The sequence below is a fragment of the Hyla sarda genome, chromosome 1 (assembly GCF_029499605.1).
Source record: "Hyla sarda isolate aHylSar1 chromosome 1, aHylSar1.hap1, whole genome shotgun sequence".
Classification (NCBI taxonomy): Eukaryota; Metazoa; Chordata; class Amphibia; order Anura; family Hylidae; genus Hyla; species Hyla sarda.
The window spans coordinates 465359567-465596976 of NC_079189.1; the positions used below are offsets into that span (position 1 = coordinate 465359567).

General features: G+C 43.5%; 3 protein-coding genes and 1 long non-coding RNA gene across 8 annotated transcripts in view; 2 read left to right on the forward strand and 2 right to left on the reverse strand.

The window, feature by feature from the left end:
* PPTC7 (protein phosphatase targeting COQ7) overlaps window positions 1–18016 on the reverse strand; it is a 49586-nt gene extending 31570 nt beyond the window's left edge. The window contains exon 1 of one of the 2 annotated variants that reach the window (XM_056536036.1): window positions 16860–18016. In XM_056536036.1, coding sequence (XP_056392011.1) covers window positions 16860–16956 — 97 coding nt within the window. In that variant the 5' untranslated portion in view covers window positions 16957–18016. The other variant, XM_056536030.1, reaches the window with a different exon arrangement.
* Window positions 18017–27349: 9333 nt separating this feature from the next.
* LOC130285006 (uncharacterized) lies at window positions 27350–28224 on the forward strand. The gene is made up of 3 exons (XR_008847214.1): window positions 27350–27475; window positions 27558–27619; window positions 28143–28224. It is a non-coding gene; the product is annotated as an uncharacterized LOC130285006 (long non-coding RNA).
* A 24168-nt stretch (window positions 28225–52392) lies between these two features.
* Window positions 52393–132849, forward strand: TCTN1 (tectonic family member 1). Of its 3 annotated transcripts, none has more exons than XM_056536073.1 (15): window positions 52393–52426; window positions 68909–69029; window positions 73420–73547; window positions 75662–75813; window positions 94139–94226; window positions 96661–96767; window positions 98563–98583; window positions 101251–101376; window positions 105052–105171; window positions 117706–117787; window positions 120799–120940; window positions 122090–122261; window positions 130061–130183; window positions 130617–130768; window positions 132715–132849. In XM_056536073.1, exons 1-14 carry the CDS (start codon window positions 52408–52410, stop codon window positions 130758–130760), a joined length of 1545 nt encoding a protein of 514 aa, XP_056392048.1. In that variant the 5' UTR covers window positions 52393–52407; the 3' UTR covers window positions 130761–130768; window positions 132715–132849. The 3 variants fall into 3 exon arrangements, with proteins under 3 accessions (XP_056392048.1, XP_056392039.1, XP_056392029.1); XM_056536054.1 differs by lacking the exon at window positions 52393–52426 and adding an exon at window positions 52621–53156; XM_056536064.1 differs by lacking the exons at window positions 52393–52426; window positions 94139–94226; window positions 96661–96767; window positions 98563–98583 and adding an exon at window positions 52619–53156.
* Window positions 132758–184168, reverse strand: HVCN1 (hydrogen voltage gated channel 1). 2 transcript variants are annotated; one of them, XM_056536099.1, is made up of 6 exons: window positions 183613–183760; window positions 168022–168267; window positions 167683–167787; window positions 160826–161057; window positions 145044–145156; window positions 132758–133112 (listed from the first exon to the last, which is right to left on the reverse strand). In XM_056536099.1, the coding sequence occupies exons 2-6, from the start codon at window positions 168196–168198 to the stop codon at window positions 133032–133034; spliced, it is 708 nt and encodes a 235-aa protein (XP_056392074.1). In that variant the 5' UTR covers window positions 168199–168267; window positions 183613–183760; the 3' UTR covers window positions 132758–133031. The 2 variants fall into 2 exon arrangements, with proteins under 2 accessions (XP_056392074.1, XP_056392064.1); XM_056536089.1 differs by lacking the exon at window positions 183613–183760 and adding an exon at window positions 183980–184168 and having other exon boundaries at window positions 132760–133112.
* Between the last annotated feature and the right edge of the window lie 53242 nt (window positions 184169–237410).

The following is a 237410-nucleotide window of genomic DNA, read 5'->3' on the forward strand; positions in this document are numbered from 1 at the left end:
GAAACCAAAATGCTTGTGGTTATAAAGGGCTACTAGATGCTTGTGTGGAGCAGGTAGAGCAATGGTTCTCAACCTTGACAGCCACTTCCCAAAATATTGTACCCCCATATTAGAGACATTTTGTTATGCTTATAGTATAATTCATATGCTCTACTTTCCTCTCCCCATCTCCTCAGTCCCCAGATTTACAGGTGACATCTTCTCTAACCGGAGTTGTTTACATTTCTTTTCTTCACTTTCTGGCCTAGACCGCCAGATTAAGATTTCTCCCATACAAGACTTCTCCACAGAACCAGCCAAACATTTAAGGCTCCTTTCTGCAGTACAATACCCACCTATTTACAAACTCCCCATGTTTATTGTCACACACAGTAATAGGACCCGCTTTGCATCCCCATAAAGTTGTTAGGTCCCCTTTGTGCCCCCAAATATAGCTGTAGGCCCCCAAACTTCCCCCATACATAGATGTAGGCCACCATACTGTCCTGCTTTGGTGCTCCACTGATGCTCTGGTCTTGGGACCTATTGCTATGGCTCATAGCAGTAGGTCCCCGATCTGCAGGGGCTATGGAGCAACAAAGCTGATGGTAGTTACTGCCCACAGCAGCCCAGTGCCCGCACTTCCCCTTTGCTGTCCTGCTCTGCTCCTTGGTGCAGTGACGTCAGCCAACCATTTTTTTCAAAATGGTCCAGACCAGTAACCAGTGGCCGTGGCTGCCATTACTGATTTTTAAGTACCCCCTGGAGAACTGCTAAGTACCCCTGGGGGTACTTGTATCCCAGGTTGAGAACCAATGAGGTAGAGGCATACAGGGGTGTATAATAACTGGATTGCCACTTCCCTGATCGGAATAAAGTATTTACAAATTGTGTACAGCATCAGGAAATGCACAATTTACATGGTGTCTTCTACAATGCTGTAAGTAGTAAAGATGAATAGATCGGCTATCATAACGGTACTCTGCACACTACAACAGTTCTTTCAGGTACCTCTTAAAAATCTATGCAGTATCAGACCTTACAGAATATGAAAAAAACAGACAAAGGAACTTCAAGTGAGATTATATGAATTCAACCTATGTAAATCTATACATATTACCAAGTAGGTGAGGAAACAATAATGTACCAGTTTTACAATAAGCATTTTACAGGAACACAACTGGGAAGATTTATTTAAACCTGCTTAGAGGAGGTCGCCCATGGCAACCAGACTGCTTCTTTAATTTTTCACAGGTCTCTAAAAATGAAAGAAGCAAGCCAAATGGTTGCTATGAGCAACTGCAACACTTTTCCTACACAGGTTTTGACAAATCTCCCAACGTCCTTCAAAAAGGTGCTATGACAGACTGAGAATGGGATTGCCTTGACCCAGCTGTGAACTCTGTAATCTGGGAAAAACATGTTGCCAGTCTATCTCCTGGACAGATTAGTCCGAATCTAATAAAAATCACAACCTTTTAACCACCTGCTCATCCACAAAAGGAACAGATGTATATACAGGTCATCTCTACATTGACATTGGGAAAAGTTTAAAGTTTGTGAACTATTATACTCCTTACTTGTATTTGTTTTTCCTTTGGAAAATGTATTTCCTCCTGCTGGACACTGTGTTCGGCGGATGTGGAACAAACTATCTGTAATTTTCTTGTTGATCCTTCCCAGGACTCCACTTCTGCCATGATGAAGTGGGAGGCCGCTAAATGTGTTTTGCATGGTGCTCACCTCAAAAAGGAAAAGGCCCACACTTTGTCCCGCGTGTTACAGCGGGTTGCTGAGTTGGAACTGGCAAAAAAGCGCGCACGCTCCACCTCGACCCATCTGTCTTGTCCCGGGGAGAGAGGCTCGCGACAATACCCTTAAGACTCAATACAATTCATTTTGCTAGGTCCCGTAACATACCCCTCATGATTCTCTCGTTAGATGCCGAAAAGGCCTTTGACCGCATCTCTTGGTCTTCTTTAGAGCACACACTTTCAGTTATAGGCCTTGGCCCTGTCCTCACTTCTAAAATCCTTTTGCTCTACAAAGCTCCCTCAGCACATTTAGAATTAATGGTACCCTGTCTGACCCTTTTACGATTCACAATGGAACCCATCAGGGTTGTCCCCTGTCCCCCCTGCTCTATGTCTTGGTAATAGAACATCTCTGGCATTACTATCGGTGCTCATGTCTACAAGTGTTCTGCATTTGCAGATGACCTCTTGGTTTATGTCACCAACCCTCATGTGACCCTCCCCGTGTTGATGGCGGAGTTGGCGGGGTTCTGCGCTTGGTCGAATAAAAAAAATGAATGCCGCTAAGTCCAAGGCATTGAACGTCTCCCTCCCTCAATCTTCGGTGGACCTCATTAAGCTTAACTTCCTGTTTGCTTGGCCTTCTATGGGCCTTTCGTATTTAGGCTTGAAAATCCCTACTGCTCTATCACGCCTTTTTCATTGTAACTTCTCCCCCTTGCTATCTATGTTCGATGCGCTCCTACAATCAAGGCACAAGAAACATTTCTCCTGGTTTGGTAGGATAAATATACTAAAGATGACTGTTGCCTAAACTACTCTAATTCAAACATTACCGATCCATATCCCTGTACCGTTTTGGCGGGCTCTGCAGGGGCATTTCGGCTCTTTTGTCTGGGCGTCGGGTCGACCTCGGATTCGGCGGGAAACACTTATTCACCCGAAGGAGGCTGGGGGCCTACTCTATTGTCGCTTCCATTATATGGCAGCTATGCATGCTCTTCTGCTAGATATTATACATAACTTAGCTTCTAAACTTTGGATGTGTATTGCGCACGATGTCTCCTCCCTCTCTCTGGCTGGCCTTCCCCCCCACCTTGTCCCTTCTATCGTTCACTACCTGTCAGACATTTTCGGCTCTTCATTGCTTTCCCTCTAGGAGGTCTTTAGTGGATCCCACTGGTCCCATGTTGCCCATCACAGACCACCCCGATTTTCCTCCGGGTGCTGCTTCCTGTTGCTTTTGGGGGGGGGGGGGGTTAAATCTGACCCCCTTCGTTTTTACCATGCATTGCTTTCTCACTACAAGTGTACGGAATACCACCAAGCTTCTACTCATATCCACACTATAAATGACTTCTGCGGGCCCTTTCTGCTACATTTTGTATCTATGGGTAATAAAATGATATTTCACAGATATCATAACCTCTACCTACTTCTTGTATACTCCAGCTTCAGGATGAGAGGAATGAGAAAGCATCAAGGAGCACTTTATAAAAAATGGTTGTATCATTTGAATACCCCAGTTATAATCAGTTGTAGAAGATGCTGACAACTACTGCTTCTCCATGCCATGATGTCTACTGACCACGAGCTGAACAGTCTCCAGCTGATGACCAGTTCCCATTATGTACCACTAAAAATAGACAGCCTTGAAAACCTGTAACAACACTGGGATGAAAATGCAGATTAGTACATCAAAACACTGAAAGAATAGATTGCAACACTAGTCAACACCTTGTCCTGAGGCTAGCATACAAAACAAGGAACACATTGCCTCAAATGCATGTCTGACTGCCTGAACTATCAGCATCAAAGAACCTAGAATGTTGGTTTGAGTCATCTGACTGATGGTCTGGGCAGATTTTGGACTGTTATACAGGCACAGAGATGTATTACTGTAAGTGTCACAATTTAAAATACTTTCATAGAGGAGTTACCGCACTCTGGAGTCTGTACAGTTTACCACTTTGCTACTATTTTCTGCAATATATCTGCTTTGGAAAAACATGTTCACTGTTTCTGCGGACGCCAAAACCAGATGTTTCTGCCGTGGAAATTCCACCATGTGTGCACGATGCTGAATAATTCTATTAAAATCAATAGGACTCTGCTGCAGTGGAATTTCAGAGGAATTCAGTTTGGAAATTCTGTCGTGTGAACATAGGCTAAGGCTATGTTCACACGACTGAATGCCCTCACGGGGAATCTCAATGCAGACATTTTGGACACTGTGGGACAACAGCATAATCTGCTAGTGCTGGGACCGCACGGGGAATGCGCCTTCTCATAGATGGTGGTGCATTCCTTGCAGTCGCCGCACAAAGAATAAACATGTTCATTCTTTGTGCGGACACAGAAAATGGAATTTCCATACCAGAAACATAGGGCACGGAAATTCCGCCGTGAGCACAGAGCAGCAGAATCCCATTGAATTAGACACGACTGCTACAGTGGAATCTCTGTGCTGGATTCTGGGGCACCTAAGCAGACCTTGATGGTAGCACAGGTCCCTAGTAGAGCCCTGTATTGGGGTCCCGTGGGATCCATGCGGGAGCAGGCGGGTATGAGGCAGATGCGAGCGGTCAGGCGCTATTGCCTGGGGGTCCCACAAATCCTGCACTGCAGACCCAGCCTCTCTGAAAGCCTGCAGATTTAGTGACACCACTTTAAAGTGGGCTGCAGCCATTTTAAATCAGTGAGCCGTCCCGCACAGGGCTCTAGTCCCTAGTACATTTACAGTACAAAAGTGTTTGCATCAATAAAGTATTATTATTGTTATTGTTTTTTTTTATTGTTTTTTTTATTTTTTATAATTAATAAAAGCCCCAGACTTAAGGAAACCTGAAATAACCTTGAGGTGCCCATTTAAATGAAAAAGCAAAACACAGGAGGTGATTTGCCAAAAGGTAGGTTACATATTACTCAAGCTTACAGACTGCCAGAAGGTAGGCATCTAAAAAGACATCAAATATCACATGGTATTTCACCATAATTCAGTCTTGGCTATTCAGGAGGTACTTTGCAAAATTATGGATTTCTGCATGTATATATACATTGTATTATAACTTAATGAAAAATTTTGCTCAAAAAGGTACTAAGAAAGGTCAACTCAAAATGGTTCTATATTAGAGTTGTGGGCATGGTGCCCCACAGGTCACCATCAAGCTAGAAACCCCTAGGAGGCAAGATTCAATGAAGATATTTAGGGAGTCCCTCATGCCACAAAGCTTATCTCCTTTGTGCATAGCCTCAGATAGGGCAGTATATGTACGTTCACTTTAAAATGCCTTTTTAACCTCTAGGTGAAGCACTGAATATATTTAAATCTCGATTCTGACTGTATGAAGATAAATGCTGCCTGTGATGACCCTCCAGCCTCAGTAACAAACAGAAATAGATGTGACATTATTCTCAGGTCTGTAAATTGGCTTCTTATAGTAAACTGGTGAAAATACTGTTTTAGGACATGTTATTGGAAAAACTAAGTGCAAATATAATCTTATACTGGTGACTTTAGGTGTGGGTTCACACTTCCATCATAGGAGCAAAGTGAATTTAAAAAGGAAGAATCAGATCCCCCTGCCGAATAGTGACCATTGATTTTAAAGAAGCACTTCAGGGTTTTTGCCAATATTACGAACTCTCCCCACACTAGTCCTATAGTCCCATTTGTTTTATTGCAGCACAGTTGCATCTGTGTGTTTTAAAAGGAAAACTGTCACCAAGTTCACCCACACTAAACCCAATACACCGGGTTATAGTGTGGGTGAACAGGAGACCACACATGGGTCACTTGCTTTCTTGTCGCCGAGTTGTCTGCTAAAGTTCCGCTGTTTGCCCTTTACTTGCGCTCTGAAGGCGGGTTTCCCCGCCAGCAGCCATGGTTTGGGTCCCAGAGGAAGGGGCCCTCCCCCTCATTTGCATATTCATTTTCTCCCGGAGCGCAGCGCGACGGGAGAGCGCTCTGTGCAGTCTAACTGCGCATGCGCCGGTGCCTCACTACACACGGAAGTCGGAAATAGGTACTTCTGGGTGTAGCGAGGGACTATCGCATGCGCAGTTAGACTGCACAGAGCGCTCTCCCGACACGCTGCGCTCCAGGGGAAAATGAATATGCGAACAAGGGGGGGCGGGCTAAGGCCTCTTCCTCCAAGACCCAAAGCATGGCTGCCGTCGAGGGACCCGCCTTCAGAGCGCAAGTGAAGAGCAAATAGCAGAACTTTAGTGGACGACAACTCAGCGACAAGAAAGCATAAAAAAAAGAAAGTGACCCATGTATGGTCTCCTGTTCACCCACACTATAACCCAGTTTATTGTGGGTGAACTTGGTGACAGTTTTCCTTTAATATTCTTATTTGGTCATGTGATCACATGACTGACTCTCCAAATATCTTTTTGTGCCCAACGGTTACAACATGATGTCAGAACTGATCCCCTGTGCACTGCAGGATGACATCACTAACCAGATTCTTCCTACCTCTCAGACCCCTTTCACCTCCATCTGCTATCTCTATGGGATCAGGATATATAGTAGTTTTTACCCCTGAGGTTGTGGTCAAACATTGTGTTTCTTGCTACTTTTTTTTTTTTTCAGTTTTTGCCGTGATTTTCCCCCAAATAATGGGAAAATTGGAGCTTTACTGTGCAAATTATGGCAAAACCTAATTTTTACCACAATTTTTGGGAAAATTGCTGCAAAAACAGCTAACATACAATAAAAATGTAATGTGTGATCACAGCCTAAAATCTTCAGGAAACACCTCAATTGTGTTTGTTGGTCAAGTCACTTTCACCTCATGGCAAAATTTTTCTTAAAAAAATAAAAATAAAAAAAAACACAACACACATCAGAACTGGCAGTATGAACCCTGGGTAGCCTCCAGCACTAGCAGCCTGAGGAGATTACTAGACGCAATCATTAAACCCCCAGCAAGCCAGAGGATTTATGGGAATGTGTATACATTACAGAACCCACATGTTGGTGCATTGGAGGACCAAAATTGAGACTCTCATGCCCGCCAAGTTAGCAAAGAGAAGCAAGAAAGAGGCATACACCTAAACATACACACTATTCTCTAATAGCCTACGCCGTACTATACAAGCAAAAAAGAATTCCCAGAATGCTTCTGGGATCAGTTCCATTTCTTTCCATAGTGTCCAGCATTTTACCAGACAAAATAGCACGTTGCAATCTGATGAGAATGACGTCTCAATTAGTAAAAATAGAACAACTAGATGAAATACCATCCCAATGTAGTGAGGCTTCTATAACGTCAGGCATTTTAAAATAAGCTGTTATGTCTGTGTACATGAGAAAAAAAATAAACTAAAACTATGTTTGGCCATTATAGGACATGTAACGTGCACAAAGAGATGCTGCAGCAGCTTGCAGTAAATTGCACTGGCAATTAATTCTTTTAACAAAGATCCAGTCAGATAAGTATTAAAGCAGCCCAAAAACTTTTTAAAAAGGGGTACTCCGCTGCTCAGCACTTGGAACAAACTGTTCCAAACACTGGAGTCGGGAGCTCGTGATGTCATAGCCCCGCCCCCTCAATGTAAGTCTTTGGGAGGGGGCGTGACAGCCGTCACGCCCCCTCCCATAAACTTGCATTGAGCAGAAGTCCATTAATGTCAATGGTAATAAAAATTCCGCTTGAAAATAGTTTCCGTGCAGAAATTCCACACCAAAAAATTAATAAAAATAAAAAATTAATAAAAAGGGAAATTCCAATTGGTGGTTTTAGTCCAGCAAAAAAACAAAACAACCAAAAAAAGAGTTCTCATATTCCGTGCGGAATGCACGTAAATTCCGCCTGATTTTCGCGCAAGTTTCACGCAAAATTTGCATGAAAAAATATGTTACCGTAATTTTGCAGCAAAATTTTTATGCAAGGAATCCCCTCCTATTCCTCAGTGTGAACGCACCTTAACAGAGCAGAAAGCTATTTCTATTAGTTGCTCTGCAGTGAACAAACGAACAGGCTTGACAAACCCTGGGCGACCGGTTGCCACATCAACTAGGAATTTCATGGCTGTGCCCAGATTGTCAGCTCTGCCCAGCCTTAAAAAAAAAGGGAAAAAAAAATAAAACAAAAAACCTCCCACTCCATTCCTGTGCTGATGTTTTTATACCAAATTTTAAAAAAAGTGTCTAGTAAGGTTTGATAAGTTTGCCACAGCCTCAGTTTTTAATTTAATGCCAACTTAAAATTGGCATAAAAAAATCTCTAGACTTAATTTTGGCACATCTTGGTGCAGCATGTCACATTTAAAGGGGTACTCCGGTGGAAAACTTTTTTTTATCAACTGGTGCCAAAAAGTTACAGATTTATAAATTACTTCTATTAAAAAAATCTTAATCCTTACTGCTAACTACTACATAGGAAATTATTTTTGGAACAAAGTGCTCTCTGCTGACATCATGACTAGAGATGAGCGAACTTACAGTAAATTAGATTCGTCACGAACTTCTCGGCTCGGCAGTTGATGACTTATCCTGCGTAAATTAGTTCAGCCTTCAGGTGCTCCGATGGGCTGGAAAAGGTGGATACATTCCTAGGAAAGAGTCTCCTAGGACTGTATCCACCTTTTCCAGCCCACCGGAGCACCTGAAAGCTGAACTAATTTATGCAGGAAAAGACATCAACTGCCGAGCCGAGAAGTATTCGTGACAAATCGAATTTACTGTAAGTTCACTCATCTCTAATCATGACCACAGTGCTCTCTGCCCATTTTAGGAATTGTCCAGAGTAGCATATGTTTTCTATGGGGATTTACTCTGGACAGTTCCTAAAATGGACAGAGATGTCAGCAGAGAGCTCTGTGTTTCAAAAAGAAAAGAATACTTTTTAGTATTCAGCAGCTAATAAGTACTGGAAGTTTTAAGATTTTTTAATAGAAGTAATTTACAAATCCGTTTAACTTTCTAGCACCAGTTTATTAAAAAACAAAAACAAAAAAAAAAAAAAAAACACGTTTTCCCACCAGAGAACCCCTTAAAGGGGTACTCTGGTGAAAACCTTTTTGCTTTTAAATCAACTGGTGGCAGAAAGTTAAACATATTTGTAAATTACTTCTATTAAAAAATCTTAATCCTTCCTGTACTTATTAGCTGCTGAATACTAAAGAGGAAATTCTTTTCTTTTTGGAATGCTCTCTGATGACATCACGAGCACAGTTCTCTCTGCTGACGTTATTATAATAATAATAAAGCTTTATTTATTGTTGTCCTTAGTGGGATTTGAACCGAAGTCCCCAGCACTGCAAGGCAGCAGTGCTAACCACTAAGCCACCATGCTGCCCTTAGCATACATCTGCTATGCACGGTTACTAAAATGGACAGAGATGTCAGCAGAGAGCACTGTGCTCGTGATGTCATCAGTGTTCCAAAAAGAAAGGACTTTCCTCTGTAGCATTCAGCAGCTAATAAGTACTGGAAGGATTAAGATTTTTTAATAGAAGTAATTTACAAATATGTTTAACTTTCTGCCACCAGTTGATTTAAAAGAAAAAAGGTTTTCACCGGAGTACCCCTTTAAGCTACCCTCCCCCTTCAATCTCACCTAAAAAGCCATTTCCCTGTTAAGCCACATCCCATTGCCAAGCGAGCCTCAGAGAGTTGAAAAAACATAATAAAAGTGAGAATGCGCTAAGACATGCCAAGTGTTAGCACAGTTTGGAGGAGATTTATCAGAACCTGTGGAGAGGTAAAGTAGCCCATGGCAACCAATCAGATTGTTTCTTTGATTTTTCAGAGGCCTTGTTTAAGGAGTAGTCCAGTGGTGAACCCAGTGGTGAACAACTTATCCCCTATCCTAAGGATAGGGGATAAGTTTGAGATCGCGGGGGGTCCGACCGCTGGGGCCCCCTGCGATCTTCTGTACGAAGCCCTGACAGCCCGCGGGAAGGGGTGTGTCGACCTCCGCACGAAGCGGCGGCCGACACGCCCCCTCAATACAACTCTATGGCAGAGCCTAAGCGCTGCCTTCGGCAATCTCCGGCTCTGCCATAGAGATGTATTGAGGGGGCGTGTCAGCCGCCGCTTCATGCGGAGGTTGACACCCACTATCTGGCCGGAGAGTCTGGCCCCCGTACAGAGAGATCGCATGGGGCCCCAGGGGTCGGACCCCCCGTGATCTCAAACTTATCCCCTATCCTTAGGATAGGGGATACGTTTTTCACCACTGAACTACCCCTTTAAGAACGCAAGAAGCGATCTGATTGGTTACTATGGGCAACTTTGCCTCTACAGGTTTTGATCTATCTTCTCCTTTGTGCCTAAATTTAGCAAATTACAAGTAGATAAATATGCTCCAATATTCTGTGTGAGACTCGTGAGAAGAAGCTTAGGTGCAACAACTCTACATTTACTGCTGTGCATTGTGTGGTTTGATCTCGTACAAGAATTGTTCTACCTTTATTTCTAATGTTGACGTCCTTCCCATGACCTTTAGCACTCCCATATTTTGTATGGGTAGCAGCCAATTGTCAGTCACATTTTCAAACCTATACAAATGTACGGAGATGGAAAGTCTCAAAAGCCTGCACCCGATACAATTGTGACACTACGGAACATACTGACCGTGGATAAAGTACAAGAAAAGGAATAAAATACAGCCACGAGAACTGGTGTATTGTGCTGCCCTCATGTTACACTGAAAACCTCTCTGCACAATCCGCCTATAAGAGCATGCTGATCCCGTATATGGCAAAAGTGAAAAAGGAGAATTATACTGCCGCATGAGTCACTGAGCATTAAAGCCTTCACCACAAGGCCCAGGACATTTCCACCGTGATGTGACTCATTTTCTATCTATTGCTCCACACCCCATTCTTGTACTGAAACTAGTTTTATGCAAAACCGAATGCCTGAAGAAAAAAATAAAACAAGAAAAACAAATGTACGGTGAGCTTTGATTCACTACGGCATAAATAAGATCAATAGGTTGTGTATTTCCTCAGGATATGTGACAGAAAGGGACTCCAAAAATTAGATTTCAATAGATCTGGCTGAAGGTCACACTCAGGACTCTTATTATTAACTAGTATCTAAGACAGTGCTTCCCAACCAGGGTGCCTCTAGCTGTTGCAAAACTACAACTCCCAGCATGCCTTCGGCTGTCCGGGCATGCTGGGAGTTGTAGTTTTGCAACAGCTGGAGGCACCCTGGTTGGCAAAGACTGATCTAAGAGCAAAGAACTCACCTGAGAGGATGCAAGAGATATGTGGCAACTAGGGGTGTGAATCGCCAATAATTTGGCGATTCGATTCGCGATACCAGTGTGGCGATTCAATATATCCCGATATATCGCGATACCGTCTAGGTGACGATACATCGCGATATATCCCGATTCTGTTTAAAAAACAATGTCTTTTACGCTTTTATTAAAACTTTATTTTTATTTTATTTATTTTTTGTACACTTTATTAGTCTTTTAGGAATCATTAGATTCCTCAGACAGATGAATAGAGTTCTATTGAACTCCATTTATCTGCGATCCATTGATAGAGCCTGGTCCAGCCAGGCTCTATCAATGACAGAGCCACGGAGAGCATACACATCTCCCTTTAGACGCCGCTGTCAGCTTTGACAGCGGCGATCTAAAGGGTTAATAGCCAGCCGCGGCGATCGCCGCATGCTGGCTATTAGCGGCGGCCCCCGGCTACTGAGAACAGCCGGGGGCTGCAGAGTATGGAGCGGGCACGAGTCCGGAGCCCGCTCCATACATACTGCAGAGCACCGCATGCTGGATATTAGCGGCGGTGATGCATCAGCGGCCCCCGGATACTGAAATCAGCCGGGGGCCGCAGAGTATGGAGCGGGCACGAGTCGGAGCCCGCTCCATACATCCAGAGCGCCGCCGCCGCCGTGTCAGATCCGGCTGACAAAATGTGGAACTTGCATCTCCTGATGCCCGGGACATGCTTTCTGTGCATCAGGAGATACAAATTCCACATCACTAAAGCGATTTTTCACTTGCCGATACTGAATCGATTCAAAATATTTTTGAATCGATTCAGTATCGGCAAGTGAAAATCGCGATAATCGCGGGAATCGATTTTTTTCTTACATCCCTAGTGGCAACAGGTATTTCTTTCTAAATCTCCCCAGACTGTGTAGAAATAACACTATTTCACTTGCAACTTACCTAGGATGCTGTAAACGCTAAAATGGCTATGACATTGGAGCATAACCCTCACAAGCTACTAGGGATCGACCAATATCGATAATCTATGGCCTTTCAGGCCAATAACGTATACCAATATTCCGGTATAAGTTATGGCCTATTTGCTTCTACTCTGGACAGTTCCCGAGACGTGTCAGAGAGCGCTTAAACAGAAAAGAACAACTCAACTTCAGCAGATCATAAGTACTGAAAGAATTAAGATTTTTTTTAATAGAAGTCATTTACAAATCTGTTTAACTTTCTGAAGCCAGTAGATGCACACAAAAAAAAAAAAAAAAAAAAGTGCAACATCTAAATGTGTATTGCAGGGACAACAGCAGCTGTTCCCCAGCCAGTGCACACCCACTGTACAGGTAGTAACAAAATACAACAGCTCCATAGAAGAAATGGGCATAAAAGTGCAGCAGAGTACCACACATTTCCTTGCTGTCTGGTTTTCCAGGCATAATATAAAGATGGCTAAAATACGGTCTTTAGGTTCCAAACAGTTTATACTCTAAGACAGTGGTCTTCAACCTGCGGCCCTCCAGATGTTGCAAAACTACAACTCCCAGCATGCCCGGACAGCCAACGGCTGTCCGGGCATGCTGGGAGTTGTAGTTTTGCAACATCTGGAGGGCCGCAGGTTGAAGACCACTGCTCTAAGAGGTCGCCATTTCACCTAATGTACTTGCACTTGCAAATGTGACATTTTTATACTGTTGTCCGCACCAGAGTGATGCCTTAATAGCAATATACTACTGAGTATACATAAACCGACACTTCCTGGTTCTATGTAGTCACATGGGGGGGGAATTTATCAAAACCTGTGGAGAGGAAGATCAGTGCAGTTGCCCATAGCAACCAATCAGATTGCTTCTTTACTTTTGAAAGAGGCCTGTGAAAAATGAAAGCAGCGATCTGATTGGTTGCTATGGGCAACTGCACCACTCTTCCTCTAGACAGGTTTTGATAAATCTCCCCCACGGTTTCCATGATCCCTTTCAGCCAGAAAGTGCTAAGATCATGTGACCTCACTTCATGAATACTTAAAATCTCAGACTATACCACATGACTTTTTTTGCTACTACTGATTGGCTTGAGAGATCACGTGACATGGAGGATTTTTTATCAAAACCTGTGCAAGGGAAAAGTGGTGCAGTTTAGGCTAGGTTTTCATTACCATCGAGCTCTGCTAAAGGGATCGCCCTCAGCAATTCTATCAAAACAATGGGAGTTTAGCGGAGGAAAACATTTATATAAAAATAGTACATGCGCTATTCTCTCTCTCCAGTGAACTACCAGATTCCTGATGGACCCTATTCAAGTCAATGCAATCCTGCAGCCAGTATCTCTGGTAGATTTTCTTTAATCCGGACTCACCCTGATACAATGTGGCAAGAGGGCATTCCCATGAAAAGATATAGCACATCAAGGTGATTGTGCAGTGTACCCCCAGTACTATATACAGCTAGCACCCTGCTCTGACAGACCAGATAGTGTTAACTCCAATTACAGCATCTTAGTGGTTAGACAGAGGTGGCTTACCCACAATGCAATCACTGGCTACCTTAGAGTACAGACCCAAGAGAAATGCCATTAGAAATACAACTTGGCACACAAAAAAGTAAAATCAGCCATTAGATAGCTATATAAAAAATAAATGCGTCCTGAAGGCCAAATGAGTTAGAATCTTTGCTGCCTAAGCATTTATGCCATCTTGTTGTGTGCCATAGGTAAGATACAGATGGCAGCTTATATCCTGCAGATGGGTCTATGCATGGAAGCAAAAAAGCTAGAAAATCAAAGACAGTGCAAGCAAGTTCTACCAGACGGACTAAAAGGAAAATAAACACCAAGTATATAATCTTGCTAAAAGCCCAGATCCTGTTCAGATCAGTTTACTCCAGAAGGTAAGGGTTGGGTTTCTTGCCGGGAAGGTCAGGACATTGAGTAAAGGCACTTGTCCTGTGTCCTCTGCATGGCTAGGCTGTCTGTCATTAGGCCTCAGAGTGAAACAAGAACAAGCTTTATTACTACAAGGTAACCATTGCTATGTACACTTCAAGGACATCTACTGACAAATTGCACAACAAGCAAGTCCACCCCAACTAAATGTGCACGAATCAATATAGGAATAAATCAAGAGTGCATTACACCAGTGCTCCCCAACGTGGCTCTCCAGCTGTTGCAAAACTACAGTGCCCTTTATGGGAGTTGTGGTTACAGGTCAGGGATTACTACATTACAAAGTGCTCCAGTGCAGGCCCACACATAGCAGGGGCCCCTCCTTGCTGGTAAATAGAGGGTGTCCTGAGTGAGGGCACCCACCCTATGAAATAAATATGCCCCATAAGGTCACAACTGCCAGGTCAACCAAAGCATAAGCTCCAAAGGTCAAGTCACAAAACCCTTCATACTTCCCACATGTAAACTTAAAAGGAAAACTGTCTCATGTTCCCTCCCGCACTAACCACAGGTACTGACGGATAGTGCGGGGGACACTGATTCATATGATCCCTACCTTGCCCAGATCCATCCAGCCGTTCGCCCGCAATCTCAGTTATTCTATATATATGCAAATGTGGCTGTAAATGGCACAGGTGGGGTTTCAGGAGCCTAGTGGCACTGTGACATCAGCACTGCCCACTTATGAATATTCATCCCCCCCTCCCTCTGGCTCTCCCTGCCGCTCCTAACTAGTCTTCACTGCGCATGTCAGGAAGCAGCACATGCACATTGAAGACCAGTTAGGAGCGCCGGAGGGAGCGGGGATGAATATTTATTAGCGGACGGCGCTGACGTCACAGTGCCACTAGGCTCCTGTAAACCCTGCCTGTGCCAGTTACAGCCACATTTGCATATATAGAAAAACTAGGATTGCGGGCGAACAGCTGGACGGATCCGGGAAAGGTAGGGATCATATGAATCAGCCTCCCCCGCACTATCCGTCAGTACCTGTGGTTAGTGCAGGAGTGAACATGTGACAGATTTCCTTTAAGGTTCTGAACAACTATAGGAAAAGAATAAAAGAACATCTCCCAGCATGCTAGTAAGCTGTTTAAGCAGTGAAGTTTTCTTCCTAAAACAGTGCCACAACTGCCTAACTGCAAAACTACAACTCCCAGCATGCCCGGACAGCCAACGGCTGTCCGGGCATGCTGGGAGTTGTAGTTTTGCTACAGCTGGAGGCACTCTGGTTGGGAAACACTGCACTAGCATGTGACCGCTGATGCCGTGATTAGCTGCAGGGGTGAGGAGTAAAGAGTATTTTTTTTTCTTCCACCATTATACAAAACCATTTGCCATCACTTGAGATCAGTTTGTGACAACTGCTGTATGTGAACCCAGCCCAGGCAGGATAACCCCTAAAGTAGTATTTCCCAAGCCCGGTCCTCACCTGCAGCAGCACTCCGCAAACACTAAGGCACATGAGCACTATAGATATGGATCATCATTACTGCCGCTATAAATGGATAGTTGCGGCTCTTAGCGCACCTTTTCACCAAAACGTTCGTTTAGTCTCAATGACATTCATAGTTGATGTAGCGTTTTATATGATCCATATGTATAGTGCTCCTGGCAGCAGGCATCTGCAGATTTGTTTCCATGGTATTCATGAAGATGATGACTATTTCTGCTTTTTCCCCCCCAAACTGTAGACCTCCAGCTGTTGCAAAATTACTAACCCCAGCATACCTAGACAGCAGTTTGCTTTCCGGGCATGCTGGAAGTTGTAGTTTTGCAACAGCTGGAGACCACTGCCCTGGAGCCTGTATAATGTATACATATCCATGCAGTAGTATTCCAACTAGAGAACTAAGGTCAATACGGTTAACTACAATCTATTGTTCTCTGTTATCTCCCTCAGCCTAATAAAAAGCACAGGTAACGTGCCCTACCCTCACCACTTGCGGTTGTTACAGCGCTGTCCCTTTAAGGCTGAAGTTCCCCTGGTCGCGTTACGGCAGCGGCACCGCAGGTCACGTGTCTCCTATAGACAAGCAGGACCTATATAAACATAGCAGCACTATAGACAGCTGGCATGTGCGCCCTTGTACACACCCGCACTCACCCAGCACATCCGCCGTCCGGTGGCGGGCGATGAAGCACGCGTCGTCCCCGTAGCACATGCCCTTCTTGAGGATGCCCTTCCTGGCATCTTTGCCAAATCCGCAGCTAGCAGTCACTAGGCTGTAGTCCCGGGAGTCCGTTTGCGATAGACCGCCTAGTACGGCTCTGGCCACCAACCTGCCGTAGGACAGAACCGAGAACATGGCCTCGGACGGTCCCCCGTGCCTCTTGCTCTCCTCCTTGTCCTCCTCCGTGACGCCCGCTCCTTCTTTCTCTTCCTCGCCGCTTTCCTCAAGGGCACACCGGGTTGTCACTTCTCACCTCCTCGGTGCTTTCCCCGCCGGTCGCAGGACCCCCCGCTCCCGAGCTCTGGTCGTGCCTCGTAGGACGCACTCAGTGCCGGTTCTCAAGAGTCCCGTCGACCTTTGCCGCCATCTTGGACCGCACTGACACTCAGGAGGCCGGAGGAGGGAGGCAACTGCAGTCAGGCACGTGACTGTCTGACGTCACTGCACGTCACCAGGATTCCCCGCAGTAGGTACGGCGTGCTGCAGCCGATGCCAGAGCGAGGTCGGGTCAGCTGATCCTCTAGAGCCGCTCCATGTGTGGCGAGTTTCCACGGGCTGTATAGAACTGGATCTGCGCGGTTGTCACGTGAGAGGCTGGAAAACGTACTGCTCGTGAGCGGAGAGAGGTGGAAAATACCTTTAAGGGACAGAAAGTCACCAGGTTTAAATGTACAAACCAGTTCTGCTCCATGTGACAAGCCGCCAGCCAGGGCTGCAGAATATTACACTTTTAATTACTTTTCTTTGCTTCTTTACTTTTCTCTAAAACAGTGTTTCCTAACCAGGGGGCCTCCAGCTGTTGAAAAACCTACATCTTCCAGCAAGCCCGGACAGCCAAAGGGTGAAGAATTGGGAACAAAGGGGGAGATTTATCCAAACTGTGCAGAGGAAAGTTGACCAGTTGCCCATAGCAACCAATCAGATGGCTTCTTTCATTTTGCACATGCCCTTTTTAAAATGAAAGAAGCGATCTGATTGGTTGCTATGGGCAACTTTTCCTCTGCACAGGTTTCCATAAATCTCCCCCAAAGTGCTTGAGCAGATCAGACGTCTGTAGGAGGATGAAGCCCTGAAGGATGGCTAGCTGGCAGGGCATGGGAGTCCCCAAAAGGCACTTGCCAGGAGACAAAATAGCCTGGATTGCCAGCACAGAGGAAGGGCATGAGGCCATTGGACTGGTGCTTTCTGTTATCGACTGGCTGGTAGTGTGTTGTGTGGCAACCATTTGGGCCGGTACTATGTGAAGGAGAGGTCCAATGTGACACTGTCTGCTCTCATAAGGGCGCTGCCAATTCCGCAGGACCATCTGTCATTGGATAGGGCTCGTTCACATTGCTGTCGGACTCGGCTATTTGGAGTTCTGTCGGTAATCCGGCCAGAAGGATGTGAGTTCAGTGGAGAAAAAAATAGGGAAAGCTCTATTTTTTTTCCTCTGCTAAAGTCTTGTAAAATTAACTGGTCATCGACGAACCCCATGCAAGTAAATGGGCACCGTCGGGACCTGGCAGAAGCCGTTTGCATCCGACATGTTTTAGGGTCCTATCGGCTCAAAAAAAAAAAAAACGTGCCTGCCCTTAACGGGTCAGATGCAAGCCGTGTGAACCTAGCCTAACACTGTTCTTGTTTTTTTTTTTTTTCTCACACACACCCCTTCTTAACATTATAAATGATTTCCAGGTTACTAAGAATATACAGAGCCATTGTACTACTACACCCCCTTCTATTCTTTATGCCCCTGTGTAAGTGGTTGGTTCCAAGTGGATTGCATGCCCTATTAGGATACATGCTTGTTAAAGGGGGTGGTTCTTATTTATACATTATCATTTGTACTTACACCATGGCATAATACACTTTATTTTGTGGCCTTATATAACCTGAATGTATGCTCTTGTTATCAGACATATTGTTACAACTAATAAAAATGTTGTAAACCAGGAGTGTCCATTTGGGAAAAAAGGTCAGCTTTACACTGGTTGGTGCCTTGTGCGTTACCTTCTGATGGCATCCCTCAATGTATGATACTGTAATAAACTGGAATAAATCAAATGAAGGAATAAGTAAGGCACTCCCTTGTGAAGTATATCAAGAAGTGTGTATCACACCAAAGTGATAAACTAACCTTATGGAGTTGTGCTAACAATCGTCACAATTCTATGGAAGGTATGAAGGATAAACCGTAAATAAGCTGCCGCACTCTGAAAGCACCATAACCACGATAAAAAAAATGTTATGCCTGAAAAATCTTTTTAAAGAGGTTGTCTCATTAATATATATTTGTAAAACAAAAATAAAGAAAGAGAAACATAGCTGCACATCCAAAATTTGTATTTTGATCTACTTGCTTCTCAGCATAAATTCAAACACTAACAGGTTGTTTGTATACATTTTGATCAAAAAGTACAAGCCCACGTGCCACGTCAAGGCCACCTATTTAGAGTGGGTCCCTAACCCAATATTGGCGTAGCGTCGGTTGGCTTCCAGCACTCTACCCATTATGCCCAGGCATTTTTAATTAGCAGGGGACTGCATGGGGGTTTCCTCCTAACATTCTCCTAGCCCTCTGGTAGGGTGCACTTGGTAAGTGTTCACACTGGTGTGGTTCTCTGTGGCAGTCATTGTTTCTGTGATGCTTTGTCTGTGGGGTGGTGTGGCCCAAAGCCAGGGGCTTGGTTGGGCAGCAGTGGGGCTGCCTGTCCACTGGGTCATTCCCCTGTGGGCTTGGTGTCTCGGAGGCAGTGGTCGCCACCCGGCACTACGGCAGTGTTAGGTTAGGGACCCACTCTGACTAGGTGGCCTTGACGTGGCAAGTAGGTTTGTACTTTTTGATCAAAATATATACTAACAACCTGTTAGTTTTTTAAATTATGCTGAGAAGCAAGTAGATCAAAATACAAATGGTGGATGTGCGGCTATGTTTCTCTATTTGTGTTGTTCATTTAGATATATGTATATATATATAATATATATATATTTTTTTATTTTTTTTTTTATTATTATTATTTTTTTTAATACTCCCCAGAATGTTGGTGTAGTAAACTGCGGGCGCATGTGCAGTCTACTACAGACCTCGCAGTAAACTTTAAGCAGCGTAGCATAGTCAGCATACTTAGTGTAGTTTTAGACAGCGGAGTGAGGGAGACAAGTGGAGACTCGCAGTAACCTCTACTACACCCCCTGCCACTGTTTAAAACTATGTTAAAACTATTCTCCATCTATGCTAAGTACGCCGACTACGCTATGCTGCTTAAAGTTTACTGCAAGTCTACACTTATCTCCATCTACAGTAAATACGCTGACTAAGCTACCTCTATGCTACACTGCTCCCTGAGCTGGGCTGAGAGGGTTTGCGTGTGAGGGTTGAGTTTGTTGGACTTTCACCGCCTGACCCTATTGCTCTAGGAGGAATAATCTGGGGCCAGAGTTGTCTGCCTGCAGCTTATCCCTCCATATAGAGGAAACATTAATGTTCATCTGACATGAATATTCGTGTGTATGGTGAGGTTGGAAAAGATAACTGTTGAATTAATTTTGTTTTTCTCCCAGGCCACAGAATGGTGGCAGCAGCCACATCAAACACATTTAGCAACACTTCTTTCTTAGGTTCAGGCCCTTGGGTGCATGATGGCAAATACGATCCTGCATACCAATGTAAGAGTGCATTGACCGCACACTTTAGTGATCCGTCTGCCGGTTTTGTGTCTGGTATGAAAACCGTGGCATACCACGGTTTTGAGTCGGGCCACAAAACTGGATATAGTGCAAAAATGAGCTGACCGGAGTCAGCTGGTGGTACATTTAAATGAACGAGATTTGGCGGGGATACGGCTCCAGCCAGTTTTGGAATTTCCCCTGACTAATTCGGCAGCCTGATCGCTAAAACGTGGTGTGAATGCACCCTAAAACAGATCATATGAAGTTACAAGTAGACTATGCTTGGTTCTTATGCCAATTCTGCTGTATAAGTCGGAAAACCTTTTTTTATGATATTCTGATAATATAATTTTGGCATGCAGACAAAATGTAATGTATATACTCCCCCATAGGGGGGGGGGGGTGCACCTGCAAAATTGCATGTGCAGTGCATTTTTATTTTGCACATTGACTTAGTGCTGGCTTCATCATTTTTTTGTGTGTGTTTACAGGGGGCAGCCTAGCAGGTAAACTGGTTGGTGCGCTTAACAGGTACTCCACTGCCTTAGCGTTTGAAACGGAACATTTTGTTCCGTTTCAACTGTTGAGAGTGTGGGTGTTGGGGTGTTGTGGGTGTTGGGGCCCCAGCCCCTCGTCACAAGGGGCCATGGCTGTGACGTCACGAGCCCCGTCGCCCGCACTCAGTGTTCGGAACAAAATGTTATGAACACCGAGGCAGTGGTGTACCCCTTTAGTTTATCACTTGTGCACCAAAAAATTTTTCACACAAATATTCTGCATTGACCAGCCGGTGAGATAAATCAGGATATGATGATTATTTTGGAATATAAACATTTTAATAATTAGAAATTGTTTGTGAGAAAAGACACATGTAAAGAATATCTAGGTAATAAATCATGTAATTCCATCTCACGATCGTGCTAGTTCAAGAAAGAAGAAATGGAAAGACTGCCGGTCAAGTGTTCCAAAGTCACACAAGTATCTATTTAGCCATGACCTACAGTTCAGGCTAAAATAGGAAACACTTCTAATGCTCTTGCACTTGCCAGGCACTGTGACCTAGATCTGGGTGAAAGGTGATACATGTTATGTCTAGTGAAGCTGCACTGAAGTGTTCAGTCAGCCACAATTTCCTAAGAGAAAGAAACCACCTTACCAGCTGCCACAGACTAGGTATCGATAAATGGCAATAGATCACAAAATGACAAGATTTTCCATTATTCTGTTTACACACAGTGTATGTTATACCTATGTGTTTCAAGCGAACATGCTCTCAATCATTTTAGTAACACATGATACCTCATTATAGAGCCCTTCATGGGGATTGGGATCCTGCAGGACCCAATGGAAAAATAGTTGTTGCAGGTCTGAGCGAGCGGTCAAAGAACATACAGCAAGTCCAACAAAATTCCAGGCAGTCCCGCAAACCTCTGAGATGCCACAGGCGGCTAATAAATGGCACAAGGGGATGATGAAATGACACAATGGAGTAGTAAAATGGCACGGGGTGTACTATCTCTAAAAGCTGTGACGAAATGTTTGTGGTAGCAGACAGAATTGGACACATGTTGCGGGAGTGAGCAGGAGTGGAACACACACCATGTGGGAGTGGGTGGTAATGGTCAAAAATACAACGCGAGTGGAGAGGTTAAAAAAACCAGTCCTGCACAGGGCTCTACCCCATTACTTGTTAAAGAACAATCATTGATCAATAAAGTCTCTTGGTTTACAATTAAGATATGACAAGGTAAGTTCCAAGTTTTTGGAGAAGCAACACATTTTAGGTGAACTGAATAATCATACAGGTGATTGTGCATTATATGCTGTTGGACTATTATATGCATAGAAGACTGGTTGACACTCCTGAATATCGTACTTGACTTAGACATAGTGATATTTGCCGAATACTTTAACCGCTGGCACATGGCTGATTTATATGTTTCTGAAAGTAAAGTAGGAACATGTATGTATACATACTGTATGTATTCAGACCCAAGACATTTTATTGGTCAAGGTTGTGTGTTGAAAATGTATTGGTAAGATATAATGTGTGGGAACAGATACACATTTTAACACAAACTTTGCATAAAAGAACCGCGTTTATTTTAAAATCAAGCTTTAGACATTGTTGTTCTAGCTACCTCTTAATAAATTGGGGGCATCTTATTCCTGTGTTCTGTTCTTCCAAGACCCGAGTATGAAATACATGTCATGATAAATTCTGCCTGGTGTGTGAATTCATATATCAAAAGTTTTGATCGTCCCAACCAATCAGTAGAACAAGATGGGAGAAGTGCGCGCATAGTGAGTTCTCTTCTAAGGCTGGGTTCACACCACGTTTAAAGCAAAACAGGACCATATACGGGCCTCCCGTATCTCAGCCATATCCGGCCCGTATGTAATGAATTTCAATGGGCCGACCAGAGTCAAACGCTGACTCCAGTCAGCTCATTTTTGCCCCATATACGGTTCTCTAACTGGACCTAAAACCGTGGTAGACCACGGTATTAGGTCCGGCGGGAAAACCATATGCGGGGCAAAAATGAGCCGACAGTAGTCAGCGTTTGACTCCGGTCGGCTCATTGAAATGCATTACATACGGGCCGGATACAGCTGGGATACGGGAGTGCATGGTTTTCGCTCCCCCCCTAGCCGTATACGGTCCCGTATTGCTTAAAATGTAGTGTGAACCCAGCCTCAGTCAAACAATGTAAGTCTATAGGACCATCTCGGTCACATAATGTAAATCTATGGGATCATCTTGGTTACACAATTAAGTCTATAGGACCATCCCTGTCACATAGACACAGTGTGGGGAGAGGAATGCATGGCTGCACATCCTCCCCGCTTCTTCTAACGAGCAGGCATGGTCTGAGTGTTCCCAGGACATTTATTGGGGCTCTCTCCACACTGCATGGAGCTGGGTACACTAGAGGTATACATTAGGGTTATGTCTACACCTGCCATAGAGCTCTAAGTGGCCTCTGTCATAATTCACTGGGGCATATTTGTTCATTTTTTACATCCTTATTTTAGCAATACAAAAGAAAAAAAATAAGATTTTTTTGTGCATTTGTACTTGATCGGTATATTCATACAAAAGAAAGCCTGGGTCGCTACGGGTAGGATAAAAGCTGCAGATTTGTTTTCTGCTGTGGATTCTGCTGCAGTAGATGGAAATTACAACATAAAGAAATCGATGTGTATAAAACCTGCAATTTGTGGATTTGCTATCGGATCCACAACGTGATTGGCCATGTGGCACACTACAGTTTTTCCTCTCTTATGTATATACATGAACCATACATCCACCATTTTTGGGGGTTTCAATATGGTGAAGTGGCCGCACTCTGTTGATTCTGACCCCCCTTCCCCCTATTAATTTCAGGGTTAATTATAGTCAGAGAGCATTTTGTGCAACAATTTTGGACATTGCATGCACTTCAGAGTATATCTTTCAGGATATGTATATAGGTGTATAATGGCCCTGGAGAGAGACCATCAGATACTGACCTCCACCTTCCAACATGTAGATTGTGGATTAAGGCTCAAACATTAGAGACTTTCTCTGTATCAATATCCACAGCTGATTTTCTGATGCAGATTTGAACCTCATAGGGGGTCACAATATAGTGATGCAAAGTAATTCTTTAAGATTTTCTTATTTTTCTAACCACTTCTTGACCCTTAATGTATTGTTATGTAATTGGGTGTGCACTCGTGGCCTGGGTTTAGGTGTCAACTGCTACCTACAATTAACACTGATCGTGACCAGCACCAGCCATCTGTCTGATGCCGACCATTTATATAGATGTAAACCATAAATAGTGATGGTGCCCTCTTTTAAGTCCTATGCATTGTCAATAGTGGTGCAGTGGTCTTCCTCTAGGCTGCCTCTGTTGCCACCATGACTACTAATCTGTTTGCACAGCCCGCCATAGCTCCTTAAAGTTGCAGGTAAATAATGCATTGCAAATAAAACCCCAATCACTCATGATTGATGTTGCAATCAACTTTAATAGCAGCTTCTAAAGGGTTAATGCCGGATGTCAGCCCAATTGGTGATGTCCGGCATTAGCCATAGGTCCGGGTTGTTAATAGCAATCGGGACCCACCGGATATGAAGCTTGCTCAGCTGGTGAGTGCGCTTTATACAGCATGAGCGTGCGCAAGACGTACATGTAAGTCCTGCTTCCTTAAAGGGGTACTCCACTGCTCAGCGTTTGGAACAAACTGTTCCGAACGCTGGAGCCGCCCCCGGAAACTCGTGACGTCATAGCCACGCCCGCTCATGACATCATGGTCCACCCCCTCAATGCAAGTCTATGGGAGACTTGCATTGAGGGGGCGGGCGTAACATCATGAGGGGGTGTAGCTATGACTTCACGAGCTCCCGGCTCCAGTTTGTTCCAAACGCTGAGCAGCGGAGTACCTCTTTAATAGTTTAAAGGCTATGGACACCTGTGCAGTGTTTTTTTTCTTGTTCATGTCCTGAATGCAAAATAAAGAAACTTTCTAAATAGTCTTCAGTAGATATTTCCTACCATGTAGCTGCTGTTCAGAGAATGATAAGTCCAATTTTTGCTCTCCAATTATTAGCCGAACAAGATTGCTTGTTGGCCACACATGTTCCCATGTAATAGGAGATGTGCAGCCAACGAGTGATAGTAGCAAAGGGGCGCACAAACGGCATAGCGATTGTTCCCATGGTCCTCCGCACACGATTCTTGTGCCCTGTAATTGGCTCCTTTACAGCATTAAACAGGCCATTTAATAGGGCCCTTAAAGAAAACAGTAGGTAGGGGGAGTAAGTTATGCACCAGTTAAATTATAGACTGGAGGAAATAATCCTCGAAGGACAAGGAAACAGGTTGTAGATAGAGAAGTTAGAAGTTGGCTGTAGAAGAGAAACTGGAGAATGTGTTTTTGCACCATAATAAGTACAACGCAAGAAAATAATGCTTTCCAATGGCATCTATAGCCTTACATTTTTTACACAGTTTTTGTGGTCCTAGAAACTGACATCTGAGCTCCATCCATCTGTTACAGGGCTCCATGTCCCCTGCTTTCCTTCAAAGAACCATAAGCTAGTGAAATTCTAGCTGCCTGTGGCAAACACTAGAGGTCCTGTTCCATTGCTTTATATATTTCTTGCTCCTATTTTGTTTCATAAGGGGAGGTAAGTGACCCTAAATAGTCATTTGCATATTTCAGTTAGTGACAATGAGGGGCATTTACAAAGGGGTTTAGTCATTTTTTTCTGACTATTTTTGGCGCAAAATTGTCGCAATTGCGCCTACCCTATTTTTCATGGGACTTTCTCTAGCAAGAGCTAGAAAGTCAAATTTTTTTTTCCCGCTTGATTTACGCAAGTTTTCAGTTTTTACTTGCAGTGGTCAGGTATTTATTAACTGAGACAGTCGCAGCTGCGCAATAAACTGTCGCAACGGCCGTAAAAATTGACTATATTTACTCCAGCTCCAACATGGAGCAGGAAAAGCTCCTGCCGCCCGGGCTCCGACATACTTTCTCCCCGCTACCCTCACTTCGCTACAGGGACACTGCAGTGATTTACATCCCCCCCCCCCCACCCTCTCACCTGCCAGCGCCACACAACTCCCATCTGTCTGCTAGCTGTTGCAAGACTACAAGTCCCAGCATGTCCTTACAGTGAGGACACGCTGGGAGTTGTAGTCTTGTAGCAGCGGGAGCTGAGCGGCGCGGGCGGGAGACAAGGGGGGGATATCAGTGTCCCCAGCGGAGAGGCCGTATGAGGAGCCCGGGCGGCTGCACTGTAATGTCAGCCCGTGCTCCTGCCCTGAGAGCCAAAGGCTTTGGCTGTCAGGGCATGCTGGGTGTTGTAGTTTTGCAACAGCTGGAGGACCACAGTTTGCAGACCACTGGTTTGTGGTCTGTAAACTGTAGTCCTCCAGCTGTTGCAAAACTAAACAGCTGAAGGGGACAGGCGAAGACGTTCACTTACCCTTCCGAGGCTCCAGCAACGATCGGTGATGGAGATCGTCGCATGGCAGAGTCTTTTGGCAATGTCGTGCGGCGCTGGATCCTACAGACGCCGGTAAGTTGCCCAAGCCCTAAAATAGTGTTTCCCAACCAAACCCTGTTTTAGGGCTTGGGCAACTTACCGGCTTCCGTAGGATGCACAGATTAAGAGAGGAAGCCAATTGTTACTGGCCCTCCCCAGCCTAAATAACGCCAGCCTGTTACCGCCTAGGCCCAGGAGCGCAATTTTTGACGCTCCGGGCCTGTTGGTACCGGCTCTTCACAGCACCCCTGTGGCGTTGGGTATCGGGGTAATAATTGGGGGTTAGCGCTAGCTGTTTTTGTGGCTAACGCTAAGCCCGGCTTAGTAATGGACTCCGTCTGTAAGACAGCTTCCACTACTAAGCCTGTCCAGTAAAGTAAAAAAAAAAAAAAAAACACAACAGGTTTAAAAAAATATAATTATTACAAAAAAACACTCCCACACAAGCCCTCGGTAACCATTTTATTAACATCAAGCAAAGAAAAACGCTGGTCGTCGAAGTAGTCCACCAAATCCGAAGGAGTCCACAGGATACACGGATCTGTAGAAGAAGTAACATTTAGGGAGAAAAAACAGTGTTAAAAAAATGTAATAAACACACACACACTAAACGCCGTTTACCACTATTCTGAGCCATGACTACAATTTAGTTATTGAATTAATTGAATAAAAAAAAAAATCAAAAACAAAAGATCCAGAAGGAAACCTAGCAGCCAAACCTATTCAGACAGCAGGAAAAAGACTGTAGTTTGGTGAAAAGAACTCCAAAGCTGCAAATTAATTTATTTAATAAAATGTCAGACATCCGGGGGCCCTTTTGTTTGACTGAGTGCCCGGAGCACGAGCTCCATAAGCACCATTGTTAATCTGGCCCTGCCCATAGCAGCCAATCAGATTGCTTCTTTCATTTTTCAAAGGCCTTGTTAAAAATAAAAGCAGTCTGGTTGCTATGGGCAGCTGGCCAACCTTTCCTCCCCACAGGTTTTGATATATCTCCCCCTTTATCTGTATAAAGCTGTTACATATACTGTTTAATGGGAATAAATAGTGGTCATAGCTGTCAGCATACTTTATTTTTCTTCCCTTAAAGGGGTACTCCACCCCTAGACATCTTATCCTCTATCCAAAGGATAGGGGATAAGATGTCAGATCGCCGGGGTCCCGCTGCTGGGGACCCCCTGGATCTACCATGCAGCACCCACCTGTAGCGGCTTCCGGAACCGCTGGAGGTCCTCAGGCTGAGTCCATCTCGACCACCGGGACGGAAGATCGTGACGTCACGACTCCGCCCCCATGTGTTGTCACACCTCCGCCCCCATGTGTCGTCACACCTCCGCCCCCATGTGGCGTCACACCCCGCCCCTCAATGCAAGTCTATCGGAGGGGGCGTGACAGTTGAACTGTTGCCAGAAAGTTAAACCGATTTGTAAATTTACTTCTAATAGCACCTCAAGGATGATTATATAGAGAAAATATAGATCTATAAAACATTTTAAACTGCCATACATGCTGAAATATTGGAGCAAAATTTGGTAGGTGTGCAGTATTATGTGGTACTAACAGCAAGTGACCCAATATATCAATCATCTGAGGCAATTATATTTTTACAGGTAAAAGCAGATCAAAATAGCAAGAATCTGGGAAAGCTGCAGCAGTGCTCCCGCAATGTGAACATGATGGCAGCAAATGTGGTGGCCTCCACAAGATCAGGTCAAGAACAGATAGAAGAAAAAGGTATTTATTCCTATTATGTTATTTCAAATAGGAATGATTGAAATGTATTGCTATGGTAGAACTAATGATGTTACCTTCCTAGATACCATGGACTTTTCTGGAATGTCTCTCATTAAACTAAAGAAGGAAGAAATGGAAAGCCAGGTAATACACTATGCTTAGTCTGTATGGACATTATCTGGATCTGAAAAGCAGTTAATTCCTATAGGATATGTATTTTCACATGAATACAAGGAAGAGTGCGTGAACATTGGATATAAAGTTTTTCTTAATAGTTGAAGTTAACAAATTCCTTAAAATTGATGGCATGTTTGAGTGGCCACCAGTCGTAGATCACTTGGGGGGGGGGCGCTTAGTCTCCATTGAAGAGGACAAAGCAGCAGTAAGCTTCAGTACTATTTTTTCTACTACATGACTATTTTTTCTACAACATGAAGTAAATTTCCCACTTTTGCCTATGTGTGCCAAATTTATTAACGCCGTGCAACAATTTTGTAAATTTGTCGCACATAGTCAAAAATGAAGTAGAAAAAAACAGGGTTCCTGTTTCCTCTAGGTGAATAAATATTCATAATTGTTCATCTGGCAGAAATGGAATAGAATAAAAATGTGTTAGAGATTGCTTCCCTTCACCTTAATATAATTTTACCTTTGCATTCACTTCTAGGCAGTGGAAGAGAGAGGTGGTGTCTGGTAACTATAAAAGAAAGTATACAAAGCGATTGTCTGAGCTAGTGATTGTGTGTCTATATACAAGAGTGTGACATATAAAGGTGAGTGTAAGTATAAAAGTGAGAGGGACTTAAAATTCAGGGACTTAAAATTCAGGGAGTTTAACTGAAATATTAGTTTTTTTACTGTTAATTTTTGCAATCCCCAAATCTAGTATGGCCTCCATGTTGGAAAAGTCAGTCCAGTGTGCATCTTGCACAATGTATGCAATCCGTGAACAGCAGTTTGAGGGTGCATATTGTTGTGTGAGATGTGTGCGAGTTGTTCCTTTGCAAGCCAAGATCCTGGATCTAGAGGAGCAACTGGCAACACTGAGACGCACAACTTGGAGAGGAGTCTTCTGCTTACTGAGCAAGTACTCTCTGGGGTAGAGGTGGGGAAGGATAGTCAGGCAGCTAGCTGGGTTACAGTTAGAAAACGGGGTAGAAGGAAAAGTGTCAGGGAGGCTAGTCCTGATCTGGCACACCCCAACACGTTTGCCTGGTTGGCAGATGAGGGGGATTCCATTTCAGAGCTAGCAGTACTGCAGCAAGATACTGCCTTTGACCGTCAGGGGGGTGTCTGCTCCAGTAAGGAGGGAAGGAGGAGTGCAGGGCAGGCCAGACATGTACTGGTAGTGGGGAACTCCATTATTAGGGGGACAGAGAGGGCGATCTGTCACAAAGACTGGGCTCGCCGAACAGTGTGTGTGTTGTGTGATCGGGTTGACAGGTTGCTGGGTGGGGCTGGAGAGAACCCAGCAGTCATGGTACATATTGGCACCAATGACAAAGTAAGAGGTAGGTGGAGTGTCCTTAAAAATGATTTCAGGGACTTAGGCCGCAAGCTTAAGACAAAGACCTCCAAGGTAATATTTTCTGAAATATTATCTGTACCATGAGCCACACCAGAGAGGCAGCGGGAGATTACGGAGGTAAACAAGTGGCTCAGAAGCTGGTGTAGGAAGGAGGGGTTTGGGTTCATGGAGAACTGGGCTGACTTCGCTGTCGAATACCGGCTCTACCGTAGGGATGGGCTACACCTCAAAGGGAAGGATGCAGCTGTGCTTGGGGAGAAGATGGCTAGAAGAGTGTTTAAACTCGGGGACTGGGGGGTGGGGAGGGAACCTACAACGTAGAGGGGGAAGATAGTGTAGATAGAGAGGGGGGGACTTATTAATGTACTTGGGGGTGGAGCGGAGGGAGGGGTTAGAATAGTTAATAGGGATAGGCTATATAGGAAGGAAAAATATACATCTTTTGAATTGCATGTTGACTAATGTCAGAAGTCTGACAATAAAACTGACGAACTGGAGAAGTTGATGTCTGAGGAAAATTATGACATAGTGGGTATAACAGAGACCTGGTTGGACGATAGCTGTGACTAGGCGGTCAACATACAGGGTTATACAGTGACCCCCCAACCTACGATGGCCCCGACATACGATCATTTCAACATACGATGGCCTCTCAGAGGCCATCGCATGTTGAAAGCAGCATCAACATACGATGCTTTTTTATGTCGGGGCCATCGCATAAACGGCTATCCGGCAGCGCAGACTGCTTCAGCTGCTGCCGGATAGCCGTTTAAGGTGCCCCGTGTGGTCCGGTGGGTGTTACTCACCTGTACCGGCCACCGGACCGTCCTCTGCGGGATCCCCTGCATCGCCGGCGCTCTCCATCGTCGTCATCGCGCACGCCGTCCCGTCAGCGTGCGCAGCGACGTGATGACGGCGATGAAGAGAAGCAGCAGAGACGGTCCGGGGATGCGGCGACAGCGATGGAGGGCGACATCTAGGGCAGCGGTGTCCGGCGGGCAGCGGTGTGCGGTGGGGACAGGTGAGTATAACCTCCACTTTACATTGCACGGATCCCTCAACATACGATGGTTTCAACTAACGATCGTTCATTTGGAACGGATTACCACTGTTTGTTGAGGGACCACTATAGTCTATTCAGGAAGGATTGTCCAAAACGGAAAGGGGGAGGAGTTTGTCTTTATATGAAATCGAGGCTGAAGGCCACACTACGGGAGGATATATGGGAGGGAAACGATAATGTTGAGTCATTATGGGTAGAAAGATATGGAGATAAAAATAAAAAAATTCTGATAGGGTTTGCTATAAGCCACCAAACATAATGGAAGAGGCAGAAGATCAATTACTTAGGCAAAAAAACAAGGCAGCAAATCATAATGAGGTGATAATAATTGGGGATTTTAACTATCCTGATATAAACTGGATGACTGAGACCTGTGAATCTAATAAAGGAAACAGGTTTCTGACTATAGCTAAAGACAATTATCTGTCCCAAATGGGGCAGGGTCCAACCAGAGGGGGCGCCCTACTGGACTTAATATTCACCAACAGACCTGACAGAGTAACTAATGTGCAAGTAGAAGGACATCTAGGAAATAGTGATCATAATAGAATACATCTCTCGAGGGGCCACAAAAACAATGAACTTTAGGAAGGCAAAGTTTGATCAACTCAGAGAAGCCCTTAACAATATAAGATGTATATACCTTTATGGTAATAAAAGGGTCAGAAATAGAAGAAAACCAATATGGATGAATGAAAATGTTAAGGGGGCAATAAACGACAAAAATAAAACATTTAAACTACTAAAACAGGACGGCAGTGAAGAAGCATTTGACAGCTATAGAGAAAAATGTAAAATATGTAAAAAACAGATAAAAGCCACAAAATTAGAGACAGAAAGTCTCATTGCCAAAGAGAGTAAAAATAACCCCAAAATGTTCTTTAAAGGAGTAGTCCAGTGGTGACTCAGTGGTGAGCAACTTATCCCCTATCCTAAGGATAGGGGATAAGTTGCAGATCGCGGGGGGTCCGATCGCTGGGGCCCCCTGCGATCTCCTGTATGGAGCCCCGACAGCCCGCGGGAAGGGGGCGTGTCGACCTCCGCACGAGGCGGTGGCCAACACGCCCCCTCAATACAACTCTATGGCAGAGCCGAAGCGCTGCCTTCGGCAATCTCCGGCTCTGCCATTGAGATGTATTGAGGGGGCGTGTCGGCCGCCGCTTCGTGCGGGGGTCGACACCCGCTATCTCGGCGGAGAGCCGGGGCCCCGTACAGAGACATCGCAGGGGGCCCCAGCGGTCGGACCCCCCGCGATCTCAAACTTATCCCCTATCCTTAGGATAGGGGATACGTTTTTCACCACTGGACTACCCCTTTAAAGGGGTTCTGCGGTGCTTAAACATCTTATCCCCTATCCAAAGGATAGGGGATAAGATGCCTGATTGCGGGAGTCCCGCCGCTGGGGACCCCCGGGATCATGCACGCGGCACCCCATTTGTAATCAGTCCCCGGAGCGTGTTCGCTCCGGGTCTGATTACGGGCGACTACAGGGTGGGCAGCGTGTGATGTCACGCTCCGCCCTGCAATGCAAGCCTATGGGAGGGGGCATGATAGCTATCGGCACCGGAGAACCCCTTTAACTATATAAATAGCAAAAAGGTTAAAAATGAAAGTGTCGGCCATTTAAAAAACAATAAAGAAGAATTTAAAAACGGGGATCAGGAAAAAGCAAATAAATTAAACAAATTCTTCACCGAGGAAAATGAAATACCAGGTGAAATACAGCGAGATAAGGTAAACTCCCCAGTACAGGTCACCTGTCTAACCCAGGAAGAAATACAGTGCCGCCTACAAAAAATCCAAATAGACAAATCGCCAGATCCAGGTGGCATTCACCCCCGTGTTCTAAATGAATTAAGTAATGTAATAGACAGACCCCTATTGTGGTGCCAATATTTAAAAAGGGGTCAAAAGGTGACCCCCGGAATAATGGGCCTGTTAGTTTAACCTCTGTTGTATGTAAATTGTTTGTGGGGTTTCGAAGGGATGCTATTTTGGAGTATGTTGATAAAAATAAATGTATGACCCCATATCAGCATGGCTTTTTGAGGGATCGGTCTTGTCAAACTAACCTGATCAGCTTTTATGAGGAGGATGGATATCGTATATCTGGAGTTTTCCAAAGCATTTGATACGGTGCCACATAAAAGTTTGGTGCATAAAATGAGAATGCTTGGACTGGGGGAAAATGTGTGCAAGTGGGTAAGCAACTGGCTCAGTGATAGGAAACAGAGGGTGGTTATTAATGGTACTTTTTCTGATTGGGTGACTGTTACTAGTGGGGTACCACAGGGGTCAGTCTTGGGTCCAGTTATATTTAATATATTTATTAATGACCTTGTAGAGGGGTTGAATATTAAAGTAGCAATCATTGCAGATGATACTAAACTCTGTAAAGCGGTAAACACTATAGAGGAGAGTGCACTGTTACAAATGGATCTGCATAGGTTGGCTGTTTGGGCTGCGAAGTGGCAGATGAGGTTCAATACTGATAAATGTAAGGTAATGCACATGGGAAAAAAAATCCGGGCTGGGATTATGTATTAAATGGGGTGCATCAATAGGGGCATAGATGCCCACGACAAGGAAATAATTCTACCACTGTACATATCACTAGTCAGACCACACATGGAATACTGTGTACAGTACTGGGCACCGGTGTACAAGAAAGATATAGTGGAGCTGGAGAGGGTTCATGTCACGATTCGGCAGGCTGGAGGTGGATCCTCTGTGCCAGAGAGGGATTGGCGTGGACCGTGCTAGTGGACCGGTTCTAAGCTGCTACTGGTTTTCACCAGAGCCCGCCGCAAAGCGGGATGGTCTTGCAGCGGCGGTAGCAACCAGGTCGTATCCACTAGCAACGGCTCAACCTCTCTGACTGCTGAAGATAGGCGCGGTACAAGGGAGTAGACAAGAGCAAGGTCGGACGTAGCAGAAGGTCGGGGCAGTCAGCAAGAATCGTAGTCAATATGGCAATAGCAGGAGGTCAAGTACACAGTATGGACAAACACAGTAAACGCTTTCTCTAGGCACTAAGGCAACAAGATCCGGCAGGGGAGTGCAGGGGCAGTGATCAGATATAGTCTGGGAGCAGGTGGAAGCCAATTAAGCTAATTGGGCCAGGCACCAATCATTGGTGCACTGGCCCTTTAAATCTTAGAGAGCTGGCGCGCGCGCGCCCTAGAGAGCGGAGCCGTGCGCGCCAGCACATGACAGCAGGGGACCGGGACGGGTAAGTGACCTGGGATGCGATTCGCGAGCGGGCGCGTCCCGCTGTGCGAATCGCATCCCCGACGGCCATGACAGTGCAGCGCTCCCGGTCAGCGGGACTGACCGGGGCGCTGCGGAGAGAGAGGCGCCGTGAGCGCTCCGGGGAGGAGCGGGGACCCGGAGCGCTAGGCGTAACAGTACCCCCCCCCTTAGGTCTCCCCTTTTCTTTGTCCGGTAACTGCCTCCCCTGGGATGAGGACACCGGGAAAGAATAGAGGGTTTCCTCAACGGCAGGCAGTACAGCAGGAATGGGAATGGGGAGGGAGGGCAGAGGGCGAAGCCTGGCACGGGGCAGTGTGACACCAGGACGGGGGCCATGAGGAGGCACTGAGGCTTGCCTGACGGGACTGGGAGGGGGGGAGAGGCACTTCCCATGGCAAGCAGAGTCCCAGTTCTTGATCTCTCCTGTGGACCAATCAAGGGTTGGGGAATGGCGTTGAAGCCATGGTAGTCCAAGGAGAATTTCGGAAGTGCAATTGGAGAGGACCAAAAACTCAATTTTTTCGTGATGAGGTCCGATGCACATTAGGAGGGGCTCCGTGCGGTAACGCACGGTGCAATCCAACCTGACTCCGTTGACCGCGGACATGTAGAGTGGCTTGACGAGACGGGTCACCGGGATGCGGAATTTATTCACCAAGGAATCCAGAATAAAATTCCCAGAGGCACCAGAGTCCAAGCAGGCCACGGCTGAGAGGGAGGAGTTGGCTGAAGGAGAAATCCGCACGGGCACCGTGAGACGTGGAGAAGCCGACTTTGAATCAAGAGACGCCACACCCACGAGAGCTGGGTGCGAGCGTGCGTTTCCCAGACGTGGAGGACGGATAGGGCAATCCACCAAGAAATGTTCGGTACTGGCACAGTACAGACAAAGATTTTCTTCCCTACGGCGATTCCTCTCTTCCTGGGTCAGGCGAGACCGATCCACTTGCATGGCCTCCTCGGCGGGAGGCCTAGGCGTAGATTGCAACGGAGACTGTGGGAGAGGTGCCCAGAGATCTAAGTCTTTTTCCTGGCGGAGCTCTTGATGTCTCTCAGAAAAACGCATGTCAATGCGAGTGGCTAGATGAATGAGTTCATGCAGGTTAGCAGGAATTTCTCGTGCGGCCAGAACATCTTTAATGTTGCTGGATAGGCCTTTTTTAAAGGTCGCGCAGAGGGCCTCATTATTCCAGGATAGTTCAGAAGCAAGAGTACGGAATTGTATGGCGTACTCGCCAACGGAAGAATTACCCTGGACCAGGTTCAACAGGGCAGTCTCAGCAGAAGAGGCTCGGGCAGGTTCCTAAAAGACACTTCGAATTTCCGAGAAGAAGGAGTGTACAGAGGCAGTGACGGGGTCATTGCGGTCCCAGAGCGGTGTGGCCCATGACAGAGCTTTCCCAGACAGAAGGCTGACTACGAAAGCCACCTTAGACCTTTCAGTAGGAAACTGGTCCGACATCATCTCCAAGTGCAGGGAACATTGTGAAAGAAAGCCACGGCAAAACTTAGAGTCCCCATCAAATTTGTCCGGCAGGGACAAGCGGAGGCTAGGAGTGGCCACTCGCTGCGGAAGAGGTGCAGGAGCTGGCGGAGGAGATGGTTGCTGCTGTAGCAGAGGCAGAAGTTGCGACTGAAGTTGCTGCACCATGGTGGACACTTCCGACAGCTGGTGAGTTAGATGGGCGATCTGTCGGGATTGCTGGGCGACCACCGTGGTGAGGTCAGAGATAGCTGGCAGGGGAACCTCAGCGGGATCCATGGCCGGATCTACTGTCACGATTCGGCAGGCTGGAGGTGGATCCTCTGTGCCAGAGAGGGATTGGCGTGGACCGTGCTAGTGGACCGGTTGTAAGCTGCTACTGGTTTTCACCAGAGCCCGCCGCAAAGCGGGATGGTCTTGCAGCGGCGGTAGCAACCAGGTCGTATCCACTAGCAACGGCTCAACCTCTCTGACTGCTGAAGATAGGCACGGTACAAGGGAGTAGACAAGAGCAAGGTCGGACGTAGCAGAAGGTCGGGGCAGGCAGCAAGAATCGTAGTCAATATGGCAATAGCAGGAGGTCAAGTACACAGTATGGACAAACACAGTAAACGCTTTCTCTAGGCACTAAGGCAACAAGATCCGGCAGGGGAGTGCAGGGGCAGTGATCAGATATAGTCTGGGAGCAGGTGGAAGCCAATTAAGCTAATTGGGCCAGGCACCAATCATTGGTGCACTGGCCCTTTAAATCTTAGAGAGCTGGCGCGCGCGCGCCCTAGAGAGCGGAGCCGCGCGCGCCAGCACATGACAGCAGGGGACCGGGACGGGTAAGTGACCTGGGATGCGATTCGCGAGCGGGCGCGTCCCGCTGTGCGAATCGCATCCCCGACGGCCATGACAGTGCAGCGCTCCCGGTCAGCGGGACTGACCGGGGCGCTGCGGAGAGAGAGGCGCCGTGAGCGCTCCGGGGAGGAGCGGGGACCCGGAGCGCTAGGCGTAACAGTTCAAAGACGGCAGCCAGGGTAATATGGGGAATAGGAGGACTACAGTACCCACAAAGATTATCAGAATTAGGGGTATTTAGTTTAGAAAAAAGAAGGCTTAGGGGAGACCTAATAACTATGTATAAATATATCAGGGGACCTTACTTTATTGTAAAAGCAATGGAATTCTCTGCCTTAGGAGGTGGTTGGTCATGGTTAACTCGGTAAAAGAATTTAAAAGGGGTCTGGATGCATTTTTGGAGAATAATAACATTACAGGCTATGGATTCTAGATCTATAGGGACAGAAAGTTGATCCAGGGATTTATTCTCGTTGCCATATTTGGAGTCGAGAAGGAATTTTTACCTCGAGTATGAGGGTTTTTTGCCTTCCTTTGGATCAACTCAGTAGGGACTCATTAGGGTTATAGGTTGAACTTGATGGACTCTGGTCTTTTTTTCAACCTTAAGAACTATGTTACTATGTTATATATAACGCTTGGTCAGTGGGGTAACAATACATTTGGGGGCCCCCTGTGAGGCCTACTGAGGAGGCCCCTAAGCTCTTCCTCCACAAGGTATTCCACACCCATGCCAATGTACCCCACCTATACCAAATTGCTCCACCCATACTGATATGCATCACCCATAGGCATTTTCTATGGACTTATGAAGAGCATTTGTAAGTAATACTTACATTAGTTTTTTTAAATGTCACTGTAGTGTACAATATATAGCTTAGATAAAATAAGACAATTATCTATGTTTTACAACCAAAGTAAATAAATAAGGGAGGAATGCCACACACTGCACCATCTGGATAAAATAATATAGCCACACACTGCACCCTCTGAATATAATACAGCCACACACTGCACCATCCGAATATAATACTGCAAGATACTGCACCTTCTGAATATAATACTGCAGGAAAAACACACACTCTGAATATAATAGGGCCACACACTGCACCCTCTGAATATAATACTGCAAGAGACTGCACCCTCTGGATATAATACTGCAAGATACTGCACCCTCTGAATATAATACGGCAAGATACTGCACCCTCTGAATATAATACGGCCACACACTGCACCCTCTGAATATAATATAACCACACACTGCACCCTCTGAATATAATACTACTATACACTGTGCACTTTAAATATAATATTACCACCCACTGCTAACTCTGCATATAAAACTAATACACACTTGCACTTTGTCTTCATGTAGTGGGGGTTCGGTAAGCTCCTCTAAGCTACTGCAGATTTTTACTTTCACTTTAGACGCCATGATCGGCAATGATCACAGCTTCTAAAGGGTTAAATGACGGGCAGCGGCAGGATCGCCACTGCCTGTCGTAAGCAGTGAGTGTCTGGCTACTGATGGTAGCCGACACTTACTCCTCTGAAGCGAGCACAGCTCCTGCGCACGCTTTAAAGCCACTTAAGGCGTCGGGGTGTACAAATATGCTCTGCTTTCTTAAATACCTGGGAACAAGGGCGTTCCTGTACTCCTGCATCCCTTCCATATTAAAAGTTGAAATCACCCCCCTTTTCCCAAATTCCATATAAAAAATATGTAAACATAATAAAAATAATCAAATTTAGTATAGCCATGTACGTAATTGTCTGATCTATTAACACCTTAAGAACGCAGGGCGTACAGGTACTCCCTGATGTCCTGGTACTTAAGGACTCAGGGTGTACCTGTACGCCCTGAGTATTTCCAGTCTCCGCCGCTTTCCGGGCAGGAATTGGACCGTGATGCCTGCTGAAATCGTTCAGCAGGCATCCTGGCATATTGCCGAGGGGGGTCCTGTGACCCCTCACACCCCATATCGCCGGTCAATTCAGACTGATATGCAGCGATTCCGGGTCAATCGAGTCACATGTGACCCGATGACCCGGAAAAGGAGGGTGATCAGTGGTGTAATATACACCACCAATCACCTTCCGTACTGTACTGGGACGTGGCAGTGTTGCCACCCCCGAGGACAGCTGTGATTGGCCGGTCAGAACGACAGCACCAATCACGGCAGTATGGGGAGGAGGGTGAGAAGCATGCTGCTCCGTCCTGCCCCCCATTTGCTTTTCATCTGGTGTGCAGGACAGAGCACCTTGCCGCTTCTCCCCCCTCAGTGAAAAATAAGTGCCCCTTGGCACCGTTTTTGTGCCCCCTGGCACATTAGAAGTTAGGGTCAGTTTTAGGGTAGGCAGGGACAGTTTAGGATAAAAAAAAAACATCTGCAGGTGTCCGCGGGTCTGCAGCACCTTTAGCTGCATGAGCTGGGCACTACAAGGTCGCTGCGGTCTGCCCCCAGTCTTTTTTTGGGGCGCAGACCTTTTTTTTTTGGCTAACTGTGTGGCCAGACCCTCTTCCATATAAACGAGCGGCCGGCCACCGTTAGCCAATCGCCCACCCACCGCTGATCAGTTCCGTAATACTGATCAGCATTTTTTTGTGATGCAGGCATTTTTTCAGGGTTATAGCGGCTTTTTAATTTTTTGCACCTTTAAGTGGTCTGTGCCATCAGCAGCAGGCCAGTGCTGAGTAGATTGTCCGTGCCTCTGTGTGCGGCCTGCCCTCACCGCTGTCAGTGATTTATCACTGATCAGCGTTTTTTTTAAGGTTCAGGCGGGTGCTTTTTTTTCGGTTTTGCGTTTTTTTATTTAATTTTTAAGGTTTTTTGTGTGGGGGTCTGTGTTAGTTTTGAAACCTATTGACCAAGGCATAAACCCTTGGTCACTAATACCCTTATTCAATTCCCACCTCTGAAACTTAACTGTTATTTAACTCTTGTAAAATGAAGAGTCACTTTGAAAACACAATCCCCTAGTGTGTTTGTCAGTATCCATTCAGTAATAACTCTGCAGGTCCACTGGTTAGCACAACACTCTGTTAACATACTGCTGGGATTGTTTATTAAAAGCTCAAAATTTTCTCTTATCTCACGCTTATTAAAAGCTCTACATGTTTCGTTACATTTCGTTACATCAGTAAGGTCTTCAGGAGGGAAACGGGTATCAATCTGTTCTGCCAGCTAGCTCACTATTTATGCACTCCATACATTCATTAGCGCCGCCATTTGTCCAATCAACACAGTGGTCTCAGTGGCTAAGTGTCATTTACCTATTGGTGTTCCAACCTGTTCCAAAACACCCACATATATCAACAAATCACAGGGTCTTACCTGCCTCATCAGTCAGCATTGTGTGATGTGCTTTTTGCTCGCCGCTCACCTGGTTCTGTAACTAGCACATGCGCACACATCCCGGGCCGGGATTCCAAGTTTGCGCATGCGCATTGAATTCAAATTGGCCCTGAGTCTCCAGCATGGAATAGATTAGTTCTCCTATGCCGGCCTATGCACACGCATGCTTAATAGCTCGATATGGAAACTTGTTCTTCACAGCTCAATTGTGGGATGACTAATAGAGGTCTGAATATATATCCATCCCAATTAATCAGATTCATATCTTTACTGTTTGTTTATTTGTACTGCTCAAGCTTTCCATTAGTTGCTTTTAGCCTTTGATAATGGAATAGCCTGTATTGGCTGCCCATGCAGAATAGATTGAACCTATTCGTGACATTATTATGGGATTAACCACCTTTTGGCCTCACCAGGTATCTTTTTACTTTTGTAATGACACACCATATATATATAAAAAATAATAAATCATTTTGAACAGTGCATCAGGATTTTAGAAAGATAAAGCTAGAAATCCCAATCTTGCATAAAGACTCAAAAAATGATAAGTCACTTATCCAATCAATAACATCTGTTGCAATTCTTACAAAAATGCTGAGAATGAGAAACCTTCATTCAGTCCATTAGGTGACAAACTTCTTAACCTGTATATCCACTTAGCCTCTTCTCTAAGGAGGAGCCTTTTCTCAGGCCCAGGGTCAATTGACATAGCCCCCGGAATCTTAACTCCTGTATTCTGCCTCCATGTACCGAATGTATGTGCCTAGACACGAGCTTATCTGCCCCCGTTCCTATATTACTCAAATGTTGACAGATCCTTTGCCTGAACTCCTGGGTAGTCTCACCCACATAGAGTTTTGGGCATCCACAACAGGCGATATAGACAATATTTTTCGATTTACAATTAATAAATTGTCTAATTTCAAATTCACGGTTGTCAACCGGATTTGTAAATTTCTTTATTCCCGGTAAGTATGGGCAGAAGCTGCATTGTCCACAGCTATAGGAGCTAGTAGTTCTACTACTCAACCAAGGTCTATTTTCTTGTGGAAGATGTCTCCGTACAAGTAGATCCCTCAAGTTGGATCCTTGCCGAAAAGTCATTTTCGGTTTTCTACCTACAGCTTAAACTAAGTCTGAGTCTCCTGATAACAAATACCAATGGCGACATAGTATCCTCATGACCTCATCCGTCTTTCCATTGTAATGGATGTATATTTATATATATATATATATATATATATATATATATATATATGTGTGTGTGTGTGTGTGTGTCTATGCAGAATAAAAAGACTATTTGACAAAGCCCATCCCCTGCCCATGCTCCTTGCTTTTTCTCCTCCCATTGAGTAAAGGAATTTCCTGTTCTAGCCAATGCCTGAAGTCTTCTTAAATATGTAAAACAGAAAGACCATAACTTATATGGTATGCCAAAGCTATACTCACCTCCCTAGTGAGGGTGGGAACTTGTGCATATTGCAATGTCTATATTAGCTGGATGATTGCCAGATAAACTTGGAGAAGTATTTTATCACTGACAATGTGTGTCTGTGGGATTTACTTATTGTGCATGCACTTAATCTGATAAAGTAAATAAATGTGGCCGGGAGTTAGATATTTACTAGGTCACTGATAAAATCCATATCACCATCATAGGTGCCAATAAACCGAATAATTTGTTGTGAGGATTGTTGTCTTGGTTGTTGTTGACCAAGGAGTTCACTTCTCTCACTCCTCATAGCTCTGTGATAGGCCGATTTGAGATGCCTCCTCAGGTATCCCTGCTGTCTAAACCAGTGGAATAGCTCTTTACTCTCCTTTAAAAAGGAAGTTTCTTCTGAGCAGTGCCATTTGGCCCTCAAATATTGGCCATCCGGTATGCTCCTCCTCAATGATCCCGGGGGCCAACTATCCCAATGTAAAAGGGAATTAACTGATATTGGTTTTCTGTATATTGCAGTCTGTAACTTGTTGTCATCATCCATGTAAATGTGAAGGTCCAGGAAATTGATAGCTTGGACACCAATTTTGTACATAAAAGCCATGCCTATCTCGTTCTGGTTAAGTGCTTTTACAAACTCAGAAAACAACTCCCTCTCACCATCCCACAAAACGAGGACATTATCTATGTAATGTCCCAAAATAAAATGTACTCCATGTTTAAACTCAAAGTGTCACCAAAAACAATAGTGCCCTTCCACCACACCAAAAATATATTTGCATAATTAGGTGCACACAACGCCCCTATGGCAGTGCCTTGTGTCTGGTGATAGTGTTTGCCATAAAAAAAAAATAGTTATGTGTAAGTAAAAAAAATCCAATAATGCATATACAAAATGTGTATTGTGCTCTGTGAAATAGGTGCTTTTGGTGCTCAAAAAATGCCTTACAGCTTTGAGGCCTAGTTCATGACGGATGTTGCTGTACAAACTTCCAACATCTAAGCTGGCCAAAATCATATTCCCAGTGACAGTGATGTCCTGTATTTTGAGTGTATCTTTCGTGTCGCGTAAATTTGAAGGCAGTAAGGTGACAAAAGGTGCATAAACATAATCCAAATACACACTCGCCCCCTGTGGCAAGCAATCATTGCCAGACACAATCGGGCGTCCCCTAATATTATTTGTGGATTTATGTGTTTTGGGCAAAGAATAAAACGTGGCTAAGGTGAGGTGAGGGTTAAACATATATTAAAATTCTTGTTCTGAGATCAATGATTTCTCTCTGGCCTCACCTAATAATCTCTTAAAGGACTCCAGATACATTTTTGTGGGATCAGACGGAAGAACTTTCTATTTCTCAGTATCCGATTGAGAAGATCCATGATCATATTAACGTACTATGTTCTATCTAGTACTATAAAATTTCTGCCTTTATCTGAGGGCTTGATGACTATTAAGTCATCCGCCCTCAGACTCTCTAGGCCTCTTTGTTCCTCAAGTAATAAGTTGTCACTTCCATATGGTTCTGAATACAGATATTCTCAATATCACGAGTCACCAATTCAACAAACGTCTCAACATTAGGAAACTGTGAAAATTGAGGGGTAATTTGAGACCTGGGTTTCAAGTCAGTGAACGGAGCCACAAATTGTAAGTGATAACCCTCACTCTCCAAGAATAACTCATGAAGGTCATTATGCGCTTCCTCTTCCCTTTGTAACAAGGATCGCGGATCCGAATCTCGCTGGGCATGCCATTTGTGAAGTGCAACTTTTCTGGCAAACAAATTAATGTCTTTAGCTCCTTGGGGACGGAGCCCATTATAACCCTAGGGGCGGGAGCATTTTTTGCAATTCTGACCACTTTAAGCATTAATAACTCTAGGATGCTTTTACTTTTCATTTTGAATCCGAGATTGTTTTTTCATGACATATTCTTCTTCATGTTAGTGGTAAATTTTTGTCGATACTTGCATCATTTCTTGGTGAAAAATTCCAAAATTTTATGAAATAATTGAAAATTTAGCATTTTTGGAACTTTGAAGCTCTCTGCTTGTAAGGAAAACAGACATTCCAAATAAATGATATATTGATTCACAAATACAATATGTCTACTTAATGTTTGCATCATAAAGTTGACATGTTTTTACTTTTGGAAGACATCAGAGGGCTTCAAAGTTCAGCAGCAATTTTTCAATTTTTCACAAAATTTTCAAAATCAGAATTTTTCAGGGACCAGTTCAGTTTTGAAGTGGATTTGAAGGGCCTTCATATTACAAATACCCCATAAATTACCCCATTATAAAAACTGCACCCCTCAAAGTATTCAAAATGACATTCAGAAAGTTTGCTAACCCTTTAGGTGTTTCACAGGAATAGCAGAAAAGTAAAGGAGTAAATTCAAAATCTTGATTTTTTACACCATCATGTTCTTGTAGACCCAGTTTTTGAATTTTTACAAGGGGTAATAGGAGAAAAAGCCCCCCAAAATTTGTAACCCAATTTCTCTCGAGAAAGGAAATACCACACATGTGTATGTCAAGTGTTCGGAGGGCGCAGTAGAGGGCTCAGAAGGGAAGGAGCGACAATGGGATTTTGGAGAGTGATTTTTTCTGAAATGGTTTTTGTCACATTTAGGAAGCCCCTATGTGCCAGAACAGCAAAAAACAAACAAACACATGGCATAGTATTTTGGAAACTACACCCCTCAAGGCACGTAAAAAAGGGTCCAGTGAGCCTTAACACCCCACAGGTGTTTGACGACTTTTCGTTAAAGTCGGATATGTAAATGAAAAACAAATTTTTTCACTAAAGTGCAGTTTTTCCCCCCAAAATTACCATTTTTACAAAGGGTAATGCGAGAAAATGCCCCCTAAATTTGTAACCCCATCTCTTCTGAGTATGGAAATACCCCATGTTAGGGCTTAAAATGCTCTGTGGGCGAACTACAATGCTCAGAAGAGAAGGAGTCACATTTGGCTTTAGGAAAGCTAATTTTGCTGAAATGGTTTTTGGGGGGCATGTGGCATTTAGGAAGCCCCTATGGTGCCAGAACAGCACAAAATACCCACATGGCATATTATTTTGGAAACTACACCCCTCAAGGCACATAACAAGGGGTACAGTGAGCCTTAAACACCCCACAGGTGATTGACGAACTTTCGTTAAAGTGGGACGTGAAAATGAAAAATTTGATTTTTAACACTGAAATGCTGGTGTTACCCAAAACTTTTCATTTTCACAAGGAGCAATAGGAGAAAATGCCCCACACAATTTGTAACCCCATTTCTCTCGAATAAGGAAATACCTCATATGTGTATGTAAAGTGCTCTGTGGGTGCACTAGAGGGCTCAGAAGGGAAGGAGCAACATTGGGCTTTTGGAGAGCGAATTTTGCTGAAATTGTTTTTGGGGACATGTCGCATTTAGGAAGCCCCCCATGATGCCCGAACAGTAAAAAAAAAAACACATGGCATACTATTTTCGAAACTACACCCCTCACAGAACTTAATGAGCATTTATACCCCACTGGCATTTTACAGATCTTTGGAACAGTGGGCTGTTTTTACGGACGACTGTTCAAAAAATCTGTCAGACACCTGTGGGGCGTAAATGCTCACCGTACCCCTTGTTACATTCCGTGAGGGGTGTAGTTTCCAAAATGGGGTCACATGTGGAGGGGGTCCACTGTTCTGGCACCATGGGGGCTTTGTAAACACACATAGCCTTCAATTCCAGCCTAATTCTTTCTCAAAAAGCCCCATGGCGCTCCTTCTCTTCTGAGCATTGTAGTTCGCGTGCAGAGCACTTTACTTCCACATATGGGGTATTTATACACTCAGAAGAAATGGGGTTACAAATTTTGAGGGGCTTTTTTCCTATTAACCCTTGCAAAAAGGAAAAATTTGGAGTAACGCCAGCATTTCAGGGAAAAAAAACTAAATTTTTAATTTTCATGTCCAACTTTAACGAAAATTTGTCAAAGACCTGAAGGGTGTTGTCACGAACCGGCAGGACTGGTAGTGAATCCTCTAGACCAGAGAGGCGATGGCACGGGCCGTACCAGGGGAACGGAGTCTAAGGGACTACTGGTCTTCACCAGGGCCCGCCGCAAAGCGGGATGGACTTGCAGCGGCAGGTAGCCCCCAGGTCGTTCCCCCAATAGCGGCTCGACCTCTCTGGCAGCTGATATGGTGAAGTACACAGGGAGCAGGCAAAGGCATAGTCAGACGTAGCAAAGGTCAGGGCTGGCGGCAAGGGTTCACAGGCGAGTAGACGGTAGCAACGGATTCGGCAACAGGCAAGAATATACAGGCTACAAGGAATGCTTTCTCAGAGGCACAAGGCGCAAAATCCGGCAAGGGCAGGAAGGGGTAGGCAACTTTTATTGGGAAGGAGCAGCGGTCATTAGCCAGCGCACCAATCAATCGTGCGCTGGCCCTTTAAATTTACTGAAGGTGGCACGCGCGCCCTAGAGAGCGGGGCCGCGCGCGCCGGGAAGCAGAGAGTGTCAGCGTAGGGAACGAGGCGCCGGGTAAGATAGACTGAGACGCGACGCGTGTGCTGGGACCAGCCGCCACGGCAGCCGCGTCCCTGACACAAGTGATCCCTTGCTTCCGGTCAGTGTGTCTGAGCGGGAGGCACCAGGATCCTGAGGAAGCGGGCGCTCCGGTCCGGAGGCGGGGACTGGATGACAGGTGTTAAGGCTCACTATACCCCTTGTTACGCTCCGTGAGGGGTGTAGTTTCCAAAATGGGGTCACATGTGGGTGATTTTTTTTTGCGTTCATGTCAGAACCCCTGTAACGATCAGCCACCCCTGTGCAAATCACCAACTTAGGCCCCAAATGTACATGGCGCTCTCTCACTTCTGAGCCATGTAGTTCGTCCGCAGAGCATTTTACGTACACAGAACTCCGTACTCAGAAGAAATTATGTTACAAATTTTGGGGGTCATTTTCTCCTTTTACCTCTTGTGAAAATGAAAAGTATGGGGCAACACCAGCATGTTAGTGTAAATTTTTTTTCTTTTTTTTACACTAACATGGTGGTGTAGCCCCCAACTTTACCTTTTCATAAGGGTTAAAAGGAGAAAAATCGCCCCAAAATTTGTAATGCAATTTCTCCCGAGTACAGAGATACCCCATATGTGGCCCTAAACTGTTGCCTTGAAATACGACAGGGCTCTGAAGTGAGAGAGCACCATGCGCATTTGAGGCCTAAATAAGGAATTTGCAATAGGGGTGGACCCGGTTACCTACAGTAAAACCCTACAGCAATGTTTCCCAAACAGGGTGCCTCCAGCTGTTGCAAGACTCCCAGCCTGCCAGGACAGTCTATGGCTGTCCGGCAATACTGGGAGTTGTGGTTCTGCAACAGCTGGAGGCTCCCTTTAGGAAACACTGCCGTATGAGGCGTTTTTCATTTTTATTGGGGGGGGGGGGGGGACGAGACGTGTAAGGGGGTGGATATGTAGTGTTTTACTTTTTATTATTTGTTAGTGTAGTGTAGTGTAGTGTTTTTAGGGTACATTCACACAGGCGGGGGTTCACAGTAAGTTCTCCACTGGGAGTTTGAGCTGCGGTGGAAAATTTGCCGCAACTCAAACTTGTAGAAGGAAACCCACTGTAAACCCGCCCGTGTGAATGTACCCTGTACATTCACATGGTGGGGGCACCCCAAACCTTCAGCTGTTACAAAACTACAACTCCCAGAATGCACTGACAGACCGTAGTTTTACAACAGCTCTAGGCACACCGGTGGGGAATCACTGAGTTAGAAAACAGACTCTAGCTCAGTGATTCCAACCAATGTGCCTCCAGCTGTTGCAAAACTACAACTCCCAGCATGTATGGTCTGTCAGTGCATTCTGAGAGTTGTAGTTTTGCAACAGCTGGAGGCACGCGGGTTAGAATCACTGAGTTAGGAAACAGACTCTAGCTCAGTGTTTCCCAACCAGTGTGCCTACAGCTGTTGCAAAACTACAATTCCCAGCATGGCCAGACAGTCAGGGATGCTGGGCGTGTAGTTCTGCAATATCTGGCCCTTCAGATGTTGCAGAACTACAACTCCCAGCATGCCTGGACAGTTTGGGCATGCTAGGAGTTGTAGTTATGCAACAACTGGGGAAGAACAGTTTGGAGACTGCTAAGTAGTGGTCTCCAAACTGTATCCCTCCAGATGTTGCAGAACTACAACTCCAAGCATGCCCAGACTGTCCAAGCATGCTGGGAGTTGTAGTTCTGCAACATATGAAGGGCCAGATATTGCAGAACTACATGCCCAGCATCCCTGGCTGTCTGGCCATGCTGGGAATTGTAGTTTTGCAACATCTGGAGGGCTACAGTTTAGAGACCACCGTATAGTGGTCTCCAAACTGTGCCACTTCAGATGTTGCAAAACTACAACTCCCAGCATGCCCAGACAGCCTTTGGCTGTGTGGGCATGCTGGGAGTTGTAGTTTTGCAGCTTTTAGAAGGCCACAGTGAAGATCACTTACCACGATCTTCACTGCAGCCTTCTCCACCGCGCTTTCCGGTGTGCACCTCCTGCCATTGGTGGTCAGCCTGACCGACCAATGGCAGAGGATAGGAGGGGGTGGCAACACTGCCACCTCACTCCTATCCTTTAGGATGGTTGGAGCTGTCTCTGACAGCTCCAATCATTCTTATTTTCTGGGCGATTGGGTCACCAGTGACCCGAATGGCCTGGATCGCGGGCAAATCGCTGGTCTGAATTGACCAGTGATTTGCCGCGATCGCCGACATGGGGGGGTCTCAGGACCCCCCTAGGCATTGCCACGGGATGCCTGCTGATAGATATCAGCAGTCATCCCGGTCCGATCACCGTCCGTCGAGCGACAGTGAACGGAAATGCCGAGGTGTATGGATATGTTAAGTGACGGGACGCGAGGGCGTATGCATACACCCTCCGTCCCCAAGGAGTTAATCCAGTTGAATTTATTAAACTTTGGTACTGGTGCAAAGGATAAACCACGACATAACAACTTCTCCTCAGTTCTGCTTAATTCCCACACAGAGAAATTGTAAACTCGCAACTCTTTATTGGGCCCAGTCTCTATGTTTAATCCATCATCCGTAATTTTGTTAGCGGGTGTGGACCTAAAAAAGGCATTCCTCCTTGTTCGGGGAGCCTGTGTCAAAGCCATAGGCATTGTTGTCTGACTCAATGCTGTACCCTCTAATCTGTTGCTCCCTTGTCGGGAGGGAATCTGACCATTGGTGGTTATGCCCAGATTCAATGGTGGTCCCAATGGACCAACTGATGATAAACCACCACCACCACCAACTGCTCCTGAGATATTCAGGCCTAGCTGTGTGTTTCTGCTTGGTTGGATAGGTCCTGGACATGTTGGATACCGCTGTGTTGGTACACTATAGGGTCTGGGTTAAAAGGCTGTCTTATTACTCTGTTGTCTCCCCCTATAGTATTTTGCTTTCCTTATGGTTGCTGGGACCCACTCATATCTGAGAAACCACTCTCTGTGCCTGATGCATCTGATTCGGAATATGACCCGAAACAGTTGGGGGTCTTCTCTGACCTCGATTTTGGCTTTTGTAGGTATATACCTGATCAGAGGCAAAGTCAGTATAATCCCTCATAAAATTCTTATGCTTTTTTTCTCTTATTTTACTTACTGTTCCAATACTTACTTACTGAAATGTACAAATCCAGTTGACAACCGTGAATTTTAAATTAGACAATTTATTAATTGTAAACCGAAAAATATTGTCTATATTGCCTGTTATGGATGCCCAAAACTCTATGTGGGTAAGACTACCCAGGAGTTCAGGCAAAGGATCGGTCAACATTTGAGTACTATAAGAATGGGGGGGGGGGGGGGGGGGGGGCAGATACGCTCGTGTCTAGGCACATACATGGACATGGAGGCAGAATACAGGAGTTAAGATTCTGGGGGCTATGTCAATCGACCCTGGGCCTGAGGAAGGGGAATATTGACAAGACCCTCCTTAGAGAAGAGGCTAAGTGGATATACAGGTTAAGAAGTTTGTCACCTAATGGACTGAATGAAGGTTTCTCATTCTCAGCATTTTTGTAAGAATTGCAATAGATGTTATTGATTGGATAAGTGACTTATCGTTTTTGAGCCTTTCCGCAAGATTGGGATTTCTAGCTTTAACTTTCTAACATCCTGATGTGCAGTTCATAATGATATTATTTTTATTATATACAGTCATGGCCGTAAATGTTGGCACCCCTGAAATTTTTCAAGAAAATGAAGTATTTCTCACAGAAAAGGATTGCAGTAACACATTTTGCCATGCACATGTTTATTCTCTTTGGGGGAGATTTATTAAAACCTGTGCAAAGGAAAAGTTGCCCAGTTGCCTATAGCAACCAATCAGATTGCTTATTTCATTTTGCAGAGGCCGTGTTAAAAATGAAAGAAGCCATCTGATTGGTTGCTATGAACAACTGGGCAACTTTTCCTCTGCACAGGTTTTGATAAATCTCTCCCTTTTGTGAGTATTGGAACTAAACCAAAAATGGGAGGAAAAAAAGCTAATTGGACATAATGTCACACCAAACTCCAAAAATGGGCAGGACAAAATTATTGGCACCCTTAACTTAATATTTGGTTGCACACCCTTTGGAAAAAATTACTGAAATCAGTCGCTTCCTATAAAAATCAATAAGCTTCTTACCCCTCTCAGCCGGAATATTGGACCACTCTTCCTTTGTAAACTGCTCCAGGTCTCTCTTATTGGAAAGGTGCCTTTTCCCAACAGCAATTTTAAGATCTCTCCACAGGTGTTCAATAGGATTTAGATCTGGACTCATTGCTGGTCACTTCAGAACTCTCCAGCGCTTTGTTGCCATCCATTTCTGGGGGCTTTTTTATGTACGTTTGGGGTCATTGTCCTGGTGGAAGACCCAAGATCTTGGATGCAAACCCAGCTTTCTGACACTGGGCTGTACAGTGTGACCAAAATCCGTTGGTAATCCTCAGATTTCATGATGCCTTGCACACATTCAAAGCATCCAGTGCCAGAGGCAGCAAAACAATCCCAAAATATAATTGAACCTCCACCATATTTCACTGTAGGTACTGTGTTCTTTTCTTTGTATGCCTCATTCCATTTTTGGTAAACAGTGGAATGATGTGCTTTACCAAAAAGCTCTGTCTTGGTCTCATCTGTCCACAAGACGTTTTCCCAGAAAAATTTTGGTACAATGTAGTCTTGCTTTTTTATGTCTGTGTCAGCAGTGGGGTCCTCCTGGGTCTCCTGCCATAGTGTTTCATTTCATTTAAATGTCGACAGATTGTTCACGCTGACACTGATGCTCCCTGATCCTGCAGGATAGCTTGAATATCTTTGGAACTTGTTTGCGGCTGTTTATCCACCATCCGGACTATCCTGTGTTCACACCTTTCTTCAATTTTTCTCTTCCCTCCACGCCCAGGGAGATTAGCTACAGTGCCATGGGTTGCAAACTTCTTGATAATGTTGTGCACTGTGGACAAATGCAAATCTAGATTTCTGGAGATGGACTTGTAACTTTGAGATTGTTGATATTTTCCCACAATTTTGGTTCTCAGACAGTTCTCTTCTCTTTCTGTTATCCATGCTTAGTGTGGCACACACAGACACACAATGCAAAGACTAAGTGAACTTCTCTCCTTTTTATCTGCTTTCAGGTGTGATTATTATATTGCCCACACCTATTACTTTCCCCAGGTGAGTTTGAAGGAGCGTCACATGCTTGAAACAATGTTATTTTTCCACAATTTTGAAAGGGTGACAATAATTTTGTCCAGCCCATTTTTGGAGTTTGGTGTGACATTATGTCCAATTAGCTTTTTTCCTCCCTTTTTTGGTTTATTTCCAAAATACACAAAGGGAAAAACATGTGTATAGCAAAACATATGTTACTGCAATCCTTTTCTGTGAGAAATACTAAATTTTCTTGGAAAATGTCAGGGGTGCCAACATTTACGGCCATGACTGTATATGGTGAAATCTAATGCTTGGTTCCCTTCAGCTAGCATCTTGCCCATAGAGGGCGGTCACTTGCCCCATGAATTTTATGACTTGTGCTATAAGATTTTGATCCTGGTCAATACATCATCAAAAAGAAAACCCCAACTACCTCTAGTATGTAGCCAATAATGCGTATTCAGTGTATTCAGAAGGTCTTCAGACTCTTTCACTTTTTTTTTCACCACATTTTGTTACGTTGTGGCCTTGTGCTAAAATCAACAAAAGTCATGTTTCCCCCCATAATTCTGCACTCAATGGGGGAATTTATCATTGGTTTTTCCATTTTTGTGCTTATAATTTGTCACAAAATGTATCTCAGTTGCTGTTTAGAGACTTTTTATTGCGACTTTTGCTAAAGAAGCTTTTTCTAAAGTTGTGTAGCTCTGCCATAGTCTGGTTAACTTTTTGCAGTGGTTAGGAATTTATCATAGAGATTTGTTGCACAATTCTTCTTGAATCAACATTAGCCCAAAACTGGCTGGGAATAGCATTTTTTTTTAAAGTCCCACATTTTGGCGCACAAGTTAAAAAGTCACAGAGGAGGCACCATACAAAGTGGAGTACTGAAGTAAAAACGTGTACTAGCACCATATTTATCACATGCCCTGCACCATTTAAAGGAAATCTGTCACCAGTGTCACCTGCACTAACCTGTCGGTACCCACAGATAGTGCAGGTGACACTGATGACAACGGTACTTACCTTGTCCCGTTCCGTGGCGGGGATCTTCGGTAATTTCCTCCGTTAGCTCCAGTCCCAGCAGCTGGCTTGGGGCATGGGCGGAGCTTACTGACATCACCGCTGCTGCTCCCTGCTGGGTCCCGCTGTGGGAGAACAGCACCGGTGACATCAGTAAGCTCCGCCCGTGCCCCAAGCTGGGAGCTAACGGAGGAGATTACCGAAGATCCCCGCCACGGAATCGGACAAGGTGAGTATAGTTGTCATCAGGGTCACCTGCACCGGTACCGACAGGTTAGTTCAGGTGACACTGGTGACAGATTTCCTTTAATACATTTGGCGCATATACACATTTTCCACCACACAAATTAAAGGGGAAGTCTTTAACCTACGCTACTCTTGATAAATGTCCTTCAAAACACCAAAATGAGAATGTGAAAACTGATTTTTCAAATTTTGAAACATTTATGAAAAAAGTAAAAACTAAAATTTTGCAGGGATATATAAGTATTCGGACACTATACTTTGTGGTTCAGTGATTACAGCCTCCACTCTTCTTCGGTATGATGCCTCACTGCCCTGGATTTGGGGATTTTCTGCCTTTTGAGCAGGTTGGATGGAGACGGTCGGTGGAAGTCATTTTTGGCTCTTTCAGCAATTAGACAGGAGGAGGGCCACCCTGTTACCCATTTTGCACCGACTCAATACAATTGCAGGGTCCTGATGGGTTTCTATGGCAACCAGGAATCCAAACAAGGCCCCTAGGTCTGCCTCCGGTATAAGGCTACATTCACACTACGATTATGCAATATGGGTGTCAGAAATTATTTGACTCCTTTAGGCTCATTCAAATGAAAGGGAGTCGGCGGGGCTTCGGCGGCGGACGGTTTTTACATTTCCCCGCCGGGCCCATGCTGCATCCCATTCATTTGAATGAGCCGGAAGGAGTCAGTGACTTTGGTCAGCTCATTTCTTAACTGTATGGGGGAGATTTATCAAAACCTGTGCAATGGAAACGTTGCCCATAGCAACCAATCAGATCTCTTCTTTAATTTTGCAGAGGTCTTGTTTAAAATGAATGAAGCGAGCTGATTGGTTGCTATGGGCAACTTTTCCTCTGGACAGGTTTTGATAATTCTCCCCCTATGAGTTTTTTTTTTTTTGCCAGACTGAAAACCGTAGTCTGCCATATCTGGAGCGGGCACTGTGAGATTGGGCATTTGGAGCAGGCACTATAAGATGGGATATTAGGAGCAGGTCCTATGACAGGGGGCATGTTAGGTAGGCATAACAGGTGGGGGCATTTGGAGCAGGCTGTATAAGATTATGGGGTAGGGCAGTGTTTCCCAACCAGGGGGCCTCCAGCTGTAGCAAAACTACAACTCCCAGCATGCCCGGACAGCCTTCGGCTGTCCGAGCATGCTGGGAGTTGTAGTTTTGCTACAGCTGGAGGCCCCCTGGTTGGGAAACACTGGGGTAGGGGACCTATAATGGGCACTATTGGGTTGAGGGCCAAGCGTAGGCTGCCACAAGATGGCGCACGTTACAGCTAAAGACCTGTCTTTCCAGGGCTACGCTCTACCCTCCTCGGGATAATAGGAAATGCTTGTTCGTCATTTCCTGGAGCCGGGACAGACTCTGGTTGTTTATAGCAACGCGGCTCCGGCGGCCATGCCTGTCTGTCAGCGCTGTATTTTGGCTCTGTTAGCGGCTGCGGTGTGTGGAGCGGCGGCCTCTGGCACTGCAGGACCCGATACCAGGGACTATTTCTCTGTGGACAATGTGACGGAGTATGGCGACCTGCTGGGAAATGACACCGGGGAGGGAGCCTCTACCTCTGCCCCTGGGGAGTATACAGGATCGCCCCCCAGTGGAGCGTATCTTCCCGCGGACACGCATTCGGACTCTCCGGGAGAAGATGTCACCACGTCTAGGCCCCCGGTGACTGTAGAACTGCCCGTCTCCACCGAGCTCCCCCAGCCCCGCTCCATCCCTGCCCTGATAACCCCCGGTAAGCAGACTCGTGCTCTCTGTATAGTAACGCTGCCCTACCCTCAGTGTGCCCGCACATCTGCCCCATGGTATCGGGCACTGAAGTAACACTCCTGTGTAGTGTGTGTGTGTGTGTGTGTGTATATATATATATATATTATATATATATATATATATATATATATATATATATATATATATTCCTTACCAGGCTTCTCAAGCTGTAGGTACGGGGTCTGGGGAGGCAGTTCTGTCACATATAAATACAGTGACCCCCCCGACCTACAATGGCCCCGACATACGATCATTTCAACATACGATGGCCTCTCAGAGGCCATCGCATGTTGAAGGCAGCATCAACGTACGATGCTTATGTATGTCGGGGCCATCGCATAAACGGCTATCCGGCAGCGCAGACTGCTTCAGCTGCCACCGGATAGCTGTTTACGGTGCTCAAGTGGTCCGGTGGGTGTCACTCACCTGTACTGGCGCTCCGGACCGTCCTCTTCGGGATCCCCTGCATCGCCGGCGCTCTCCATCGTCGTCATCACGTCGCTGCGCACGCTGTCCCGTCATCCAATAGGAGCGGCGTGCGTAGCAACATGATGGCGGCGATGAAGAAACGCAGCAGAGACGGTCTGTGGATGCGGTGACAGCGATGGAGAGCGACATCCAGGGCAGCGGTGAGCGGCAAGGGACACGTGAGTACTGTTTAACCTCCTATACCAGTGGTCTTCAACCTGCGGACCTCCAGGTGTTACAGAACTACAACTCCCAGCATGCCCGGACAGCTGTTGGCTGTCCGGGCATGCTGGGAGTTGTAGTTTTGCAACATCTGGAGGTCCGAAGGTTGGAGACCACTGTCCTATACTTTACATTGCACGTATCCCTCAACATACGATGGTTTCAACTAACGATCGTTCATTTGGAATGAATTACCATGGTATGTTGAGGGACCACTGTATGTTCTGTTCACACCTTTTTTATGGTTGCACTAGTCTTTGGATTAACCACTTATGGCCCTCAGTTTGCATTTGTCAGTAGATAACTCCAATGGACCTGTCAACTGATCTGTCATGGCCATTGGGGGAGATTTATCAAATCTTGTGCAGAGCAAAAGTCGACCTGTTGTTCATGGTAACCAATCAGATGGCTTCTTTCATTCTTAACAATGCCTCTGTAAAATTCAAGCAGCGATCTGATTGGTTACTATTGACAACTGGTCAACTTTTCCTCTCCACAGGTTTTGATAAATCTCCCCCATTGTGTTTAAACAAATACATGCACAGACCTCTAAGGTAATCTGTCAGCTGCAATTCACATTCAGAACTACTGACACTGTTGGAAACATGACTTGGCTCCCAGCCGACTGTCAATCACACGGAAGTGTTCCACACCTCAGCACTTCAGGGGGGTTGTGGACGCCTCAGACTCTTTACACCAGAGAATAAGATTATTTTTCTATGTTATGGAAGTATAAAAATACATAAGACTCCATGTATTCCCTACACCCTGTTCCAAATTATTATGTAAATTCTATTTAAGTGTCACAAAGATTAAATATTTTTTTCAGTTTAACCGGTTGCCGTCTAAGGTTTAGTTTCCACTTGTTTTTTTTTCTGGCAGTTTTTGAGCCAAAGCCAGAAGTATATTCAAAAGGAATAGGACATTTAAAGGGGTTGTGCGCTGCCCTGCAGTTCGGAGTTCTGCTCATAGCGTCCGGAAGTTCATTACTCCGAACGCTGTGTGCGGGTTTCCGTGTTCGCGGCCGGTAGGGGTGACGTCACGCCCGGCCCCTTCGTGACATCTCGCCCGCCCCCTCGTGACGTCACGCCTGCCCCCTCTACCAAAGTCTATGGGAAGGATGTGTGACAGCGGGCGAGACGTCACGAGGGGGCGGGCGAGACGTCATGAAGGGGCCGGGCGTGGCGTCACGCCCGCCGTCCGCAAACACGGAAGCCCGCACACAGCGTTCGGAGTAATGAACTTCCGGATGCTGTGAGCGGAGCTCCGAACTGCAGGGCAGCGCACAACCCCTTTAACCCCTTCAGGACGGAGCCCATTTTGGCCTTAAGGACCGGAGCGTTTTTTGCACATCTGACCACTGTCACTTTAAACATTAATAACTCTGGAATGCTTTTAGTTATCATTCTGATTCCTAGATTGTTTTTTCGTGACATATTCTACTTTAACATAGTGGTAAATTTTTGTCGATACTTGCATCCTTTCTTGGTGAAAAATCCCAAAATTTGATGAAAAAATTTAAAATTTTGCATTTTTCTAACTTTGAAGCTCTCTGCTTGTAAGGAAAATGGATATTACGAATACATTTTTTTTTGGTTCACATATACAATATGTCTACTTTATGTTTGCATCATAAAATTGACGTGTTTTTACTTTTGGAAGACCCCAGAGGGCTTCAACGGTCAGCAGCAATTTTCCGATTTTTCACAAAATTTTCAAACTCAGTATTTTTCAGGGACCAGTTCAGGTTTGAAGTGGATTTGAAAGGTCTTCATATTAGAAATACCCCATAAATGACCCCATTATAAAAACTACACCCCCCAAAGTAGTCAAAATGACATTCAGTCAGCGTTTTAACCCTTTAGGTGTTTCACACGAATAGCAGCAAAGTGAAGGAGAAAATTCACAATCTTCATTTTTTACACTTACATGTTCTTGTAGACCCAATTTTAGAATTTTTACAAGGGGTAAAAGGACAAAATTTTTACTTGTATTTGTAGCCCAATTTCTCTTGAGTAAGGACATACCTCATATGTCTATGTAAAGTGTTCGGTGGGCGCAGTAGAGGGCTCAGAAGGGAAGGAGCGACAAGGGGATTTTGGAGAGTACGTTTTTCTGAAATGGTTTTTGGGGGGCATGTTACCTTTAGGAAGCCCTTATGGTGCCAGAACAGCAAAAAAAAACCACATGGCATACCATTTTGGAAACTAGACCCCTCGGGGAATGTAACATGAGATAAAGTGAACCTTAATACCCCACAGGTGTTTCACGACTTTTGCAAATGTAAAAAAAAAAAAAAAAAAAAAAATTTTTACCTAAAATGCTTGTTTTCCCAAAAAATTTTTATTTTTAAAAAGGGTATTAGCAGAAAATACCCCTAAAAATTTGAAGCCCAATTTCTCCCGATTCAGAAAACACCCCATATGGGGGTGAAAAGTGCTCTGCTGGCGCACTACAGGTCTCAGAAGAGAAGGAGTCACATTTGGCTTTTTGAAAGCAAATTTTGCTCTGGGGGCATGCCGCATTTAGGAAGCCCCTATGGTGCCAGGACAGCAAAAAAAACCCCACATGGCATACCATTTTGGAAACTAGACCCCTCGGGGAACGTAACAAGGGGTTAAGTGAACCTTTATACCCCACACGTGTTTCACGACTTTTGCATATGATAAAAAAAATTTTTTTTTTACCTAAAATGCTTGTTTTCCCAAAAATTTTACATTTTTAAAAAGGGTAAAAGCAGAAAATACCCCCCAAAATTTGTAACACAATTTCTCCCGAGTATGGCGATACCCCATATGTGACCCTAAACTGTTGCCTTGAAATACGACAGGGCTCCAAAGTGAGAGAGTGCCATGCGCATTTGAGGCCTAAATTAGGGACTTGCATAGGGGTGGACATAGGGGTATTCTACGCCAGTGATTCCCAAACAGGGTGCCTCCAGCTGTTGCAAAACTCCCAGCATGCCTGGACAGTCAACGGCTGTCCGACAATACTGGGAGTTGTTTTGCAACAGCTGGAGGCTCCGTTCTGGAAACAGTGGCGTACCAAACGTTTTTCATTTTTATTGGGGAGGGGAGGGGGGCTGTGTAGGGGTATGTGTATACGTAGTGTTTTTTACTTTTTATTTTATTTTTTGTGTTAGTGTAGTGTAGTGTTTTTAGGGTACAGTCGCACGGGCGGGGGTTCACAGTAGTTTCTCGCTGGCAATTTGAGCTGCAGCAGAAAGTTTGCGGCAGCTCAAATTTGCAGCCAGATACTTACTGTAATCCTCCGCCCATGTGAGTGTACCCTGTACATTCACATTGGGGGGGAGAAACATCCAGCTGTTGCAAAACTACAACTCCCAGCATGCCCGTTGGCTGTCGGTGACTGCTGAGAGTTGCAGTTTTGCAACAACTGTAGGCACACTGGTTATATATCACTGAGTTTGTGACCTAACTCAGTGTTTCACAACCAGTGTGCCTCCAGCTGTTGCAAAACTACAACTCCCAGCATGTACGGTGCATGGTGTACGGTGACTGCTGAGAGTTGTAGTTTGCAACAGCTGGAGGCACACCGGTCGTGAAACACTGAGTTAGGTAAAAAAAAACTGAGTTTCACAACCAGTGTGCCTTCAGCTGTTGCAAAACTACAACTCTCAGCAGTCACCGACAGCCAACGGGCATGCTGGGAGTTGTAGTTATGCAACCAGCAGATGCACCACTACAACTCCCAGCATGCACTTTAGCTGTTTGTGCAAGCTGGGAGTTGTAGTTATACAACAGCTGAAGGTACACTTTTCCATAGAAAGAATGTTCCTCCAGCTGTTGCAAAACCATAAGTCCCAGCATGCCCATAAGGGAATGCTGGGAGTTGTGGTGGTCTGCCTCCTGCTGTTGCATAACTACAGCTCCCAGCATGCCCTTTTTGCATGCTGGGAGCTGTTGCTAAGCAACAGCAGGAGGCTGTCACTCACCTCCAACGATCCAGACGCTGCAGGTCAGTCCCGCCGCCGCCGCTGCTCCTGGGGCCCCGATCCCAGCAGGGACGCCGGGGATCGGGGTCCCCAGCACCCGGGGTGCACGTCCCGCACCCGTTCACGTCCTCCGGAAGAGGAGCGGGTGCGGGAGTGACACCCGCAGCAGGCGCCCTGATTGGTCGGCCGGTAATCCGGCCGACGAATCAGGGCGATCGTGAGGTGGCACCAGTGCCACCTCACCCCTGCAGGCTCTGGCTGTTCGGGGCCGTCAGAGACGGCCCCGAACAGCCAGTAATTCCGGGTCATCGGGTCACTGGAGACCCGATTGACCCGGAATCGCCGCAGATCGCTGGACTGAATTGTCCAGCGATCTGCGGCGATCGCCGACATGGGGGGGCATAATGACCCCCCCTGGGCAATATGCCGGGATCCCTGCTGAACGATTTCAGCAGGCATCCGGCTCCGGTCCCCAACCGGCTAGCGGTGGGGGCCGGAATTCCCACGGGCGTATGGATACGCCCTCGGTCCTTAAGGACTCGGGATGCAGGGCGTATCCATACGCCCTATGTCCTGAAGAGGTTAAAGGAAGGACTTACACTCCTCCTCCCTTATGGATCCACTTCTGATTTTGGCTCAAAAACGGCCAAAAAAACCAAAACGAGTGGAAACGTAGCTTAAGGACGAGCCGGCTCTTCCTGAGACGGCAAGCAGGGTATGGCGCGGGCTCCCAACTCGAGCCAGCGCCATACTGTCCGGCCCCCAGCTGATTCCTGTAGCTGAGGGCTGGCGTTAAAGGGGTACTCCGGTGGAAAACTTTTTTTATTTATCAAATGGTGGCAGAAAGTTAAACAGATTTGTAAATTACCGTATTTATCGCCGTATAATACTCATTTTAAAGTCTATCTGCATGTTATATGCCGATAAGCTGCTGTAGTTCAATGATTTAAAGCGGGCACTTTAAATCAATGAAATGCAGCGGCTTTTGCAGGTCCAGAGACCTGCCGTCACTGCCCGCTTCTCTGCCCCTGCCTATCCTGGGGTCCAGAGACCGCCGCCACTGCCCCATTGCCTCCCCCATCCCTGGTTTTATAATTACCTGTTCCCGTGGTCCGTGCTGCTTCTGGCTCCGGCGGTCTCCTGCGTTGTTGCTATGCGCTGCACAATGAAGAGTTACGTCTTTAACGCAACGTCACAGTCAGTGGCCCGGCGCACAGTGACAGCTAAGGACTCCTCCGGAGCCAGAAGCAGCGTGGACCCCGGGAACAGGTAATTATAAAACCGGGGATGGGGGAGGTAATTGGGCAGCGGCGGCAGTAATGGGGCAGCAGTCTCTGGATAGCCAGGGGGAGAGAAGCGGCGGCAGCATGACTCTAGGCCCCCCAGGAAAAGCAGGAGGAGAGAAGCGGGCAGCGACGGCGGTCTCTGACCCCGCAAAAGCCGCGCTTCTCAGAAACAGTCTATCAGGGTATGCACATGCACACACACACACACACACCCTCATTTTACCAAGGATATTTGTGTAAAAACCTTTTTTACCAAAATATCCTTGGAAAAATGAGGGTGCGTGTTATAGGCTGGTGCGTGGTATACCCCTGTAAATACGGTACTTCTATTAAAAAATCTTAATCCTTCCAGTACTTATTAGCTGCTGAATACTACAGAGAAAATGATTTTCTTTTTGGAACACAGAGCTCTCTGCTGAATCACGAGCACAGTGCTCTCTGCTGACATCTCTGTCCATTTTAAGAACAGTCCAGAGTAGGAGAAAATCTCCATAGCAAACAATGTCAGCAGAGAGCACTGTGCTTGTGATTCAGCAGAAAGCTCTGTGTTCCAAAAAGAAAATAATTTCCTCTGTAGTATTCAGCAGCTAATAAGTACTGGAGGGATTAAGATTTTTTTTTAATAGAAGTAATTTACAAATCTGTTTCTGGCACCAGTTGACATTTAAAGGGACATTTAAACCATCCCTGGTGGTCCAGCGGGGTGGATCGCCCCCCTGAAGCGTGATCGCGGGGGCTAATCCACTGCTGAGGTAGCCGGAGGGCTTACCTCTCCTTCTGTCCAGGTCCCGGCTGAACCAGGCTTTATCAATAGAGCGCAGAGCACACAGATCAATGTGGTTCTATGTGTATGAAGCTGGAATTCCACTTAGTTTTTTTTGGGGGGAAAAACGCCAAGAAAAAGATTTTTTCATCCAAAAAACGCTGCTGCCAGATGTTAGCTGTAAATCAATGAGAAATCGCTAAATTCTTTTTCCACTTTGCATTTTTCAATTTGGTGTTTTTTAACTCCTTAAGGACTCAGGGCATACCTGTACGTCCTGAGTCTGCTCCAGTTTTATAATGCAGGGCCATGCGGGTCGGGACCCGTGGCTAATAGCGCGCAGCACTGATTGTGGTGCAGCGCGCTATTAACCCTTTGGACGCGGCGTTCAAAGTTGAACGCTGTGTCTAAGGTGAAAGTAAAATGTTGCTGGCTGGCTCAGGGGGTTGTTCGGGATCGCTGCGGCGAAATCTTGGCATCCCGAACAGCTATAAGACACGAGGGGGGTCTCCTACCTTGTGTCCTGGTGTCCGATAGCCAAATGACTGCTCAGTGCCTGAGATCCAGGCATGAGCAGTCAAGCAGCAGAATCATTGATCAATGGTTTCCTATGAAAAACCATTGAACAATATCAGGGTATGCAGTTTTACAGCCACTAGAGGGGGCTATAACACTGCAAAAAAAAATAAAAAAAAAGTGAATAAAGATAATTTAACCCCTTCCCTAATAAAAGTTTTGAATCACCCCCCTTTTCCCATTGGAAAAAATAACTGTGTAAATAAAAATAAACATGTGGTATCGCCGCGTGCGGAAATGTCCAGATTATAAAAATATATCATTAATTAAACCACACGGGCAATGGCGTATGTGCAAAAAAATTCCAAAGTCCAAAATGGCGTATTTTATGAAAAAAAGAATAAAAAAAAGCGATCAAAAAGTCCGAACAATACAAAAAACTTCAGATCACGGCACACCGCCCCATACGCAGTAAAATAAAAAAGTTATAGTGGCCAGAAGATGACAATTTTAAACGTATAAATTTTCCTGCATGTAGTTATGATTTTTTCCAGAAGTATGACAAAATCAAACCTATATAAGTAGGGTATCATTTTAACCGTATGGACCTACAGAATAAAGAGAAGGTGTCATTTTTACTGAAAATTGTACTGCGTAGAAACGGAAGCCCCCAAAATTACAAAATTGTGTTTTTTCTTCAATTTTGTCACACAATGTTTTTTTTTTTTTTTTTACTTTTTTTCCGTTTTGCTGTAGATTTTTGGGTAAAATGACTGATGTCATTACAAAGAAAAATTGGTGGCGCAAAAAATAAGCCATCATATAGATTTTTAGGTGCAAAATTGAAAGGGTTATGATTTTTTAAAGGTAAGGAGGAAAAAAACGAAAATGCAAAAATGGAAAAATGCTGAGTCCTTAAGGGTTTAAATCCTTTTGCCGTTTTTTCACTCTTTTTCAGCTCCTTGGTGGTTTTGCAAAATCGCAGCATGTTGAGCCTATGGCAATATTTTTCCCCTGAGATTGTGGCGTTTTTCTCCCATAGCAGTCTATGGGAGTAAAAAAAACACCATGTGGGTTTTAACTTTGGCGTTTTTGCAGGCGGTTTTTATTATTTTTTTGACTTAACGATCCAAAAAAGTGATGGTGATACCCTTTTTAATAACATTTTGTTAAAAATTATAAAAAATTATAAAAAAGATACAGTAGTGATAGAAAAAATAGTATTTAACGAAATTTATCTTTTTTTATAACAAAATTATAAATTTTTAAACAGGGATCAATTTATGTGTGCGGGCATGGCACTAAAAATGTAGCCGACAATAATAAAAATGTGTGTGTAAAATAAAAGGTGTGTGTAAATTTTATAATATGAATCTATGGTCACCTATTCATATTTCCAGCAGAGAGCTGTGATTGGCCAGATGGTTCCAGCCAATCACAACTCTCTGTGGGAAATATGAATAGGTGTATATATACATCAGTGCAGGGGACCATAGAAGAGCAGCCGGCAACATCTATACATTATACAGAAGGATCACAGCAGGTTAAGGAGTAACATCCTCTGTTATCTTTACTTAACTGCAGGTACTACAGCTACCACCATGGAGCACACTCTTGCTGGGAGCTGTAGCACCTGCATTAATAGACAATCACAACAGGTGTCAGAAATTACACTCGCTGCGATCTGTCTATTAATGCAGGTACTACAGCTCCCAGCTTGGAGAAGAGTGTGCTCCATGTTGGGAGTAGTAGTACCTGCAGTTAAGGAAAAATCACAGCGGGTATCACTACTGACACCCAATGCGATCATCCTATCTATTGCAGAGATGCGGAGCGGCTTTCTCCTGCACGCCACATCTCTGCACTATACTCCGGCAAGTGATGTGAATAGAACATCACTGATTTATTTTTCCCTCAGAGCTGTGATTGGCCGCAACCATCCGGCCAATCCCCACTCTGGGCGGAAAATATGAATGAGTAATGTTCTATTCCCATCGCTGGCTGGCCGGAGTATAGTGCAGGTACTCCGTACCTCTGCTATATTATGGACGATCGCATCAGGTGTCAGATTGACATACAGGTACTACTACTCCCATCATGGAACAGTCTGTTCCATGCTGGGAGTAGTAGTACTAACTAAAAAAATGTACAAAATAGAGAAGAAAAAAAAAAGTTAAACACACACACTTTATTAACATTTATTGAAATTTCGTTTATAAAACATTTTGTTAAATACATTTTTTTCCATGCCTACTGCATTTTTTTTTTTTTTTTTGGTACCCAACAAATAAAAAAAAAGTGCCAAAGGGGCCTGAAATGCAATTTCCACTCAAATGCAAAGACGCCAGGAATGCAGGAAATAGCACTGACGTTTTTTCTGACTTTTTTTTCAGTGAAAAAAATGCTAGAAAAAAAAAACAAGTGGAATCCTAGCCTGAGGAATCTGATTCTCAAAAAATAAATAAATAAATGGAATAAAAAGAAAAAAATGGAAAAAACACCCCTTAACCCCTCCCATATTAAAAGTTTAAATCTCCCCCCTTTTCCCAAATTCCATATAAAAAATATGTATCCATAATAAAAATAAACATATGTGGTATCGGCGTGTGCGTAAATGTCTGAACTATAAAAATATAATGTTAATTAAACTGCATGGTCAATGGCGTACACATAAAAAAAATTGCATATTTTTGGTAACTTTGTATACCCTAAAATTTTTTATAAAAAGCGATCAAAAGTCTTGCGAAAACAAAAATGGTACCGATAAAAACTTCACGACGCAAACATTGAGCCCTCATGCATACTTGTATTTGGAAAAATAAAAAAAGTTATAGGATCGGAAGATGCCAGTTTTACACATACTAATTTTGGTACATGTAGTTATAATTATTTTTTTTTTTAAATAGTAAAATAAAAAACAGGTTGGTTACAGCTCACCATTAGTAATCTGTTCTTGCATGGAGATCTTTATCAGGATCACACAGTCGCTCTGTGGAATACAAACGTGGAAAGAGAATCTCCAAATCGGAGAAGTCCAGCACTCAAGGATAACATGAACATTAAAACGTATCCATTTTTATTGAAACTTCTTAAAATGTCCGATGGACTCACACAAAATAGTTAAAACCAACGCGTTTCGCTGTAGTCTTTATCAAGGCTTATTTATAGATATGGCCTTAGACACGATATATATATATAGAAGTTATCAGGTCAGTTTGGTCCGCCCCTCTCTCCCACTACACCACCTGTGTAATTAGCTGCTCCTGGATTCCACTGTGAAATGAACCCATAATGTGACTTACACATTACAAAATACCGGATATAAGGTTCAAAATAATTAAATCTGGAGCATATATAGATATAAATATAAAAAATAATTTACTTATCCATGAATCATGCATTTTTCTATATTTATATCTATATACTGCAGATTTAATTATTTTGTACCATATTTCTGGTATTTTGTAATGTGTAAGTTACATCATGGGTTAATTATACAGTGGAATCCAGGAGCAGCTTAGTACACAGGTGGGGTAGTTGGAGAGAGGGGCGGACCACACTAGGGATCGACCGATTATTGGTTTGGCCGATATGATCGGCCAATAATCACGATTTTGGACATTATCGGTATTGGCAATTAGCTAGCCGATAATTACCTAGCCGATAATGCCCCACCCTCCGCCCAGAGACGACCGTCGCCGCCGCTGCCCCATTGCCTCCCCCCATCCTCTGCCCACATACCACCGCCGCTGCCCCATTGCCTCCCCCCATCCTCTGGCCACATGCCGCTGCCCCATCGCCTCCCCCCCCCATCCTCTGCCCACATACCGCCGCCCCCCCATCCTCTGCCCACATACCGCCGCCGCACCATCGCCTCCCCCCATCCCCGATGTTATAATTACCTGTTCCCGGGGTCTGCGATCCTCCTGGCTCCTGCACTGTTGCTGTGCACTGCGCAATGACGAGTGACGTCCCCAACGCGACGTCACCGTCAGTGCGCACAGTGACAGCGCAGGTCTCTGGCACCGCAAAAGCAGATGCAATTCATTGAGTTAAAGCGCCGCTTTAAATCATTGATCCTCAATGGCTTCTGCCCTCCGGGGGGGGGGGGGGGGGGGGGGGTTGAAATTGCCGATCGGCCTGAAAGGTGATAGATTATCGGTATCGGCCCTAAAAAAAACGATATCGGTCGATCCCTAGACCACACTGACCGGATAACTTCCATATATATCGTGTCTAAGGACATATCTATAAGCCTTGATAAAGACTACAGCGAAACACGTTGGTTGTAACTATTTTGTGTGACTCTTTTAAGAAGTTTCAATAAAACTGGATACGTTTTAATATTCATGTTATCCTTGAAGTGCTGGACTTCTCTGATTTGGAGTTTCTCTTTCCACAAAATAAAATAAAACCTTTTTATAAATTGGGTATCGCTGTAACCGTATGGACCTACAGAATAAAGATATGGTGTCATTTTTACCAAAAAGTGCACTGCATAGAATCAGAAGCACCCAAAAGTTACAAAATGGCATTTTTTTTTCAATTTTCCACCTCAAATATATTTTTTTCTGGTTTCGCTGTAAATTTAGTGGTGAAATGATTGATGTCATTATAATGTACAATTGGTGGTGCAAAAAAAGCCCTCATAGGGGTCTGTATGTGCAAAATTGAAAGTGTTATGATTTTTAGAAGGTGATGAGGAAAAAACGAAAGTGTCCTTAAGGGGTTAACTCATGGATTGCATTGTGTCTCAGAGCTCTTTTGATCACTGAAAACAATCTTGGGCACCTGTAATAATTAGATTGCCAGGTGAGTTCAATTTAAGGAAAAACTACAAAAGGTGGGTGTTCCACATTTATTAAGCAGAGCACCATTTTCAAGCAATATGGAAAAGGATCTCTCTGTTGCCGAAAAGAGTGAAACAGTTCAATGCCTTGGACGAGGTATGAAAACATTAGATATTTGACGAAAACTTAAGCGTGATCATCGCACTATTAAGAGATTTGTGGCTGATTCAGAGCACAGATGGGTTTGTGCAGATAAAGGCACATTGAGGAAGATTTCTGCCAGATCCGTGCATCGGATCAAGAGAGCAGCTGCTAAAATACCATTACATAGCAGCAAACAGATATTTAAAGCTGCTGGTACCTCTGGAGTCCCATGGACATCAAGGTGTAGTGTCCTCCAGAGTCTTGCAACTGTGCATAAGCCTTCTATTCGGCTACCACTAACCAATGCTCACAAGCAGAAACGGATACATTGGGCAGAAAAATACATGAAGATAGTGGTGGGCGTTATACCGGTTCATACTGAATACCGAATTTTTTTTCCTGCACGATATGAATTTTTCCTATACCGCAGTACCGATTGGGCCCCTCCCCCCCCCTCGAATTAATGATTTATCAGCCACAGCACGCTGTCTCCACATCGGGCAACTAATCATATGTGAACATATGTTCTGCTTCTCTTCCCCCCCCCCCCAAATAATTATCAGCCGCTGTGCTGTACTGTACTATCCTGTGCCCGAACTTCAGAAATAAACAAAATAAACTTTCTCACCTTCCTATGGTCCCTCAACTGCTCTTGCTGCTTCTTGGGGATGGGAACGTCACAGAGCCGGCCGGCTTCTTACATGACAGTGGCTCAGCCTATCACCGGCCGAGGCGGGACATCGCTGCGGCCGGTGATAGGCTGATGGCTCTGTGACGTTCCCATCCCCAGGAACCAGCATGAGGCTGGCATTGCTGGACCGGTAACGGGGGAACGTAGGAAGGTGAGTTAAAGTTTTTGTTTATTTTTGCAGCCCGGGCACAGGATAGTACAGTACAGTGCACTGGCTATTAATTATCCGCCATAATTTACAAAATACTGTGATACACATTTTTGGTCATATCGCCCAGCTCTACATGAAGACTAATTATCAAACAGTCCTGTTCACTGATGAGTGCCGTGCAACCCTGGATGGTCCAGATGGTTGGTGAGCGGCGACCCTGTTTCAACAAGGCTGCGACGTCAGCAAGGGGGTGGTGGAGTCATATTTTGGTCTGGAATCATGGGAAGAGAGCTGGTCTGCTCCTTTATTGTCCCCAAAGTTGTAAAGATGACCTCTGCAAAGTATGTGGAGTTTCTGACTGACCAATTCCTTTCCTGGGACAGAAGGAAGAACTATGCTTTCCATAATAAAATCATCTTCATGTCTGACAATGCATCATCTCATGCTGTAAAGAATACCTCTGCATCAGTGGCTGCTATGGGGATAAAAGGAGAGAAAGTCATTGTGTGGCCTCCATCCTCTCCTGACCTCAATCCTATTGAGAACCTTTGGAGCATCCTCAAGAAATCTAGAGGGTGGGAGGCAGTTTACATCCAAACAGCAGCTCTAAGAGGCTATTCTGACATCTTGCAAACAAATTCAAGCAGAAACTTTCCAAAAACTCAAAAGTTTAATGGATGCAAGACTTGTGAAGCTGCTATCAAATAAGGGGTCCTATGTTAAAATGGCCGGAGGAAGCACGGTGGTCCGTGCGAAACGGAGTCTGTTGCCAGTTTGTCCCCCCACTGCACGTCCTATCCCCCAAGTTTGTGAGTATCTGTCTATGCCTTGCTTACGCAAATAAAGAAGAAGAAAAATGTGGTGAGTCTGCCGGTCTGATTCGTTGTTTTTATTCTATCATAATATATATATTATCCTCTTTTTTTTTTTTTTTTTTTTCATGCGGAACATCCGCGCCAATTCTGCTCCAATTCCGTGTGGAAATGATTCTGACTGAAAAAAAATTAACATTGATCTCTATGGGAGTAAGACGCTGATTCCGCCCGAAATAAAGAACATGTACTTTCTTCAAGCGGAACAGACTTCCTTGTCAGAATTCTGCTTGAGGAAATTCCTCAGTGTGAACTGAGGGGCAGAAATTCTGTACAACTCTATGGGGTTTTCACTGCTGAATGATTTGGAGAGGAAAAAGCGAGCAGAATTACTCGTGGAAATTCCTCTCCAATTCCTCAGTGTGAACATACCCTAACTTTTATTTCTCTAGATAAAGCCTGTTAAGTATTTTAGATATGTTTTATACCTCTTATTATCACAGAAAAAGAAATGGGCTTAGCTGTAATCATTGAATCTGGTGCCAAGTGTGTCAATTGTATACCAGATTGAGAAAACAAGAGAAAGTAAACACACAAAAATTCTTTATTAGAAATACATAGGCTAGACACACATTTAAAAAACACTTAAAATGGTTCCACATGAACCAGAACCACAAACTGGGGCCCTTAAAGCCCTCCCAGGGTGCCTGCCCTCTTAATATAAAAAAAAAACCTGACTGAAATCACAATATATACACAGAATTAAAGGAGTAGTCTATTGAAAAGTATCTGCAGTCCGTTGTGCCTGGGCAGGAAAAAATAAAGAAAACAAACTTTAAAGGGGTATTCCGCCCCTAGACATCTTATCCCCTATCCAAAGGATAGGGGATAAGATGTTAGATCGCCGCGGTCCCGCTGCTGGGGACCCCTGGGATCCCCGCTGCGGCACCGCGCTATCATTACAGCACAGAGCGAGTTTGCTCTGTGCGTAATGACGGGCGATACGGGGGACGGAGCAGCGTGACTTCATGGCGCCGCCCCTCGTGACATCACGGCATGTCCCCTTAATGCAAGTCTATGGGAGGGGGCATGACGACCGCCACGCCCCCTCCCATAGACTTGTATTGAAAGGGGCGGGCCGAGACATCACGAGGGGCAGAGCCGTGACGTAACGATGCTCCGGCCACTGTACCGCCCATCATTACGTGCAGAGCGAACTCGCTCTGTGCTGTAATGATAGCGCGGTGCCGCAGCAGGGATCCCAGGGGTCCCCAGCAGCGGGACCGCGGCGATCTAACATCTTATCCCCTATCCTTTGGATAGGGGATAAGATGTCTAGGGGCGGGATACCCCTTTAACTCTCCTTCCTCCGTTCCCCCGTAGCGCCACTACAGCTGTTCAGTCCTCCAGTCCGGTCGTCTTTCTTCTTCCGTATGCAAGGATTGTCACACTGCGCTTTGCCTATCACCGGCCGAGGTGGGACATCACTGCGGCCGGTGATTGGCTGAGCGCAGTGTGACGATCCGTGCGGAAGAAGAAAGACGACTGGACCGGAGGACTAAACAGCTGTAGTGGCGCTACGGGGGAACGTGAGTTAAAGTTTTTCTTTTTTCTTTGCAGCCCTGGCACAACGGACTCAAGATACTTTTTAATAGAATACTCCTTTAATACATATGCAAAAGTGCATCATTTCAAATGAATCAGTTCAACATTGCAATATCCTATATATAATGTAACTTAAACTATGGAAGGAGGACTCCCCACTATAATGGAAGGAGGACCAGATCAGAAAGCATAGTTATATACAAATACCAGCCAGGTGCCCCGCTAAACCCCACGTTACATTGCCTGTGGGTACATCCTCAGGGGTGCTTATACCTCTTTTTGACACTTCTATACTTTCACTTTGTTCTCCTCAGTTGGCAGCCTGTGTGTCTGTGACCTGCTAGTGAACGCTTGCGATGTTAACTGCTGCTGTGACCCTGACTGCAGCGCTGCAGATTTCAGCGTCTTCTCTGGATGCTCCATTCCTGTTGTAACGTAAGTAAAATTTGCTGTGGGTTTCATCTGTATTTTTTTTTCTTCCTATTTACTAGGTTTTAGGGGTGATGCATGCACAATACTCCTGATTGTTATTTATTAACTTGCGGGTGAAATGTATCACTATATAACAGCGTTTAAAATTTTTGGGTGTGGCAAAAATGTTATATCAGGCTAGCAAACTGATAGCGATTTGTTGTGTGCGTCCAAGTTCACTACTAAACATTACTGCGTATATAGCTCAAATGAATCACATCATGAGATTAGAATGAGGTGTATATTTATGATATATGGCTGAATCCAAATTTGAATGGATTTAAATAGATACACCTGGATTTGACTTTGGGAAAACTCCAGAGAAACCCATTTGTAGGCCTTAAATGGCTCGCTGCCTCTCTAGAATAAGAAGATAATGTAGACAGGACTGTTAAAGGGGTACTCCACTGCTCAGCGTTTGGAACAAACTGTTCCGAACGCTGGAGCCGGCGCCGGGAGCTCGTGATGTCATAGCCCTGACCCCTCCTGATGTCATGCCCCGCCCCCTCATTGTGAGGATGCGTGACAGCTGAGTACCCCATTAAAGGGAAACTGACAGTTCACATGCAGCATACAGGGTTTGTGTGTGGGTGAACTAAAAAAATTAGAGATAACATACATGATGGGTGCCAGAGCTACAAGAAGTTTAAGGGTCTTTTGCTAATATGTTAATGCCGTTAGCAATGGAGGAGGGAGTCGGCATACAGAACTTCCCTACTTCCGCCCTTACTGCCCACAGTGTGCTCACATGGGGGAAGGGTCTTCCATAAATATTTATTGGATGGGCAGGCATAGGGATCCAGAGGCAGGGATCCAGAGGCAGGGAAGTTCTGTATGATAACTCCCGCCGCCAATGCACAAAGGATGGCATTAACAGATTTGCAATGGACTCTTAAAGGGGTTGTGCTCTGCCCTGCCTTTCGGAGCTCCGCTCACAGCGTCCGGAAGTTCATTACTCCGAACGCTGTGTGCGGGCTTGCGTGTTCGCGGCCGCCGGGCGTGACGTCACGCCCAGCCCCTCGTGACGTCACGCCCAGCCCCTCGTGACGTCTAGCCCGCCCCCTCGTGACGTCTCGCCCGCCCCCTCAACGAAAGTCTATGGGAAGGGGGCTGAACCCCTTTAATACTTCTTGTTTTTCATGAAGCACGGCACCGATTAGAAAGTGTATTGGGTTTAGTGTGGTTGATCCGGCAATCAGTTTCCCTTTAAGTTATGTAAGGCTGTTAGCTAGAACGAATTGTCAGTATATATATTACGTTATTACATTCCCATTGTGACCATAGATACATTACTGCATTATCACTGCTTTTTTTGGTCAATCAAGTTTAATTAAAAAAAAACACACATTAACCCCTTCCAAATTAAAACGTTACCCCCTTTTACCCATTTTCCATATAAAAATAACATGTAAACTTAATAAAAAAAAACTTATATGGTAATTGCGTGTGTGTAATTGTCTGAACTATTAAAATATAACATTATATATCCTGTACGGTTGATTGCGTGAAAAAAATAAAATACCAAACCGCAGAACAGCCCAGTATACGGAAAAATAAAAATGTTATAGGGGTCAGAAAAGGCAATAAAAAAAAATAAAAAAGTTATAAACATTTTAGATTTTTATTTTTTTAAATTAGTAAAACAGGATGGAAACTAAACACATTTGGTATTGCTATTATGGGGCCGGCCTAAAGTATCAAATTAACATGTAGGTTTGACCACAAGGTGAATGGCATAAATAAGAAAAACCCCAAAGGCCCAGCAATGGCGCATGCATCCTCCTCCATCAGCTGCTGCTAGCGCATGTATACAGCAGGAAATTGTACCCTGCCAAACTGCAAAAATTGTTCAGGAACGGTTTGAGGAACATGAGAGTTCAAGGTGCTGACTTCACCTCCAAATTCCTATATGTCCTGTAAATTCACAATTTACAGGACATAAAGGATCTGGTGCTAACAGTTAATGTTCTTAGATTGGGTTATCTGTCCCATACCTGTAATAGAAAGGTGACTGTGCATGTTATGGTACCATTCGATATGCTTTGTTTTTAAAACAAGGGGACCTGCTCCATGACTACACCTACGTGATAGGTTTTTTTTCAAGGTGAAATATTCATATATTTAAAATTGCTCCGAGTGGGTTAAAAAAAAAAATACAAATGTACTCACCTGCTTCTGATCCCCTGCCAATGTCATTCCAATTATGCCAGTCCCCACTGCTAAGAGCTTCTTCTTGCTTATTGACACATAGGAAACACTCGAGCAGGAAGCATTTATCAGTGGGAACTTGTACTGTTGGAATATCCCAGCAGGTGAACACATTTTGTTTTAATCCCACACTGAGCACATCCCACAACATACACAACAAATAATTTTCTATACAGTTCACATTTCCATTAAGCTCTGCTAAAGGAAGCACAGTTGATCAACCCGTTGAAAGGATGACTTTACAGGCACCATTTAAGTCAATAGAGTCTGTAGGAACCTGGCGGTGTATAATGTGCAAAGGGTCCATTTGGCTCCATTGTTTGTTTGGCATTTAACGGGTCAGAGCATGACGGTGGTGTGCACGTAGCCTTACATATTGTTATGGTTTTTAAAATAAAGCTTATTTAAAGCCACAAGGTGGCAGTCAAAGCATTTATTTTTCTTGTATTCGTCTGCTGAATATATCAATCCATCTACAGTAAAATGATTTTAATCCATTGTCCATGGAACATGACAGATGCTGGATAATTAAATATTCTGGAACATTAAATGAATTTCATTAATGTATAAGGATAGAAAGCCAAAAATCATATACAAAATCCATTATTATGATCTCTGATCCTTTTCATACAAAAAATTGACAACTTTTAATTTTAATATAAAATCATTGCAATTTGATCTTGTAATGATGTTAACTATATTAAAACATTTGCATTATTATTTATCAAAATAAGGTAAAACAAATATTATGTTAAAATACTTTGTGAATATTTCAATGGATATCAATTATCCTTGTGATTCTTAAATAAAGCATTGTTGAGTTTGGGCTATGGATTACAGAAAACAAATGACCAAAACATAAATCCTGAAAGCCCAAATGAAAACTAACCTAGCTGGGATCAGCAGTATAACTATTTATTATCCATTTCGGTGTGGACTCCACAAGACTTCTGAAGGTGTCCTTAGTATCTAGCACCAAGGTCATAGCAGCAGATCCTTTAAAGGGAAACTGTCAGCTTGCTCCCCCGCACTAACCAGCCATACTCAGTTTGATGCTTACTTTGCCCGGATCCGCCCCCGGCCGTTTGGCCGATATGTTAGTTTTTCCTTATATGCTAATGAAGTGCTAACTGGCACAGGTGGGGTAACTGGCACTCTGATGTCACCGTGAGGTATGCTTCAATTGGCGCGGTGGCTGATGTGTGGGAGGGAAGTGACCTCCCACTTACAAATAAGGTATTATGGGATTTGTAGTTTAACAGAGGGATTACCAACAGCAAATAGCCAGCTCACAAAAAGAGATCCTTAGCTTTATGGTAATCTCACAACATAGACTTTATATAGGGGGAAAAAAGGGACATATACCGACGCACCCTGTGCCTTTTTATGTCTTGTTTACAAGAGTGTGTATGTGTGCAAAGAAACTGCTCACCTTTTTGTGTTGCGCTCCGAGCACAACACCGAAAATTGTCTGGGGCGGGGGGGGGGGTTGTGGCCTTGGTGTTTTCCGTGTCCGTCCATACCAGGAATCCTGGGACGGTCGTAGAACTTGAGAGGACCACAACCTGCGGCGGTGTGGGGAGAAAAATGGACACTTCTCTGGTGTATGCTGGATGTGGCTCTATAGTAAAGATTTCAGACTTTAGAGTAGTAGAAGTAAAACAGTGTTTTATTTATACAAACTGGGGTGACATGTTTCGAGGGGACGGCACCCCTCTTCCCCAGGTCATGGGGGGGGGAACACATAACATGGCTTCCTTTTATACATGCAAACTGGAGATAGAGCCTGCAGGGCCCGGGGGCAGGACCAGGTGACGTAATCACTGACCCGAGTGGAGGCCCATAAAAATGTACACGTGTTGCTGAAAAGTCCATTTGTATTAAAAACGGTCAACAATCATATGCGTTGCAGTCCTAGTTAACATACAATGGAGTTATAACATTTCTGATGTTATTTCTATAGTTTTTAAAGTTATTTATGTTTGTTGCAGGATTGCCCCCTGGATCGCACTGGGCGGCTGTGCTCCGGCGACATTAGGCAGCGGTGATCAGCTGTGCTCCGGCGTCACTCGGCAGTTATCTGCCCTGGCTTATAGGGGAATATGGACAACAGTGTTCTACAACTTAGAATTTTTTGTTTTTACAGTGATGACAGCCAATTGTGTAAACGTGAAGCCGTTCTCTATTCAGTCAGTACTTCAACAGTTCCTGAAAGAGTAACCGAAACAGTGGAAATAAATAACCCAAATATATTCTGTATTCAATCAACAAATTGTGAGTATTGCTAAAAATTTCTCAGAAATTTTAGTTGTGAAAGATCCGTTTTCAGTAGCATCTGACATCTCAGAATTTGGGAGCAAGTAGCAACATATTGATTCTGTTATCCTAGTTAAACACAGTGATATGTATTTAAACAACAACAAAAAAATAACAAAAACATCAAAACAGAAAAAGACAAAGGTTTTACTACATTAGGTAAGGTCCATTATTGTACATTCACAGCCCCAACGGCTACTGGTTGAGGGCCCCCTCACTGGACATATACACAGTGGACCCCCTGCTGTTACACCCAGCTGTGCTTCTGTATAAAGATTGCTAGGATGACACTTATTAAACCTTAAATAAAATATGCAGTATAACAAAACTTATCCCCTATCTGTAGGATAGGGGATAAGTGTCAGATCGCAGGGGGTCCGACCCTGTGATCTCCCGTATGGCACCCGCCTCTCCTCATGAATGGAGGATTGTCGACAGCCACTCGAAGCTGTAGCTGACATGCTCCTTCCATGAATCTCTTTTGGTGAGCTGGAGATACAGTGTTCAGGTATCTCTGGTTCTCCCATAGAGATGTATGGAGGGGGCATGCTTTGTGCTGTGACACATTTCATTCATGCAGAGAGCCCGGGGCACCAGGCAGGAGATCGCTTGTAATATTAATTTTTTACCTTAGCTTCCTAACTGATGCATTCACCTTTTGCCATATGTTCCCAGATGTGAGGACTTCCAAGGGGCGGTGGGGGGTATCGGCGCTGGCCAAGATCGGACACCTCCGGTGAGCAGATGCCTGATGAAGCCGCCTAAGTGCGGTGAAACGCGTTGCATTTGAATAAAAAATCTTTTACTCACCGGACGTGTCCGATCTTGGCCAGCGCCGATACCCCCCACCGCCCTTGGAAGTCCTCACCTGTTGAATACTGCCCAGGTCGGGGAGGCTGCAGACCAGATATACTCTCTCATCCACGCAGACCATTGTTGTGTGTGAGTTCACGCAACCGCCTTTGGTAAGGGTTTTTATCACTTTAAATTGGACCCTGGAGTGGCGGTTTTACGCTATGGAGCGCTCTTCTTTCTTGTTTTAGATATGTACACAGAGACTTGTCAAAAGACCTGAGAAGCATTAGGATTAAAGGGGTTATTTAGGAATAATAAAATAGAGTGCTGAAAAAAACTGAGAGCCGAGGACTGAGAAAAACAGCACCACACCTGTCTTGAGGTTGTGTGTAGTTCCAATTTGCTCCCTTGTTGTCTTTTAGGAAACCCTGCTGTGTTTGGGAACAGCATGGAACCACTTTTATGTTTATGTCTCCTAACACACTAACTGTATATCAAAGTAATGCAGTAGCATTGCATCAATCTATGTAAGCCATCTACTGATGGATTATAATAGGCCCTGGAGGGCCCCCAACAATTTGTAAAAGTAAAATAAAATGTTTTTTTAAATCTATGCTCCTGATCCTGCATGGTCAATGGTCAAATGGCAAAATTGCTGATTTTTGATCACATAACATCCCAGAATAAATGTAATAAAAAGCGATTTAAAAATCCCTAACACAGTTCTGTAGGTGGAAAAATAAACAAAAGTTAGTTATATTTTTTATGTATTATTGTTATTAATATTATAATAATTATAATTATTATAATATTATTTTGTTTATTTTTCAATTTTTTATTTACCATGAAACGAAACATTAATTATCCAACTTTGGTATCATTGGAATTGTGCTGATCCATACAATAAATTTATTTTCAGTTACTGTATTGTGCATTACCATATGTTTTTTAATTTTGCCCTACATATACTTTTTTCTGGCCTTGAAATACATTCTAAAATAAAGTTCACCAATGTCCCACAAAAAATAAGCCCTAATACAACATCAGTCAGTCAGTGGGAAAATAAAAAAGTTATGGGCCTTTAAAGGTGAGGAGGAAGAAAACGTAAGCCACAAATAAAAATTTGAGCGGTCGTGAAGGAAAAAAATAAAAAATTTCAATGATTTGTTTATCTTTGTTGCAAGATGTGTTTTTTGGTGTTTCTAGCCAATTTGTATTGTAGTCTTTTTTGTTTTGTTTTTATTTCTTTTTATATATTTTAATAATTCTTGCTATAGATCAGCCAGCAATGTCCTTCATAACCCCAGATGATCCAACAAAGGCAAATTTTGATAGTCTTCTCAAGGAGTTTGGAGGAATAGACTTTAACAATGAAGATGTACAAAGCACAGTTGGCTCATCTGAAGCGCGCAATGCATCAAAATATGAGGTACCTTTTTGCTCTTATTTTTCAGCTTTCCTGCTCTCTCATCTTTGTTCTCACATTCATATTGTTTGCATTGTGATTGTTTTCAGACCTTTTAATGCAGAGCCTGTCATTGTAATCTCAGTGAAACTTCTCACACAAATAAAATAAAAAGACAGTGCCAAACAGTGGCAAGTGACAGTATGATGGATATAGCCTGGTTTGGATTGTTCAGTGATATTGTGAACAAATGTTCCCAAATCAGAAGGCCAACATTCATCTTAGAAAGGGTGTGTGGTGAAGCATTCATCAATAATAGACAGACTGTCTGTGCTGGGATCCATGAGGGCTCTTCTCTAAAGCTGTGTTGTATCACATGAATTATAAATACTAACACCAATTTTACTGGAATAAGATGCAGTTGGGAAAATAAACTTACAAATATGAATTCACTGATACTGCCCCTTTTTACTGCCTTTTTTTTTCATCTTTCAAATAAGGTAGACCACCAAGATAGCAGGACTATGCATAAACAGAATGGCTACCCCATCCCAAAGAGGATTGTAGAAGATTAAGATATGGGGGCCATGAAGGTCAGGGAGATTTGCTGTGATGTTCCTTGAGCCAATCCAAGACGGTGTATCCCTTGTGGCATGGTGCATTTTCTGTGGAACACACTTCTGCCATAGATTAACCCCTTAACGACAATGGACGTAAATGTACGTCATGGTGCCTTGGTACTTAACGCACCATGACGTACATTTACGCTCTGTCATGCGCAGAAGGTCACGGCTGCTATCAGCAGCCAGGGACCCGACGGTAATGGCGGACATCCGCGATCGCGCCATTAACCCCTCAGATGCCGTGATCAATACAGATCACTGCATCTGCGGCAGTGCGGTACTTAAAATGAATGATCGGATCGCCCACAGCACTGCCACGGGGATCCAATCATCCAGCACGGCAGCCGGAGGTCCCCTCACCTGGCTCTGGCCGTTTCCCGGGGTCTTCTGCTCTGGTCTGTGATCAAGCAGATCAGAGCAGAAGATCACCGATAATACTGATCAGTGCTATGTCCTATGTATAGCACTGAACAGTATTAGCTATAAATAGCTATTATTTCTAGTATGATTGCTATAAATAGTCCCCTATGGGGACTATTAAAGTGTAAAAAAAAATGTAAAGTAAAAAAAAATTGAAAAATCCCCTCCCCCAATAATAAGGGAAAAAGTATGTTTTTCCCATTTTACCCCTGGAAAAAGTGTTTAAAAAAATTAATACACATATTTGGTATTACCGCGTGCATAAAAGTCTGAACTATTAAAATATATTGTTAATTATCCTGTACGGTGAACAGCGTAAATGTAAAATTATTTTTAAAAAGTCCAAAATTGCTGCTTTTTTGTCACATTTCATTCCAAAAAAAATGTATAAAAAGTAAAACCTAGGCAACAGTGGTACTGATAAAAACTACAGATCATGGCGCAAAAAATGAACCCTCATACCGCCCCATAATACGGAAAAATTAGAAAGTTATAGGTGGTCAAAATAGTGCAATTTCAAACATACTAATTTTGTTAAAATGGTTTGAGATTTTTTTTTTAAGCAGTACAATTATAGAAAAGCATATAACATGGGTATCATTTTAATCATATTGACCCACAGAATAAAGAAAACTTAATTTTTACCGTAAAGTGTACAGCATAAAAACAAATCCTTCCAAAATTAGCTAAATTGCGGTTTTCTTTTCAATTTTCCCACATAAATAAGAATTGTTTTGGTTGCGCCGTACATTTTATGGTAAAAGTGATGTAATTACAAAATACAATTGGTGACGCAAAAAACAAGCCCTCATATGGGTCTGTGGATGGAAATATAAAAGTTATGATTTTTAGAAGGGGAGGAGGAAATGCAATTCAAAAATAAAATTGGTCTGGTCCTTAAGGTCAAAATGAGCCTGGTCCTTAAGGGGTTAACTCCTTCAGGATGAAGGGCGTACCTGTACGCCCCTCGCCCGGTCCTGGTGTTTAAAATGGGGTCACGCATCACACCAGGTTGCTCCCGGCTGCTAACGATAGCCGGGACCCTGGGCTAATAGCGTGCGGCACCGATCGTTGTGCCGCGCGCTATTTACCCTTCAGACGCAGCGATCAAAGTTGACCGCCGCGTCTGAAAGTGAAATTAAACGCTTCTCGGCAGCTCAGTTAGGCTGATCGGGAAATCGCGATGTTCCAATCAGCTAGGACGCGAGCGGATACCCCCTTACCTTGCTCCATCACGTCCGATCTGCGCTTCATTGCTCCAAGCCTGAGCTACAGGCTTGGACAATCGTGCCCCTATCTTGCTGATCCATGCAAAGCTATGGCTTTGCAGGGATCAGCATAAGAGATCAGTGTGTGCAGTGTTATAGGTCCCTATGGGAGCTACAACACTGCAAAAAAAAAAAAAAAAAGTTTCAAAAAAAGTTAACAAAGGTTATTTAACCCCTTCCCTAATAAAAGTTTGAATCACCCTTTTCCCATGAAAAAAAAAACTGTGTAAAAAAATAAAATAAACATATATGTGGTATCACCGCGTGCGGAAATGTCCGATTTATAAAAAGATATAATTAAACCGCACGGTCAATGGCGTACGCGCAAAAAAATTCCACAGTCCAAAATAGCGTATTTTTGGTCACTTTTTATATAACGAAAAAATGAATAAAAAGCTATCAAAAAGTCCGATATATGGTAACGATAAAAATTTCAGAACACGGCAAAAAAAATTAGTCCTCATACCGGCCCGTACACGGAAAAATAAAAAAGTTCTAGGGGTCAGAAGATGATAATTTTTAACATATACATTTTCCTGCATGTAGTTATGATTTTTTATCGCAGTACGACAATATCCAACCTATATGAGTAGGGTATCATTTTAACTGCATGGATCTACAGAATAAAGATAATGTGTTTATTTTTACCGAAAAATGCACTGCGTAGAAACGGAAGCCCCAAAAATTACAAAATTACATTTTTTCTTCAATTTTGTCGCACAATGAATTTTTTTTCCATTTAGCCGTGGATTTTTGTGTAAAATGACAAATGTCACTGCAAAGTAGAATTGGTGGAGCAAACAATAAGCAATCATATGGAATTTTATGTGCAAAATTGAAAGCATTATGATTTTTAGAAGGTGATGAGGAAAAAATGAAAATGCAAAAATGGAAAAACCCTGCATCCTTAAAGGACATCTGCAGTGCTGGGCAAAAAAACTTTTTTTTTACCTCATTTAATAGGTCTTTGAAAGACCTTTCCAACGATGTCTCCCCCATCAAAGTTGGCCCAGTCTTTCTCCCGTTATCAGCACACGAATTACGGAGGAGAAGTGAAAATAAAACTACATCTCCCATCATGCCTTGTGCTTACTTCCTGTAAGCTGCTGCCCTCCCCCTGTTCTATCCCCCCGAGCAAATTATTATATTGTAACGCCCACATCTCCCTTCCCTATGCATACACCCTCCCCTTCTGCTCATCTCCCCCTCCCCATGCTGGCTCCTGTCCAGTGATGAAGCAGCTGCCTCCGTGCTCACTGTAGTGTGGGCACTGGAGAGTGGAGAGTGAAAGTTAAAATGGTAAAAAAACATAATTGTTTGTCTATAAAACTGTCCTGATAGGGGTCCCTCCATCTTTTTCACAACTACAACTCCAAGCATGCCCAGTTATTTTATATGCTGTTCGGGCATGCTGGGAATTCCAGTGGTACAAATCCCAGCATGCCCTGTCAGCTTTCTGCTGTATGTGCATGCTTGGATTTGCGGAGGTGCCTCCAGCTGTTGTAAGACTATACATCCAAGCATGCCGTGTCAGCTTTCTGCTGTTTGAGTGTATAAAGGAGTTGTAGTTCACCAACACCTCTACTGTATCTCTGTAGTCTCCTGGGTGTTGTAGTTCACCAACACCTATATTGTATCTCTGTAGTCTCCTGGGTGTTGTAGTTCACCAACACCTCTATTGTATCTCTGTAGTCTCCTGGGTGTTGTAGTTCACCAACACCTCTATTGTATCTCTGTAGTCTCCTGGGTGTTGTAGTTCACCAACACCTATATTGTATCTCTGTAGTCTCCTGGGTGTTGTAGTTCACCAACACCTCTATTGTATCTCTGTAGTCTCCTGGGTGTTGTAGTTCACCAACACCTCTATTGTATCTCTGTAGTCTCCTGGGTGTTGTAGTTCACCAACACCTCTATTGTATCTCTGTAGTCTCCTGGGGGTTGTAGTTCACCAACACCTCTATTGTATCTCTGTAATCTCCTGGGAGTTGTAGTTCATACACCAGTGTTTCCCAACCAGGGTGCCTCCAGATGTTGCAAAACTACTACTCCCAGCATTCCCTGGTTGGGAAACACTGGCATACACACACACATAACAGGGACTACAACTCCCAGCATGTGTCATTCAGTAGTCCCCCCCCTCTCACACACAGAATCAGTATGATATTTATTCCCTGTATACACCACCAGCCCGTGCAGTGTAATATGTCTCCTTCACACACACGTCCTCCCCTCCCTGCTCTGTGGTTTGCTCTGTGTTTTCCCCCATGAAAACTTGAAACCTCCCGGTGATAAGTGAGGTCCTATGTAGACAGAGCAGGGGAGGGGGGAGGAGCTGTGGACGTCCTCATTCTCCCCCTGCTTGAATCTTACAGATAGGGGCGTTTCTGAGGATGAGCCTATGGCTGCCTCAGAAAGCACCCGCTCATGCATATGCATAAGCAGGGAGGACCTGACAGAGGCTAGGGGGAGCACAAACACTGCTGGGAGGAAGAGATCTCCGTCCCCAAGATGGCGGCTGCAATGTAATGAATAGGGGACGGACGCAGGACTACTGGGCTATGCTGGCAACTCTAATATCTCAGAAACGGCTGCATATAGGTAAATAGGACTAATTGACTGAATTGTATAACTTTTGTTTGGGGAACATTTGGGCAGGGATTTTTGACCACTACAGTTGTCCTTTAAGGGGTTAAAGGGGTATTCCAGTAAAACACATTATTTTTTTTTTCATATCAACTGGCTCCAGAAAGTTAAACAGATTTGTAAATTACTTCTATTAAAAAAATCTTAATCCTTCCTGTACTCATCAGCTGCTGAAGTTGAGTTGTTCTTTTCTGTCTGACAACAGTGCTCTCTGCTGACACATCTGTCTGTTTCAAGAACTGTCCAGAGCACGAGAGGTTTGCTCCTACTCTGGACAGTTCCTGAGACAGACAGATGTGTCAGCAGAGAGAAATGTTGTCAGACAGAAAAGAACAACTCAACTTCAGCAGCTGATAAGTACTAGAAGGTTTAATAGTTGATATGGAAAAAAAAGGAAACATTTTTTACTGGAATACCCCTTTAGGGTATGTTCAGACGAGCAGTTCCACAGCGTATTTCACACTGCAGATCCACTGCCAAAGGACCCCTACAGGGTGCCTCAGATGTGCCTGCTTGGAGCTGCAATCCGCCGCTACGAGCAGACACACTGCTGCAATGTGCGAGTCGCTGCGCATGCGCAGTGTACTCGTACACATCATGGCTGCTCCCCCTGCTCCCTGAACTAGGCCAAGAGCAGCCACGATGTGCAAGTATACTGCGCATGCGAGCAGCAACTCGCACATCGCAGTGTGTCTGCTCGTAGTGGCAGATTGCCGCTCCAAGTAGGCGCATCTGAGGCATCCCATAGGGGTCCTTTGGCAGCTGACTAGCAGTGTAAAATATGCTGTGGATCCGCTAGTCTGAACGTACCCTTAAAGGGGTACCCCCGTGGAAAACTTTTTTTTTTTATCCAATGGTGCCAGAAAGTTAAACACATTTGTAAATTACTTCTATTTAAAAAATCTTAATCTTTCCAGTACTTTGTAGGGTCAGTATACTACAGAGGAAATGGTTTTCTTTTTGGAATACAAAGCTCTCTGCTGACATCTCTGTCCATTTTAGGAACTGTCCAGAGCAGCATATGTTTGCTATGGGGGTTTTCTCCTACTCTGGACAGTTCTTAAAATGGTCAGATATGTCAGCAGAGAGCACTGTGGTCATGATATCAGCAGAGAGCCCTGTGTTCCAAAGAGAAAATAATTTCCTCTGTAGTATTCAGCAGCTAATAAGTACTGGAATGATTAAGATTTTTTAATAGAAGTAATTTACAAATCTAAAAAAATGGGGTATGTGCAGCTCACAATATAAATTAATCGAGGCTAAATGGAAAGTATTTACACCAAAAAATACTAGTACAAAATAATATATAAGGAAAAAAAGGGGGGGTACCAAATGCCTCTAGACTAATACCATAAAATGGTACATGATGATGAAATTACAGAAAAAATAAATGATAAATCGGACTGTGCTTCACTTTAAATGATGTACAAATTTAATATAAAAAATACAGATAGGACATAAAATAAATAATACAAATGTAATACAAAAATGCCTCCTACCACAGGGCCCTTGTGGGGAGGTGAGATAATTAAATACAAAACATATATTAAAAATATTTTTGTAAAAATTATAGCATGTGAATTACGTTCTACCGCTATCTCAATATATTGTAAACCGACATAGTATACTTTTGTGCGGTATACTCCGTTCCCATGTGATTTAGAACAGTTCACAAAGTGATATAGTTACCAACTCCTCAGGGTGGTTTTGGCTGGACGTCCGAGAGATAAATATATGAGAACTGTATTCAGCGCTAGCGTGCGCTTACGGTGACGGGCCCGGATGCCACAGGCCAAAAAGGTCACCGGTCACGAAGTAATGGCAGGCTCGATGGCAGATGCAATGGAGGCTTTATCCAGCGCTGGCATGCGCTTGCGATGACGGGCCCGGTTGCCGCAGGCCAAGGAGAAGTCACCGATCACGGAGTGGCTCCGGAGATGTAGATATACTCGGAGATATATGGATCTTGCTCCGGAAACAGGGAAAGGAAAGCCTCGTGGAAGATCTCTCGGCGTCTGGTGGAATGGCGGATAAGTTGTAGCCAGGTGTACAATCAGCAGGTGATGGAGTTGTATCGGAGATAGATGATGGCGGTTTGTAGATTGCGGTAGTCATGCAATAAGTATTTCTTTCTCTAGACGCGTTTCAGGGTACTTTATATATGACCCTTTCCTCAGTAGAGATATCTTTAACAGTGAAGCTCAAAGTCCTTTTATACATGTTACCTGTCTAATTGTTACAGGTGTGTTTCTGTTTAAATCTTCCGCAAATAGCGGAGTGGAGTGGGAAAACATGGAGTTGTTTCATCTTAATAAAGCAGTGTTCACATTTAGAATCAGTATATATGCGTTCTTATTTAAATATAGTGTCATATATATTGTAAACATTAGAATAATACATATAACATGCAGTAAAGTGTACAGATAAAGTGTATAGTACTGAGATGGAAAAAAGATAATAAAAATAAAAGTAAAAATAAAAACGAAAATAAGAATAAAAATAAAACTAAAATAAAAATAAAAATAAAAATAAAATTAAAAAAATAAAAATAAAAAGTAATAATTAAATAAATAAAGAAGAAAATAAAAATAAAAATAAGAAAAAATAAAAATAAAAAGATATAAAATAAATGTAAAATAGGTGTATAGATAAAATAAAGTGCTATAGATTTACATGGAAGTAATTAGTGTACAAGAAGGTTGAAGGATGGCCAGTCACGCAGAGCAAAAATAGAGTGGGTCCGACCTCTCCATGGGGGCCCACATGTTTGAAAAAGGGGGGGCCTCCATGGGGAGAGCGGGACACACTCTACAGAAATCCAAAAAGTTCAAAATTCGAGTTAAGGCCATTCGGCTCTAGAGAATTAAATTCATAAATCTTCTGACTTTCAGCCTTAGACATTTTAACGATGAAGCTGCCTCCTCTCCAATCTTTCTTAATAGTTTGTAAGCCTGTATAGAAAAAAGTGGTAATTTCTTTATTGTGAAATTTTGCAAAATGGGCTGATAAAGGGTGTTTTAGGTTTCCATTTTTTATATTTGTTAGATGTTCAGCAATTCTAGTTTTTAATGGTCTTTTAGTTCTCCCAATGTATTGTTTCATACATCCACACTGTATCAAATATAGTACTCCACTTGTGTGGCACGAGATGTGTTCTTTAATGATCCATTTAAAGTCAGTAGTACATGATGAAATTTCTGTAGTTTTTTTAGGGCCCTTCACTTTCATACAATTGGGGCATATTCCACATCTGAAAAAGCCTTTTGTGTTTAGCCACGTCTCAGACATATTGTGAATTTTTATGGGTGGTTTTATACTTGGTGCAATCGTTATCCCCAAATTGGGGGCCTTTTTATATACAATGGGGGCTCGGTCTGGCAGCAATCCTCCTATATCTTTATCTTGTTTGACCATATGCCAGTGCTTATTGATAATTTGTTCAATTTTTTTATATTCATAATTATAAGGTAAAATTAATTTAATTGAATGTTCAGTGGATATAGTGTCTTTATCTTTTGGTGCAAAAAATGTGGTTCTATCTAGAAGTTTAACATGATTAAGGGACTGGGTTAGAAGTGTGTCCGGATAGTTTTTATCCTTGAAAAGAGAAGTCATATCTTCTGCTTCTTCCAAAAAAGTATTGTTCGATGTACAGTTACGTTTTAAACGGCGAAACTGTCCTTTAGGGATATTTGTAAGCCAACTAGACAGATGGCAGCTTGTATAGTCGATGTAACTATTTTTCGTAGTAGGTTTCTTATAAGTATTGCAATTTAATCTGGTTTTATCCGGGCTCACTTTAATCTCTAAATCAAGGAAGGTGATGGATTGTGTACTAATGTGTGAAGTAAAATTTAGAAAGTGACTATTAGTGTTTAGATTGGTAATAAATAAATCTAAATCTGTGATAGACCCATCCCAAATTAAAATAATATCGTCAATGTAACGTCTCCAGAGCACCAGATTTGCGCCAAGGTGGGGGGTGATGGTGTCCTCTTCCCAAGATGCCATAAACAAATTAGCATAACTTGGCGCAAATCTGGTGCCCATCGCGGTACCGATTAACTGTAAATAATAATCACCATTAAAATAAAAATAATTGTGAGTAAGAATAAAATTAATAGCTGTGAGAATAAATTCAATCTGTGAAGGTTTGTGATTGTGTTTAAGTAAAAATTTCTGAGTTGCTGCCAGACCTAAATTGTGACGTATATTTGTGTAGAGGGATGATACATCCAAAGTGGCTAAAATATGATTGTCAGACCAGTTGAATGATTCAATAATTTTGACAATTTGGGTGGTATCTTTAATATAAGATTTGGTGCTTTGTACCATATCTTGTAAAAATTTGTCTACATATTGGGACAGGTTTGAAGTCATAGACCCGATCCCAGATATGATAGGTCTACCCGGAGGGCTAATTAAGCTCTTATGTGTCTTGGGTAGACAATAGAAAACAGGAAGTCTCTCATGAGTGCTCAAGATGAATTTATATTCGTTGTCATTGAGGATATCTTCCTCTAAAGCTTTTTTACAGATATTTAATAATTGAGCACTGTATTCTGCAGTGGGATCCTTTGTTAATTTTTTATATGTCATATCATCATTCAACTGTCTTTGACATTCATTTATATAGTCTTTTGTATTTAAAATCACAATACCTCCCCCCTTATCGGCGGGACGTATTGTGATTTCGTTATTGGCCTGTAGTTCTTGAATTGCTTTCTTTTCTGCAGAATTGATATTAGATTTTTGTTTGTGGCTATATTTTAGTTGCCTAATATCTTTTTCTACTAGAAAAAGATATTAGGCAACTAAAATATAGCCACAAACAAAAATCTAATGTTTAGATTTAGATTTATTTATTACCAATCTAAACACTAATAGTCACTTTCTAAATTTTACTTCACACATTAGTACACAATCCATCACCTTCCTTGATTTAGAGATTAAAGTGAGCCCGGATAAAACCAGATTAAATTGCAATACTTATAAGAAACCTACTACGAAAAATAGTTACATCGACTATACAAGCTGCCATCTGTCTAGTTGGCTTACAAATATCCCTAAAGGACAGTTTCGCCGTTTAAAACGTAACTGTACATCGAACAATACTTTTTTGGAAGAAGCAGAAGATATGACTTCTCTTTTCAAGGATAAAAACTATCCGGACACACTTCTAACCCAGTCCCTTAATCATGTTAAACTTCTAGATAGAACCACATTTTTTGCACCAAAAGATAAAGACACTATATCCACTGAACATTCAATTAAATTAATTTTACCTTATAATTATGAATATAAAAAAATTGAACAAATTATCAATAAGCACTGGCATATGGTCAAACAAGATAAAGATATAGGAGGATTGCTGCCAGACCGAGCCCCCATTGTATATAAAAAGGCCCCCAATTTGGGGATAACGATTGCACCAAGTATAAAACCACCCATAAAAATTCACAATATGTCTGAGACGTGGCTAAACACAAAAGGCTTTTTCAGATGTGGAATATGCCCCAATTGTATGAAAGTGAAGGGCCCTAAAAAAACTACAGAAATTTCATCATGTACTACTGACTTTAAATGGATCATTAAAGAACACATCTCGTGCCACACAAGTGGAGTACTATATTTGATACAGTGTGGATGTATGAAACAATACATTGGGAGAACTAAAAGACCATTAAAAACTAGAATTGCTGAACATCTAACAAATATAAAAAATGGAAACCTAAAACACCCTTTATCAGCCCATTTTGCAAAATTTCACAATAAAGAAATTACCACTTTTTTCTATACAGGCTTACAAACTATTAAGAAAGATTGGAGAGGAGGCAGCTTCATCGTTAAAATGTCTAAGGCTGAAAGTCAGAAGATTTATGAATTTAATTCTCTAGAGCCGAATGGCCTTAACTCGAATTTTGAACTTTTTGGATTTCTGTAGAGTGTGTCCCGCTCTCCCCATGGAGGCCCCCCCTTTTTCAAACATGTGGGCCCCCATGGAGAGGTCGGACCCACTCTATTTTTGCTCTGCGTGACTGGCCATCCTTCAACCTTCTTGTACACTAATTACTTCCATGTAAATCTATAGCACTTTATTTTATCTATACACCTATTTTACATTTATTTTATATCTTTTTATTTTTATTTTTTCTTATTTTTATTTTTATTTTCTTCTTTATTTATTTAATTATTACTTTTTATTTTTATTTTTTTAATTTTATTTTTATTTTTATTTTTATTTTAGTTTTATTTTTATTCTTATTTTCGTTTTTATTTTTACTTTTATTTTTATTATCTTTTTTCCATCTCAGTACTATACACTTTATCTGTACACTTTACTGCATGTTATATGTATTATTCTAATGTTTACAATATATATGACACTATATTTAAATAAGAACGCATATATACTGATTCTAAATGTGAACACTGCTTTATTAAGATGAAACAACTCCATGTTTTCCCACTCCACTCCGCTATTTGCGGAAGATTTAAACAGAAACACACCTGTAACAATTAGACAGGTAACATGTATAAAAGGACTTTGAGCTTCACTGTTAAAGATATCTCTACTGAGGAAAGGGTCATATATAAAGTACCCTGAAACGCGTCTAGAGAAAGAAATACTTATTGCATGACTACCGCAATCTACAAACCGCCATCATCTATCTCCGATACAACTCCATCACCTGCTGATTGTACACCTGGCTACAACTTATCCGCCATTCCACCAGACGCCGAGAGATCTTCCACGAGGCTTTCCTTTCCCTGTTTCCGGAGCAAGATCCATATATCTCCGAGTATATCTACATCTCCGGAGCCACTCCGTGATCGGTGACTTCTCCTTGGCCTGCGGCAACCGGGCCCGTCATCGCAAGCGCATGCCAGCGCTGGATAAAGCCTCCATTGCATCTGCCATCGAGCCTGCCATTACTTCGTGACCGGTGACCTTTTTGGCCTGTGGCATCCGGGCCCGTCACCGTAAGCGCACGCTAGCGCTGAATACAGTTCTCATATATTTATCTCTCGGACGTCCAGCCAAAACCACCCTGAGGAGTTGGTAACTATATCACTTTGTGAACTGTTCTAAATCACATGGGAACGGAGTATACCGCACAAAAGTATACTATGTCGGTTTACAATATATTGAGATAGCGGTAGAACGTAATTCACATGCTATAATTTTTACAAAAATATTTTTAATATATGTTTTGTATTTAATTATCTCACCTCCCCACAAGGGCCCTGTGGTAGGAGGCATTTTTGTATTACATTTGTATTATTTATTTTATGTCCTATCTGTATTTTTTATATTAAATTTGTACATCATTTAAAGTGAAGCACAGTCCGATTTATCATTAATTTTTTCTGTAATTTCATCATCATGTACCATTTTATGGTATTAGTCTAGAGGCATTTGGTACCCCCCCTTTTTTTTCCTTATATATTAATTTACAAATCTGTTTAACTTTCTGGCACCAGTTGATTTAAAAAAATAAAAAAAAAAACCTTTCCATGGGAGTACCCCCTTAAACAGCGACCATAAAGAGATTAACTTTGTCAAATACTATGCTTAGATAAAGCCCTACTGCTTAAAGGGGTTATCCAGGAAAAAACTTTTTTTTTATATATCAACTGGCTCCAGAAAGTTAAACAGATTTATAAATTACTTCTATTAAAAAATCTTAATCCTTTCAGTACTTATGAGCTTCTGAAGTTAAGGTTGCTCTTTTCTGTCTAAGTGCTCTCTGATGACACCTGTCTCGGGAAACGCCCAGTTTAGAAGCAATTCCCCATAGCAAACCTCTTCTAAACTGGGCATTTCCCGAGACAGGTGTCATCAGAGAACACTTAGACAGAAAAGAACAACCTTAACTTCAGAAGCTCATAAGTACTGAAAGGATTAAGATTTTTTAATAGAAGTAATTTACAAATCTGTTTAACTTTCTGGAGCCAGTTGATATATATAAAAAAGTTTTTGCCTGGAATACCCCTTTAAATATCCATCCATAGGTATTGGAGGACCAAGAAAACATTCCTCACACTATTAACCCACCTCTCGCAGCCTAAACTGTTCACACTTGACCAGAAGGGTTCATTGGTTCATGCTGCTTGCTCCAAATTCTGACTCTATCAGCATGTTGCAAAAGAAATCTGATTTAACTGACCAGGTCACAAATCAGTGATCCAGTTATTACACTCTTCTATCCACTAGAGTCTTTTTCTGTTTCCCTTATACATTAATGGCAATGAAACTGATCATCTACTGTTATAGCCCATTGAAACAAAGAAACGACAAGTTTCACTGACATTCATTAGTTTAAGCCCCAGTGCTGTATTCATCTGCAATTTGCTCGACTGTCCTCCGCCTGATCCAGGGCTGGCCCAAGACATTGTGCTGCCTGGGCCCGGGAGTGAAATGCGATCCACCCCACTAGACCACCAGGGATGGCTTAAAGCTCCCTTTAGACGTTTATGGCTTAAAGATCCCTTTAGGGTTAATAGGTGGCTGCGGCGAACACCGCATGCCGGCTATTAGTGGTGGCCCCCAGCTACTGAAAACAGCTAGGAGTCACTGGGTATGGAGCAGGCTCGAGTCAGGAGTCCGCTTCATAAACCCTGAGCGGAACCATGACGGACTAGGTCTATCATGGGTTACGAAGGAAGGGGTAAAAAATCTTCTCCAGACGACAATGTGCCGCCCCTGCGAAGGTGCGGCCTGGGTCCAATTGACCCACCGGGACCCATTGTAGGGCCGGCCCTGGCCTGATTTTTTTGTTAATAACTACACCACTCCAGTATATTTTCAACACAATTCCACAATATAAAACCCTATAAGGTTAGCAACGGGTAAAGTGTGGGTCCCCGGCTAGTTAAGCACCGGTGGCTATGCCTTGTTCCAAACCAATAAGATTTTTCCATTCCTTTTTAAATTCAAACTGAAACTAAGCCACAGAAAACTAGTTTTTTTGCTGTAGTCATGCTAGATCACATGCATAATTTCCATACAGGGAAACTCCAATCATGAAAGGGCAGGGATCTGTAATAAAGTGCCCATTCAGTGTACGTATATAATATTTTGGGGGGCTGTTGTTAGCTGACCAGGCTAGTTTAGGGTTTTTACCATCTGGCCAAGTTGTGAGATAACTTGCCCAGATGGTAAAACCCATTTTAACCCTGATCTTACCATATCGAATAAAATTTTAGTTATATAGTAAAAATATATGTATTTTTTAATATTCTGTTTTTATCACATTTTGTAAATATATTTAGTCAGCTCAGCCTTTTAAAAGCTGTACACAGTAAGGAGGTTTGAAGAAATGTATATTAAATATCTTGGTCTGGAATAACAGTAGAATGCCTATCCATGTAGTTTTGTAGAAGAGAACTTTATCATGAGAGAAAGAAGGATATTGCACCCAAGGAAAAATATCTGTTGCAAGAGGCAGCAAAAGGCCTTACACCTCATCCGTCATTGTCCCTTGGAATGAAACATCAGAATCCAGGTTATAGATAGAGAATTAGGGACAAGGCTTTCTTGAAAATATGAGAAGAGGCTTCCACACTGGGGGTGATGGGGTCATAACAGATACGCAGTAGTCACCATGGCTTGTCTGGGGAACATATCCATGAGGTACCCTATGGTTAGAGCCATTAGGAGACACAAGTAGCCTGGACAGAATACATCTGGAGAGATAATAGCTGTAATGACCAGCTTGTGGGCATCTGTGGGCACCTCTGAACTTAGAAAATATGCCCTTGACAGTAAAATTCACAGTAAAGTAGGTATAGGATGAAGTTGTGCTCTTGAGCTCTACTAGCCAGGTATGCATTATAATCTCAATATAAAGGATTTCTACTAGCCTGGTAGAATAAAACAAAAAAATGTGATCCCATAGTAATGAATGTCATATTTCGGTCTAGATGATTCTTCATTGCTTCCTTAGAATAGCATTTATGATTTTATATGAAGTACACAAAATGTTACACCGAGGGTGTTGCAATACATTACAACAATATCTTGTATAAATGTAAAGTTCTCATTAAGAGAGCGAGAAATTCGTCGAATTGGGCAGAGTAGGTACAGACATCACTAATGGAATCCAGACAGTGGAGAGAAGAGGGCTGTGGGTGTACTTTGGTGATGTAATATACATCCATGAAGATGGTTATGATTTGTATGATATAAATATAATAATTGTTGTTTATGTTACAGATTTATTTTTACTCTTGGTAATTTGGTTATTTCATGCAGCTCAGATACCACAGACAGCAGTCCAGTTCCTCTTTCTATGTAAATATAAATACAGGTGCATTACATGAGCACATAGCACAGCCCTTCTAAAGAGTGTCCTTATCTTTGTATGTTTGTTATGGGCAGAAGCTGAGCTCCAACAAAATCCTGTTTATCTTTACATTGCAAGAGAATTGTTTCCCACAAAGGAGCTCAAGGAGGAAAGGAGCAAACACATAATCTTAAACACATAAATCATAATTGTTGTGTATAATAAATAATCCACACTGCATAGTCTCCCAGCTATAAGAATTACCTCTTTTTTGAGCAAATAAAGAAGGATTTATTATAGAAACCCTATGGCAAGAGGAGAGTAATTGTTTTGCCAGCAAGTCTATTGTCTACTCAATTGTAGCATTAAAGATAACCTGAGGAAGCTGCCTGGACCGCCCCAATAACTTGTGATTAAAGGGGTAGTCCAGTGGTGAAAAACTTATCCCCTATCCTAAGGATAGGGGATAAGTTTGAGATCGCGGGGGTCCGACCGCTGGGGCCCCCTGCGATCTCTCTGTACGGGGCCCCGGCTCTCCGCCGAGATAGCGGGTGTCGACCCCCGCACGAGGCGGCGGCCGACACGCCCCCTCAATACATCTCTATGGCAGAGCCGGAGATTGCCGAAGGCAGCGCTTCGGCTCTGCCATAGACTTGTATTGAGGGGGCGTGTCGGCCGCCGCCTCGTGCGGAGGTCGACACGCCCCCTTCCAGCGGGCTGTCGGGGCTCCGTACAGGAGATCGCGGAGGGCCCCAGGGGTCGGACCCCCCGCGATCTGCAACTTATCCCCTATCCTTAGGATAGGGGATAAGTTGCTCACCACTGAATCACCACTGGACTACTCCTTTAAGGCAGCATGAAAGTGAAGTGATGACTAGTTGCCTTAAAAAATAAAACAATAAAAAAACAAACCAAAAAAACTCACAATCCAGCTGTAGCACTGGGAAGAAAAATACTAAGTGTGTCTAAATGTATGAAGACAGCCATTCTCCACTCTAAGACTATGTTCACATGATTTCAGTGGGATTCTTCTGCGCTGTTCATATAGCAGTATTTCTGTGCTGGAAACGTCTGGCGCAGAAATTCTAATTCTGGTGTCCGCAGAAAGAATAGACTTCTATTTTTTTTTCTTTCTGTGGATGCCGTGCGGAAATGCACTGCCGTCTACGAGATGGAGCATTTCCAGTTGGTCCTAGCGCCGCTCTCAGGGGAATGTCCACATGTCTGAACATAGCTTAAAGGGTACCTCTCATCAAATTTTTTTTGATATATTATAGATTCATGTATGCAGAATAACTTTACAATTGCATGTTATTAAAAAATATGCTTCTTTCTATTTAATTTTCCACTTTGAAGAAATGACCACTAGGGGTCTCCCTACCAGTCCTGGCAGCAAGCATTTCAGACTCATGCTGGAGTCCTAAACATTACGAGCTGCCAGTCTGCTTTGTTCACAAAGAACACTCAGAGCTGCCAGCCTGCTTTGTTGACAGCCTGTTTGGTTGTGAACAAAGCAGGCTGGCAGCTCTGAGTGTTTAGGACTCCAGCATGAGTCAGAAAGGCTTGCTGACAGGACTGATCGGGAAAAATACAATAGAAAGAAGCATATTTTTCATTAACATGCTATTGGAAAGTTATTCAACATTCATTAATCTAAAATATATCAAAAGTTTATTTGATGAGAGGTACCCTTTAAGGGTCCACCATAAAGAGCATGAAGATCAACGGTTACAGTGCTCATTTTAGCATGCTTGATCTTGGATATTAAGAGTCATTGAACATTTTAAAGCAAAACTGTCACCTCCGTACAGGTACGGAGGTGTAGTTACCAGTAGAATGTACAGTAAAAGTGGGTACTTTTACTCACATTCGCTGCGGTCTTTAAAGGAAAATTTACTTTATTCTGACGCCGGGCCACAGTCGGATGGGCCAGGTGACTCCCGCAGCTACACGCCTGTTCCCTGCCTACTCTCCGCTCCTAGCATGGAGTGCTGAACGTCAGTCATTCAGGGAGTCTGTGGGAGTCGGCCGGCCCATCCGACTGTGGCCCGGCGTCAGAATAAAGTAAGAATTTTCCTTTAAAGACCGTGGCTAATGTGAGTAAAAGCACCCGCTTTTACTTCACATTGTGGCTTATTTTGTTTTTCCTATTGAAATAAATATGCAAGCTCAACAAACATTGTATGCAATTTTACTTCATAGATCTATATGTTTCATATACAGTCTTATGTTGTTAAATGGACATTTATGTGTTGAGCCCTTTTGGTGGTCGGTATTGCAGTTTTTGGCAGATCATCTGGGTTTTCCCTTTTGTGTTCTATCCTATTGTGTGTCTGCTGGGAGTAATTAATGATTTGGCCTCGGGTACACATCGGAGGCTGCTTATTCGTTTTCTCTTATTTTGTGCCCGTAAGGTGCTAATCATGGCCTGGAAAGATACATCTTCCCCCCCCCCCCCCCCAATTGACTCGGTGGTTTAATATGATTAATAGCTATGTCCCCTTATATAGGACCCTATATACTAGCCGTAAATGCCCAAAGAAATTTGATCAGGTATGGATGCCATGGTTGCTGATTGTGGAATCGGTGGTTCCTCCGGAGCGGGTCCCCTCTCCGGAATAGTTTACCAGTGGGAGTTCTGTGACTTAAGGAGGTGGGGGGCTTCCGGGAGTGTGCGTGTGGTGAGTGACCGATTATGGTTTTTTTTTGTCTGTCACGTCTACGTGTTGATGTCCGGTAGGGGGCTGACCTCAGATTTTTACCGTTGCATTACCCTACGTTGTATTGTACGGACTTCCCCCTACAGTGGGGCTGCCTCTGGCGGACTATCTTGTCTTCCATGTTTTATGTGTATAGTTTTGTATGTTTTGTGGAAAGTTATAAATAAACTCTTTAAAAAAAAAAAAAATTATAATTGACATTTAGAATAAAAACATATAATAAGAAAAATAACCACTATTAGTTTATTGGACGAGAGGGTGTATGTGAATACAACTTTAGAAAAGTTCCCTGCTTAGTGGAGGTGCATCTTATTATGGGAACTGAATTTAAACAAAGGCATACAGTGAATGGATTTTACTGAGTTTATTTAATTCCTTTATTTTAGTATGGTTCTCCCATTCTGACTCGTGACTCTTACCTAAAGATCCCCGCTCCTCTGGGTACAAATGAGTGCACAGACAGTAACCCAGTAGGTAAGATATTTTCCAGCTAGTAGAAAACATTATTTTTGTTTCATATCATGTCACACCCTCTATCCTGTTTTTGCAAATACATCTAAATCACTAATCTTATTGCATGTATTGTATGACTACAATTGGAGTTGAGAAAATTACAAGGAGTACAGTGTCCATTTTAGGACCACATCAGCCATCAAGCTGTACCTCGCTCATCCTTCAGCCAAAACGGCATCCCGCCTCCTCCCTCACTCATCCTTCAGACAAAACGGCGTCCCGCCTCCTCCGTCAGGCAAAACCTTTGTCATCCTTAAGTCTGTCATCTCAGATGAAAATGAAAGTGCTGAGTCAGCAGAGCTTCGGCAGACCTGCTAGCACAGACAGTGTGTGATTGGCTGCTGCCAGCAAAGATACTGTGATTGGTTGATGGGAGCGTCGGTGTGTGCAGTCCCGCTCCACTGTTTACACATATTTCTTTACAAACCCTAATCCTCTCATGTACCCAGCTTTCCCCTATTCCTGCAAAACAAACCTACGCTCACTGTGATTGGTTGATGGGAGCGTAGGTTTGTGCAGTCCCACTCCACTGTTTACACACATTTCTTTACAAAGCCTAATCCTCTCATGTACCCAGCTTTCCCCTATCCCTGCAAAACAAACCTGTGCTCTCGGCTTTTCCCCTATTCCTGCAAAACCTACTGTTATGTACTCAGCTTTTAACAATTCCTGATAAACCTACAGCTGACGACATAACTGTAGGTTTTGCAGGAATAGGGGAAAAGCGGAGAGCGCAGGTTTGTTTTGCAGGAATAGGGGAAAGCTGGGAACATGAGAGGATTTGGGTTTGTAAAGAAATGTGTCTAAACAGTGGAGCGGGACTGCACACACCTACGCTCCCATTAACCAATCACAGTATTCTTGCTGCCAGCCAATCACACACTGTCTGTGCTAGCAGGTCGGCCGAAGCTGTGATGACTCAGCACTTTCATTTTTGTCTGAGGCATGAGAGAGTTTAGTTTGACAAAGGTTTTGCCTGACTGAGGAGGGAGGAGGCGGGACGCAGTTTCGGAGGAGGGAGGAGGCGGGATGCAGTTTCGGAGAAGGGAGGAGGCGGGACGCAGTTTTCGCTGAAGGATGAAGGAGGTACGGCTGAAAACTGACAGCGATTTGTCTGGGGGAGGAGGAGGGACGCCGTTTTGGCTGAAGGATGAGGGAGGTACGGCTGATGACTGATGCTGTCCTAAAATGGACACCGTACAAGGAGAGCAGTATATCGGAATAAAATTATATTTCGCCTCTTTTTGATGAAAGAAAACCACTTTACGGAACTATTCCACAGTGTTACTGTGATCATTCTGATTTAAACAATTGTTTATTTTTTTTTAATTGTGCACTTTTATTAAGGTTAAAGGGGAACCGGTTATTAATAAAACAGGGAGAGGCTCCCTAATGACAATTTTTATGAGTAACACTACAGCATTTCATAGTAATCTTTAGTTATAATGCTGGCTGAGAATGGTGCTCTGAGTCATCACCAGGGCGGGCCCCAGTGTCATCTAACCATCCTGTCAGCTTTAATTGATAGATCGCGCTGGTAATGCAAGGAATTAAAGTGTCCCTGTCATTAGAAAAAACTTTGCCATGTCACAGGGACTTGCATAGGGTCAGTCAGGGTTTGATCACTAATCTCTAAAATAAGTCCTAAACTCTTTAATTTGCTGCCATTGCCCTCTCGCTGCACAAGACAAGCTACATAGAGTAATAATGTATACATTTATAGCGTACCTGTCAGGTTCCACAAAAAAAAATATATATATATATTACTCAGTACCTAATCCTGACCATGTACATCTATTTTTAATGCCTCTATCACCTATATGTAGTATAAAAATACCTCTTTTCATTAGCTTACAGTGTTAGAAATACTCTCTGGGAAGGGGGCGTTTCTCTCTCTCCCTTTTATTGGTGGATGGTGATTGGCGTGTCTGCTTATGACTCATGGACAAGCCTGATACTGCTGCAGGACTGGTTAGTGTCCCAGTAGGTATGGGGACCCCTAGTGGTGGGATTTTCAGGAATTGTTTTCTTTATTAAATATTCAAAATTTTGTAAACAACCATATTAGAAAAGGTCTTTAATTTTCATCAGTAACAGCATAAAAAGTTTTTTGATCTGAAGTGCCCATTTAATGTATTTCTCCTCTTGTACAGTGAGATGGAGATCAGAGCAAGCCATGAAGACTCCAACCGATCAAAATCTTTGACATGTCAAATGTTTTTTCTAATAACAGGGCCACTTTAATCACACATCATTGTTATAAAGGGGAGCCTGTTCCCTGTGGTATGGGCAGTATGAGTATGATCGCAAGTACCCTTTAACATCATGAGCCGGGCACCAAGTGTATTGTGCTTTGCATATGAATACGGTGTGACTGATCTTGTCTTGTCAATAGGATTTTTGGATAGTCAAGATTTCACCTGTAGTCGAAACATACAGATAGAAAATTGCTTAATTCCGGCCCTGACTCTTGGGACTTACAAAAACATTGAAGTTTTAACTGTAAGTAATTTAAAAGTTATAGTGATTATTATTATGTTTGTTATGAAGATCGAGATAACATAGCACTGTATACAATACAAACGTAAAATATGTTCTGACACAAGACAAAGGGCCCTTATATTGTAAATGCAAGATAAGCTATAGAATCAGTAGATTATGAAAAAAAAATTGGGATTTATGGCTAAGATGATTGTATTGTTTTATTAGGATAGAGATAAAAAGGAGGATCTTTGTGATTGAAGCTTTACCTTTCAGACTAACAATGGATATAATGCTAATTTTTGGTTTATTATTTTCCACTGATAACTACCGTATATACAAATCATATTCCATACAGCAACTATATAATACAGTGTAGAGCCACTTACAAAGAGCAACAGGAGAAACCTATGGCTGGCTGCACTTCCCAGCTAGTAACAGATGGTCACTGGGAGTTTATTAATGTATAAGGGTATTTGCTATTGTGAGACAACACTTTAAGGCTATGTTCACACACTGTATTTTGAGCTAGCCATATATGTCTCAAAAACAGTGTGTGAACATAGCCTTAGAGGGGTACTCCAGAAAACTAAACCCATAGCCCATCCTTTCTCTCTTATCAACCTATTTAGTTGTCTAAATATCATTCATTAGCTATATAGAGCAGTTTCTTTTCTTTGGTTGTCACATACATGAAGTGAGGGAATTACATAATTCATCCATTTACTCTGTGTCAAAATCCCTCTCTGAAAGCAGCCCCCACCCTCCCGAGAAACACAGACCATGTGGTTTCTGGCCTGTACTGATGAGTTATGCTTTCTTTAGTCCTGAGAACTTGGAGGTGTGTAGTCTCCGCCAAACACTGAACTTCTCTCTACTGCTCAGAGCAGTAGGGTGGGGGCTGCTTTCAGAGAGGGAACTCTCTGGCAGTGCTGCAATGATTACTGGGAGATGTAGGCAAGGGGAGGGAAGAATGGCAAAAATATTGAGCAGCCAGAGAAGACAACAGGGGCCAAAGGAACCATGGATATCAGGCAGGGTGGCTTAGGCTGGGTTTACATCACGTTTTTACCAATACGGGACCGCATACAGCTGGAGGGGAGCTAAATCCTTGCGCTTCCGTATCTCTGCTGTATACCGCCCGTATGTAATTCATTTCAAGGAGCCGACCGGAGTTAAATGCTGACTCCGGTCTGATCATTTTTCCCCCGTATGTGGTTTTCCCACCGCACCTAAAGCCGTAGTCTACCACATTTTGAGGTCCGGTGGAAAACCGCATATGGGACAAAAAAAAAAAACGACAGGAGTCAGCGTTTCACTCTGGTCGTCTCATTGAAATGAATTACATATGGGCGGTATATGGCAGGGATACGGGAGCGCAAGGTTTTAGCTCCTCCCAGCCGTATGCGGTCACGTATTGGTAGAAACTTGATGTGAACCCAGTCTTAAAGGGAACATATTTAGGTATTGTGGTGGCTTTGGAGCTTTTATTTATTTATGTGATATATACATTCCTGGAATACCCATTTATAGTTGTAAAAAGACAAACTGACCCACAGCCTGTTAAGAAACTACGAAATTCAGAAACATAATATTAACAGGTCTGTTTGTGTAACAGCAAAAATTGTGATGTATGAGGAAGGAAGTAGATCCATTGGGTTCCATATGGGTTTACAAGTGTTGTAACTGACAATGAGTGAAAGAAGTTATATAAAACAAGATATACTAGTTTCAATGTTACTCACATTTTTAGTACTTGATATTTTTTTCATAATGCATTTAATATATATATATATTTTTTGTCTTTTAATGGCAGTTTCCCAGTTCACAAAATACGGTAAGATGTTTTTGTCCTATTAAGGCTGTGTTTGTTTCTAGTACTTCTTAATATAATACACAAAAATCTAATTCATTCTGTTTGTATAGCATTTTAAAACAGCTGGTCCTTACATATTTAGCTGTAATTCGTTTTAGAATGCCCCTTTAACCCCTTCCCACATTCAGACATACACTTATGTCACAAGTGCAGTAAGGTGAGGAGCTGAGCTTGCTCCATATGCACCAGTTTCCTGCTGTAAGCTACTGCTGACAATCTGGCAATTTAGCCCCCTAGATGTGGCAATTAATAGTGATCATATTATCAAGTTAATATGTTTAAACAAATGCCAGGGTCCTATAATGTACCCCCAATCTCATTGCACCCCCAATCTCATTGCATCCCCAACCACAATGCAGCTGTGGGCTGCAGACTGGTTGTCATAGCCTCCATAGCTGTCATAATAGATATAATGTTACATTCTGTAAGGCAGAATGTGATAGGAGATGTGCAGTTTGACAGTACATTTCAATGCAGGTGTATTGCAGTGTACTAGTGTACAAGCGATTTACATGTTCAAGTCCCTTTTGGGGGGCTGAAAATATAAGGGTAAAAAAAGGTTGTTTTTAAAAAAAAAAAAAAAATCCCCCATATTAAAAATTGCAATCTCTCCTTTTCCTATAAAAAAAAAAACTCCAAAAAAAGTATAATTTGTATTATTGTGTAGTGAAAAGTCCAAACTACTTAAAGTGCCCTGTTATTTAAAAAAATTATTAATCAGGGCCTCAGTGCCGATACCCCCACCACACAGTGGAACGAGTGGGGAGAAGCGCGTGGTGCTGTCCTTCACTTTATGTCTCACAGCGATTTCTGTCCTGCGGCCCCCATAGACTTTTAAAGGATAACATACAAAGCAAAAAGTAGATGCAAAAATGGTACTAATATAGACTATAGATCGCTGTGCAGCCCCCGCACAACTTTGTACGTGAAAAAAATAAGTTATAGGGGTCATGATATGAAGATGTAAAGCAATTGCAAAAGGTTTTTATTTTTAGTGGTAAAGTAGTAAAATATAACAAACTACTGTATACACATTTGGTGTTGGTAAAAATAACATACTAGCTTTATTTTACAATGACGATTACATTAAAACGATCCCCACAAATATATATATATAATATATTTTATTATTTTTATTTTAGACTACATTTTATGATAAAAGGTGGTCATAAAAAGCTCTCAAACAAACTCTCATGTGGCTCTGCTGATGAAAAAATAAGTTAAAAACAGTTATTGCTCTTGGAGAGCATAGAGATCAAAACTTAAAAGGGTACTCCGGTGGTTAATTTTTTTTAATTTTATATGGCATCTTCTTTGTAAGTTTTGTTTTTTTGCAATATACATGTGTTATATGTTTTGGCAGCATGTGTGTGTTTTGCTTACCTGTTTGTTGGGCAGGAAGTTCTGTAGTTCAGAGGGTTTTCTTTTACTGTTGTCCACAGCGGCCATGTTCTGAGTCTGCTGGGGGACAAGATGTCATAGCTTTTTTTTCCCTTCTCTGTCTGCATGAGAGAAATAAGCCACGCCCCCTCATCTCATCCAGCTGAGTACACAGCTCCTCCCCTCCCCCTGCTCTGCATTCTAAGGACGCAGGTCTGCACAGGAGAAGATAAGTGTTATCTGAAGGGGAGGATGACAAAGTACACGGACGACTGGGGATGTATGGACTGCAGGGGGATAAATCTCATACTGGGGGTGATCTCTATATGTGAAGGGGGAGGGGGGGGACTCCTGAATGACACATGCTGGGAGTTGTAGTCCCTGTTGTGTGTGTTTATGTGAATGCTAGTGTTTACAAACCAGTGTGCCTCCAGCTGTTGCAAAACTACAACTCCCAGCAGTCCCTGGCAGCCTTTGGGCATGCTAGGAGTTGTAGTTTTGCGACAGCTGGAGGCACACTGTTTGGGAAACACTGGTGTAACATGATGTGTATGCTGAATAGGCTAGAACAGAGTTTCCCAACCAAACAGTGTGCCTCCAGCTGTCGCAAAACTACAACTCCTAGCATGCCCAAAGGCTGCCAGGGACTGCTGGGAGTTGTAGTTTTGCAACACCTGGAGGCACCCTGGTTGGGAAACACTGGTGTATGCCCTACAGAGGTGTGGTGAACTATAACCCCCAGGAGACTACAGAAGCAGCATGCTGGTGTTATACCACAGACTGAAGACTCCTGAATTACACATGCTGGGAGTTGTAGTCCCTTTTGTGTGTGTATGACAGTGTATCCCAACCAAGGCTGATTTATATTAGTGGGCTGTGTATAAGGGGGCCGACCTGGGAAAATAGTAGGATGGGTAAAGGGTGGAACAAACAAACAAAAAAATAGGAGCCGCCCTAAACCAGCAAGGCATGTGGCATGCTGGGATTTGTAGTTTTCAGCACAGCAAGAAACAGGAAATAGAAGCAAAGATAGGAAAACAAAGTGGGGGATAAAAAGACAACAAAGAACGGAAATAGAGTTGCATAAACAACAAGAATAGAAATTAAACAAAACAAATTGGGTAAGTCAAAAACTGAAAAACACATTGACCACCGGGGTACCCCTTTGAAGGAAACGAAATGATGTGTTTATTAAGAGGTTAAAGAACTCTACATTCCTAAAAAAAATAAAAATCTGTTTTATTTCAGATTAATGTGACTCTTCAGGCTATTATAATAAAATCTATTGATGAGGCGGTTTTTCGTGGAAATCTCAGTGACTATATACCTTCCTATGACAATACTACAGGGGTTTGTAACGATGTTGTTCTTGGGGTAAGTACATTTACACTTATGTTATAAATGGGGCTGCCAAGCTAACTCTTTTTCTGGATAACTTATCTGAAAATCACAGACAGCCAAAATTTTTTTAACCCCTCAACGACTATGGATGTAAATGTACGTCATGGTGCCGTGGTACTTAACGCACCATGGCGTACACTTACTCTCTGCCATGACCGTGGGCACCAGACCGGTGCTCGCTTCATGCGCGGCAGGTCAAGGCTGCTATCAGCAGCCAGGGACCCACCGGTAATGGTGGATGTCCGCCATTAACCCCTCAGATGCCGTGATCAATACAGTGCGGTACTTTAAATAGATGATCGGATTGCCCGCAGCGCTGCCGCGGGGATCCAATCATCCGGCATGGCGGCCGGAGGTCCCCTCACCTGGCTCCGGCCGTCTCCAGGGGTCTTCTGCTCTGGTCTGATATCGAGCAGACCAGAGCAGAAGATGTCCGATAACACAGATCAGTGCTATGCCCTATGCATAGCGCTGAACAGTATTAGCAATCAAAGGATTGCTATAGATAGTCCCCTTTGGGGACTATTAAAGTGTAAAAATTAAAGGGAAAAAAAAGGGAAAAAATTTGAAAAATCCCCTCCCCAATAAAAGTGTAAAATGTCCTTTTTTTCCCCATTTTACCCCCATAAAGTGTAAAAATATAAAAATAATTTAATAGACATATTTGGTATCTCCGCGTGCGTAAATGTCTGAACTATTAAAATATAATGTTATTGATCCCGTAAGGTGAATGGCGTGAACAAAAATAAGCGCAAAATTGCTGCTTTTTTTTTTGTCACATTTTATTTAAAAAAAATAATAATAAAAAAGTTTTTTTATAAAAGTTTTATATACACATATGTGGTATCAATAAAAAAAATACAGATCATGGTGCAAAAAATTAGCCCTCATACCGCGCTTACACAGAAATGTGAAAAGTTATAGGTCGTCAAAATAGAAGGATTTTAAACATACTAATTTGGTTAAGAAGTTTCCGTTTTTTTTTTTTTTTTAAGCGCAACAATAATAGCAAAGTATATAATCATGGCTATCATATTAATCATATTGACCCACAGAATAAAGAACACGTCATTTTTACCATAAATTGTACGGCGTGTAAACGAAACCTTCCAAGATTAGCAAAATTGCGGTTTTCTTTTTAATTTCCCCACACAAATAGTATTTTATTTTTGGTTGCGCCATACATTTTATGGTAAAATTAGTGTCATTATGCAGGACAACTGGTCATGCAAAAAACAAGCCCTCATACTAGTCTGTGGATGAAAATATAAAAGAGTTTTATAACTTTTAGAAGAAGAGGAGGAAAAAACGAAAATATAAATATACATTTGGCCTGGTCCTTAAGGTCAAAATGAACTTTGTCCTTAAGGGGTTAAACAATATTTTATTGAATATTATAATATTTTATTGAAGATTGTATTGAAAAGACTGCAAGTTATACATGTCAGTAACAAAACGTGGAGACACAGTAATATATACAATATGAAATCAGTACAGGTGGTGTCCTGTCATGTAAGTAATCGCATTACCGAACAGTCTGAGGTTTTATCATACATAGAACATTATTCACTAGAACATTGTGAACATAGGAATAAGATAGGAAAAACTATAACAATGCTGCATAAAGTAAGGAAGGCAACCTTTGCGCCTACCGCGCCAGAGACATGCAGAAGTCTACTACCTCCCCTAGTTTACCGTACGTACCATGACCTCTTCTTGTTACTCATTCCTTTCCTCCTATCCCCGTGTGCCACCGGACATCGGCAATGTCCTCAAGGTTGCCTAGTCAGTGTTGATCAGTGTTGAAAAGTTTCTTTAACTTGTTGATCGCATCATGTTGAAATGGTGGAGAAGTCTGCAGCCACTGGCGTAAAGTACATTTAACCGTTGCCAATAGGACTAAATGAACCCCTTTTAGAAGCTATTTATCTGACTGGGAGGGAATATGATGGAAAATATAGTGAAGGCTAGATGGTGGTACCTTTATTTTTCCAAGTTCTTTCTAGGAAAACTTGAATGTTCTGCAAAAAGGAGAACATTTGAGGACATTGCCACAAGCAGTGTATTAAATTGGCTTTTGGGAGTAAGCATTTTGGACCGTGGCAGAGATTGTGGGCTGGAGCCCACAGGTTGATTTTTGTTGAATTTTTCCGGTGCATTTCCCTCCAAGTCCCTGACATGCGTAAGTCCTAATAGTATCTGTGGTGGAGGTCCTCTGAGCGACAAGGAATGTGTAGTCATCATAATCTATCAATGGAACAGACATCATTTTTATAAACACCTTGGAAAACCTTAAAAAGTACCTGTCGCCAAACTATATTTTCTAAACTAACTCAGGTTATATTCCCTAACTACTCCTAACACCCCTCCTGCCCTTAAAATTTTTTCCAGAGCTTTAAAAAGCTCTGTATCCTACCTTTCACCTTGCTCACATTGTGTGAGCTCCCAGAAGGAGAAAGTGGGCGTTCCCCAGCAGGCTCGACACCACTGAAGCCTGCGAGAGCTGTGCCTCGCCATGCCCTGCACGCTTTTCCTGAGTTTGGTCTTCCAGGCGGGAGGAGACCAAACTAACTGCTTGACTTGCGCAGGGACAGAGCCACCTAGTGGCTGTTTTTTCAATCACATTGAAAACATATAAAGGTTGAGAATTTTAACAGCCAGTAAATGGCAAAGTGTCTGATAATTACATAAGCAACAATATATTAAAAGTTTAGTTTGGTGACAGGTACTCCCCCTGATTACAGATAGATAGTGAAACCATTTTATTTTTTATTTTATTTTTTTCTGATCAGTTTCTATTTTCTGATTGGTTTTTTTTCTGATTTTTTTTTTATATAATTTTTTTGTATATTTTATGTTGGCTACAATCTTTACATCAGGACCCATGAACCATAGACGGCAATAGACAGGACCTGTCTCATTCAGATGAACTGGAGATATTTTTAGAGGTCATTATGCATTCTAGGGGATGATGTTCTCTGCTGTCATTGGTGGGGATCTAGTGTTATCTCTCTACTGGTGTCACTTTTCACTCTGCTCTTGAAAAAAAAAAAAAAAAAAAAAAAACAATACTTGAAAATGATCTGTACAGAACAGGAAGTGTTCGCTTTAGCCCCAGTGTCCAGAATGTAAATTGCAAGATTTCAGGATTGTTATAAAATACAGCGGTCCTTCAACTTTTAATGGCCTCAGGTTACAATATTTTTTACATACAAAGGTCTTTCTGGACCATTCTATTGCAGTGTATTATATATGTCAAGTCCTCTAGTGGGACAGTAAAAACAACAAATCAAAAAGAAGGAACATCTTTCTTGCTGCTTCTTTCTTTGTTTTATTTTATAACATTGGGCAATAACATTTTCCTTTTCCAGGAGGCCTGGGAGCAAAGCCTGGAAAGGTCATATATGTGAAAAGATTTTGTGAAAAATGTAAAAGTAAACAACATTTAGAAATGTTAAAATTGCAAGGCAATTGTATAATGTAAAGAAGCCCTTACACAAACTTCCTGCACTCTGTGGTTCTGTTTAGGAGAATAATCTGACTTTTACAGTCAGGGTGGAAGTTCTTCTTTTCAGGCTTTATGTATTATGACGTGGACTGTTATGACTATATGTTATATTATTATATTCTATGTTGTTTCCTCTTTAGGGCAGCTATACATTTACATATACAGATAAAGGTGGGATCACTAGTATTGCAGCATCCTTTATTCTTGGAGCAATTGATACAAACACCTTTCAACAGAACTTCCAGATACATTTCATTGAGGTACAGAATACTGCATTTTTATTTATCCCTATTAGTTGTAGTAAAGTTGAAGTAACCCTCCTGAAAATGTCACTTTTTTATTGTAAATATCAAATTTAGTTGGTGCATAACTAGCGTGCCTTGGTGCAATATTAGCTTTACCCATTAGTGACTTAACTAAGTTTAGCTTAAAGGGGTACTCCACCGCCCCAGCTTTTGGAGCATTTTGTTCCGAATGCTGGGTGTGGGCTGTGGGGGTCGTAGCGTTATGGCCACGCCCCTCGTGACGTCACACCATGCCCGCTCAATGCAAGTCTATTTGAGAGGGCGTGGCAGCTGCCATGCCCCCCTCCCATAGACTTGCATTGAGGGGGCATGGCGTGATGTCACGAGGGGAGTGGCCGTGACATCACGACCCCTGCTGTCCACACCCAGCATTCGGAACAAAATGTTCTGAATGCTGGGGAAGTGGAGCACCCCTTTAAAGTATTGGTAAAACATGTTTTCCTTGGAGGCATAACTCTTTTTAATTTTTGAAATGAAAATAGATTTTAGTATTTTCTTTTGAGGAGTAGAATGCAAATAAAAAATCTCAGCAACAACATTTTTTTGAACTTATTCTTTATCACCATGTGATAAAAATAATGTTACCTGTATTTCATTGGCCGGTAAAAAGGCCAGTATAGTTTATCTATTTTAGTATTTTTGCACAATAAAGCATGTTTAAAAAAAAAAAAAAAAGTCCTTTGTCACTGAATTCCTACAGTCATATACCGTATTTATCGGGGTATACCACGCACCGGCCTATAACACTCACCCTCATTTTACCAAGGATATTTGGGTAAAAAAAGTTTTTTACCCAAATATCCATGATAAAATGAGGGTGCGTGTGTATACCCCGATATACCCCCAGGAAAGGCAGGGGGAGAGAGGCCGTCGCTGCCCGCTTCTCTCCCCCTGCCTTTCCTGGGGTCTATAGCGCTGCTGTCGGCCCTTTTCACCCCCTGGTTATCGGCGCCGCTGCCCGTTCTGTCCCCCTGACTATCGGTGCCGGCGCCGATAGCCAGGGGGAGAGAAGCGGCGCCAACAGCCAGGGGGAGAGAAGGGGCAGCGGCACCCATTGCCGGCGCCGCTGCCCCGTTGCCTCCCCCCATCCCCGGTGGCATAATTACCTGAGTCGGGTCCGCGCTGCTCCAGGCCTCCGTCGTGCGTCCTCAGCGTCGTTGCTATCCACGGCCCAGCGCTCTGACGTCATGCGCCGCGCCTTTCAGCGCATAGCAACGACGGAGGCCTGGAGCAGCGGAGCAGCGCGGACCCGACTCAGGTAATTATGCCACCGGGGATGGGGGGAGGCAACAGGGCAGCGGCGCCGGCAATGGTTGCCGCTGCCCCTTCTCTACCCCTGGCCGATAACCAGGGGGTGAAAAGGGCCGACAGCAGCGCTATAGACCCCAGGAAAGGCAGGGGGAGAGAAGCGGGCAGCGACGGCCTCTCTCTCCCGGCCTTTCCTGGGGGGGTATCGGCGTATAACACGCACACAGACTTTAGGCTAAAAATTTTAGCCTAAAAAGTGCGTGTTATACGCCGATAAATACGGTATTTATTTTTTTGCCATCAACTTAGCTGTATGATGTTTTTTGCAGGATGAATTGCAGTTTTTATTGGTACTATTTTGGAGTACATACAATTTATTAATTAGCTTAATTTTTTGGGGTGTGTGGAAAATAAACATCCTAAATGGTCTTAAGTTTTATTTTTACAGTGTTCACAATGCAGTTTTAATTGCTCAGGTCATTAGTTGCGGCAATACCATATATGTGTGTTTGGTGTGTAAACATTACAATGTGGTTGCTGATTGCTTATATAATGCTTTGGTATACTCATTGTACCAAAGCATTATTTCCTGTCAGTGTTTACTAGGTACATAGCCGTGGCAGACATGGGAGGCCTTTGTTAGGCCCCCCCCAACTACCACAGTAACCACTGGCAACCACGTTTATGGTGAACTCACATTTGCAGTCTCTCTCTATAAAATTACATACGTTCCGTGGTCACTTTTATGCATGGCACAGAGGGTTAAAGGGGTATTCTGGAGGACAAAAATTTTTTTTTTAAATTAACTGGTGACATCTCGTTATACAGATTTTCTTACAGTTTCTGTTTAAAAATCTCAAATCTTTGTGTTCTTATCAGCTGCTGTATTCCTTGGAGGAAGTTGCGTGTTCTTTCCAGTCAGGCAAGGTGTTTCCTGCTGCCATCTCTGTCCATGTCAGGAACTGTGCTAAGCAGGAGAGATTTGCCTAACCCCTTAAGGACAAAACCCATTTTGACCTTAAGGACCAGAGCATTTTTTGCAAATCTGACAACTGTCACTTTAAACATTAATAACTCTGGGGTGCTTTTACTAATAAATTTGATTCAGATATAGTTTTTTTTCAAAAAAAATCCCCAAAAAATTCCCACATTTCATGAAAAATTTGAAAATTAAATTTTTCTTTTTAACTTTGAAGCTCTCTGCTTGTATGGAAAACGGACATGTCTACTTTGTTAGCATCATAAAGTTGACATGTTTTTACTATTTGAAGACCTTAGAGGGCTTCAAAGTTTAGCAGCAATTTTTCACGAAAATTTCAAAATCTGAATTTTTCAGGAACCAGTTCAGTTTTGAAGTGAATTTGAGGGTCTTTATGTTAGCCATTATGAAAACTGCACCCCTCAAAGTATTCAAAATGACATCCAGAGAGTTTGCTAACCCTTTAGGTGTTTCACAGGAATAGCAGCAAATTGGAGGAGAAAATTCAAAATCTTAATTTTTTAACATGTTCTTGTAGACCCATTCAGGGGTAAAAGGAGAAAAAAAGCCACCAAAATTTGTAACCTAATTTCTCTCGAGTAAGGAAATACCTCATATGTGGATGTAAAGTGCTCTGTGGGTGTGCTAGAGGGCTCAGAAGAGAAGGAGCGACAATGATTTTGGAGAGCAAAGTTTTCTGAAATGGTTTTTGGAGGGCATGTCGCATTTAGGAAGCCCCCATGGTGCCAGAACAGCATAAACCCCCCAACATGGTACACTATTTTGGAAACTAAACCCCTCAAGGAACGTATTAAGTGGTACAGAGAGTCTTAATGAGGTACTCCACCCCTAGACATATTATCCCCTATCTAAAGGATAGGGGATAAGATGTCTGATTGCGGGGGTCCCGCCGCTGTGGACCCCGCGATCTCGGCTGCTGCACCACGCTGTCATTACTACATAGAACAAACTCCCTCTGTGCGTAATTATGGGGAACACAGGGTCCGCCCCCTCCCATAGACTTGCATTAAAAGGCGGGTTGTGTCGTCATGAGGAGGCGGAGCTGTGATGTCACGATGCTCCGGCCCCTGTATGGCCTGTCATTACGCACATAGCAGGTTTGCTCTATAAAGTGATGACAGCAGGGGTGCTGCAGCCGAGATCGCGGGGGACCCAGCGGCCGCTGGGGGACCCCCGCGATCAGACATCTTATCCCCTATCCTTTGGATAGGGGATAAGATGTCTAGGGGCGGAGTACCCCTTTAACCCCACAGGTGTTTGATGACATTTTGTTAAAGTTGGATGTGATAATGAAATTTTTTTTTTCACTAAAATGCATTTTTTCCCCAAAATTTTTTATTTTCACAATGGGTAATAGGAGAAAATACCCCACAAAATTTGTAACCCCATTTATTCTGAGAATGGAAATACCCCATATGTGGCCATAAAGTGCTCTGCGGCCGCACTACAGGTCTCAAAAGAGAAGGAGACACTTTTGGCTTTTGGAAAGAAGATTTGGATTAAATGGTTTTTGGGGGCATGTCTCATTTAGGAAGCACCTATGGTGCCAGAAAAGCATAAAACCCCACATATCACACTATTTTGGAAACTACACCACTCAAGGAACTTAAGAAGTGGTACAGTGATCCTTAACACCCCACGGGTGTTTAATAAATGTTAATTAAAATGCAATATGAAAATGAAAAATGTTATTTATTTTTTCACAAAAATGCTGGGGTTACCCCAAATTTTTCATTTTCACAAGGAGTAATAGGAGAAAATGCCCCCCAAAATTTGTAAATACATTTCTTCATAGTAAGGACATACCTCCTATTTGGACGTAAACTGCTCTGCAGGTGCACAACAGGTCTCAGAAGAGCAAAAGCACCAATGGGCTTTTGTAGAGAATTTTGCTGGAATCTGAGTCGGGGGGTTGGGACAACGTGCATGTACAGAGCTACCATGGTGCCTGTCAGGCCCAAGGCCTGATTATTAAAATGCTATATGTGTATTATAAATTATAACTGTGTGTGATGTATTATCCAAGAAATGGGTAAGAGGTCATTCAGATGGTGTTTCCTTTTGTGTATTACATTTTATTGGGGGGTCTGGCTGTTTGTTTACATCTCCTTTGAAGTCAAAGGCTCTTTTGAAGCAGCAGGAGGTAAGAGGCACTCTGGTCCCATCATATAATCACACAGATAAGGGCCAGGCCAGGAAGAGAGAAGACCCCCTGGTGGGATCAGAGGGGAGGGGGGAATGGAGTCTCCCTCCCAAGAAAGCAGATATGATATTTAAAACAATGCTAGACTCAAAGTAGGGTGTTCAAGGCTGGGCCCAAAGCTGACAAGAGCTGGACTCTAAATATATGAGCTCACCTTTCTGAAGGCGGCTCTGGTGGAAACACGTTTATCTAAGGGTTAATTTGGTGACTTGCTGGGACTAGTAGTGGATACCCAGAGGTCTGGTGGCTTAACCCTTGCACCATCACACTCTCTCTAGCGTCTTGGCTGGACCGATAGGGTGTGATCGTGACAACTGGTGGCAGCGTCAGGATATATTTAGAGATTTTTAGTGCTTGCTGGATTTTACCTGTTAGGAAATCTTAGCACTAAAAAGAAATTGCATACATATTCTTGTGTGTAAATTCCAAAGACAGAGCTCAGTTCTGGTTTAAAAGACATACAAAAAGATTGCAAGACAGTTCTGTCCTCCCCATCTCCTGTTTTACCTCCTCTGTCTCATCTTGGAAATATGGAGGCATATCGCAAGCAGTCCAAGCCTGCACTGGAGCTAATGTGCCAAGAAAAGGACATCCCTACTGCAGGAAAGAACAATGAACAACTTATTGCTGATCTTGTCGAGTATGATGCCCGCGCAGAAGAGCTGAGTGACATGAGACAAAGTCCTACAGCTGGAACTGCCACCCAAGGATTGATATCTCCTGGGGAATACAACATTACTCCCCATCAGGACAGTACTCCACATGAGGCCTTGGACTCTTATATGCGGACTGCCTTACAACACCTTGGGAATGTGGATGCTAATATGAAACTCCAACTGCTTCTCCAGTACCAAACTGCAGAGAGGGAGGCCCAGGCATGAGCTGCAGAGAGAGAGGCCCAGGCACGAGCTGCAGAGAGAGAGGCCCAGCGGAGGCATGAACTGGAGGTTCTGAGGCTGAGAGGGGATGCTTCATCCACACGGAGCGATGTGCAGGATCAAGGAGACCACAAACCCCGCTTGGAACATTTCCCCATGTTGGAGAAAGATGGTGATCTGGATGGGTTCCTGAGGGAATTTGAAAAGGTTTGCTGGCAGTTCCACCTACCTAAGGAACAGTGGGGACGATATCTAACCCCACGGCTGCGAGGGAAAGCTCTGGGTGTGTTTGCTTCGCTTCCCTCTGAGAGTGACCAGGACTATGAGGCAATAAAATCTGCCCTGCTAAAAAGTTTTAATCTGACTCCGGAGGCTTATCGGAAAAAGTTTAGGACTTTGCAACAAAGCGCCACAGAAAGCTGCACTGAACATGCAGGTCAGCTAAGGACTGCATTCAGGCAATGGACTGGGGGCCTATAAGTCACTACCTATGAGGCCCTGGAGGACTTGATGGTCCTGGATCAGTTTCTCCAAACACGGAGCTTTGAAGCCAGAGTGGATTTTGGACCGCAAGCCCAAGACAGCCAGCCATGGAAGCAGCAGAACTAGGAGATGACTTTGCCAACAACCGGGCGCCAGCAGCAAAGCGTGGATCTGCACAAGCTGGAGCAAGTACCTGGAGGGAAGCCACACATTCACAAAGCACCACCAGGTCAGCCGGGAAATTCTTGCCATCATTCCTAAAAGCAACAGGAGCCACATTGGGTCAGGGGGACACCCGCCGATGTTACAGATGCAACAATATTGGGCACCTGAGTGCCACTTGCCCCAACAAAAAGAATTCTCCACCAGTAGCTGGAGGACACACAGCCGTTCTTCTGGTGTCCGGAGTGGTGGAGAAAAGAGCGGATAACCTGCAGAGTGTAACTGTGGGTGACCGGGTGACAGTGGGTTTGCGAGATTCTGGAGCCTCCTTTACCTTGGTGCGGCCTGAAGTGGTGGATACAGAGGACATCATCCCTGGAAGAACCAGGGCTTTAAAAGGAATTGGAGGTGTGCGGCCTGCTGTGCCCATGGCCCGTGTGTACCTGGATTGGGGTACAGGCCAAGGTTTGCGGGAGTTGGGGGTCTCTGAGGACATCCCTGTTAATGTTCTGCTGGGGAATGATTTGGGTTGGATGCTCTGTCATTATGCTCCAGAGGACACTACCTGCACACCGGATGGGCTTGGAGAGAGCCCTGTTCATTCTGAGGTACTGTGCGAGACTTTGGGAGACACTGCGAAATGTGGTAACTGGGAGGGAGTGCAGGGGATTGATAATTGTTTACCTGTGACTGAACCAGTAATGTTTTCCAAAAGTGGAATGGGGTGTATTGTAAAATGTGGTGACAATGCATTGCCAATGCCAAAACCTAGTGGAGATGGGCTAGGGGGAGGGGTTGGTGTGCCCCTGGTGACATGTAAGGATGAGGGACCAGCAGTGAGTGATATGTCCCAATCCTATGAGCCTACGGAGGAGGAGGGAAGGAGTGATAGCCCTGTGTATGATGCCTGTATTGTTATGTCTGGAGGGGGAGGAAGGTAAACCCCAGGGAGGCATACCAATGGTGGCAGTGATAACGCGTCACCAGCATGCCAGGGCTGCAGCTTTAAAAAGAAGGGAGGATAGTGATGCAAGGGGCAAGCTGTGTGACATGCAAGCCACAGCAGAGGAAGGTGGAGATGCTAGTTCACCTGGGGGAAATGTGCTCCCTGATACCACGAGATGGGGGAGGGAAATGAGCACTTCCGGGAAGCTCTGCGCAGTGACCCTTCCCTTGAAGGGCTGAGACAACATGTTGAACATACAGGTGTTGACAGAGATGGGCATCGGGTATATTGGGAAAATGATATCTTGTACTGGGAGTCCCTTTCCAAAGGCATGCTAGGGGCCCAGGAGAGAGAAAGGCAGTTAGTGGTTCCTAGGCAGTACAGGAAAGAGCTGCTGAGGTTGGCCCATGAGACCCCCCTGGCAGGACATTTGGGAGTGGCCAAGACAAAGTCCAGGTTGGCACACAATTTCTACTGGCCAGGTATGGGTACTGCTGTTGCCAATTATTGTAGATCTTGTCGTGTCTGCCAGAGGGTGGGTAAGTCTGGGGATGTTACTCCTGTTCCCCTAGTGCCCCTACCAGTCATATCTGTACCCTTTGAACGAGTGGCAGTGGATATTGTGGGACCTCTAGCTATACCCAGCAGCACAGGGAAACAATTTATTCTCACTGTGGTGGATTATGAAGCTGTTGCCTTATCCTCTGTCTGGACAGATAAGGTGGCAGATGCACTGATCAGTATATTCTGCAGGGTGGGGTTCCCCAAAGAAATGCTCACTGATCAGGGCACCCAGTTCATGTCCAATCTCATGCAAAGTCTCTGTAAAAAGGTGAATGTACAGCACTTGGTAGCAAGCCCATACCACCCCCAAACAAATGGTCTCTGCGAGAGGTTCAATGGCACCTTGAAACAAATGCTAAAAACATTTGTAGAATCGGAGGGCAGAGACTGGGAGAAGTATTTACCCCATCTGTTATTTGCTTACAGGGAGGTACCCCAAGAGTCTACAGGTTTCTCGCCCTTTGAGTTATTGTATGGTCGCAAAGTGCGGGGACCCCTAGATTTAGATAGGGGAGAATGGGAAGGGGGGGCTACATGCCCCTGAGACTTCTGTGGTGGAGTATGTTCTGAGGTTCAGGGACAGTATGCAGACATTGACTGGGCTGGTACATGACAACCTCACAGCAGCACAGTCCAGGCAGAAATACTGGTACGATCGCAATGCAAGGGACCGGGTCTATGAAGTGGGACAGAAGGTAATGGTTCTGAACCCCATTAGGCAGAATAAGTTGCAGGCATCCTGGGAGGGTCCCTTTACCATTTTACAGTGCCTAGAACCCACCACATATGTAGTAGCCCTTGATGAGAAAGGTCAGAGGCAGAGACAGTACCACATTAATATGCTAAAGGCATACTATGACCCTGAGGAGGTGGTACTCAGTGTATGTAGTGCACCAGAGGAAGGGCTTGGTAGTGATCCCTTACTTGATCTAGTGGAGGAAGCTAAGAGCCAGGGATCCCTTCAGGTTGTGGAGATCAATCCACAGCTCTCAGATGAAAGGAGGAGGCAGCTTAATCAGGTACTAGGTGCCTTCAGTGCCAACTTTACGGGGAGGCCAGGGCGAACTACTCTAGCCACCCACCATGTTGATACGGGGGACCAGCCACCACTAAGACAGGTAGCCTACCGTGTATCCCCAGAGGTAAAGGCCCATATACAGAAGAAGATAGAGGACATGTTAGAGCTAGGGGTAATTAAGAAGTCAAAAAGCCCCTGGGCCTCCCCAGTAGTGCTGGTGCCCAAAAAAGACAAATCCACTAGGTTCTGTGTGGACTACCGAAGGTTAAATGCCGTGACTAAATTTGATGCTTACCCCATGCCCAGAATAGATGAACTACTTGATCATCTAGCAGGTTCCCAATATGTGACTATCATGGAATTAAGCAGAGGGTACTGGCAGATCCCTATGACCCCAGAGGCCCAGGAGCGGTCAGCCTTTATCACTCCCTTTGGGTGAGTGCTGTGTCATGCCCTTTGAGATGAAAAATGCCCCAGCCACTTTCCAACGACTGGTTGATCAGCTGCTAGAGGGCCACAGGGAATACGCCGTGGCCTACTTAGATGATATTGCCATATTCAGTAACACCTGGAAGGAGCACCTGAGTCACCTGGGCAAGGTGGTAAAGCAAATAGCTGAGGCAGGGCTTACCATAAAACCCGAAAAGTGTCAAGTGGGCATGACAGAAGTGCAGTATCTGGGGCATAGAGTAGGAGGAGGGTCCCTACGCCCTGAGCCCAGTAAGGTGGAGTCTACTATGGCCTGGCCAATTCCTAAGACCAAAAAACAGGTCATGTCCTTTTTGGGGACTGCAGGGTATTATCGTAGATTTGTCCCAGATTATAGTAAGATAGCAAAACCTCTCACAGACTTGACAAAAAAGAAGGTGTCCAAGCAAATTACCTGGACTGAGGATTGTGATAAGTCCTTCATTGCCCTCAAGACTGCATTGTCCAACTCTCCGGTCCTCCAGGCCCCAGATTTCAGTAGGAGGTTTGTGGTACAAACAGATGCTTCCAATTTTGGTCTGGGGGCTGTTCTTAGCCAAGTAAACTCCAATGGAGAAGAACACCCCATTCTCTACCTGAGTAGGAAGCTATTGCCTAGAGAAGTGGCCTATGCGGTCATAGAGAAGAAATGTCTAGCTGTGGTCTGGGCTTTGCAAAAATTACAGCCATACCTGTATGGCAGGGATTTTACTGTTATAACTGATCACAACCCTCTACATTGGTTGGACAGAGTGTCAAGTAACAATGGCAAACTGCTTCGCTGGAGTCTTATCCGCCAACAATATAATTTCACTGTCCAACACAGGAAAGGAAGCCTGCATCAAAATGCAGATGGATTATCGCGTCAGGGAGAAATAGATGGTTAATGGAGACAGATCTATCAGCCTGGAGAGGCAAGATGTCTCTGTCCCCATCTTAAGGGGGAGGTGTCAGGCCCAAGGCCTGATTATTAAAATCCTATATGTGTATTATAAGTTATGACTGTGTGTGATTGTATAATCCAAGACATGGGTAAGAGGTCATTCAGACGGTGTATCCTTTTGTGTATTGCATTTTATTGGGGGTCTGGCTGTTTTTTTACATCTCCCTTGAAGTCAAAGGCTCTTTTGAAGCAGCAGGAGGTAAGGGGCACTCTGGACCCATCATATAATCACACAGATAAGGGGGCCAGGAAGAGAGAAGACCCCCTGGTGGGATCAGAGGGGAGGGGGGAATGGTGACTTGCTGGGACTAGTAGTGGATACCCAGAGGTCTGGTGGCCTTAACCCTTGCACCATCACACTCTCTCTAGCGTCTTGGCTGGACCGATAGGGGGTGATCGTGACAGTGCCAGAATAGCGGAACCCCCCACAAGTGCCATCATTTTAGAAACTACACCACTCAAGGAATGTAACAATGGGGGTATAGTGAGTATGTACACTCAGTGGGACACCCAAGGAATGGGTATAAGGGTAAAGAGGACATTTTGAATGCATGGGTGTTTCCTAAATTCATTTTCCAGGGATGGATAAAGTTTAGTTTTGGAAAAATGAAAATTGCAATTTTCACCTATGCTCTACTTCATCATACTGAGAACAATCAACATGTGACCCTAAATTGTTGCCTGTAAATATGATGGGGTTAGCATTTGAGGCCTATGTTTCTTACTGATCTATTAGTAACTGACAGTTACATACATTCAGAGGAATATAAAAGAAAGGAACACCCACATGTAACCCTATTACCCCCTGGGGAAGGTGTAGAGGGGTGAAGTGGACATTTGGATTGGATGGGTGTCCCCTAAATTTATTTTCCAGGAATGGATGAAGTGTAGTTTGGGGAAAATGAAAATTTCAATTTTACTACTGATATGTTACTTATGTACCCAGAATGATGACCCAAAGTATAGCCAAAAGTAAGTAGCCAAAAGTGACCCATGACCCATTTTTGTAAAAATAAAAAAATAAATACCCAAAGAGGTCTTATCAAGGTTATTTGAAAGGGTTTGTGTATTTTCTGAAGTCAGGGCATGTGTTGCACTGAGTGGTGATGTCCATCTTTGCCTCCCTCTTGCAACATACTGCATTTTTTCTGGGATCATCCCTTCTTTCCAGTGTGGGGGACCTCACCTGGAAAGTGTTGGCCTGGGACGATCCTGGCAACTACGTTTCCAGTTCCAAGGGAACTCCAGCCTGCTCTTTCCCAGTCGCCAAATATCAGGGCTTCCTTTAGGACTTCCTCTTTTAATTGAAGGTATGTCCCTGTGTTGCCAGCATACTGGGACAGTACAAAAGAGTTGTACATGGCAACCTGGACCATGTAGACCACAACTTTTTTTGTACCATGCCCAGGTTTATCGCATGGTGTTGTATGGCTTGACAACTTGATCAGAGAGATCAACTGCCCCATATACCGATTGTAGTCCAGAATACAATCGGGCTTGAGGACCGGTGTTGTGGTACCTCGCACAGGGACAGGTGAGCTGTTTTACCATGAATTGTGGTCAGCATAAGGACATCCTTCTTATCCTTATACCTGACCAGCAACAGATTTTCACTGGTAGGAGCCCTGCTTGCACCCTTGGGCATAGGTGTCTTGATGAAATTGTAGGGAGGCCTCTGATTCTTCCGCACAGTCCCACAAGCGGACGTGGATCTGGCGGCAAGGGATTTGAACAGAGGGATCATGGTAAAAAATGTATCCACGTAAAGGTGGTAACCCTTATTATGACCAGGAATCGCCGCAAATCGGCCATCTGAATTGGGGGGGGGGGGGGGGGGGGGCTCAACCAACCCCACATGGCCTGGTTACTGGCAGTGAACGGAAACGCAGAGGATGTACAGGTACGCCCTCGGTCCTTAAGTCCTGGGGGTTAATGGATTTACTCATAATCTGGACAGTTCACGACATGGGCAACAGGGAGCACAGTGTCTGACTGGAAAGATTACATGACTTCCTCTGGAGCATACAGCAGCTAATAAGTACTACAAAGCTTAATATTTTTAAATAAAAGTAATTTACATCTGTATAACTTTGTCACCACTTCATTAAAAAACTACCCTTTAAGCCGCATGGATTGTCAGAAAAATAGTTGTTGTTTGTGTACTAACTAACTGCAATAACAGAAATTCCTAGATATATCTGAATATCATAGCTGTTAGATAGTATGTTTAGTGTTGATGGCTTTATAGCTGTAACTTTGTGCTTCTGTCTGGATGGCGTACAATTGAACCTTAATGCAATAGATGTAGAGAGTACAGTTTACAGCAGACTGGTTAATCCAGTGCTTTTCCTCTCAGCCAAGATATCTAGTGATTAATGGAGGATTAGTATTTATATAGTTTTTACCCCTGTGAAATCATTAACCAATGTAGAAACAGTTGCTGATTACTCAAAGCCGTTGGTACAGACTGAAAGCAAAGGAAAATACTAATGCAACACATTCAATAATGTCTTATTGACCTAAGTATTATCTTTGTATCCATTCAACCACAGCACTGACCTTCTGTTTCGTTACAGAATGGCACAGCACCTACCCTTCTGAGTGGGAATCCAGGCTACGTATTTGGACTGCCTATTGTTGCCGGCTTCAAATTGCCACAATATCCTTTTTTTGGTGCTTGCCTAACATAATAGTATATGGTTTTTGGATCATCAATAATTTTGTAAACAATAATTCGAACTGTTGTATAAGAGTTGTCTTATGAAGGCAACCCACTTCTTGAAGTGAAACTGACAGCTGGTTTACCCACACTAAACTCAATACACAGGGTTATAGTGCAGGTGAACTTGATTAAAATGAGGTAAAACTTGCCTGGATCCACTATTCCATTCTAGAGAGACCCATTATTAGCCTCCATTGCTAATATGCTAATCACCGGCTTTGCTCAATGGAGGCGGGACCTGGCATACCCAGCATCCCTGCCCGCAGCACCTCCTCTCCCATGTGAGTACAAGGTGAGAGGGCATATGAGTGAAGGGTCCTTCATGAATATTTGTGAGGTGGGAGGGCATATCGGAGCAGAGGGGACTGAGGCAGGAATGCCTCAATTGCGAAAAGTCAGGAATTAATAGATTAGTAATTGAGGCTTAAAACTGGTCTATCTCTGGAACCAGACCACAGATCCAGGTGGGTTATGCCTCATTTTAATTTGGTTCTCCGGCACTATAAATCAGTCTATTGGGTTTAGTGTGGGTGAACAGGCTGTTGGTTTCGCTTTAATAGAAGTAATCGCTGCAGTCAGCTGATAGATAGCTGTCAGAATATAGCTAATCTAACCTTGCAACACGTGGTCATAATTGTTTTTTTTTTCTGAAACGGTCACTGTGGTGTAAATATAACTTTACATGGCAGCCATCCAAATGAATGCCCATAGACATAGGAGGTATTCCCCAGAGCAGATAGGACCCCTCTGTATGGGTGAGAACTAAGAGCTAAGCCAGGGACTTCCCTTGTGTATATATTCATTCCATCAGCTTGATCCTTTCTCCACTTGAAGAATGTAATATATGTGTTACTGCCCATTGGGTGGTGATGGTGATTGTGCTTTTAGCGCAAACACACCCAAGTAGTTATCTTTGTTTACTAAATACACTATAAGATGCACAGTTCCACAAATAGGGAGAAATTGAGTTGAAAGGTCTTCTAGCAGAACACCAACATCAAAGTTTACACAACTTGAGACTGCTCCATAGTTCAAACTGCGGCCGAAGGTAAAGGTTATTCCTATTAGATTGCCAATCACATCCAGTGTACCTAATATATCTCAATCCATTTATTCATTCTTTCAGAGAGTGTACTGAAAAAAAACAAAAAAACACAATACTGCAAAAAATAAGCTTCACTTAAAGGGGTATTTCAAGTTAAAGTTTACCTGTCAATTATAAAAACTATTGACATTTCAACAGTTTTCATTGTTTGGGGTCTCAGTGCTAAGACCCCCACAGACCAGGAGAATGAAGAAAAGTGTGAGGAGAAGCATGTGGTAGCGCCTTCACTCTTCGGCTTGCAGCAATCTACATCTTGCTTCACAGGAAAGCCAAATAAACTTAAATGATTTTTCCAGTATCTAAAAGTATCTCCTGCACAGCCACAGGTTACTTTAAGACTTTGATATAACCCATCTAGCACTAGTAACATGCAATGTGCAAAAATAGAAACAATGTTAACAATACATAAAAATGTGTCATCAAATTTTAAATACCTCTTTTATATTTAAAGCCGTACTTCGGGATACGAAAAACATATCCCTTATCCTTAGGATAAGGGATACATTTCAGATCACGTGGGGGGTCCCAAATGCTGGGACCCCATGATCTCCCCTACGGGGCCATTGCTCTCTTTCCAAATGGCGCGTTAAACAGATTTGTAAATTATTTCTATTAAATAATCTTAATCCTTCCTGTACTGAATAGCTGCTGAATACTACAGCGGAAATTCTTTTCTTTTTGAAACACAGAGCTGTCTGCTGACATCATGAGCACAGTGCTCTCTGCTGATATCTGTCCATTTTATGAACTGTCCAGAACAGCATATGTTTGCTATGGGGATTTCCTTTTACCCTGGACAGTTCCTAAAATGGACAGAGATGTCAGCAGAGAGCACTGTGCTCATGATGTCAGCAGACAGCTCTGTGTTTCAAACGGAAAATAATTTCCACTGTAGCATTCAGCAGCTAATTCCTAAGTACAGGAAGGATTAAGATTTTTTAATAGAAGTAATTTAGAAATCTGTTTAACTTTCTGGCACTAGTTGATTAAAAAAAAAAAAAAAAATTCACCGGAGTACCCCTTTAAGGTTAGTTGGTAACATTGATAAAAGCAAAAAGTATCTCCAGCATTTAAGATCCCCACCCAATGGGAATATAAATACATGCTGGGTTGACATTCTCCATTTATATTCGTATGATATTTGTTGCCAGCAATTATTATAATTTCAAGCCATATCCAAAGCCCCTTCAAGGACATTCCAAAATATGTGTTCAAAGGAAAAACAGAGATGTCACATGTCATTGGCAATATAAGGGCATCATTGTTGATTTTATTTATAATAGTTTTTATATGACAACCCAGTATTTTTACTAATAGCATTAATTATGAGCTGCATATGCAGATGGAAATATTACACCTAAAGAATAAAGAAAGCCAGAATAGGGGTTTTGATTAAATATTTTCTCTAAACATCTCCTAGAATTTAAAAATAAATAAATAAAATGGCCCAGATTTATCAATCGGTTAGAAACACAAACTGCTCAACCTTTCTTATACCAGTTCTTGTTAACATATGAAAGCTGTGAATTGTGATTGGTTTCTTTGGGACAATCACTCCAGTTTTGGTCTCGAACAGATTAATCTGAGCCAATGTAGTTTTGTGAATTACACCAATGGTACATGAAATATTGATATGAATACATTGGGGGAGAATTATCATAACCTGTGCAGAGGAAAAGTGGTTGCCCATAGAAACCTCTTAGATAGCTTGCTTAATTGTTAAAAAGTCCTCTAAAAATATAAGGAGTGCTCCAATTGTGCTGCCCTGGAAATTTTGATTTTCTAGTTATTTATTTATTTTATTCAGCTGATTGTTAAATGTGTCCTTAAAAATCTTGTATAAATCAGGAATAATTCAGAGTACCAACAGATTTGGGCAACTGACTCTGCTCAAGAGCTCCAGTGACCAAGACTGTTTAGTGCAAGAGGGAAACAGAACTCCAGTGTTATTTGGTTATAACTCGATATCTGGATGCAAACTACGGTAAGGAGACCATTACTGGGATTATGGTTTTTGTTTTTGCTTTTAGTTTTTTGCTCATGGTTTCGATCATGTTGTGTATATCTTTCCAATCAGTATCAACAAAAGTTATCACTTCTCTATGATAGCCATAATTGTGAGATGTGTCGGGCAACTGGCCAATCAGGTGATGGGCAGGATTAGCCAGTCAGGGGCTGTGAATGTTCTACATTGAGGGGCTAGTATGGCTATTACACACTACCTAACTGTATAATCCCACTCATCACCTGATATTCACTCCCATTTTTTAAATTAAAGGGGTATTCTGGCCTTAGACATCTTATCTCCTATCCAAAGGATAGGGGATAAGATATCTCATCACAAGGGTCCCGCCGCTGGAACCCCCCGCGATCTCTGTGCAGCACCCGGCATTCTGTGCGGGGTGCTGCTCACAAGACTGAGACGTGACATCACGCCACGCTGCTTCATGTCTATGTGACATGAATGGAGGAGGCGTGGCATGACGTCATGAGGGGCCATGGCGTGACATCACGTCTCTGTCTCGGGAGCAGCACCCGGCACAGAATGCCAGTGGCTGCACAGAGATCACATGAATTTGAATATTCATGTGGCACTAGTCATGTGAGCGATTGCGCCTACTGAGCGCTCACTTGACCAGCTCTCATGAATATTCACATTCACCCAGTTCGCAATTCGCCAAAGAAAGAAGCGGACCTTCAGTGGGACACCACTCCAGGCTGCAGGTGCGTAAGTTAGTCAGGATGTTGTACTATTTAGTAGATTACAGTATATTCTTTCCTATATCTATCCTTACAATATGTCCAGTGCTACTGCACCCATACATTCCCAATGCATAAGATAAACATCTCCCAGAATACAAAGCACCATGGTAAGCTGAGCACAGCCTTAAAACAAGCAGGAAATGCCAGGACATTTGAGCCAAGATGCTTACAGAGATATAAGTGACTATAATGCAGGCTGTAGCTTGCAGTATTTCCAATTATAATGCTATTTTTAACATAATTCTGATTATGTTTGATTAAATAATGAGATTTAAGCCTTATTTTTCTTACATTTAGGCAGTCCTACCAGCTTTCATAGAGATACGTAGACATATTTGCAGATAACAGAAACGTTTTTGTTTTACTTTAGACTCAGTTATATTGGTCCTGAATTTTGTAAGTTTGCCAAAACTGCCATTCTAAGTGTACTTCAAGGACAACAGTCTCCAAACTACGTGGCCCAGTTTGGGAATTCACAACCAGAGAATGTATTAGACTGGGTACCAGTTACTATCAATACAGCAGATCAAGCTGATGTTCAGGTAATTTTACATTTATAAATGTATGTATGGATTAATATATCAATTACTAATTTTTTTTACAGGCAAAACGTGTTGATTAGCTATGCTAAATAGTAAAACTGCTACTGAAAAAGGAACTAGGGATATTGGTGGACAGTAAACTCAACTTTACCAACCAGTGCCAGGCAGCTGCTACCAAGGCAAATAAAATCATAGAATGCATAAAAAGAAGCACAGATATTCATTACAAGAACATAGTTTTGCCTCTATACAAACCACTAGACACACACGGCATAGTGTTTACAAATTTGACCACATATATAAAAGACATGGCCGAACAGTTATCAAACTAGGGGTTATTTAGTTTGGGAAAAAAGAAAGGGTGATCTGATCATTATGTAAATAATATATATGGACAGTACAGAGATCTATATGATCTCTTTACACCTTGGCCTATAACCTTGGCAGGGAGGCATAAAATATATATCAAACAAATGTGCAGTAGCATTCCAAACGGCAAATCAAATAAGTTACTTTATTTTCATCAACAGGTGTGCGATGTTTCGGTCACCTCACGTGACCTTTGTCAAGCAATACAGTGAGCATCATGGCTGATTTAAATAGGAAGTGCATAGTGACATCATTTCCTCTGACATCATAGTGTAATTAGCATACATAAACATTGTATGAACAGGGTGAACAGAAATACCATTATTACATATATACAGTGGAAAATCAAATACTCCGGTACATACCGTGATTAAATATATACAGTGGTAATTCAAATACTCCGGTACATAAAGTTGCATACAGTGTTGCAGCGTGATCGTGACTACAGTGAAAAAAGGGCAACAATACCTGGAATCAGGAGGAGGACATTCCGGCCACCCACATGGTATAAAGGATAAAGAACACATATGTTGAAAGCATAGAGATGTCGGCAAAAACATTGGAGACCGATTGCGCATATTTCCAGTCTAAGGCGGAAGTGATGTCGCGCTTTGGAGAATATTAGCGCATGCACGCTGGTTCAGCTAAAAGAAAACGCCATTACAAATGTGGGCAGTAGTGCAGGCATGTAATATCGATGCGTGTGCACTAGCAATAGATAGCCAAAACACCATAATAGAAAATGGCAAGGGTATGGGCACATTGTCTTGTTGCAGGCTGCAACAGTTATACTAAGAGCCTCTAGCAGACACTGTGTGTCAGTCAGTGTTCAACATCTCAGAGTACCTCCAAAGAGGCGGCAGAGACATAACGGACAGTGTCCATCTATCCCCTGGAATGGGTGAAATGGGTGACAGGTCAACACTATCCAGACACTGGTCCCTAATTAGGGCACTAATGTCAGAGTCATATGTTGAGATGAAAAGGTGCCAAAATTAAATAGATTCAAATATGTTGAGATGAAATGGTGCCAAAGGGAAAACTGGGACAAAATCATCTCCATAGTGGTTGACGTCACTAATCCACACAAATAACAGCATACATTAGCACAAAACATTAATACTCCAATACTAGTGTGTGGGGGTCCTGTCCTGAGCTTCCGACCAGGATCTGGAAGAAGAAAAATTTATATTCAAAAACAAACACGAAGAATGATAGCAGACATGGATTATATTACATCACGTATTGCAGATATTACGAAAAATTTTGAAATCCACATTAAGCCCGTGGGACCTAAGGGACGTAAATGGAAGATGCATCTCTATTCTTTTTTTTCTTCAAAAAACTGACCCTATCACCTCCTCTTTTGAGGGGGGGGGGGGGGGGGGGGCAAGCATGTGGTCAATGAGCGTGAATTTTAAATCACGCTCCACGTGTCCAACCTCAGCAAAATGCTTAGGGACCAGAAGGTCCAATCTTTGTTTACGGATAGTGTACCTGTGTTGATAACAATAGGTTTTAAAGTCACAGTTTCACCGACATACAGTAAATTACAAGAACACCACAGTACACAGACTGGTGCAGGTAAGGTCATGAGAAATTTTGGACTCCTTCCCTGTATTTGGAAGGCGGAAGGAGTTGCCTTTACTCATATACTTGCAATTGATACAGGACCGGCAAGGGAATGACCCTATACGGATAAGAATTTTTGTGCATTTTTTCTTAGTGACACATCTGATTTAACAAGTTGCTCTCTAAGATTCCTCGGCCTTCAGTATGACATAAGTGGAGGTTGTTTGAATTCCAAAATATTGGGGTACTCCTTACTTAGAATGCCCCGATATTTTTAATGATGCCCACAGTTTTATGCGACATGCCTAAAAAAGATGGGAAAAAAAAAGCAATCCTGGATGTAGCAGACCCCTTTCTGTTGCCAGCCAACAAGGAGTCTGTTGAGTTGCATAACTGAAGATTTAATCTCAGATATCATCTTTTTAGAGTACCCCTGTTATATAAAATTATCCACAGTTTTATCAAGGGCGGGTTTAAGTTGCATTTCAGCACTGATAATCCGTTTAACTCTGCCATTCAGCCAGATGATTAGAGATCGGACAGTGGATTTGGGGTGTCCACTGTCGAATCTAAGGAATTGCAGTCAGTAGGTTAGACAGAGAGAGGTGGTGAGACATGGTTTGTGTACTTGTACTAGTGTGTCAAGGAACTGTACTTCAACAGTAGAGGATGTTAATGTGAATTTGATGTGTTCATTAATGGAATTCAGGTAGAAGTGGAAATCCTGTAGTTGGGCGTGAGTGCCAGCCCAAACTAAAAAGATATCATCAATGTAACGCCACCACCCCAGCACATGGCTGAAGTGGTGCAATACAAAAATGAAATTCTCCAAGTCGAGCACAAAGAGAGTAGCATAAATTGACACCACATTGGTACCCATTGCGGTGCCAACCTGCTGAATGTAAAACTGGTAATTGAAAACTAAATAATTTTGTCTAAGGACAAAAGTAAGCAACACGATCAAAAAGTCGACATGAATAGGATTGAAGTAGTTTTCAATGGCCTTTTTTGTTGCAGATATACCTTCGGAATGAGGGATAGAGGTATACAAATTAACAATGTCTAAAGATGCAATGTTAGTACAACTAAAGATAAACACATGTTTGATTTTATTGAGGAAGTCTTGCAGGTAGGATTTGGCTTTGTAGACATAACGTCTGAGAATGTTATCAAAATATGGATATGTGACTAGTGATAGTCACGCCCTGAGACTATAGGACGTCCAGGGAGGTCTATTACTGATTTGTGTATCTTAGGTAGTAAATAAAGTACTGGAGTAATTGGATGTGAAACAAAAAAGGAAGTCAAATAGTGATTTATTGATCAAATTTTAAACAAGTGTGTCCTTAAGTACAGAGATAATTTCATGCTCAAATTCCCACCTGGGATCTACATCAGACTTGCAATAGGTGATATTTATCGTTTAACTGTCGTTCAGCTTCTTTTAGATATTTAGAACAGTTCATGACCACAATGGCTTGGCCGGTATTAATAACCAAATTGTGGTCATGGACTAAGTCCTTCAAAGCCAAAATGTGGTCATATGTCATGTTTGGATGAAACCACATGTACTCTTTCTGGGACATGATTTCCACGTCTTTTTAAACCAGTAAGCAAAATATATCAATACTGGGAGAATTAAGGAGAGGTGAGAAATCACTGGTGGTTTTGATGTCAAGATCACGTAACCGGAAAACGTTATCAGTCCACACTAGAAATAGCTGCGGCCCAATCTTTGGTAACATTAGTCTCTGCAGAAAACCAGACTCTTAAGTCTGAGTTTCTTGAAGAAGATCGAGCTCCAGCTGGAACCAGTCAGTTCTGCCAGTGGGGCAGAAATTTAAACCTTTTGAGTATGGTCATTTTGATCGCGAGTTTGGTGAGGAAACATTTTTGTTTGTCAATAAATTGTTCATAATTAGAAGCGATGGTCTTGCTGAAAAGATCATTCAATGCATTACGTTTGGAAGTGTTGGAAGTAATGTCCTTATGTAAGAATTCTAAATAAAACAGGATTAAATCCAATGCATATTTATTGGAGATTTGTTCGAAACGGGTACGGTAGTCCATGTCATGAAAATAGGCTTTATTCTGTGGATGAGATCGCATATCTCTAGGGATCCTCTTCACCTTAAAATACTCGCCAAGTGTTGTAAAATGGAGTTTAAATGATAAGTCTTTTAGATTCATATTAGTACCTCCGTTGGATGTCAGTAACTGAAGGTAAGTGCAAAAAGGAGGAGTCACAATCCGAGTGTTGTAGGATCCAGTCTGCATCAAGCTCCATGTAGGAAAAGACACCCGAGGATGAAGCCAGGGAATCCATTTTGAAGATTATGCAGGCATTAAGGTAGTTGCAGGCACTTCTGACCAGGATACACAGTAGGAAATTATAAGGCAGCAAACTTGAAGGTGAACAGATGCGAAGTGTGATCAGGCTCTGGTCCTGAGCCCCCACACGATTGGAGTGGGGAGGGGGAGATAGTGTCTCAGGACCCCCCCCCCCCCCCCCCGGGGCATTTGCACGGGATATCAGCAGTCACCCTGGTCCAGTCCCTGCCAGACACGCAGCTCGGACCAAAATTCCCACGGGCATACAGGTACGCCCTTGGTCCTTAAGTACCTGAAAGCAGATAAAAAGGAGAGAAGTTTTCCACAAGTCTTTGCATTGTGTGTCTGTGTGTGCCACATTAAGCATGGACAACAGAAAGAGGAGAACTGTCTGAGGACTTGAGAACCAAAATTGTGGAAAAATATCAACAAATCTCAAGGTTTCAGGTCCATCTCCAGAGATTTAGATTTTCCTTTGTCCACAGTGCGCAACATTATCAAGAAGTTTGCAACCCATGGCACTGTAGCTAATCTTCCTGGGTGTGGATGGAAGAGAAAAATTTATGAAAGGTGTCAATGCAGGATAGTCTGGATGGTGGATAAGCAGCCCCAAACAAGTTCCCAAACAATAAGCATCCGCAAACAAAGATATTTAAGCTGTCCTGCAGGCTCAAGGAGCATCAGTGTCAGCGCAATCTATCCTTTGAAATTTAAATGAAATGCTATGGCAGGAGAGCCAGGAGGACCCCACTGCCGACACAGAGACATATAAAAGCAAGACTACATTTTGCCAAAATCCTTCTGGGAAAATGTCTTGTGGACAGAAGAGACCAAGATAGAGCTTTTTGGTAAAGCACATCATTCTACTGTTTACCAAAAACAGAAAGAGGCCTACAAAGAAAAGAACACAGTACCTACAGTGAAATATGGAGGAAGTTCAATGATGATTTGGGGTGTTTTTGCTGGCACTGGGTACCTTTGAATGTGTGTAAGGCATCATGAATTCTGAGGATTACAAACGGATTTTGGGTTGCACTGTACAGCCTAGTGTCAGAAAGCTGGGTTTGCGTCGAGATCTTGGGTCTTCCAGCAGGACAATGACCCCAAACATACGTCAAAAAGCACCCAGAAATGGATGGCAACAAAGCGCTGGAGAGTTCTGAAGTGGCCAGCAAGGAGTCCAGATCTAAATCCCATTGAACACCTGTGGAGAGATCTTAAAATTGCTGTTGGGAAAAAGGCACCCTTCCAATAAGAGAGATCTGGAGCAGTTTGCAAAGGAAGAGTGGTCCAACATTCCGGCTGAGAGGTGTAAGAAGCTTATTGATGGTTATAGGAAGCGACTGATTTCAGTTATTTTTTCCAAAGGGAATCAACCAAATATTAAGTTAAGGGTGCGAATAATTTTGTCCAGCCCCTTTTTGGAGTTTGGTGTGACATTATGTCCAAGTTTCTTTTTTTCCTCCCTTTTTTGGTTTAGTTTCAATACACACAAAGGGAATAAACATGTGTATAGCAAAACATGTGTTACTTAATTTTCTAGAAAAATTTCAGGGGTGCCAACATTTACGGCCATGACTGTATGTATGTGTTTGAGATTTCATCATCACTTAGGGTTTCTTTACTGTAAGAGCAGTGAGACTTTGAAACACTCACATGGTGATGTGATTGTTGATTCATTAAATTGATTTCATTCAGGTAGGTCCAGAGGGGTTCAAGGCAGGGGGGAGGGATTTGTATGTACTGTTGTATAATGTATGTCTTTATTTATTACTGGATGGATGAATAAAAATTTAAGGAAAAAAAAGTTAAAAGGAATAACCCTGAATGTAATTTCAATTAAATCCCACACTTCCCAATGCATTTCCCTATGTATCTAATACAATGACACAGTTCATCAGGGGATTACAGGTATGATAGACAACATGTTAGGGGACAGCTGGGTTCACACCATGTTTTTTGCAATACAGTTCCCGTATCAGGTTTTTGATACAAAAAAAAAAAAAAAATGCCTCAAAACCTGACTAAACTATCAAAACATGTGTACAAATTTTTATCTGTGTACAGTTGAAAAACGTATACGGTATTAAAAATGTCCGGTTGCATCAATTTTTTTTTTTTTTTTTTTTAAAGAAAAACTTATACCTCTTACTTTTTATTCAATTATGAATAAAGTTTCACTTGTTTGATTAAAATTCCAAGAAAAAAAAAAAAAAAAACTGTGCAAAGTCAAAAACCATATGGTGAAAACTGGCTGGAACCATACGCATACGGTTCTGTACAGTTCCCATTGACTCCCATGTTAAAAAAAAAAAAACACACATTTCAATACGGTTTTTCACCCGGACCAAAAAACATGGTAGGCTACAGTTTTGGGTATGGGAAAAAGTGACAAAACTGTACAGGATGCGAAATAGACACAACCTGATGCATTTTTTGGTATACGGTTTTCAAAATAGGGTCAATGCATAAGATTTTCAAACTGAAAACATTTACAGGAACTGTATTGCAAAAACGTGGTGTGAACCCAGCCGAATAGACATTTACACATTCAAATTAGACAGACGTTATTACATAGAAAGCAGCATTAGGGGAAGGTTATTCCAACTGTAAATATTGTTAGTAAAGTTAGTGCTTCACATAGATCAGACAGACACAGATTAAGCAAATTGCTTGAAGTCTCATTTGCAGATTTAATATCAGCGATTAGTGGAAGGTAATGGAGAGAGGAATAGATATAGCAGATGACAACCCCCCCCCCCCCCTGCAGACATGTATCTAATACCTCAAGATAGACAAGTCACCTTCCAAGTTAGGTTCTCATATTCCAAGATATTACTGATTCTATCGCTGGTAGACAGACTCACCTAATTTCAAAGGAGAATATAGACATATCACCTCTAAAGCTATGGGGGATATTTATCAAAGAATTTTTCGCACAGAAAGTCGGTCTAAATATGTGCGACTTTTTTGCGACTTGCTCTTGAGGATTTTTAGAACATGATGCATGCTAGTCTATTTTAGACGGAAATGCATTGGAAAATGCATCGACTGAAAGTACGCTGAAATGTCAGTCCATGTTGGAGCAGGTTTAAATACAGTCTAAAGCATAGATCTCAAAGGCAGTGCACAGAATTTATCAAGAGCCGTGCGCCATTTGATAAATTAGGTGCACAATAGACCGGCCTAACCCTCTGTAGTTTGGTCTATATTGATGCGGGACATAGACAGCTTTAATAAATATCCCCCTATAGATCCAAATGTACATGCACTCAAAATGCTCATTAGCACAAAGATATTCCCCATAGCAGCTTTCATTTTCATTCCAATATACAGTTCCCCATGCCTGCATCGAAAGATATCCAGAAATGCAGCTGCTAATTACTAAACATGCCCTGGACAAGCATAATGAAATAAACCTTTTAGGTTCTTATTTTTTTTCTTTATTTTATGATGTAATGAGGAACTTCTGTTTTAACACTAAAATGCACTGACTTTCTTTTTCTTTTCACTTTCTTGATTTCAAGGGTATGTGCAAAATCCCAGTTTCTTTAATTTTGAAAATTAGCTGGACAAAATTTGGCTCCTTGGTGAACCCACAGGCGCAGATTGTGAATGTAGAGGAGAATATCATCTATGCTCAGTTCCCAGTAAGTAAATTTTTTAGCAGTACCTAATGTTGACAGATTTTTGGTGTAATAAGTGAGTATGCACAAACAAAGTGAGGGAGATTTATCAAAACCTGTACAGAGGAAAACTTGCCCATAGCAACCAGATCGCTTCTTTCATTTTTCACAGGCATTCCTAAAAATGAAAGAAGCGAGCTGATTGGTTGCTATGGGCAACTGGGCAAGTTTTCCTCTTGACAGGTTTTGATAAAGCTCCCCCAGTATTTTTCAATGGTAGGGTGTAACAACAACATCTCAAGTTAAATCTACACTAAACATAACATAACATTTACTCATTTGACACCTCAAGTGAATGCTCTGGGCACAGACTCAGTGCAGCCAATATTCTATGCATATGTAGAGTGCAAATCTATCTAGGCACATTTAACGGGACAATATGTTGTTTTGTTCACAGAATAATTTGGAAGATGTAGGATTCATACAGATCTCTTCCTCTGTGACTTTTGTCGATGTATCACAGCCGGCCAGTCCAGGTTACAAAGCTCAGCCGACCATTGATGCAAAATTGCCCTTTGATTTCTTCTACCCATTTCTATAAGTGCACAGGTAAAACATTAATTGGGCTCTGTAAATAATTGGGCAGATTGAGGATTTTTTTTTTTTTTTTTTTTAAATACAATAAACATGTCTCCAAGAAAAGCATGTTTATTGTATGCAGAGATTTAACTTATAGGAATACTAAACCTAAAAAAAATAAAAAAGGTGCCTTTTTAAAAAGTGTTATCCAGGAATAGAAAAATAGGAGCTGTGGGGGAGATCAAAACCTGCCCATAGCAACCAGATTTATTTTTGAAAAGACTTCTGAAAAATGAAAGCAATCTGATTGGATGCTATGGGCAACTCAGCAACTTTTACAGGTTTTTATAAATCTATTTTCTTACAAAAAAAAATAAAAAACACATTTGAAAGTGAGTAGCCACATTTATATTCATATATATCCCCCTTTAAAAAGGATTGCTACCATGCCAATCTCGCTCCATTATAAGTCTATGGAGCTAGTCTCATGCAGGAAACCAGGAAGATTAGGGCACAGCCGCTCCCTTCCTTGAGCAGTATCTAGAAATCTGTAGGGGTCTGAATACTCAGACCCTGACCGATCAAAACATGTCGTAGAGACATGTCAAAAGTTAAGTGTTTTTCAATAAGAATAGAGACACCTTAAAGAAGCACGCTGGCATTATACATGCCATAGTGCTAAAAATTTCTTCCCCTCACCTCCTTGAATATGTGTTTTTTCTTCAACTGTACTAACTTTGTAACCAACTCCAGCAATATTCCTGTAAATTGTCATTCCAGCTCAGCTGCATTCCTTTGTATTCACCCTTTTTAACATTACAGATGGGTCATCTGGTCCGAGTGGGGATCACAAGTCCCGAGCTTAATCACTTGTATAGATAGGATTTCAGTCTCGCCTGTCAGATCCCTTCCCTACCAAATTCTGCCATTTTTGTTTATCTGTATGTCCCCATGCATACTGTGCTTATAAAGAGATAATTTTGGTTATATATAAAGTAGCAGAAATATTGATACAATTCCATTGTATTCCATACAATGACTAGCTACAGAATTAGGCTGTGTTCATGCAGTAGAATTTGCGAGCTGTCCATAACATGCCAGGGCTCCTCATTCAGGGGAAACGTCCACACAGATTTTCCGTGCCAACATTGCCATCTGAACATTGCCTCGTACAATTGCCTTTCTCTGCTGATTCTCTAGTGTAGTGTTTCTCAAGCGTGGTTCTCAAGTACCCCCAACAGGGCATCTTTTCAGGATTTCCCTAGTCTTTCACAGGTGATATAACTGTGGTGATTGATGCCTGATTCACTGACCAGAATTATATCACCTGTGAAAGTCTAAGGAAATCCTGAAAACATTACCTGTTGGGGGTCTTGAGACCAGAACAAGTTTGGTAGAAGATTCCATTCCCTCAATTTTGACAAAGGCACTGACCATATCTGCAAGGTGACGTAACCCTTTAAATTACTACAACCACTCTAAGTTGTCACCCCCATTCACAGTATAGGGCATAACTAACTAATCACTGCAGATGTGGCTGTTGGGGCCCCACCCGATTTCAAGAAGAAGGACCCCAGGCTCCCCTTAGAACGTAGTGGTAGGATGCGCATGTGCGCCCCTGCTTCATTCATACTCATACATACTATGGAAGCCGCAAAAACAGCTTAGTACAGTGTTTGTATTTTCTATTGAAGCACTTGGAAAAAAAACAGATACTGGCTACTCGCCAATCCATTCTAATAGGAGACTGGAGTTACAGGTCTCTACCAAGAGGGCAACAGTGCTCTGACCTCTGCAGTCAGCTAGAGCTCCCCAGTCATGTGGATAAGGATAACAATGTGATGGCACTACCCAGAACTAAAATGCCCCATAAATTATTCTTTACCAGTGTCCTATTCTGCTTTACATAGCCAGAAAAAAATGCACTAAACAAAAGCAAAAAAAAAAAAAACTCACAGAAATGTCTTCTCTTTCAGACTGATTTGCTACATCAATCTTACCAGGCTCTCAGGTCAAGAAAGTGAGACGACTACTTGAAGCTTTCATTTGGTGGCTGGTCCATCATACTTTATTATGGTCCAATAATTATAATACATTAAGTATTTTTTTTAGTACTTCATAATTCTGTGTGTGCAAAAATCACATTTAAAATGTACATGTTTTATATTGAGATTAAACATTTAGAAAAAAAAACAACAAACAAACAATTTGTAAGTTTCTTTGCATTTTTACCCAACATCATATATAAAAATATTCCAAGATGGATATATGCGATGAAAATAACTTGCTATCTTCAAGCTGTGTTTGGGTTGTAAGGCTCTGGAAATATGTTGTTGTGCTGTAATAGTGTTTGGAGTCTTGATATCTCTTGCTCCTGAAAAATAAAACTTATAAATTTAACTTCAACTTTTAGACAGGATTAACAAATACACCAAAAATAGTGGCTGTATGTGAGGCTGAGATTAATGCAAATACTTTAACTACCGCCCCTGATTAAACAAATGTGAGTGAGTGTCACACATTCTGTTCAGCAGTTTTTTTTTTGGGGGGGGGGGGGGGGGGGGGGTTTATAATTCAGTAAAATGAAAGTGTAAAATAATAAACATTTGGTATGGCCGCATGCAGAAAGGTCTCATTAAAATAATATGCTCATGTTTTTTTGGGGGAATACAATGTGACAAAGCAGCAATTTTGTACAAAATTTTTGTTTAAGTTGTTCACTGTATGGGATAATTAACATATTTTAATAGTTCAGACTTTTACGCAGGCGGCGATACCAAATATGTGAATTTTTTTTACGCTTTTTTGGGGGTAAAAATGGGAAAAACTGACTTTAGTCCCCAATGGGGGACTATTTATAGCAAATCATTTGATTGCTAATACTGTTCAGTGCTATCGGTGATCTTCTGCTCGATCTCAGATCAGAGCAGAAGACCCCAGGAGACAGCCGGAGCCAGGTGAGGGGACCTCCGGCTGCCATGCTGGATGATCGGATCCCCGCGGCAGCATTACGGGCGATCAGATCATCCAAAGTACTGCACTGCCGCATCCATTTAAAAGTACTGCACTGCCGCAGAGGCAGTGATCTGTACTTATCACGGCATCTGAGGGATTAATGGCGGACATCCGCGTGATTTAGAGGTCCATTGTCGTTAAGGGTTTAAATAAAAATTTTAATTTTACTTCAAGAAAAAAAAAAAAAATGAAAACAGCCGCCACTAGGGGTTAAATGTCTTTATGCAGACAAACTACTCTGTATTTTGCAGGATACTGGCCATAAAGCATGTTGGTATCCGGTATAGGAGATCACCATTGCACCACTACTGCCTTCAGCTGTTCCTAAACTACAAATCCCATGATGGGGGGTACAATCTTTGTAAAACTCAGTTTTAGAGCTGTTTATTGTCCAGCTGTGTGCCTCCAGCTCTTGCAACACTACAACTCCAAGCATGCCCACACATCCTTTGTCGGTAATTTTGCAACAGCTAAAGGCAACACTACTTTAACACAGTGCATTATAAACATTGCAGCATCGGCTGTTGCAATGCAAAACTACAACTCCCAGCATGCTTGAACAGCCAAAGCTTTCAGGAGTCTGAAAGCTGAATGACACACAGTGACAGCTATGTTGATTAGCATCCAGCTTTACTAGGAACAGAGAGAAAATGTATGCATAAAAACTACTGTGCAGTGATTTGCAGACTGTCAGGCTGGAGAAAGAGAGAGGGGTCAGGGAGATTAGCTACAGCGCCATGGGTTGCAAACTTCTTGATAATGTTGTGCACTGTGGACAAAGGCAAATCTAGATCTCTGGAGATGGACTTGTAACCTTGAGGTTGTTGATATTTTTCCACAATTTTGGTTCTCAAGTCCTCAGACAGTTCTCTTCTCCTCTTTCTGTTGTCCATGCTTAGTGTGGCAAACACAGACACAATGGAAAGGTGAACTTCTCTCCTTTTTATTTGCTTTCAGGTGTGATTTTTATATTGCCCACATCTGTTACTTGCCCCAGGTGAGTTTAAAGGAGCATCACATGTTTTAAACAATCTTATTTTTTTCCACAATTTTGAAAGGGTGCCAATAATTTTGTCCAGCCCATTTTTGGTGGGACATTATGTCCAATTAGCTTTTTCCCCCCGTCTTTTTGGTTTAGTTCCAATACACACAAAAGGGAATAAACCTGTGTATAGCAAAATGTGTTACTGCAATACTTTTTGGTGAGAAATACTTCATTTTCTTGAAAAATTATAGGGGTGTCAACATTTACGGCTATGACTAATGTATATTACAAATATACATAATGGTATTATCTACATTTTTTTTATTTTTTTAAACCAAAGTATTTTTGTCCCTGCAGCTATTGCCTGTGTGTCTCTCCGAGGAGACCAAATACAGGAAGGGAGGGTGGACAAGCGGGGCTCTGAGATGCTATGGGCTCACACATGAGGATGATTGACAAGTCAGGAGCCTGCACAGATCCCTGCTTGTCCACCCTCCCTTCCTGTATTTGGTCTCCTCATAGAGACACACAGGCAAGAACTGCAGAGACAGCATTTATTCACCCAAAAATACACATTTTAACCAATGTATATTGCAAATATACATATGTTATTATTTACATTATATAAAATTTGTTGACGACAGGTACACTTTAACCCCTTAAGGACGTAGCTCATTTTCACCTTAAGGACGCAGCCCTTTTTTTGCTAATCTGACCACTGTCACTTTATATATTAACCCCTTAAGGATTCAGGGTTTTTCCTCCTCCTTACCTTTAAAAAATCATAACCCTTTCAATTTTCCACATAAAAATCCATATGATGGCTTATTTTTGGTGCCAATTCTACTTTGTAATGACAGTCATTTTACTCAAAAATTAACGGTGAAACTGGAAAAAAAAATTGTATGACAATTGAAAAAAATAAATGCAATAAATTTGTAACTTTTGGGGGCTTCCGTTTCTATGCAGTACATTTTTCGTTAAAAAAAGACCCTCTTTATTCTGTAGGTCCATACAATTAAAATGATACCCTACTTATATAGGTTTGATTTTGTCGTACTTCTGGAAAAAAAATCATAAGTACATGCAGGAAAATTTACACATTTAAAGGGTAATCTTCTGACCCCTATAACTTATTTTTCTATGTATGGGGTGGTATGAGGGCTCATTTTTTGCACCGTGATCTGAAGTTTTTAGCGGTACAATTTTTGCATTGATAGGACTTATTGATCGCCTTTTATAAATTTTTTCATGACATAAAAAGTGACCAAAAATGCACTATTTTTGACTTTTGGAATTTTTTTGCGCGTACGCCATTAACCGTGCGGTTTAACAAAATATATTTTTATAATTCGGACATTTCTGCACGTGACGATATCACATATGTCTATTTTTATCTGGGAAAAGGTGGGCAATTCAAACTTATTAGGGAAGGGTTTATTGATCTTTATTCATTTTTTTTTTGCAATGTTATAGCTCCCATAGGGGACTATAACACTGCACACACTGATCTTTTAAATTGATCAATGGTTTCTCATAGGAAACCATTGATTTATGATTCTGCCGATTGACTGCTCATGCCTGGATCTCAGGAACAGAGCAGTCATTCTGCGATCGGACACCAGGAGGCAGGTAAGGGGACCCCTCCTGCTGTCCTACAGCTGTTCGGGATGCCGCGATTTTGCCACAGCGATCCCAAACAGCCCCCTGAGCTAACCGGCAACGTTTTACTTTCACTTTAGACACTGCGCTCAACTTTGAACGCCGCTTTTAAAGGGTTAATAGCACGCGGCACCGCGATCAGCGCTGTGGGCTATTAGCCACGGGTCCCGCTGTGGCCCCGCATTATAGAATGGGAGCGGACTCAGGACGTACAGGTACGCCCTGAGTCCTTAAGGGGTTAATAACTCTGGGATGCTTTTACCTTTCATTCTGATTCAGAGATTGTGTTTTCGTGACATTCTAATGCAAATGTATTTACTTGCATCCTTTCTTGGTGAATAATCCCAAAATGTCATGAAAATTTAGAAAATTTTGCATTTTTCTAATTTTGAAACTCTGCTTGTAAGGAAAATAGACATACCAAATAAATTATATATTGATTCACAAATACAATGTCTACTTTATGTTGACATTATAAAGTTGACATGTTTTTACTTTTTGAAGACCTTAGGACTTCAAACTTAACTGGTCTGAAAACTTCAGATTTTGACATTTTTGTGAAAATTGCTGCTATAAATTGAAGTGGCCTTTCTGTGAGAAATACCCCATAAAACTACACCCCTCAAAGTATTCAAAATGACATTCAGAAAGTTTAACCCTTTAGGTGTTTCACAAGAATAGCAGCAAAGAGGAGGAGAAAAATCTCTCTCGAGTATGGAAATACCTCATGTTGACAAAGTGCTCTGCGGGCTCACAAAATGGCTCAAGAGGGAAAGAGCAACTGGGATTTTTTTTAAACATTTTGCAGTCATGGTTTTTGGGGGCCATAAAAGAAAAAACACCCCACATGGCATGCTATTTTGGAAACACCACCCCTCAATGTAATAAGGGGTATAGTGAGCCTTAACAGCTCACAGGTGTTTGACGACTTTGGGTTTAATTTGGACTTAACCCGATAACGGCCGTTCCTGCACCTGGACGTCTATACTCGTCCATTATTCTCGTGGGTGCTGCCCAGTGCACCCACGAGATCGCGGCAGGGACTCGGCTGTATCACACAGCCGGGACCCTGCTGCACTGCCAGGACCGAAGTAAACTTTGGTCCCGGCAGTTTTAACCCTTGCAGCCGCGGTCGGAAGTGTCACTCCTGCAGCACCCCGCATCGCGATCGCGGGGTGCTGTGTGTGGCCGCGGCTGGCCAGGACCTGCCGCACTGCCGGGAGTGAAGTTCACTTCACTCCCGGCAGTTTAACCCTTACAGCCACGGTCAGAAGTGACCGCGCGCTGTAAGGAGTTCTGACAGAGGGAGGGGGCTCCCTCTGTCTCCTCTGCAGCACCCCGCAGCGCGATCGCGGGGTGCTGCTGCATACCTGGGCAGCCGGGGGTCCTACAAAGACCCCCCAGGTCTGCCCTGGGTATTGCCTGAAAGGACGTGCCAGAGGCACGTCCTGATATGCTGCCTGCTAGTGAAAACTGGCAGGCAGCATATAACTGCAATGCTTTGGAATACTAAGTATTCCAAAGCATTAAAAAGTGTAAAAATAAATAAATAAAATAAGTGTTAAAAAAAAATAAATTATATATATATATAAAAAAAACACATTTATTAAATGAATCTAATTAAAAAAAATGCATAATGTGTAGGATCGCATTGGCGGACATCCACAGCATGTAATATGCTGCGGATGTCCACCATGTGATCCTACACATTATGCAGCAGTCACGGTAATGAGCTCCCTGCTGCGGCTGGGTAGCTTTGTGTGTCAACTCATAGCGGCGGATTTCCCGCCAGCAGTCATGAGCGGACACACTGAGCTACCCAGCCGCAGCAGTGATGGATATATTCGCCATGAGCGGGTGCTTATTCCCACAACATGGCGGATATATCCATCAGGAGCCTTAACTGTCACAGACATACGCGTTATAACCCCAGCCGACCAAGGACTAATCAGAGTGGTCCCTGGTGCAGCCAATAACTTGTAGGAGTGCGGTATATAAATGGGGTCACTTGTGGGGGTGGGGGTACTGTTCTGCCCTGAAAGCCAAATGGCGCTCCTCTCCTTCTGAGTCCTACCACACGGGCAAGGAACCATATATGGCCAAAGCGGGGGTATTTCCGAACATGGGACAAGCAACTAAATAAAATATAGGGTGCATTTCTTTCAATATCAGAAGTGATGTACAAAAAATATGCCCCCCAAATGATGCATTTGTGAAAAATTGCAAATTTCGAATTTTTAACACTGACTTTGTAATAATTCCTGCCAAGAAACTATGGTGTTAAAATACTCACTGTACCCCCTAGAGAATACCTTAAGGGGTCTAGTTTTTAAAATGGGGTCATTTGGGGGGGTGTTCCTATGTTCTACTACCTTTTAATTTCTGCAAACCTTGCATAGCACACAAAAAAGATGTACTTTTCAAATTTTCAAAATTTCAAGTTAAATTGTTAGGCTTCTAACTAATTTAAAATGTTAATTAAAAACAAAAAAAATGTCAAAATAAAGTAGACATCTGAAAGTATAAGTTTCATAAACTATTTGGTCAGTATGTATAAATATTTGCACCCTATTAGTGTTAAAATAGCAAAAAATCGTAATTTTTTGTAAAAATGTCATGATTTTCTGCATTATAAAAAAAAAAAACTACAAATGATATCGGCTTACTTTTACGATGTACATGAAGGACAACTTGTGACAAAAAAACAATGTCAGAATTATCGTGATTGGCATCAAAAGGGGTAATGGGAGAAATTGGGTTGCAGATTTGGGAGGGCTTTTTCCCCTGACTATGGAAATACATCCACATATATGGTAACATGCTGGGAGGGCGTACAACAAGGCTCAGAAGTCATAGAGGTCTGTTTGCATTTGAGGCCTATGGCATATTAGTAGCTGACGGTTACATACAGTCAGAGGAAAATAAAAAAATGGAACACCCACATGTGACACCATTACAGAAAGTACCCACCCTGGGGAATGGGTATAGGGGTAAAGAAGACCATTTGAAAGCACAGGCGTTTCCTAAATCCCCCTCCCCAGCAATGCTGTTTTTTTTTGGGGGGGGGGGGGGGGTTTAAAGGGTTACTCCAAAGGATAGGGATAAGATGTCTCACCGCTGGGGACCCCCGCAACCTTGTATTCACAACCCATCTGTTTGAGGTGCACGCCGTGGTGCCAGCTCACAAACAGCCTGGTGGGGACCATGGGGCAGGAGTATTGCTATGTAAGTCTATGGGAGGGGGCATGACGACCGTGAACCCAGCAGTGAGACATCTTATCCCCTATCCTTTGGATAGGGGATAAGCTGTCTCAGGGCCAGAGTACCCCTTTAAATTTGGAAGACAATGTACTCTGGACTGGTACATTGGAGTCGAATTCTGGGGAATTTAAATCAGATGAAAGGATTAAAAATGTTGAACTCCATGGGAGTGGGATATTCCCTGAAGCAATCCTTAATGCAGAGGCCCGCAAGTGTAGCATTGAGTGGTGGTGTCCTTCCAAATCCCCCTCTTGTGACAAACTCTGCATTTTTTTTTTCCTGGAATTGTCCCTTCTTTCCAGTGTGGGGGACCTAAACTGGAAAGTGTTGGCCGGGGACGATCGGGGGCCCACAGTTCCAGAGGTGCTCTGACATGCTCTTTGGTGACCACCAAAGAGCAGGGCTTTAGAACTTCCTCTTGGAACTGCAGGTATGTCCTTGTGTTGCCAGCGTACTGGTACAGTACAAAAAAAATAAATGGCAACATGTACCATGTAGACCGCAACTTTTTTGTACCATACCAGAGTTTTCCGCATGGCATTAAATGGCTTGAGGACTTTATTAGAAAGATCAACTCCCCCCACATACAGATTGTAGTCCAGAATACAATCAGGCTTGAGGATCGGTCCCACGGTACCTCGCACAGGGACAGGGGTGCTGCCATTCCCATGAATTGTGGTAAGCATAAGAGGACATCCCTCTTGTCCTTATACCTGACCAGCAACAGGTTTTCATGGGTAAGGGCATGGGACTCACCCCAGGGGATAGGAAGGAAGGCCTCTTTGATTCTTCCGGACTGTCCCACAAGTGGACGTGGATCTGGCAGCGAGGGATGTGAAGAGAGGAATGCTGGTATAAAATTTGTCCACGTAAAAGGTGGTAACCTTTATCTAGCAATGGGTGCAAAAGGCCCCAAACGATTTTCCCGCTAACACCCAGAGTGGGGGGGGACATTCTGGGGGTTCAATACGGAAAGCTTGTTCCTCATACACCATAAACTTGCAAGTGTACCCTGAGGTACTCTCGCAGTTTATCCATCTTCACACCATATCGCGCTCGCTTGGTTGGGATGTATTGCCGGAAGCTGATGACTCATCAATAGCGACCTCCCTTCCAGGGACATAGGCCTCCCAAAATTTTGCCCCGAAAGGATTGATGACCGGCCTGATTTTATACAGGCAATCCCCACACCAATATTGCCAGACATTTTTTTTGACTAGGCCCATATGCAGCACAAGGCCCCAAAATGTCCTAATTTTGGCTGCATCGACTGGGAACCAGCCACTGGGCCTAGCCAAAAGTAAGGCCGGGTTTGCAGCAACAAACTGTTGGCCGTACAGGTTAGTCTGCTCAACCATCAGATTGACAAAGTTGTCACTGAAATAAGTAAAAAAAAAAAGTCTTTCAGTAAACCCAATGATGTCAATCTTGATTCCTGAGTCTCCAACAAATTCAGGAATCACGGGTTCGACACAGGAAGCTGCGTAGGATAAAACAAAAGATCGCTCGACGTGTTGCTGTTTCAAATCTGTCTATTGGACATTTTACTATTGATTTGCGTACGACTAGGGAAAGATTACAACTCTGTCTGGCGTAAGATTAGCTATTGCTGCCACACAGATCCTAGACAGATCTAGATCCATCAGTTTGGGGGGGGGGGTTGAGAGGATATATTTAGGAGTAACTTTACATCCTTGTTGTTGCAGGGGGCTATAGACTTCTTCATTTAGAATTTCTGCTAACATTGACCAATAAACATCCGATTGCTAGATTTTTAGGCCACTTCCACACAGCACAATTCTGATCCGTATGTTTAGTTTGTAAGCCAAAACAAAAAGGATACAAATAGGAAGAAATATTTATATGTATTTAATTTATAATATGAAAATACTGACTGAAGTGCTTCTTTGTGAATGTGGCCTTACATTGAAAAAGCTCTAGAAATCTGCTCTATACACACACATTGGTGGAGATTTATCAAAACTTGTGCAGAGGAAGGGCAACCAGTCAGATTTGCTTATTTCATTTTCAAAAGGTTCTCTGAAAAATAAAAGCAATCTTATTGGTTGGTATTGGTTACTGAAACTTCCGCTACACAGATTTTGATAAATATCCCCTATTGCACTCACTGTGTTTTGGTGCTGTAAATATACCCCCCCCACCTCCCCCTTTCACCCATACTGAGAGCACAGATCCCATGGCACTTTTTTGCTACCTGCTCCAACAACTACAGTAAGGCAGTGTTCACAACTGGAATTCCGCTCAGGAATTTGTCAGAAATTCAGCTGCATAAAGCTTAATACAGTGGTCCCTCAACATACGATGGTAATCCATTCCAAATGGACCATAGTTTGTTGAAACCATCGTATATTGAGCCAACGGCTGTCCGGGCATGCTGGGAGTTGTAGTTTATCTGGAGATCCGCAGGTTGAAGACCACTGGTACGCACGCCGCTCCTATTGGATGACTGGACGGCGTGCGCAGCGACGTGATGATGATGGAGAGCGCCGGCGATGCAGGGGATCCCGAAGAGGACGCGCCGGAGCCCCCAGGACAGGTAAGTGATCATCAGCGGACCACCGTAAACGGCTATCCGGTGACAGCTGAAGCAGTCTGCTATGGCCCCTACATACAAAAGCATCGTATGTTGATGCCGCCTTCAACATGCGATGGCCTCTGAGAGGCCATCGTATGTCGGGGCCATCGTAGGTTGGGAGGGGTCACTGTATGTACAGTGGGGAAAATTAGCATTTAGTCAGCCACCAATTGTGCAAGTTCTCCCACTTAAGATGAGAGGCCTGTAATTTTCATCATAGGTATACCTCAACTATGTGAGACATCCCTGTCTGATTTTTTTTTTTTAAGAATTTGCAAATTATGGTGGGAAATAAGTATTTGGTCAATAACAAAAGTTCACCTCAATACTTTGTTATGTACCCTTTGTTGGCAATGACAGGTCAAACGTTTTTCTATAAGTCCTCACAAGGTTTTCACACACTGTTGCTGGTATTTTGGCCCATGCCTCCATGCAGATCTCCTCTAGAGCAGTGATGTTTTGGGGCTGTCGCTGGGCAACACAGACTTTCAACTCCCTCCAAAGGTTTTCTATGGGGTTGAGATCTAGAGACTGGCTAGGCCACGCCAGGACCTTGAAATGCTTCTTATGAAGCCACTCCGTTGCCTGGGTGGTGTGTGTGGGATCATTGTCATGCTGCAAAGACCCAGCAACGTTTCATCTTCAATGCCTTTGCTGATGGAAGGAGGTTTTCACTCAATCTCACGATACATGGCCCCATTTATTCTTTCCTTTACATGGATCAGTTGTCCTGGTCCCTTAGCAGAAAAAAAACAGCCCCAAAGCATAAGGTTTCCACCCCCATGCCTCACAGTAGGTATGGTGTTCTTTGGATGCAACTCAGCATTCTTTCTCCTCCAAACACGACGAGATGAGTTTTTACCAAAAAGTTCTACTTTGGTATTATCTGACCATATGACATTCTCCCAATACGCTTCTGGATCATTCAAATGCTCTCTAGCAAACTTCAGACGGGTCCGGACATGTACTGGCTTAAGCAGGGGGACACGTCTGGCACTGCACGATTTGAGTCCCTGGCCACGTAGTGTGTTACTTATGGTAGCCTTTGTTATTTTGGTCCCAGCTCTCTGCAGGTCATTCACTTTGTTCCCCCCCCCCCCCCGTGTGGTTCTGGGATTTTTGCTCAACCTTCGTAAGATCTCACCCCATGGTGTCAAAATTATCACAAGGAGAGCCCCAGATCAAGGGAGATTATCAGTGGTCTTTTAGGTCTTCCATTTTCTAATAATTGCTCCCACAGTTGATTTCTTCACACCAAGCTGCTTGCCTATTGCAGATTCAGTCTTCTCAGCCTGGTGCAGGTCTGCAATTTTGTTTCTGGTGTCCTTCGACAGCTGTTTGGTCTTGACCATAGTGTAGTTTGGAGTAACTGTTTGAGGTTGTGGACAGGTGTCTTTTATACTGATAAGTTCAAACAGGTGCCATTAATACAGGTAGAGTGGAGGACAGAGATGACTCCTAAAGAAGTTACAGGTCTGTGATAGCCATAAGTCTTGCTTGTTTGTAGGTGACCAAATACTTATTTTACCGAGGAAAATACCAACTAATTCGAAATCCTGCAATGTGATTTCCTGTATTCCCCCCCCCATTCTGTCTAGCATAATTGAAGCGTACCTATGATGAAAATTAGAGGGCTCAGAACTTGCACAATTGGTGGCTGACTAAATACTTTCCCTCCTCCTCCCCCCCCCCCCCTTGTAGGTGAATCAGTTTTCTGTGAACCCATTAACACTGCGGTATTCTCTGTTCTGAATTTGACAGGAAATTCTGATCAAAAAATTCCTCAGGAAATTCTGATCAAAAAATTCCTCAGGAACATTGAACCTGCTCAATGTTCTAGCGTAATTTGCTCCATAGACATTGCAGTCTATAAAGGATGGCAATGTCTGCACAGTCCCAGCGCTGACTGATTTTAGTGGGAACCCGGCCTAAGAGGAGAAGGGTAGTTTTCCATGGAGTTCTCTTATGCTTTTCCTAGTTGTGCTTCCATTTTATAGAGTGCTCAAGTACTTAATTTTTTTTAAACGAAAAAATTACACACAATTGCATGTAAAATACAAGAAAAGTTATTCACCTTGACTGGTTGCCAGGCAGCTATATAAAATATTCAGTTACAGTAGGAAACGCTAACTTACACAGGAATTTACACCTCAATAGATGACCTGCATAGCTCAGTTTCATAGACACACTGCAAGGTGTAAATACCTGCAGGATCTTTGGAGGAGTTACATTTTGCCTGTGATTCTAACCTGTCGTATCTGTACACTATAAGCAACAGTCTACACTAAAATGTAGGTTTTGTTAAAAATGTGAATTCCCGTACTTACATTCAACTGTTGGAATAAATAGAAATAAAAAAAAAAATAGTAGCAGGGGTGAGAGATTCCAGGAAGTTGTAATAAGTAATATTCTGTAATGCTGTGTATGCAATGCATTATAGTATTTATTGGCTTTTTTTCTTTTTAAAGAGGATTTAAAGTCTATACATGTCTAAATTTTATATATTTTCTCTTTCTTTACGTGGCTTTCGAACAACTTACTATAGGGAACTGTGCCCTGGATATACAGTAAAATTACATGCAAATCAATAAGCACACATCCACCCACGAATGGGAAGGGAGCACCAGAGTGGTTGCATGCCATGCTAACTTAAATGCATGGCATATGGATTCTCTGTGTTACGAATTTCTACTCATCTCATAGGACTTTCATTGCACACTGCCAGTTTTACCACTAATCTATTGTGTTAATTTAATTGTTTCATTAAACATGGAGAAAGAAAATACCTGTTGGGTACATTGTTGCTCCAGTTCGGAGACTCTGGCAAGTAAGGTCTCCTGTTTCTCCTTTAACTTGTGGATCTTTTCTTCTGCTCGGCTCTTCACAGACAAAATCACACCTTAAAAAAAAAAAATATATATATATATATAAATAAAATTTATAGCCTTTATAGTGCATAGGCTATTGTACTTTTTTGCTGACGTGACAGGATGTTTTTCCAGCCATATCGATTTCTATTTCCACATTTTATTTTCTAATGCTGCCTAGGTTTTCCAATAAGCCTCAATCTTTGCAGAGAGAAGGCGTGGAAACTAACTCCTGTGCCACATTATGTGCTCTAGAGGTCTGATGGTCAGTGTTAATCACATGATGCAGCTACAGTAATGAAACAGATGGCACTTTAGGACTAGTGATGGTGATTGTGCATTATATGAGGCAAAAAGCAAACCTGGAGCCGTTAACTTAGCCGATAACTTATACCGATATTCCGGTATATCGGCCCTAACCTCCACAGAGTAACTATCGGCCCTAAAAAAAAACAAAAAAAAAAAAAAACACGATATCGGTTGATCCCTAATGTACACCCCTATGCAATCCCTAATTTGGTCCTCAAATACGCATGGCGCTCTCACTTTGGAGCCCTGTCATATTTCAAGGAAACAGTTTAAGTCCACATAGGGGGTATTTCCGTACTCGGGAGAAATTGCACTAAAAAGTTTTCTCCTTTTACCCCTTATGAAAAGGAAAAGTTGGGGTCCTGTTAGTGTAGAAAAATAAAATTTACACTAACATGCTGGTGTGGCCCCATACTTTTTATTTTCACAAGCAGTAAAAGGAAAAACAAAAAACAAAATTTGTAACACAATTTCTCCTGAGTAAGGAAATACCCCATATGTGGCCGTAAAATGCTCTGCGGACGCACAACAAGGCTCAGGAGTGAGAGTGCACTATGTACATTTGAGGCCTTTGTGATTTGCACAGGGGTGGCTGATTTTACAGCGGTTCTGAAAAAACACACAAAAAAAAAAAATACCCAAATGTGACCCCATTTTGGAAACTACACCCCCACGGAATGTAACAAGGGGTATAGTGAGCCTTAACACCCCACAGGTGTTTGAAGAATTCTCATTAAAGTTGGATGGGAAAATAAGAAAATAATAATATTAATTTCCCAAAAAATGCTGGCGTTACCCAAATTTTTTTTTTTATTTTCACTTTTCATATGTGGATGTAAAGTGCTCTCCTGGCGCACTACAATGCTCAGAAGAGAAGGAGCGCCATTGGGCTTTTGAAGAGAAAATTTGTTCGGAATTGAAGGCCAGGTGTATTTACAAATCCCCCCCATAGTGCCAGAACAATGGACCCCCCCCCATGTGACCCCATTTTGGAAACTACACCCCTCATGTAATGTAATAAGGGGTACAGTGAGCATTTACACCCCACGTGTCTGACAGATTTTTGGAACAGTGGTCCGTGAAAATGAAAAATGTTATTTTACATTTGCACAGCCCACTGTTCAAAAGATCTTTCAAATGCCAGTGGGGAGTAAATCCTCACTGCACCCCTTATTAAATTCTGTGAGGGGCGTAGTTTTCAAAATGGGGTCACATGTGGGGGAAGGTCCCCTGTTCTGGCACCACAGGGGGGGGGGGGGGCTTTGTAAGTGCACATGGCCCCTGACTTCCATTCCAAACAAATTCTTTCCAAAAGCTCAATGGAGCTCCTCCTCTTCTGAGCATTGTGGTGCGCCAGCAGAGCACTTGATGTCCACACATGGGGTATTTCCATACTCAGAAGAAATGGGGTTACAAATTTTGGGGGGCATTTTCTCCTATTACCTTTTAAAAATTAAAAATTTGGGTGAAAACTAGCATTTTTTTTTTTAAAATCATTTACACATCCAACTTTAAACAAAAAGTCAAACACCTGTGGGGTGTTAAGGCTCACTGGACCCCTTGTTATGTTCCTTGAGGGGGGTAGTTTCCAAAATAGTATGCAGTGTTTTTTCTTTTCTTTTTTGCTGTTCTGGAACCATAGGGGCTTCCTAAATGTGACATGCCCCCCAAAAACCATTTCAGAAAAACTCACTCTCCAAAATCCCACTGTCGCTCCTTCCCTTCTGAGCCCTCTAGTGCACCCACAGAGCACTTTACATACACATGAGGTATTTCCTTAGTCGAGAGAAATTAAGTTACACATTTTAGGAAGATTTCTCTCCTTTTATCCCTTGTAAAAATTCAAAAACTGTGTCTACAAGAACATGCCAGTGTAAAAAAAAAAAAAAAAATAAATGATTTTGAATTTTTCTCCTTCAATTTGCTGCTATTCCTGTGAAACACCTAAAGGGTTAAACTTTTTGAAGGTCATGAATACTTTGAGGGTTGCAGTTTTTATAATGGAGTCATTTATGGGGTATTTCTAATAAGAAGGCCCTTCAAATCCACTTCAAAACTGAAGTGGTCCCTGAAAAATTCAGATTTTGAATATTTAGTGAAAAATTGGAAAATTACTGCTGAACTTTGAAGCCCTCTGGTGTCTTCCAAAAGTAAAAACATGGCAACTTTATGATGGAAACATAAAGTAGACATATTGTATATGTGAATCAATATATAAATTTGGAATATTCATTTTCCTTATAAGCAGAGAGCTTCAAAAAGTAAAAAAAAAATAAAATAAATAAAAAGCTACATTTTAAATTTTCTCATCAAATTTTGGAATCTTTCACCAAGAAATGATGCAAGTATCGACAACATTTTACCACTAACAAAGTAGAATAGGTCACGAAAAAAAAACCAAATCTCGGAATCAGAATGAAAGGTAAAAGCATCCCAGAGTTATTAATGCTTAAAGTGACAGTGGTCAGATGTGCAAGAAATGGCCGGGTCCTACATTGAAAATTGTCTGGGTCCTTAAAGGGGTACTCCGCCCCTAGACATCTTATCCCCTATCCAAAGGATAGGGGATAAGATGTCAGATCGCCGGGGTCCCACCGCTGCGGCACAGCGCTATCATTACTGCACAAAGCGAGTTCGCTCTGCGCGTAATGACGGGCAATACAGGGGCCGGAGCATCGTTACGCCCCCTGCCATAGACTTGCATTAAGGGAGTGGGTCGTGATGTCACAAGGGGCGGAGCCATGACGTCAGGCTGCTCCCTCCCCTGTATCGCCCCCTTCATTACGCACAGAGCGAACTCGCTCTGTGTAGTAATGACAGCGGGGTGCCGCAGCGGCGATCCCGGGGATCCCAGCGATCTGACATCTTATCCCCTATCCTTTGGGGGTGGGAAGTACCCCTTTAAGGGGTTAAGGATCAGGCCAATTTCATTGTTGAGATTTTGTTTTTTCCTCCTCAGTTTCTAAAATCCATAAAACTCTTCTATTTCCATTTACAGACCCATATAAGGGCTTGTTTTTTGCGTGACCAATTGTACTTTGTAATGAAACCTCTCATTTTACCATAAAATGTACGGCGAACCCAGAAAATTTAATTTTTAGGGAGGAAATTTAGATGAAAACCACAATTTTGCACATTGGAGGGTTTCGTTTTGACACTGTACACTTTACAGTAAAAATGACATGTATTCTTTATTCTGTGGGTCAATACGGTTAAAATGATACCCATGGCTAGATACTTTTATACCGCAAGGGGAAAAAAAAATAATAAAATCACTAATCTAAAAATCGCCCTATTTTGACCACCTATAACTTTTTCCATATATAGGGCGGTATGAGGGCTAATTTTTTTTGCGCCGTCATCTGTACTTTGCATATATAAAATTTATAAATTTTTTGGGGAATAAAATGTGCCTAAAAAGCTGCATTTTTTGGCCTTTTTTATGTTTACGCCGTTCAGGATCATTAACATTACGGCCCTCAGTTATTTTTTTATTTTTTTTTGGGGGGGGGGGGCAGGGTGATTATGTTGTGCAAAATTTTTGGGCTATTCGATTACTATATGGTCCGTCCCCCCCTCTAGATTTGTGGTTTAGATTTTGAATTTTAAATGTATTTTACGTTTCGGCCTATCCCAGCGCACCTTTTTTGTTTGTTTTTTTTTGTTCTTGTTTTCCAAAATTGTGTTTTTTGCCAAAAAATTTTGCCAAAACTTTTACACCTATTTGTTCCACCCTTCTGATTGCCAGTTAACTTTTATTATCCAATACATTAACTTTGAGGCCATTAACCCCTAATGAACCACAGAAGTCCGAGTACGTTAACACAGCCAGGGTACTTAGGGAAATCTGTCATTAGCATCATGCGCACTACATGTGTTACACAGACTTGGAGTGCGGGTGATACTGATAATAACGCTAATTATCGGCAGACAAACAGTGCAGCGGTTCCACCAATATATTTTTTGTTAGATGTAAATCACAGGCATTTGGCTCAGTGTGACACGGTGACGTCACTATAGCCTCCTGTTAGGTCTGCTGAATTATCAAGGAAACTGCGTTCTCCCCCCAGCAGACATGACAGGAGGCAGGCATGATTATTCATTAGCAGGCCGGCTGGCTATAGTGACGTCACTGAGTCCCACTGAGCCCCAAGCCTGTGATTTACATGGCACAATATATCAAGATATCTCACGAAACGCTGCACCATTTTCCAGAAGGTATGTAGTGTGTTAATCTGCATCATCCGCGTATCATCATATTTTGTGTAATATTGTTAAGTTGTAAAATATTGTTAAAAAACGCAATGATCCGTTACGTATATTGTATATGAGCGTTTCAATTTTGCACTTTTTTTTAAAGTAAGGAAAAAAAAAGGAACAATGTAATAAATGTTTTGGTTTAAAGCAACATTTGGGTGTTTGACATTCTAAATGTTCAAAACATGAAAAAATGCTCAAAAAATTATTTTCCTACTCCCGAGTTGTAGGGAAAAAAGCCACAATAATTATCCAAATTCGGGTTGAAAAGCTTAATAAATAGGTTGGAAAGCTCAGAAATGTGGGGTTACACCCCTTTTTCGGGTTCTGTAGAATCCAAATCGGGTCTTTCGGGAAATTTTGTCGCAGTGTGTCGCACGATGGTTTGCAACATGTCGCAGACAAAGATGCAACAAAAAAAAAAAAAAAAATATAGTACAATAGTAAATGAGGGCCTATATTTTGATAGTTCGGACATTTACGCACGCAGCGATACAATATATGTTTGTTTATTTATAAAAAAAAACAAAAACAAAAGTGGTTACGCCTTTTGGAGGTAAAAAAAAAAGGACAATTTTTTTGTTAGGGGAGGGGATTTTTCAAAAATAAATTTCTTATTTTTACATTTTTTAAACACACTTTTTATGTCCCCATAGGGGACTAGCTATAGCAATCATTCGATTGCTAATACTGTTTAGGGCATAGCACTGATAAGAATTATCAGTGATCGGTGATCTTCTGCTCTGGTCTGCTCGATCTCGGACCAGAGCAGGAGACGCCGGGAGACGGACGGAGGCAGGTGAGGGGATCTCCGTCCGCCATTACAGATGATCGATCCCTGCGGGAGCTGCAGGCGATCCGATCATCTATTTTAACATGCGCACTGCCACAGATACCTTGATCTGTACTGATCACGGCATCTGAGGGGTTAATGGCAGACATCCGCACATCCGCTCCTTCCATGCTCCTGCACTCCATCCCTATTCATGCAATGAAATTTTTTAAAAAAATAAAAAGTTCTACTGGAGAAGATTATTGGCGAGTTGCTCCATTTCTTATCTCTACATGTTTGATGTGTGGGGGGGGGGGGGGGGGGGGGGGTGGGCTGGGAAACATAAAAAGAAAAAAAAAAAAAAACGACCTTACTGAAGAGGCGCTGCTACTGTGCTGCCAGCAAAATAAAATCCAATCCAGAGAGGACAGGTTGTGGTAAACCAAAGGGGAATGCAAAGTGAATAAAACAAAAAGAAAGGAATGCAAAGTGAATAAAATAAGGATAATGCATTTCAGAAGAGAGTCCCTCCCTCAGAGGGGAGGGGCTCACCTCTGAACTGCGTAGTCTACATAGACGCCAAGAGTAGTTTTGCATGGAAATCCATTTAGTTGTACCAGAAGAATGATAACTCTTAACCCCTTAAGGACCTGGGGATTTTCCGGTTTTTTTTTTGCATTTTCGTTTTTTCCCTCCTTTCCTTTAAAAAAAAAAAAATCATAACTTTCAATTATGCACCTAAAAATCAATATGATTGCTTATTTTTTGCGTCACCAATTCTACTTTGTAAGGACATCGGTCATTTTACCCAAAAATGTACAGCAAAACGAAATAAAATAAATCATTGTGAGACAAAACCATTTTGTAACTTTTGGGGGCTCCCGTTCCTACACAGTAAATTTTTCGGTAAACAGGACACCTCTTTATTCTGTAGGTCCATACTATTAAAATGATACCCTACTTATGTAGGTTTGATTTTGTACTTCTGGAAAAAAAAATCATAAACTACATGCAAGAAAATTTATACGTTTAAAATTGTCATCTTCTGACCCCTATAATTTTATTTTTCTGCGTATGGGGCGGTACGAGGGCTAATTTTTTGCATCATGATCTGAAGTTTTTAGCGGTACCATTTTTTTGCATTGATAATACTTAGATTTTATTCATTTTTTCATGATATTAACCCCTTAAGGACACAGCCCATTTTCACAACTAGGACGCAGCCCTTTTTTGCACATCTGACCACTGTCACTTTAAACATTAATAACTCTGGAATGCTTTTACTTATCAATCTGATTCCGAGATTGTTTTTTCGTGACATATTCTACTTTAACATAGTGGTAAATTTTTGTGGTAACTTGCATCCTTTCTTGGTGAAAAATCCCAAAATTTGATGAAAAAATTGAAAATTTTGCATTTTTCTAACTTTGGAATATCCATTTTCCTTACAAACAGAGCTTCAAATATTTTTTTTTGGGATTCACATACAATATGTCTACTTTATATTTTCATCATAAAATTTATGAGTTTTTACTTTTGGAAGACACCAGAGGGCTTCAAAGTTCAGCAGCAATTTTACAATTTTTCACAAAATTTTCAAACTCGCTATTTTTCATGGACCAGTTCAGGTTTGAAGTGGATTTGAAAGGTCTTCATATTAGAAATACCCCATAAAAGACCCCATTATAAAAACTACACCCCCAAAGTATTCAAAATGACATTCAGTAAGCGTTTTAACCCTTTAGGTGTTTCACAGGAAAAGCAGCAAAGTGAAGGAGAAAATTCAAAATCTTTATTTTTTACACTTGCATGTTCTTGTAGACCCAATTTTTGAATTTTTACAAGGGGTAAAAGGATAAAATTTATACTTGAATTTGTAGCCCAATTTCTCTCGAGTAAGCACATACCTCATATCTCTATGTAAATTGTTCGGCGGGCGCAGTAGAGGGCTCAGAAGCGAAGGAGCGACAAGGGGATTTTGGAGAGTACGTTTTTCTGAAATGGTTTTTTGGGGGCATGTTGCATTTAGGAAGCCCCTATGGTGCCAAAACAGCAAAAAAAAAAAAAAACATGGCATACCATTTTGGAAACTAGACCCCTTGAGGAACGTAACAAGGAATTAAGTGAGCCTTAATACCCCACAGGTGTTTCATGACTTTTGCATATGTAAAAAAAAAAAAACAATTTTTCACTAAAATGTGTGTTTCCCCCAAATTTCACATTTTTTGCAAGGGTTAATAGCAGAAAATACCCCCCAGAATTTGTAACCCCATCTCTTCTGAGTATGGAGGTACCCCATAAGTTGACCTGAAGTGCATTACGGGCGAACTACAATGCTCAGAAGAGAAGGAGTCATATTTGGCTTTTTGAGAGCAAATTTTGCTCGGGGGGCATGTCGCATTTAGGAAGCCCCTATGGTGCCAGGACAGCAAAAAAAAAAAAAAAACGACATGGCATACCATTTTGGAAACTAGACTCCTTTAGGAACGTAACAAGGGATAAAGTGAACCTTAATACCCCACAGGTGTTTCACGACTTTTGCATATGTAAAAAAAAAATTTATTTTTTTTACCAAAAATGCTTGGTTTAGCAAAAATTTTACATTTTTAAAAAAGGTAATCGCAGAAAATACCCCCCAAAATTTGAAGCCCAATTTCTCCCGATTCAGAAAACACCCAATATGGGGATGAAAAGTGCTCTGCTGGCGCACTACAGGTCTCAGAAGAGAAGGAGTCACATTTGGCTTTTTGGAAGCAAATTTTGCTCTGGGGGCATGCCGCATTTAGGAAGCACCTATGGTGCCAGGACAGAAAAAAAAACCACATGGCATACCATTTTGGAAACTAGACCCCTTGGGGAACGTAACAAGGGGTAAAGTGAACCTTAATACCCCACAGGTGTTTCACGACTTTTGCATATGTAAAAAAAAAATAAAAAATTTTTTTTTTTTTTTTTTCACACTAAAATGCTTGTTTTCCCCCAAATTTTACATTTTTACAAGGGATAATAGCAGAAAATACCCCCCAAAATTTGTAACCCCATCTCTTCCGAGTATGGAAATACCCAATAAGTGGACGTGAAGTGCACTGGGGGCGAACTACAATGCTCAGAAGAGAAGGAGCATCATTGAGCTTTTGGAGAGAGAATTTGGCCATGTGCATTTCCAAAGCCCCCCCGTGGTGCCAGAACAGTGGACCCCCCCACATGTGACCCCATTTTTAAAACTACACCCCTCACGGAAGGTAATAAGGGGTGCAGGGAGAATTTACACCCCACTGGCATTTGACGGATCTTTGGAACAGTGGGCTGTGCAAATTAAAAATTTAATTTTTCATTTTCACAGACCCCTGTTTCAAAGATCTGTCAGACATCTGTGGGGTGTAAATGCTCACTGTACCCCTTGTTACATTCCGTGAGGGGTGTAGTTTCCAAAATGGGGTCACATGTGAGTATTTATTGTTTTGCACTTATGTCAGAACCGCTGTAAAATCAGCCACCCCTGTGCAAATCACCAATTTAGACCTCAAATTTACATGGTGCACTCTCCCTTCTGAGCCTTGTTGTGCGCCCCCAGAACACTTTGCGCCCACATATGGGGTATCTCCGTCCTCAGGAGAAATTGCGTTACAAATTTTGGAGGCTTTTCTTCTTTTACCGCTTGTGAAATTTTAAAGTATGGGGCAACACCAGTATGTTAGTGTACAAAAATGTTTGTTTTTTTACACTAACATGCTGGTGTAGACCCCAACTTTACCTTTTCATAAGGGGTAAAAGGAGAAAAAGCCCCCCAAAATTTGTTAGGCAATTTCTCCCGAGTACGGAAATACCCCATATGTGGCCCTAAACTGTTGCCTTGAAATACGCCAGGGCTCCGAAATGAGAGAGCGCCATGTGCATTTGAGGCCTAAATTAGGGATTTGCATAGGGGTGGACATAGGGGTATTCTACACCAGTGATTCTCAAACAGGGTGCCTCCAGCTGTTGCTAAACTCCCAGCATGCTTGGACAGTCAATGGCTGTCCGGAAATGCTGGTAGTTTTTGTTTTGCAACAGCTGGAGGCTCCGTTTTGGAAACACTGCTGTAGGATACGTTTTTCATTTTTATTGGGGGGGGAAGGGGCAGTGTACGTGTGTATATGTAGTGTTTTACTCTTTATTTTATGTTAGTGTAGTGTAGTGTTTTTAGGTTACATTCACACTGACGGCGGATTACACTGAGTCTCCCGCTAGGAGTTTGAGCTGCGGCTGCAGCTCAAACTTGAAGCAGGGAACTCACTGTAATCCGTCGCCAGTGTGAATGTAACCTGTACATTCACATGGGAGGGGGGGGGGGGGGGGGGGGGGGGGGGGAACTACAACTCCCAGCATGCACTGACAGAACGTGCATGCTGGGAGTTGTAGTTTTGCAACAGCTGGAGGCACACTGGTTGGAAAATACTGAGTTAGGTAATAGAACCTATTACCTAACTCGGTATTTCCCAACCAGTGTACCTCCAGCTGTTGCAGAACTACAACTCTCAGCATGTACTGATTGCCAAAGGGAATGCTGGGAGATGTAGTTATGCAACAGCTGGAGGCACGCAAGTACAACTCCCAGCATGCCGAGACAGCCATTTGCTGTTCCTGAATGCTGGGAGTTGTAGTTTTGCAAGATTTAGAGGGGTTCAGGCTGGAGATCACTGACAGTGGTCTCTAAACTGTGGCCCTCCAGATGTTGCAAAACTACAAATCTCAGCATGCTAAGACAGCAAACTGCTGTCTGGGCATGCTGGGAGTTGTAGTTTTGTAATATCTGGAGGGCTACAGTTTAGAGACCACTGTCAGTGATCTCCAGCCTGAACCCCTCTAAATCTTGCAAAACTACAACTCCCAGCATGCCAACACAGCAAACAGCTGTCAAGGCATGGTGGGAGTTGTAGTTTTGCAACATCTGGAGGGAGACAGTTTAGAGACCACTCTCTAAACTGTCGCCCTGCAGATGTTGCTAGGCAACAGACTCTGGACACGCGGCGTCATACTTACCTCCACCGCCGCCGTAATCACAGCCGCCGCCGCCGGGTAGGTGACCGCCGCCGCTATTACATGGTTCCCCCCGCTGTGCCCGGACACCGATGGGTGGGCATAGCGGGGGGAACTGAACTTTAACCCCCCCGCCCCCAGTCTGCTATTGGTCGGCCGCTCCGCCGATCAATAGCAGGGATAGGAGGGGTGGCAACCCTGCCACCTCACTCCTATCTCTTCAAAGGAGGATCGAGGGTGTCTTGGACACCCCCGATCCCCCTTATTTTATCGCGGCGCCGCGCTCCCCCTGCAAACACCGTAGATGCCGTGATCAGAACTGATCACGGCATCTATGGGGTTAATGCTGCCGGGACCGGCGCGATCGCGGCCCCGGCAGCTGCGGTGGGACTCCGGCTGTGATTGACAGCCGAGTCCCACCCGCGATCTCCTGCGCTGCCCGCGGCAGAGCAGGAGATCGCTTGGACGTATGCATACGTCCATTTGCGCGAACGTGTAATTCGCCTGGACGTATGCATACGTCCAATAGCGGGAAGGGGTTAAAAGTGACCAAAAATGCACTTATTTGGACTTTTGAATTTTTTTGCTCGTACGCCATTGACCGTGCAGATTAACGAAATATTTTGGTAATTCAGACATTTCTGCATGCGCAGATACCACGTTTGTTTTTATTTACACAATTTTTTTTTTTTTTTTAATGGGAAAAGGGGCGATTCAAACTTTTATTAGGGAAGGTGTTAAATGATCTTTATTCACTTTTTTTGCAGTGTTATAGCTCCCATAAGGGGCTATAACACTGCACACACTGACCTTTTACATTGTTCAATGGTTTCTCATAGGAAACCATTGATCAATGATTCTGCCGCTTGACTGCTCATGCCTGGATCTCAGGCACTGAGAAGTCATTCGGCTGTCCTGTAAGCTGTTCGGGATGCCACGATTTCATCTCAGCGATCCCTAACAGCTCCCTGAGCTAACCAGCATTAGTTTACTTTCACTATAGACGCGGCGTTCAACTTTGAATGCTGCGTCTAAAGGGTTAATAGCGCGTGGCACTGCGATCAGTGCCGCGTGCTATTAGCCACGGGTCCCGGCCATTGTTAAGGGCTGGGCCCGACCCGCTATGATGCAGGGCCACGCCGTAGCCCCGCATTATAGAACGGGAGCGGACTCATGACATACCGCTACGTCATGGGTCCTTAAGGGGATATATATATATCCCCGGCAGGATATAACCACCCACCTGCAGTGAGGCAAATCAGTTTGGTCACAAAGAAGTAGGAGAAGCAAACAAAGACATACTTCCGAAGGGCCTTAGAAAGGAGTCCCGGAGAAACAACCCAAGAACTGGCAAAAATAGTCCGGGAAAAAAAAAGACGAAGAAATGGGTGGGTGCGGAGTCCCCCAATGAAAGCTGCAACAAAGGTTTTACGGCGAGTACAAAAAATAAAAAAAACTCCTTTTCTCGGTCGCTCTTCATTGGGGGACACCTAACTGATGGGACGTACCAAAGCAGTCCCCTATGGTGGGAAAAACAACCACCAGAGAAAAGGAATCAGTACAGACACTGAACTCACGTGTTCACAAAGCTTGCGGACGAGCCCGTCCGGCGGAGACACACTAGGCCCAGAAAATCTCCCGTCCAAGGAGATGGACTAGGAAGCCAAGGGAAGGGGCCATCCTCTATAGAGACCCAAGACACCCGGGTCAAATAGACAGACAAGAAAACACAGGAAAATATAAAGATGAAAATCTGCTCCGGAGAGGTCTGGTGCATGAGAACAAAGACCTGAACGGCTGCAGACCCAAAAGCCCCTGTCCCAGGGGCCCCACCATGAGCACCCAGAAGGTGAAAATAGCTATACTGGAGTAAAGCGAATAACCTGAACGCCCTCCAACTCGGGAGGACATGGACCCCGAAGGAAGAAAGGGGCTGCAAACACCCTGAAAAGGGGGGCATCCCAGATACCGTAGAGACCGACAAGTAACCTGGAGATGTAATGTCGCCTGGAAGATGAACCCCTGAAGAGGAAGGAAAACAGATGTCTGCGAAAACTCTCCGGGCAACAAACTTCCATGAATAAGTGAAGTAGTGCAAACCAGAAAGACCGCCTCTACTAATGTGATCGTGCAGGAGTCGTGACCGTATCACCACACATGCCCAAGACCTGAACCATCACTAAGGCCCAAAGAAGCGGAAGAGCCACCTGAAAAGAAAGGCACACCACAGCATCCTAGGACAGAGTCCAGGCCAAGGAGATCAAGCAGTCATAGATCCGAGCAGACCAGAACACTCTGAAGAAACCAGCCCACCAGACCAAGAACGGAGGGAGAAACAAATGAGAACCCAGCTGGGACTCCGTGGGTCTGGGCACGGGAAGGATCACCCCACAAGACTTCGGTGTCAGGGTAGTAGAACTGCCACAGACAAAAAGGGAAGGAAGGACACACCCTTCCAAGGAGATTGCACAAACTCCTCCAACAGAGGAGAGAGCCAAACTACGTGAGCAGCAGTAGATCACCAAACAAAAAGGAGAAAGAGAGCCAGACTGATAGTGGACAGTAAGCACACAAGCCTAGACAAGAAAAAGGCTTTGTTTAATGTTCTCAGCAAAAAATAAAAAATTTTAAACAAACGAACGCACTGCCAGATACTCCACCTATATGGTGGGAACAGGGAGATGGCAACATCTTGGTGGCAGAAAAAACCCAAACGGTCCCTCCAGAGGAGGGAAACAAGGGTGGTCGAGATGAAAACTTAAGCACATACCCATGCCAAGCACCCTGATCCCCGTAACCCCTGGAAATGGGAATGGCAAAACACGCCGGGCGCACTAGGAGCAGGGAAATTCTGTCCGACCGCCACGGGACAAGTATTGGGTGAACGGAGGCCCCTGCGGCAACCATAACTGTTTGGAGGAGCCACCCGTGTTCCAAGAGGGATCGGAATCCTGTACACTGGAGCTGGGAAAAAAATACAAGACATGTGGAGAGCCAGTCCAGACAGTAATGAGTAGGTGCCTAAGCCAACTCGGACAGAAACCCCGGGAAAAAAAAAAAAAAAAAAAAAAAAAAAACAACTAAAAACATGGAGGCATAGGGAGGGGCTGAACTGCCTGCCGCCCCAGCAGGCCCCATGTCACAACAGAAGTGCTCAACCGCTGCAGAATTGCAGAACCATAATCACAGGAAGCCCTGAGGCTCACCCCCGCGAACAAAAGGAAAGGTGGGCTCTACACCTACAGAGTGGTCCTAGCATGTGTGACATGGGTACCTCACTATAGCAGTGGGGTAACAAGACTGCAGCCATGAAAGAAACCACAGATATCCAAGGTACCAGCAGGAAGGGAGGTAAGCCTCTAGCAGCTCAACAGTGCAACCTAAGAAAGGAGAACATAGTGATGCTGCCATTGCTGAGAAAAATCCCTGGGACCTACAGAAAAGAAGCCCACACCCCATCTCCTAATGGTGCCAGACACAAAGGCTGCAGACGCAGATTTAGGAGATGAAGAAGGAGTGTGGAGCAAGAAAAATGCAGACACAGCGTGGCTAACAGGTAGAAAGGGTCCCAAGAACCCACAGGTACACACTCTGCGGAACTGTACCTGGAAAGAGACACCGGACTGCAGCTGCGTACCGACAGACCCGGGGAGGTAACCAGATGAATTAGAACACCATGCAGACCCAGTCTGGCTATGTGGCAAAGGGACCATGGCCACGCAGACGGAAACACAATGGCGTGAGATACCAGCCTGTAGACAGAGTAGCAGGCATGCAGAGAGGGACCTCTTCAGATTTTTATACTCACCTCAGGTCATCTCATACTCACCCAAGATGTTTTCAGCCAGCTTTGTACTCGCCTGCATCACATCATGCTGCAACAGACAGGACAAGCAGGGAAATAGGGGGACCCGGACCCTAGGTGCAACCCCAGGCACATTGGCGGGAAGGGGTTAACGGTGCATTCATTAATGTCCCGTGCCCCTTAGCTGCATATTGGGGGGGGGGGGGGGGGGGGGGAAGAACAGGTAGCGCCATGCTCCTGAACCCCACCTGAAGAAGGGAAACAAAAAAACAAAAAAAGGAGTAGAAAGAACTTAACTAAACAGCCCTTACTAGAAAATAAAAAAAGACCAGGTCTGGGGAGCACCCAGACCTGTGTTTTGCCTCCTAGCTGACACTAGCTAAAACTGATTACCTCACTGCAGGTGGGTGGTTATATCCTGCCGGGGAGGAGCCAACTTTTTTTTCCCCCAGTGTCAGCATCTCCTAGTGGCAAGAGCATATATCCATCAGTTAGGTGTCCCCCAATGAAGTGTTGAAGAAGCAGAAAAAAAAAAAAAAAAAATAAAAAATAAATCAAAAAATCGCCAACTCACCGCAGTCAGCTCATGAATCTTCTTTTATTGCATACTCACAAATATACAAGGTAAGAGGGTTGTGGGGGGGACACAGGATGGCGACCAAACTCGGCCTTGCTCACCATACCTTAGACTGTGAACTTTATACAGGTGAGTGAAAGTGCGCTTCCATTCATTCCCCTGGATCGGGAACATGTGACCCGATCATGTAGGAAGGAGGGGGAGTCACCTTACATGCTAGAAGCAAGCTGCTAGATCAGTCCGGTCATTTAACCCCAAAACTCCCGTCGCGCTTGTTTTTACAATCCATAGTGTTTCAGCGTGGAGGAGTTTGTGGTCAATGCGTTCACCTCTGCTTGATTGCACTTTGTCCTAAGTTCACAGTCTAAGGTATGGTTAGCATGGCCAGAGGAAGCACGATCACCTTGCGAAACGGAGCTTGGTCGCCATCCTGTGTCCCCCCTACAACCCTCTTCCCTTGTATATTTGGGAGTATGCAATAAAAGAAGATTCATGAGCTGACTGCAGCGAGTTGCCGATTTTTTCTGCTTCAACACGTGTATCTGCACTATTTGTAATCAGAGCACCACCTTCAGCAAACACAAGTCTATACCTTCCACCGTTCCTATTGCTCCATATTGTACAGGGATGAAGTGCCGTGCTTGCTCTCAATAGACTGTGTCCCCCAATGAAGACAGAGAAAAATGTAATGCCAGACAGTCCCGTATCTGAACCGTTCCCAAACCCTTCCTCTCATTTTTGTAGTGCATCTTATTGTCAACTGCATTGTGAAGAATTGTATGAATATCATTCAGAATTATGTTTGTCCAATGCAAAACCTCTGAAACAAATTATAATATATATATATATATATATATATATATATATATATATATATATATATATTTATTCCTTTTTTCTTTAAAACACATATACATACACTAAAATAAATGTAATACATGTATGTGCAATACGTTATTTACCATTCACAATTCTGGCCACTCTCCAAAGCCTGAGTAAGATTAACAGTCCCACAGCACTGAAGACATCTTCCCGGGTTATATAGACAACATCGATGATAAATGATATTATGACAATAACTGCATCAAACACTTCAAACTTGTGGTGAAAAAATTCCAGACGAAAGGCATAAAGTTTACCAACAAGTTCCACCAGAAAGAAGGACAAGACGGAAATGCTCAAATAATGGAATATCTAGTAGGAAAGAAAAAACAACAACTTATTTTTCTATATCTCAAGAACACAAGTACAACCATTTATTTTTAAAATGGACATTTTCAAATCTGTACAGTGAACACAGCCGTATATGTGAGGTTTTAAAAATTCTACTCAATTCCCCCGCTGCTGAAGAAAGGGCCTAAGACGGACCTGAAACAGCATATATTGTGGTTTTAAAACCTGCTTACCACCTTGTTATTGGTGAAGGAACTAAAAGATTAACTGCCTCCTACCATACGTGCACCCTGCTGCCACAAGGACGCCTCTATGATCCTAGTGTACCGCTGACTGAGCACACCAATTGGACACTGTCTCTGAGACAGCTTCTCAGACAGTGCACCTGTATACTTGCTTGCCTGGAGCGGCCCATAGCCTACAACTATAGGAAGAACTCAAAACATCGGACACTCTGCCTCAGAACCAGCTTCTTAGGCTGGGTCCACACTACGTTTTGTCCCATACGGGAGCGCATACGGCAGGGGCGAGCTAAAAGCTCGCGCTCCCGTATGTGACCGTATGCGCTCCCGTATGCCATTCACTTCAATGAGCCGACCGGAGTGAAACGTTCGGTCCGGTCGGCTCATTTTTGCGCCGTATGCGCTTTTACAACCGGACCTAAAACCGTGGTTGACCACAGTTTTAGGTCCGGTTGTAAAAGCGCATACGGCCCAAAAATGAGCCGACCGGACCGAACGTTTCACTCGGGTCGGCTCATTGAAGTGAATGGCATACGGGAGCGCATACGGTCACATACGGGAGCGCGAGCTTTTAGCTCGCCCCTGCCGTATGCGCTCCCGTATGGGACAAAACGTAGTGTGGACCCAGCCTTAGACAGCTCACCTGCACGGTCATCTGCCCAAAGCAGCGCAGTCCTTCCCCACTGCACTAAGCCTGACTGTTTATTACTGCTATAACAGAGACGGACCATTTTCATCTGTAGCCCTAATAACTGCACAGATGAGTGGTATTCTACACCAAATTCTTATTGCTACATTTACTGAATGTTTGCTGCAGATTTAGAGTGTGCTAGTCAACTATAATACCGGTCACGTTTAGACACAATGGGGGAGACTTATCAAAACCTGTCAGAGGAATAGTTGCCCATAGCAACCAAATCAGATCGCTTCTTTCATTTTGCAAATGCCTCGTTAAAAATGATAGAAGCAATCTGATTGGTTGCTATGGGCAACTTTTCCTCTGAACAGGTTTTGATAAATCTCCCCCAATGTGTCCCAAAGTGGACATATACTTGTAACCTGGTGATTCTGTCAGGACAGTTTTCATATTGTAATAGCCTCTTGGTAGGCCATCAGCCATCTTATTTAATCAATTTTTTATTTAACCCCTTAAAGGGGTACTCCGCCCCTAGACATCTTATCCCCCCCATCCAAAGGATAGGGGATAAGATGTCAGATCGCCGGGGTCCCGCTTCTGGGAACCCCGGGGATCGCTGCTGCAGCACCGCGCTATCATTACTGCGCGGAGCGAGAGCGCTCTGCGCGTAATGACGGGCAATACAGGGGCCGGAGCATCGTTACATCACTGCACCGCCCCTCATGACGTCACGGCCCGCCCCTGTCAATATAAGTCTATGGGAGGGGGCGTAGCGGTTGTCACGCCCCCTGCCATAGACTTGCATTGAGGGGACGGGCCGTAATGTCATGAGGGGCGGAGCCATGAAATCACGATGCTCCGGCCCCTGTATCGCCCGTCATTACGCACAGAGAGAATGATGGCGGGGTGCCGCAGCGGCGATCCCCGGGATCCCCAGCAGCGGGACCGCGGTGATCTAACATATTATCCCCTATCCTTTGGATAGGGGATAAGATGCCAGGGGCGGAGTACCCCTTTAAGGACTGAGCCTTTTTAACCTTAAGGATGCAGCCCTTTTTTGCAATTCTGACCACTATCACTTTATGAATTAATAACTCTGGGATGCTTTTACCGATTATTCTGATTCCGAGTGTTTTTTTGCGTGACATATTCTACTTTAACACAGTGGTAAATTTTCATCATTACTTGCATCCTTTCTTTGTGAAAAATCCCAAAATGTCATGAAAATGTAGAAAAATGTTGCATTTTTCTAACTTTGAAACTCTGCTTGTAAGGAAAATGGATATTCCAAATAAATTATACATTGATTCACATATACAATATGTTGACATGTTTTTTTTTTACTTTTGGCACACATCAGAGGGCTTCAAAGTTCAGCAGCAATTTTCCAATTTTTCACAAAATTTTCTAAATTCGAATTTTTCAGGGACCAGTTCACTTTTGAAGTGGATTTGAGGGGTCTTCATATTAGAAATACCCCATTATAAAAACTGCACCCCCCCCCAAAGTATTCAAAATGACATTCAGAAAGTGTGTTAACCCTTTGAGTTTCATAGGTATAGCAGCAAAATGGAAAAAATTCAAAATCTTCATTTTTACACTCTACTGTTCTTGTAGACCCAGTTTTTGAAATTTTACAAGGGTTAAAAAGAGAAAGCCCCCCCAAAATTTGTAAGGAATGTCAAATGCTCTGTGGGTGCACTACAAGACTCAGAAGGGAAGGAGAGACAATGGGATTTTGGAGAGTGAGTTTTTCTGAAATGGTTTTTGGGGGGCATGTCACATTTATGAAGCCCCTATGGTGCCAGAACAGCGCAAAAAAAAAAAAAACACACAACATGGCATACTCTTTTGGAAGCTACACCCCTTCAGGAACGTAACAAGGGGTACAATGAGCATTAACACCCCACAGGTGTTTGACAAATTTCCGCTAAATTTGGACAGGAAAATGAAAAATTTAATTTTTCTCACTAAAATGCTGAGGTTACCCCAAATTTTTCATTTTCACAAGGGGTAATTGGAGAAAGCCTCCCAAAATGTGTAACCCCATTTCTTCTGAGTATGGAAATACCCCATATGTGGATGTAAAGTGCTCTGCGGGCGGACTACAATGCTCAGAAGAGAAGGAGCACCATTGAGCGTTTGCTGAGAGAGTTTGGTTGGAATAGAAGTCGGGGGCCATGTGAGTTTACAAAGCCCCCCGTGGTGCCCGAATAGTGGACCCCCCCCCCCCCACATGTGACCCCATTTTGGAAACTACACCCCTCACAGAATTTAATAAGGGGTGCAGTGAAGATTTACAACCCACTGGCGTTTGACAGATCTTTGGAACAGTGGGCTGTGCAAATGGAAAATTACATTTTTCATTTTCGTGGACCACTGTTCCAAAAAATCTGTCACACTTGTGGGGTGTAAATGCTCACTGTACCCCTTATTACGTGAGGTGTGTAGTTTACAAAATGGGGTCACAGGGGGCTCCACTGTTCTGGCACTATAGGGGGCTTTGTAAACACGCCTTCAATTTTGTAGACATCCCAATGGCGCTCCTTCTCTTCTGAGCATTGTAGTTCACCCGCAGAGCACTACAAACCTCCAGCTGTTGCAAAACTACAACTCCCAGTATGCACTGACAGACCATACATGCTGGGAGTTGTAGTTATGCAACAGCTGGAGGCACATTGGTTGTGAAACACTGAGTTAGGTAACAAACTGTTTCACAACCAATGTGTCTCCAGTTGTTGCAAAACTGCAACAATCAGCATGCATTGACAGGGCATGCTGAGAGTTGTAGTTTTCCAACAGATAGAGGCACACTGCTACAACAACTCCCAGCATGCCCTTTGGTAGTCTGTGCATGCTGGGAGTTGTAGTTATGCAACAGATGAATGAACACTTTCATAGAGAAAAATGTGCCTCCAGCTGTTGCATAACTACAACCCCCAGCATGCACAGACTACCAAAGGGCATGCTGGGAGTTGTAGTTGGAATGCCAGCTGTTGCAAAACTACAACTCCCAGCATGCCCTTTGGCTTTGCATGCTGCGAGTTGTTGCTAAGCAACAGTAGGAGGTGAAAAAGGCATCACCTCCTGGCGCAGCTGTATCCTGCTGCTCCTGTCGCCGCCACCGATCTTGACGGGACCCCCGCCAGACCAGGGCAAGGTAGGAGACCCCCGCCGATGCAGATCTCCGCTCCGATCGCCGTCCCGATCACCACCCAGCAGGTACGCGATTGGTCGGTCGTTCCGCCCAACCAGTCGCGTGATCGTGAGGCGGTACCCATGCCACCTCACTCCTGCTGGGTAAGGGTGAATGGGGCTGACAGCCCCATTCACCCTTTTTTTTTTTTCCAGGTCACCAGAGTCCCGATTGATCCGGAGTAGCGGCAAATCGCAGGTCTGAATTGACTGGTGATTTGCCGCGATCGCTGACATGGGGGTACGATATGCCGGGACGGCTGCTGATAGATGATAGCAGTCATCCCGTTCCGATCACCGTTTCCAGAGACAGGGTGATCCAGGAAAGCTGCGCCGTAAATGTACGGCGCTGTGTGCCAAGTACTTCTTAGCAGCGCCGTACATTTACAGTGCATGTCCTTAAGGGGTTAAATTTTCAAGAATAATAAATTAAGTCAAGCCTTCACATACAGTGTTAGGAAAACTGAATTAGGTTCGCAGGCCAAAGTCATACAGTTTAGACAATGACAGCGAGGGAATAACACAGGTAACACAATTGTTGTGGACAGATCTCCATGCTGAGTGTGATCATAAAGAGACGAGATTACTTGATCCTCCCAAAAGAGGGAAGACCATTGGCTATCCTCGACATCTAGCATCTGACAGGTATGATTGAGTATTGACCACCAATAGACTAATGGTTCTTAGCAGGTAGACATATGTAGCCATATGATAGAAAAGACAAAGACAAGAGTAAGAAAGGAAAGGGGGGAGATGAACGAGAGGAGGGGAGTTTGGGGGAGAGTGGACAGACCTGACAACGACAATACACAACAACAGGAGAAGTGGGGGGGGGGGGCGCTAACTAACAGACAGACTAACAACAGGTAAAGGGCTAAGAGGAATATAAAAGGAATCTACAAAGGAAAACAGGGGTGGGAGAGGGCAGTAAGGGGAATATTCTTAAGGGACATATCTGTTTAACTGGTACTCTGTTGCTGTGGTATTTAGATGGGGGGGGCTGAAGGAGGTAGGTGTCTGGCTTGGTTGCCAATTGAGAGATGTTAGTGCGGTGGACTTTTTAAATGTTATTTGACCCCCTTCTTCCCTTGGCCGCACCTCCATATTTATATAAATTGCATTTCCTCTCTGTCTAATGAATTAATGTTAAAGCCTCTATATAAGAATTGATATATGAATTGATATTTGGTACTGAGGTTTTTGCTGTTCACATAGTTATTTCATTAAATTTAGTGCACCCATGAATTATGTGTGTATTGTATTTACTTTCTTTAGAGCTCTAGCCCATATTCAATTTAGTGGAGTGTTTTTTTTTACATCAGCGATTAGGAATTAATCTATTAGATTTTGGTGCTCCCTCACCCTGTGTTTAATTGTGTCTTTTCAGTTACTAGGTACATAAAATGCTGAAATTGTATTTGATTAAATTTGTCATATTGGGTTTGTGTGTTATAACGTGAATGCTATAGGTCGCACAGGCAGCCAGTAGAGGCCAAAAGCTCTTCTTTCTCCTGCGCCCTTGCAAAGCTGATGCAGTCACTTGTCACCCAGCCTGCGAGGGAGCTGGCAAAAGGAGTGTATGATGTAGTTTATTTTGTCTTTGAGAGGGGACTGTCTGCTTGGGGGAAACATTAGTTACAGCGACCACCTACCTAATGGGCAATATTATCTACAGGGTACACCTACCTAATAGGGGGGGGGGGGGGGGGTGAGATCTCCTTACATACTGGAGCGAGCTACTTCTAATTTGGAGACCTATTCACTTCTCCCCAGCCCATCTATACTTTCACCGTTAACTCCGCTCCCTATTCCATTGTATGGCCTGATGTCCTTAATACACCACAATAAAGAAGTTTGATACCTTTTGCACAGTACACGAGTGCAGGATGTTTTTTTCTATTTCTACTGCTGTTTTGCTGAAAGGACTGTACCGGTTACAACTGAGCACCTCTATTACTGTGGATAGCAGTATAAATACACACATGGCCAGCATTCGTGGATGTACCAGGTGTGCAACTTAATCAGTAGTGCTGACCTCAGATTAAAAAAAATTGTAAATCAACAAACATGAAAATCTATGTTAAAAGATCCATAGGAGTGCCATTATATGGGCCCTCCTTTGGTGCTTCAACTCTGGTTCTAATGAGCCCTGAGAGATCCAGGTGTGCCCATAATGAAATAAAAATGCACCCATATTATGGCTATTTGAAAGCACCCTTAAACGGTTGCTAACATACAATGACATATGTGATGTGCACTTAAACAACCCACAAATTTTACATCTGGCAATGGCTGTAATCAGCCAAATATGTAAAGCTTCACCCAGCCAGCAAGCTAGATGGAGCTGCTATCTTAGCATTTTTTAACTAATATTGCTATTGGTTCCCATTTAGTAAATAAAGACATATATAAGACATTAGTGTTAAACTGCACACATATACTTAAAAGGCTGTATTAGACTATGTGAAAGTGCCAACTCCCAAAATACCCTTCACTTGGGACTTGAGTTTCCGTAGTTACAAGATAAGTTCAAATGTCCTTAAAGTTATTGTGGAGTATGGGATGTTCTTACCTCTGGTATAATGTGGTCTACTTTTTCAGCTAATAGTTCCAAGTCCAAAAGGATTTCAATGAGAACAAATAAGGCATCCAGAATAACCAGGCATACAATAACAATCTGTAGAAACAGTACAAAATATGGTTTGATGTATGAAGACAGATAACAGGCAACAGATAAATGCCATATTTAACTTAAAAAAAAAAAAAAAAAGTGAATATCACCTTCATGTAACATCAGAAGCGATGTTTTATATCAAGAAATATTGATAAATTTCAATATAGAAAAACAAATCTCGTCTACATATTCTATTCTGCCACAGACCGCAGTGATTTTACAAAGGTTGTAACGTACCTGGAACTTATGGCAACCGAAGAGCCACTTTAGAGCATCTCTGAAGCTGTATGAAGAGGTAAAGGGATGGGGTGTCTTTTGCGGCTTTTCTTCCTCCTGCTTCTCCTCATCAATTTTCCACTGTTTGTCCTTGTGGTCGTCACCAACAGAAGTAAAATGCTTCAGGTACTTGGACATGTTTGACTGCAGCTAAATGTTCATCACTCTGAGCAGTAGGGCTGAAAAGGCTTCACCTATCTATAAGATCTGGGAGACAAGACGGTTCACATTTACTAAACACAGATCAGTGGAAAGAAGGGTGGGTAGGTTATGAAGGTCAACATAGCAAGCTGACCTATGAAGTTTTCTATTCAGATTTTTTTTTTTTTTTTTTTTTTTAAAGAGTATCTGGCAATTAAGTAGTCTACTATAGTAGTGAAAACATATGACATCCACAGCATCCAGAAATTTACAGTATACAAAAAGGGGTCACCAATTTCTCATGCTTCCCTTTACTGCACTTCACATGAACACAACAAAGCCCTGTATATGGTTCCACACTAGACCCAATACTGTCCTACTGTAAAGCACCATAATCACCCATAGAAGCAATACTTGACTATGCATCAAATTTAACATACTGATTTCTTCCCCGCCCCCCGCCGGTCAGGAATTTATATATTATCCATAAAGGAATAGAGACACAGTAATAGCTGTATAAAGGACTGATTGTCCACAATGTGGTCCAGAGAATGTGTGGTTAGCAGCTACATTAAAAGTATGTAGAGATTTCTATATAAACATTGTTCCGCATTGATAAGTGTTGTGCCAGAATCGGTTCCTGTTTACTGCCCTTTTCAACACTCTATATGCAATACATTCTAAAAGCTGTGGTTTTACTGGTCACATTCCTTGTCATTTCTGAGCCTTTATGGTATAGATCTTTATAAATAATGTCATTATTACAGGAGCTACTACTATGCTGCTTCTACTATGACAGGAGGGAACTGCTGGTAGATAAAAATCCTCCCCCCTCCAACTTTCTACATATGAAGAAGAGAACCCACTTACACTGCCAAATCTGATACTTCTGTTTCTTACAGGACAGGAAGACCTGCTGGATTGAAATATTCCGAAGAGCTTCCACAGGCCTACTAGCATTGAGGTCTTAGAATTCTTCATTGTTTCCTCAGTTGGCACACTCCGTCTATAGTACAGCTACATCATATACTCATACTACTTTCCACATTTTTTTATCCTCAAAGATCCTTTTAAGCCCACTGTTTGTCAAACATACTCAAATTCTGGATGTGTTACCTTCCCTGCAAGTACATTATTTTCTGGGCACCAACAGAAGAAATAAATAAATAAAATACATATATGCCCCCCTTAATGCAGATTGCGTTTTCAGATTTACATAGCATACACTAATATAAAATATAAATATTAAAGGTGTTATCCCCAATAAAGGTGATTTTAGTGTATACCTGGCAGACAGTAATGGACATGGCTTAGGAAGGATCTGCGCTTGTCTTGGGGCTAAATGGCTATGTTGTGAGATTACCATAAGGGTGCGTTCCCACCTGGCGTATACGCAGCATATTTCACGCTGCGCAAAATTTACGGCAGCAGCGGGAAATACGCTGCTTACTTCTTGCTCACTATACACACAGGGCTTTCCGGCAGCAGCCCTATGTGTGTAGTGAGTTTTGGAGGCGGGGCCGTGAGCCGGCGTGACTGACGTGCGGCTCACCCTCCAAAACTCACTGCACACATAGGGCTGCCGCCAGAAAGCCTGTGGGTATAGTGAGCAAGAAGTAGGCAGCGTATTTCCCGCTGCTGCCGTAAATTTTGCGCAGCGTGAAATACGCTGCGTATACGCCAGGTGGGAACACTCCACAACGCTGTGGCTAGCTTTTTGTAAACTGGTATTTCCTGCTTGAGTTTTCCTCCCTCCCACACATCAGCCACCCCACCCATTGAAACATAAATGCTTCCATTCAAAAGACCTGTGTTATTCATTCAGGGTGCCTACAGCTGTTGCAGATTGATATTTCTCCCACCAAGCGATCCCTCCACCCATTGAAGCAGACAGGCTCCCTGTCATCAGCTGACTAGTGAGTCAGGCTGCATTGCAACCTGGGAAAAATCTTAGACAGTCATTTTGTAGGCTGTTAAAAATATTGAGGTGAAAAATCACATAAGAATTGTGAGAAAACCGTCACACACAGGTACAGACACTATATTATGAACTAGGGATCGACTGATAGATTTTTAAGGGCCGATACCGATAATCTGTGGCCCTTCAGGCCGATAGCCCCCCCCCCCCCTTCGAAGAAGCAGCAGCAGACCATTGTTTTAAAGCGGGCACTTTAAATCAATGAACTGCAGCAGCTTTTGCGGGGCCAGAGACCGCCTCCGCCACCTGCTTCTCCTCTCCCCCTGCCTGTCCTAATTGCCGATAACGTCCAAAATCGTGAATGTCGTCCGATAATCGGCCAAACCGATTATCGGTCGATCCCTATTATGAACTACACTAACTTTACAGCCCCTGTAGCATAGTCAAATAAAACAATTCCTGGAATACCCCTTTCACAATAACAGAACTGTAAAGCACACCAATTGTGGTTTATATTGTAAACCAATATAGTAGACTAACTTGGAGGGTTGTGGATACATATTTAATGTGTACACTGTACATGCAGTTATGTCACACAAGGCAGGGTCTGTTATCTTGTTTACACTATTATAATCCACCCAGGGCAATGACAACTTTAACAACTTTTGACTAATGGAATGCAGCAGTAACGTAGTGATGTTTACATATAACCTATCTACAGTTTATCTAAACTGCAGGTCAAACCTTTAGTAAAGGTAAAAATATTTCTGAATCATGTAAAACCGTGTTTATGTATACCAAAACCAAGAATTCCAGCAAATATACACACAGCATCATAAACCGAGTAAAGATAATAAATGTGTTTTGTATACAGTTTATCTATAATCGTACACACAGAATGCAGGCTCCACTGTGTAAAAATAGATTTATCCTCTGAATGTCAAGTGTCAGATTTATTTCCCTTTGCTACATGAACCTCGGGATTTTGCCTAAAACATAGAGATAGTTATAATAAAGAAGGTATATCTATTTATTCCACAATTAAGTTCAGAGCCTCTAAGTGACACACACACCCACATACTGATGACTTTAGTGCTGATGCCAGAGCTGTGCAGGGGAAGACTCTGCAGCTCCTCACAGGCCAACATACATGAGCGGTCCACAAACACACAACATCGGTGTATGGAATTATTTAGACCCCTTGCCTGTACTCAAGTTTTTTATTTTCGTTTTTTTTATGTTATATTTATACAAATAAAATCTACTGAATATTTAGTGTCTGCTATGGGTAGGAAAATCAGAAAATCTGCAGCAAAATTAGCACTTGTGAGTGTTCCCCTTGGGGACATTCACAAGGGTGGATTACCCACAAATTTCCTTCTGCAGCTTGAGATGTAACAGGAACACTTAAAGGGGTATTCCAGGAAAATAATTATTTTTATATATCAACTGGCTCCAGAAAGTTAAACAGATTTGTAAATTACTTCTATTAAAATCTTAATCCTAATAATTATCAGCTGCTGAAGTTGAGTTGTTCTTTTCTGTCTGGCAGCAGTACTCTCGGTCTGTCTTGGGAACTGCACAGAGCAGAATAGGCTTGCAATGGGGATTTGCTTCTACTCTGATCAGTTCCCGAGACAGGTGTCATCAGAGAACACTTAGAAAAGAACTCAACTTCAGCAGCTCATAAGTACTGAAAGGATTAAGATTTTTTTAATAGAAGTAATTTACAAATCTGTTTAACTTTTTGGAGTCAGTTGATAGAGATCATCTATATATAAGTTTTTCCTGGCTAACCCCTAATGATCTTTCTAAAAAAAAAAAAAAAAAAAAAAAAAAAAAAAGAGCATATTTTAACCTCTTCAGGACATAGGGCGTATGGATACGCCCTGCATCCCGAGTCCTTAAGGACCGAGGGCGTCTCCATACGCCCGTGGGAATTCCGGCCCCCACCGCTAGCCGGTTGGGGACCGGAGCCGGATGCCTGCTGAAATCGTTCAGCAGGCATCCCGGCATATCGCCCAGGGGGGTCATTATGCCCCCCCATGTCGGCGATCGCCGCAGATCGCTGGACAATTCAGTCCAGCGATCTGCGGCGATTCCGGGTCAATCGGGTCTCCAGTGACCCGATGACCCGGAATTACTGGCTGTTCGGGGCCGTCTCTGACGGCCCCGAACAGCCAGAGCCTGCAGGGGTGAGGTGGCACTGGTGCCACCTCACGATCGCCCTGATTCGTCGGCCGGATTACCGGCCGACCAATCAGGGCGCCTGCTGCGGGTGTCACTCCCGCACCCGCTCCGCCCCTCTTCTGGAGGACGTGAGCGGGTGCGGGACGTGCACCCCGGGTGCTGGGGACCCCGATCCCCGGCGTCCCTGTTGGGATCGGGGCCCCAGGAGCAGCTGCGGCGGCGGGACTGACCTGCAGCGTCTGGATCGTTGGAGGTGAGTGACAGCCTCCTGCTGTTGCTTAGCAACAGCTCCCAGCATGCAAAAAGGGCATGCTGGGAGCTGTAGTTATGCAACAGCAGGAGGCAGACCACCACAACTCCCAGCATTCCCTTATGGGCATGCTGGGACTTATGGTTTTGCAACAGCTGGAGGCACATTCTTTCTATGGAAAAGTACCTTCAGCTGTTGTATAACTACAACTCCCAGCTTGCACAAACAGCTAAAGTGCATGCTGGGAGTTGTAGTGGTGCATATGCTGGTTGCATAACTACAACTCCCAGCATGCCCGTTGGCTGTCGGTGACTGCTGAGAGTTGTAGTTTTGCAACAGCTGAAAGCACACTGGTTGTGAAACTCAGTTTTTTTTTTACCTAACTCAGTGTTTCACGACCGGTGTGCCTCCAGCTGTTGCAAACTACAACTCTCAGCAGTCACCGTACACCATGCACCGTACATGCTGGGAGTTGTAGTTTTGCAACAGCTGGAGGCACACTGGTTGTGAAACACTGAGTTAGGTCACAAACTCAGTGATACATAACCAGTGTGCCTACAGTTGTTGCAAAACTGCAACTCTCAGCAGTCACCGACAGCCAACGGGCATGCTGGGAGTTGTAGTTATGCAACAGCTGGATGTCCTCCCCAATGTGAACGTACAGGGTACACTCACATGGGCGGAGGATTACAGTAAGTATCTGGCTGCAAATTTGAGCTGCCGCAAACTTTCTGCTGCAGCTCAAATTGCCAGCGAGAAACTACTGTGAACCCCCGCCCGTGCGACTGTACCCTAAAAACACTACACTACACTACCACAAAAAATAAAATAAAAAGTAAAAAAACACTACATATACACATACCCCTACACAGCCCCCCTCCCCTCCCCAATAAAAATGAAAAACGTCTGGTACGCCACTGTTTCCAGAACGGAGCCTCCAGCTGTTGCAAAACAACTCCCAGTATTGTCGGACAGCCGTTGACTGTCCAGGCATGCTGGGAGTTTTGCAACAGCTGGAGGCACCCTGTTTGGGAATCACTGGCGTAGAATACCCCTATGCAATCCCTAATTTAGGCCTCAAATGCACATGGCGCTCTCACTTTGGAGCCCTGTCGTATTTCAAGGCAACAGTTAAGGGTCACATATGGGGTATCGCCGTACTCGGGAGAAATTGTGTTACAAATTTTGGGGGGTATTTTCTGCTTTTACCCTTTTTAAAAATGTAAAATTTTTGGGAAAACAAGCATTTTAGGTAAAAAAAAAAAAAATGTTCTTTTTACATATGCAAAAGTCGTGAAACACCTGTGGGGTATAAAAGGTTCACTTAACCCCTTGTTACGTTCCCCGAGGGGTCTAGTTTCCAAAATGGTATGCCATGTGGTTTTTTTTTGCTATTCTGGCACCATAAGGGCTTCCTAAAGGTAACATGCCCCCCAAAAACCATTTCAGAAAAACGTACTCTCCAAAATCCCCTTGTCGCTCCTTCCCTTCTGAGCCCTCTACTGCGCCCGCCAAACACTTTACATAGACATATGAGGCATGTCCTTACTCGAGAGAAATTGGGCTACAAATACAAGTAAAAATTTTGTCCTTTTACCCCTTGTAAAAATTTAAAAATTGGGTCTACAAGAACATGTGAGTGCAAAAAATGAAGATTGTGAATTTTCTCCTTCACTTTGCTGCTATTCGTGTGAAACACCTAAAGGGTTAAAACGCTGACTGAATGTCATTTTGAATACTTTGGGGGGTGTAGTTTTTATAATGGGGTAATTTATGGGGTATTTCTAATATGAAGACCCTTCAAATCCACTTCAAACCTGAACTGGTCCCTGAAAAATACTGAGTTTGAAAATTTTGTGAAAAATCGAAAAATTGCTGCTGACCGTTGAAGCCCTCTGGTGTCTTCCAAAAGTAAAAACACGTCAATTTTATGATGCAAACATAAAGTAGACATATTGTATATGTGAACCAAAAAAAAATGTATTCGTAATATCCATTTTCCTTACAAGCAGAGAGCTTCAAAGTTAGAAAAATGCTAAATTTTCAAATTTTTCATCAAATTTACGGATTTTTCACCAAGAAAGGATGCAAGTATCGACAAAAATTTACCACTATGTTAAAGTAGAATATGTCACGAAAAAACAATCTCGGAATCAGAATGATAACTAAAAGCATTCCAGAGTTATTAATGTTTAAAGTGACAGTGGTCAGATGTGCAAAAAACGCTCCGGTCCTTAAGGCCAAAATGGGCTCCGTCCTGAAGGGGTTAAAATGGTCATTTTTAACAAACTTTTCACAACTCATGGTGACGTGGTACTTAACACACCATGACGTACATTTATGCGCAGACATGATCGCGAGCACTGGAGTGCAGCCTGAGACCTGCCGGTGATGGCGGACATCCGCGATCGCGTGGATGTCCGCCATTAACCTCTCAGATACCGTGATCATTACAGATCGCGGCAGTGGGGTACTTTGAATGGATTATCGGATCGCCCGCAGCGCTGCCACAGGGATCCGATCATCCAGCATGGCAGCCAGAGGTCCCCTGCTCTGGTCTGAGATTGAGCAGAAGATCACCGATAATACTGATCAGTGTTAGGTCCTATGCATAGCACTGAACAGTATTAGCAATCAAATGACTGCCATGAATAGTCCCCAATGGGGACATAAAGTGTATAAAAAATAAAAATGTAAAATAAAGTAAAAAAAATTTTAAATCCCCTCCCCCAATAAGTAAAACGTCCGTTTTTTCCCATTTTACCCCCCAAAAAGCGTAACAAAAAAAAAAAAAAAAAAAAAAAACACCACACATTTGGTATCGCTGCATGCATAAAAGTCTGAACTATTAAAATATATTTTTAAGTATCCCGTACGGTGAACGGCGTAAACGTAAATTTTTTTTTTAAGTCCAAAATTGCTGCTTTGTCACATTTTATTCCAAAAAAAAAATAAAAAAATGTAAAACCTAATCAAAAGTGGTACTGATAAAAACTACAGATCATGGCGCAAAAAATGAGCCCTCATATCGCCCCATACACGGAAAAAATTAGAAAGTTATAGGTGGTCAAAATAGGGCAATTTCAAACATACTAATTTTGTTAAAATGGTTTGAGTTTTTTTTAAGCGGTACAGTTATAGAAAAGCATATAACATGGCTATCATTTTAATCGTATTGACCCACAGAATAAAGAAAACGTCATTTTTACCGGAAAATGTACAGCCTGAAAACAAAACCTTCCAAAATTTGCTAAATTGCGTTTTTTTTTTTTTTTTTTTCAATTTTCCCACATAAATAATATTTGTTTGGTTGCGCTGTACATTTTATGGTAAAATAAATGATGTCATTACAAAGTACAATTGGTGACGCAAAAAACAAGCCCTCATATGGGTCTGTGGATGGAAATATAAGAGTTATGATTTTTAGAAGGCGAGGAGGAAAAAATGAAAATGCAAAAATAAAATTGGTCTGGTCCTTAAGGGGTTAACATAGGGCACCTCCCATGTTGGGGAGGATGTGGAAGCATACCTGTGTGACCTAGAAAACCTCTAATACCCCAGGTTGCTGCACCGGCAAGTGTTAAGGAGCCAGGATCTTGTTGTTCTGTGTGCAGAGCTTAGGCTTCTTTCACACTACAAAATTCTCAGTTTCTAAACATCCGTATGAAGTTCCGTCTGAAAGCCAGCTGAAAACGGCAGTAACAAAATCTTACACGTCCGTTAGAAAATCCCATTATAGTCTATGGGATTTTCTAATAGCCTTTTGAACACGTTAAGAGTCAGTTATTGATAACAGACATTTTGTGACGGAAGATAGTAAGGGGAGAAATAGTTCATGCACTATTTCTCCCGTTACTATCTTCTGTCACAAAATAATGTCTGTTATCAATAACGCACTATAACGGATTCAAACGGCTATTAGACTATAATGGGATTTTCTAACGGACGTATAGGATTTTGTTACTGCCGTTTTCAGAGGGAACTTCATACGGATGTTTAAAAACGGAGAATTTTGTAGTGTGAAAGAGGCCTTACTGTATTAGGAACTGCCCGGCCTCTCTAGAGCTAGGATTGACAATTCTAGCATCCAATCACAGCCTAAGACTGGTTTCAAATATCAGTCTGACTCAGCATTTTGCATCGGTATTTGTAAGCCAAGAATAGGAGTGGGTCAGAAACATTGAAAAAGGTACAAATCTTTCCTTTATGTTTTTTTCTTCTCTGTAAGTTCCATTGCCATGTGAAATCTACCTTACATAACCATTTTCCCCATAGACTTGTTTCCACTTGTCTTACCCAAGAGATGCATTTTACGAAGCAACACATTTCACCACAGTGTGGTTGCCATACTATTTCATTACAACTCTTGCCCAATGCAAATAAGGAAGTTAACACGGTTTGCTGGAATCTATGACCTGCGTACCGAATTTCTTCTAGGGAATAGATCAGCAACAGGTGATGGGTGCCAGTGACCTCTGCCATGCTCTGTAGTAGTTGTGTTAACGTGGAAAGCTTGCGCTAGCGCAGGCTTACCCTAAGGACTTTTCCCCGGGAGGCTCAATGGCTTGAATTGTTTACTAAAACGCAACTGAATAAAATGTATAACCCCCCCCCCCCCCCCAAACCTCAACTAGTATCAATTATGCTCATGTCACAGTTCAAAGGTAAGGACTTAAATGTCAGACTTATTATAGTTTGCATTTTTTTATTTATTTTTTGCTCTCAACTCACAGAAATATGCCAACAGAAGAAAAAGCAGGTAACTGCAATAGTATTTGCCATGTGCAAAAACTGTAGATCCGAAAACCTGTTTTTCCCCTTTTAACTGATGAAAGTCCTTGAATCAGTCTATGTAATAGATAACTTCTCTATCTGTAGACATTATGGCCTTCTGACACTGTACTCCCAAACAGCTAACTGGAATCTTTATCTTAGATGATATCTTAGATCTGAAACACAACTGTTAAAGGGGTACTCCGCCCCTAGACATCTTTTCCCCTATCCCTTAGACATCTGATCTCTGCTGCGGCACCCCAGACATCCGATGCACAGATCAAACTCCGCTCTATGCCAGATGACTGGCGATGCAGGGCAGAGGCTCATGACACCACAGCCACGCTTGTGACGTCACAGACATGCCCCCTCAATGGAAGTCTATGGAAGGGGGCGTGATGTGACTGAAGTCACAAGCGGGGTGCGGCCGTGATGTCACGACCCTCCAATGTTCTAAATGAACGCCGGATGCAGTAGGAAGATTGTGGGGAACCCCAGCGGCGGGTCCCCCTACCTGCCTCCAGCCACCGGATTGACGTTCCAGTGATTACAGCCAGGCTATTTCTTATAGGCTGCCTCATCCATATAATTTGAGTAACCAAATCATATGGATTATGTCCGGCATATACTAAAGATGATTATGCAATTAAAAAAGGACATTTATAGATAGGGGGCAGGGGTGTCTCAGAATGTTTAAAGAGGCACTGTCATAAGGAAATAGTTTTGCTATTTTATAGAACTTCTCATAAGAGGCCTTTTTCCAATAAATTTATGTATAAAAAAAAATAAAAATAAAAATGTAAATTTTACCCAAAAATAAATAAAAATAAAAATTGCTGCCACTAGGGGTTGTCTGTCTGTATTTTGCAACATACTGGATACCGGCCGTAAAGCATAGGAGATGGCCGCAGCATCAGGTACAGTGTATGCGCGGGCACGCACTGCTGTGAACGAGCACAGGGAGCGCACACACACAGGCAGTGCAGAGTAATCCTGCAGTATAACCTAATAGAGACCTGGGAAACCACTCAAGGGCCCTCAGGAACATTAGGCTGCAGCTCCCTCAGCCTCTGGGACACCAAACAGGTTAGTTGTATAGTAATCCAGCCAGCTCCCGAGACTCAGAGCAGATGAGTCATCACTGTGAGGGAGACAGACACGCCCCCTCCAGAAAGCAAGAAGATAAAGTAACTGAGCAGCATATAAATGCTCTTTGCTCTGGATATATAGGTCCTGTGACAGGTATGCTTTAAAGGGGTTGTACGCTGCCCTGCCTTTCGGATATCCACTTGCTGCGTCCGGAAGTTCATTACTCCGAACGCTGTGTGTGCGGGCTTCCGTGTTCGCGGCCGCCCCCTCGTGACGTCACGCCCGCCCCCTCAACCAAAGTATGGGAAAGGGGCATGACAGCGGTCGTGCCCCCTTCCCATAGACTTTGGTTGAGGGGGCGGCCGCGAACACGGAATCCCGCACACAGCGTTCGGAGTAATGAACTTCCGGACGCAGCGAGCGGAGCTCCGAAAGGCAGGGCAGCGCACAACCCCTTTAAGTCTTGTATACCCAAGGAATTCTAGTCCGACACTTCACATCTCTCTATCTATACAATGCATTCGCAAGTTTTCACCCTTTCACTTTGCATATTTTGTCATGTTTGGCCTTGTGTAAAAACATCATAAAGCTTTAAGTTTCCCCCCCCCCCCCCCCACTCCGTTATTCTGTGCATAACATCTTATAATGCCAAAGTGACATTTGGCAATTCAAGGTGTAATTACAAATTATTGGTAGGGGTGCACTTTTATTGTAAAAGTGATGGCCCAAATTTATCAAAGAATGTCTATAGTAGAGCTATTTTCCCACGTTTATTTTGGTGGTGGGTTTGACTAGCGTGCATCTTATTTATCAAGAAGGTGCAGCAGGATGATGAATTTTGTGCAGCTCTGCTGTGGTGGGAAATGCTCTACCGCATATACTTTTTCTAGATGCTTGTGAGGGAGGTAGACACTTTCCCAGGTCCTGAATTTGGAAGATTAGGTGTTTTTACTTACTTTCACAGAGCTGCTGGGGCATTTTTACTTGCATTTTAGACACTACAATCAAATTTGATTGCAGTGTCTAAGGAGTTAAAGCTGGGCATCACCGTGATCGGTGATGTCTGGCACTAGCGATGGGTCCTGGTGGCATATAGCTGCCAGGACCACCCAGCTATGACACGCTGAGCGCGTGTCACAGAAGGGGAGAGGGACGCTGTCGTCCACAAGAGGTTAAAGGTTGAATTGCAGAAGGTAGAAGTGATTCTCACGCCTACTCTGGTAGGTGGAGTAGCTTTGAGTCTTAAAAACACCTTTGTGCACAAAATAGCGGCTTGACTAAAGTCACAAATGAGAAATACGTGACCACTGCATAGTCAAGAAGAAAAAGTTCTACGGGAAGGCAAAAAGAGTGAAACAGTCTATATCAAAAAAGACGCATAAGTCACTAAATATGCTGCTTGCGCCTGAACTGCGCCAAAACAGACAAAAAAAATGCTCTAAAAGCAATGATAAATCTCCCTCGATATGTTCATTTTATTTCTTTATTTTGTAGGTTAATACGCTTAAAACAATTCCTAAATTATATTTTCTATGTATTGTCATACTTTAACCCATTAAAGGACACAGGGCGAGGCCACAGCGTGGCCCCACATCATAGCGGGTCGGGCCCGGCCTCTAACAACGGCCGGGACCAGTAGCTAATAGCGCGCGGCACTGATCGAGTGAAATCTAAACTAGCCTAGCTCAGTGGGCTGTTTGGGACCACGGCGGTGAAATCGCAGCATCCCAAACAGCTGTAGGACCTGTACCTGCCTCCTGGTGTCTGATCGCCGAATGACTGCTCAGTACCTGAGATCCAGGCATAAGCAGTCAAGCAGCAGAAACATCGATCAATGGTTTCCTTTGATCAATGTTAAAGACCAGTGTGTGCAGTGTAATAAAAAAAATAAAAATGTGGTATCGCTGCGTGCCGAAATGTCCGAATTATAAAAATATATCATTAGTTAAACCGCAACGTTAATGGCATACACGTAAAAAAATTCCAAAGTCCAAAATAGCGTATTTTTGGTCACTTTTTATATCATGAAAAAAAAAAAATTAAAAAGTGATCAAAAAGTCCGATCAATACAAAAATGGTACGGCTAAAAACCATCAGATCACGGCACACACACAAAAGGGGGTCAGAAGATGACAATTTTGAACATATAGATTTTCCTGCATCCTGGAGAGATCGCACGGGAGTGGGGTGGGGGGTCCCAGAGGCCAGACCCCCTGTGATCAGAGACATCTTATCCCCTATGCTTTGGATAAGGGATAAGCTTTCTTGGGGCAGAGTACCCCTTTAACTTTTAGCCCCTGTTTATAACAAAAGCCCCAAACTAGTTCAACGAATCCACAGCAACTGCAGCACAATGTGAAAAGAGCCTGCAGTATTTTGAATTACTTTGTTTTTCTATTTTTATAACAAATTTCGACAAATCCACAGCATCGACAATGTTGTGTACAGGAACTCCCTGAACACCCAAAAAAACTGCCCCTTATATTGCACTCCCATTGTGCAGTTAGTGTGTTTTGGGGTTGAGGTTACTTTAGAGAAAAAAATAAATAAATAAACGCAAGCCAGACAAAAATGGCAATTTAAAAAAATACAAGTTGTGGGGGAAATTATTGCCTTCCTGATATTTTATTGGCTGAAATTTGTGCGCAATTTCAAAAAGACAACTTTGACAAAAGTGTCAAAGGCAGTGCTTCATTCTTGACATAGCAGTGGACAAGATTTCTTAGCTGCGTCTTCCCTGTGTGTTTTTCTTTTCTCTCATGGAAGTTTATGGGAGGAAAACTGCCGGCTAATATCTGGCCACAGCATTAACTCAAGTGAAATGAATCTCTGCCTGAAAACGCTGTTTTTTCCGAAAAAAAAAAAAAAGCTGATTTTTTTGCGGATTTTCCGCTGCATATTTGAAAGGGGGCGGGCACTTCTCGGCTGTCCGCAGCAGATTTTCCACGGCGGAATTTACGCTGCGGAAAATCCGCCGCAAGCCCCATTAACCCCTTAAGGAACAAGGGCGTACAGATACGTCCTTGGTCCTGCTCTCCTGATATAACGCGGGGTTACACAGTAACCCCGAGTCATATCACGGCGGGCCCGGCGTCATAGTGAAGCCGGGACCCGCCTCTAATAGCGCGCAGCGCCGATCGCGGCTAGAAGCGAAACCGAAAGTGGCCGGCTAGCTCAGTCGGGCTGTTCGGGATAGCTGCGACTAATCGCGGCATCCCGAACAGCTGACAGGACAGCGGGAGGGCCCCTACCTGCCTCCTCGCTGTCCGATCGCCGAATGACTGCTCAGTGCCTGAGATCCAGGCATGAGCAGTCATGCGGCAGAATCGTTGATCACTGGTTTCTTATGAGAAACCAGTGATCAATGATGAAGATCAGTGTGTGCAGTGTTATAGGTCCCTATGGGACCTATAACACTGCAAAAAAAAGTGAAAAAAAAAAAAAAAAATACTGAAGATCATTTAACTCCTCCCCTATTAAAAAAAAGTTTGAATCACCCCCCTTTTCCAATAAAAAATAAATAAAAAAAAATAAAAAAATTGTCAATAAAAATAAACATATATGGTATCACCGCGTGCGGAAATGTCTGAATTATAAAAATATATCATTAATTAAACCGCTCAGTCAATAGCGTGCGCGCAAAAAAATTCCAAAGTCCAAAATAGTGCATTTTTGGTCACTTTTTATATCATTTAAAAATGAATAAAAAGCGATCAATAAGTCCTATCAATGCAAAGATGGTACCGTTAAAAACTTCAGATCACAGTGCAAAAAATGAGCCCTCATACCGCCCCATACACGGAAAAAAAAAAAAGTTATAGGGGTCAGAAGATGACAATTTTAAACGTATTAATTTTCCTGCATGTAGTTATGATTATTTCCAGAAGTGCGACAAAATCAAACCTATATAAGTAGGGTATCATTTTAATCGTATGGACCTACAGAATAAAGATAAGGTGTCATTTTTACCGAAAAATGTACTACGTAGAAACGGAAGCCCCCAAAAGTTACAAAACGGCTTTTTTTTTAAATTTTGTCGCACAATGATTTTTCCGTTTCACCGTAGATTTTTGGGCAAAATGACTGACGTCATTACAAAGTAGAATTGGTGGCGCAAAAAATAAGCCATCATATGGATTTTTAGGTGCAAAATTTAAAGAGTTATGATTTTTTAAAGGCAAGGAGCAAAAAACGAAAATGCAAAAACGGAAAAACCCCCGGTCCTTAAGGGGTTAAAGTCAGTAGGGACTGTGGCGGATATTCCGCAGCGTAAATTCCACTGCGGAAGATCTGCTGCGGACAGCCGAGAAGAGCCCGCTCCCTTTCAAATATGCAGCGGAAAAGCCGCAAAAAAAAAAAAAGAAATCTGCTCGGGTGAACGTACCCAAAGGCTGTATTTTTTCCTGATTCATTCTACTGAATCCAACAGCTGTAAAAATGGTCAGGTCCTTTTTTTGGCCAATAACAGCTGAAAATATGGCTGCATTTTGATACGGTAACCTTCCAAGATAAGGTCCAATAGCAATGCTACAGCCCAAAGAAAAACCAGATAATACTGGCCCATAAATACTGGGGGGGGGGGGGGGGGAAATGGGCCAAAAAGAAATAAAGGCTATGGGGGAGATGTAGCAAAACCTGTCCAGAGGAAAAACGTTGCCCATAGCAACCAGATCACTTCTATCATTTTACAGAGGTCGCTAAAAATGAAAGAAGCGAGCTGATTGGTTGCTATGGGCAACTCAGCAACTTTTTCTCTGGGCCGGTTTTGATAAATCTCTTCATATGTTCACACGGCAAGGGGGGGAATGTTCGCACAAAAAATCCTCGCGCAGACATTTCCCTGACAGCGGAGCGCCAGCAGAACACACCTGCTATCCATCACTTGGTCTCATATTTGTTAAAAAAAAAAAAAATTCTTTCATTTTTAACAAGGCCTCTGCAAAATGAACAAAGCGATCTGATTGGTTGCTATGGGCTACTTTTCCTCAGGACAGGTTTTGATGAATCTCCCCCCATTAGGGATAATACTGCCAACGAAAATACCAAAGTCAGCTTGTATCTGGGGAATCTCCATAATAATGTGATTGACTTGTTGATTCAGCAGTTCAAACAAACAAATAAACCCTTAACACAATGATCCTAGTAATAAAAAAATGATACATATAAGTTATATACACATATACATATTTACCCATAATGAATGTAAATAGCCTTTCTACCTGATAGTATAGACTCTACGGTGTCTCCCAACCAGTGTGCCTCCAGCTGTTCCAAAACTACAACTCCGAGCATGCCCTGACAGCCTTCGGGCTGGTAGTTGTAGTTTTGCAACAGCTGGAGGCACCCTGGTACAGAGGCTAGTAGTTCAGGTGTACCTCAGCACCCAGCACTACGGGCATACAGCGCCAGTCCATACACACAGGTTCACACCAGCGCAGCTTCCTCCCGGGACTCCTGAATGTTCGCTACTATGTGCTAACAATTCCGGGCACCGCTGGGTTCTTATCACAGGATAACTTGCCCCACACTCTCAGCTTGGCATGAGTCGCCATACTCACCCGTACAGGAGAAGCGGACGTTGGTGCAGCCCGCACTGTATGACTTCTCTCACTAACTTTACAATTCATTTAAATCGCGGTGGATTGATTCGTGTCGTTTCCTTCCGCCGCTGTAACGTGATCTAGAGCCCTTTCACAGTGAAAAAGTAGTTCCCTTCAGAGCCTCCCTAAACCCTGTTTCGGCAAAGTCCATTTCCTTACACATCGCATCACAGCACATGATGCTTGTTTAGCTTCCTGCCGGAGCAGTGGTGTGCAGGGACAAGGGGGGAGTCATGGCATCCTCTCCTCTTTCTCCATACATGCCTGAGAACTGGGCACAACAGCTGTGGTTTGCTTAGTATTCATTTATTAGGTTTAAAAAAAAAAGGAAAAATAAAACATACAAAAAATAAAGGGAACACTTAAACAACACAATGTAACTCCAAGTCAATCACACTTCTGTGAAATCACACTGTCCACTCAGGAAGCAACACTGATTGACAATCAATTTCACATGCTGTTGTGCAAATGGAACAGACAACAGGTGGTAATTATGGGCAATTAGCAAGACACCCCCAATAAAGGAGTGGTTCTGCAGGTAGTGACCACAGACCAAGTCTCAGTTCCTATGCTTCCTGGCTGATGTTTTGGTCACTTTTGAATGCTGGTGGTGCTTTCACTCTAGTGGTAGCATGAGACTGAGTCTACAACCCACACAAGTGGCTCAGGTAGTGCAGCTCATCCAGGATGGCACATCAATGTGATCTGTGGCAAGAAGGTTTGCTGTGTCTGTCAGCGTAGTGTCCAGTGTATTTTTAGGAGTTTTTGTCCTGTCTTTTAGAGCTATGTTCACACCACAGAATGTCTGTGTGGAAAAACCTCTGCAGACAGCAATGCATTCCATGTGGTGTCCATAGAAAGAACGGACAGGTCCAATCTTTCTGTGGACAGCAGAATCAGAATTTCCGTGCCAGAAACAGTCCACCGTGTGCACAGCGCAGCAAAATACAATTGAATAGAATGGGACTCTGCTGTTAGGGTATTTCCGACATGTGAACATGACAGCTTTGTTGCAAAAAATGTCTGTCTGTCCCATTCATGTCAATGGGTCTTGCAGAAATTAATTGGGGAGCTTTCTAAAAAACTAGAACAGAGGAAAAGGTGACCAGTTGCCCATAGCAACCAAAGAGATTCCTTCTTTTAGGGCCTCTGAAGGAAACAAAAATAAATAAGAAAAGCAATCTGATTGGCTATTATGGGCAACTGCTCCACAGGTTTTCCTGACAGCAGAAACAAACCATGTTTAACCCCTTAGGGACTCAGCCCATTTCACCTTAACCCCTTAAGGACCCAGATGATTTTCACCTTAAGGACCCGTCCATTTTTTGCACATCTGACCACTGTCACTTTAAACATTGATTACTCTGAGATGCTTTTACCTTTCATTCTGATTCTGAGATTGTTTTTTGGTGACATATTCTACTTTATGTTAGTGGTAAAATTGTGTTGATACTTGCATCATTTCATGGTGAAAAATTCCAAAATTTGATGAAAAATGTGAAACTTTGAAACTCCCTGCTTATAAGGAAAATGGACATCCCAAATAAATTATATATTCACATATACAATATGTCTACTTTATGTTTGCATCATAAAGTTGACAAGTTTTTACTGTTGGAAGACATCAGAGGGCTTCAAAGTTCAGCAGCAATTTTTCAAATTTTTCACAAAATTTTCAAAATCAGAATTTTTCAGGGAACAGTTCAGTTTTGAAGTGGATTTGAGAGGCCTCCATATTAGAAATACCCCACAAATGACCCCATTATAAAAACTTCACCCCTCAATGTATTCAAAATGACATTCAGTAAGTGTGTTAACCCTTTAGGTGTTTCACAGGAATAGCAGCAAAGTGAAGGAGAAAATTCAAAATCTTCATTTTTTACACTCGCATGTTCTTGTAGACCCAGTTTTTGATTTTTTTACAAGAGGTAAAAGTAGAAAAATCTTCCTAAAATTTGTAACCCAATTCCTCTCGATTAAGGAAATACCTCATATGTGTATGACAAGTGTTCTGTGGGTGCACTAGAGGGCTCAGAAGGGAAGGAGCGACAATGGGATTTTGGAGAGTGAGTTTTTCTGAAATAGTTTTGGGGGGGGGGGGCATGTCACATCTAGGAAGCCCCTATGGTGCCAGAACAGCAAAAAACAAAGGTAACAAGGGGTACAGTGAGTAAATACAGTGTAAATAAAAAAAAAATTTCCACTAAAATGCTTTTTTTTCCCCAAATTTTACATTTTTACAAGAAGTAATAGGAGAAAATGTCCCCCAAAATGTGTAACCCCATCTCTTCTGAGTATGGAAATACCCCATGTGTGGATGTCAAGTGCACTGTGGGCACACTACAATGCTCAGAAGAGAAGGAGTCACATTTGGCTTTTGGAAACAAATTTTGCTGAAATAGTTTTTGGGGGGCATGTCACATTTAGGAAGCCCCTATGGTGCCAGAACAGCAAAAAAAAAAAAAACATGGCTATTTTCGAAATTAAACCCCTCAAGGAATGTAACAAGGGGTACAGTGAGCCTTAACACCCCACAGGTGTTTGACGATTTTTTGTTAAAGTTGGATGTGTTGAATTTTTTTTTCACTAAAATGCTGGTTTTTCCCCAAATTTTACATTTTTACGGTGGGTAATAGGAGAAAAGGCCCCCCAAAATTTGTAACCCCATTTCTTCTGAGTATGGAAATACCCCATGTGTGGACGTCAAGTGCTCTGCTTGCGCACTACAATGCTCATAAGAGAAGGAGCGCCATTGATCTTTTGGAGAGAGAATTTGGTTGGAATAGAAGTCAGGGGCCTTGTGCATTTACAAAGTAACCTGTGGTGCCATAACAGTGAACCCCCCAACCATGTGACCCCATTTTGGAAACTACACCCCTCGCAAAAATTACATTTTTCATTTTCACAGACCACTGTTCCAAAAATCTGTCAGACACCTGTGGGGCGTAAATGCTCACTGTACCCCTTATAACATTCTGTGAGGGGTGTAGTTTCCAAAAATAGGGTTACATGTGGGAAGGGTCCATTGTTCTGGCATGTTGTAAACACACGTGGCCTTCAATTCCGGACACATTTTCTTGCCAAAAGCCCAATGGCGCTCCCTCTCTTCTGAGCATTGTAGTTTGCCCGCAGAGCACTTTACATCCATATATGGGGTATGTTCTAACTCAGAAGAAATGGGGTTACAAATTTTGTGGGGCTTTTTTTCCTATTTTCCCTTGTGAAAATGAAAAAATTAGGGTAACACCAGCATTTTAGTTAAAATTATTATTATTTTTTTTTTTTTCGTTTTCCCAACTTTAATGAAAATTCGTCAAAAAACTGTGGGGTGTTAAGGCTCACTATACCCCTTGTCACGTTCCGTGAGGGGTGTAGTTTCCAAACTGGGGTCACATGTGGGTATTTATTTTTTTGCGTTTATTTCAGAACCGCTGTAAAATCAGCCACTGCTGTGCAAATCAATTTAGCCCTCACTACTGAGCCTTGTTGTGCGCCCGCAGAGAATTTTACGCCCACATATGGGGTATTTCCGCACTCAGGAGAAATTGCGTTACAAATTTTGGGGGTCTTTTTTTCCTTTTACCTCTTGTGAAAATAAAAAGTATGGGGCAGATTCAGCATGTTAGTGTAAAAAAACATAATTTTTTTTACACTAACAGGTTGGTGTAGACCACATCTTTTCCTTTTCATAAGGAGTAAAAGGAGAAAAGCCCCCCAAAATTTGTAACGCAAATTTTGTAACGCAATTTCTGCCAAGTACGGAAATACCCCATATGTGGCCCTAAACTGTTTCCTTGAAATACGACAGGGCTCCAAAGTGAGAGAGCGCCATGCGCATTTGAGGACTAAATTAGGGATTGCATAGGGGTGGACATAGGGGTATTCTACAACCAGCGATTCCCAAACTGTTGGGGACGAAGGGCGTATGGATACGCCCTTGCGTCCTGGTACTTAAGGATGAAAGGCGTATCCATATGCCCGTGGGAATTTCGGCCCCCGCCGGGCAGGGACCGGACCGGGGTGACTGCTGATATCTATCAGCAGGCACCACGTGCAAATGCCCAGGGGGGGGTCATTAGACACCCCCCCCCCCCCATGTCGGCGATCTGCGCAAATCGCAAGTGAATTCCCGTCATTACGGGTCTATGGTGACCCCGTAATGTCACCCCTCCTATTGGTGGTCTAGACGCGACCACCAATAGCAGATCGGGGGCGGAGGGGTTTACTTTCGTTTTCCCAGTCCTGCCCACTCACAATAAGCGGGGCAGAACGGGGGAAACTAGGGAAACAAAAGCCGAAGGTCCACTTACCCCTCTGGAGGCTGCGGGCGACGGTGATCGGCGGGCGGTGACGGAGATCAGCGGGCGGCGACTTCGTGCGGCAGAAGAGGACGGCTCCCTGGATCCTACGGAAGCCGGTAAGTTGCCTAGCAACATCTGGAGGGCTACAGTCTGAGACTGTAGCCCTCCAGATGTTGCAAAACTACAACTCCCAGCATGCTGAAATAGTCAAAGCTTTCTCGGACTCCTGAATGACAAAGAAGATGATCAGACATTCAGGAGTCTGTGAAAGATGAATGACACACATAGTGACAGCTATGCTGATTAGCATCCAGCTTTACTAGGAGAAGATAAAACAGATAGAACATATATTCATAAAAATGCTCTACTTTTATCTAAAAAATCCTTGCACTAATTTTATAAAGATTTATTCTTTATACATTTTATACTGTTATGAATTCACCATAATGTCTTCTGATTTCTGCAGGCAAGCTCAACAACAACATCCATAGTTTCAAACATCTCTTCAGACAAGCCTATAACAGTCTCTAATTGGCCTCAACATATCCCCAACATATCCCCACACCTCTTGTTTGAATAATTTATTGTGTATTTTTATGTCTGATACTTGTCTTTGTTTGTAACCCATAATTGTAAGCGCTGCGGAATCTGTAGGCGCTATATAAATAAATAAATATCTTCCTCTGACACATGAAACAGCATAAAACGAGAGAGGAAAGGGTTACAGAGTAGAGAGTACTGATTGGCTGACTGTCCAGACTTGCTCCTGTGAGGGAGACAGACTGACACGCCCCCTCCAGCCTGCACAATGAAAAAGTAACTCACCAGCAGATAAATGCTTATATCTCTGGATATATAGGTCCGAGACACATAAAAATTATATGCACATGATCAGGATTGGGTCCTGGGTAACATAACTTTTTTTTTTTTTTGCACTATGACCGGTACGCTGTAAGGACTGAGCCCTTTTTCGCAATTCTGACCACCGTCGCTTTACGCATTAATAACTCGAAAATGCTTTTACCGAATATTCTGATTCTGAGAGAGTTTTTTTTTGTGACATATTGTACTTTATCTTGGTGGTAAATTTTCGGCGTTACTTGCATCCTTTTTTGGTGAAAAATCCCCAAATTTCATGAAAATTTTGCATTTTTCTAACTTTGAAGCTCTCTGTTTGTAAGGAAAATGGATATTCCAAAAAAAATAAATTTTTATTCACAAATACAATTTGTCCACTTTATGTTGGCATCATAAAATGGACATATTTATACTTTTTGAAAAAATTAGAGGGCTTCAAAGTAGAGCAGCAATTTTCAAAAATTTCATGAAAATTGCAAAATCTGAAGGGACAGATGTTACAGAACTACAACTCCCAGCATGCCTGGGCAGTCTAGGCATGCTGAGAGTTGTAGTTTGGCAACATCTGGAGGTCTCCCAACTGTGACACTCCAGATGTTGCAAAACTACAACTCCCAGCATGCCCAGACAGCCTTTGGCTGTCTAGGCATGCTGGGAGTTGCAGTTTGGCACCCACTAGGAAGGGCAGGAGTAAATATCGCTTACTGCCCCCTTTTTTCCAACCCCCACCGTCGTTTCCCTACCTGCGCCTGTCTCCAGCAATGATCTGCGGTCCCCACACATCTTCTCCCCACGACATCAAGGGGTGGGCAGGACGGGGGTTGCCAGGGCAGCCCACTGTCCTGCGCTGACATTGGTCAGAATCAGTTCTGAACAATGGCAGGGGATAGGAGGAGATCGCAGCACTGCAACCTTGCTCCTATCCCTCAGGATGATCGGTGGTGTCACTGAAAGCTCCGATCATCCCTATTTTCCTGGTGCTCGGGTCATCAGAGACCCGATCAGCCCGTAATAGCAGAAAATCGCATGTCTGAATTGATATGCAATTTTCTGCGATCGCCGACATCGGGGGGTCTCAGGACCCCCCTCGGCGATGTGCCGGGATGCCTGCTGAATGATTTCAGCAGGCATCCCGGTCCGGTCCCCAACCGGCTAGCGGCGGGGACCGGAATTCCCACGGGCGTATGCATACGCCCCACGTCCTTAAGGACTCGGGATGCAGGGCGTATGCATACGTCCGGTGTCCTGAACAGGTTAATATTGTTGTTGATCACAAATAATAATCATAACTGAGTTATGATATCATTATTATATCTTCTGACAAAATGGAGACCTCAGGTAGATGATTTCTCCTACATATTAGGCCCTAGTGTCGAAGATATTCCCACACAAGGCAGGTAAAAAATAATGCCTGCATTCTGCTATAATTTATTTATTACACCCCTGCAAACTAAAACTTATAGCTTGTAAGGTTAGAACATATAACTATTTTTATTTTTATTCTTTTAGTTTTAATTTTCAAACAAAAGTATAGCACAAAACCATCCATATGCAGAGGGAGACGTAACAAACACGAAATCAGTAACAATAGAGCATATCACTTATGAAGAAGACTGATCTCCTCTAGTCAGTTACCTGCAGGAGACTTTTACTGATAAACTGCAGTATCTGGGATGTTTGGCTTTCTGCCATAACATGATAGGTGACTCTAATGCTGTAAGTGTGCACTCCGATATTTGAAAGAAACAGGAAAGAAAGAACCACAGATGCAGCTGTTGGTACAATCCCTAATAAAATATAAATTGCATAAGAAAATGTAATATATCAGAGCAATGTGATTTTGTAATACAGTCTTCCCCAACCAGTGACTCTCTGGCTGTTACAAAACTGAAACTCCCATCATGCCCTGCCAGTCTATTTGACTGTAAAGTATCAGCAGGAAACATACTTTTATTTATCTTAGTCTGTTCAAATCAAGCATGAATCAGCAGAGAAGCGTTTAATCCATTTCAATACATAGTAAACCCAAGTCCTCAACTTGTTTGACTTGGTATGGCATAGAGCCAGATTGACTTTAGTTTATTTACATATAAGCAATGTTATCAAACCCATAATAATCTTTTATTGGATTGAGGAATTTGTATGGAAATTTCAATGTTTAATCATTGCCTGTCTGTAAACCTCTTTCAGCAAATCTCTCTCTCTCTCTCAAAGTTTGAGGGGTTGTCAAGTCTTATGTATAAAAAACAAAAGTAGTCATTGAATGATAAAAATTATAGAACTGGAAACATTCTCATCACATGTTGTGTCATGGCCATCGTTCCGGGTTGGAAGTCCCAGGCTGGGTGCACACAAATTAGCACATAAGATCTTGACACTAGGAACAGGACCTTGTGTAAAGCAGTCCTCGTGCACACACAGAATGTTTTAGTGCAAGCTAACATCAGCCTCAAGGATATGTTCACAGGCGGAATGTTCCAACTGTTTGATGGGAAGTCTGTCTTCTGAGCTTCCTTTGGTTTGTAGCGTCTAACAAAAAAAAGCATTTTTGTATCTACTACTGCTGTTTCCACTACAGGATATCAAGTGTACCTCCAGCATCCCCCATCTTAAAACACTAAGCCAGTGGTTTCCAACCTTTTCTTGGCTTGGGGCACCCCTCACAAATAATTTGACGCATGACAAAAATGGCTAAAAAGAAGCAATACACAACACCTATATATCTGTAGATTACAGTGCTGCTATATGCAGGGCTCACAGGTGACGTCTTCTCTGATCAGAGTCGGTCACTTTTCTTTTTCTTCTCCATCTGGCCCAGACTGTTATGGTAAGATGGCAAAAAAAAAACAACCATATTAGGCTCCCCACATTTTCAGCATCCTCCTCCCTTTTTTCTAACAAATACCTCCGGTCTCACACACAAACACACACAATGCCACCTTCCTCCCCCGACACACAGTACATCCAGCAGCCACACGCACAATGCCTCCAGCAGAGCTCTCTCTCTATCTCTATCTCTATATCTATCTCTCTATCTTTGGGGTCATCTGAAGGCAATTGTCTATGCTGTGAAGATACGAGATGTGCAGCACCTGAAACTACGGATACTGGAAGCCTGTGCTAGCATTTCTCCTGCGGTGTTGCTATCAGTGTGTGAAGAGTGGGAGAAGAGGGTTGCATTGACAATTCAACACAATAGGCAGCACATTGAACACATTTTATAAGTGGTCAGAAACTTGTAAATAACTCGTGAAAGAATAAAGTTACGTTAAAACCAAGCACATCATTGTTTTTCTTGTGAAATTCCCAATAAGTTTGATGTGTCACATGACCCTCTTCCTATTGAAAAAACAAAAGGTGGATTCAAAATGTCCGACTTCAAAATGGCCGCCATGGTCACCACCCATCTTGAAAAGTTTCCCCCCCCCTCACATATACTATTGTGCCACAAACAGGAAGTTAGTATCACCAACCATTCCCATTTTATTAAGGTGTATCCATATAAATAGCGCACCCTGTACTTTGTAATGACATCACTCACTTTACCTCCAAATCTACATGTGAAACAAAAAATTCAATTGTGGGGTGAAATAAAAAAAAAAAAAAACTATATTTTGTAATTTTTGCTGGCTTCTGTTCCTATGCAGTACACTTTTTGGTAGAAATTACACATCATCCCTGAAATGTTGGGGGATTGTCCCGGCTCAGTTTTTTGTTATATTGCAAAATTCAATAAAAGAAAAAAGAACATATTTATTTTGAATATCAATACGATTACGATGATATCCAATTTATACACGTTTTGTTTTATTAGCTTTTTGTATGAATATTTGTGTGCTTAAAATCGTCCTTTTTGATCCCTTTAACACAAATTTTTCCTTATACGGGGATGTAACTAAACTGTGCAGAAACCTAGCCTAAGGGTTTTCTCCTAGCATTCTATGCAGTGGAGTGGTGTGACCCAGAGCCAGGAGCTTGGTCAGGCAGTAGTGGGGCTGCCTGGCCCCCTGTAAGCATAGTGTTGCAGCAGAGGTGGTCACCACCTAGCCCTACGCCATTGTTAGTTTAGAAACCCACCCTTATTAAGTGGCCTTGACATGGCGAGCAGGCTTGAACATGTTAAACATAATACAATAACATAATACAATAACAATGCTATAGCCTGTTGATATTTATGCTGCCATCTTGAGTTCAATTTGAATACTGTTGCAAAATACTCCCCTCTAGTGTGCAAATCTAGGTATTGACATTGTTACTGTATCCATAATGTATTGCTAATACAATTAACAATAACACAGGTTAATAGATAAGTGTTTGCATATTTCATTGCTTTTGTTTTATTTGTGCAATTATATTTCCACTGTTCTAATTTTAAAGCTTATAAAAGGCATTAGTATGAGCTTGTAAATTTTTATCTGAAATCCTCCTTTTTTATTTTATTTAACCCCTTAAGGACCGAGCCCTTTTTCACCTTAAGGACCGGAGCGTTTTTTGCAATTCTGACCACTGTCACTTTAAACATTAATAACTCTGGAATGCTTTTAGTTATCATTCTGATTCCGAGATTGTTTTTTCGTGACATATTCTACTTTAACTTAGTGGTAAAATTTTATGGTAACTTGCATCCTTTCTTGGTGAAAAATCACCAAATTTGATGAAAAAAATGAAAATTTTGCATTTTTCTAACTTTGAAGCTCTCTGCTTGTAAGGAAAATGGATATTCAAAATGTATTTTTTTGGGGTTCACATATACAATATGTCTACTTTATGTCTGCATCATAAAATTTATGAGTTTTTACTTTTGGAAGACACCAGAGGGCTTCAAAGTTCAGCAGCAATTTTGAAATTTTTCACAAAATTTTCAAACTCGCTATTTTTCATGGACCAGTTCACGTTTGAAGTGGATTTGAAGGGCCTTCATATTAGAAATGCCCCATAAAAGACCCCATTATAAAAACTACACCCCCCAAAGTATTCAAAATGACATTCAGTAAGTGTATTAACCCTTTAGGTGTTTCACAGGAATAGCAGCAAAGTGAAGGAGAAAATTCAAAATCTTCATTTTTTACACTCGCATTTTCTTGTAGACCCAATTTTTGAATTTTTGAAAGGGGTAAAAAGGAGAAAATTTTTACTTGTATTTGAAACCCAATTTCTCTCGAGTAAGCACATACCTCATATGTCTATGTTAATTGTTCAGCGGGCGCAGTAGAGGGCTCAGAAGGGAAGGAGCGTCAAATGGTTTTTGGGGGGCATGTCACCTTTAGGAAGCCCCTATGGTGCCAGAACAGCAAAAAAACACACATGGCATACCATTTTGGAAACTAGACTCCTCAGGGAACGTAACAAGGGGTAAAGTGAACCTTAATATCTCACAGGTGTTTCACGACTTTAGCATATGTAAAAAAAATTATATATTTTTTACCTAAAATGCTTGGTTTCCCAAAAATTTTACATTTTTAAAAAGTGTAATAGCAGAAAATACCCCCCAAAATTTGAAACCCAATTTCTCCCGATTCAGAAAACACCCCATATGGGGGTGAAAATTGCTCTGCTGGCGCACTACAGGTCTCAGAAGAGAAGGAGTCACATTTGGCTTTTTGAAGCAAATTTTGCTCTGGGGGCATGTCGCATTTAGGAAGCCCCTATGGTGCCAGAACAGCAAAAAAAAAACACATGGCATACCATTTTGGAAACTAGACCCCTCGGGGAACGTAACAAGGGGTAATGTGAACCTTAATACCCTACAGGTGTTTCACGACTTTTGCATATGTGAACATTTTTTATTTTTTTTTACCTAAAATGCTTGGTTTCCCAAAATTTTTACATTTTTAAAAAGGGTAATAGCAGAAAACACCCCCCAAAATTTGAAGCCCAATTTCTCCCGATTCAGAAAACACCCCATATGGGGGTGAAAAGTGCTCTGCTGGCGCACTACAGGTCTCAGAAGAGAAGGAGTCACATTTGGCTTTTTGAAAGCAAATTTTGCTCTGGGGGCATGCCGCATTTAGGAAGCCCCTATGGTGCCAGAACAGCAAAAAAAAACACATGGCATACCATTTTGGAAACTAGACCCCTCGGGGAACGTAACAAGGGGTAATGTGAACCTTAATACCCTACAGGTGTTTCACGACTTTTGCATATGTGAACATTTTTTATTTTTTTTTACCTAAAATGCTTGGTTTCCCAAAATTTTTACATTTTTAAAAAGGGTAATAGCAGAAAACACCCCCCAAAATTTGAAGCCCAATTTCTCCCGATTCAGAAAACACCCCATATGGGGGTGAAAAGTGCTCTGCTGGCGCACTACAGGTCTCAGAAGAGAAGGAGTCACGTTTGGCTTTTTGAAAGCAAATTTTGCTCTGGGGGCATGCCGCATTTAGGAAGCCCCTATGGTGCCAGGACAGCAAAAAAAAAAAACACATGGCATACCATTTTGGAAACTAGACCCCTCGGGGAACGTAACAAGGGGTTAAGTGAACCTTTATACCCCACAGGTGTTTTATGACTTTTGTATACGTAAAAAAAAAAATTTTTTTTTACCTAAAATGCTTGTTTTCCCAAAAATTTTACATTTTTAAAAAGGGTAATAGCAAAAAATACCCCAGAAAATTTGAAGCCCAATTTCTCCCGAGTACGGCGATACCCCATATGTGGCCCTAAACTGTTGCCTGGAAATACGACAGGGCTCCAAAGTGAGAGTGCCATGCGCATTTGAGGCCTAAATTAGGGATTGCATAGGGGTGGACATAGGGGTATTCTACGCCAGTGATTCCCAAACAGGGGGCCTCCAGCTGTTGTAAAACTCCCAGCATGCCTGGACAGTCAGTGGCTATCTGGCAATACTGGGAGTAGTTGTTTTGCAACAGCTGGAGGCTCCGTTCTGGAAACAGTAGCGTACCAGACGTTTTTCATTTTTATTGGGGAGGGGAGGGGGGCTGTGTAGGGGTATGTGTATATGTAGTGTTTTTTACTTTTTATTTTATTTTGTGTTAGTGTAGTGTAGTGTTTTTAGGGTACAGTCGCACGGGCGGGGGGTTCACAGTAGTTTCTCGCTGGCAGTTTGAGCTGCGGCAGAAATTTTAACGCAGCTCAAACTTGCAGCCGGATACTTACTGTAATCCTCCGCCCAAGTGAGTGTACCCTGTACGTTCACATTGGAGGGGGGAACATCCAGCTGTTGCAAAACTACAACTCCCAGCATGGACGGTCTATCAGTGCATGCTGGGAGTTGTAGTTTTGCAACCGCTGGAGGCTCCGTTTTGGAAACAGTGACGTACCAGACGTTTTTCATTTTTATTGGGGAGGGGGGTTGTATAGGGGTATGTGTATATGTAGTGTTTTTTACTTTTTATTTTATTGTGTGGTAGTGTAGTGTAGTGTTTTTAGGGTACAGTCGCATGGGCGGGGGGTTCACAGTAGTTTCTCGCTGGCAGTTTGAGCTGCGACAGAAAATTTGCCGCAGCTCAAACTTGCAGCCGGATACTTACTGTAATCCTCCGCCCATGTGAGTGTACCCTGTACATTCACATTGGGGGGGGGGGGGGAAACATCCAGCTGTTGCAAAACTACAACTCCCAGCATGTACGGTCTATCAGTGCATGCTGGGAGTTGTAGTTTTGCAACAGCTGGAGACACACAGGTTGTGAAACACCGAGTTTGGTAACAAACTCAGTGTTTTGCAACCAGTGTGCCTTCAGCTGTTGCAAAAGCTACAACCCCCAGCATGTACGGACAGCAGAAGGGCATGCTGGGTCTTGTAGTTATGCAACAGCCAGAGGCAAACTACATTGGCTGGGGATGCTGGGGATTGTAGTTATGCAACAGCTGGAGACACACTGGTTTACTACTTAACTCAGTGTGCCTTCAGCTGTTGCAAAACTACAACTCTCAGCAGTCACCGACAGCCAACGGGCATGCTGGGAGTTGTAGTTATGCAACCACCAGATGCACCACTACAACTCCCAGCATGCACTTTAGCTGATTGTGCAAGCTGGGAGTTGTAGTTACACAACAGCTGAAGGTACACTTTTACATAGAAAGAATGTGCCTTCAGCTGTTGCAAAACTATAAGTCCCAGCATGCCCATAAGGGCATGCTGGGAGTTGTGGTGGTCTGCCTCCTGCTGTTGCATAACTACAGCTCCCAGCATGCCCTTGTTGCATGCTGGGAGCTGTTGCTAAGCAACAGCAGGAGGCTGTCACTCACCTCCAACGATCCAGCAGCACAGGTCAGCCCCTCGTCGTCGCCGCCGCCGCCGCTGCTCCTGGGGCCCCGATCCCAACAGGGACGCCGGGGATCGGGGTCCCCAGCACCGGGGGTCGTCTTCCCGCACCCGCTCACGTCCTCCGGAAGAGGGGCGGAGCGGGTTGCGGGAGTGACACCCGCAGCAGGCGCCCTGATTGGTCGGCCGGTAATCCGGCCGACGAATCAGGGCGATCGTGAGGTGGCACCAGTGCCACCTCACCCCTGCTGCCTCTGGCTGTTCGGGGCCGTCTCTGACGGCCCCGATCAGCCAGTAATTCCGGGTCATCGGGTCACTGGAGACCCGATTGACCCGGAATCTGCCGCAGATCGCTGGACTGAATTGTCCAGCGATCTGCGGCAATCGCCGACATGGGGGGACATAATGACCCCCCTGGGCGATATGCCGGGATGCCTGCTGAACGATTTCAGCAGGCATCCGGCTCCGGCTCCCCTCCGGCTAGCGGTGGGGGCCGGAAATGCTCAGGGCGTATCCATACGCCCTCGGTCCTTAAGGACTTGGAAACGGGGGCGTATGGATACGCCCTATGTCCTTAAGGGGTTAAAGGGGTACTCCGGCACTAAGACATCGATTCCCCTATCCAAAGGATAGGGGATAAGATGCCTGATCGCGGGGGTCCCACCGCTGGGGACCCCCATGATCTTCCACGCCGCACCCCGTTCGAATCAACACCCAGAGCGTGCTCGCTCCAGGTCTGATTAATGGCGATCACGGGGACGGAGCATAGTGACGTCACGCTCCGACCCCTCAATGCAAGCCTATGGAGGGGGCTTCACAGCTGTCACGCCCCCTCCCATAGGCTTGCATTGAGGGGGCGGAGCGTGACGTCACACGGGGGCGGAGCCGTGACGTCACTATGATCCGTCCCCGTGATCGTCAGTAATCAGACCTGGAGCGAGCACGCTCTGGGGGCTGATGCTAACAGGGTGCGGCATGGAAGATCACGGGGGTCCCCAGCGGCGGGTCCCGGCTTCACTATGACGCCGGGCCTGCCGCGATATGATGCGGGGTTGCCGTGTGACCCCGCGTTATATCGCAGGACCGGGACTCATGACGTACGTGTACGTCATGGGTCCTTAAGGGGTTAATATGGATGGAATTATATCATTAAGATGAGCAGACCTGGCTTTATATAGTCTCCATGATGAGATGGTAATAGTAGTTTAAAAGCTATACCCCATTCTACTGCAGATGAAGGGGGCACGTCTTATGGGGATCAATGCAGTCATATTGCACATAGCATAGTCTATGGAATCTTTCTCTGCTCCACTCCATACTATAATAATTCCCACGAGGAAACTTAAAATAAGTCTTCCTAATTAATGGCGTACTATAAATAATATATTAAAGGGGTATTCCCAAAAAAAAATTTCTATATCAACTGGCTCCAGAAAGTTAAACAGATTTATAAATTAAAGGGGAAAAAAAGAGACTGTATGTGCAGCTCACAACCTGGGATATTCGAGGTTAATGTGGATAAAAATCGGTCCCCACCGATAAAAAAATCAAGTATGCAAATTTAACCACACCTCAAGAATATCACCCTACTGGGTACACAATGAATAAAAAATGAGACAGATGGTTTCTGAAAAAATGCAAATTTTAATAAAAAACAGAAATATCAATATAAAATAGTAGTTAAAAGATCAGAGCATTAGTAATATTAAACTGTCACTGGGCCCTAATGACAGATAGAGGTTGAAGCAACTACCTAAAGAATTTTAGAATAGTTCATGGATATTGCTCCGAATTGGACTGTTAGTCCGGCAAAAAAATAGTAGATGTTTCAAATGATGGCACAATTGGTAGAGTGGCATTAGATGGATTCGCTCACAGTTTGTATACAATGAATGGAACAGTCTCACCCAGGCTGCTGGTTCCGCACTGCGGCGGGCCATTGGAAACAAGTGCTGTATTCTCTGCGATGTTCTCGGCGTGAATGCCTTGGCAGTTGGAGGGTTCCGGCAAGGAGCTCCCTCGTAAGCGGTCCGGGGTGTCAGCAAACACCGATGTCGGTAACGGACTCACACTAGAAGCAGCAGACTTGTGGTAGGCTCAGTGAGCGAGATCAGTATTTAGTGCAGCAGGTGGCTTGGGTTGCGAACTTCCGTGCCGGCTAAAGTTCAGATGTTGTTGGTAATTAAGGTAGTGCTTGTATATCGCTCTGTTCAGATGAAACAAACTGTGAGCGAATCCATCTAATGCCACTCTAACAATTGTGCCATCATTTGAAACATCTACTATTTTTTTGCCGGACTAACAATATCCATGGACTATTCTAGAATTCTTTAGGTAGTTGCTTCAACATCTATCTGTCATTAGGGCCCAGTGACAGTTTAATATTACTAATGCTCTGATCTTTTAACTACTATTTTATATTGATATTTCTGTTTTTTATTAAAATTTGCATTTTTTCAGAAACCATCTGTCTCATTTTTTATTCATTGTGTACCCAGTAGGGTGATATTCTTGAGGTGTGGTTAAATTTGCATACTAGATTTATAAATTACTTCTATTAAAAAATCTTAATCCTTCCAATAATAATCAGCTGCTGAAGTTGAGTTGTTCTTTTCTGTCTGACACCAGTGCTCTCTCCTGACACCTCTGCCTGTCTCGGGAAGTGCACAGAGTACGAAAGGTTTGCCATGGGGATTTACTTCTACTCTGGACAGTTCCCGAGACAGGTGTCATCAGAGAGCACTTAGACAAAAAAAGAACAACTCAACTTCAGCAGCTCATAAGTACTGAAAGGATTAAGATTTTTTAATAGAAGTAATTTACAAATCTATACAAATGTGTGTGCAGCTCACAAACCAAAAATCCGAGGATATATTTGGCTATATGCCAAAACCCAGCGGCTGAAAATATATTTCAAAGAAGAGAAATGTATAACTAAATCCTCAAGGATTTTACCTCAAAATGTACATAATGACAGTTTTTCCCATTTTACCCCCAAAAAGCGTAATTTTTTAAAATAAACATATTTGGTATCGCCACATGCATAAATGTCCGAACTATCAATATATAATGTTAATGATCCCATAAGGTGAACGGCGTAAACGAAAAAAATAAAAAATTCCAAAAATGCTGCTTTTTAGTTACTTTTATTCCTAAAAAAAATTAATAAAATATTTTCTAAAAGTTTTATATATGCAAATGTGGTATAGATAAAAATTACAGATGACAGCGCAACAAAATGAGCCCTCATAGCCCTCCTATATACGGAAAAATGAAATAGTTATAGGTGGTCAAAATAGGGCGATTTTAGATTACTGATTTTGTACAAAAAGTTTTAGATTTTTTTTAAGAGGTACAATAATATAAAAGTATCTAGCCATGGGTATCATTTTAATTGTATTGACCCACTGAATAAAGAATTCATGTCATTTTTACCGAAAGTGTACAGTGTGAAGACGAAACCCTCCAAAAAATGCAAAATTGTGGTTTTCATTTAAATTTCCTCCCTAAAACAATAATTTTTCAGGTTCGTTGTACATTTTATGGTAAAATGAGAGGTTTCATTACAAATTACAATTTGGGTCTGTAGATGGAAATATAAAATATGGATTTTAGAAGGCGAGGAGGAAAAAACGGAAACGCAAAAATAAAATCGGCCTGGTCCTTAAGGTTAAAATGGGCTTGGTCCTTAAGGGTTTTAAAAAAAAAAAGGGATCAGTAAGATAACACATCCTAGATCTGAATGAATGAACTAATCGTATGAAATACAGTTATGGCCGTAAATGTTGGCACCCCTGAGATTAATCAAGAAAATGAAGTATTTCTCACAGAAAAGAATTGCAGTAACTCATGTGTTACCATACACATGTTTATTCCCTTTGTGTGTATTGGAACTAAACCAAAAAATGGTGGGCCCTGTCCTCACTGAAAAAATTATGGCCTTATAACATTCTGCGTATAAATGGATCTCTTTCTCCTCCCTTTTCTATTCAGAACGGCACCCGTCAGGGCTGCCCCCCTGTCCCCCTGACTGCTCCGTGCCTGAGATCCAAGCGCCGATAACATTGATCACAGGCGTGTTAATACACGCCAGTGATCAGCATGATAGATCAGTGTGTGCAGTGTTATAGGTCCCTATGGGACCTATAACGCTGCAAAAAAAAAAAAGTAAAAAAAAGTGTTAATGGTCATTTAACCCCTTCCCTAATAAAAGTGTGAATCACCCCCTTTTCCCATAAAAAAATAAAACTGTGTAAATAAAAAATAAACATATGTGGTATCGCCGCGTGCTTAAATGTCCGAACTATAAAAATATATAATTAATTAAACCGCACGATCAATGGCGTACACGCAAAAAAATTCCAAAGTCCAAAAAAGCGTATTTTTGGTCACTTTTTATACCATTAAAAAATGAATAAAAAGTGATCAAAAAGTCCGATCAAAACACAAATCATACCGATAAAAACTTCAGATCACGGCGCAAAAAATTAGTCCTCATACTGCCCTGTACGTGGAAAAATAAAAAAGTTATAGGGATCAGAAGATGACATTTTTAAACGTATACATTTTCCTGCATGTAGTTATGATTTTTTCCAGAAGTACGACAAAATCAAACCTATATAAGTAGGGTATCATTTTAACCGTATGGACCTAAAGAATAATAAGTTGTCATTTTTACCGAAATATGCACTGCGTAGAAACGGAAGCCCCCAAAAGTTACAAAATGGTGTTTGTTCTTCGATTTTGTCGCACAATGATTTTTTTTTCCGTTTCGCCGTGAATTTTTGGGTAAAATTACTAATGTCACTGCAAAGTAGAATTGGTGACGCAAAAAATAAGCCATAATATGGATTTTTAGGTGGAAAATTGAAAGGGTTATGATTTTTAAGGAGGAAAAAACAAAAGTGCAAAAACTGAAAAACCTTGAGTCCTTAAGGGGTTAATGTATCCCTCCCTCCCCAGGCCGTTGATTTACTCATGGTTAACTTCCCATTCGCCTGGCCCACACAGGGGATTACTTACCTGGGGATTATAGTACCCTCGGATTTATCCCTACTTTATCAGCAAAATTTTGTCCCCCTATTATGTCAATTTGCCTCTCATCTCGATAAGTGGCAAGCCAAATCCCTGTCTTGGTTCGGGAGGGTGAACGCCCCTAAGATGACCCTCCTGCCCATATTATTGTACCTCCTGCAGACTATACCAATTCCACTCCCTAATTCATATTGGCGCACGCTTCACAGTAAGTTTGGGTCGTTTTTATGGGCTAATCAGCGGTCTCATTTGAATCGTAGGATACTGTTCCGTCCTAAAGAGGCTGTGGGTGTGGGCCTTCCTGATTGCCGCCTATACTATTTAGCGGCAGTACATGCCAGATTGCTAGACTTGATGCATGGCTCTGCGACCAAACTTTGGGTGCAAATTGCACATGCCGTGTCTCCTGGTAAACTGACTGGCCTTCCTTGATTGGGGCCCCCACCCCCTTCCTCTCTTTCTATTTTATCCTTCTCCTCTAGTCAGACGTTTTCTGCCCTGGTGAAGATGCAACCCCCGGGATTCCTTGGTGGACCCCAGGGGTCCTATGTTCCCTATAACTGGAAACCCTGCGTTTCTTCCTGGGCTAACCTCTGGCACCTTCTTAGGTCGCCTAGGGAATGCTCCCTTACGGTTTGCTCATGTTGTCTCCCCCACAGTTCTCAAATCTCCTGAAGCACTAGGTGGCGATGTGACTTCTCGAGGTGGTGACTCCTATACTTATCTTCAACTCCAGCATTATTATGCTTCTATTAAGCACACTTCACACTTGCATAGGGAGTTGACCACCTTCGAGAGGTTATGTCTCTTGCCCCCTGTTCCTCCTCACACAATTGGATTCCTGTATTGCATGCTGCTATCTCGTCACACATCCGATCTGCCTCCGTTTTGTGCTGCATGGGAACACTAACTAGGTAATTCTTTAACTGCCACCCAATGGTCGAAATGCTTCCAGCTCACACATAAATCAATTATAGCTACCAAAGCCCAAGAAACTATAAAATTCTATCCCGGTGGTATCGCGTCCCAGTACAGCTACATCGCTGGTACCCGTCGGTCCCGAAGTCTTGCTGGCGCTGCGGGGGATCGATGGGCACCATGTCACATATTTGGTGGAGCTGCCCCTCGCTATCTTCCTTTTGGTCCTCTGTTTTACGGACCATCCGTGAGGTTACAGGGATTTCCATCCCTGACACCCCAGAGGCAACCCTCCTGTTTCAAATTCCCATGTCCTCCACTTCATATCGCAAGTCTCTCTTGAGTGACATGTTGCAGGCAGCACGCACGGTCATCCCTCGCAAGTGGCACTCTGTGATACCTCCTTCTGTCGGTGAGTGGTTGGAGGAAATAGCTCTTACACAACGTATGGAGGAATTGCTTGCCTTGACACCTGCGGAGCACGACCGATACACCAAAACCTGGTTTGATTGGTTGCCATTTCAACCCTCTCCTGGTTTCCGAGGTTTGCTTACCCCTGGAGATTTGCCAGTTCCTTAGGTTGGCCAACCCCTCCCCACCCTTTTTCTAAAGTCCCTTCCCCCCCCCCTCCGACTCCATTGGAATCTCCCCTTCTGTGTCCGTCTTACTCACGTTTGTCGGTTCTGTCGTCCCCCCATTTGTTTTTTTGTGTACTCTTTATTTATTTTCTGCCCTCTTCCCAAGGCTTTTCTTCACCCTTCTGTTTCTCGCCTCCTCTCTACCTTTTTCCCCTATCCCCCCTTTTCTCTTCTCCCCTTCTCTTTAAGCCTACTACATTGGTGTTACTCTATTTTGCAACATATGCCCTTTGGTTGAATTACCTGCACTTTTATACCACAATCGAGAGACTTTAACCGACCCAACCCTTGCCACGTACTGAGCAAAGGCAGGGACAGATGGCTTGGGACTGGGGGGGGGGGGGGGGACTGGGGGGGAAGACTAGAATGGGATAAAAACCTACTGTATAGGGTGACAGAAGGGAAAGGTTCACGTAATTTACTTAAACGCCAGTTGGTGGTCCCTGGGAAGTACCGTCAGAACTTACTCAGGATAGGGCACGACATTCCACTAGCTGGACATCTCGGGTTGACTAAGACCCACAACCGCATAACCCAGACATTCTTCTGGCCTGGGGTGACCAATGACATCAGACAATACTGCAGGACGTGCGATGTGTGCCAACGGGTAGGGAATAAAGGGGACCATGTTAAAGCGCCCCTTCACCCTCTACCCATCATAGACGAGCCCTTTAGCCAGGTAGCTGTCGATCTGGTGGGCCCTCTCCCTACACCAAGCCCATCAGGAAAGAAATATATTCTAACCATTGTGGACTATGCCACCCGTTACCCCGAGGCTATTCCCCTAGCAAATATTGAGGCAGAGACAGTGGCTAATGCTTTGGTGGGCATATTTACCAGGGTAGGATTTCCCCGAGAGATTCTCTCAGACCAGGGAACACAGTTCACAGCAGAGGTAACCCGACAGTTGTGGGAGTTGTGCCACATCAAACCACAGTTCAGCTCCCTGTACCATCCCCAGACTAACGGACTGTGTGAGATGTTCAATGGAACCCTCAAGCAGCTCCTACGGAAGTTTACGGCCACTCACAGGGATTGGGAAAGATACCTGCCGCACCTCTTGTTCGCCTATCGGGAGGTGCCACAGGAATCGACCGGATTCTCACCCTTTGAGTTGGTTTACGGTCGGCGTGTTAGGGGTCCTCTAGATTTGATGCGAGAGCACTGGCAAGGTGAACTAGAAACCGAGGGGCCGGCCATCGTAGAGTACGTATTGGCGTTGAGGGATAAATTGAAGGACCTCACGGACATGGTCCGGGAGAGCCTTCAAGTAGCGCAGGGTCGGCAGAAGCGCTAGTACGACCGAACCGCCCGGAGCCGTACCTTCGAGTAGGGACAGAAGGTCTTAGCACTTAAGCCTTCCCAGAAGGATAAACTGCAGGCAGCGTGGCAAGGACCATGAACATGTTAAAAACTTACCAGGAACGACCTAAGGAGATAGCAGTTATATGTGCCCCAGCAGTAGATGATACAGAGGGATTACCGCTGTTAGATTTGCCCCAGGTATCGACAGGGACAGAGAAGCCTGGCGTGATACAGCTCGCCGCACAGCTAACGGAGTTCCAGAGGACTCAAGTTCGCCAGCTGTTAGATCAGAGAAGCAGTTTATGCTCAGACCGTCCTGGATACACCACGGCAGCAGTACACCGTGTGGAGACTCCAGGGCAGACCCCATTACGCCAAGCGGTGTACTGAGTCCCTAAGGCTGTACGGGAAGGTATGCTAGGGGAAATCAAGGAGATGCTTAATCTGGGAGTGATCGAGCCATCCAAGAGTCCTTGGGCCTCTCCGATAGTCCTGGTGCCTAAGAAGGATGGGATGACAAGATTCTGTGTGGACTACCGGAGGCTCAATGACTGTACAGTGACCGACGGTTACCCCATGCCCCGAGTAGATGAGTTGTTAGACCGCATCTCTCGGGGTAAGTTCCTGTCCACCTTCGACCTATGCAAAGGGTACTGGCAGATCCCTCTGGCGGCGGACGCAGTTCCAAAGTCGGCCTTCATCACCCCATTTGGTTTATACCAATGTAGGGTTATGCCATTTGGGATGAAGAATGCTCCGGCAACGTTCCAGAGGATGGTAGATCGGCTCCTCGATGGCCTCCAAGATTATGCCTGCGCATACCTGGACGACATCGCAGTCTACAGTGATACCTGGGAGGAACACTTGTCCCACCTAGGTACCGTATTAGACCGCATTAAGGCAGCAGGCCTAACTTTAAAGCCAGAGAAATGTAACATAGGGATGTCTGAAGTGCAGTACCTTGGGCATCAGGTGGGCAGTGGACGACAAAAGCCAGAGTCGGCTAAGGTAGAGGCAGTCGCAAATTGGCCAACCCCCCCGTACCAAGACTCAGGTTTTAGCTTTCCTTGGTATGGCAGGTTATTATCGCAGATTTGTACCAAACTATAGCACCATCGCAAAGCCCCAGACTGACTTGACAAAGAAGAACCTTCCCCAACAGGTCCTGTGGTCCCCAGAGTGTGAGTCTGCATTCAAACAATTAAAAGCTGCATTGATTTCTGCACCGGTACTAGCGGCTCCGGATTCAAATAAACATTTCTGTGTCCATACAGACGCCTCTACTTTTGGATTGGGAGCAGTGTTGAGCCAAGTGGGCGAGGACGGTGATGAACACCCGGTGGTCTACATCAGCCGCAAATTGCTGCCCAGGGAGGTAGGGTATGCTGCTATTGAAAAAGATTGCCTGGCGTTGGTGTGGGCCCTCAAAAAGCTACAAGCCTACTTATATGGACACTCTTTTACTGTACTCACGGACAACAATCCCTTAGTTTGGCTCAACCGGGTTTCCTGGGACAATGGACGACTACTGCGGTGGAACCTGGCCCTACAGCCATTTAATTATACAATACAATATCGGCCAGGTAAACAGAATGGAAATGCTGATGGGTTGTCTCCGCAATCGGAGTTAACTACCTAGCCAGCAAGACAGCCCCAAGCCGACCCGTGTGGATCTAGCCGGGTCTGTCACTGTAAACAAAAAGGGGGAGCACTGTGACGGATCCTAGAGTCACCCTACCTACTTGGATGCACTTTAGGACATCACTATTTGTACCCCTCAGTTGATGTTGTCCAGTGACATAAAGCTCAGAGTTAAAATACTTTTATTTACTGTTTTCATACACTTTCTGCACACGGTCCACTTTCTGTGCACAATACACCTTTTTGCACATGGTCTACCTTTTGCACAATGTCCACCTCCTTTACACAATACACCTTTTGCACTTGGTTCGCATTTTGCACACGGTCCACTTTTTGTACACGGTTCACCTTTTGTACAATACACTAATTGTACATATGCTTCTCCTTTTTTGCACACAGTACAACTTCTGCACACCTCCACCTTTTGCACTCAAGGCACTGTATAGGGAGAGCTATTTTTATTGGATTATCTCCCAGACTCGCTGTCACCTGTATTGTCTTTACTGACCCTTCCCCCTGTGATGTCCTTCCTATAAAAGAAGACACTTGTTCCACAATAAAGAGTTCTGATTTTATACCTGAAGACTGGTGTTGCCTGGTTCTTTGGGTACAAGGATGCAATAATCTCTAGTTCTGCCTGGGGATATTGCCTGTGATATGCTGGGGCTTGTCATCCCAGGAGAAGTCACATTTGGCGGAGTCAGTCCGTCACAGAAACCAAATATTAAGTAGTAATTAGTGGTGTACCCCAAGGTTCTGTACTGGGCCCGCTGTTGTTTAATTTATTTATCAATGATATAGAGGATGGCATTAACAGCTCTGTTTCTATCTTTGCAGATGACACCAAGCTTTGTAGCACAGTACAGTCTATAGAGGATGTGCATAAGTTACAAGATGACTTGGATAGACTAAGTGTCTGGGCATCCACTTGGCAAATGAGGTTCAATGTGGATAAATGTAAAGTTGTGCATCTGGGTACAAATAACCTGCATGCGTCGTATGTCTTAGGGGGGATTAAACTGGCAGAGTCACTGGTAGAGAAGGATCTGGGTGTACTTGTAGATCACAAACTACAGAATAGCATGCAATGTCAGGCTGCTGCTTCCAAGGCCGGCAGGATATTGTCATGTATCAAAAGAGGCATGGACTCAAGGGGACAGGGACATAATACTCCCCCTTTATAAAGCATTGGTACGGCCTCACCTGGAATATGCTGTTCAGTTTTGGTCGCCTGTTCATAAAAGGGACACTGCGGAGTTGGAAAGGGTGCAGAGACGCGCGACTAAACTAATATGGGGCATGGAACATCTTAGCTATGAGGAGCGATTAAAGGAGTTACAATTGTTTAGTCTTGAGAAGAGACATTTAAGGGGGGATATGATAAACATATATAAGTATATAAATGGCCCACACAAAAAATATGGAGAAAAACTGTTCCAGCTTAAACCCCCCCAAAGGACAAGGGTGCACTCCCTCCGTCTTGAGAAGAAAAGGTTTAGTCTAAAGGGGTGACACGCCTTCTTTACCGTGAGGACTGTGAATTTATGGAACGGTCGACCTCAGGAACTGGTCACAGCAGGAACAATTAACAGCTTTAAAACGGGGTTAGATACATTCCTGGAACAAAATAACATTAATGCTTATGCAGAATTATAAAACGACATCCCTTCCCCTTATCCCCTTACACCCTTCACTTCAATGCCCTGGTTGGACTTGATGGACGTATGTCTTTTTTCAACCATACTAACTATGTAACTAAGTTAAGGGTGCCAATAATTTTGTCCAGCCCATTTTTGGAGTTTGGTGTGTCATTTTCTATAAAAATTTCAGGGGTGCCAACATTTACGGCCATGACTGTACTTTTTGTCCTTACATAGTCTAATGTGCTGACAACAAAATCACACAAAAATTATCAATGGAAATCAAATTTATGAACCCATGGAGGTCTAGATATGGAGTCACACTCAAAATCAAAGTGGGAAAACCACACTACAGACTGATCCAACTTTGATATAATGTCCTTAAAACAAGTCAAAATGAGGCTCAGTAGTGTGTGTGGCCTCCACGTGCCTGTATGAGGTGGCAGATGGTCTCCTGAGCGATGTCCTCCCAGACCTGGACTTAAGCATCCGCCAACTCCTGGACAGTCTGTGGTGCAACGTGGCATTGGTGGATGGAGCAAGACATGATGTCCCAGGTGTGCTCACTCGGATTCAGGTCTGGGGAATGGGCGGACCAGTCCATAGCATCAATGCCTTCCTCCATCAGGAACTGGTGACACACTCCACACTCTAGCATTGTCTTGCATTAGGAGGAACCCAGGGCCAACCGCACCAGCATTTGGTCTCACAAGGGGTCTGAGGATCTCATCTCTGTACCTAATGACAGTCAGGCTACCTCTGGCAAGCACATGGAGGGCTGTGCGCCCCCCCCCCCCAAAATAAATGACCCCCCACACACCATTACTGACCCACCGCCAAACCGGTCATGCTGGAGGATGTTGCAGGCAGCAGAATGTTCTCCACGACGTCTCCAGACTCACATATGCTCAGTGTGAACATGCTTTCATCTGTGAAGAGCACATGGCGCCAGTGGCAAATTTGCCAATCTTGGTGTTCTCTGGCAAGTTGGGCTGTAAGCACCATGCCCACCTGTGGACATCAGGCTCTCAAACCACCCTCATGGAGTCTATTTCTGACCATTTGAGTAGACACATGCACATTTGTGGCCTGCAGGAGGTCATTTTGCAGGGCTCTGGCAGTGCTCCTCCATGTACAATGGCGGAGGTAGTGATCTTTTCAGATTACAATGTTTATTCACCTGGTATCAATTTTTTTCCAAGCGTATACCTGGACAACAGAACGCTGCAAGCTAAAGCCTGCAAGCTGTATAGTAATTGGTAAGATGATGTTCTTAACACTTGCCAGCCCCCTATACTTTAGGGGGGGGGGGGGGGATAAAAAAAAAAAGAAAGCACAAAACTGTATTTGAATACTTCGGTTAATTAAACCCTAAGTGCCATAAAAGTCTCTCCTAAGATAGGGGAGGGGAGAGAGTAGTTTGCAGTAATAGTAAGCTGTGTTTTGTTTTGGTTTGCAAAGGCTGTAAGCCCCATAACTTTGCCAACCTGATGGGAGGGGGAGCACATTGCTCAGTCATAGGTGTTTGCTTCTCGCAAAAGGTCACAGAGCTGGAGGAAAGGTCAAACATGATGGGAGGGGGAAGAGTAAGATTTCCTCCACTGAATGGAAATTCTTTAATTCATGAAGTGAATTAAATAGTGATGAGTGGCAGGGGCCATATTCTAATTCGTGACATTTCGCAAATATATGGACAAATATTCATCCTATGTTCGCGAAATTCGCATATTCGGTTTTTTTCCCATGCGAAAATTCATAATGAAATTTTCATAGTGCACATGTGCAATTATATCTTTCACCTAAAAGAAGGGAGGGATCAGTGTCCAGTCTGGAAGTGCTGATATTCTTAAACACTAAAATAATCAAAACTCTACACAAACATCAAATTAATGAGGGTGAATATTCGAAATGCAAATTTATACCGTGAATATTGGCACTTCGCGATTTTTATATTTAGAATATGTGATATATATTCGTAATGATGAAAATTTGTTTTTTATTTGTTTGTTTTTTATGCTAATGTATCAGGAGTGCAATTTTTGATACTCCGGGCCTGTTGGTACCAGCTCTTCCCAGCACCCCTGTGGAGGTGGGTACCGGGGTAATAATTAGGGGTTTTTGTGGCCAACACTTAGCTCGGCTTAGTAATGGACTCAGTCTATAAGACAGCTTCCACTACTAAGCCTGTAAAGTAAATTAAAAAAACACCATGTTTAAAAAAATAAATTTATAAAAAAAAAAAAAATCCCCCAAAAGCCCTCGTTAACCATTTTATTAACATTAAACAAAAACTCTGGTCACCATAGTCCTCCGAATCTAAAGTAATCCACAGGATACACGGATCTGATGAAAGTTAAAAGTTCAAAAAAGTTTTAAAAAAAAGTGATAGTACAGAAAAAAGGGGAAAAAATTCAGTCTCAAAGTCTATATCTCAAATTTTTTTCAAAGCTGCAAATTGGTGTTCTGAAGTCATTTATTGTTTTTTGCTTGTGTGTGCTAAAAAAAAAAGTATAACAAAAAAATTGTATTAAAAAAGGAGATTTTTGTTTACTTACCGTAAAATCTCTTTCTTGGAGGATCCATTGGGGACACAGACCGAGGGTGTATGCTGCTGTCTCTAGGAGGTGTGACTGTTACGCCGAGCGCTCCGGGTCCCCGCTCCTCCCCGGAGCGCTCGCTACACTCTCGCTCCCGCAGCGCCCCGGTCAGATCCACTGACCGGGTGCGCTGCGATACCGCCTCCAGCCGGGATGCGATTCGCGATGCGGGTGGCGCCCGCTCGCGATGCGCACCCCGGCTCCCGTACCTGACTCGCTCTCCGTCGGTCCTGTCCCGGTGCGCGCGGCCCCGCTCCCTAGGGCGCGCGCGCGCCGGGTCTCTGCGATTTAAAGGGCCACTGCGCCGCTGATTGGCGCAGTGGTTCTAATCAGTGTGTTCACCTGTGCACTCCCTATGTATACCTCACTTCCCCTGCACTCCCCCGCCGGATCTTGTTGCCATTGTGCCAGTGAAAGCGTTCCCTTGTGTGTTCCTAGCCTGTGTTCCAGACCTCCTGCCGTTGCCCCTGACTACGATCCTTGCTGCCTGCCCCGACCTTCTGCTACGTCCGACCTTGCTTCTGTCTACTCCCTTGTACCGCGCCTATCTTCAGCAGTCAGAGAGGTTGAGCCGTTGCTAGTGGATACGACCTGGTCACTACCGCCGCAGCAAGACCATCCCGCTTTGCGGCGGGCTCTGGTGAATACCAGTAGTGACTTAGAACCGGTCCACTAGCACGGTCCACGCCAATCCCTCTCTGGCACAGAGGATCCACCTCCTGCCAGCCGGCATCGTGACAGTGACACTATGGTAATAAAAAAAGTCGTCTCCTCCCAGCACGATATACCCGCCTTCAGGCCCTGAGGTAATCAGTTTAAGTTCCAGAGCAATAGGAGAGGACCAACAGGTCAAAGGAAACGCGAACTGTCTGAGAACCAGAAGAGAAAAAAAAAACATATCTGAACACCCCCTCGGACAGAGAAACAAAGGAAACCCCAAAAAGGGCAGGAGCTGTGTCCCCCAATGGATCCTCCGAGAAAGAGATTTTACGATAAGTAAACAAAACTCTCCTTTTCTCTATCGGCTCCATTGGGGGACACAGACCGTGGGACGTACCAAAGCCATTCCTTGGGTGGGCAGATAAGCAACGCCTACAACACTTTACGGCCCAGACTAGCATCAGACGAAGGTATGAACTCGGTAGAACCTCGAGAAATTGTGCAAAGACGACCAGGTAGCCGCCCTGCAAATCTGCGAGGCCGAGGCTCTGTTCTGGAGAGCCCAGGATGCCCCAACAGAACGGGTAGAATGAGCCACAACCCTGAAAGGAGGAATCTTCCCCTTACAGCGAAGGCTTCCGAAATGGCGGACCGAATCCACCGAGAAATGGTGGCCTTGGAAGCAGATTGTCCCTTACGACGACCTTTTGTAAGGACGAAAAAGGAATCACACTGACTAAACAAAAAGTGATGGAGAGATAAGACCGAACAGCCCGAACTACATCCAGCTTGAGTAGTAAGCATTCCTTAGGATGAGAAGGAGCAGGACAAAAAGACGGGAGGACAATGTCCTCATTGAGATGAAAGGCCGAAACCACCTTAGGCAAAAAGGAAGGATCTGGCCGGAAAAACAACCTTGTCCTGGTGGATCACCAGAAACGGAGAACGGCAGGAGAGAGCTGCCAATTTAGACACCCTCCGGATGGAGGTGATAGCAACAAGAAACGCCACTTTCCAAGAAAGGAGGTGGAGAGACACCTCTCTAAGGGGCTCAAAGGGTGCACCCTGGAGGGCACTCAGAACCTGATTCAAGTCCCAAGGGGGAGAGGGTGACCGATAAGGAGGAACAGCATGCGCCACTCCTTGAAGGAAGGTCCGGACATGAGAATTAGAAGCCAGAGGCTCCTGGAAAAGAATAGCAAGGGCTGAAACCTGACCTTTAAGGGAACTGGGAGACAACCTCAGTTCCAAACCCGACTGCAAAAAGGAGAGAAGACGGGGAACCGAGAAGGTTACAGGGGATAAGTCATGAACTTCACACCAACGAAAATAAGACCGCCAAGTACGGTGGTAAATTTTTGACGAGGTGGGCTTACGAGACCTGAGCATGGTGTGAATGACTTGGGAAGAGAACCCGCGGGCCCTCAAAACCGCGGTCTCAACCGCCACGCCATCAAATGCAGCGACTGTAAATTGGGGTGGCAAAGAGAACCCTGAGTGGAGCGTCGTCCAGGAGCCTTACTACGTCGGCGTACCACGACCTTCGGGGCCAATCTGGAGCTACCAGAATGGCGGGGACGTCCTCTGTTTTGAGCTTCCTCAGAACCCTGGGAAGGAGAGCAAGGAGAGAAAACAGAATGGGCAGGGGAAACCCCGCCCAAGGAATCTAGAGCCAGGGGGTCCCGGGACTTCGACACAAATGAAAGAATCTTCCGATTGTGCCGGACATGAAAAGGTCTCCGTCTAGAATGCCCCAGAGGTCGCAGATCTGCGCGAAGACTACTGGATGTAGAGACCACTCGCTGGGGTCGGCTGAGGAAGTCGACTTCCCAGTGAGCACCCCTGGAAGGAACCGACGAAAAAGGCCGTAAAAATACGTTCCGTCCAGAGGAGAATCTTTGACACCTCGGCCATGCTGACGAACTGCGAGCGCCGCCGTGCAGACTGATGTCGAGGTGTTGTCCGGGAGCAGACAGGACGGAACAGAAGATAGGACTCCCAATGAAGAAGACAAAGAAGAATCGCCCCCAGGTCCAGAATGTCTATTGGAAGAAGGGCTTCCCGGAGAGACCAGAGGTCCTAAACCAACCAATCCCTGAACACACAGCCCCAGCCCGACAGAGTGGCATCTGTCGTGACTACCTGCCTGTGGAGGGAAGGAATGGTCACCCCTGAAGAAGGGGGGAACGGAGCCACCAGAGCAGAGACTGACGGATCCGACGAGGGAGAGCAACCTTGCGATCGAGAGACAGAGGAGATCTGTCCCATAGAGAGAGAGAATCGCCAGCTGAAGGGGACGGTAAAGAAAACTGTGCAACGGGTACGGACTCCATGGCCGCTACCATCCGACCCAATACTTCCATACGAATTCGGATGGAAACTGGGGCCTTGGCCCGAAGACAGCGGACTCCAGACAGGAGCGTCAGACGGTTGTCCGGCGGAAGACAAATCCGGCCAGAGACCGTGGAGTGAAGTCCCAGAGGATCAGAGACTGGGTGGGAGAGAGAACTGACTCGTCTCGGCTGAACATCTACCCGAAGCCATTTAGGGTCTGCAGAGTAAGATCCACAGTCTCTAGAGTCTGATGAGAGCCTTGATGAGAAAGTCGTCCATGTAAGGAATCACTGAGACTCCACACGACCGCAACAGGACTATCACTGGTGCAAGGATCATGGTAAAGACCCGATGAGCAGTGGCCAGACCAAAGGGTAGGGCTACAAATTGAAAAAGCCCCTCCGGAACCGGAAGGCGGAGGAACCGCAGATGGCCGGGAAATATAGGAATATGAAGGTAGGCATTCTTGATGTCCACCGAGGAAAGAAACTCCTCTTGTGCTCTGGATGCCACGGAAGTGGCAGAGAAGATGACGGTGAGAAGCTTGAGGTGGAATAAAAAACCTGAAAATATTCCCCTGCAGGAACTGGGACAATGACTCCCTGAGCAGGGACTAGAGGGCCTCCCGAGACTGCTTCCCGGAGAAGGAGACCGGGGTGTTCGGGACTTCCTGAATGTGCGTGGTCCCGATGTCTCGAAAAAGTAAGAGACGACCTCCCACCCGAGTAAAACCTGCGGGTGGTGGCTGCACTCCATGTGGAAGTGGGATTGCGGTTACCCGATTTGGTCAGAACGGTTGGTGTCAGACTTCCAAAACGAACGCGCCCGGAACGAGGGAGACCTCTTGTCCCGCGAAGGCGCATGCCGAGGCCCCTATTGGGGCCAAAGGTCCGAAAAGACCGAAAGGAAGAGGACTTCCCCTGGGAAGAAAAGCTAGCCTTATTTTAAGGCAACAAGTAACTTTTACCCCCCCCACAGAGATAATCTCGTCAAGGCGCTTGTCAAAGAGATGGGTACCAGTAAAAGGCAACTCGGTAAGAGACCTTTTGGAGGCGGCATCCGCATCCCACGCCCTAAGCCACATGGGGCGGCGGAGGGCCGTTAGGAGACCTACAGCAAAGGCAGCACAACGGACTGACCGCATGGAAGCTGTGCACAGAAGTCCCTAGCATTGGAGAACCAAAGCAAGATAGATCCTCCGGGAAGAAATCCCGCCAGGTGCTGTTGTGGTGCTCACTGAGTTGTGAGCACCACAACAAGAGGGCCTCGGACCCAGAGCCTGCTGCGTCCGAGGCAAACTCCGCTAAGGACTCCACCGTCTGGTCTGTCGAGTCCTTGAAGGCAGCTGCATCTGCCAGCGGCAGTGTAGTAGCCTAGAGAGGTGGGAAATTGGTGGAACCATTGAGAAAGGGGAAACCACCTTAGAGGCAAGCTCCTTGGCGAATGGGTAACGCACTTGAACCCTCTTCATTCCCGTGAACCTCTTGTCCGGATGTTTCCATGCAGATTCCAGAAGGATGTGAAGTCCAGCGTGAGAGCTGAACCCTTGAGGTGCTGTTTGAGCACGATGAAAGGATACTTCAGGAATAACATCCGAAGATCCTGGAAGGAGTCTCTTATGGCTGCAACCAAAGAGTTCACAGTTTCAACTATATCCGAGCGGTCCTCTGAGTCAGATGCCGATTCGGAAGCCTCATCCGCCAGTTCACCAGGAGAAAGAGAACGCGTGGAGGCAGCCCTGGAGGGGGGCGACGCTGACCGGGTACACGGCTCTGGCGTGGCAGAGCGGCGATTCCGGAAACGTCCTCTGGAGGAGCGACGTCTGTGACCAGATGACACGGGGAGGCTACCTGGAGACTCAATGTAAAAGTGAGACAAAAAAAACCTAGCATGCTTCGTAAGAGCGTGAGGCTTGTGGAAAAGAGGAGCGGGACCCACAAGAAGGCCGGTGCAGGGCAGACCTCTTCAAGGTAGACACCATGTCATGTGAGGCCTCAGCCACCATAAGGGGGACTTGAGTCAAGTCAGCCATATACTGGGGTAGGAAGAAAACCCAGGCTGAAGGGGAGTCCGAATCCACCGGAACTGTAACATCCGGGGAAGCTAGGGGGTCTGGGGGAGCAATGGAGCAGGCAGTCAGTGGGCATTTTAGGAATAATATGTCATACAGACAAAATAGAAGACTAGTAGTCAAGTTGTCAGTTTAGAGGAAGGAACAGAGTAGCGTCCCCTATGACAGTAAAGTGTTAACCCCTGAGAGAGATGTTCCCAGAGCAGGGGCACTGACCGATTGGCCCCCGCCACCTGGATTGCGTGCACAGCGCTGATTGGAGGGCGATTCGCGCCTCCAGTAATCTCCGAAAAGAACCACAGTAATGGCGCCCGCTCCTTGCCCCGGGCGCACATGTTAGCCGCATATGCGCCCGCGGGGAAGTGAGCGGGCGATACAAATATCCCCCGGCAGCCATCTGCTGCTGAAGTGAAAGTAGGACGGCGCTTCATGGGCCCGACAGTATCCTATTATCCACACACACCACTGCATAATAAGCGCCTCCAGAGAGTTCCGACCCCTGGGGGCAGAGCTATGTAGAAGTCGGGGACGAAGCAGTAATGGCGCACGCTCCCTGTCCCAAGCGCAGCAGCATATGCGCTCGGGGGAAATGAGCGGGCGGCGTGTACGCCGGCAGCAGCTGCCGGAGAAAATGAAAGTAAGCCGGCGCTCCGTGCGCTCGGCCAGTAAAGGCACCGCGGCTGTCAGCCGCATATAAGGCACTGTGGCTACAGCCGCATAGTAAAACACACTCACACACAGTGTAAGAAGAAAAAAAACACCTACACACAGTGTAATAAAAGAAATCATGCCCCCCAAAGATGCCACTGCTCGCCCCAGTACCAGCCAGCCAATAGAGAAAGTGATTTATTGGTTTTTGCTTACGTGAGCCAAATTTATCAACCCCCTGTGATAGTATCATAATGCGCAATACATAAGAAAAAAAAAAAAGCCAACAGATGTTGCTTACCAAAGCAACGATGATAAGTGTCCCCTCATATTAAGACCATCAGCTCTATGGCATGCTCAGAGCTGGAGACACATGATCAGTCATTCACTTCAACTGATCTGTTTACCTATATGAACAGCTCTTTAAAAAAGAACAAACAAAACAAGACACAGATGACCAGACAAACTGAATATACTTACACATTTTGGGGGACATTTATCAATGTAGGTGTGAGGTAGTAAAGATTTTACCTGTCTACGTGGTGTACTGTTTGCACAGTAGCTCAAAATTTACCAAAAAAGCTTATAATGGTATATATATATATGGAAGGGAGCTAAACCCAGAATTTCACATAACATAATGACGAAGCATAGATGGGCAGGGGGTTTAGGGATGCCCGATATGTATCGGTATTATGTGGCGTCAGTGGTTTCACAGATCAGGGATTGGTGGCAAGACAGGAGTAGGAAACAATGGGTAGAAATAGAAGAATATATTACGCAGAATGTGGGGCTGAAAAACTTTTTCGATTTTGGGATATAAAGATCCCACATCATTTATCCTCACTAACTAAAACTGGCCTAAACTGCTGGAGTATATTTCATGATAAAACGGGCAATAAAACACAGATATATAAAGAGCTCTCCTCATTAGCAATTATATCTCATATAACACAAGATATAAATTTACAACCATGGTTTAAAGGTGGGATTACAAAAATTGTTCATTTGTAGGACGATAGGAGGGGTCTTAAACGATTCTCAGATCTGTGTAAAGAATTCCGGTTGAGTAGCAAAGAGTATTTTACCTATCTACGTATATAACAATATCTTAATAAAATTAAGAAAAGGGATTTGACTTGCTTTAAGGAAGGGTTTACCTATTTAACATCTATAAACCCTATGGGCTTGAAGTTTCTTTATATGGCTATGGGGGATTGTATGAATTTCCAGTATATTGGTCCATATAGGCTATGGGAAGATGAGCTGGGAGGGGGAGTCACAGAAGAGCAGTGGATCAGAGCTTTAAAGTGTATCTGGGGGGTCATTAACATCTATATCGCTTATAGAGGCAGCTATGAAAACTCATCTTCGGTGGTATTATACACCACATTGACTTGTCCGGATGTATCCAAACTGTCCAAGTGACTGTTGGAGGAATTGTGGAGAATCCGTGACATTATTGCATATCTTGTGGGCTTGTCCTTGTGTTGTAGAATACTGGGAAGATATAGCAGAGCTGATATGTGAGGTTATTGAATATCCGGTGACACTATTGATGATAGGCGGAGAAAATTTGTCAAGAGCCCAAAGGAGCATAATGTGTATAATCCTTATCTTAGCAAAAATAGCTCTTACTAAAAACTGGAAATCAGAAGAAATTCCACTGATCTCTGAGATAGTAAATTCAATTAACCATACATATAAATTGGAAGAGATAATCACTATAGGAAAGGATCAAATAAAAACCTTTATTAAAAAATGGGGAAGCTGGAAAAGATATTATGAACTGAAATATAAGAGTACTCTCTGTGGCCTATGCACATATATAAATAAAACAATGATGGTATATATAAATGTTTAGACGGAGATCCTGACCAGGGAACATGTATAGGTGTTTCTCTTTTTCTTTTTTTTTTTAGGGGTAGGTTAGAGGATATAGGGTATCAGCGTTCAGAATCGTGCTTTTGTTTCTCTCTTTCTCCTCTATTTTTGTTTTGTTTTTTTCTTGTTATGAAATAGCATATGTATAAGGTAGAATTTATTATATTATTATGTTAAACATAATATTATTATGTTAAACAAAAAGGAAGAGAGGATGTTTGTGATTAGAGGAAAGATTCTGAACGTATGTTATGTTATATTATGCATTGATCAATAAATTCTTTGAAACAGAAAATTTACAAAAAAAACAAGGCACACGGGACCTGATAAATTTTGCACAATTATAGAAACCAGTGAGCTGCAGAGCTAGGTTTAACCCCTTAAGGACTGAGCCCTTTTTCACCTTAAGGACTCAGCCGTTTTTTGCAATTCTGACCACTCTCACTTTAAACATTAATAACTCTGGAATGCTTTTACTTATCATTCTGATTCCGAGATTGTTTTTTCGTAACATATTCTACTTTAACTTAGTGGTAAAATTTTATGGTAACTTGCATCCTTTCTTGGTGAAAAATCCCCAAATTTGATGAAAAAATTGAAAATTTTGCATTTTTCTAACTTTGAAGCTCTCTGCTTGTAAGGAAAATGGATATTCAAAATAAAAAATTTTTTGATTCACATATACAATATGTCTACTTTATATTGACATCATAAAATTTATGAATTTTTACTTTTGGAAGACCGGGAGGGCTTCAAAGTTCAGCAGCAATTTTCACATTTTTCACAAAAATTTCAAACTCGATATTTTTCAGGGACCAGTTCAGATTTGAAGAGGATTTGAAGGATCTTCATATTAGAAATACCCCATAAATGACCCCATTATAAAAACTACACCCCCCAAAGTATTCAAAATGACATTCAGTCAGTGTTTTAACCCTTTAGGTGTTTCACAGGAATAGCAGCAAAGTGAAGGAGAAAATTCAAAATCTTCATTTTTTACACTCGCATGTTCTTGTAGACCCACTTTTTGAATTTTTGCATGTTGTAAAAGGTGAAAAATTTTACTTGTATTTGTAGCCCAATTTTTCTCGAGTAAGCACATACCTCATATGTCTATGTAAAGTGTTCGGCGGGCGCAGTAGAGGGCTCAGAAGGGAAGGAGCGACAAGGGGATTTTGGAGAGAACATTTTTCTGAAATGGTTTTTGGGGGGCATGTCACCTTTAGGAAGCCCCTAGGGTGTCAAAACAGCAAAATAAAAACACATGGCATACCATTTTGGAAACTAGACCCCTTGAGGAACATAACAAGGAATTAAGTGAGCCTTAATACCCCACAGGTGTTTCACGACTTTTGCAAATGTAAAAAAAAAAAAAAAAATTACCTAAAATGCTTGGTTTCCCAAAAATTTTACATTTTTACAAAGGGTCAAAGCAAAAAATACCCCCCAAAATTTGAAGCCCAATTTATCCCAATTCAGAAAACATCCCATATGGGGGTGAAAAGTGCTCTGCTGGCGCACTACAGGTCTCAGAAGCGAAGTAGTCAAATTTGGCTTTTTGGAAGCAAATTTTGCTCTGGGGGCATGCTGCATTTGGAAGCCCCTATGGTGCCAGGACAGCAAAAAAAAAAACACATGGCATACCATTTTGGAAACTAGACCCCTTGGGGAATGTAACAAGGGGTAAAGTGAACCTTAATATCCCACAAGGGTTTCACGACTTTTGCATATGTAAAAAAAAAATAATAATTTTTACCTAAAATGCTTGGTTTCCCCAAAATTTCACATTTTTACAAAGGGTTAAAGCCGAAAATACCCCCCAAAATTTGAAGCCCAATTTCTCCCGATTCAGAAAACACCCCATATGGGGGTGAAAAGTGCTCTGCTGGCGCACTACAGGTCCCAGAAGAGGAGTAGTCACATTTGGCTTTTTGGAAGCAAATTTTGCTCTGGGGGCATGCCGCATTTAGGAAGCCCCTATGGTGCCAGGACAGCAAAAAAAAAAACACATGGCATACCATTTTGGAAACTAGACCCCTTGGGGAATGTAACAAGGGGTAAAGCGAACCTTAATACCCCACAGGTGATTCACGACTTTTGCATATGTAAAAAAAAAAATAATTTTTACCTAAAATGCTTGGTTTCCCCAAAATTTCACATTTTTACAAAGGGTTAAAGCAGAAAATACCCCCCAAAATTTGAAGCCCAATTTCTCCCGATTCAGAAAACACCCCATATGGGGGTGAAAAGTGCTCTGCTGGCGCACTACAGGTCCCAGAAGAGGAGTAGTCACATTTGGCTTTTTGGAAGCAAATTTTGCTCTGGGGGCATGCCGCATTTAGGAAGCCCCTATGGTGCCAGGACAGCAAAAAAAAAACACATGGCATACCATTTTGGAAACTAGACCCCTTGGGGAACATAACAGTGTTACAGTGAGTACTTACACCTCACAGTTTTTTTGAACAATGGGCCGTAAAAGTGAAAAATTTTATTTTTTTGCACTATATTGATAGTGTTAGCCCAAATATTTCATTTTCACATTGGGTAATAGGGCAAAAGGCCCCCAAAATTTGTAGAACAACTTTGTCTGAGAAAAAAAAATACCCCGTATGTGGATGTAAATTGCTCTGTGGACGCACTACAATGCTCAGAATAGAAGGAGGGAAATTTTGTTGAAATCGAAGTCGGGGGTCATGTGCATTTATAAAGCCCCCAACAGAAAAAAAAAAAACACGTGACACAATTTTAGAAACTACACCCCTCAATGAACGTAACAAGGGGTACAGTGGAAAATAACACCTCACAGGTTTTTTGAAAAATGGGCCATAAATTGAAAAATAAGATGTTTTTACACTAAAATGCTGGGGTTACCCAATTTTTAACATTTTCACATGGGGTAATATGAGGAATTGGGTTACAAATTTTTGAGGGCTTTTCCCCCTGACTATAAAAATACATCCACATATGGGGTAACGTGCTGGACGGGCGCACAACAAGGCTCAGAAGTCATAGAGGTCACTTTGTATTTGTGACCTATGGCATATCAGTAGCTGACGGTTACATACATTCCGAGGAAAATACAAAAATGAAACACCCAAATGTGACACCATTACAGAAAGTACCCACCCTGAGGAATGGGTATAGGGGTAAAGAGGACATTTTTAATGCACAGGTGTTTCCTAAATTTATTTTCCAGGAATGGATGAAGGGTAGCTTTTGAAAATTGCAATTTTCAACCTATACTCTGCTTCATCTTTCTGGGAACAACTAACATGTGACTCTGAATTGTCGCCTGGAAATACGACAGAGCTCAGCGAGAACTCTTCGCATTCGAGGCGGATGTTTGTTACGGACCTAACAGTTACATACATTTGGAGGAAAATACAAGAAAGGAACACCCACATGTGAGAATACTACAAACAGTACACCCCCTAGGGAAGGTGTATAGGGTGAAGTGGAGATTTGGAACAGACGGGTGTTCCCTTCATTTATTTTCCAGGAATGGATGAAGAGTACTATGGGGGAAGAAAATTGCAATTTTAGTACTGATATGCCAATTATTTTCCCAGAATGATGACCCAGAGTACAGCCAAAAGTAAAAATGATGCCCGCCCCAAACCCTATACTCTGAATCATCATTCTGGGAAGGGGATGTGTGGGGCCGTCCCTATTCTGTTACCTCAAATGCGCAACCCGCTCAGGTGGAGAGAGAGAGCGTTGCGCATTTGAGGCAACTGCAAACCTCCAATGCTGTTGACTCTGTGTACCATGACCCATTTTTTAGGGTGAAGGAAAAAAAAATATTGGAGTGTTGGGAAAAAGGTTTTTTTTTTTTGGGCGGGGGGGGGATAGGGTATTTTGGTATAAAATTTGGAAGTCAATGTACCCTGGACTGGTACATTGGAGCCGAATTCTGGGGAATGAAAATTAGGGCAAAGGATGGAAAATTTAGTACTCCATGGAAGTGTGATACTCCCTGAAGCATTCTATGCAGAGGCCCGGATTATCTGGGCAAGTGTCACACTGAATGGTGGTGTCCCTCCGTCTCCCCTTCCTGTAACACACTCTGCATTTCTTCTGGGTTCGTCCCGACCTTCTAGTGTTGGGGATCACACCAGGAAAGTGTTGGCCCGGGACGATTCGGGGACCTAAAGTTCCAGAGGTGCTCTGACCCGCTCCTTGGCGGTCACCAAAGATGAGGGCCTTTAGAACTACCTCTTGGAACTCCAGGTATGTCCCTGTGTTGCCAGCGTTCTGGTACAGTATAAAAGAGTTGTACATGGCAACCTGTACCATGTAGACCGCAACCTTTTTATACCATACACGTGTTTTCCGCATGGCATTATATGGCTTGAGGACTTGATCAGAAAGATCAACTCCCCCCATATACTGATTGTAGTCCAGAATACAATCAGGCTTGAGGACCGGTCCCGCGGTACCTCGCACAGGGACAGGGGTGCTGCCATTCCCATGAATTGTGGTGAGCATAAGGACATCCCTCTTGTCCTTATACCGGACCAACAACAGGTTCTCATGGGAAAAGGCACGGGACTCACCCCGGGGGATAGGAGCATGTAGGGGATGGGGCGGAAGGCCTCTTTGATTCTTCCGGACTGTCCCACAAGCGACCGTGGATCTGGCGGCGAGGGATGTGAAGAGAGGGATACTAGTATAAAAGTTATCCACATAAAGGTGGTAACCTTTATCTAGCAATGGGTGCAAAAGGCCCCAAACGATTTTCCCGCTAACACCCAGAGTGGGGGGACATTCTGGGGGTTCAAAACAGGAATCTCGTCCCTCATACACTATAAACTTGCAAGTGTACCCGGAGGTACTCTCGCAAAGTTTATACATCTTCACGCCATACCGCGCTCGCTTGGTCGGGATGTATTGCCGGAAGCTGAGTCTCCCCTTGAAGCTGATGAGCAACTCATCAATAGAGACCTCCCGCCCCGGGACATAGGCCTCCCAAAATCTGGCCCCGAAGTGATTGATGACCGGCCTGATTTTATACAGGCGGTCATACGCAGGATCAGTTCGGGGGGGACATGCCGCATTATCAGCATAATGCAAACATCTCCGAATGGCCTCGAACCGGGGACGTGTCATGGCCATACTGTAGAGGGGTGTCTGGTAAAAGACGTCCCCACTCCAATATTGCCTGACACAGGGTTTTTTAACTATACCCATATGCAGCGCGAGGCCCCAAAAGGTCCTCATTTCGGCTGCATCGACTGGAGTCCAGCCGCCGGGTCTAGCTAAAAATGAGCCCGGGTTAGCAGCGACGAACTGTTGGGCATACAGATTCGTCTGTGTAACCATCAAATTAACAAAGTGGTCACTGAAAAAATGACCGAAAAAGTCCTTTTCAGTGAACCCGACAATGTTAATTTTGATTCCTGAGTCGCCAACAAACTCAGGAATCACGGGCTCGTGGTCCGCTGGCTCAGCCCAGTCAAGTTCTCCGGTACGAGGTACCAGTGACCTTGGCAGGGGGGCTTCACTAGTATGAGCGCCAGGGGGACTCATACTAGCATGGGGCACAGGGTCAAGGGCAGAGGAGGTTTGCGGCACCGCACGGCGGCGTCTCCGCCGCCTTGGTGGCTCATCATCTGAACTAGATGATGATGAGGACGATGAAATAAGGAAGGTGGGGTCTTCATCGTCCTCTGAGCCGCTCTCGGTGTCGGAGGCAATTAGGTCATATGCCTCCTCCGCCGAGAACACTCTGCCGGGGGGGGGGGGGGGGGGGGGCAGTGGGGGGGGGGTGGTGTGTGTGTGTGTGTGTGTAAAAACTTTATTGGTGTATGTGCTGCGTGTGGTGTGGTGCGATATTACCTCCCTAACCCTCCCTAGCCTAACCTAACTAAACTAAACTAACCCGCCCTAACAGAAAGAAAAAAAATATAAAAAAGGGGACTTTTATTTTTTTTTAAAGTGAAAGGGGACTTCTAACGCAAAAAAAAGCCCTGCGCCAAAAAAAAGCGTTTATCTAATCAGTGGTGTGCGCACTGATTAGCGCTTGTGGCGGCAGGGGGCGCAGAAGTCAGTGGGGGGTCCGGCCACTCAGCCCAGAACAGTGGCTGGTGGCTTGTACACAGACCCCCACACAAAAAAAACGAAAAATAAAATAAAAAAAACGCTTAACCCCGAAAAAATGCACCCGCCTGAACCCCAAAAAAACGCTGATCAGTGATAAATCACCGACAGCGGTGGGACAGGCTGCACACACAGGTACGGTCCGTCCACACAGTACACGCCTGCTACTGGTGGCACGGAACACCTATGGGTGCAAAAAAATAACGCGGTAACCGAAAAAAGTGCCTTTACCACCAAAAAAAACGCTGATCAGTGATAAATCACTGACAGCGGTGAGGCACGCCGCACACACAGGTAAGGTCCGGCCACACAGTACACGCCTGCTACTGGGGGCACGGACCGCCTATGGGTGCAAAAACACGCTAGAAAACCCGAAAAAAAGCGCCGGCACCACAAAAAAAAAAACGCTGATCAGTACTACGGGACTGATCAGCGGCGGGTGGGCTTTAACAAATGGTGGCGGACCGCTCTTTTATAACTAAGAGGGTCCGCACACACGCTTAGAAAAAAAAAAAAAAAAAAAAAGATTTGCGCCCAAAAAAAACGCTGGCGGCAGACCGCAGCGACCCAGCAGGGCCGGGGTCACGCAGCTAAAGGTGCTACGGACCCACGGACACCCACTGAGGTACGCTGGAAAAAATAAAAAAATAAAAAAGACTTTTTTTTTTAACCCTAACCTGTCCCTACCTAATCTAAAGCTATCCCTGGGGATTTCTGTGCCAAGGGGCCACAGAAAGGGGGCAAGGGGCACTTTTTTTTTTTACTGAGGGGATGGTGGGCAGCACGGGGCTCCGTCCTGCACACCAGATCTCTCTGAAATGGCGGGCAGAACGGAGCAACATGCTCCTAGCCCACCAGATCCCCTCCCATTACATTGTGATTGGTATGGCCACTTTGGCCACCCAATCACAGCTGTACTGAGGGGGTGGCCACAATGCCAGCCCCCAGTACAGCATGGATGGTGATTGGTGGTGTATACTACACCACCAGTCACCATCTATATCCAGGTCACAGGGTCACACGTGACCCTGATAACCTAGAACCGCTGCAGAACGCCGGTTTGTAGTTACCGGCGTCCTGCAGCGATCGCCGGTATAGAAATCAGCAGACATCCGGCTCCGATCCCCGCCCGGCGAGCGGCGGGGAACGGAATCGCAGCGCATCGCTCGTCTGAATTGGCGAGCGATGCGCTGCGATCGCCGACATGGGGGGTCATCATGACCCCCCTAGGCGATATGCCGGGATGCCTGCTGAACGATTTCAGCAGGCATCCGGCTCCGGCGCCCCTCCGGCTAGCGGTGGGGGGCCGGGATATGACAGGACGTACTCAAACGTCCTGAGTCCTTAAGGACTCGGAAAAGGGGCCGTTTGAGTACGTCCTGCGTCCTTAAGGGGTTAAGCTTAGAGTTCTGGCATCTGACACTTTTGTACATGTCCTATTAGGTGGTGTAGGTTTGTGCGAAAACCCCAAAAAAACCATAAACACTTACATTTAATTTGCGCAAATAAATATAGCTCCACTGCAAAGTGGTGTAAAGTGCACAAACAGTAGACAACTGAAATTCTGCAAAAAAATAAATAAAAGCAATTGCGCAAATTTATAGGGACATTTAGAACATTGAAGTGGTGTAAAGCCAATGATTACTTTCCCCCTTAGCTTCCCTTTGTTCTGCAGCTTAGCACCAGATTCTTTTAGCTGTATTGCACAGCTTTTCACAATGGAGGCTGGGAGCTCCCCTGCAATGTTCCAGCTCTGGCCAGCTCAGTAATTAATATTCAAAACTATATATTATTGTATAACAGAGCGCTGGAGGATACTGTGGGTAATCGGCTCTGCTGCACAACTGCAGTACGTTTCCCTGTATGGCGTAGTAATAGTTACAAATGTAAAAAACAAATAAAAGTAGGAGTGTGCACTGAGAAAAACAATGCAGATAAGTGGTAAATAAGTTAGTAGGTGTATGAACCTACCTTATAGTTGCGATGTGTTATTGATGCTGAAAATAAATAATGATGAAAATAAACTAATTAAAATATCCTAATAAAAGACATTCAAGGTGTATAAATGATGGGAGTGATGCAATATAATACCTGGATGATGGATTATGCAACCGGTACAGTGTATGAAGAATTAAGAATATGAAGGATAATGATGTTACACGTGTGGGAAAGCGATTCTTTCCCTGATGGTGTGGGCTGATTTTTCAGGTACTGCAGCGCTGCAACTAGTAATAAAAATGCTCTTTAGCGGGTTACTATTGAGCATAAATGGTATCAAACTGACTGGTTCTATTCCAAAGGGTACCTGGAGTCTTCTGATGTCCGTGATCTTATTCCGGTAGGTATCACGATTTTCTTGGCGGGGCAGTGGGAGAACGCTCCAGCTAGTAGCATCTCAAAAACAGGGAAACATGCCAGATGGGCAAATTCACTTAATCGGGGATTGCATTATTTATTTTAAATCATAATTTTAAATATGAGGAAAATTTTTATAACCAGAAATGGGGAACTGCAATGCGGACAAGGTTCGCACCAAGTTATTCCAATCTTTACGTGGGCCTCTGGGAGGAGTCATCCATATTCCCGGAGGGGGAGCTTGGTGCGGACCTCGTCCTCTGGCGCAGATTTATCGACGATATCATTTTTATTTGGAAAGGAGGAGAGGACACTCTGGCTACTTTTTAACAGATATTAATAAAAATTCCTTTTTTTAAACTTCACAGCTAATTATAGCCAAACTTCAGTGCACTTCCTCGACCTCACCATATCTATTTTAAATAATCAGATATATAACTACTTACACCAAACCGACCGATAGCAATAGCTTTATCCGGATGGACAGTTGTCACCTCCCCATCTGGCTAACGAATATACCACGAAGCCAATTCCTAAGACTTCGCAGGAACTGTACGGATGTAGAGCAATATGATAAAGAAGCTGCATACTTAAGGAAAAAATTTACAGCCAAAGGATATGAAGAATCCTCACTAAAAACAGTACAAACATTGGTGCGGGAGACAGATAGGATACAACTAATATCTAAAACAAGACCCTCTACTAGATAAACAGGGGAAAATACGAATACAAAATAAACAAAGCCATGCACTTCAAAGAATAGTTAAACGCTACTGGCATATTCTACGTAGCGATAAAACCTTGGGAGACATCCTCCCTGAAGCGCCCTTATTTATTTATTTAAAAAAAAGTGTCCACTATTGGTAATCAAATAGCCTCTACCATTAAATCAAATAAAAACCAGGTAGGGAGAATACTATACATAAAATTTATAGCCATATCCTTTGTAAAACTAAAGGGGTTATTTATGCCATAATCTGTCCCTGTGATAAAACATATATAGGTAGAAGCAAGCGACAACTGGGAACAGAATTAGGGAGCATCTGTATAATATCCAACGAGGATATGATGGGCATCCCCTATCATTGCATTACAAACTTTTTCATAAACAATCAGCCGTAGGATCGCACTTCTTTGGTGTGAAGAGAATTGCCCCGCATTGGCGGGGGCAATTATATTGCACAACTATCCAGATCTGAAAGAAAATGTATTTTTAATTTAAATTGGCCCCTTTTGGACTGAATGAAGTTGAACTTTTTGGTTTCTTATCATAAATACCATAAAAATCAGAACACCTCTGTTCCAATAGAGCTGCAAGTTGTCCGCAATCTGTACAACATTCACCTGTTCCGGAGGTCAATAAAGGGTTAACTCCCAGACCGAACCCGGCCATAAATACCAGCTACACATCCATTCAGCTGATCCGATGAAGGAAGCCCACAGTACTTCTGAAAGGAGTCATCACTAAGCCCTGTGGACCCTACACGCTCCTATAGTGATTTCACTATCTACGGCCTATTCCATCTAGCCAGTGTGCGGCGTGGACGCGGTCTGGTTGAGACACTACCAGCCGAAGCGTTCTCCCACTGTCCCACCAAGAAGATAGTGATTAGAGATGAGCGAACTTACAGTAAAATCGATTCGTCACGAACTTCTCGGCTCGGCAGTTGATGACTTTTCCTGCATAAATTAGTTCAGCTTTCAGGTGCGCCGGTGGGCTGGAAAAGGTGGATACAGTCCTAGGAGACTCTTTCCTAGGAATGTATCCACCTTTTCCAGCCCATCAGAGCACCTGAAGGCTGAACTAACTGCCGAGCCGAGAAGTTCGTGACGAATCGAATTTACTGTAAGTTCGCTCATCTCTAATAGTGATACCTACCGGAATAAGATCACGGACATCAGAAGACTCCAGGTACCTTTTGGAAATAGAACCAGTCAGTTTGATACCATTTATGCTCAATAGTAACCCGCTAAAGAGCATTTTTTATTACTAGTTGCAGCGCTGCAGTACCTGAAAAATCAGCCCACTCAATCAGGGAAAGAATCACTTTCCCACACGTGTAACATTATCCTTCAGATTCTTTAGGAAACTGTACCGGTTGCATAATCCATCATCCAGGTATTATATTGCATCACTACCATCATTTATACACCTTGAATGTCTTTTATTAGGATATTTTAATTAGTTTATTTTCATTTATTTTCAGCAGTTTACATCATACGTCCATTCCATAATAGCATCAATAACACATCGCAACTATAAGGTAGGTTCATACACCTACTAACTTATTTACCACTTAACTGCATTGTTTTTCTCAGCGCACACTCCTTGTATTTGTTTACATTAACCCCTTAAGGACCAGGCCATTTTACACCTTAGGACCAGAGGTTTTTTGGACATCTGACCACTGTCACTTTAACCCCTTAAGGACCAGGCCATTTTACACCTTAGGACCAGAGCGTTTTTTGCACATCTGACCACTGTCACTTTAAACATTAATAGCTCTGGAATGCTTTTAGTTATCAATCTGATTCAGAGATTGTTTTTTCGTGACATATTCTACTTTAACATAGTGGTAAAATTTTGTGGTAACTTGCATCCTTTCTTGGTGAAAAATCCCAAAATTTGATGAAAAATTTGAAAATTTTGCATTTTTCTAACTTTGAAGCTTTCTGCTTGTAAGGAAAATGGATATTCCAAATAATTTTTTTTTTAATTCACATTTCCAATATGTCTACTTTATGTTTGCATCATAAAATTGACGTGTTTTTACTTTTGGAAGACACCAGAGGGCTTCAAAGTTCAGCAGCACTTTTCCAATTTTTCACAAAATTTTGAACCTCGCTTTTTTTCAGAGACCAGTTCAGGTTTGAAGTGGATTTGAAGGGTCTTCCCATTAGAAATACCCCACAAATGACCCCATTATAAAAACTACACCCCCCAAAGTATTCAAAATGACAATCAGTAAGTGTTTTAACCCTTTAGGTGTTTCACAGGAATAGAAGCAAAGTGAAGGAGAAAATTCACAATCTATTTTTTACACTCGCATGTTCTTGTAAACCCAATTTTTGAATTTTTACAAGGGGTAAAAGGAGAAAATGTATACTTATATTTGTAGCCCAATTTCTCTTGAGTAAGGACATACCTCATATGTCTATGTAAAGTGTTCGGCGGGCGCAGTAGAGGGCTCAGAAGCGAAGGAGCGACAAGGGGATTTTGGAGAGTACGTTTTTTAGAAAAGGTTTTTTGGGGGTCATGTAGCATTTAGGAAGCCCCTATGGTGCCAGAACAGCAAAAATAACCCACATGGCATACCATTTTGGAAAATAGACCCCTTGGGGAACGTAACAAGGAATAAAGTGAGCCCCACAGGTGTTTCACGACTTTTGCATATGTAAAAAAAAAAAAAAAAAAAAAAAAAAAGGTCACTAAAATGTGTGTTTCCCCCCAAATTTCACATTTTTGCAAGGGTTAATAGCAGAAAATACCCCCAAAATTTGTAACCCCATCTCTTCTGAGTATGGAGGCACCCCATAGGTTGACATGAAGTGCATTACGGGCGAACTACAATGCTCCGAAGAGAAGGAGCGATATTTGACTTTTTGAGAGCAAATTTTGCTTGGGGGGGCATGTCGCATTTAGGAAGCCCCTATGGTGCCAGAACAGCAAAATAAAAACATATGGCATACCATTTTGGAAACTAGACCCCTTGAGGAACGTAACAAGGAATAAAGTGAGCCTTAATACCCCACACGGGTTTCACGACTTTTGCATATGTAAAAAAAATATATATATTTTTTTCACTAAAATGTGTGTTTCCCCCCAAATTTCACATTTTTGCAAGGGTTAATAGCAGAAAATACCCCCCAAAATTTGTAACCCCATCTCTTCTGAGTATGGAGGTACCCCATAAGTGGACCTGAAGTGCACTACGGGCGAACTACAATGCTCAGAAGAGGAGGAGCACCATTGAGCTTTTGGAAAGAGAATTCGTTTGGAATGGTAGTCAGGGGCTATGTGCATTTACACAAGTGGCCTTCAATTCCGGTCAAATTTTCTCTTCAAAATCCCAATGGCGCTCCTTCTCTTCTGAGCATTGTAGTGCACCCATAGAGCACTTTACATCCACATATGGGGTATGCTCTTACTCAGAAGAAATTGGGTTACAAATTTTGGGGGGCTTTTTTTTATTTTCCCTTGTGAAAATGAAAAATTTAGGGTGACACCAGCATTTTAGTGAAAAAAAATTTTTTTTTTCATTTTCCCATCCAACTTTAATGAAAATTTGTCAAACACCTATGGGGTGTTCAGGCTCACTATACCACTTGTTACGTTCTGTGAGGGGTGTCATTTCCAAAATGGGGTCACATGTGGGTATTTATTGTTTTGTGTTTATGTCAGAACCACTGTAAAATCAGCCACCCCTGTGCAAATCACCAATTTAGGCCTCAAATGTACATGGTGCGCTCTCACTCCTGAGCCTTGTTGTGCGTCCGCAGAGCATTTTACGTCCACATCTGGGGTATCTTCGTACTCAGGAGAAATAGCGTTACAAATTTTGGGGCTCTTTTTTTTCCTTTTACTGCCCGTGAAAATAAAAAGTAAAGGACAACACCAGCATGTTAGTGTAAAAAAAAATTTTTTTTTACACTAACAGGCTGGTGTAGACCCCAACTTTTCATAAGGGGAGAAAGGGAAAAAAGCCCCCAGAATTAGTAGTACAATTTCTCCTGAGTACGGAGATACCCCATATGTGGCACTAAACTGTTTCCTTGAAATACGACAGGGCTCCGAAGTGAGAGAGCGCCATGCGCATTTGAGGACTAAATTAGGGATTACATAGGGGAATTCTACAAACAAGGTGCCTCCAGCTGTTGCTAAACTCCCAGCATGCCTGGACAGTCAGTGGCTGTCCGGAAATGCTGGGAGTTGTTGTTTTGCAACAGCTGGAGGCTCTGTTTTGGAAACACTGCCGTACAATACGTTTTTTATTTTTTATTAGGGGGACAGTGTAAGGGGGTGTATATGTAGTGTTTTACTCTTTATTATGTGTAAGTGTAGTGTTTTTAGGGTACATTCACACTGGCGGGTTTACAGTGAATTTACCGCTAGGAGTTTGCGCTGCAGTGAAAAATTTGCCACAGCCCAAACTTGAAGCAGAAAACTTACTGTAAACCCGCCAGTGTGAATGTACCCTGTACATTCACATGGGTGGGCAAACCTCCAGCTGTTTCAAAACTACAACTCCCAGCATGTACTGACAGACCGTGCATGCTGGGAGTTGTACTTTTGCAACAGCTGGAGGCACACTGGTTGGAAAACCTTCAGTTAGGTTCTGTTACCTAACTCAGTATTTTCCAACCAGTGTGCCTCCAGCTGTTGCAAAACTTCAACTCCCAGCATGCACTGATCGCCGAAAGGCATGCTGGGAGATGTAGTTATGCAACAGCTGGAGGGATCGCAACTACAACTCCCAGCATGCAGAGACAGCAGTTTGCTGTTTAGGCTTGCTGGGAGTTGCAGTTTTGCAACATCTGGAGAGCTATAGTTTAGAGACCACTGCACAGTGGTCTCCAAACTGTGGACCTCCAGATGTTGCAAAACTACAACTCCCAGCATGCCCAGACAGCAAACTGCTGTCTGGGCATGCTGGGAGTTGTAGTTTTGCAAGATCTGGAGGTGCACAGTAAAGAGATCACTTTGCAGTGGTCTCAAACTGTAGACATCCAGCTGTTGCAAAACTGCAACTCCCAGCAAGCCTAAACAGCTCTCTGGGCATGCTGGGAGTTGTAGTTTTGCAACATCTGGAGGGTTACAGTTTAGAGACCACTATAGCGGTCTCAGACTGTAGCCCTCCAGATGTTGCTAAGTAACTCACCGACTTCCGTTGGATCCAGGGAGCTGCGTCGCCGTCCTCTTCTTCAGCCGATCGTCACTCCGCTGCCGCCGCTGATCGTCGCTCCGCTGCCATCGCCGATGGGTAAGTGGATCTTCGGCGCCGTCCCTGTCGGTTTCCCCGTTCTGCCCCGCCTATTGTGGGTGGGCAGGACGGGAAAACTGAAAGTAAACCCCTCCGCCCCCAATCTGCTATTGGTGGTCGAGTCTAGACCACCAATAGCAGAGATAGGAGGGGTGGCAACACTGCCACCTCACTCCTATCGCTACAGGGGGATCGTGGGTGTCTAGGACACCCGCGATCCCCCTTCTATTCCGGGTCACCATAGACCCATATGACCCGGAATCGGCGCAAATCGCAAGTGTGAATTCACTTGCGATTTGCGCCGATCGCCGACATGGGGGAGGTCTAATGACACCCCTTGGGCATTTGCACGGGGTGCCTGCTGATAGATATCAGCAGTCACCCCGGTGCGATTCCCGCCCGGCGGGGACCGAAATTCCCATGGGCGTACAGGTACGCCCTTGGTCCTTAAATGGGCACTCATGAAATCTAAAAATTGATATGTTGTAGTACTTAAGTACTACAACATATCTCTAATATACTTTAATTTAAAAAAGTGATTTTAAACAAGTTTAAAATCACTTTTAAATTCGGCCACTAGGGGGTCGCCCTCCTAGTGGCCGAATGCATTCTGCAGTGACGTCACTACTGGATTTCGACTCATTTCAGCCTGGCAATGAGTCGAAATCCAGTCACTGCGGTGCTCGCTCGCGCCTGTCAGACAGGCGAGAGCGAGCACGCTGATGGCTGGGGCTGCGCGCATCGGCCAGCTCCACTGGCCTCGCCCGCCCCCGTTACCCTGTCCGGAGGCCGTTACCCTGTCCGGAGGCAGCTCATTGATCCTCCGGTAAGTCTTCACTACTGGAGGAATGGGGTGGGGGAAGCGGGGTTTGGGGGAGCGCCGCCGCTCAGCACTAGAGGTATGGGGTGGGGAGCGGGGTTCGGGAGAGCGCCGCCGCTGCTCCCAAAGTAGCACTGCTGCGCTAATAAAGTTATTTTCACCACAGGGTGCCTCCAGCTGTTTCACCACTACAACTCCCAGAATGCCCTGACAGCCAGTAGATGTATAGTGAGCTAAGGGCGGAAGTGCCGGCCCCAGCAGGCATCAGTGATGTGGTGCCTGCTGGGGAAGTCTGCCTGGTAGTGAGCACACTACCAGGCAGACAAAAAGGGATTTTAATATAGTTTAAAAAAAATGTAAAGGGAGGGGGTTAGGGAGAGATTGGCAATAGGCAGGGACAGAAAAAAAAAGAAAATATGGATGGTGGGAGCTACCCTTTAAGTACCAGGGAGCAAAGGCGTACCTGTACACCCTTGGTCCTTAAGGGGTTAAACATTAATAACTCTGGAATGCTTTTAGTTATCATTCTGATTCAGAGATTGTTTTTTCGTGACATATTCTACTTTAACATGGTGGTAAATTTTTGTGGTAACTTGCATCCTTTCTTGGTGAAAAATCCCAAAATTTGATGAAAAAAATTGAAAATTTTGCATTTTTCTAACTTTGAAGCTCTTTGCTTATAAGGAAAATGGATATTTCAAATAAATTTTTTTGGATTCACATTTCCAACATGTCTACTTTATGTTTGCATCAAGTTTTTACTTTTGGAAGACACCAGCAGCAATTTTCCAATTTTTCACAAAATTTTCAAACTCACTATTTTTCAGGGACCAGTTCAGGTTTGAAGTGGATTTGAAGGGTCTTCATATTAGAAATACCCCATAAAAGACCCCATTATAAAACCTGCACCTCCCCCCCAAAGTATTCAAAATAACAGTCAGTGTTTTAACCCTTTAGGTGTTTCACAGGAATAGCAGCAAAGTGAATGAGAAAATTCACAATCTTCATTTTTTACACTTGCATGTTCTTGTAGACCCAATTTTTTAATTTTTACAAGGGGTAAAAGGAGAAAATGTATACTTGTTTTTGTAGCCCAATTTCTCTCGAGTAAGCACATACCTCATGTCTATGTAAAGTGTTCAGCAGGCACAGTAGAGGGCTCAGAAGCAACAAGTGGATTTTGGAGAGTACGTTTTTCTGAAACTTTTTTTTGGGGGGGGGGGGGGTGGGGGTTGGGCGCATGTTGCATTTAGGAAGCCCCTATGGTGCCAGAACAGCAAAAAAAAAAAAAAACACACCACATGGCATACCATTTTGGAAACTAGACCCCTTGAGGAACGTAACAAGGAATTAGTGAGCCTTAATACCCCACAGGTGTTTCGCGACTTCTTCATATGCAAAAAAAAAAAAAAATTCACTAAAATGTGTTGGGAATCACTGGCATAGAATACCCCTAACGAGGTGCCTCCAGCTGTTGCTTAACTCCCAGCATGCCTGGACAGTCAGTGGCTGTCCAGAAATGCTGGGAGTTTTGCAACAGCTGGAGGCTCCGTTTTGGAAACACTGCCATACAATACTTTTTTTTTTTATTTGGGGGGGGAACAGTGTAAGGGGGTGTATATGTAGTGTTTTACTCTTTACACTACACTACCACATAGTGTTTTTAGGGTACATTCACACTGGTGGAGGTTTACAGCGAGTTCCCTGCTAGGAATTTGCACTGCGGCGAAAAATTTGCCGCAGCTCATACCTGAAGCAGAAAACTTACTGTAAGCCTGCCTGTGTGAATGTACCCTGTACCTCCAGCTGTTTCAAAACTACAACTTCCAGCATGTACTGAGACCATGCAGGCTTGGAGTTGTACTTTTGCAACAGCTGGAGGCACACTGTTTGGAAAACCTTCAGTTCCAACCAGTGTGCCTCCAGCTGTTGCAAAAGTACAACTCCCAGCATGTACTGATCACTGAAGGGCATGCTGGGAGATGTAGTTATGCAACAGTTGGAGGGATCGAAACTACAACTCCCAGCATGCTGGGATTTGCAGTTTTGCAAGATCTGGAGAGCTACAGTACAGACCACTGCAAACTGTGGCCCTCCAGATGCTGCAAAACTACAAATCCCAGCTTGCCCAGACAGCAAACAGTTGTGTGAGCATGCTAGGAGTTGTAGTTTTGCAAGATGTGGAGGGCTATAGTTCAGAGACTACCATATAGTGGTTTCAAACTGTAGCCCTCCAGCTGTTGCAAAACTATAACTCCTAGCATGCCCAAACAGCTGTCTGGGCATGCTGGGAGTTGTAGTTTTGCAACATCTGGAGTGCTACAGTATAGACACGACTATATAGTGGTCTCGGACTGCAGATGTTGCTAGGCAACTTACCGGCTTCCGTCGGATCCAGGGAGCCTGCTGCACGACATCGCCGCCCGCCGATCTCCGACACCGATAGTCGCCCGCAGCCTCCGCAAATGGGTAAGTGGACTCCGGCGCCGGTCCTCACGTAGTTTCCCCGTCTGGCCGCGCCTATTGTGGGTGGGCAGGAAGGGGAAAACGAAAGTTAACCCCCCCGCCCCCGATCTGCTATTGGTGGTCCTCACTCCTATCTCTTCAGGGGGTTGTGGGCGTCTTAGACACCCGCGATCCCCCTTATATTCCGGGTCACCATATAGACCCGTAATGACCCGGAATTGCGCAAATCGCAAGTGTGAAATTCCCACGGACGTATGAGTACGTGCCTGGTCCTTAAGTACCAGGGTGCAGGGACGTACTCATACGTGCCTGGTCCTTAAGAGGTTAATATTCAAAACTATTTACTCACATCCCTAGGATAAGAGAGCCTGTGCTCTGCTCTGAGCGCAGGCGCCTGCAGGCTCTCCTGTCCTAGAGACACTAGTGAATAGTTCTGAATATTCATTGCTGGGGAAGGCCAGAGCGGAAATACTGGTGAAGGGGGCGCTCCCCACTTCCATTTGGCAAAGCTGTACAATACCAACTAGAATAATAGATACATTTTTTGCAGATACTTCATTAACTAAAGTAACCTCAATTTAATTGCGTATTGGATTTGGTGCAGGTGAACAGCCTTTGTTTCATATGAGAGAAATTCTGCCCACGTTTCAACATTAAAGCATGATATACAGCCAACTTATTCCCTTAAGGATGCATTCCCACTACACACAGGGCTTTCCGGCAGCAGCGTTATGCGTGTAGTGAGTTTCAGAGGCGGGCTGTGTGCCAGTGTGACTGACACCCGGCTCCGCCTCCAAAACTCACTGCACAATGCTGCTGCCGGAATGCCCTGTGTATGGTGAACGAGGAATACACAGCGTGTTTCCTGCTGCTGCCGCAAATTTTGCACAGCGTGAAATACGCTTCGTATTATGC

What these genes read in the sequence shown, in the direction of transcription:
- TCTN1 (XM_056536054.1), top strand. Translation starts at nt 52,748, where the DNA reads ATGCTTGTTCGTCATTTCCTGGAGCCGGGACAGACTCTGGTTGTTTAT. An exon ending in CACAGACAGTAACCCAGTAG is followed by an intron (nt 94,227 to 96,660) that starts GTAAGATATTTT and finishes TCTTGTCAATAG; the next exon opens with GATTTTTGGATAGTCAAGAT. An exon ending in CAGATCAAGCTGATGTTCAG is followed by an intron (nt 122,262 to 130,060) that starts GTAATTTTACAT and finishes CTTGATTTCAAG; the next exon opens with GGTATGTGCAAAATCCCAGT.
- HVCN1 (XM_056536099.1), bottom strand. Translation starts at nt 168,198, where the DNA reads ATGTCCAAGTACCTGAAGCATTTTACTTCTGTTGGTGACGACCACAAG. An exon ending in TCGGTTGCCATAAGTTCCAG is followed by an intron (nt 167,788 to 168,021) that starts GTACGTTACAAC and finishes CTGTTTCTACAG; the next exon opens with ATTGTTATTGTATGCCTGGT. An exon ending in AGCAACAATGTACCCAACAG is followed by an intron (nt 133,113 to 145,043) that starts GTATTTTCTTTC and finishes TTTATTTTTCAG; the next exon opens with GAGCAAGAGATATCAAGACT.